At 36.8% G+C, this 232,340-nt stretch overlaps 13 protein-coding genes across 21 annotated transcripts; 7 read left to right on the top strand and 6 right to left on the bottom strand.

The window, feature by feature from the left end:
- The first annotated feature begins 18,610 nt into the window (after positions 1-18,610).
- LOC135738454 (alpha-1,6-mannosyl-glycoprotein 2-beta-N-acetylglucosaminyltransferase) lies at positions 18,611-22,569 on the top strand. The gene is made up of 2 exons (XM_065256512.1): positions 18,611-18,750; positions 18,893-22,569. The coding sequence occupies exon 2, from the start codon at positions 18,987-18,989 to the stop codon at positions 20,223-20,225; it is 1,239 nt and encodes a 412-aa protein (XP_065112584.1). The 5' UTR covers positions 18,611-18,750; positions 18,893-18,986; the 3' UTR covers positions 20,226-22,569.
- A 658-nt stretch (positions 22,570-23,227) lies between these two features.
- Positions 23,228-30,480, top strand: rnf8 (ring finger protein 8, E3 ubiquitin protein ligase). Of its 2 annotated transcripts, none has more exons than XM_065256514.1 (8): positions 23,228-23,467; positions 23,806-23,934; positions 25,231-25,920; positions 26,091-26,153; positions 26,231-26,320; positions 29,019-29,126; positions 29,358-29,562; positions 30,056-30,480. In XM_065256514.1, the coding sequence occupies exons 1-8, from the start codon at positions 23,333-23,335 to the stop codon at positions 30,238-30,240; spliced, it is 1,605 nt and encodes a 534-aa protein (XP_065112586.1). In that variant the 5' UTR covers positions 23,228-23,332; the 3' UTR covers positions 30,241-30,480. The 2 variants fall into 2 exon arrangements, with proteins under 2 accessions (XP_065112586.1, XP_065112587.1); XM_065256515.2 differs by having other exon boundaries at positions 29,358-29,569; positions 30,056-30,239.
- A 1,219-nt stretch (positions 30,481-31,699) lies between these two features.
- On the top strand, positions 31,700-38,807 carry drc5 (dynein regulatory complex subunit 5). Of its 2 annotated transcripts, XM_065256520.2 has the most exons (5): positions 31,700-31,851; positions 32,457-32,579; positions 34,830-35,398; positions 35,533-35,982; positions 38,304-38,807. In XM_065256520.2, the coding sequence occupies exons 2-5, from the start codon at positions 32,483-32,485 to the stop codon at positions 38,475-38,477; spliced, it is 1,290 nt and encodes a 429-aa protein (XP_065112592.1). In that variant the 5' UTR covers positions 31,700-31,851; positions 32,457-32,482; the 3' UTR covers positions 38,478-38,807. The 2 variants fall into 2 exon arrangements, with proteins under 2 accessions (XP_065112592.1, XP_065112591.1); XM_065256519.2 differs by lacking the exon at positions 31,700-31,851 and having other exon boundaries at positions 32,273-32,579.
- A 137-nt stretch (positions 38,808-38,944) lies between these two features.
- On the bottom strand, positions 38,945-54,528 carry tmem151ba (transmembrane protein 151Ba). Of its 3 annotated transcripts, XM_065256518.1 has the most exons (3): positions 51,552-54,528; positions 46,220-46,278; positions 38,945-43,486 (listed from the first exon to the last, which is right to left on the bottom strand). In XM_065256518.1, exon 3 carries the CDS (start codon positions 43,406-43,408, stop codon positions 42,020-42,022), a length of 1,389 nt encoding a protein of 462 aa, XP_065112590.1. In that variant the 5' UTR covers positions 43,409-43,486; positions 46,220-46,278; positions 51,552-54,528; the 3' UTR covers positions 38,945-42,019. The 3 variants fall into 3 exon arrangements, with proteins under 3 accessions (XP_065112590.1, XP_065112589.1, XP_065112588.1); XM_065256517.2 differs by lacking the exon at positions 51,552-54,528 and having other exon boundaries at positions 38,945-43,483; positions 46,220-46,735; XM_065256516.2 differs by lacking the exon at positions 51,552-54,528 and having other exon boundaries at positions 46,220-46,714.
- nfkbie (nuclear factor of kappa light polypeptide gene enhancer in B-cells inhibitor, epsilon) lies at positions 48,293-65,175 on the top strand. The gene is made up of 6 exons (XM_065256521.2): positions 48,293-48,865; positions 54,536-54,638; positions 58,606-58,816; positions 62,029-62,117; positions 62,197-62,445; positions 64,721-65,175. The coding sequence occupies exons 1-6, from the start codon at positions 48,540-48,542 to the stop codon at positions 64,781-64,783; spliced, it is 1,041 nt and encodes a 346-aa protein (XP_065112593.1). The 5' UTR covers positions 48,293-48,539; the 3' UTR covers positions 64,784-65,175.
- A 1,240-nt stretch (positions 65,176-66,415) lies between these two features.
- On the top strand, positions 66,416-79,645 carry slc35b2 (solute carrier family 35 member B2). The gene is made up of 5 exons (XM_065256523.2): positions 66,416-66,831; positions 70,273-70,463; positions 70,564-70,724; positions 71,274-71,543; positions 75,475-79,645. Exons 1-5 carry the CDS (start codon positions 66,812-66,814, stop codon positions 76,129-76,131), a joined length of 1,299 nt encoding a protein of 432 aa, XP_065112595.1. The 5' UTR covers positions 66,416-66,811; the 3' UTR covers positions 76,132-79,645.
- Positions 79,646-88,360: 8,715 nt separating this feature from the next.
- hsp90ab1 (heat shock protein 90, alpha (cytosolic), class B member 1) lies at positions 88,361-93,146 on the bottom strand. 2 transcript variants are annotated; one of them, XM_065256526.2, is made up of 12 exons: positions 92,997-93,146; positions 92,019-92,162; positions 91,687-91,893; positions 91,408-91,567; positions 91,194-91,327; positions 90,796-91,110; positions 90,544-90,709; positions 90,266-90,456; positions 90,033-90,180; positions 89,683-89,951; positions 88,948-89,281; positions 88,361-88,827 (listed from the first exon to the last, which is right to left on the bottom strand). In XM_065256526.2, the coding sequence occupies exons 2-12, from the start codon at positions 92,160-92,162 to the stop codon at positions 88,712-88,714; spliced, it is 2,184 nt and encodes a 727-aa protein (XP_065112598.1). In that variant the 5' UTR covers positions 92,997-93,146; the 3' UTR covers positions 88,361-88,711. The 2 variants fall into 2 exon arrangements, with proteins under 2 accessions (XP_065112598.1, XP_065112599.1); XM_065256527.2 differs by lacking the exon at positions 88,361-88,827 and adding an exon at positions 89,519-89,542 and having other exon boundaries at positions 89,157-89,281.
- Positions 93,147-94,758: 1,612 nt separating this feature from the next.
- On the top strand, positions 94,759-109,896 carry rbm25b (RNA binding motif protein 25b). Of its 2 annotated transcripts, none has more exons than XM_065256525.2 (18): positions 94,759-94,891; positions 95,627-95,750; positions 97,513-97,562; positions 97,804-97,971; positions 98,112-98,169; positions 98,287-98,453; positions 100,094-100,279; positions 100,470-100,553; positions 103,982-104,250; positions 104,366-104,492; positions 105,446-105,535; positions 105,617-105,690; positions 106,054-106,204; positions 106,346-106,769; positions 106,842-107,134; positions 107,223-107,321; positions 109,136-109,183; positions 109,274-109,896. In XM_065256525.2, the coding sequence occupies exons 2-18, from the start codon at positions 95,645-95,647 to the stop codon at positions 109,364-109,366; spliced, it is 2,487 nt and encodes an 828-aa protein (XP_065112597.1). In that variant the 5' UTR covers positions 94,759-94,891; positions 95,627-95,644; the 3' UTR covers positions 109,367-109,896. The 2 variants fall into 2 exon arrangements, with proteins under 2 accessions (XP_065112597.1, XP_065112596.1); XM_065256524.2 differs by having other exon boundaries at positions 97,777-97,971.
- Positions 109,897-112,298: 2,402 nt separating this feature from the next.
- eif2s1b (eukaryotic translation initiation factor 2, subunit 1 alpha b) lies at positions 112,299-116,843 on the bottom strand. Its single transcript, XM_065256528.1, has 8 exons — positions 116,696-116,843; positions 115,812-116,054; positions 115,630-115,709; positions 114,008-114,159; positions 113,824-113,930; positions 113,098-113,195; positions 112,874-113,017; positions 112,299-112,704 (listed from the first exon to the last, which is right to left on the bottom strand). The coding sequence occupies exons 2-8, from the start codon at positions 116,050-116,052 to the stop codon at positions 112,579-112,581; spliced, it is 948 nt and encodes a 315-aa protein (XP_065112600.1). The 5' UTR covers positions 116,053-116,054; positions 116,696-116,843; the 3' UTR covers positions 112,299-112,578.
- Positions 116,844-117,687: 844 nt separating this feature from the next.
- Positions 117,688-122,020, top strand: atp6v1d (ATPase H+ transporting V1 subunit D). Its single transcript, XM_065256529.2, has 9 exons — positions 117,688-117,905; positions 118,409-118,526; positions 120,428-120,507; positions 120,610-120,677; positions 120,763-120,807; positions 120,891-120,994; positions 121,077-121,143; positions 121,241-121,319; positions 121,397-122,020. Exons 1-9 carry the CDS (start codon positions 117,865-117,867, stop codon positions 121,539-121,541), a joined length of 747 nt encoding a protein of 248 aa, XP_065112601.1. The 5' UTR covers positions 117,688-117,864; the 3' UTR covers positions 121,542-122,020.
- A 2,248-nt stretch (positions 122,021-124,268) lies between these two features.
- Positions 124,269-148,610, bottom strand: pals1b (protein associated with LIN7 1, MAGUK p55 family member b). The gene is made up of 13 exons (XM_065255789.2): positions 148,288-148,610; positions 146,177-146,385; positions 145,247-145,327; positions 145,007-145,132; positions 144,517-144,678; positions 144,332-144,409; positions 144,001-144,184; positions 141,132-141,200; positions 140,773-140,838; positions 140,329-140,496; positions 139,779-139,981; positions 125,762-125,854; positions 124,269-124,666 (listed from the first exon to the last, which is right to left on the bottom strand). The coding sequence occupies exons 1-13, from the start codon at positions 148,433-148,435 to the stop codon at positions 124,490-124,492; spliced, it is 1,764 nt and encodes a 587-aa protein (XP_065111861.1). The 5' UTR covers positions 148,436-148,610; the 3' UTR covers positions 124,269-124,489.
- Positions 129,827-139,066, bottom strand: LOC135738464 (uncharacterized). The gene is made up of 4 exons (XM_065256530.1): positions 138,843-139,066; positions 134,836-135,531; positions 132,353-134,746; positions 129,827-132,200 (listed from the first exon to the last, which is right to left on the bottom strand). Exons 1-4 carry the CDS (start codon positions 138,995-138,997, stop codon positions 130,199-130,201), a joined length of 5,247 nt encoding a protein of 1,748 aa, XP_065112602.1. The 5' UTR covers positions 138,998-139,066; the 3' UTR covers positions 129,827-130,198.
- Positions 148,611-150,333: 1,723 nt separating the features above from the next.
- gphnb (gephyrin b) lies at positions 150,334-210,761 on the bottom strand. Of its 3 annotated transcripts, none has more exons than XM_065256531.1 (25): positions 210,629-210,761; positions 189,183-189,261; positions 176,767-176,824; positions 176,568-176,660; positions 174,749-174,843; positions 174,399-174,465; positions 174,039-174,311; positions 173,440-173,574; positions 167,182-167,223; positions 166,159-166,233; positions 163,607-163,669; positions 161,785-161,827; positions 161,347-161,484; positions 161,108-161,200; positions 160,592-160,647; positions 158,834-158,953; positions 158,354-158,412; positions 158,114-158,267; positions 157,800-157,921; positions 156,681-156,768; positions 153,497-153,570; positions 153,051-153,124; positions 152,822-152,925; positions 151,716-151,812; positions 150,334-151,570 (listed from the first exon to the last, which is right to left on the bottom strand). In XM_065256531.1, exons 1-25 carry the CDS (start codon positions 210,690-210,692, stop codon positions 151,437-151,439), a joined length of 2,400 nt encoding a protein of 799 aa, XP_065112603.1. In that variant the 5' UTR covers positions 210,693-210,761; the 3' UTR covers positions 150,334-151,436. The 3 variants fall into 3 exon arrangements, with proteins under 3 accessions (XP_065112603.1, XP_065112604.1, XP_065112605.1); XM_065256532.1 differs by having other exon boundaries at positions 153,060-153,124; XM_065256533.1 differs by lacking the exons at positions 163,607-163,669; positions 166,159-166,233; positions 167,182-167,223 and having other exon boundaries at positions 153,060-153,124.
- Between the last annotated feature and the right edge of the window lie 21,579 nt (positions 210,762-232,340).

The following is a 232,340-nucleotide window of genomic DNA, read 5'->3' as shown; positions in this document are numbered from 1 at the left end:
TGACTCATGAGTTTTATTGTCATATTTAATCTACATGATGAAACGTAATGTTACATGTAACCACACTGTAAAAAACATATCAACATTATGATTTTTGTTTTACTTTAACTTAAGAAATTAAGTTAAATAATTTAAATTTGTGTATAATTATGTCAACTATACACTGTAAAAAGTAAACGTTGGATCAACTTACTTCAATTGGTAACACACAAAAAAAAATGTTCAACCTACATTTTCTCACTTTCAGGCAAAACATTTAGTTGAAAATGTTTAAATATTTAAGCTGTTACAAATTTAAGTAATTAAAAACAATTCACCTTAAATTTTTACTAAAGTAAGAAAATTTAAGTTAAAAAAACAAAACTTAAAGACTTAAAACTTAAGTTACCAATTGAAGTAATTTTTTAAGTTGATCCGACTTGTACTCTTAAACTGAATTAGTTGACTTTTAGTTTCATTTTAGTTTTTACACAAGATGAAACTAAACAGGTTAAATTGTATTAACACAGAACTTTTATACTGCAAAAAAAAGAGATTTTCTTACTTAGTATTTTTGTCTTGTTTTCAGTACAAATATCTAATAATTCTTAAATCAAGATGCATTTTTTTAATGCGCAAAATGAAAATAAATCTAGTCTTTAGACAAAAATATCAAATTTAACTAATTTAAACAACCAACAAAAAAAATCCACAAGGTGGGTAAAGATTTTTTTTTTTGGAAATAAGTTTACTTTTTCTCAAACACTTATTTCAGGAAAAAAATCAAGAAAAAATGTCTTACCCCATTGGCAGATTACTTTGCTTGTTAGGCACAAATTCACTTAAATTTGATATTTTTGTCTAAGATCAAATTGCTCATCAAGAAAATACATCTTGATTTAAGAATTTTTAGACATTTCTACTGAAAACAAGACAAAGTTTGTATTTGTAGTCTTTACTAAAAGCATTAGCTCACATTATGATTTTTTTGAGGATGTTTTAATAAAAGAACAATGAGTTGAACAAAAATAGTACATTTAACTTAAAATTTCTAGTTCAGAAAACTTAATTTAATTTAATTTGTAATATCAATGCTCTGTCCAACATCTTCACTTACTGTAGTTAACTAAGTTCATATTTTTTATTTTTTATTCATTTATATTACTTTTGTTGTTATAAATGCTATTATAACACAACATTTATGACTGACTATAAATCAATAATTGAATAAACTTGATTCTCCACAGAAACACATACAAATACTGCATTTTTTGACATAAATTGTTTTGAGTACTGTGGTGAGAACTGCTATAAAATTTACTGTACAAAATGACTCATTCAATTTACAAAAAATGTTTAGGTAATTGGTTGCAATCCATTTATTTAAGCTACATGTAGCCTCTTATGGAACGGCTGAAAATCCACAAGGGGGCGCATTTGTTCCTCAGACGTTGCACAATAAACATGACATCCGAATATATTCATTATAAATCGTGAATGAAAAGTGAGATTCTAACGAATGTCTGTTAGTGAACTTATTGTATACACTATTTATATCGTAATTCGGTCAGAAACGTCAAGATTGTGAGATGAACAAATCGTTTTGGATTAAAAGGCTTGGATATTCCATTTCCTTGGACTTTTGGGGATTTATGAACAATTTGTTTTGGACAATTTTACCGAAGCGGATAAAGGAAAGATTTTGAAGGTAAGTAAATATCCTAAATCGGCGCCGCCCGGTTCAGGTAACTAACAACTAGATTACAGTTTTATGACTGCTAAAAATCATATTATGCTTTCTGTGTGCGCTTATTGGAATCCCGAAAGTCTAAGCTTTACAACGATGTGCCGCATGACCGTATATTTTGAAGATTTAATGCTTCAAAGTTACAATGACGTAATGCAGCCTCACGTGCAAGGGAGGGGGTGTGCCGTGTACGGCACAGTGTTCCTTATTTAAACAAGTTTTTATTTTTCTTGATTGCAACCACTTACCTTAAAAAAATGTTGTAAATTAAATTAATTTTTTTTTTCAGTGTACATGTAAGGAAACAGTGATCACCTGAACAGTCAGTGACTTCACAAAATTTACAATTTATTAACAAATATTTAATTTAAAGTTCTTATCAGTTCTTATTCTGTGAAAAAGCTTAAATAATCAAAATATTCAGGTGCAAAGGATTATGGGTATTCCTTACAACATGTAGGCTACTGATCATTTTAAGTTCAGTTTACTTAAATGTTTTAGTTTAACTTTGTTGAAATGTTTTCGTTTAACTTTGTACCTACAAGTTTAATGAACTAAACTTTTTAAGCACTAAAAGCTTCTTAAGTGATACAACCGTTTGTTACTGTATACAAATGCAACATTTATGTCAAATCAACATATATTTTTATGTTACTTAACAAAGTTCAACTTGTTTTTATAAGTTATATCAACTTATCACTAGTCAAACTTAAAAAAGTAGGTTGAATTTTGTTGCAAAACTAAGATGATAATTACTTCGTTCTGCATTGTGTGTGTGTGTGTGTGTGTGTGTGTGTGTGTGTGTGTGTGTGTGTGTGTGTGTGTGTGTGTGTGTGTGTGTGTGTGCGTGTACCTGGTAATTATCACGTTGTGGGGACCAATTGTCCCCACAAAGATAGGAATATTTTTGTGACCTGAGGAAACAAGCTTATAAATCAAACCGAATGATGTTTCTTGAAAGTGTGAAGTAGTAGAAGGGTTTCTGTGATGGTTGGGGTTAGGGAATGGGGTAGGTAAGGGGAATAGAATATACAGTTTGTACAGAATAAAATGCATTACGTCTATGGAATGTCCCCACAAAACATGGAAACCAGAATGTGTGTGTGTGTGTGTGTGAGTGAGTGTGTGTGTCTGTGTGTGTGTGTGTGTGTGTGTGTGTGTGTGTGTGTGTGTGTATGTGTGTGTCTGTGTGTGTGTGTGTGTGTGTGTGTGTGTGTGTGTGTGTGTGTGTGTGTGTGTGTGAGTGAGTGTGTGTGTCTGTGTGTGTTTTAACCAAATGAACCCTAATTCATCTTGAATTCATCCTACATTTGTGCAGTGACAACCACTTAGTTTCGGATTCACAAGAGAGAGGGGAAATGACATCAGAACATTCAACATCTTTAAGCTGGGACTCATCCGACATCTCTAGAAAGACGAGCATCAGTGTAAGATTACAGATAGACCTCTTATATTTGTCTGGAATGAGAGCCAGGAAATAACCACAGCTTTATATGAGTCACTCAAAAGACATTTTACTATTGAGTTCATCACAAATCACTGCATTCCAGCTAAGACAAAATCAAGACAAGAAAACTGTAGATTATAGATCACACTTAACGTACGGTCATCCAGGGTTCAGACTCTTTGAAGCAGAAACCATGGTGAAAACAATTCTTTGTTTTCCATTTGTTTATGTTATAATAATTATCAGAAAACCTCAGGGAGTTGAATTTCGCCTTCATGTTCAGGGCAACATACTGTACATTACAATACTCGGTGAGGAAATTCATTCTGGAGATCATCCAGCTCATTGTCACCATGCCTGTAATTTTATTATAACCAACTGTTGCAGTCTTTCTCAAAGCGACATGAGTTTCCTAAAGCAATAGTTCTGCTAAACATTTGGGGGTGGTTTCCCGGACAGGGATTAGTTTACGCCAGGACTAGGCCTTAGTTTAATTTGGAAATATGACTAGTTTTAACAAACATGCCTTACTTAGAACATTACTTGTGTGTGCATTTTGACGCAAAACAAAGGAGACTGAAATATTGAAAGATTTATTTTAGTCTTGGATTATCTAATCCCTGTCTGGGAAACCACCCCATGAACTCTGTCATAATTTAGGACATACAGGTTATTCATAAAACCCTGACATTCGTCATTAACCATAACATGAACATTTCTCCTTTACTTCATGTTTAGAGAACCTACTGGAATGAAAGTCCTGTTATGCAATGATGTTATTATTATATTTCCATCAGAGCAACACGACTGACTGCGTGTATCCACAGTGACTAAATGTCTGTGACATTATAAATGACGTTAATACCGTTTAAGTTTAATCATTTTAGGAGTTCCCATCATGAGTGCTGCCATGAGTCCCTCAAAGGAGACGTCTGTGACATAATGTTGATAATCACACAAAAACAATGAATGAAAAGATATTGCACTGGGGTAAGAGTGAAAGTAGTCATTTAAAACTATACAGGATGAACATTTGACACGTGAACATGAGCCTATCTATCTATCACTGTCCATGTACTCTAGCAACTCAAAAGTTGTCATTTTTGTGATATTTTTTTATTTTTGTAGTTGACATTGACCTGACATTGTGTTTGTATGTTTTTAAAGTTACAATAACAAAACGTCCTGTTTGTAAATCCAGTGAACATGGTCACTTTTGATTGATTTTGCATGATATTGTGCAAAAGATTCACACATTTATCAATCTATACATTGCAAAAAAATTATTTTCAAGAAAAACAATTTCTTAGTTTTTTATTTCTTGTTTTCAGTAAAAATATCTAAAAATTATTAAATCAAGATGTTTTTTCTTGATGAGCAAAACGACCCAAGAAAATAAGAAATAAGAAATTTTAGACCAAAAATATAAAATTTAAGTGATTTTGTGCATAAAACAAGCAAAAAAATCTGCCAATAGGGTAAGCAAAAAAAATTTTTTTAAACACTAAATTCAAGAAAAATTTGCTTACCCCATTGGCAGATTTTTTTGCTTCTTTTATGCACAAAATCACTTAAATTTGATATTTTTGGTCTAGAAACTAGACTTTTTGGGTCATTTTGCTCATCACGGAAAAGCATTTTAATGTAAGAATTTGTAGATATTTTTCCTGAAAACAAGACAAAATACTAAGAATTTTTTTTATTGAAAATAATTTTTTTGCAGTGTAAACAGCAGTCTCACACCTTAAATATGAACATATGATGTAAAATCTTAAATATGAAGCAGCACATTTTGAATGTTTTGCCTACACTGTATAGACTTTAGTATAAACTCAAACAGCAGACAAATCCGGGCCGTATCTGCACCGGATACACGCCGAAGTCGCAGCTTCAGTGTGGATCTGGTGCGGATATGGCCTGGGGTCGTCTGCTGTGCTATACAAGCGCTTTGTTTATCAAAAGTTAATCATCACGTAATATGAATTGTGTTTATGCAGCTTTACTGTTCCTGTATCTTGACTGGCAATGCATTGCAACACCACAGTCATCACTGTAAAAAAATATGCCGAATTTACTAAAAAATAAAGTGCATCATTTTTGCCTCCCTCTTTTAAAGCAAGTTTCACATGGAATTTTAAGCAATTGCTTAAAATAAGCTTAAGCTGCTTAAAATGCCATGTAAAACTTACTTTAAAAATTGCATGGCTTAAATTGCTTAAAATTTCATGTAAAACTTCTTTAAAATGTGAGTGCAAAAATTATGCACTATATATAATTTTTTTTTAGTAAATCCAGCCTATTATTTTTTTCAGTGTAGGTTTGATTCCTAGAAAATGCCTGTACGAATAAAATGCATGTATACACTGCAAAAAATGACTGTCTTACTTAGTCTTTTTCTCTTGTTTTCAGTGAAAATATCTAAAAATTCTTAAATGAAGATGCTTTTTCTTGATGAGAAAAATGACCCAAGAAAATAAGTCTAGTTTTTAGACCAAAAATATCAAATTTAAGTGATTTTGTGCATAAAACAAGCAAACAAATCTGGCAATGGGGTAAGCGAAAAAAATGTGCACATTTTTCTTAAACACTAAATTTAAGAACAATTCAAGAAAATTTTGCTTACCCCATTGGCAGATTTTTTTGCTTGTTTTGTGCACAAACAGACTTTTGGTCTTAAAACTAGACTTATTTTCTTGGGTCGTTTTGCTCATCAAGATAAAGCATCTTCATTTAAGAATTCTTAGATATTTTTACTGAAAGGAGACAAAAATACTAAGATTTTTTTTTCTTGAAAATCATTTTTTGCAGTGTAGTTATTTATGATATATTTATGTATGAGTTATTTAAAAGCACTTGGATTAAAGCATAAAAATAAAGTTATGTGTAGAGCTGTTGAAACTGTTAAACATAAAAAACACACACAATATATACTGTAAGATATGAGGGGGGTAAAGCTGTTGAGTTCTTACAAGCACAGCACATCTACTGAGACATCCCACTGAGACTTTTATAGCCTCGTTTCCATAGCAACGTCACATAATTTACTATCACTGAAGGTCAAGAGACACATTACTTACCCAAACCCTAAAACAAGGATGCATGATCTCAAACACAATCAAAACCTCTCTCTTCATCAATTATTACCAACCCGGTTATATTATTTCTTATCTGTTTATATTCATGTATTCTGCATGTTGATCTCTACTATGTTTTTTTTTTGTTTAATAATATGTCTTATTATTATTATGTACATAGCAGTTACTCATCAGTTTGCTGGTAACTTTATTAAGATCTTCAACATGGTTTTCATTAAACTGAAGCGATTCAAATCGCAGGCATCCAGAACAAAACATTTCGTACAGAAACATCAGCGATGCTTAGAGTTTTTTCACATTGGCAAACCCACCATTGACCCGCTTAGCGAAACATTTATTTTAGACCCATCTCAATGCTTTCCCCTATAGGTTTACTGTGTAATTAGTTAAGTGCTTCATGTACAATAGAGCTATACATTCTCAATACAAACAAGCTTTCCTGTTTTGTGTTTGGCACCCATGTTGCCATTGAAACGTGTAGCCTAGTAATATTTTTAGTCACCATGCCGCTCTCATGAAGACCTTGGGTAAGTTTACAACCCTCCAAAGATCCTGAAAAGTGACAATAGGTTTCCGTTCTCATTAAGTCGACAGTTTTATTTTCAGCATAAATTATTCCACAGGATTTATAGGTCCGAGTATTGTTTACAATCAAATATTTCCCTCAGAGAAACTGCAATGAAAATGGTGTTGGTGTCTGAATTCCTGCAGTTATTCAAAGCACAGCTGTTGACAGGTTGTTGACATGTGCTAAACATATTATTGCTTACTGCTATTGACTGCATTGTTCAACATTTCTCAAGAGGGTTTTAAGTTGAAGACTTCCCAAATCTTTTAGCTTTTTTATAATAGGTTTTATATATTTTATTTGGGTGAAATAGCACAAACAAATGTATTTTTAAATTCATCATTAGCAGGACCTTTGAGAGTTTTGAGTGAAAGATATAAACAGACAAACAGCTGGTTTTGTTCTGAAGTTAAATTATAACCGAACTAATAGGAATATAATAAAATCGTTAATAACACCAATCACCGCTCTGTACACAAAATGCTGCGTTAAATTTAAACAACTTATGAAACCTACTGTTTTAAGTTTTGACCTGTGATAGGTTGACATGAATGATGGTTAAAATGGTTTAACTTATACTTTTATGTTACTTTAACTTAACAAATGATTTTGATTTGGCAAAAATGCTGTATTTTTTATAATGTTGATATGATATAATTTTTTACAGTGTAAGGAAAAGTGTATACAGTAAAACTAAGATTTTGTTTACAGACTAAAACAATATTTACTAACTCCAGATGCTCTTCTGGACCAAGGTGGTGTTGATTTAAATGTATTTTGAGTTTTATATCTCCTAAAGACACTAAAACACATTATAAAGCATCACTTGTCTTTTTTATTTTCTTTGTCATAAATCATTTTACCACATCAGTGAAAGTATTCAGAGGTCAGATTTTGCCATCAGTAATTCAGATGTTTTCGTGTGTTTCACATGACTGCAGGTCAGGGTCGGCTGTCAGCAGGAGCCGTCTGGGTTCATGGGTTTCGTGCCGTTTCCAAGAGCAATGACTGCAAACTCCTCGAGCTCTGCCATCGCTGCACACCGGTGAGAAAAAACTGACATTTCCTCAACAGACAGACTGCAGCTTCCTCAAGAGCCATCGCACGTCACTTAAAACAAATGAAAATTCAATTGTAGTTTAGTTTTAAACATTTAAAGCATACAGTATCAGATCAAAATCTCAGATGCACAGACTTATACCAGACAGGGTTTATCCTAGTCCCAGTCTTAAGTGGGTGATTATTACAGACTTAAAAAGTGTCCAGCATCAGAATTTTTAAAAAGCCATTGAAGCCAATTTTTTTGCACATATAAGATTAAAGTCTGAACATGCGCATTATTTTTTTAGAGGATTTAAAAAATATTTCCTATTGAATTATTTAAATATTTTAGATTATCATTATAAAAAATGATCATTACCGCAACATGATTACATTAAATATATGCTTTTACAAACTCATGTTTCGGTAATGAGAACTAAAAAGTTGTCTAGGTACTATGACAAACAAAATTTCAACTTTTATCTGGAGAAAAAAATAAGAACTGCTTACCTGGTACCCATCTTGAGTGTCACAGTCAATTATGTCCCTTAGAACTATTTTTTTTTTAATGTTAGTTCCTTGAGGGCTTAAACAATGATTGAAAATTGTTGCGGAGGATGAGAAAATTAATATTCCTTATTATTGTCTCTACATTTACAAATGATAATCAAATACCACACGTGTCTTTATTGTAAATGTTTATAGCAGTGGTTCCCAAACTTTTTCAGCGTGTGGCCCCCCTTGTGTACGGTGCATTCCTTCGCGGCCCCCCAAAGAAAATTTGTGACAAAAAACTGTTCTAAAACTCAACATTGTATTAAAAAACATTAAATTATACAAAAAAGTAGTGCTTTTGGTTAGTAGCCTTATTTTTTTAGGTTTAATTACACAGAATTCATGATAAATTAATGTATTTCATAAAATGTCATAAAACTGGGGCCCCCCTGGCACCATCTCGCGGCCCAGGGGGCCCCAGCCCCCAGTTTGAAAACCACTGGTTTATAGTATAACATGCACTGAAGCTTTTTATTTTTTTAGATTTTTTAATTATAAATACTTCCATGTCAAAGAACCCAAATCCAGTCATGGACACGTTGCGGTAATGAAAATTTTTCCCTTAAATGTGGAAAAAGACAACAACATTGGTTTGTATGATGTCATTTGAAATTATGTGCAAAATAGTACATGAAGAGATGTTTGTTACTGTGTGCTTCTTATTTTGATAGCATTTAGGCTACTTGACAAGATTGTGTGTGGCTCCTGAAGCTTATGACAGAGCTTTTGAGGGACCTGTTAAAATATATAAAGATACATTTATATAATCTTAAAACTAAAGGGGCTTTAAGGAACCATTCAGCCAAAATGGCACCGTAAAGCACCTTCGTCTTTAAAAGTGCAGCTTTACGATGACCTGAAACCTGTTATTTGTAGAGAAACTCGTTTATAGAGTCACTAACTATTTGAAACGCTCTCATTATAAAGAAAAGGACCTTTTGTTCTAGGATAATATCTCCGAACAAAGAGTTTCGAGACTGCAGGACACTTCAACGTGTAATCTGATCATCACCGCTGGACCTGAAGATCTCATGTCTGACTAAAGCCGAATCCTTACAGTCATGATCAAACATCTCGTGGAAAACTTTACAGCTTCCTATTAACGCCCATGCAGTGAACACTTATGGGTGTGGGGTTCAAGTACCAGACAGATTTCACTTTGAAGTCCATTCAGTCAGAGAAACCAATGGTGTGATGCTTATTGACAAAATATAGTAGATGTTACTCATTATTTGTTCACTGGTCTGCGTGTATGAGATAATCTACTTTAATACAGCGATAATTATTTAAAAGGAAGTATGAACAATCCCTATTCCTGTTTTAAATCAAGATATGAGCAGATTAATTGTATTTTATTACTAACACAAGTATGCACTTTATGCCACTTTAGATTAAGAGTCGCCAGCCAAATGATGAATTAATAATGAAAAAAATGAAACATTTGTTTAAAGAAAAATGCTCATTGGTGAGGCTTACAGGTTTTTAAGGCCCTGCGTGTTAGCAGCAAGATGGTTACACTGCAAAAATGACTTTCTTGCTTAGTATTTTTGCCTTTTTTTAAGTTGAAAGATGCTTTTTCTTGATAAGCAAAATGACATAAGAAAATAAGTCTAGTTTTTAGACAAAAACTATACAATTTAAGTGAATTAAAACAAGCAAAAATATCTGCCAATTGGGTAAGAAAGTTTTGCTTAATTTAAGTGTTTAAGAAAAAAGAAAACTTATTTTAAGATTTTTTTTCTCATCCCATTGGCAGATGTTTTTGCTTGTTATAATCACACGTTCACTTAAATGGTATAGTTTTTGTCTAAACACTAGACTTATTTTCTGAAAAAGTATCTTAATTTAAGAATTTTTAGATTTTACTGAAAACAAGACAAAAAAGATTTTTTAAAAGAAAGTAATTTTTGCTGTTAACACTGCAATTTTTTATTTTAGATAAAAATATAAAAATTATTTAATAAAGATTCTTTTTCGTGTAGGACAAAAATACAGAGCCCCTAAGGGGACATGGATCAAAAATAAAATAAAATTTAGTTTTGCATGCTCACGTGAAACTATCGCGTGGGCACGCAAAACTAAACTTTAATAAATTTTTAATCCATGCCCTGCAAAAAATGATTTTCAAGAAAAATGTTTTTAGTATTTTTGTCTTGTTTTCAGTAGAAATATCTAAAAAAGTCTTAAATTAAGATGCTTTTTCTTGATGAGCAAAACGACCCAAGAAAATAAGTCTCTTTTCAGACAAAAAATATCAAATTTAAGTGATTTTGTCCATAAAACAAGCAAAAAATTTGCAAATGGGGTAAGCAAATTTTTCTTGAATTTTTCATGAATTTAGTGTTTAAGTGTTTGTTTTATGTACAAAATCACTTAAATTTGATATTTTTGGTTTTAAAAAACTAGACTTTTCTTCTTGGGTCGTTTTGCTCATCAAGAAAAAACATCTTAATTTAAGAATTTTTAGAGATTTTTACTGAAAACAAGACAAAAATACTAAGATTTTTTTTCTTGAAAATCCTGTTTTGCAGTGTAGGAGTCTATAATGCAAGAATATTCTGGTATGAACCATGCAATAGTGATAAATGTGCTTTTACTTTTATGTTTGAGTGTACTTTTAACAGACAACTTCAAAACAGTTGTACAGTCATGTCAAATATCAAATGTTAAATATATAAATTCGGGAGGAGCATGGTCATCTAATGCAACCAATCAGTGCAAAGAGATATAGCCGTCCATCATCTTTGTCCCGTGATAGTTTTACGCAGCATCCCTCCTCCACCCCATCACCTCACTCTCTGCTGGTACATCCCAGTTAAGGGGGCGGGGGGGGGGGGGGGGGTTACTCTGGGTTCAGGCTAATATTCCAAGCTTGGAGTCCTCCACTTGGACAGCACACAGATTTCATAATTGATTAGGCCTACATGTTAATGTAAACTTAATGTTTAGGTATAATGGACAATCAGTATATTTCTACTCATGATGCCCTTTATCAATCATTTCAAACCCTAGCATTTACAAATCTTCTGGTGGTTGATGGATGTTTTGGAAAAGTGGAAAGTTTGAGGGTGCATGGGCCTCCAAACTCCCGGATCTCTGAAATGATTGGAATGTTGAATGTGGCTCCTGGCTCCGGCTTTACGGACACGATGATCCAAATTAAAACAAACTCAAACAAAGGCAACAAGGAAATTAAAGTGCAATTATAACATTGAGGAATTTCGCAAACGCCTAGAAAAGGTCATGTGGGACATTTGATCTCTCCAAAAATAAAAAGACCACATGTTTTTATGCAACAAAGTCAAAATGCAAACCTTGGGTTTATATATAAACATAAAACAGTATCAGTGCCCCCCATTGGAGTTTGATACTGAATTTGAATAAAATACATTGCAGTTATTGTATGTTAAACTGTTTATAAATGATTCAAATAAATCTTGCTTTAATTTGCACATGAAATATATTTAAGATCAGTGAAAAAACCTCAGTTATTTCTGACCATCAGCTAAATGTTTGAGATGAGATGATTTCATGGTTGAATCTTTAAACTCTCCAGCATGAGACTAAACAGCAGTCAACACCTCTGGATAACACAAACCAGCTGTAGTGATTTCATTTAGTCAACCACACAATGTTTTCAGATTCACACATATAAACACAGTGTTTTATGGGCTGTACAAACAGCAGCATACACATTTTCACCATACACTTTAAAAAATAAAGATGCTTTACAGCAATGCCCAAAGAAACATTCAGTCAAAGAAAACATTTCATTTATAACCTTAAGAGAATTTTGTGAAACAGAAAGCTTTTTCATTTGTTTAAAGTTTTTGCAGGACCATTCGGACAAAAATGCTCCTTCTGCGAAGCAACTTCATTTTTAAGAGTGTATAGAAACAGCCATGCACATGAACAGATCTAAACTAACAAATTACACACAATATTATTTTTTTCTGAAACTACAAAGATTTATAAAACAAACTTGGTAACACTTTACAATATGGTTCATTAGTTAACATTACTTAACTACATTAATGAACATTAACTAATAATGAACTGCACTTATACAGCATTTATTCATCTTTGCTTATGTTAATTTCAACAATTACTAATACTTTTATTAAAATTTTGTTAACATTAGTTAATGCACTGTGAACTAACATGAACAAGCAAATAAAGCTTTATTTCTATTAACTAACATTAACAAAGATTAATAAATACTGTGACAAATGTATTGCTCATGGTTTGTTCATGTTAGTTAAAACATTAACTAATGTTCACTAATGAACCTTATTGAAAAATGTTACCACAAACTTTACTGCCAAATAAGGCAGAAAAGACATTTTACATGACTTGTAAACATCCTACAGTAGGGGAGAGCGGGGCACAACCTCACGCTTTTTGGCTTTGGCTTTATCATTTAAAAATATTGAAGTTAGATTAATCATTTTTTTTTACACGAACACACTCATGTCTGCTACAAATGATAAAGTTTGTTTATGGGACCTATACAATTACACCAAAAGTGAAAGGAGTGCAAACGTTACCCCTTAGGTGGGGTTCACAAATAATTCAATCAAATTCTGTCTATATGCCACACATTAATCCATCCATCATCCTTCAGCTAATTTCTTCTGATATTGTATTAACAGTTATCATTTTGATGAATAATATTTTCATTGTTTTCATTTTATTATCATTGTACACCTAAGACTGTGTGGCAACTAACCCCGCTGTGTAAAAATGTTTTCAATCCCAGCTATCAGTTACTAAGTCGTTGACATGTTTCAAAATGATGTTATGTTTTAGGTTACAAGACAGAGATTAAAATAATATACAAGGATTTGGTGACTTACACACCCAACCCAGAAAGATGAAGAAATTTTCTTTCATGTCTCCAACACACTCTTTGTTCAATATCTTAACCAAAACACATCAAAACTTTTCCTTCAGATTTTGTTCCCAGACTGTTCTGCATGAGGTTTTTATTTTATAGTTTTATTCTGTAAATAAAAAGACTTGTTAATGTTTCATGTTCATTTAACTTTAAACAAACTTTTGCCAGTAACTGAACTATTTAAATCTACATTATAAGTTACTAGCAAACAGCTGCTAGTAATACTGTCATTTCTACAGATTTTTTTTTTTCAGTGTTTGAAGCTGTTATATGGTGATTTATTAAGGTTAAGAGGGTTTAATCCCAAAATAACAGCCTTTATTTATATTAAAATCCCTCTAACAGATGGCTTCAACTCAAGAAACTTATTGATTTATTGAGCCCAGTAGATTTGCCATTATTGAAAACAAACAAGTCTCTTTCTTCTGCAGCTTTTTAGGGAATGAATTCATTTGATATCCCTTTTGTACTGGCATTATTAATAAATCTCTGTTGTAACCGAATAAATCCCCAGATGATGTATCACTACTGACTTGTTCTGTGCCATCAACATCATCACACTGTTAGACGTCACTTCACTTTGTTTTGGCAACCAAATGAAATCTCCACCCGAATCATGCTGTTGTCTTGCAGTTGTTAACACGCAGTCAGATGTTTGCAGTCATGGTTTGGGCACTGGAGGTTCTCGAATATTACAAAAATATGACCTATTGCGTAAACGCAATGGTGAACGATCATCCACAGTCACTAAAGCCTCATTCGTGTCACCACACCGGAGAACACAGAGTGATTTAACCGTCTTTCCCTTTGTTTCTCATTCCACGTTTTTTTAATTCACTTCTTTCAGACAAAAGTTGATGCAGAACAGATGTTTGGCCTCTGGTGGCACAAAGATTTCCAGAAAAACCCTGTGAACATTATTATTGCAAAACATGATATGCCACATCTATTATGCATTATTTATTTCCTTTAAATACATTTCAACAAATCAATTTATGCTTGTTTGCTTAGTTTATTGTAATTATTTTAGGAAAATAATAAAGATATTATGTAAGTTTGATCCAAAACAGTGTAACAGTAAGAGTGTGAGTAAAAAGCTGAACATCTTGACAAACAGACATTTGTAAAAGTGATTATTATAGCATGAGATATTGATTTTATTATAACCTGTATGTAGAAAAACAAAGATAAAAAGGATTAAATAGTTGCACTAATAAGCATGTGAGCATAACACTCGAAATATTCTGTCTTATATTTAATCCAGTGTTGGGTCAAAAAAGGACAAACCCTGCCGATAGGTTAAATTAGCCCCCCAAAAAATTATATTTCACCCAACAATGGGTTAAAACAACCCAGCCTAGGTGAAATGACAAAATTAACCATGTTTTTGTGGTAAAAGCGTAGTAAACATGTTTTTTTTTAGACTATTAATTACTATTAGCAAAACCATGGTTTTACTGCAGTAACCATGTTTTTATTTTATTTTAACTGTAGTAAAACCATGGTGAATTTTTGTAAGGGTGGTTGGGTTTGTCCCTTTTTGACCCAACGCTGAGTTGTAAATAAGCATTTTTTGGTGTGTATGTTTTTGAAGCATTTATTACAGCATTGTGTCAGTAGTGCAAAAGGTTGTGGGTTCAATTCCCAGGAAACACAGATAGGCTACTGATTCAAACAATGTACAGAGTAAATATACAGTCACTTTAAAAGTGCCAAATGCAAAAAAATATGAAAAATGTTAAATACAAGCAAACTCTTATACTGAAAAATGTCCGTAAAATAACAAAACCTGTAGCTGAGATGGCAGACCTCAGATCTGTTCTGGAAAGATTTGCTGTTTTGGTCTGCTGTCAGGAAACAATAAAAGACATTATCAGTTCTGGAGTCATTTACAGCATTGTTTCATGTTCCTGAAAACAGAGAGTTAATCGCTATAAAAATACTGCACCCAGTTTACAAGAGAAAAAAAAAAACATTTGTAGGAGTCCCCTAAAAAAGCAGAGATAAGACACCAGCTTGTAGTAGAATAACAAATCATTTAAGTCAAGAAAGACGTGGTTTCAGAGTTACGTAACGCATGCAGCTGTGTGGACTGCAGTAATAGCATGAATTTTTGGCAATGGTTTTATGTCTTTTGCAGTTGGATATTACAATAAACTGTATATGCAAATAGATTTTAAGCTCATGCATTAATTAGATAATCATTATATTAATTATATATATAAATATTAATGATCTGATAAAAATCATTCGCAACTCACAGGTCATACAACATTGTAATGACATCTGCATGTTTGCAATGTGTGTGTGTGTGTGTGTGTGTGTGTGTGTGTGTGTGTGTGTGTGTGTGTCTAAGGGTTATAATTGATTTCTTTCACATTCTGCGCCTTTAAGTCAACAGATCAGATTTGTGGGTTGTATTGAGTAATCAGCTCTGTAAACCATATTTGTGTGTTGTGACAGTTTTTACCTTTTCATCATCTCCTGATGTGTGTAGGGGGGAGAAAACACAAAATGTGCAAAAAATAATCTTCTTTTACAAACACTGCAGTGTTTAATATGATTTTAACCTTTTATAATTGCTTTTAAAAGCAGAACTATAAAGATCACATACGTGCAGAAAGTTTTCCAGCTAAGAAAATGTCACGACCAAAAGAAGGACTGCCTCTGTCTGATTGGTGCTTTATTAACACATGACCTAAAGAGCGATTACATCACAGTTAACCTCTGCAACCCCCTTATAGCAAATTAAAGTGAAGCTGATGACCTTTGTCTCACGGCCATTGAAATGCTGTGAACTCCAGGTCGTAAAAGTAAATAAACATTGATAGTTTGTAAGTAGATTTGAGAACCTTGTAGGCTATATTATAATACTTTACCTATCCTGACAGGACCTGTGTGTTAAATCTGACCTAATGCATACTTGATTATACTAAAAACAATTCAATCACAAGGCTTTTTTTCTCTTAGACACAGCTATAAAGTTTGTTTGTTTGTATTGCACATTTAAAAGCAACTCTGCCAAAGTGCTTTCCAAGAAAACAGCTTAACAAAACATAAAAAATAAATCAAAAGACAAGACACAATATGTGAAACACAGGTCATCTAAACATTCAACAACTAACTCAAGCAAATGCCTCAGTAATTGCCCTCTTAAACAAGAGATAAACAAACCCAACGTCGTACAGCATCTGATCAGAAAAAGCATGAAAAAGCCCTTTGGACTTTAAGTGAGATTTAGGGATGTTTACAGTAATTTGTGATGACATCAATGGCCCTATTGTAGACTGAAACTGAATCATATCTGAAATACGTGCTAAACCAGGCCTTAAAGCATGCATTAAAACTTTCAAATGGACTGGAAGTTACATAAAGGTTTGGTCACTAGTAAAAATAAATGACGTAAATGGGTTCATTGTATAAAATGATGCTCTTCTTTTGCCATCTAGAGGTGAAATATAAGAATCATCAACAATAGAGTTAGTTGTCTAGTTTCATACAATCTTTCCTAAAAACTAGTAAGTTAACCAGTTTCTGTACATAACAACAGATAAGTAAACCAGTTTCTGTACATAACAACAGATAAGTAAACCGGTTTGTGTACGTTTACTGAAAACTTCTTAAAATCTTTACATCTCTTTGTCATGGGTTGAGGAAACACAGACACACATCACACCTGAACTGCATGTGAATTTAATTATTTATCACATTTCCAGAGCTCATTTAGGATACTTCTAATTTTGCACCTTCTTTCTAAAATAAGCATGAATAAATGGAGAATTATATGCATTGATTTATTCACGAACGCAACAGAAATGCTCAAATATATTCAAATATTTTCATGGCTACTTGAATATAATGATCTGATTAAGACATTTATTTGTGTTAATAATAATAATCTAAATTACCAAAGCACCATCTATTATTAGTCTCAATTCTAATATTTATTTATTACATATTTTTATATTAGCTTTGCTTGGTTTACGTAGGTTAACATTTTAAACAATACTAAAACATATGAACAAAGTAAAATAAAATAAAATCAACAAGTAAAACAAAAAAGTTTTGACCAAAAGAAGCCCTCCAGATTGTTTTATCCATTGTGGTAGCCCTTGCTCACAAAAAGTTGGAGCAGTGGCGGTCTTTCACGCAAATTAGGCAATTTGCATAGGGCCCCACACCACTAGGGGCCCCCTTGATCTGAAAATAATTTAAAACCATTATACCAAATCAAAATTATTATTATGTTTAATGAAAACAAGACGCTATAATTTAAATAATTTGCAAACATGCGGATTTATGTGGGTTTTTAAAAATACTTAATGATTTATTTAATCACTGATATGTACTCGGACAACATGCAGGCCATTTCTCAATCCGAAGGCTGCAGGCTTCAGAGGTCACATATGTAGGCTGCATGCGTCATAAAAACGTATAAAAACGTAAGTTGAGTACTATTCTTAGTTAATGGTTAATTGTTATAATATGCTTATGACTTGCACATGAAATGCTTATTTAACTTAAATAAACCAAGCTTTTTTATGAATGCACTGACAGAGGGCCCCTCACAAAGGTTTGCTTAGGGCCCCCCAGCATCTAGGACCGGCACTGAGTTGGAGACCCTTGATTTAGATAATATTATAAAATCATGAATGACACATAATCAATACATCTCATATATAATAACACAATTGTAAATATGTTATTATATAATATAATATTATAGGAATTAACTGTACAACTACATAACACAAATGTAAAATATACAGCATAATATAATAAAGTAACATTTAAATTACAAACTATAAAACATACAGTGTGATAATAAAATGTATAAATACACTATACAGTTAAAATAGAAAATTAATAAACTATATATGAATAAAAATTAACATTTTTTTAACAATTAACATTTTTTTAAAATAATGTAAAATATATATTAACTGTGTTTGTGTGTGTTGTGAGTTTATGATCACTATTGTGTGCTGTGTGTTGCATTATATTCGTTTAATTTTTTTCTTATATGCACTTTGTCAACTTTTCTTGTTTACTTTATAAGTTTGCCTCGGTTTTTTTTATTGCAAGTAAACAAGTACAACTTTAAACAGTTCCAAAATCATGGATGACGTAGACAATAAAAGTAAAGAAGGAAGGCAACCATTAAAACAATAAAAAGCAAAAAAAATACAGAGGTAATGAACGATTTACGTAAGATTCTTTGCATTTAGTTTGTGTCAGTGTGTGTGTGGGTGTGTGTTGTGTGACGTGTGTTATGCTCGTTGTGTATGTATGAGTGTGAAGGAGGAGCGAGCGCGTGCGTTCCTTTTGCCTGTACGTACACGTCAGCAGTAGAGACCTCCTCACTTTCTCATCTGTTTCTCTTCCTGGTTTTAACTTTGCCGCACATGACACTTTCATCTGGTGAGTAGTTTGCACTTTACAAACTGCTACATTTAACGCAAACACTCGGTGTATCGCGCGCGCTTCGATAGGCGCGTCGCGTTTTGCGCGCGTCTGTTTGACATTATGACTGATAAACTCACAGCTGAACTTCTCTTGACAGATGCTGAATGTCCGGACGGATCCGTTGTGGAAATGCCCGGATTTAAACAAACACCTCACAGCACCTCAAACATCTGACTCAACAGTGAATAAAAATGAGATTCCGACTGTTAAAAAAAAACTTTATTGTGCTCTTCGTCGTCCTGGTTGTGTTTTTAGTGTTGTTTTATGTTACATTCGGGACTAATGATGGAAGTATGGAGGAAACTAGAAAAGAGTCAACACAGGCAGAGGGTCTGAATACATTTGAGTTTGGCACCATCCTTAGTATGCGTACTTCAGTGTATGACAGCAACTACAAGCAGTTGATTCAGAATGGAGAGCGCTTCCCCTCCGAGCCAGAGATGGCCATCGTCGTACAGGTGCACAACAGACCGGCTTACCTTCAAATGCTCATACGCTCTCTCCAAAAAGTTGATGGCATCCACAAAGTGCTCGTGATATTCAGTCACGATTATTTTTCTGAGGAAATTTCTAACATGGTCAAGGAGATCACCTTCTGTAAGGTACTGCAGATATATTTCCCCTACAGCACGCAACTGTATCCCAGTGAATTCCCAGGACAGGATCCTAACGATTGTCCGAGAGACGCGGCCAAAGAGGAAGCTCTCAGAACCGGCTGCTTGAACGCAGAGCATCCAGACTCGTACGGACACTACAGGGAAGCGTCCATCACCCAAACCAAACACCACTGGTGGTGGAAGCTACATTTTGTGTTCGAACGTGTCAAGGTTCTCCAGGGATACAAGGGATTCGTGGTGTTCATCGAGGAAGACAACTACCTTCTTCCTGATTTTCATCACTACTTCAAGTCTATGGTAGAACATAGGAAGACCAGCTGTGGGGACTGCGACGTCCTCGCGCTGGGCAACCATAAAGGCTTGTCAGGGTTTCGAGATCTTTCTACCAAAACCGAGACAGCAGGCTGGCTGTCAACCAAACATAACATAGGAATGGGCATCTCCAGAGAGCTCTACTACAAGCTGATGGGATGCAACAAGGAATTCTGCGTCTATGATGATTATAATTGGGACTGGACCCTCCAGAACCTGTCGGGTACGTGCATCTCCAAGCCTCTTAAGGTTCTCGTGGCTCAAGGAAGCCGGGTTCTTCACACGGGGGATTGCGGCCTGCATCAGAAAGAGGCCTGCCGGCCAGAGGAGGCTCAGCGGAGGGTGGACGAAGCCCTCAGAGAAGCCGAATCTGCGCTGTTTCCTTCAACGCTGAGCCTGACAGAGCAAGGGCCGGTGGAGCATCAACCTCACATGAAGAACGGTGGATGGGGGGACGTACGTGACCACACGCTTTGCATCAACTACGCAAGTCGACTCTGAGACGAAATTTCTTTTTGAAACACAAGTGCCATTTAGAATATCAGGGTTACGTCCTGCGGGTTAAAGTTTCACTTTTAGCAAATATAGGAAAATGAGTTGTGATGTTTGTGTGTGTGAGCACAGTGAGTGTGAATTAAAACACAATAAGGGTGCTTCACGATGCCATCCAAAGAACCTTTCTGTTTCACAAAAGTTTTCTTCAGATTATAAAAAGAAAGAAATGGTTCTTTAAAGAACCTTTGACTGAACGGCTCTTATGAAAAACTTTACTACGGCATCACTGTGAAGAACCTTTTAAGCACCTTTATTTTAAAGAGTGTGTGCCCAGGTCATATTTCACCCCAAAATCAAAACATACATTCAAGACGTAATTTTCATTACAATTATTTGTGTGGTTTTATTATTATTATTTTTAGTGATGATTCTCAATAGATTTTCATTGCTTTAGGTCTATGAAAGCAATACAACAAATACTACTGAGATGCAAAATTATTTTACAATTTAAATAATGTACCATTGTTGAATTTATATTAAGAGAGAAAGTTTTCGAGCGAGTGTTTATTAAAAGTCATGAAAATAATCTCACAATATGACTCTGAAAGAAACAATTTTCTTTATGCAAAATATAATTTCTTACTCTTTCACTTTGTTTGTGTTGGTTTTGGGGTGAAAAATTAGATTTATGCAAATGCAGAAAACCACAACTTTACTATTCACTTGATTTTAGATTGTTGTGTTTTTTTAAAGCTTGTTTTAGAAGACAGTTTTGTGTTCAACACACTTTTGTGAGTTTGTTAAAGTTACATTTTATGCGCTGCGGCCATTTAACAGGCCTTTTTTCTTGAATATGCTTCATCACAAACCATTAACTGTCCATGAAATAATATGCAGACCAATGTTCATTGTTTGTCATACTTGTGTCGTATAGCCAGCTATGAACACCTTTAACAACAATCTTTACAATAAGATTGTATTTGTTAACATTAGTAAACGCATTAGCTTACATAAACTTACAATGAGCAAAATATTTTTCAACTCTTATTAATATTTGATAATGGTTCGAAGTAGAAGTTGTGTTCATGGTTAGTTCATGTTAGCTAAAATATTATTGTAAAGTCTTCCCAATATTTTAAGTGTAACACTTTTTTTTCTGTTGTCTTCCATTCCCAGCATTTCCTGAATCAAAACTGATGGTTTGTTTTGTGCCTTATTTTTGTTGGTCTGTTGTGGTGGTTTATATGGATGTGTGACTTCATTGGATCAGTGCTGAATTTTATTGTGCCTTAGAAAAAACCTGTTCAGTCATTTCCATATGGGTATTTGCATACTTTGCGTTTCTGCTTTGCTGTCGCCACTTTGCCTTATTCGAGGTTATTTCCTTAATTTTTTCCTTATTTCCTTTCTGCCTTACATTGTGGTAATAACTTATTGAAGAGAAAATATAAAAAAAATGTCTGACCACAGATACGTTCACAAAGTTTAAATATGAACTATTTTCATTGACATTAAGGAATGTACCTATCAGTACTAGGACTTATCAGCAAGGGTCTTCTTTGTTTTCCTAACCAAAAAGCTCAGCGTTTTGGGGGAAGCTGGGGTCACATCAAAACAATTAGCATTTGATTTATAGGATGGTGGAATTTAGCAAGTTGACAAATGTTAGATTTACAGCCTTGATGTTGAGCCAAAGATATTCACCTGTGTGCTTTGTTTTGGGAAATTCTGACGGTACAAAAGTTGGCATTATTCTTTTTAGCTCATTTTCTTATAGGGAAGGGAAGTTGATTTCCTTTTTGGTTCCTGTCAGTGATTTCCGTCATGTCTTCCGGAAGGAAAAGCTGACTTGCTCAAATTTGCCAAACTTTATTCTTTTGTGAATTTTTTGAAAAGCCTGCATTTACTGAGACAAAACTGCGCTTGGGAATATTCCTGTATGAGAGCAAGAGTGATTGTTTGCCTTAAAAATTATTTTTCATTTGTACGGGTAAGATGTAATGACTTTAGTTTTAAATAAACAAACAAATGGTGATGGTATCTCTATACAAGCCATATTCATACTGTATGTATGAAGCTTTGAGCCAAAAATGCATTGGTCATGGGTTTAGGGCATATTGACAGACACTTATGAAGTGTAAAATGTGCACTGGTGGACCAACTCAAAAATTATTTAATATTAATTCTTTTTTTGCAGTCTAATTCTGGGAATTGTGTAAGAAAAATCATTTAAAAATGTTTGGGGATGTTTAATTGTTTCTTAACTGACTTTCTGTTTGTGTGTGTTTCATATGCATAATTCTGTAATATTAATTGGCATATAAAACTGGAGCTTGAACAATGTGTATAATATATTGTGTCATTTTTGTCTCAATTATATAACATATTATTTTATTGGAATATTTTTAATGATAATAATCAGTGTAGCGTGTAGTTAATAATGTTTGCTTTCTGCTTGATGTGCAAAGTATTAGGTAAGGGTGAACATCCCAAATTCGAGTTACATCACTAGAGGTCGCTAGCTGGTGCAAAACCTCTTAAATACACACCATAGAAATAGAATCATTCGTGTGGCTAGAAGGGATACAATTACGGCCAAAATCCCGTGAAATCTCGCAGGATGAGCGCTTTTTCATCCTATTTCCAGACCTAACCATAAACCCGAAATTTCACGAGATTCGGCCAAAGTTGTATCCTATCTAGCCTGAACCACTGTTTACATCATAATCCTACAAGCCCCGAAACCTATCCCTTAACCCAACATCTCGCGAGATTTGGCCGTAGCTGTATCTCATCTAGTCAGAACCGACGGCTGGTTAGCATTGGCCACTTACACCCCTTCATGGTTTTGTAATGTTTTTATTTTTAAATAGGACTGAAACGGATATTTATTTTAATTTTAGTTACCACTAGTTAAAATTAGTACATTTAAAATATAAAAAATGTTTTACAATTAATCTCTGTCAACACCGAAACACGCAGCCAATCAGAGGCTCCGCTGAGTGTCACGTGAGGCGCGGCGTACTGTGGGGCAGCAGAAGCTCTTGCGAAAACTCGGATGGCGGAGATCACGCAACAATAATATTCGGTTTAACTTTTGTCATGGAGCTGAAATGATGGAGAAGCAGACGGAAAGAGCTCCTTCGTTATTAAACACAGAGGAAAAGAGCTGCTCGAAAGATAAAGTGTGGTGTTTACAGCGCGTGGGGAGAGACTGTGACTGGCTACATTTGTCTGAGGACTCTGAGGTGCTCGTCTGTCTTTATTTCTCTCTTTATGCACAAATACAGATATCATAACGCAATTATTACGCCCTGAAATGAAGTCAGACATTTAATAAGGTCGTATAGCTGTGACTCAGGGAAAATCTAAATCAAAACAGCATGGATTTAGCATTGATGATGGACCTCCACAACACTTTAACATTCTCACTTAGGCTGCATCGTTTAGACATTTTTACTCAACTGTATTAATAAATGTGAACTGAATTGAGACCACAAAAAAAGAGCAAAATTGATTGACATGTGTGTTTGCATTTACTACTATTGTTGGTTTCGTGAGCTAAACATGAGTCGTATTTTCTCAGGTTTCTGTTGGTCGTGGATTAGATGTGACCCATCAGATCCTGTCAACCATCTGTCCGCTGATGATCTCCAGAAAACACGCCGTATTCAAGCAGAATGATGACAGACAGTGGACACTGACCGACAATAAGGTGGAGCAGGTGTCTGTCTGTCTCTCAGTGTGCATCCCTGCCTGTGTAAACCCAACTAAAGCCATTTTATTTTGTGATTTACTGTTTTTAACATAGAATCATTTTACGTAATGTTGAGATTATTCTGTGAAAATATAATCTTGAAATCTTTTATATTGACTGAGTAAAATGATGTTAAAGAATGAAGGATGCTCCTAATCTCTAGGGGTGTACGATTCGGTTATCTCCACCAGTGATGCGATTTTTGCAGATACATCAAATGTTTCTTTCAGGGTTCCCAGTGGTCCTTGAAATCCTTGAAAGTTTGTGAATCTGGGGGGAAAAATTCAAGGCCCTGGGAAGTTTTTGAAAATATACATACTTAGATACAGGTCATTGAAAGTGCTTGGATCTATTTTATGGAAGAAGTTTTCTGGAAAAAATCCATATTATTCCCTGTGTAGTGTAGGATGATATCATAATTCTAGACTTTTTAAGCACACAGCTAAACTGTTCGCTTTAAATGCTTATATCTTCTGTATGTGAATGTTGATTCATACCAAAATGCTTTGTGTTTGACACATGAAAACGTCTTTGGTTACGTATGTAACTGTTGTTCCCTGAGAAGGGAACGAGACGCTGCGTCACCCTTGTCATACTTCCTGCGTCCCTGTAACGCCGTCTTTGGCAATATTTCAGATAGCGATATACTTCCTGGCTCCCGCGTCACCCTGTCTTTGTCGTTAAGCCTCACCATTGGTTGAATTTGATATACACATTCAGACACACTTACCCCTGGAGGCGTCCCCAAAGTGTCACCGCAGTGACGCAGCGCGAGTTCCCTCGGAAGGGAACTGTAACAATGTATCTTAAAAGGTAACACGATGTAACCTTGCTCTCACTTGAAATGTGTCCCCACATTTAGTCCTTGAATTTGAGGGGATTGGACCTGGAAAGTCCTTGAAAGGTCCTTGAATTTGAAGTAAACTAAGGTTTGGGAACCCTGTTCTTTGATGCAATTATGATTCAATACAATTTATTTATCGATACTTTAATATTGCGTGCCTAGTATGGTAGTTTTTGTTTGATGGGTTTAATTGGTTTTATTATGGATTATGCATTTATTTTTCCATGAATATATATTCTGTCTCATTATTGATTATGCTCTTATTACTGATTATGACTATATTTTGTCTTATTTTTGATTAGGTAGTTGAGACTGAGCACTGTGGGAACATCTGTGGGCCCCGAGACAAAATTCTTATATTCTGCTTTGTTGTTTAATTTCATTGTGTTGTGAATTCTGTATACCCACAGAGTCTGAATGGCGTGTGGGTGAATGGGAATCGCATTACTCCCGGCCACCCCTGTTTACTCCAGCAGGGGGATTCTGTGAGATTGGGGGTACCTCTGGATGGCAACCCCATAGAGTTCGAGTACATCCTTGTCAACCGCAGCTTCAACGAAGTGAAATCGTTCCTGTCTGGAAATCCTGCCAAAGAATCCAGTTCAGCCTCCTTATCCCCCAAACTCAAAAACTTTAAGCGTAAGTTTGATGGAGACGAGTCGGAATCTGGCCCGATGCAGCACTCCAATTTCAAGCTGTACCGGTGTTCTGAACCGGATAAGTCGCGCGCACAGCCCTGCCCGCCTGCCGCACGCAGAGTAACTGAGAAATGCACGTCTAGGCTTTTGGAGGAACAGGACAGATCCAGTGAAAAAGCTGGAAGTTCGAGCGGTTGCAATGAAAGCAGCCAGCAGCTCGCTGCGGTACATCGCTACAATCAGAACCTCATGGTGCTGAAGAGCCGAGTGGGTGACACGCAAAAACGTGCCGCTGAGCTGGAACGCCAACAGCTGGACACTCCGGAGCGAGAGCGGGAGAAGCAGGAATTGCAGGCGCAGCTGGAATTGATGCGGGGTCAGCTAAAGGCACAGCGAGATCAAGCGCTTCAACGCATAGAGAGCTTGGAGAAATCATTTTGTGAGGAGGAACGACGCCTGGAGGTGAGGAACTGCTGATCTTAAGGACTTTGTAATTTTATCATGGTGCAGATTCACTTGTCATTTTAGCTTAGGCAAACTTAACTACACTGATGTCTGAACTTTATAAATCCTGCTATGAGATGTGTTAACATGTTTTATCAACATAATTTGTGTCGTTTTGTTTTCCCAAGTTTGAGAAAGCTCAACACAATGAGGAGGGCCTAAAGAAACAACTTGAGGCGGCGTTAACAGAGGTAAGAGACACTGACCACATGATCTTTTTGTTTTAGTTTTATAAACAGGTATTTCTAAATGTTTTTGTTTTTGGCAGCACCGGAAAGTTATCAATGAGCTCATGCATGCCCGAGAAGGATTCAAAGAGGTCCTTCAGGCCAAAGATAAAGAGCTGGAAGTTACAAAGGTATGTCACGTTTATCAAATCCATTCATTAGCATGAGATAGAGCTGGTAGATTTCACATTATGTACCATTTGACTAGAAATTTGCCATTAATATAGATTTTGCTATATCATATCAGCACTGCTTCCGTGACGTGTGAAGATCAGGAAATGTTCTTCTATTAAAGGCACAATGGGGAGGTTTCCTGGACGGGGTTTAAACTTAGTCCCAGACTAAAAAGCATTTTTGACCTGTAATAACTGAAAACAGCTTCCACTCACATTTCTTAAAATACCGTGAGGAAAATAAATATTTGAACACCCTGCTATTTTGCAAGTTCTCCCACTAAGAAATCATGGAGGGGTCTGAAATTGTCATCGTAGGTGCATGTCCAAGGTTTGCACACAATGCTGGAGGGATTTTGGCCCACTTCTCCACACAGATCGCCTGTCGCTGGAAAACACGAAGTTTGAGCTCGCTCCAAAGATTGTCTATAGCAGGGGTTTTCAAACTTTTTGTGTGTGCGGACCACTATTTGTAATCAAGAATTTTCGTGGACCACCTCATAATACTCATATAATAAAATATGTCTACACAAAGTCCTGAATTCATCTGCACCTCTAAATAGGGTTCCTAGCACTAAAACTATAACTGGTCATCACATCAGTACAACAGATTCTTAAAACATATTCTTAAAAAATATATTTTTCTTCAAAAAATATATTATTTTATATTTTATTTTGCCTTAACACGGACCACCTGCAGTACCCTCACAGACCACTAGTGGTCCGCGGACCACAGTTTGGGAATGGCCGGTCTATAGGGTTTAGGTCTGGAGACTGGCTAGGCCACACCAGAACCTTGATATGCTTCTTACAGAGCCACTACTTGGTTATCCTGGCTGTGTGCTTTGGTTCATGGTCATGTTGGAAGACCCAGCCTCGACCCATCTTCAATGCTCTTACTGAGGGAAGGAGGTTGTTCCCCAAAATCTTGCAATACATGGCCCCGGTCATCCTCTCCTTAATACAGTGCAGTCGCCCTGTCCCCCAAAGCATGATGCTACCACCCCCATGCTTCACAGTAGGGATGGTGTTCTTGGGATGGTACTCATCATTCTTCTTCCTCCAAACACGTTTAGTGGAATTATTTTTTGGTCTCATCTGATCCCATGACTTTCTCCCATGACTCCTCTGGATCATCAAATGGTGATTGGCAAACTTAAGACGGGCCTGGACATGTGCTGGTTTAAGCAGGGGAACCTTCCGTGCCATGCATGATTTCAAACCATGACGTCTTGGTGTATAACCAACAGTAACCTTGGAAACGGTGGTCCCAGCTCTTTTCAGGTCATTGACCAGCTCCTCCAGTGTAGTTCTGGGCTGATTTCTCACCTTTCTTAGGATCATTGAGACCCCACAAGGTGAGATCTTGTATGGAGCCCCAGTCCGAGGAAGATTGACAGTCATGTTTAGCTTCTTCCATTTTCTAATGATTGCTCCAACAGTGGACCTTTTTTCACCAAGCTGCTTGGCAATTTCTCCGTAGCCCTTTCCAGCCTTGTGGAGGTGTACAATTTTGTCTCTAGTGTCTTTGGAGAGCTCTTTGGTCTTGGCCATGTTAGTAGTTGGATTCTTTCTGATTGTATGGGGTGGACAGGTGTCTTTATGCAGTTAATGACCTCATCTAATCCAGATTTTTTCAAATTATGTCTTTCGCAGTGGACATGCACCTACGCTGACAATTTCAGACCCCTCCATGATTTCTAAGTGGGAAAGGTTGCAAAATAGCAGGGTGTTCAAATACTTATTTTCCTCACTGTATATCAGTGCCATTTGATTTGTCTCAAGATGCACACCAGTATTGATTTTTTTTTGTAAGGTATGTTTGTAAAAACTACTTAAATGTCCTAATGTATCTAAGGCCTAGTCCTTAATTAATCTAAAGCCTGTTTCGGAAATTATCACAATATATAATTTTCACCTCTAGAGGTCGCTAAACAACGGCAACAGCTGCAGCTTGATGATGCTTTTAAAGAGTGTTGAATGATGGGAGTTGTAGTTTTCACCTCCAATATCATAGAAATCAATGTGACAGAACTCACAAATCATGTTTATGGATGATGTATTGAAGTAAAGCCTTATTACCGCTAAACTATAATGTAAGACCACAGTGTGGCATGTAATTACTTCTGCATTCCACATATTTCAAACTATCGCGAGAGGACTCATTTCGATTCCCTTTCATGATACTTTACCTGCATCCCAGTTTGAAGGATGGATCCTCCAAAGGACGTGGACTTCAAATAGTCTTATATTTATTTCAAAGTTATATCCAGCTATTACAGATGCAGAATAAATCTTAGGATAGCCTAGGAAAAGTTTGACACATTTTGCATTTTAAGCAGCTTTTGAATTAAGATGGCCTTACTCGCCTTCAGTCACACTGCTGTGTGCATTTATTTTTATCATATGCTGATAAGGTGATTGTGACATATCAAATGATGCTTTGCATCTAAACATTCATTCCACGTTTTTAAGAAAACGCAGAGATGTTTATCAAATACCGACATTCACCCTAAAATTACAGAGATTTTTGTTCAATATTCCAATATATTTGGTCAATATTTTGGTCTTAATTTTGTAATGATCCTGGTCAAAAACCTCACAGTATTAAAACATTTATTTTTCAATGCCATTTTATTTGCATATTTACACACAGGAAGAAAAAGAGAAGGCCAAAGCACAGAAAGATGAGGTCGTGTCCCAGATGACAGAAGTCTTGGAGAGTGAACTTCAGTGTAGTATCTGTTCAGAGCTCTTCATTGAGGTAATCTATCATATCATCCAATATATATAATCTACTAAAATATTTGACACAATCTTACTCGGTCAATATTAAAGATATCTAGGTAAAATTTTCCCAGAATGCTCTTTACATTAAGTGTGATGAGTTTATGTAGAAAGTCAAAAGCAGCACCTGCAGTGTTGCATATAAAATCTTTCCAAGCACTTTAAGATTAACGGTACGTTAACCTTCAACCATCTGTGATCCTTTCAGGCCGTGACATTGAACTGCGCCCATAGCTTCTGTCAGCACTGCATCGGACAGTGGAAAAACCGTAAAGACAAATGTCCAATGTGCTGGCAGACCATCACGTCTCAAACCCGATCTCTGGTTCTGGACAACTGCATCGATCGCATGGTGGAGAATCTGAGCGCAGATATGAGAGAGAGACGCCTGGCATTGATCAGTGAACGAAAAGGTGAGAGGTGTGTAGCATTCATCACATTACCTTCTGTCTACCGCACGTCTTGTGGACCGAGAGAGTGAGGTCACATGATCGACAAAATATAGGAAGGTTTAATTTCGGGATTATTTATTCATTAATTCAAGTCACTAATCAAAGAAAAAAATCTGTGTCAAAGTCACTCCGAAATGAAAATACGCCCATTTTGACTCACTATTTTAGGTATATACGACATATATTAAATAATATCCTGGCTCTTTTCATCTTTATAATGGCATTAGATAGTGCCCCATTTTTAAAGTTCTAAAAAGTGCATCCATACAGTTATTAAATGTCTACTAAGGTTAATCAATGGGTTTCTGCTTGACCTCAGCTTTCTTGTGAACACGCCTATGTATTATTCAAAATAAAATAAATGTACAATACTATAAGAAACACATGAAAACAGTAATAATATTAGCCTTGGACAATAATCTCACTTTTTACTTTATATAAACTTTCTTCTCAGGTCAGCCAGCAGTCGCGTCTCCAGCCGTGGTTGTGATCCATGATGACAGCAGCAGCAGTGATACATCTTTACCAAGCGACAGCTCCATGCTCGCAGACTCCTCAGATTCAGACTCCTCATTGGGGCATTTTCCTAGTGATGAAGACTCATCCTGGACTGAAGAGGAGGAGGAAGATTATCTTTGAGAAATAAACAGATACTCGTGTATGAAAAACACACGCACAGCTCTGTTCAGTTCTCTTTGTCCATTTATTTTTTTAATGTTCGTAGTGCATTGTAAAATTATTAGTAGTTGTCTTTGTCTTTGTTTAAATAAAGAAAGTTTATCATTTTTTGCACTCATATCTTTTAATTATAATGAGACTAAATTAATTTCTAAGGCTGCATAACAACTAATCGTCTGCAGAATAAAAGTTTACATCATATATGTGTGTGTACTGTGTAATAATTCTGCATACATAAATACACACACATGCATGTATAATAAAAAAAAAAGTATATATATATATATATATATATATATATATATATATATATATATAAAGTATTCATGTTTATAAATAATATAATTATATATAAATATGATAATGTGTATATACACAGGCAAATATTTCTTAAATATATACATGCATGTGTTTGTATTTATATACATGATTATTATTAACACACATATATGATTCTGCAAACTTTTATTCTGCAAATGATTAGTTGTTACGCATTCCTACTAATTTCTAAACTATATCTTTGTTAAAGGGCCAATAAAACCCAAAGATGTCTCGAGTCAGTATGGATTTGTTATGATTCACTATTGAACACAAGATGGCAGCAGTGTAATATTAATGTGAGCTGCTTTTTATTTTACTAAGTTTGATTAGAAAAAGGTGAGAGTTTTACACATCTGACTCACCCGGTGGTCTTTTGCTAGCCCTTTCCAAGCACTTGAACAGAAGAAATAATCATTTGAACAAGGTCCTAATCTTAAAGGGGACATTTCACAAGACTTTTAAGATTTAAAATAAGTATTTTCTGTCCCCAGAGTACATATGTAAAGTTTTAGCTCAAAATACCATATAGATAATTTATTATAACATGTTAAAAATTCTACTTTGTAGGTTTGAGCAAAAATTTGCTGATTTGGTTGTGTCCTTTAAAATGCAAATGAGCTGATCTCTGCACTAAATGGCGGTGTCGTGGTTGAATAGTGCAGATTAAGGGCGGTATTATTATAATAAAATCCCCTTCTGACATCACAAGGGGAGCTGGGTTATTGGGTTGATCTTTTTTACATTTTCTAGGTTGATATTTAGCACTGGGGACCATATTGTGATTTTGCCTGAATACCTCTGACATCAGCTGGAAATGTGACGCTCCTTACCATGTTTGAAAGATTCGGTCACAATGCAATGCTTACAGGAGTTAACTTACAGATTTTGAGTCCAAGCAGGAGGAATTATGATAATGTCGGTCTTCTCTACATCACCAATCTAATGTTATTAGTTAACATGTACTTATACACACTTACAAACCAAAGGAAATGTAAAAACATGAATCGGACCATAGGGGCTCTTTAAAACGTAAACTTTGTCCTATAGGTTTTCTTGTTCTGTATAGAGTGAATCTTAACCATTACCAACAGGTCAACAGAGCTCTTGACTTCTTGCCCTCTGCTTTATAGATCTCCACATTGTAATTTTGCATCAGCATTATGTGTCACATTGTAATCTTTCTCCAAGACATTCAAATATAATGACAAGGACCAAACCATGAAGCTCTTGGTTACCAGACTGATGATACAGGTCATCACCTCCACAGTGCTGGGTTTATTCGCTATTATTGTTATCAAGAACAGTTTAAATACTTTTTTTATTTTTATTTAAATCCATCCATTTATCTAGTATACATGTCTTTCTTTGTGTATTAACTTTTAGACTGAATATAAATGTATTTTAATCTGAGCTTTTAGCACACATGATGAGTAAACTTTAAAAGTTCATTTCCTAAAGCAGTAATCACACTTTTAGGAGATTATTTAGCTATAATATTGAAGTGAATTGTGGTTTTTATTTCCTGTACAGACGCGTGATCAGCGAGTGACGTAAGTGAACGTGCGTGACGCGTTACCATGGCAACATCAAACTTACGGCAGAACGGAACGTAAATTTTAGTGTTACGTTGCGCGAGTTTAACGTCGTTTTTAAAAATAAATGTGTGTTAAATAGTTGTTAAACCCATTTGTTTGTTGTGATGTTTGATAAGTAGACAAGTAAGCAGTAGCTCGCTGACGTGTAGAATAAAGTAATATTTGTTGATTTGTGTTTTTAGTAGTGCAGTAAGTAACGTAACGTTAACAGTATGAGTGAGAGTAATCTGATAAAAACACACAGTCGCTTCTATCTGTCAGTAAATCCTGCAGCTGATGGGCGGAAAATGCGCAGCATCATCGCAGAAGATCCTGAATGGAGTTTAGCTGAAGTTCCCGCGTTAACAAAACTCTGTCTTCAGTGTATAGTGAAGAACTTTACAGGTAACTCATACAAATATATTCACACACAACTGTCTGTATATCTGTCTGACTGACTGACTGTGTATCTATCCATCTGTTTATCTATGTGTCTGTCTGTCTGCCCACCTGTCTCTTTTATAAATCGGTCTGTCTTTTTATCTATGATATCTGTCTGTTGAAATGTCAGTCTGTTTATTTGTCTAACTTTCTGTAAGTCTGTCCATGTTTCTGTCTGTACATTTTCTTGTCTGTCTGCCTGTCTAACTGTCTGTCTGTACTTTTGTCCATCTACCTGTCTGTTTATCTGTCAGTTTGTCTACCTGTCTTTTTGTATCTGTCTAACTGTGTAACTATCCATCTGTTTATCTATGGTATCTGTCTCCCTCTCTGTCTATCTGGCCGTCTGTGTTTATCTGTCTGCCTGTCTGTTTGTCTGTCCATGTACCTGTCTGTTTCTCTGTCTTTTTATCTATGGTATTTGTCTGTCCATGAACCTGTCTGTCTATCTGTCTTTTTATCTATGGTATTTGTCTCCCTGTCTGTCTGTTGATCTGTCAGTTTGTCCATGTACCTGTCTGTTTATCTGTCTGTCTGTCTATTTATCTGTGTGTCTGCCTGTCTGTTTCTCTGTCTTTTTATCTACGGTATCTGTCTCCCTTTTTATCTGTACGTCTGTCCATGTATCTGTCTGTTTATCTGTCTGCCTGTCTATCTATCTGTACGTCTGTCCATGTATATGTCTGTTTATCTGTCTGCCTGTCTATCTGTACATCTGTCCAAGTATCTGTCTGTTTATCTGTCTGTCTATCTTTCTGTCTGTTTATCTGTCTGCCTGTCTATCTGTACATCTGTCCAAGTATCTGTCTGTTTATCTGTCTATCTTTCTGTCTGTTTATCTGTCTGCCTGTCTATCTATATGTACGTCTGTCCATGTATCTGTCTGTTTATCTGTCTATCTTTCTGTCTGTTTATCTGTCTGCCTGTCTATCTATATGTACGTCTGTCCATGTATCTGTCTGTTTATCTGTCTATCTTTCTGTCTTTATATCTGTTTATCTGTCTGCCTGTCTATCTATCTGTACATCTGTCCATGTATCTGTCTGTTTATCTGTCTATCTTTCTGTCTGTTTATCTGTCTGCCTGTCTATCTATCTGTACATCTGTCCATGTATCTGTCTGTTTATCTGTTTGACTGTCTATCTTTCTGTCTATGTATATATATCTGTCTGTCCATGTATCTGTCTGTCTGTTTAACTGGCTTTTATTTACGGTTTCTGTCTCCCAGTCATTTTGTCTGTACGTCTGTCCATGTATCTGTCTGTTTATCTGTCTATATATGTTTATCTGTCTGCCTGTCTATCTATCTGTACATCTGTCCATGTATCTGTCTGTTTATCTGTCTATCTTTCTGTCTGTTTATCTGTCTGCCTGTCTATCTATCTGTACATCTGTCCATGTATCTGTCTGTTTATCTGTCTATCTTTCTGTCTGTTTATCTGTCGGCCTGTCTATCTATCTGTACATCTGTCCATGTATCTGTCTGTTTATCTGTTTGCCTGTCTATCTTTCTGTCTATGTATATATCTGTCTGTCCATGTATCTGTCTGTCTGTTTAACTGGCTTTTATTTACGGTTTCTGTCTCCCAGTCATTTTGTCTGTACGTCTGTCCATGTATCTGTCTGTTTATCTGTCTATATATGTTTATCTGTCTGCCTTTCTATCTATCTGTACGTCTGTCTATGTATCTGTCTATCTTTCTGTCTATGTATGTATCTGTCTGTCTGTTTTTTATTTACGGTATCTGTCTCCCTGTCTTTTTATTTGTATGTCTGGCCATGTGTTTGTCTGTTTATCTGTTTACCTGTCTATCTTTCTGTTTATCTGTCTGTCTATTTATCTGTGTGTGTGTGTGTGTGTGTGTGTCCATGTATTTGTTGGTCCATTTTCCTGTCTGTCTGCCTGTTTCTCTGTCTTATTATCTACAGTTTCTGTCTCCCTGTCTTTTTATCTGTACGTCTGTCCATGTATCTGTCTGATTATCTGTCTATCTTTCTGTCTGTTTATCTGTCTGCCTGTCTATCTATCTATCTGTACGTCTGTCCATGTATCTGTCTGTTTATCTGTTTGCCTGTCTATCTTTTTGTCTATGTATCTGATTATCTGTCTGTCTGTCTATGTATGTATATCTGTCTGTCTATCTATCTGTCTGTTTGTCTGTCTGTCTAACAGTGATTGTTTAAAAGTCTTTACTGTTGATTTATATTTTGCAGAGAAGCCCATTCTTGATGAACTCAAGCCCAGTCATAAGTCGTATGTTTTGGAGCGACTGTCTCCCTCTCTTCCTCTGACTGTCACTGCAAACCTCATCAGTGATGAGAGCTACTGGCGACGATGCACGGAGGCTCGCTGGGGTCCGTCTGACGTCACCGCGTACGGGAACAGTTGGAAACGCATGTTCTTTGAGCGTCACCTAGAAGGGATCATTGAACTTTTCATCCCAGATGTAACGGACACCAGGACGGTCCTGGAGTTGGTGCCACTGTGTCGAAACTATGTGAAGCGCCTGAAAATTTCTCAGTTGCTTCCACCAATCAAAGAGCCACCCAGGTTTGACGAGGACGACGAATCGGATTGCGTCAGTGACGCTGGCAGTGACGGACCCTCCGTGGATCACTTTGATTTCCAAATACTTCTTGATAAACTGGGGAACCTGGAAGAACTTCATCTGGTGTACGGGGTGAAAGGTTGTGGCATGAACTTTGAGTGGAACCTGTTTGAGTTCACCTTCAGAGACTGTGAATGTCTGGCAAAAGCCCTGAAGTCCTGCAAGACCCTACAGGTTTAGTTAATAATAATATGTTTTTCTATTATTCATGGTTGTAGACTCCACCTTATTAGGGCAGTGTAGTGCTAAACATCTTCTTTCGTAACAGCAGACTTAACTTTTGGTTTATAAATCTTCTCCTACTCTAGGTCTTCTCTGTGCATCGCAGTAAAGTGGATGATGATAAATGCTGCATCCTCGCGAGCCACCTGCTGGATCACCCGTCGCTGCTGGAGCTCGATCTGTCACATAATCACATCGGTGACCGTGGAGCCAAAGCCATCAGCAAACTTCTGAACCAGAGTAAGCTGAAGAAGCTAAACTTATACAACAACCGTATCAGAGGTCCGGGAGCTCAGGCGCTGGCTCAGGCTCTGTCCAGAAACACCACGCTGACGTCCCTCGTCCTGAGACTCAACCGCATCGGTGATGAAGGGGGTCAAGCTTTGGGTCAGGCTCTGATGAAGAACAAGACCTTGGTGAACCTTCACTTGGGTGCAAATAAGATGACAGAGCCCTCGGCCATGGCACTGTCTCGTGCCCTGGTGGACAACTCCACCCTGAAGATCTTAAACCTCTCTAATAACAAACTGGGAGCGGTGAGTGACCTCAGCAGTGACCCGTTTATGTCTACTTTTGCATAGGTTTGGTCAAGGATAACTCCACCCACAAACTGAAAATTCACTGATTATTTACTTAAGAGATATCATAAATAATATCTTGGCTCTTTTGTGCTTTATAGTGTCATTGAATGGGGTTTCGAGGCTCCATAAACCACATCCATCGATCCATCACAAAAGTAATCCATATGACACTGTGGTTTAAAAAATGAGTTTTCACATGCCGCCATATTTAAATCTGGAGCTGTTTACAATACATAAATGCTTAATATATAAAACGTTTTGCTTCAGATGACATTTATTTACCCATGTATAAATCATTAGACTATTGAATAAACCAGTAATCCTATAGAATTTCCATTAAACTATGGATGGACATGAACAATTTAATCGGTTTTCATTAAAGCGATCAAACTATACATATTATGTAGACATACATTAAAAGAGAGACCTGATCCATAACGGACCAGAATATCACAGAAACTTGGTTTGAGGCATCACCCTAGCAACCACATACAACACCTTAGCAACAACATCAGCAGCATCATCTGATCATCATAGAAATGAGTTTGCAGCACTTGCCAGAAAATCTCTGGTGGTGTAACACAAGTTTTACTCCTCCACTCACACACACTTAAGTGTTTAATTGTCTGTGGAAGAGATAAATATGAAATGATGAAGCTCTGTCGATCACGTTCAATTATTCATGGTTGCAGAATAAAAGCGCGCTATCATACAGCATATGGGATGAGGATTTACTTCCCTCTGGGGACGGATCATCCAAATGGTTTCTGCATTTATCCGGCCCTCTCAGTTCAGTTTCAAGGCAAATTATATTTCAAACCATCATCACTTCTGCAGGATAAAGCCCTGGCGCTGAACATTAGCCTGAATCATCCAAATGTATCTGTGCTGCAGAATGTGATACGCTTCTTATAAAACTCTTTCAAGCTTGAAACTTTTCTGCCATTTACACAAGCCATCAAATCTGAAATCAAAGATTTTTTTAAGTATTTATTGTGGTTCATACACTCGCCTAAAGGATTATTAGGAACACCTGTTCAATTTCTCATTAATGCAATTATCTAATCAACCAATCACATGGCAGTCGCTTCAATGGATTTAGGGGTGTGGTCCTGGTCAAGACAATCTCCTGAATTCCAAACTGAATGTCAGAATGGGAAAGAAAGGGGATTTAAGCAATTTTGAGCGTGGCATGGTTGTTGGTGCCAGACAGGCCGGTCTGAGTATTTCACAATCTGCTCAGTTACTGAGATTTTCACGCACAACCATTTCTAGGGTTTACAAAGAATGGTGTGAAAAGAGAAAATCATCCAGTATGCGGCAGTCCTGTGGTTGAAAATGCCTTGTTGATGCTAGAGGTCAGAGGAGAATGGGCCGACTGATTCAAGCTGATAGAAGAGCAACTTTGACTGAAATAACCACTCGTTACAACCGAGGTATGCAGCAAAGCATTTGTGAAGCTACAACACGCACAACCTTGAGGCGGATGGGCTACAACAGCAGAAGACCCCACCGGGTACCACTCATCTCCACTACAAATAGGAAAAAGAGGCTACAATTTGCACAAGCTCACCAAAATTGGACAGTTGAAGACTGGAAAAATGTTGTCTGGTCTGATGAGTCTCGATTTCTGTTGAGACATTCAGATGGTAGAGTCAGAATTTTGTGTAAACAGAATGATAACATGGATCCATCATGCCTTGTTACCACTGTGCAGGCTGGTGGTGGTGGTGTAATGGTGAGGGGGATGTTTTCTTGGCACACTTTAGGCCCCTTAGTGCCAATTGGGCATCTTTTAAATGCCATGGCCTACCTGAGCATTGTTTCTGACCATGTCCATCCCTTTATGACCACCATGTACCCATCCTCTGATGACTACTTCCAGCAGGATAATGCACAGTGTCACAAAGCTTGAATCATTTCAAATTGGTTTCTTGAACATGACAATGAGTTCACTGTACTAAAATGGCCCCCACAGTCACCAGATCTCAACCCAATAGAGAATCTTTGGGATGTGGTGGAACGGGAGCTTCATGCCCTGGATGTGAATCCCACAAATCTCCATCAACTGCAAGATGCTCTCCTATCAATATGGGCCAACATTTCTAAAGAATGCTTTCAGCACCTTGTTGAAACAATGCCATGTAGAATTAAGGCGGTTATGAAGGCGAAATTTTGTATTTATTTAAAAATGAATCAAAGGCCTGAATACAGTAAAACGCTGCCAGTGTATTGAAAGATCTGATCTGATAAGATGTCTTGTCTCTCTTCTACAGGATGGTGGTAAAGTTTTGGAGGAGGGGATCTCTCACAACTGCAGTCTGGTGGAGTGTGACCTTCGGCTGACGGATGTGGATCAAGAGAGCGAGTTGTACATCACTCAGACCCTACGAACCAATCAGAGCCTGACCGGACGTAAACCTCACCACAGTCCCAATGATGAAGTGTAAACCACACAGCATTCATACAACACAAATAAATACACACACCAAAAAACTGTGAACTGAGTTTTGGAAAGTTATTTCTCATGATTTTTTTTTTTAAATGTTGAAATTTCTAACATTTTTTTTTGTTTACACCAAACCTAGGAAAGTTCCTGTATAGCTACTAACATTAACCAACAGCCTGTGTGGTTAGTCATTAGATCTCAACCCCATTACTAGAGACGCACAGCACATTTGATCTCTTTTATTCAACACATCCATGAACTGAAGTGAACATGTCAGATAAGAGAGAGAAATGTGTTGTGCTGTGCTGTGCATCTTCAGGTAGGATTTCTGTCAAAAACCACTGGCTTATGTAACATCAGCAAATCTGAAAAGCAATTATAGGCAGTGCAAGTTTGATCAAAGACCAAATATTTTTACTTAATAACATGAACTGGCAATAAGCGTATTAAGTAAACAAGGTCAGCATGCTCAGCACATAACATTTCATCATTTTATTAAGTTTTCTTAAATGTGGACACACATATTTGGCCTCCAACCTGAGATATCACTTTATCAGCAACAACCAGGTGTGATATTTATTATTATTGTGATATTTTCATTCAATGAAACATGAAATGACAATAGCCATCAATGTTATGAATTATCCACATTTGGACAGTGAAATATTATTTTCAGCTTTACTTTATAATTTGCATTTTGAATGTTCACTGATGTGACTGATGTGATGATTGAAATGACAATTTGATCATAAATCACTTACAGTACCCCTGTGTCGTTCTATACCACCAATTCCTTTGATTGTCTTCAGAATACATTTTTACATATTTTCGTTGAAAACCGGGAGGCTTGTGTCTGTCCCTTAGACCGCAGTTTGATGTTCACAATCAAGCCCAGAAAAAATGAAAGACATTGGCAAAAAGGTTCATCAGTAGTTCAATAATAATATTATGAAGTGATGAGACTTTTGTGCACTTGGTGGTTTAGAACGACACAAGGGTAAGTGATTTATGATCAAATTGTCATTTTGGGGTGAACTAACCCTTTTAACAGTTTGCTGTATTTGCTGCAAAACAATACTTTATTATCAGCTGACAGGTTTGCTGTTATTATCATAAACACACATTTAGTCACTAGTCACAATTAGTCATTATAAAGCCATACATGCAAAAGTTTTTATTCATTATACAAAATGCTTCTTCTTGTATCATATCAAGACATAAAACGTTTTTTTTTGTATGTGGGGTCTGAAAAGCTTTTGTAATACTTTCCCCCCTCATCTTCTTTAAATGCATTTAGTAGAAATACCATAAAACATATTTTTGTTCTATTTTTAGTACCATTCAGGTTTTTGCATGGGTGTAAAATAAATAAATGAGAGCTGTAAACTCTCTTTTAATACATTCAAGGCCTGCAGAATCTACAGTGTGGATAGTAAAGGAGTTGCTCAGGGATATTTGAACTTTCAGGATCAAAATGATGTGAAGATGTAAAGGTTATAAATGCATTTGTGTGCTCGTGTTTTTTACATGTGCTTCAGTCATTGATCCTGTCCGCATGATGTTTATATTTCAGAGATCATGCAGAGATCACATACAGTAACAGTCATGTTGTGCTTGTATGTACAGATTATTTTCTCAATGCGACATTAATTCTGATTCTTATCAGTATTTGACATAAATCATGATAAAAAAAGTCAAGGTGTTTTTGAACATTATTTACATTCTGATGTGACTGCTCAGAATGATAACTGTGACATTATTTCTGTTCAAAGCATCTTTGGAATCTTTGTCAATAAGCTTTCAAATTAAACTTAAAATGTAAACTAAAATAGGCACTTAAAAAACAAGAGGTAGTTGCAAAAAAAATTACATATTTTAAATATTTTTGCAATGTTTAAAAATCTCAGTGGAGATGGTGTGTTTGTAGTGTATGTGCATGTACTAAATTATTCACAACATTGACACTGTTGCCATAAATAGTTTGTCTAATGCCAATACAGACATTCACATTACTTTGAAATTTAGTCTGGCCTGTGTGTTTGTTTGTTTGTTGTTTGTATATCCTGAGATTCTGCATTGTGAACACTGAAAGCGGTTTCGTCCTCTATGTCCTGCTGTGTGACACGCTTTATCTAAAAATATTTTAAACAATTATCCGTCATTTTTATAAAGTAAACATGAAATATTTTTACAATCACTTGTCACATAGCAGGCCTGTTGAAGTGAACGTCTTTAAAGATAAAGTGATTTAAAATCACCAGATATATAAATAATGTAGTTTCTCTTTAATTCAAATACATTTTTAACCCATGATCTTGATGTTTAATAAGGAACTTCATGTTCACCTTATGTGTCAATCACTAGAATGTGTGATCCTGGACCACAAAACCAGTCATAAGTAGCACAGGTATAGCCAACAATACATTATATGGGTCACAATTATAATTTGTTTTAATGCCAAAAATCATGTTCCTTGAGAACATTGTGTAAATTTTGTACCATAAATATATTAAATGTATTTATCATTAGTAATATGTGTTGCTAAAGACTGCATTTAGAAAACTTTAAAGGCAATTATCTTAATATTTTCTTTTTCCCCCCCCTCACATTCCAGATTTTCAAATAGGTGTACATGTGGAAAATGGAAAAGCTTATTTATTCAGCTTTCTGAGGATGTATAAATCTCAGTTTTTTACCCTATGACTGGTTTTGTGGTCCAGGGTCAGATTATAAATGTAAAATATCAGTTATTATATATTTTTATATCTAGGATAAAGCATGTGCTTTTAGGTTAAAGGTGCAGTGTGTAATTTTTAGAAGGATCTCTTGACAGAAATGCAAAATAATATACAAAACTATATTATCAGGGGTGTATAAAGACCTTTCATAATGAACCTTTATTTTTTATTACCTTAGAATAAGATGTTTTTTTCTATATACACAGAGGGTCCCCTTAAGTGGAAGTCACCATTTTGTGCCGCCATGTTTCTACAGAAGCTCTTAACGGATAAACTTTTGTATTAAGTTGTCTCTAACAATGACATGTTTGTCCGGTGGCGGCTACCGTAGCTTCTCTATGCGTTTCAAAAGCAAGGGGTGAGCTGTGAACTGAGCTGTTGGTTGCAATTTGCAACCTCACCAATAGATGCCTCTTAAATTTACAAACTGCACCTTTAACAGTAATGGTTTGTAATTTATTGTTGTGTTGTTTGTCAATGTGTTGACTTGTTGAAGTCTTTTCTGATTGAATCACAAGATGCTATTGGAACTTCATTAGAATGTGAAGTCCAAGTTTTTAGGGATGCAATAGTTGCTGAGTATAGTTGCTAACTGCATGTGTAAAACTGTGCCATTTTTTTGCGTTTAAAGGACAAATGTTGCTTTTGTACATTTTAAAGGAAGAGTCAAGATTCATTTTCCAGGCAAATCCTCTAAAACTTTTTCCATACAAATCTGCTACTCTCATTATTGTAACAAAGCTGCACAACACGTCTATTGTTTCTGCTGTTGGCAAGTGATGTGTTTTCAAACCAGCAGCGGTCATTATAATGAAGTCTCCACACATGAGTTGTTATGGTGAAATGTCTGATGGTCACGACAGCCCTCATTGCGGTGGACGATCAGCACAGGGAAGTAAAGAGCATCCTGGTAGGCCGGAGGAGAAGGTGCGCTTTCTTCAGCGGTGGAGTGACCTGCCAGGCATCGCGTGCTTTCGGTCGGACAGCTGGGATCGTTTAGACTACTACTGTGACTTCCCCAAAGGCAGCTGCGTCGAGAGCCGTACAAACGGCTCAGGGAGAAGCGGCTGCCGCTGAAGGGTAAACGCTGACTGTTAGCGTTGCAAATGCTCAACGCACTGCGCGAGAAGATCGAGGAGCTGCTGATGGACCGATGACAACGCTCGCAGTTCTGGCGGTAGCCGCCAAAGCCGCTTCCACCCGCCGCACCGATTCCACGCGGTGAGAAGGTGTTGTGGGTGGACTGCTGTGCCAGGTCCATCAGCACGGCCTCTGAATAGCTGGGCACTAACTGTTGGTTGGAGCGTATGTGCCACTCCAGTTCTGTACTGTCGATAGTGTTGACCCTTGAGATGTGATCGCAAAACGGTCTCTCGTCCAAGGGTGTGACGGCTACATAGTCAAAGCCGAAGAGTTTCTCCACGTGATAGTGGAGGTGTGCCGTGCGATACTCCGACAGCACACGCAGTGGCCACGATAACGTCAGCGCCGCAGCCATCCAGAACATGCCCTGTGATGCATACCAGGGCAAGCGGTCTGGATCTGAGAAGGTGAGGATGTGTTCTTTGAATTCGACGTTCTTGAGGTGCATCCCTTCTCGTGCCTCCATATAATCATCCAGGCCCTCGTTCTCCGTGAAGAACCTCGCCCGCTGAGTCAGGTATGAGTTTTCTGACTCCACGTTGGCGAAGCTGAAGCACTTGGTGAAACGTAGCTTTGTCACCGGAAAGCTCTCTAAACCCGTCAGGTGCTTGGAAATGTCCTTCACCCCGCAGTTCCCGTAATCGAACTCGGCCTCGGCCACGCGCGTGTTGACGCGCTCGTGGTACACCTGAGTGGTAGTGTAGGCGTCACCGTTGCGATACCGCGTCACTTGGCGCGTCCGCCGTACGTAATGGTAATTAATTGCCTTCCACCAGATACAAGGTGTGGCTCGCTGCATGCGTTGCACGCGCTCGGAGGCGCTCTCCAGATCCACTTTACATTGAAGCTTGTTGCGCGAGTAACAGTGCCAACACTCCACGAGATAGACAACGTAGAGCATGACGAGAAAGGCCACGGGGATGTAGATGTAGCCGTTGGAACAGGGACTGTCGTGGTACGTCATGGACTTTGTCTGAAAGGCACTGTCGAAGGTCACGCGTGTCACCTTTGTGACCTGGCACCAGGTCATTGCGATCACGCAGCAGTACATTAGGAGTGAGAGGAGAAGACATTTCCAGTGAGCTTCATGACACAGCAATTTGCTGAGGGACGACTGCACGGGTCGCTGCTGTACAGTGAAGATATAAAAAGAAAGGTGAAAAAATCAGTTGACCTATGCTTTAAATAGATTCAGTGGTGGCTGTTGACTTCTCTTCTGAGGGGCGCCAATTCAAAATATGTGTTTGGCGTGTCGTGAGTGGCTCGTCATGTCAAAATTTGTGTTTGGTGCATTGTGAACCTTGTGCATTAAGAGTCATGTCAAAATATGTGCCTGCTGCAAACGCATCGAAAGGGTTTATGATAAAAGACACCCACATGTTCACAAAATACTTGCAAGACACTAACTTAAAGGGACAATAAGTAGGATTTACCCCCATCTAGTGGTGAAATTGTATTTTGCGTTCAAACTAACAGTGCTCTCTAGCGCCTCGCTTTTCCAAATGTGTGTTGCAACTACGGTAGCCGTTATGTACTCACTGATCTCCTTGTCCGTTGCAGCTGGTTCACGTGTTCTGAATGAAAACGCGTTGTGGAAACGCGTTGGTAGGCTAGTGCTTTTTGTCCCTCTCTGCTATTATAGCTTATCACATGGAAGCCTTCTTGGACTTACCCGTTCAATGTAAGTAAAGAGAAGACATTCTAAGCTTACAAAGAAAAGTCAGATCACTGGCAGAGGTCATTTGACACCAATGAGGACATATTTATGAATAAAGACTTTGATTTTGATGAATAAAACACTTAAAATCCTACTTACTGTCCCTTTAACAACTAACAACAACTAACTGAACTCTGATAACACATGAATGATATTGAGTATCTGGCAAATGTGAGTGAATCTTTTGTCATAAACCCCTTTGAAGGGTCTGCAGCAGGCACATTAAGATGACACATCATGCACATAAGTTTACATGATGCGCCGAACACATATTTTGACATGACGAGCGACACACATAATGGGCTAAATACATCTTTATGAGCTTTGCATCGAGCGCCCTTGAAAAAAAGTCATCAGCCGCCACTGAATATATATATTCATGCTCACAGAACTCATACTCATGAAACATCATAATGATGACATCATATGTGCAAAAATCATGTGCTTTTGATTTTTAAGAGTATTTTGCTGATGCTTTGACTAAGTCAAGCATCACGATTACTGTTACTAGTACTGCTATTACTAGCAGTCACACGGGACACACTAGTGGCAATGCCTCTGAATAGATTTTACTCTAAACACCTATGGTGATGTCAACATCTGACAAAACCTCTCAAGCTTTTATTATGATTCTTCTTGTTAAAAAGATTGTATGTCTGTCTTGTGCTTTTAACATGAGATGGCAATAAATGATTGATGTTTTTCTTCTATAATTATCTACTGTATCTCTAACCACAGGCCCATGAGCTTCTCCCTGCTGGAGCTCACAGCGGGCTCATCATAGCTCTTAAATGTCGATCTTGTATAGAATTTCTCAGCTACTAAACACACAATGCTGGTTTTATCTGGTCTTCCAGACTGGTTTTAGCTGGTTAAGTTGGTGTAGCTTTTTAAGCTAGGGAAAGACCAGCATGACTAGCTTTGCCATTATGGAAGGAGTAGCTTTAACCAGCTACTTCCATTTTAAACCAGCCAACCAGCAAGGCCAAGGTTACAACCTAGTCAATCTGGTTTTAGCTGGTGGGATTTAGCTAAAGGTTAGCTTTGAAAACAATTATAAATTTGAGTTATCAATAAAAAAACTCTAATTCAGCTGTAATTCAGAATGAAACAGCATAAATGGTGTTTTAAGTCGACCAATCAAGCAGACATGAAAAAAAATCTGAACTAAAATTTTGCATATGAACCAAAATAAATCTTAACCGCAGCCGGGGCAATCCAGAGCCAATGAAGTGTGCAGTTGAGGTTAATGCTAAAAAAGTGATTCTACTATTATTAAAATTAGAGAGCACACTAAAGAGATACAGGGGTGGTTTCCCGGACAGGGCTTATCCTAGTCCCAGACTAAAATGCGTGTTTAATCTGCCTTAATTTTGTACTGACATATCTTAACATATATCAGTGTTATTGCTTTGTCTCATGATGCACACCAGATTTGTTTTTTTGTAAGGTTTGTTTGGAAAAACTACTTAAATTTCCTAATATAAGTAAGGCCTAGTCCTGGCTTAATCTAAACACTGTCTGTAAATCCCTTAAAGTGTTGTCATTAAACCATGTAATATTTACTTTTTAAGAGTTTATGTTACTTAGGATTCATTTTGTTAAAACCTGCAAAATGTTTGCCCAGGCACATAAATTACAAAAACTAATTTATTTCCTATATTTAAACAAGGGATTATGCGCATGATATCCTAAAGACTTCAAATAGAAATTAGCCCAGAATAAAAAGCATTTATTGACCTAAAGGGAAATGTCAAATCAATAAGCAAATGAGAATTAACTATTAATCTCTGAAGAAAGTTGAAATCCAGACTGCTCTTAAAGCACTAAAACTATCAAACAAGCCTGAACACACTGAAAAGGACGCAGAAGAAGATGGTTCTTGTTTGGGCTCTTTCACTATACAGAGCTCTGAAGTTTGTCTTTTTACTAGCCCGACATAGTCTGACAAACAATAATGAGATAGATAGATAGATAGATAGATAGATAGATAGATAGATAGATAGATAGATAGATAGATAGATAGATAGATAGATAGATAGATAGATAGATAGATAGATAGATAATAAATTGCGTCATAATATTCCTGTAAACATGCTTACATTAAAAACACATGAGTGTTTTTCTTCTCTTTTGGTAACTCACCACATCCCGTGGAGTGTCCGTCTGGAGGACTGAAGCACTGTCGTCTGTGACTGGAGCTGCTGGAGACATGATGGAGATAAGGATGAGAAAAACATCCATGTGTCTTCAGCGAGGCAACATTCTGTCCGCGTAATGCGCATCAACACCACACTGCGCCTTTACGGCGTAAAAATCACTGTTGGATTGCTGGTTTCCCGTAACATTCCGTTCAACAGCACTGCTTATAAAAAATAAAAATGCTATCCACGCGAGACGGAAATATGGATTCAACACATCGCGAGATAAACGCGCATGACACTGAGACGCGAGCTGAATCCAGACTCATACATCAGTGATATCCAGGTAACGACAAAGACAGATAGGAAGAGAGAGAGAGAGGAGGGTGTTGTTTATAAACGTCTCTCTCTCTCTCTCTGCTGAGGACTGTGTCCGTGACCTTGACTCCTTGAAGTCAATAGGCTTCCCATTCCCATTTTTCTTTATTAGTTTACAAAGCACGTCTATGGAGGACTGATCCTGCAAAAATTGTAAATAAATAAATGTACAAAGAAATATATAAAACAAACATAAATAAAGAAATATAAAATATGCAGAGAAATATATATAAAAAATATATATATATTGTCTATATGACTCGACAATAAATACTAAAAACTTTATAAAATAATAATGATACAAAATAAAGAAATAAATGTGGCAATACTCATCTCATCTATGTTTGTTTTTTATATTTCTCTGTATATTTATTTTTGTTTTTTTATTTATTTATAATTTTTAGGTCTGCATAACAACTATCGTTTGCAGAATAAAAGTTAACGTCATATATATGTGTGTGTGTGTTGTGTATATATAGATACACACCCATGCATGTATGCGTTTAAAAAATATTTACAGGTGTATATACATTTGTATATTTATATATAATTTCTATAAAATATACATGCATGTGAGTGTATCTATGAATACAGAATTGTTATACACTATATATATATATATATATATATATATATATATATATATATATATATATATATATATATATATATAGTATACATATATATATATATAGTTATAATATATATATATATATATATATATATATATATATATATATATATATATATATATATATATATATATATATATATATATATATACATACACACACACACACACACACACACACACACACACACACACACACACACACACACATACACACATACATACACATACATATACACATACATATATATATATATATATATATATATATATATATATGTGTGTGTGTGTGTGTGTGTGTGTGTGTGTGTGTGTGTGTGTGTGTGTGTGTGTGTGTGTGTGTATATATATATTTTATTCTGCAAAGTGATTAGTTTTTATGCAGCCCTATAATTTTTCCCACTTGAACCTGATATACATTAAAAATGTGAAAATTAACTAAATGTTATTTAAAATTTGATTGAATTTCCTCATGCAAACCATTATCCATGAACAAATAAGTTAAATATACTTCAATAGATTCAGTCTATGCCTGTCCATACATACAGTACAGCTCCACCTGCTGGCTACTGTATGTAAAGCCCAGCCTACTGTCAACTAGCTTCCGTATAATATGACAGACGTGTTAAAAAAACCAAGACCTTCTAGTAACTTAAATAATGTAGAATATATATCTTTAAAATACATCAGTATTTATATGCATGTATAACTAATTTGCCTGGGTGACTATGCATTTTGCAACTACCCGTTTTCATTATTAACTTTCCATGATGCTGATATTATTAGATGGCAATTTTTTTTAGACATTTTTTTCAACAGGTCTCTGCAATCATGGGGAAATGCACAAAAGTCCAAGTAAACCTCGTGTTGTATCTGAGGGTTTAAATTAAGGAAAGAGGTTGTTGGATGAAGGTGTTGAAAAGAGAACAGGTTTGTATTTGAGGTATTTTAGGAGATTCCGTGGGGTTCTCGGTTCTGTGTTTGGACTGGAGCAGTAATGATATGGGTTCGCCACTCCCAATGGGGAATTCCCACTGTGGACAGTGACTCCGCCCACTACACCGCTTCCCCCAGCACTATTACCCTTACCATACTTTGTTAGTTTCATTAACTAAGACTGATCAACTTTACCTCACGCTGATGCCACGCGCTGCACTTTACCGACCGATCGGTTGAATGGGGTTTAAATCTGATTTCTGCAGTTTTGAGGCGGTCGGGGATGAGAAACAAAAGCGAATGTCTCTGGTGTCATAATGTTACGGTGATTTTGCGCTGCTGCATTGCATTAATATCGCTACTTTGACGGAGCTTCAGAATGGCGCGAAGCGGCGCTGAGAAAGAGCGCAAATTAGAACTGGACGAAACTCGGATTGACTCCGGAATCGACTCATATAAATCGATCTCCAGAGATCAGTACGGGAGTTTGGAGACTTCTGACGAGAAAGATAAAGCGGTTTGTGGCACAGATGAACGACTGGACTCTGCGTACGTGTCTTCGTCGTTAACTACGGAAAGTTTGGAGGATTTGATCGGGAACTGTCGTATTTCTGACTCTGAACGCAACGCGGTGAACGCGACGCAGTGTGAATACACCGAAGAGGAAGTGAGTCTCTTAACGACTCTGACTGAAGATGGAGACACGTACGTTTAAACTTCACTTCATTTAATAGATGTGAACGCTGTTAGTGTGTAAATGCTACGAATTTGTGTTGTATTCACTCAATAAGGTTTAAGACATAGTGTAAATTTAGTTAAAGACATATTCACCACGAGTGCTATTATCCTAAAATATTAAAGGGATAACTTAGTTCACCCAAAAATGAAAATTCTGTCATCATTTACTTATTCTCATGTTGTTACAAACCTGTATACATTTCTTTATTCTGATGAACACGAAGGAAGATATTTTGTAACCAAACTGTTCGTAAGCCCCTTTAACTTCCATAGAATAGGATAAACAATACTATGGAAGTCAATGGTGCCCCAGATTCTTCCAAAAAATTCATTTGTGTTCAGCAGAACAAATACATTTATGCAGGATTGTAACAACATGAGGGTGAGTAAATACTAACAGAATTTTAATTTTTGGGTGACCCATCCCTTTAAGACATGGCTGGAAGGTGTCAAACAGCAGATATAGTTTCTGACATGTTTATAACATAACATTTATAGCTGGGCAGTGATACAGGAGTTGGCTGAACAGGTGAAATGTTGTGCTGCTGTGCTGAAAACCAGTCTACATTGGTCTTATCTGGTTTAAGTATCTGGTTCGAGCTAGTCCTCCTAGCCTGGTAAAGCTGGTCAAACTGGTCTTCCAGCCTGACCAGCTTAAAAGGTCCAGAAATCCTTTGGATGCTTAACCACCTAAAACCAGCTTGGTTTTTCAAGCAGGTGTTTGTAGTTTAGCAACTTTCAAAATAGCTAGATGAAATAGAGAAATAGTTTTCAGTTCAAATATGTAGTTTTATCCTTTAATAGCTTGTTGCAGGACTTTTAGTGTAAAGTTAATAAAAATGTTTTGCAGGAAATCTAAGATATCTTGAGGCGTTTAGTGTAGTTTCAATTTTAAAGTTACTAGTAAGTGCTTACATATATTAGTGAAACAACTTAAAGGGGTCACAGCGTGAACATCTGACTTGCTTAAGTGCTATAATTAGGTACCCAGTGCTTCTATCAACCTAGAAAATGTGAAAGATCAACCCAGTAACTTAGTTTTGGTAAACCATTCTCTGCATGCATGTGAAAAAATAGGTAATTCAGTTTTTGCCATTTAGTGCAGAGAGCAAGAGAGAAAAAAATTATTCACAGCATAAATAAATTGCGCTCAGTGTTTGCATTTTATCAGCTCATTTGCATTTTTAAAGGACAAACCCAAAAACGGTAAATTTTTGCTTACACCTACAATTTTAAGATGATATAATACATTTTCTTTGTGGTATTTTGAGCTAAAACTTCACATACACACTGTGGGGACACCAAATATTTATTTTACATTTTTTAAAAATCTCATAGTATGACCCCTTTAAGGTCATAAATAAGGACATAAAGGTCATAAATCAGAATAATAGCAACAATCGGCCCTTAATGTTTTTTTCAAACTGAGCACATTTTTGGATTTCTTGTATCACATCTCACAAATGAGATCTGCTGCAGTTTTATGCAGTCTAATTCTAACAGGTCAGACCTAAAAATGGAGATAAAGGTTTTTGAAGTGAAACATTCTTTAAATTTTCTAATAAGTTTGTTGGAGTTTCCTAAGTGACACATTCCCATGTGATGATGGGTCAGATTTTGATTACTGTAGCAGGGTTTGCTGTTTTATCGCTAAAGTCGGTAAACAGACATCTAGAAACTGGATCTGCCGTTTTTGGCGCACAAGAAGAAGAAGAAGAAAGCAGAAGTATGCAGACATGCAGTGGAATTCCCCTCGCCGGCCCAGAAAAAAACATCTTCTATATGCTGTTGTTTGGAAAGTGCGAGCTTTTGTTGTGCATGTGAACTTATATTTGAATCTACACGTCCCGTAAACATGTTTATACAAGCGTTGACCTTCAGACCAGATCGTGGTTCAAACTGCAGCGTATGTTCTACAACATGCGCAAACATTCACCGCAAAAGTGAGCACGCAAACATAGTCTGGTTAATGTTAGCTTGCTTTCATTTCTCTATTGGTTTTGTGTTGTCAGTCACATTAAAGGAAGTTTCTTGCATTTTGATTGGTCTAAAGATTGGCCTTCTATGGGTTGTCTTTGGTCAATCCTTTGAACCAAATTTACAAGAATAATGTCAAAGTTTATATTAAACGTCTGGAGGAGATCAACAAAAAAACTTTCATTTTAGTGTTGCATTTGACTGACTCAGCGGTGGTTTATTTGTATATTGAGAGTGAAACACTTTAAAAGGCATTGTTCACGCAACAAAAAGTCTGTCATTATTACTCATTCTTTGTTTCAAAGTTGTATGACTTTGTGAAAAAGTATGCTACCATGTTGGGTTGAGTCTTTGCAGTCCTCTTTTAAACTATGACAAACTCCCATTATCTCCAAAAATTAAAGGACCGGTGTGACAGATCTTGCTTTTTTACAGTGTATGGCTTCAGATTTTGCAGTCTTACAGACTATTGTGATGAAAATATTGTGTATTGTTGTCCATTTTGAAGCTGAACACTGAAGACGTACTGAACATCATGAGTAATACATGACCGAATTTTACGTTTTTTGAATTTCACACGAGCTGAAACATCATGAATCATGATTTACCACAAGTCAGATTGATGACACCCAAATCATTCTCACATTATTTACATGTCAAACCCACTAACTTCTACCTGTTTCCAGTCCTCCTGGCTTACTGTAAAAGCATACGGGCCGAGGTTATCGCTCTTGGGGAAAACAGCCACCTGCAGGGAAAAAATGCAAGTTAGAGGATGGAAAAATAAGCCGAAGAGTTTGTGTTCCATAATCGATGAATCATTTACCGCTTCTTAATGACTCAATAAACATCTGAAAGCTGAACAAGGTTCATTTATAGATTTGTATTGAATAAGTGATTGAAGAACTTGAGATTCTTTCCAGAATCGTGCGTTGAGAAATAAAAGTGCATTAAAATTATACACATTAAGTATACTTAGGAAGTGCTCTATTTTCGTGCACTTAATTTGTAATTAATATACAAAAAATATTCTTCAGTACATCTTAGGGGCGATTTCCTCCCTAGACTTAGACTAAAATAAATGTAAGAGCTGTCCAAACCAAAAATAAACTTGCACCGAAATATCTGAAAATACATAAGTGCCCCTTGTTTTGCTCCAAAATGCACGCCAGTAATGTTTTTAGTAAGGCATGTTTGTTAAAACTAGTTATTTCATAATTAAAATAAGCCCTAGTCCTGGCTTAAGCTAATTTAGGGTAAAGTAGTGCATGGTAAACTTTATTGTCCCATCAGGGCAAATTTATCTATCATCACCCATGCTGCAGTTGCACAAGTAACATACATAAATCAACCATTACAAACAATAAAAACAACAGAAAAACACAGCAAAAAATAAAATTACGAATAGTAGGGCTGGGCAAAAAATCGGTTTTGCGATTAATCTGTTATTTTTACGTGGTCGATTCAAAATCGATTCTCAGAGAGTAGAATAGATTTTTTTTCCATATTTATTTCCGCAAACATTGAACGTAAGATTAACGTTAATCTAATTACTAGTCTTCTCCACTAGATGTCACCCTCTTTTTTGCCTTGCACGATGTTACCAAGGAGCAGAGGTATGGAAGCATTTTAGATTTTGCAAGCAAGACGACGACGATAGTGTTGTGGCTTTTAATTTTTTTTATTAATTACCCATTTGTAAACTGCTGTTCACTGTTCTTTTTTATGAATATAGTATTTGTATTTAATCTATATTCATTGAGTTAAATAGAGAATCGAGTATAAAAACGGACCCGAGAACCGGAATCGAAAATTGAATCGAGAATCGAAGTCAAATCAATTTGATAGCTTGTGAATCGAAATTGAATTGATCTGGAACATCTGAATCGATAGCCAGCCCTATAAGGTAGGATATGGTAAACTTTATTGTCCCATCTGCGGAAATTTATCTTATGCTGCGTTTACACCAACCACGTTTCAGGCGTCAAAATTGCGTCTACCGTGCCTAGTTTGCTGCTTGAACTGCGGTTTAAATGCATTCGCGCATGTAGAGCGAAGTAGACGCGTAGAAAAAGCAAGCATTTGACGCGCGTCATAGGCAAAATCCACTTCTTGTGGGAGGGACAAGTGCTATGCAGTTATCTGTTTGCAAGATGGCTGATGTTGATTGTGCATTTATTGAGAGAGTAACCAGTTTGTATTTGGTAACCTTACTATAGGGGGAAAATAAACGTCGCGGGTCGATAAACGTCGCGTGACTCAAAAGTGAAATGTGTATTACAACTTACCAGGTTGCCCAAAGTCCTCACTGACACTCTTCCAAGCAAGTTCCTTTTTATTCCTGTCTCCTCTATAGAAATAAGAACTTGTGTCGTATAGCTCCAGGTGACTGCTTACGGACAATATCAAGCGTTCCTTCATGTTGAATGAGTGACTCCGGGCGGGGCTGCTGCCACAGCAGCCAGCAGGCTCCTGATTGGTTAATGCGGTGCGAAATTCCGCCAAAGTTCAAATTTTTCAACTTGGGCGTCAGCCGCAAATTCGCGTGAACCGCAAAATGCACAAAAAGCACAACGCTCAAATTTGCGTCAAGTTCGCGCGAATGAGGCGGTAAAGCATCTTACGCACCGCAGGACCTTCAGACGCGCGTCAACACGTCTTAACATTGACTTAACATTGAAATCACTCGCGCTACACGCCTCTACTGCGTTTGGTGTAAACGCAGCATTAGGCCATCATCACCCATGCTGTAGTTGATTAACATACATTAATCGACCATTACAAACAATAAAAACAACAGAATAACACAGCAAAAAAATAAATACATTTAATAAATAAATAAATATACAAGATAAAATTATGCTAAGATAAAATTAATCTTAATTAAAATGAAATAAGATACAATTATGTATGCATTTTTCAAATGCACTAAGGTACTACTGCATTAAACACTTGCACTGTTTAACAAACTAATAATGTTCCTGCTGGTATTTCAATGTATTTTTACTACATTCAAGTATCTTTATGTTTACCTGGGAAAGCTATTGAGATTTTTTGCATTGCGTGTTTAAAGGGATAGGTCACCCAAACATGAAAATCATTTACTCACTTTGTTGTTGCAAAAATTTCCATAAATTTCTTTGTTCTGCTAAACACGGAAAGATATTTATAACCAACAGGAAGCAGGAACACCATTGACTTCTATAGAAGTCGGAGGTGCGCTAAACATTTCTTAAAATATCTTTCTTTGTGGTCAGACAAAACAATGCATTTATACAGATATGATGAGGACATTATCCCTTTAAGTTATGCTTGTGTTTAAATAAGAAAATCATTATATTGCAATAGTTCTTTAAAATGTGTTACGTCTTGCTTAGTTTTGAAATTTGTGTTTGTCTTGAATTCATTAGAAGATGTCTATCCGTCTATTATTATGCATAAAGTTCCAGTGTTGCGCAATGTCTGAATGCGTCTGCCACTCGCCGCCGTGTGCAAGATTTCTCAGTATCATTCAACCTACTTTTCTTCCACCACACATTGTGAAACATGCTTTTTTTAGACCGATTTCCTTGATGGTTTCTTTTTGGCTTTGCTTCAACTTTAACCTGATGTGAAACAGCCGTTTAACCTTCAGCATTTCTGTGTCTGTTTCTTCTTCAGGATTCTCCATTTGGCCATCATTCATGAAGAACAAGGCTTTGCACAACAGTTGATGGATCTTTTTCCTCATGAGCTGCTGGATATTCAGAACAACTTGTATCAGGTGCTTACATTTTGCATGCTATTCAAAACTTATGATGCACGAGCGTGAAGAATGTAAACTGACGGTACAACTAATGACATAGGAATGGATGTAGTAAGTTAGATCAAAATTTCATGAATGAGTCCCATCAAGCAAGAGACCTTTTATTGAGGGAAATCTTGCATGAATGTTGTAATGAGCTTTGGTTATTTTTTGTTTTCCCTTTAAGGGGAAACTCCCCGTGTGCACATCGGCGTGTGAAAGAGATTATAACACTCCTTTAATGGGGAGTGTAAGGGCTGAGTTTCAATTGTTATTTTGAAATTTGGGGTTTATCCAGCGTTAACAGGCCAAGGGGCTTTTTAGAGACCCCACCCACCTGCACACATGACCATTTCTATAGTTAGAAAGGCTAAATGAAACTTCCATTGACGTTTATGTTAGCATTTGGATTAAAGGGAAGCTATGGGGTCCTGTCAACAATATTATTGACATTCAGACTTTGACAGACAAGGAAGTGCTGGAGATTTAAACGTGGTAATGTCATGACTCTTTAAAACCCAGAATTAAATCATTGACATTTAAACAGTGAAAATGCATTTTGCGCTCCAAATTTTTTTTTGCAAGAAATGAATTATTCCTAATGTCTAAATGACTTGAGTATCATTTCACTTTGAACATACAGTAAGTAGCACTTTGTTACTTTTGACCCGGTCAGCTGGGACGAAAGTAACACGCAGGTGGGTCAAAAGTAAACACAAGATACGATATTCTGTTTTTAGTAAATGACTATGACCTTGTTCATATGTAGCTGCAAACATATTTTGTTGTTTATCTTTGCCAAAAATAATGAAATTACATTTTTATTTTAAAAAATTATTTATCGAATGTTTCAAAAGCAACCAACAGTACAAACTTGAATTTTAACAGTAGTATTATTATGAAAATTAAATTAAATCAAATTAGAATAATATAAATGTTCAACATAATGTAACCGTATTAGCAGCAGGACAAAAGTAAAAAGTGTAACTTTCATCCCGACAGGAACTCCTGACATTTAAACCAAATTTACTTTTATTTAAAAAAAATCTGAAACGTCAAACTTCAAGATGTGTAATGCTGCGTTTACACCCGCCGCGAATATGGCGTCAAAATTGCGTCTACCGTGCCTAGTTTGCCGCTAGGGCTGGGTATTGGCAAGGGTCTCACGATACGATACATACCACGGTACATTAGGTCATGATACAATGCATCACTATACGATGCAATACATTGCATGTTGCGATACATTGCAATACTTTTCCTTTTTTTATCAAAATTGTAAAAAAAATAGAGCTGAATTTTTGTTAATTTTTTTTTAAAGCCAAAGTGCTTCCACGCGTCGGCTTTGAAAGTTGCAGGTGTTTTTAATTTTCTGAGGGATTTGATGGGTTTTTAAAAATATTGATAGTAGAGATTGAAATATCGATACACTATCGGGGGAAAATGTATCACGATAGTTAGCTGTATTGATATTTTTGCGCAGCCCTATTTGCCGCTTGGACGGTTTGAATGCATTTGCACGTCTAGAGCGAAGTAGATGCGCTGAAAAAGCAAGCATTTGACGCGCGTAAGAGGCGAAATCAGCTTCTTTTGGGAGGGGCAAGTGCTATGCTTGTGGTTGTCTATTTGCAAGATGACTGATGTTGATTGTGCATTTATCGAGAGAGTTACCAGTTTGTATTTGGTCACCTTACTATAGGGGTAAAATAGTGTAAAAAACAGCGGGAATGCAGCGGGTTGATAAACGTCACGTGACTCAAAAGTAAAATGTGTACAACTTACCAGGATGCCCAAAGTCCTCACTGACACTCTTCCAAGCGAGGTCCTTTTTATTCCTGTCTCCTCTATAGAAATAAGAACTTGTGTCGTATAGCTCCAGATGACTGCTCACGGACAATATCAAGTGTTCCTTTATGTTGAATGAGTGACTCCGGGCGGGGCAGCCGCCACAGCAGCAAGCAGGCTCCTGATTGGTTAACGCACCGCGAAATTCAACTCGTGCGTCAGCCGCAAATTCACGTCAAACGCAAAATGCACAATAAGCACCATTCGCGTGTACCGCGCCAGACGCTCAATTCGTGCCATTCGCACGTCTAGGCAGAATTGCGTCTACCGCGCCACGTTAAGAGACCTCCAGACGTGTGTCAACGCGTCTTCACATTGACTTAACATTGAAAGCGCTTGACGCCTCTACCGCGGTTGGTGTAAACGCAGCATTAGAGCACTAAATAACCTGTAGATTGATCAGTACTGTAACACATGAAACCAGAAACACAACACGTTATGAGAAAAAAATGCTTTAGGAATTTACTTATCATGGTTGAAAACAGCTTTCTGGACCTAGACAGGCAAAACGGTGACGAAATAACGCGATATTTGTCAGCTCTGTCAAGGGTTGCATGCTTAAGATCCTGTAATAGTTTGAAATGCAAATGTAATCACGACTTGGAGAAAATAACTTTGTTACTTGCATCCCACATTACTTTTGCCCCGGTTCTTCCCTAAGTTTTTCAACGTTTACTATTTATTGGTATGTGTTTAAGAAAAATTATAATTTTTGTTTCTTACTGTCAACTACCAAAAACATTTTTGCCAAAGTCTTAATAAAAATTATGTTTTTAATTGCATTTATTTACTGAAACTTGAAATGGGGAAAACATGGTCAAAATAACATAAATATGAATGTTTTACGTGTATTTTTTTAAACATTTTTTTGATTTTTTTAGTGATATCTTTCATGTCATGTTCATGTCTTTTACATTTGCTGTTGGGTGACTTTGTGACTCCTGGTGTTTGCTTTTGTTGAAATTCATCTTATTTAAATCTTATGAAATTCATTTTATTTAGTATGACCTTATTTTTTGTTTCTCTCTCATTTACTGTAATTACATTTATGTTATATCAGCCTCATATTGGCCACATTGCTTCCTCAATATCGGTGTCAGACATTTAACCCATATACGTCCAACACTAGTACACATGATCTTTGATCAGAATGTCATAACTTCATATAGAGATCATATCCTCTTATCATTCAGCCTTTTAATCTAAATTACGCAACACATTCAGTGATCGTCATATTCAAAACCTGTTGTATATTCAGATAAACATCATGTTTAGGAAGTGGAACCTGTGAACGGTGTTTTCAGCGCATTGATTTGATTTATACATTTACTGATTATATTAATAGTTAGTTTAGTTATGTGAGATGTTATCAAATGTGGGTTGAAAGGTCTTGAAGTGTTGCAGTCAGCATTTATAACTCTGAGTAATGCAACAGATTTACCAAAAGCAACGTCATCAAATAACGCCAGACCATTGGCCATATTACTCACACGTTCCCTTTGACAGTCACTCTGTTACTCCCAGATTGAGTAAATCTTTGCATTGCCCTTAGTTTTTTATTGTCTTTCCTCTTTGTCGTTAAATCAAATAAATGTCTTTGTGAATTTATGTCATACTTTGATGTTCAGGTTAACTTTACAGTACATCTAGCAATGTGTTTGTATCGTGTGCTGAGGCTTGTAACCTTCTTTTACGAGACATCGGGACTGCCCCCGTAATACACAAAACCCAAAGTATCCGGTTGAAATAAAAATGAAACCATATTTTGGTTCATTTGTACCCTTTGGGTTGGATTATCTAACAACTGCTGCTTGCAAGTGAATCATGAAACAGCAGCAGTTACATGCATTTATTCATAATATTGCGTGTGTTTGTAATTCATTTTATTCTGTTAAGTAAGATATAAGATGTAGTTCTGTATTGTAATCTAACTTAGTCTTATTTTATCTCGTAATATCTTACTGACCAGTCAGCATGCTGGACTCTTAATTTGTAAAAATTGTAAAGTTTCATGTCAGTTGAATTGACTTTGTCTTTCAGATTAAATGTAAACTTTGCCACGATAATCAGCTGTAATCTAAATGTTTTCTGATGTTTTCAGACGCCTTTGCACCTGGCGACGTACCTGAATCAGTCCTCCATAGTGAAAGAGCTGCTGGCGAAAGGAGTCTCACTGGAGCTACAGGACCAGGAGGGAAACACCCCTCTCCATGTGGCGTGTGAGCACGGTCTGTACGATTGTGCCAATGAGATGGTCGGCGTCGCCTCATCCAACAAGCTCGCTCACGTGTTGGAGACACAGAACTGGAGAGGTAACATACTGCAAAAACTATTAAAGGAGTATTAAAGGTGCAGTGTGTAACTTTTAGGAGAATCTCTTGACAGAAATGCAATATAATATATATAACTATATTATCAAGGGTGTATAAAGACCTTAAATAATGAATCATTATGTTTTTATTACCTTACAATAAGACATTTTTTTCTACTTACACTACGGGTCCCCTTTCATGGAAGTCGCCATTTTGTGCCACCATGTTTTTACAGAAGCCCCTAACGGACAAACTTTATTTGAAAAGTTGACTCGGATGATGACATGTTTGTCCTGTGGTGGCTACTGTAGCTTCTCTGTGTTTCAAAAGCGAGGGGTGAGACATTTTGGTTGCAGCTCACAGTTTCACCACTAGATGCCGCTAAAATGTACACACTGCACCTTTAATGATGTCAAAGAAATACAGCAGGCAGTTTGAGATCATATATCTGGTTGTTATCAGTGTGGCTTTCTGATGAAAACATTGCATGCTACCGTTACTCATATTATGGGTCAAACCCAAATACCAAACCTGAATCATGTGCAACTTGATTCATTCAGGAGTCATTGATGTTGTTTTTATATTTTCAAATGCCATATGAAGCCTCATCTGCATTTATGCATTTGGCAGATGCTTTTATCCAAGGCCCTGTTTACAGAATTGCAGTTTCATTTTAAAATTATATTTATAATTTATTATAATTTATAATTAAATGTACAAAAGTAGATCTGTGTGCATTGAAACACAACCCTGACGTTTTCAAACTAAAACAGAGTCTGCAGCATTTACAAAAGTTTTAGTTTATGAGGTTCGAAAACGAGTTGATGCCAAGTGTAACCCTGGCAAAAATAATGTGCTTTAAAATGAAAACGCACTAATGTAAACACACTTTTATATGGATCATTAAAGCTTTACATTTTTATCAGTATGTGTATATGCCAACTAGTATCAGGCTTAAATTGAGTTTAAATCAAGGATTATTTGATAATTCTGTTGCACCAAACTTTAAACCTTGTTTAGAAATAATTATGGTTACGTTTAAACCGTCATTTTGATCTGGGTTTTAATTTTACAGTAATAAGATCTTAAGATATCTTTAATTCTGTTGCTTCATTACTTTTAACTCATTCCCCGCCAGCATTTTTTGTGATTTTCACAAAAGTTTTACAAAATGCCTTCCAGGAAAATGTTCTTCTAAAAATATATAAACATACAAATATATCAAATGAAAGAACAGACCCTCTGCTTTCAAACAAACAAAAGGGGGGGGGGGAACATTTCACATGCTATCTATATATTTTTCTCTGCTTATAAACTCTTAAATATTGGTATTTTCTTTAAAAATATATTTTTATAGCTAAAAGCTGAGAAAATGCATTTTTGTGAAGTAATTTTGTTTGAGATCAGATTCAGAATGATTATCAAAACATACACAGAGTTTAAAATCCATAAATAACGTTTTGGCTTCAGTTTTTTCATAAATTGGATAAGTATGCTAATCGCGGTATTGGAGATTAACATAAAAATTTATCAGGAACACTTTTATTATGCACATTTTGACAAGATAACTTGTTAATGGCGGGGTAAGAGTTAAACTCTGTTTTAAATCTTAGTTAGGGATTAACTTTAAATTTGCAACTGATGACGTTTACATATTTAATTGTAGATTTTTTTTTTTATATATGTTGCTTAATGATCAGAAAGATGTATTTATTACAAATAAAATAGACACTCAGTTTGGAGTTGGCTTGGCTTTAAAGCGTCAAGTCCGGGATGCTCTTTTTATCTCCCAGTAGCTACATGCAAAGACATATATTTTGTAAATGCACAGGAAAGTGGCTGAACGTTTAAGTAAACATTAACAGCACCGATGACGGGTAACCACGCTATTCGCTTGCTACGCTAATCCCCTCTTTCTCTCTATTATTATTATTTTATTTTAAATCTGCATTATATTACCGATATACAGTATGTAGCTGATTTAAAATACTTGAATATATTTTTCGTTTGTCTACAAAAATCTTTTTGATTTTTTTTTAATAACATCAGCATTGTTGCTATTTAGTTGCACCGTATTTATCATGGTGTCAACATTCACAATCATCATGGCGGACAAAAATAAATTACAGATAAAGATTTTAATACCGGTTTAAGTTTTAATCTAAGATTTGTTAATTAACTTGAATTAAAATAAAACTAGAATCAACAAACCTTAGATTAGCTCTTAACTTTTAATTGAATCCTTGTTGGTGCAACCCACCCCATGTGTTCCTAAGAATCAAACCCACAACCATTGGGTTGCAAGCGCAGCGCTCTCCCAAAATGAGTCCACTCTGTATACTTGAATTGAATGAGGAACCTGTGCTATACCAAGAGACCAGAAATTTCGTCATAGAAAATGTCAGTTTGTGTAGTAACGTTTCTATGCTGTTAGTGGTTTGAATGGTAAAGCTGCTTCTCATTGTACTGTCAGGGTGTTTTTTCTGAACAGAAAGAGTCAAACAAGGAAGTTATCAGAGAAAAAAACACAGCTTGGAGTTTTCAGTAATGTTGGCATAGCGACTGTTTTCATAAACACACGAGCAGAAGGAATAGTAAGTCGTTCATTATGTAAATTTTCCCACTATGTTGAACGCAACAATGACGTAAGAAGGGATAGTTCACAGAAAAATTCAAATTAAACACAAATTAAGATATTTTTAAAAATTTTAATAACCAAACAGATCTGGGGCACCATTCACTTCCACTGTATTATTTCTTACTACTGTGAAAGTCAATGGTGCCCCAGATCTGTTTGGTTACAAAGATTTCTTCAAAATATCTTCATTTGTGTTCAGCAGAACAAATACATTTATACAGTTTTAAAAACAACTTGAGGGTAAATAATGCCAACATTTTCATTTATGGGGGAACTTTCCCTTTAAGTGCAATAAGAAAGCTACCAGGATTTTAAAGAGTGTTTACATTCCCAACATCAGGATGGGAGCTGTAGTGGACATTAGCAATAATTTTTTAGGCGAAATACTGTCACCTTTTTCAGCTGTATTCCCGTTAAAGTTAGTTTTACTTTACTTAACTGGTCACAGGTTTGATCCCCATGGTACATACATACTGATTAATGTATACCTTAAAGTCACTTTGGTTAAAAGCATCTGGCAAATGCATAACGCAAAAAAAATGTAGCCTAAAAGATCTTTATATTTTTTGTGTAGGTCTCACCTGTCTCCATGTAGCAACTCTACACAAACATCATCGCATCATGCGGCTTTTTATGAAGAAAGGTGTTGACCTGAACGTACAGGTGAGCCGTTTTCCCAACTCCTGTTGACGTTATTCCTTCCTGCCTGTTTCCTGACCAAACGTATCTGCGTGTGTTTCAGGAGGGTACGAGCGGGAAGTCTGCGCTGCATATGGCCGTAGAGCTTCATGATGTAGACGCAGTGACCCTTCTGCTAAACAAAGGGGCTAATGTAGATGCCACCATGTTTAATGGATGCACCGCCCTGCATTTGGCAGTGGGCCGACAGGACGCATCTATTGCCAACCTTCTGTGCCAGGCCGGAGCCGACAAGATGATCCGAAACCTGGAAGACGAAACGGCCCTGGATCTAGCAGATGGCAATGATGATGTAAGTAGACAGCGTACAGTTACAAGTTCAGTGGCCGGTTGCATAAAGCTGTAAGACTAGTCTTAAAAGTTAGTCATGAATTTTTTTCTTCAAGACTGATCATAACTGTTTTAAGTATGTTACATAGAAAGGTAGATCGGTCTAATTTAAATCCAAATAATAAGACTAGTTAGTCAGAATCATTCATAAGACGCAGTCTTAATGTCACGGCTATGTTTATGCAACCGGCCACAGTAGTGTTGAATATCATTTGAGTCAACACTGGATGATAACTATAGTTTTAAACATGTTTATATATTAAAGAGAATAGAGGAGTTCACTATAACAATAAAGATATGTATTACTGCAGTGCATGTGAATTAACATAAAGATAAGTTATCGTTATCGTCTGGATGCTAATGGGTCAATGACGTGAAGTTAATTATTCAATTAATAATTATTAAATAATAAAATACATTTTCAGATTACTTACATACATTTTTTTTGAGGACCAAGTCTAAAATTTGTGGTTTTATTTCATTTTGAAAGAATATTTGGGGGGATAATTGCAAAATGTCAATGTGGTGTAACCGGTTTTTGTCAATTGGTGTAACTAGTATTTTTTTTTAAATTAAAATATAAATATATGATTTTTTTATGATTACGCTTGCATGCCATCAAGGTGGATAAAATATTTAATATTTCTCATTTTTTGGTGCAATTTTTTGCATTACATATTAGTTTGTGCTGTGTATTATTATTATGTATGTATAAATGCATACACATTCATGAACATATTTAAGAAACATTTATACCTATCTATCTATCTATCTATCTATCTATCTATCTATCTATATATATATATATATATATATATATATATATATATATATATATATATATATATATATATATATATATATATATATATTTATATATATATATATATATATATATATTTATATATATATTTTTATATATTATACATAAATAAAAAACAATTTATAAATAAAACATTTGTGTGTGTGTGTTAAAATATACATAATATTTACACACAGCACAAACTCATATATTATGCCAAAAAATTACTTTTATTTTGTATGAGATTAATCTAGATTAATTTATGCCCAGCCCTAATTTTTTTATTGCATAAAATAAACATAAATACACTATGTGCATTGAAATAAACCTGATGCGTGCTTTTAAAACAAGTTTTTTTTAAAGATTTTTAAATTTCTTATCTTGCCATACCGTTTTTGTCACTGCCCCTAATATAGCTATGGTTATAGTCAAAGTGTGAACGGCCCAAAAAAATAAAAATAATGATTTACTCCCTCTCAAGCCATCCTCAGTATATGTGATTTTCTTCTTTCAGATGAAGACAATCTGCGTTAAATTAGAAAATGTCCTGGTGGTTCCAAGTTTATAATGGTAGTAATTGGTGCTTCTGATTTCAAGGCCAAAAAAGTTCATCCATCCTTTACATAGGGCTGGGTATTGGCAAGAGCCTCACGAAGCAATACATATCACGATACAGTACTTTTTCTTTTTCTCCAAAATGTAAAATAAGTTTTTTTTTTAAAGCCAAAGTGTCTTCCACACGTCTTTTTCTGCCATTTTCTCACTCCCGCTAATTTCTGAGACATTGGCCGAAATGCCGTATATGACAGACAACTGGATAGCGACAACTACAGCAGCGGCAGAGGAGGTCGTTTGATGCACACAGAGGGATTAGATTTTTCTAAAATATCAATAGTAGAGATTGAAATATTTATACACTATTGTGGGAAAATGTATCACAATAGTTAGGTATATCCATATAGTAATCCACATGGCTCCAGGGGTTAATAAAAGCCTTCTGAGGGCGTTTTTGTGAGCAAAATATCAATATTTAAAACTTACTAGCTTTTGGTAACATCTGACACGCGTTCAAGAGAGTGTTATCAGCGTACGACGTGTGGATTACTTCTGTGAAGGATGGATGGATTTTTTTGGGGCTTCAAATCAGAAGCAACATTTACTACCATTATAAAGCTTGGAACAGCCAGGACATTTTTTTACTGATTGTATTTATCTAGCAAGAAAGGTAATCATATACATCAAGGATAGATTAAGGCGGATGAGTAAATCGTGGGGTAATTTTTTTCTTGGATGACCTTTAGATGATGAAATACGCTTGCAGCCTGTTTACTATTTACATGATGACTATACATTTATGTAAATGCATTTACTATTGAAACTTTATTTTATGCTGAAAGGTGTATGATGTTTAAACATTTCTTCTTTTTTTCCTTAGATATTGGCCCTGTTCCCTTTTGATGACATTCAGATTATGGGAAGGACAGTCATGAACTTTTAAATATGTGATTTTTTTTTATGTTTATTTTTGTTTTATGTTTTAATTGTGATCTGAAGTTGTGAGGATTTTATTTCTGCACATCTTTTGATCTTTCTGCCACCTCATGTCAAGCTTGATATTTAAATCCAGCTGGTAAATCACACAGCACCACATGATTCATTCATATTTACCGCTGTGTGTATCATGATGTCATCAAGCAATGCAAACATTACTTGTATTATATGTATTCTGTTGAGCAACCTTGATGTAAATGCCGGACAAAATGCATTCTGATATATATGATTAGAAATATTAATGTTTTTGTAGCAGTTATGTGCTGTAAGATGAGCAAATGCTTTTTAGATGTGTTTCCAGTGAATTCATAGTGTCAATAAAACCAATTGTAATATTTAGGTTCAGTGTTTCTTTTCAGCTAAAAAGTCAAGTCAGCCTTTATTATTGTCATTTCGACCATGTACACAATGAAATGAAACCACGTTCCTTAAGGACCAGTGTGTGCCACATGCAACACAATAATGCAAAAAGAGCTATTGAGCACAAAAATACAAGTTATATGAATCCTGTGTGTGCAGATAATGTATGTTTCATTTACACAGTTTTTAAAAATTATCCGGGAACCATTTCATGAATATCTACCAAAAAAAAAAACGTGTATATTTTACAATGTTGGGGTTGACCTGAGAGGTCGATTTCAAAGATAAATGCCATTACAGTCACTGTCATAAACGTTTAATATGTACACAAAACAACTACTACTGAAAATGACTTGAAAAACAACTACTTGACTAAAGAAGACTTTAGTAGTCTGGCATATATCATCAGTAGAAGTGATACAGATGTGGACAAACAATTCTTTAAGATATGCTCAGATGTGCTTATTGACTCATGATTTGCCTGACAGATGTATGTTGATCTGTAACCAGCATTGAATGCAGTCATTATTTGCACTTAATGACAGTCGTGTTTTTGAGAAATTGCACTGTTTCTCATATGCCAAAATACTGGAAACACAAATGACCAGAAACATACAGGAAAAGGAAGTCTTGAAAATTTCCAGTTCCTGATTATGTGTGATATGATGTGCTTCTTCCTCATAATAACTGCCTCACTGAGGACGGATTAAACATGTTAATAATAGTCATAAGTATTTTTGCTTTCTTATGTTTCTGAATATACATTTTTATTTTCTTGCTGTAGCAAAAAATATATGTTTTTGTAAAACATTCATGTATTATAAAAAAATATTTAGTCTAAAATTTTATTTTTTATTGCATTATACATTTTTGTGTTTAATCACTTTCCTAATCTGGTTGTATTTAAAAAAAGGTAGACGGTAGACAAAAAATACTACTAATACATTCTAATAATAATTTTGCCTTATGTGATTAAAGTGTATTCACTTGCTAAATAATTAATTCTAAAACTATTTATACCATGTTAAAAATACTATAAAACTTTAATATTATAAAAAATTATCTATATAAAAAATTAGATTCCATATTTTTATTTTATTTCAACAAACACAATGCACCACTGATTCCCACTAGCCACAGAAACGCACGTAAACACATTTTCAAATTAAAAGTCCCTCACATCTACTACACGTATTAAATCTCCGCCCACAAAGAGAGTTTTCATATTGATTAGTTCTCATCGACACGAACTCTTACCCAATATACAATCTAAATATTTACTGACGCCCTGCAAATGTACACCTGAGGAAAAACTACACGGATGCGTGCAGGTGTGCCGCTCTTCACAGCCGGAAGCGGCGTGTATGTGTGTGTATATGTGTGTAAGTGTATGTGTGTGGTAACACGTCAGTTTGGATGAACTCATGAGTAAAGCAGGCCGAGAAGTTTTACCGCAAATGCACACTGAATATCTCCTCAGTCTGGATATCGGTTGCTTTTTATAGCTGTCTGTCGGGTTTATTGATACATGATCGGCGCGAGAGGACGTTTGGTGGACTCTCAGTGAGTCGTTTAAGGAGTTTTGACCAGAAGAGGCTGCTGCTGCTGCTGGAAAATGCCGCTGTTTCCATGGAGGTACTGAAATATCATCCTGAAGCATCACATTCACAGTAATATTTCAAACATAACATTCACAGTAACATTATAAACATCACAGTAACATTTCAGACATCACATTCACAGTAACATTATAAACATCACATTCACAGTAACATTTCAATTATCACATTCACAGTAATATTACAAACATCACATCCACAGTAACATCTCAGACATCACAGTTATATTGTAAACACCACAGTGACATTTCAGACATCACATTTAAAGTAACATTATAAAAATCACATTCACAGTAACATTTCAGACATCACATTCGGAGTAACATTATAAACATAACATTCACAGTAACATTATAAACATCACATTCACAGTAACATCTCAGACATCACATTCGGAGTAACATTATAATCATCACATTTACAGTAACATTATAAACATCACAATCACAGTAACATTTCAGACATCACATTCACAGTAACATTTCAATTATCACATTCACAGTAATATTACAAACATCACATCCACAGTAACATTTCAGACATCACAGTTATATTGTAAACACCACAGTGACATTTCAGACATCACATCTAAAGTAACATTATAAACATCACATCTAAAGTAACATTATAAACATCACATCTAAAGTAACATTATAAACATCACATCTAAAGTAACATTATAAACATCACATCTAAAGTAACATTATAAACATCACATCTAAAGTAACATTATAAACATCACATCTAAAGTAACATTATAAACATCACATTCACAGTAACATTTCAGACATCACATTCACTGTAACATTATACACATCACAGTGACATTTCAGACATCACAATCACAGTAACATTTTAGACATCACAATCACAGTAACATTTCAGACATCACAATCACAGTAACATTTCAGACATCACATTCACAGTAACATTTCAATTATCACATTCACATTAATATTACAAACGTCACATCCACAGTAACATCTCAGACATTACAGTTATATTGTAAACACCACAGTGACATTTCAGACATCACATTTAAAGTAACATTATAAACATCACATTCACAGTAACATTTCAGACATCACATTCGGAGTAACATTATAAACATAACATTCACAGTAACATTATAAACATCACATTCACACAGTAACATTTCAGACATCACATTCACTGTAACATTATACACATCACAGTGACATTTCAGACATCACAATCACAGTAACATTTCAGACATCACATTCACAGTAACATTTCAATTATCACATTCACAGTAATATTACAAACGTCACATCCACAGTAACATCTCAGACATTACAGTTATATTGTAAACACCACAGTGACATTTCAGACATCACATTTAAAGTAACATTATAAACATCACATTCACAGTAACATTTCAGACATCACATTCGGAGTAACATTATAAACATAACATTCACAGTAACATCATAAACATCACAATTACAGTAACATTTCAGACATCACATTCACAGTAACATTTCAATTATCACATTCACAGTAATATTACAAACATCACATCCACAGTAACATCTCAGACATCACAGTTATATTGTAAACTTCACAGTGAGATTTCAGACATCACATTTACAGTAACATTATAAACATCACATTCACAGTAACATTTCAGACATCACATTCGGAGTAACATCTTAAACATCAAAGTAACATTTCAGACATCACATTCGGAGTAACATTATAAACATCACATTCACAGCAACATTATAATCATCACATGTACAGTGACATTACAGACATCACATTCGGAGTTACATTATAATCATCACATTTACAGTGACATTTCAGACATCACATACACAGTAACATTATAATCATCACATTCACAGTAACATCTCAGACATCACATTCACAGTAACATTATAATCATCACATTCGCAGTTACGTTTCAGACATCACATTCACAGTAACACTTCAGACATCGCAGTAAAGTTTGAGACATCACTTTCACAAAAACATTGTAAACATCACATTAACGTTTCAGACATCACATTCACAGTAATGTTTCAGACATCACATTCACAGTATTGTTTCAGACTTCACATTCAGTAGTAATTGAATGACGTTTAAATGTAATTAGTTTTTTTTTTAAAGGGGGAATGTACAGATGAATTCTACTCACCTGTTATTTGCTGCCTGCTCATATTTATTGGTCATCTTTTAAAAATCAGAAATGTTATTATTTTGAATGCTCTTATATTACTTACACCAGAAACTCAGTAACTGTGTTTCATTAAATTAATCTGGATGATGTTTCTCTTTCTAAATCAATTTTCTGAAATCAGAGTTGTGCAAACAGTTTGACGTGTAATGAAAATGCTCTGAACGGATTTAATAATGAATTCATATTCATTCCCATATTAATGCAACATTCAGTTCTTCCAGCGGTCGGCTGTGGTAGCACTGCAGAGGAAAGTTTGCTAGAATAAGGGTTAGTTTGTGGCACATGAGCAGACACCGGTGAAGTCAGATGAGGTACAAAGAGGTTCTGTTTGGATCAGATGAGATTCCTGGGAGGAGACCTGCCAAATTCCAGTCACACCTACAAGAACGTTTGTGTGACAACGTAAAATGTTTTCACAAGCACAGTGTTCGATTTTAGTGGATTTCATTTGTACAATTTTATTATTACCTATAATATATATTACATCATTTATAATTAATAAAAGAGTTTTGCGAATAATTGGAGTGGCAGATAACTCTTGTACACTTTTCAGTCTGAATTACGCCACAGTTAGACATTGTGTAGGTTGTGTAACTTAGAAATATAATATGTACATCATGCAAATGTAAATAAAAAAGAATGAATCCTTATGTTGACATATCTTACTATAACCGGATATTTGGGTTTAAGCATGAGCCAACAGTCCTGACTCACTACATGCTGTTGATTGACAGGTAGTGTTGGGTTAAGGCAGTGTTCTCCAACATGGTGCCCGCGGGCACCAGGTTGCCCGCACAGAGTCTGTGAGGTGCCCGCCAAAGCACATTCTATTAATAGTCTCAATTTTAATATTTATTTATTACGTATTTTTATTTTAGCTTGGCTTCTTTTATGTATGTCAACATTAAAAAAATTATAAAAGATATCAACAAGTAAAATAAAATAAAAACAAAAAGTAAAAGTAAAACAAAAACGTATGGAGTATAAATATCAAAAAGTAGCCCTATCACAAATAGGTTGGAGACCCCTGGGTTAAGGTGTATACTCTTCCTGGAGAACATTGACTTAGTTAATCATTTGTGTAGAGTAATATTTTATTACAGAAAAAGGAGATAAGCATTTTAAATGCATGAATCTGTTAAAAGTAAATGTTGCCAACTTTAAGGAGGTATGATGACTTGTAGGTGTCCGAACACAAACTGTCAAAAAATAATAATATATCCAGAGTTTAATGATGGTATGTTTTTGTTTCAGTCTGCTGGTTGGCGTGCTGGTGTTTATTCTGCCGGCTGTGCATGCGGATGAGGAAAATTCTTTAATGATCGTAGGATGGCAGGACGTCTGGATCTTCCGTTTGTTTCTCAATGTTGTGGGATACGCCACCATCATCATCCCAGGATATTTACTGTTCAGTTACTTTAAAAGAGTCAACTATCTAGAAACAGGTTTGTTTGTCATCTTGTGTCTTCTCCAGTTTAAGCTTTTAAAGATGTACAGTATGTCGTCCGTACACCTGGACTTCACCTGCTTCTCATGTTTACGCAGGCCGAGGTCTCTGTTATCCTGTCATAAAGACGTGTGTGTTTGGGAACGAGTCTAAAGCGGGACTGCTGGACGATGCATCGGCGACGCCTAGAAATGAGTCTGAATCCAGCTCAACTGCTCGACAGGCCTTCAAACTCATCTTCTGCGCTGCTGGGCTCCAGGTAAAAGCCCACGGCTAAATACACGAAATAAAATACAAAAACAAAAGTCTTTTTGTAAATGTTTTTTTGATAAGCAAGTTTAATAAAACAGGTTTAACCGCTTGAGCCGTATGATCACATATTTGTTGTAGTTATAATTGTCATCCACATTGCATAAAGAAATTATTTTGATCTGAAGCCAGCAGTTATTTTACCAGCTGCTAAGAAATGCAATGCATGAACTAAACATAGTAGTATAATAAACAATAAATCCATCACTTGTGTTCACCAACGTGACTCTCCTCTATTGTCTATCAACTGCAATATACCAGCACGTAATTTTTATTCAATTATCAAAGGTTGGATCCTAAATAGTGCACTTTGTCTCACATACTAGTAGCATAGAGTATTAAAACGAACATTTATCTTAATATGTTGTGTAATCAACGCTCATTTAAAAGAGAAGTTGTACTTGGTTTTGACACATTTTATTACAACATCTATTCCTAATAATTTGTTGAGTCACGTTTGGACTGTAATCCTCACTGTGGTGTGTTTTTCGCCCCTCAGGTGTCGTATCTGACATGGGGCGTTCTTCAGGAGCGGGTGATGACGCGTTCGTACGGCGCGGAGGGCAGCGGCGAGCGCTTTAAAGACTCTCAGTTTCTGGTCTTCATGAACCGGATCCTGGCGCTGACGGTGGGCGGTTTGTGTTGCGTTCTGTTCAAGCAGCCCCGTCACGCCGGACCCATGTACAAATACTCCTTCGCTTCTCTTTCCAACATCCTGAGCAGCTGGTGCCAATATGAAGCGCTGAAATACATCAGCTTTCCTACGCAGGTACAGTTCACGGGCTGCACAGACTGTCTGCTTTCTTTTCAGGGTCACATTTTACTTCAAAATCTAAAGAAATTTTTTTATTATGCATAAAGAATATATTTTTTGTATATTTAAACCATATACTGTAAAAAAATTGACGTAGTGTCCGTGACGTCTCCCGTAGGTTCTTAGAGCTTTAATGAAGCTGAAAGTAGGCGGTGCTTGCCGTCGCCATCTTGGCCGCGTGTCAATGCGCATACCTTGCAGATAACCGAAAATGGTTAAAGAGGCAGGAAGTGGGTGAAGTTGAGGTTGCTACAAAACCACGCCCCCTTAGCTCAACTCTAGTGAGTGTCAGTTCACCCGTCACTTAAGTGGCCACGCCCTTAATTATGCAGAACTTTAATGTTTAATATAATTTAAAGGATGAATAAAAAAATTCACCCCCCTTTCAGTTGTCATGAAGGGCAAAATTAGCTATATAGACCAAAAACACTGTTTGTACCAGGCTGTAAACGTATTATTTCAACTGTAAAGTTGGGCATTTTAACATGGTGGTCTATGGGGATTGACGTCCTTTTGGAGCCTCAAGCGGCCTGTCGATTAATTACTGTTTAAGTCACTTCAGTATTGGAATGTTGCCCTTCAATTTAAACTTTACAAACATGACCTGAACATAAAAGGATACAGAAAAAATCATATTTTAAATATCAGCTCACTACGGAAGTCGAGAGAGGCCATGCACTATTATTATTTTTGCTTGCTTGTTTTCATGTGATCCCGACTTAATTTCTCGCAATCTCAAGATAACAAAAGTTGTTTTCTTGTTATCCTGACATGATAATCCAAATGTCATAATGTAGTTTCCTGTCCATAATATTTAGTCTATTTTGAAGTGGACTGCTAATGTATATGAGTTGGGGTCTTCGCTGTTACCACACGTGTAGCTAATGTGTAGCCGATAGACTTAATAAATAAATAAAGTTGGACGTTCATGTTCGTGAATTTAGGGACCATCTCTAAAGTAATTCTGTACACGTTTCTATCTTCAATAGTGTTTAACAGTTTATTTAATAAATATCAACAATCTAAAAAGTGTGCATTATAGCTGACAACCACATAAACACGTTGGTTTTGTGACTGTTTGTTGACCACTGTAAAATTGTAAATATTGACAAATCTATTTCAGCTTGAGCGAATCTCTGATCCAAGTAAAATCTCATTTGTTCATCCATTCTTATTTAGCTAAATATGCTTTTGGTGTTTACAAACAAAACAACACGTTCTATTGAGTACACGTAAGCTTTAATCACATCTCAAGAATATGACTTTTGTTATGTCGAGATCACGAGAAAACAACTTTTGTTATCTCGAGATAACGAGAAATTTAGTTGTGATCACGAGAAAACAAGCAAGCAAAAATAATAATAGTTCATTGCCTCTCTCGTCTTCCATAGCTCACCTCTCCAGCCTTCTGTTAAATATTTAGTCTTTACTATGAGAGATACAGGTTAAGACGCAGGTGTAAGAATATTACATTTGTATTATAATATTACCTTGTAGAAATCATTCAAATACAGCAGATTCCTACCTTTTACTTCTGATTAGATTTCACAACGCAAAACATCTTACTAGGCCTTATTTTATTTCATCTTGTTTTTATGTTCTTGACAGTTTTTCCATTATGAAATCATGTGTCTGTCATCATTATGTTGGACAAAGACATTTGTGACATCGCTTATAAAAGTAAATAAATGTTCTGCGCAAAGGTACAAAAGCGCCCTACCTTTTCAAAAAGTACACCTTTGTACCTAAACGGTGCACATTGGTACCTTATAGTACCTTACTATCTGTACATAAATGATACATATCAGGGTTTCCCGCAGCACTTTTCAGTTCGGGCGGCCCACCTAAGCTGGGATACCCACCACCTTAACTAGGTCGTCCCAAAAAAAAAATTGCCGCACAAAAGGCCGTCAAATGCATTTAATTCATTAATAATCTAGTATGTGTTCATTTTCTGTCATAGTTTCTTCAAAATTGAGTTTTATTTGAGTGTTTTAAATAAAAATATATTCATCATGACGTGTACGCCCCGCCCTTTTGATTGTCACGCCCCCGGCCCGCCCACCTGCACAACCCTACCACCTTAACTAACACATTTTCTGCGGGAAACCCTGCATATAAAGGGTACTACTGCCCCAGTGACCGCCTTTGTACCTTTATTTATGGCTATGTTTACATGCACACAATTGTGCCAATCCGACTAAATTTAATCTGATCGCAGGTTATGACAGTACAGTTTAAATGTACCCTAAACATTGCAATTTGATTAAAATGATTGTTTACATTTACACACTATATAATCCAAACCAAACGTCTGCGCCATTCACGTATCAAAAACAGTCCAATGGAGATTTAAAACTAGCTCCAAAAGCATCCCAATGACTATTTACAGCCCAAACACCACAAACTAATAAACGAAATCCTTTCATCTTCAACCCGCAAAAATTACCTCTCTGAAACAGTTTAAAACTAGCCCAAATCTGAAGTCCGCAAATAAGCAGAGGCAACGCAGCATACAGCATTTTTCGATGAATTCACGCTTTATTTCTGGATAAATGTACAAAGTTAAGTTGGAGGAAGTTGAACTCATGAACATGAACGCTGCAGAATGTATAGCGCGTGACCCCATTACATTAATAATGCATGTTGCCATTGCCTTGCTATTGCATGTTTTTGTGCAAAAATCATGTGATACGTAAATATAAGACGTGAACTTAAGCACAATTGTTCTGTGCATGTGCCCAAGGTATTTTTGCATCTGATTTAGAATATACTACGAATTTTACATGCATACTTTTCTCCTTAAGATCAGATTACAGATTGGACTACAACACCCCTTTCAATACGATCACATTTGCTCCCGACAGGGTTCCCACGGGTCCTTAAAATCCTTGAAAGTTTGTGAATCTGGGGGAAAAAATTCAAGGCCCTGGAAAGTTGTTGAAAATATACATACATAGATACAGGTCATTGAAGTGCTTGAATCTATTTTATGAAAAACAGAATCCGTATAATTCCCTGTGTAGTGTAGGATAATATCATAAAAATTCAAGACTTTTTAAGCACACGTTCTAAACTGTTCACTTTAAATGCTTATATCTTCTGTATGTGAATGTTGATTCATACCAAAATGCTTTTTTCAATAGTTGTGTTTGATAGATGAAAACGTCTCGGTTACGTAACTGTTGTTCCCTGAGAAGGGAATGAGACGCTGCGTCTCCCTTGCCATTCTTCCTGCGTCCCTGTAACGCCGTCTTTGGCAATATTTCAGATAGCGATATACTTCCTGACTCCCGCGTCACCCTGTCTTTGTCGTTAAGCCTCACCATTGGTTGAATTTGATATACACATTCAGACGCACTTACCCCTGGAGGCGTCCCCAAAGTGTCACCGCAGTGATGCAGCGCGAGTTCCCTCGAAAGGGAACTGTAACAATGTATCTTAAAAGGTAACACGATGTAACCTTGCTCTCACTTGAAATGTGTCCCCACATTTAGTCCTTGAATTTGAGGGTATTGGACCTGGAAAGTCCTTGAAAGGTCCTTGAATTTGAAGTTAACTAAGGTGTGGGAACCCTGTCCGATCATCCTCAATCGTATTGATTTAGGTGTTTACATGAAGGCTTTTCAAACCGATTGAGCCATCAATACGATTACAAACAGATTATTTGGTTGCATGTAAAGGTTCCTAGTTTGTAAGAGCCAGATTTTAATATATGCTTACCCTTCTGTCAATATTTATAATTCTTTTGATGTTTTATGTGTTTGGATCGCTATTCCAGCTTGAACCTCGTGTAGGTGTCTCATCATTTCCAAGTGTGACCGTGATGTCAGTAATCTTTCTGTAATCCATCCATGTCCACTGAGAGATGTCTTTTTATTACCAGGTTCTGGCCAAAGCATCTAAGGTGATACCCGTGATGCTGATGGGCAAGATCGTCTCGCACAAGAGCTACGAGTATTGGGAATACTTCACCGCCATGCTCATCTCCGTCGGCGTCAGCATGTTCCTTCTCTCCAGCTCCACAAGCAAACATCTGTCCACCGTCACGACCTTCTCCGGCATCATTATCCTGGCGGGATACATCGTATTCGACAGCTTCACGTCCAACTGGCAGGACAACCTCTTCAAATACAAGATGTCCTCTGTGCAGATGATGTTCGGAGTAAATCTCTTCTCTTGTCTCTTCACGGTCGGCTCTCTCCTGGAGCAGGGCGCCTTCTTCGACTCGCTAGCGTTCATGACGCGTCACTCCGAGTTTGCGTTTCACGCCGTGCTGCTGTCCATCTGCTCGGCGTGCGGTCAGCTCTTCATCTTTTACACGATCGGGCAGTTCGGCGCGGCCGTCTTCACCATCATCATGACCCTCCGACAGGCTTTCGCCATTCTTTTGTCCTGCTTCCTCTACGGTCACGCCATCACGCTGGTGGGCGCCTTCGGCGTGGCCGTGGTCTTCGTCGCTCTCTTCCTCCGCGTCTACGCACGCAGTCGCATGAAGAAGTCCGGCAAACGACCACCGCAAACTCTGGTGCAGAAAGTTTAGTCGCACGGACATGAGGCCACATTTTCGTGGTTTGTTTTTCTTTGGTTTGCTCCAGAACTTTCTGACTTTGTGGTCAAAGGGTACACAAAGGGATTACTCTTTATTTTTAAGGGATTTCGGTCTGATGTCGGTGAAAGTTGCGTACGAGTTGTTTTTGCGTGTACTGGATGTGTCTGAGGCTGAGACGGTGCGATCGATCGCTGAGCCCTCTATATTTGTAATTTGGTACTAAATTAAATACGGTAAACCTCTCGCATTGAGTTTTTCTATTTGAACGTTGGATTTTTGTGAGGAGGATGAAGTTTGGCTTGGGTTGAGATGTAAAGTTAAACCCCTGCTTTTGTTCCTAACATTTAATATCTAGGACAATGGGTCTAATTCACTAATCATGCGTACGCACAAATTTGTTCGTGAAATGTGCATTCGGACGTTTTTACTAACAAATCATGAATCAACAAAACGTTCATACAAAAATTTATTTTAAATGTATCCAAAACCGTAAGAACTACTTAGACCACATGTATGCAATAATCATACATATTCATATTCATGCATACATTTAAAATACATTTTTGTATAAAAAAGTCTTTGTTGAATCATGATTTATTAATTAAAACATCCGTACGCACATTTCACCAACAATGTGTGTGTACGCATGCTTAGTAAATGAGACCCATTGTCATTATCCATTAGGTTAAGGTTTAGTTTTGTCTACCCATCATTCGTGCGAGTGTCATGATTTAAAGATGAAGTTTTACAGGATGAATATCAGACCATCAGTGCCTGTAAAAGTCTGATCTGATCAACAGATCATTTATAGAAATACTGTTACAGTGAAAATGTGTGCGCTTATGTGAGAGATTTCTTTGCAACGAAATGTCTAGGTCATGAAACAAAAGAGAAAAATATACATTTTGCATGAATGAATATCATTTTTAGGACTGTTTAGGAACATTTTTCAGTATTTCATGACAACGTATCATGGTTTCATTCTTGTATTATATTACTGTAAAGCAGCAATAAACGTATCTGTACATTTTATTTTAAAATAATGAAACCAGACACGCTTTACAATTTAAACAAGATGATAAAAAATGCTGGATTATTTTAAACACAGCGTTGAGTCAGAAAGGGATAAACCCATCCCATTGGGTTGTAATTTAACCCATTGTTGGGTCAAAAATAAAAAATTTCTGGGTTAATTTAACCCAGGGGCTAGATTTGTCCCTTTTTGATCCAACACTGAACTGTTAACATTTTTTGCTGCCTTAAATTTAAAAGTTTAATCAACTTGGATTCACAAGTCATTTTAACTTAATTTTATTTTCTTGACTAGATGAGTTGTTATAACTTGTAAAAAATAGTTAATATCAACAAAAAAACAAATCAATTTCATTTTCAAAGTTGTAGCAACTCATCTCTAGTCAAGAAAAAATAATACACTGCAAAAAATGATTTTCAATACAAATATTTCTTAGTCTTGTTTTCAGTAAAAATATCAAAAAATTCTTAAACTAAGATGCTTTTTCTTTACAAGTAAAACGACCCAAGAAAATAAGTCTAGTTTTTAGACCAAAAATATCAAATTTAAGTGATTTTGTCCATAAAACAAGCAAACAAATCTGCCAATGGGGTAAGAAAATTCATCTTTAATTTTTTTTATTTATTGTTTAAAATTTTTTTTCAAGATTTTGGTAACACTTTACAATAAGGTACATTAGTTAATGTGTTAACTAAGATGAACAAACCATGAGCAATACATTTGTTGCAGAATTTAATCATCTTTGTTGTTAATGTTGGTTAATAGAAATAAAGCTTTTAATTGTTTGTTCATCTTAATTCACTGTGAATTAACTAACGTTAACAAGATTTTAATAAAGTATTAGTAACTGTTGAAATTAACATTAACAAAGATTAATAAATGCTGTATAAGTGCAGTTCATTATTCATTCATGTTAACTAATGTAGTTAACTAATGAATCTTATTGTAAAGTGTTACCAAGATTTTTTGCTTACCCCATTTGCAGATTTGTTTGCTTGTTTTATGGACAAAATCACTTAAATTTGATATTTTTGGTCTAAAAACTAGATTTATTTTCTTGGGTTGTTTTACTTATAAAGAAAAAGCATCTTAATTTAAGAATATTTTTAGATATTTTTACTGAAAACAACACAAAAATACTAAGAATTTTTTTGCAGTGTAGTTAGTTAAAATGACTTGTATCCAAATTGTTTAAACTTTATTAGCATGTACAGTATAAAAGTAATAATAGTTTTGATGTGAAACATGAACTGGACATTTCCTTGATTCTCCTTGATCTGCCTTCATTTGTTTGAGCGTTATGTTTGTGTGTTAGTGAAGATCAGCCGATCATTCTTAAGTTAGACTTTGTATGAACTTTTCTAAATCCTCTAGATTCACATTCATGATGAAGATTACAGTTTTATAAATGTGTCAGGTGAGGTTTATGGATGTGTATTATAACATTTACAAACAGGTCTAAAGATATTATTATTATTATTATCTATATTCAATAATTGTTTAACATGTCCTTGACACGTTTGTTTATTTTCTGGGTTTGTTAGTGGAATAGATTTGTACAGATTTGTTTTCAAAGACAATATTTACATCCACCAGTAGTGTGTGTCTTTAACTCCAACTATTTTAACTCTGTCAAAATGCATACAAACATGTTTTGAAATGAATCTGTTGTAGTGTAAGGTTTTATGTTGTCTATCATTTGATTGATTTGTTTTTATTAGGGATCTCCAGAATGAACGTTGACTTATAATCATAAGTTTATTTTACAGGTTAGATGTTTAGTTTTTTTTAACTTTATTTTAAATTTATTTGCACATATAGTCCATCATTATTGTTTTAAACATTGTTTTTGTTAGGCTTTTTTTTAGCTTTAACTAATGAATGTTGAAAGTTAAGTTGTGGGTCCTTCTTAAAAGTAACCAAAATATTTATGTGAAAACTCACTTTTCTCTTCAATCAAAATCCGTTTGCATTATAAAGATACAGATTTAACACTAATCTGAATTAAACAGTACAGCAGGAATGGCACGAGTAAGATTTAATAAATGAATGATATAATCTATAAAGAACTTGAAGACGGTTAAATACTGTATATTTTTTCATTATTTTCATCACATTTACCTCCTCAATACTTAGACAGTCATTTACCATAGTTACAGTAAAGTGTGCTAGTATGCAAATATCACCTTGACGTGTTTATGACAGGTTTTACGAGATGCACCCGGCTGTCATTTCAGGTCTGATCACAAAATTAAATAACATTGAAATGTCAAGCATTGATTGAAGAGATGGATTGTAAAGGAATGTGAAATGACTTGTGTGAAAATGCTAATAATGTAGTCTTATTAACTTCTTATAATTAAATTAATTTGATCACTTGACCAAACTGTGTCGGATTTGTTGCATCCCTTGTTATCAAAGCAAAACAAACTGCAGTATTTTTGTTTTTAAAATGGTTTTGTGTTATTTTCATGTAACGAAGAATCTTGTTAGTTTGTCTGATGGTCGTTTATAAGATCTCAAATAAATGTGCAGCTTGCTACACATGAAACATCTGTCATGATAAAAGCGTTATAAAGTGAACAAAATTATATTGAAACATTGCTAAACCGTGTTTTGCAGATTTTACCGTAGTTGGATTTCCTATCTTATGAGACTATTAGAAATATATCACCTCCGATTTCAATGATTTATTTATTTTATAAGTTATAATTCGAAAAATAAATCCTCTGCACATTTTTGTTTTTACAGATGTTTAACAGTAACTGCAAGCTCTTCACATCTGAAGTTAAAGTTCAAAATCAAATTCATCATTTATTCACCTTCAAGCTCAAAATCTGTGTAAATATTTTTGTTCTGCTAAACATGAATGAAGGAATTTTGAAAAATGTTAATAACCATGAAAGTCAATGGTGCTCCAGATCTAACATTCATCAAAATGTCTTTATTTCTTTAGCAAAATTTTGAGGGGGAGTAAATGATGACAATTTTCATTTTTGGGTCAACTATACCTTTTAAAATGCTTCTCTTTCAGCCGTATTGTGGAAAGAATAACAACGGCTATAACAAAGATTCAACGTTAATTTTATTTTAACTATAAATGATAGGAATTGAAAAACCAGACAATGATCTGCAGGTTTTTCTGGGTCCACATGACTTCAGATGTTCATTCATACGTCAGTGCCAGTAAAGAGAAGCTGTGATACCAGTCAGACCGAGATGAGAACTGAAAAGGAAAGATGTTGATTCCTCAAACATGATTCATTCAATCACTCATGTACATACATACACACACACCATATAGACAAAAGTATTGGGATGTCCCTTTTAATAAAGATGTTTGGTTCTGGACACCGGCCACCCCAAACAGAGCACTGTTGTCTCAGGGCAAGAAGGTCCTCGGTTTAGCTGGGTTCAGGTTTGGACTTTACACAGACCAGTGGCGGCCGGTGACTTCTCTTTCGAGGGGCGTGAATTCAAAATATGCGTTTGTCGAGTCATGTGAACCATGTGCATCATGCATCATTTCAAAATAAGTGCTTGCTGCACAGGCGTCGAAAGGGTTTATGATAAAAGAGACGCTCACGTTCACAAAATACAAAACACTAACTTAACACTAAACTCTGATTACACATGAGATTATGCAAACACAAGATAGACAAACATGAATGTCTCTTTTATCGTAAACCCCTTCAAAGCGTCTGCAGCAGGCTCGTATTTTGACATGATGCACCGAACAGATATTTTGAAATGACGAACCACACACATGACGGGCTATCATTACATGCTATAGCATTAAGATTTGTGCTTACTGAAATGACCAGTAGTCAAACCTGATCATTAGAAGTGGGCGTTGCAAAACTTTTGTCCATGTACTCACTTTTGAAATGTTTAGTGTCTGAACCTTTATTAGAAAATGTCAGTAGTACTGTGATGTTGCTAAAATCTTCTTTAGTGTTTTTAGTGTCACTATTTGAGATGAAACAGCTTTCGTGTTATTTTGCTGTCTAGATACAACTCAACCCAGCAAGTGATTTTGTGTTTAAAAGACGTCTTATAGAAGTCCAAACACAGCCCAGACGTCTAGGCTAAAACCAAGCAAAATTTGGGCTGCCAGTGAAAGTTTAGTAGACGTCTAAAAATAAATGAAATCAAATAAATTAATAAAATCACTGTTGACTTTGCTTACATGATGGAAGTTAGTTTGGAAAAAACCATGTAACCAAATTCAAGTTTAATTTGGTTACTAATAGCAGGACTGTAAAAAATACTTTGCTGCCTTAAAAATTTTTGTTGAATCAACTCGGATTTACAAGTAATTTTAACTTATTATTATTTATCATGACTAGAGATGAGTTGTTATAACTACAGGTCAACTATATTTTATAAGATGTAACAACTCATCTCTGTTGACATGACTTGTAAATCTGAGTTGATTTAACAAAAACGGTGACGGTGAAATGACAGCTATTGTTTGCCGGGAACATTCAGTGTACATCTGAGATTGTTTTCTTATCCACCAAAAAAAGTCTGATTGGTTAGAAAAGAAGAAATAAAGCAATGTTTTATCAAAAAGTCAAATTATTTAAGGTATAGTTCATGTGCACTGTAAAAATATGCATCATTTTTGTAAAATGTACATATATTTTTATGTCACTTTAACTTAAAGAATTAAGTAAAACAATTTCAACTTGATTTTATGAGTTATGTCAACTTTTCACAAACCAAGACTCAAAAAGAATAGGTTGAATTGACTTGCAAAACCAAGCTTTTTTTGTACAGTGTACAGATTTACATTTACGCATTTGGCAGATGCTTTTATTCATTAATTATACAGGACCACATCCCCAGGTTTAAAACTTTGGGTCGGTAGTAGAGATGCACCGATATATCTGCTAATAATCTGTATCGGACGATAAAAGCAATCGGCCGATAGTTTAAAAACAGTCAATAGGAAAATGCAATGAAGCTTTGTGTGTAGAAAATGTAAAGAAACATCTCAATCAATCAATCAATCAATCAAAATGTATTTGTGTAGCACTTTCAACACTATAACAATGGACCAAAGAGCTGTAGCCTACATGCTACAAATCATTATATAAGTCATAACAATATATTCATAAAAGCACACCAGAAATAACACTAAAATAAAAAATCTGATTAATCACCAGATCAGTAACTCCAGAAACATACCAATCACACAGAAAAAGCCTTAGAAAAAAAGCTACGTCTGCAATTGTCTTTTAAAACTAACCAATGAGTGAGCCGATTTCATAAACAACGGTATCCTGTTTCACTAGTTTAATGTTTTATGTTAATGGTCATTATATAAATAAATAATCTAATCTTCAGAATTTAGTTAATATAACCACCAAACTATGGGCATCGGTATTGGCAGATATCAGTCTGGTATTGGTGAATTTTTTTTTATATCGGTGCATTTCTAGTCAGTAGGTTTGTTCGCATAAAAAATGTGTAAGATCAAAAACAAGAAGCCTTAAAAATCTGTGTACGTAATGAGAAATCTCAACTACTTCAAGTGATGGAAATGTTTGTTCATACATCAGTTTTATAAATCATAACACAACACAGCTTGATTCTTTCTACAGAGATGCGTTCTGGTGAGAATGAGGTTGTAGATCTTCCACTGAGACGTAAGTTACCACCTTGATTTACCTCAAGTTTTTTCCGGTGTTGTAAATAGCAGCATCTCTTTACCCTACACGATGCCAATGCTGAATATTGATGACACACACGCCACATATCACTGGCCTTGATTTTATACACACGTCATGGAAACAGAGTCGATCTCCATAGACAGGAAGTCATGTGTTTGATCTGTTTGATTGTTAGTGGTCTCACAGTGATTTTAAAGATCTCTGAGAGATCGGATATAAAACATCTGCCACCACTGCAGTCTGTGGAGTTTTTTTCGTTTCCTGTAATCTGTGGATTTTCTGTCCTTTATTCCTCAGGCTAAATTTACGTCACCCTCAAAAAGTAAACCTGTGAGATTTTGTATTGATATGAGTTTGAACAATGAGTTTAGATGTGGCTGTGTAGCGTGGGTGTACCACATGAAATGTCACCTGTACAGACACTACTTCCTATTTTACTCTTGAGTGACAGAAATGAGATTTGACCGCACTCTTCCTCGAATAATACACACGAGTTTCCACAGGATGTGAAAGGTTGCACCTGTTTGATTTTGAGGCAATTCACATCTCTGTCTGATATGAAAATCTTTAAAACTCTGTAAAAGAGCTGTGCAGATACTATCAAAACAACTGAAATGTGTCTGTGTGTGTTTCTCTATCTGTGTATGTGTTGTGTGTTTGTGTGCGTGCATGCATGTGTATGTGTGTTCGTTCGTGTGTACATTTGTATTTTAATACAGTTTTTTATTTCATGTAAATTTGTGCATTTTGCATGGGTCCTGCATTTAATAAATTATTTGGTCTCACACCATCTATTTTACAACCCGCCCCGCAAATATTAAATATACATACATTGTAATGTAAATAAAAACAGGCTTTATTTCAGCCTAAAAGTGCTTGGAAACATCCCTTAGATTACATCGCCATGTAAACATGCAACAACATACACTTATGAAACATAGAAACCAGCATATTAATAACAAGATAATGACAAACAGTTTCAACATTGACAAAGCAGCGTTTGTATTCATTTGTATAGATGGTTTCATCAGACACACGTGTGGTGACGCGATTATGGGTCTGGTCCGAACTTCACTTCCGGTTTCTGTTTGTTTAATGGTCTGACTAGTTGCTAAACCATACTCTTGAACAAATATACCTTGTTGAAAATAATAAATGTTTTGGTTTCCTAGGTAATCTACGTGTTGGTTATTTTGCTTGTTATATAAATAAACTAAGTTTAAAGAACTTATTTATCCTTAGCGGAGTTTACCGGAAGTTACGTGTTGACCACGAAAGCCGCTTGTTTATGTTGTTACTGCTGAAACGTCTATAAAAGAACCATCAATAAATCTACATTACATTTAGCAGTTTAACCTTCATTTTCCTTTTAACGATATAAATTCCCGACCTTAATTTCCCCACTTTAACTTCCACATTTCTTTGTTTGTTGGGGGTGAAGCTGCTTGCTGCTTTCAGGATGTGAGGTTAAAGGTTTAAGGACATCACGTATCTCACATATTGTAACCTTATCAAAAAACCTTTTAAAATATGAAATTATATATTCCCAAATTTTTAACATAAACTATAGGGAATTGCACACAACATACATGGGTTTTCTATTTTGTTTTTAGTGACCCGACCCGCCCCGCAAATAAAATGACAATTCCTTAACCCGCCCCAAGCCAACCCTGCAGGTCTTATGAGACCCAGCTGGGTTATGAGACGATCATCACTAGTGCTTACCATCATTTATTAAAACATCTTCTTCATCATTTATCACAATACTTCCACAATATTTGTTTTCCTACTATGGAAGTCAATGGTTACAATCAGATCATTTCTCAAAATATCTTCTTTTGTGTTCATCAGGAAAAGAAATCCATAAAGGTTAAGAACAACGTGAGGATGAGAAAATTATGACAGAAATTCCTTTACCACCTTTCAGCAAATGACTCCGGGCCGGATCCGCACCGGAAGTGCTGACTTTGGTGCAGATCTGGCCCAGAGTCGTCTGCTGTCTTGGATTCAATATATAATTTTAAAGTATGTTCTTCATTTCATGATATCAATCTTTGTAGTATACATTGTAAATGACAAAATGATCTTTACTGATATCTAAAAGTGTCATACAAAAAAGTCAATTTCCTGGACAGGGTTTCAATAATCCAGGACAGGCCTTAGTTATATTATATTTTACAAATAAACTGTACATAAAATATTACTGCATATTGAGGCAAAACAAATGGGCCTGATATTTGTTAAGATATGTCAGTGCAAACTGTTATCAGTTAAGACAGCTCAAGCATTTTAGTCAGGGACAACACCTAAGTTTTGTCCGGGAAACCGCCACATAATATTAAACTTTTTTCTTAACTCTTTCCCCGTCAGCATTTTTTTAAAAAGTTGCCAGTCAGCGCCAGCATTTTTATGATTTTCACAAAAGTTTAATGCCTTCCAGAAAATGTTTGTCTTTAAGCATACCATATATCACATGAAACAACAGACCTTCTGCTTAAAAATGTTTTTTATTTTGTTCTTTTTTATCACCTTTCAAATATGAGTTGGTTTCTTCAAAAATACCAAATTCTGAGCAAAAAGCTGAGATAGATTGCGGTATTATTATAATTACAACCCCTTCTGACATCACCAGGGGAGCCAATTTTCAATGATCTATTTTTCACATGCTTGCAGAGAATGGTTTTACCAAAACTAGGTTACTGGGTTGATCTTTATCAGGTTGATGTTGATCATGTTGAAAGAAGCACCGGGGACACAACTGTAGCACTTAAACATGAAAAAAGTGAAAATTTTCATGATATGTCCCCTTTAAAGTTATGTTAACTATAAGTTATGCATTGGTGCTTCTTTACAGGAGCACAGTCACTACAGTTTCATCCCACACTTTCAATGACTGTACGATAATTCAGAGATCTGTGTTGTAGTAAGACGCCCACGTCCCCGCTGACATCACAGGTTTCAGATGTGATGAAATGAATGTTAACCTCCCCCCTCAAAAAAGTCATTTTACTACAACACATGTGACTTAGAAGAAATCGAGATGCAGTGACTCTGTGTTTTGGGTCGGGTACCGAAAAGGTTAAACATTTCCTTCAAACCATTTGAGCTAAAGGAGGCAATCGGTATCCTTTAAACACTCATCTCTCACCGTTTTTTCTTCTTATTAAATGGGTCAGAGCTCTGATCACAGCTATTAAGTTCCCAGTAAAACTAATGAAGAGACTTAAACTGGTTAAAGTATAAACACAATCAGCCCATGTCACACAAGATTTAAACTTTAAGGGTAAATTGGGTTTACATTTCACTTAAAAAGAAAGTAATGAGGAAAGAAACAAATGTTTTTTTTGTGCGAAAAATAAGTCATGTTTTGATCTTTAACATATGTGAAAGGAAATCTCACTTTCATTTATGTAATTGTATATAAATCTGAGTTGGATAAAACACAACTCTACAAGAGTATTTGTCTACTGTATGCTTAAAAACACAATGATTTTTTTTAGGGATGCACTAGTATCGTATCGGGGCCGATACCAAGCTCATGTACTCATAAAAATCCCCCGATACCAAAGACCAATACCTCACGTGACGTACTTTATGACAAATTTGATTGTCTTGTTTTTTGTTTATTTCTTTAGCACTTTGACAGCTTTGTGATAGGCAGGTAAAAATTACAATTACGTCCTTGGTTTTACCCTTTGGAGTTTATTGGACAATGTGAAATATTGGCTTTGAAAATTTGTGATGATAAGGACATAAGAATGATTTGTTTTTATAATATGAGTTGAAGTTGTTAAAAGTAAAGATGATGACATGTTCATTAGTCTCATTGTGTTAAAATTGCCACAAGAAAAAAAAAACAGCACAACAAGCATTGGTATCAGCGAGTACCAGGGATAAATATCGGTACTCGTACCGGATCCTTAATAGTGGTATCAGTGCATCCCTTATTTTTATTAGAAATGTAATACATGTCTGGTTGTCAGTCAACTTATATTAAAATGCAATAAAATTGGTTTTAATTTTAATGCTTTACTTTGGTAACATAAACCTTTAGTTTGTTTATTTTCCTGTGTGATTCTCCCTATCTGTATTTTTCTTCGTGTTGCTCCTGCAACAGCCACATTTCTCTGCATTAAAGTATTTTCTTATATTTCTTAGTGAAATAAATATTTTACCCTCAAGGCTGTAGTTTGGATGAATACATTTAACCGAGTTAAATCTGATATGTTCTGTGTAATGAGGCATTTAAAGCAGATTAATGACGGCTCTGATCCGCCTCAGGCTGAACTACGGGTCTGTGCAAATGATATGAGAGTAAACAGAGACACCTGGTGGTTAAAGAGAGAAACTGTATTTATTATTACCAGAAAGAAAGAAACTCCCGAGTTGTGAGCTAATCTCATGCCAGTTAAAACCTGTACAGAGTTGTTTTATTCACGTTAGCATTAAGGGTACTCGTGGCTGTGTTCTGCGCACCGCGAATAAGTCGTCTGAAGGGCGTTGTTCGTGTCGTGTTGCAACCCCTTCTTCCGTATTTAATCAAATACTTTGTTGCTGTTATAAAACGGTTACCACACAATAGGAGAAATACCAAAGCCAAAAATATGTGCAGTTTTAGTGTAACCTTCATAAATTAGATTAATTAAAAACCTTTCTTCCGCTGGAAAAAATAGTCCCCGATCGATCGTTTACGTTGCTAAAGGTGCTGCGCAGTGATACACACAAATCGTTTAGTGAAGCGGTCACAGTTACGTTTTGTGTTTAATTTTTTTTCTCCACAGAAGAATAAACTTCTTCTGACGGACATTAGGGTGAGTAAAAAACAAAGTTAAGCTCTATTCAGAACCGATTTATACTTTACACCAAAACATCCATTACCATAATCAGTGTTCGAATTATGAAAAGATTATGAGGGTTCCGTACCCCCCGTCATTGTAGTTGTTGTCATTTTACAAAGATGTGATCCTGGATCAACTTTTTTTGTTGGGCCTGGATCAACCCCTAGTTACCCTTTACTCCAACCCCTTAAGTTAATGTGAAATGTTATCATTTTTTAAAGCCCCTAGCCCAATAATACATCTAAAAATCTCTCCAGAATAGCACAATGTGCACTTGAGAGTTTACATTTATTTCAGACAGAAATCTTTTAGATTAGTATATTGCAAAATTGGGACAAATAATGGACAGTATTGCTTTATGGCAGCACAGCACGATAAATTAAAATTCATGTAGCATTTTAATAAAAACCAGGGGACCCTGCTAATTAATATTTTTGTGCTTTATAGGGGGGGTTGGACTACCCCAGCCCCACACAATTTAAACCCTGACTATAATACAGCCAAAACTTATTTTTAGAAATACAAATTATAAAGAATAACAAAAACCTACATCTCATGTTATTTTATTCAAGTTACTTTAAAGCTTTTACTAAATGCGTCACACTTAACCACGTAATTATTTTTTTTAAAAAAATCATTTAAATGCAAGAGAAAATTCATACAACATCCAGTAAGGTTTCACCAGGTGTTTTTATTTCTGAAAACAAAACAGTAGAAGCCTGTACTCAGGCAAGTCTCTCGCCTCCATGCAGAAAGATTTCAGGCCTCAGTATCTGTGAAACACAGTGCTCATTGTGCTCAGACAATACTGCGTCAACCCGTCGCGCCACGAACGTCACACATAAAATAAAAAAACAAGTACATTACGGCTCAAAACTGAGCAAAAGTTGACAGTACATGTTACAATCTGATTCTTGTAGGAATCATTACTGAGAGCAGGTTAACCTTCTACAGGTCAAAGAGAAAATATGGGATGTCAAGGAATGATTAAGGGAAGTGTTTTTTTTTTGAAACAGCAGGGTTTAATCGACTTCCTCCATGCGAGAGGCGTCATCATCTCCTTCCAGAGGAGGGATGTCTTCAGGAGCAGGGGCGGAGGTTGGCTCCTCCACGGGCACATCTTCATCCTCATCGATACCTGAACGAGAGAGAATTGCAGATGGGAATTAAGGTCTGACTTGGAGCTGAAAGTAAACCTTGGCAGATATTCAACACACCAATTACTGACGCAAGTAATTTAATTGGAAAAATCTCTTACCCAATCCCAGTTTGATCATCCTGTAGATGCGGTTCGAGTGCGTCTGAGGATCATCCAATGAGAAGCCGGAGGACAGCAGTGCAGTCTCGAACAGAAGTATGACCAGATCTTTCACAGCCTTGTCGTTTTTATCTGCGTCGGCCTTCTGCCTCAAGGTCTCCATGATGGGATGGTCAGGGTTGATCTCCAGATGTTTCTTGGCCATCATGTAGCCCATGGTGGAGTTGTCCCTCAGGGCCTGGGCTTTCATGATCCTCTCCATGTTGGCCGTCCAACCGTAAGTGCTGGTTACGATACAACAGGGTGAGGAAACCAGACGGTTTGAAACGGTGACCTAGAGAAAAACCAGATAAGATTGCTATGAAGATCAACGTGAGGAACCAGGACAGAAGCAAGTTTAGGAGGTAAATGCACATTTGTGGTTAGATTATAAAAACTGGTTAGTTCACACACGGATACACGTTTGGTCAAGCTAAGGTGAATAAACGCAAGACTAGCAGCTCACAAAAGTCAACACGCTTCACACATTTCAGTCTGCAGGCCAAACCCGAACATCATTACATGAACTCACCATCTGTGGCTTTGACTAGAAATCCTGTTTATAACAAAATTCACAAAAATTAATGCCGGATACCTTCTGCATTACCCTTCACACTGTTTTACATTTTAACATCTAATTCGCTTTAGTTCATTTCAAGTTTGGTCTTCTAAAAGAGCATTTGAATGAAGATTTACCTTTTCTACTTTCTTGTCCAAAATCTCCTTCATAAGCTTGCAGAGGTTCTCAAACTTGGCTTTGTCTTCCTCCATCTTTTTCTTCTCCTCCTCATCCTCAGGCAGCTCCAGCCCCTCCTTGGTGACGGACACGAGAGTCTTGCCATCGAAGTCCTTCAGCTGTTGTACGCAGTACTCATCGATGGGCTCGGTCATGTAGAGAACCTCAAATCCTCTCTTGCACACGCGCTCCACGAAAGCAGAGTGGGCGACTTGATCTTTGCTCTCACCTGAGGAACGGATCATGAAGGATTTCAAGCTTCAAGTAGATTTTAAAAATGATAGCTAAAAATTTTGAGTTGATGACTTACCAGTGATGTAGTAGATGGACTTCTGGTTTTCCTTCATGCGGCTGACGTATTCTGTGAGGGAGGTCATCTCATCTCCGGACTGCGAGCTTTGATAACGCAGCAGTTCTGACAGCTTCTTACGGTTCTGAGAGTCTTCGTGGATGCCCAGCTGGAGGATGAAATAAACACGCATGTTAATACCAATTATAGCCATGTGGAAATCTCTCAAAGTGACCAGATTGATAGATACATACTTTCAGATTCTTAGAGAAACCGTCATAAAATTTCTTGTAGTTCTCCTTGTCTTCAGCTAGCTCAGCAAAGAGCTCCAGGCACTTCTTCACGATGTTCTTGCGGATGACTTTGAGAATCTTGCTCTGCTGCAGCATCTCTCTGGAGATGTTGAGGGGCAGATCTTCTGAGTCCACGACACCACGAACGAAGTCTGGAGATGAGCATCATAGGAAAAGCGATTAATGTGGTTCTATAACTTTAGCTTCTGTGTGATCTGATTGGGTTATAGTTTACTTACTGAGATACTCTGGGATGAGCTCCTCACAGCTGTCCATGATGAAGACACGTCTCACGTACAGTTTGATGTTATTCTTCTTCTTCTTGTTCTCAAAGAGGTCAAAGGGGGCGCGGCGAGGGATAAAGAGAAGGGCGCGGAACTCCAGCTGACCCTCCACAGAGAAATGCTGTAGGACGACAAGATACATAATTATTTAACTCATGATGAAACCTGAACCAAACACCATTCTGAGAGATACTCAATAATTCTCACCTTGACTGCCAGGTGGTCCTCCCAATCGTTGGTCAGGCTCTTGTAAAACTCTCCGTATTCTTCATTAGAGATGTCATCAGGGTTTCTGGTCCAGATGGGTTTGGTCTTGTTCAGCTCTTCCTGGTCGATGTACTTCTCCTTGATCTTCTTCTTTTTCTTCTTGTCCTTATCTTTGGAGTCCTCTTCATCATCAGAGCCAACATCCTCGATTTTGGGCTTATCTTCGCCTTCCTCCTTTTCCTCTTTCTCCTCCTTCTCAGCCTTCTCCTCCTCTGCCTCATCATCGCTGATCTCCTTGTCACGTTCTTTCTCCACCTGCAAGGAACCGTAACAAAATTCAGTATTCATCAAGCAAGACCTCAGCTGAGGGAGCAATGATGTAGCGCAATCCCACTTACAAACAATGTGATTGGGTATCCAATAAACTGGGAGTGTTTCTTGACCACTTCCTTCACCCTCTTCTCCTCGATGTACTCGGTCTGATCCTCTTTTAGGTGAAGGACGACTCTGGTTCCACGACCAATGGGCTCACCTACAAAAAAACCACACAATTATAAGACCACCACATATTTTCTGGTAGTCAGGGGGTAGATGATAAATCCAGGGACGTACCACTGTCCACTTTGACTGTGAAAGAGCCACCGGCGGAAGACTCCCAGACATATTGTTCATCATCATTGTTTTTGGTGACAACGGTGACCTTCTCGGCTACTAAGTAAGCAGAGTAGAAGCCCACACCAAACTGCCCAATCATGGAGATATCTGCACCAGCCTGAAAGAAAAATTTCGTATTTTATCTTCAATGTTTGTAAAAAAAAAAAAAACTTCCATTTATCTAAATATCACAATGAAGTAATGTTAAGATCTGCAAAAATAATACTTGAAAATCACCTGAAGAGCCTCCATGAAGGCCTTTGTCCCAGACTTTGCAATGGTACCCAGATTATTAATGAGATCTGCTTTGGTCATTCCAATACCGGTGTCAATGATGGTAAGAGTGCGTTCATGAAGGTTGGGGATGATGTCAATCTTCAGGTCCTTTCCACTGTCCAGTTTGGTAGGATCAGTCAAACTTTCATATCTGATTTTGTCAAGAGCCTGTGCAGAGGGGAAAAAAATACATTATAATTTAATCTGCCATTATACTTGCTTAACCAATGACTGTGACTAGTTAATTTTTAGGGGGGCGGATTATGAATTGATCATCTAGTCGGGGATCTTACATCAGAGGCGTTGGAGATGAGCTCTCTGAGGAAGATCTCTTTGTTGGAGTAGAAGGTGTTGATGATGAGCGACATCAGCTGGGCGATCTCTGCCTGGAAGGCAAAGGTCTCAGCCTCCTCTTCTTGCCGCATTTCTTCAGGCATCTGAAAATGCAACAGGTTTGGGTTATTTCACAAATTTGTCTATAACAGTTACACAAATGTAATGAATACTCAACATAATCATTAATAAAATTGCACAATTTATTTGCATACGTAAATGTGAACAGTAATAAAACACTTATTACATGTAGTTGAATAACAAGTAACACAAGACGGTACAGTAAGAACTTTTACGTCAGTGACCCGGATGCGGAAGTACACGGCGAAAACGGACAATGAGCTCAGCACGTGTTTAACGGCTGCGATCTCGATTTATTTTTCGTCTAGTCACGTTATTTCTTTAATTAAATTAGAAATATGCGAATTTATGTAGTTACATATAACATGGAATTTAAACACATAACTTTAACAACGATTTGATGGTTTTTGAACGCATCAACCATCAAATCGGGCCATTTTTCGACTTTCCGAAACGTGACCGAATATATTTGACTGTGAATATATTTAATATCGCTTTAGTTAAAAAAAGAAATAAATAAATGCTTTAAAAGAGAATAAAACAAGCGAAAGTACGTTAAGTTTCGCTTTTACAGCATCGTAAACCACCACACCTGTTCATTCGATCTTAATTTATAACGTTAGTCGACGATAGAAACAAATACTGTGTACTGTATTAAAATGTAACTTATTGGCGGTTTTACATCGCTGTGTAGGCCGAGGGAAAGCAAATCCTCAACGGAATCCGCATCATCACAATAACGACCCGACCTCAAATCCGAGAAATGAAAATTAACCGACAGAAAAAAAGCACGCCCCTCGGTTTAGTTTAATGTATCAACTTTAAAGATTCATTTCAGATAGATATTCAATATTTACCTTGGTTGGTTTAGTAGATTTTGTAGATTTAATCGCCAAAGAATCAGCTGATCTCCCTCAACGGTGCTACTGAGGGAAGCAGAGGAGAGAAAGCAGCGTGCGCGGCTCTTTTCTTTATACTCCGCCTCTGACTGTGCGGCTGTATCCCTCCGCGTTCATTCACACTCACATCAACAGACAAGACTTTTTTAATTTGTTCTTAATTATTAACCTCACAACTACACATTTATCAGCTACAAGACATATAAAACCAGGCTTTGTACGAGAGGCGCCATTTTAATTTACATTTGAAATTATAAATTGATCGCTTAATTTAGAAATAACAATTAACAACAAACATTATGCACCCTGTTTATTGTTTGAAAATGATTAGATCTCGTTGAAGATTCATAATCAATCTTTTAAGAATAATGACTCAGTATCAGTCATTTATATTTAAACTAAACAAGTTTATATCTTAAATCTGCATATTTTACTTGAGCATTATTCACGCTAGAGGTGCTTACAAGGTTGTTTGTAATAATTCTACAACTTGAGGCTTTTATAGACACGACTGCATATTATAAAATCAGATGTAGACTACTAAACTGTTCAAAAAACGGCTAAAAGTGGAGATGATGCGTGCAAAATGTTATTCGCTGATAAAAACATGAATACAGTTTTAACTCGTCAGAACAATATTTTCCAGAATAAACATGAACCAAATAAACGATTTTCAGTGAACAATGTAATAAAAATGCAAAAAATAAAGCTTTATCGATGGTTCTAAGGTTTGCATCGGAGGAACACATGAAACGCAGACTGGCGGTGCTTTGTCTCTTTCCAGCACTTTCCATGAAAATTCCGCCTCCTATGACGTCACCTGTCAATCAAATGCAGTTCGACGCACTAGAGGCGGGGGAATCTCACCACGGCTGTACGCACTGTGCGTACCATGAGATGGCGCTAATGCGGTTTTATTTTTACATAATTTACAATTAATAGTTCAATATATCTGTAAATTAAAATGCTAGAGAGAATAAGGGAAACATGAGGGTGTGCATTTAGGGGGATTGGTGGAAAATGCGCATGAGTGATAGATGATAGACGAGGGGCTGCGGAAACCGTTGGAGTCTCGCGAGAGTGATTAATAGGCCCCGGTCTCGAAACGGTGTCGCGTTACTCTGATGTCATACGCTGCTCAGTCTGCGCAGCGCTGTATGAAGAACATACTCTAGTCTTGTTGAGAAGCGAGTTCCAGCATCCAGAACAAAAATAAAATGTTATTAAAATATGACAATAAAAATGATGGACAATGAACGCAAGTCTAACGCAATCTTTGATATATGAGTTTACATGCTTTGTGGGGGTTTGGCAGCATTACCCTGTTTGTACTCTGAGATTAAATCCTGTGCAAGTGGAATTAAGTCACTTTTTCTAAGTGAATCAAATAATAAACGGAGAGGACACTTGTATATAATAACAATTTATGTTCATCAAAATCTAAATTTATAATCAGTGTTCTGCAAACAAGTATATTGTAAATGTATTATTTATTTGTATTATTATTTGTTTCAAAGTATTACAATAAAAATGTAAGTGATTAAAGTAAGGTCACTTTTAGTTCATTCATTCCTCCATCCTAAAGTCCGCTAAAGTCCTCTATGTTATATCGTATAGCCTAATTCTCATAAAGAAGAGACGTAGACGATTTTTTTATATTTATTTTACATTTTTATAGAATGAAATTTACCTTTGTAAGTTTATTTTTTTAAACAATCAGAGGTCTTTTAACTTGCTTGTTTTTTCCCAGGATTCCATTTCACCGGAAGCTGCAGTCTCGGTTGCTCGTTGCTTTCACTACGGCTCCGGTGAACTTTCCGTGTGAGAAGCGAGTTGATAAAGATTCGGTTTCCGTAAGTAATATTTATCGGTCTTTTGATTATCACGTTGAGTTTGTAGTATCATTATTTCATACAGGGTTTTGTTTAAATCTTTTAATCCGACGAGAGAGTTGGAAATACAGTCGCTTTTTTGTACGTTAGCTCGCGGCTAGCTTCTGCCCGGTGTGACTGAAATGATTCCCGCTGATATTTTTTGACAAACCGGCCAGCTTGATTGATTTACTACCAAAATACGTCATGGACGAAAAATCATATCCGAGCTTAAATATCATAAACCTGCACATTCGACAAAGTTATCTACCTGAGATGGCTTGACACATGGAGGACTGTTATATAGATCCGTGATATCAGCCATTAACTGATATCTGGCTGATTTGAGAGATTTTGGTTTATTTCAGATTTATCACAGGTTGTTCAGCTCGTTTTAACTTAATTTTTTTCAGATCTCGAGATGTTTTCATTCTGGTTTCAGGTTGATTTCTGGCCTTCCACGTTCATCTGAATCTGACTGCTTTATTTTTTTTTATATGCGCTTTAACTCCGTTCACTGTGACGTTCATTGCTTAATAACCTATCATGAAGGCTGTTAATAAAGTTATAATATAAAAGTAAACTATTGCATATTTTATATAGATATTTGTATTAAACATATGATTAAACAAACTCTATTGATATTAATCAGTCGTGTCATGTGTCTTTGTTAGGTCAAAGTGTTTATTTAACATTATGTGTCTCTTCTCTGTTAAGGTGGGTGTTCTGCCCAACATGTCTTTCCCACCTCATCTTAACCGGCCACAGATTGGCATCCCAACGATGCCTCCTGGAATCCCTCCACCACAGTTTGCTGGATTTCCTCCATCAATGCCTCCAGGTAATCAAGATAAACCATGTGCTTCATATGAACATTTGTTAACACAGCGCGCGTGTGTGTTAACAGGGTTCGCATTAGTGGTCGATCAATATGATTTTTTTTTTAAATAGCTATACCAAAATTTAGAAAGCATTGTGCACGATTGGCTAATATGAGGCCGATTTAAGACAAATGCAATTACAGTAGATAAGACACAAACAGAACCTTGGTGAAACTAAATAAATATTTGTTATGCATATTGACAAATATTTCATTTTTAAGTACGCCGGAGTGCTGTTCTTTGTAACACTATGAAAATGGTTTGTCAGACTTTGGCTTTACATCCGAGTGTTTTTTTATTGGAGTTAACAAATTTAAGAAAGAGAAAGATTTATTGGTTGTTTTAATAAATGTATGGCGGCCAATTAAAAATAAGACTAATACAGTCCACTGCAATATATCTGTCGATCACTAGTGTGTAAAAGCTATGAATGGTTTTTCGAAAAACATTTTAAAACTGATACAGAAGTTACACACTACACTAGGGCTGGGCAGTATATCGAGTTTAGATATTGTATCAGAAATATATTACCAAGATATGATTTTCTGTCAATATCGCCCAGCTCTGAACTACACAAATACACTTTTTATTTAATTCCATTTTGTATTATGTTGTTTGTTTTATGTTGTACAGCAGAGATGCATCGATTGCAATTTTCTTCACAAATTTCTGAATTTAATTTAGGTGATTTTCTTTTTTAAGAACTATAATTGACATCATATAAGCTACAAACAAAAATCCACTTTTCTCTCATAAAACATTATATTTTCATCATAAAATAAATTTTAAAACCTTCCACTTTCACCCAAACTGCACTACATTACACAATCTTTTTTCATTTGAACAGATCTTTTTATGCCTTTAGTTTGTAAACAAAATTAAAGCGCTGTTTTTGTAAACTTAGCTACGAGCTTTAAGACCCTGGGGAATCCCTGGGATGAGTGAAGTTGAAGGAAACTTGCAAATGAATGAAATAACTTGAAATTAAACAGAGAACTAAAACATGACCACAAAAGCAGTTTTTAGATGCAATCTACGTTATTTACAGCAATAATCTGTCATTAAATGGATCTGAACTGATTATTTAGTACTCCACCCACTACTTGACATCATTAACTATATACCAACATGGTTCAAACTACAGATGTGCGACAAAGTTACAATGTTCGGAAAAGTCGAGACAAGCTAGTTAGTTTCTCCAGTTATGCATCATACTAAGGTGTGAGTCCTGCACACGGGCGGGTGAACTGGTGGATAATATCAACGTGTCATTTGCGGATGCAGGGCAGGAATCATTATAGGCATGGGCTGTCTTTATGTAAAACGGATAACGTTTTAATTCCGGGAATAAAACTAATGCAGCTGTTGGATAGCTGCTCGGATGCTGCTTTCACGGTGAGTATGTGTGTGACTGTGACGTTATTGCGGTGCATCCCTACTTTACAACACTTTGGTCAGTCTTGTGAGGTTTTTGAAGTGTGTTTTAAAAATTAAGAACTAGAACTAAAGCGCTAGAGTTTGAACACAAGCAGTATAGCAAGTGATTTACATGTGTTAATGTCAAGATTATGTCCACTTGCAGTATTAGTCATTTTCTCTGTGTACCCCATAGATACAAACATCTCAAGTGGTACAACCGTTTATCTGCTAGGTGAATATCTCTACCATGACAGTGTTTCAAATCAGGCTAAATTTGTTCTGATGTTGTGAATTTATTCACAGGGACCCCAATGATTCCCGTCCACATGGGCATCATGGCTCCAGCCCCTGCGGTAATTTTCCTCATTATTTAAAGAATATCATTCATTCAGCTGTTTTCCGTGTTGATGTCTGTAATATATAAAAAATTACATGCAGAGATCTGTCATTTGAATTACAAATGATTTAAATGTGAACTTTTTTAAGTGATGATGCAAGAAAATCATGTACTGTGCAATGTTTAATACATTATATCTTAACAAGCCAACACAATTTTACCATTTACAGTTGACTAATGTGTATCTAATGGATCAGGTTCTTGTGCCCACAACGATGCCTGTGGTGAGTAAAGTTGCTGCTCCCAGGAAAGAAAGTGCAGCCCTTCGTGCTAAAGATGATGACAACAGCGGCCCCACGACCACTGTGTTTGTGGGTAACATCTCTGAGAAAGCATCAGACATGCTTATCAGACAGCTCCTGGCTGTGAGTATGACACATCACTGCTGATCTGATGATGATGATGATGATGATGTCAATAATAATCATATATTTATTGGTCACTATAATAAAGGTTTTTATCCATACGCCAATCATAGTATTGATATTGAGTGCTTCTGTTTCAGAAATGTGGTTTGGTGTTGAGCTGGAAGCGTGTTCAGGGTGCCTCAGGGAAACTTCAAGGTAAGATAAGACAAGCATCCATATAGCACCTGATCAGATATCATGTTAGGGTAAATCTGCACAGGTCATGATGTTTTACTGGCTCCTCACAGATAGTTTGTGTGTTTATTCCCCCAGCGTTTGGTTTTTGTGAATATAAAGAGCCTGAATCTACTTTACGAGCTCTACGGCTGCTACACGAGCTTCAGGTCGGAGAAAAGAAACTGCTGGTTAAAGTCGATGCCAAAACTAAAGCTCAGCTGGATGAGTGGAAGGCAAAGAAGAAAAGCTCCAGTGAGAATGGAGTAAGTGTAACTTCTCATACCTCAGATCAGTGGTGTAAATCAGGGCTCACATTACAGGATTTTGTCTGGATTTATACTGCAAAACTCGATGCCCAATTCCGATTTGTTGTCTGTATCCGATTTTATTTTTTTGGATGACCCACTTAAATCATCTGCTAAAAGCGACTAGTATCCGATATCTGCATTTACACTAAACACTTGGCAAACAATTCAAGGTAGACTTGACTGACCCAGAACAGCTTAAACCATAGCAGACGGACATCATGACAATATTATAGAGCTTTATTTCTGTAACAATACAGAAATTTCAACATTTCTCCACTAAGTGAAGCCATCATCCTCCATTGCGCTGCCAAGAAGAGTCATGTGATCACGTGTGGTGTCCACCTAAGTTGACGTCATTTGCCTGCGTCACATTTTCAATGCCGCACGACGCGTATCTGATTTATTTCCACATATGAATGAGGCCTGAAACCAATCAGAGAATATCGAAATTTATGCTTTTTTTGCTTACACATTCGTCTATGCCACATAAGGGAAAAAATCAGAATTGTCACTTTAAAGATCACCAATGGTCCGATTCACGATTGGAATTTTTTTATTGGTGTGTAAGTGTGTATTAGTTCATGTTAACGATATGCAAAAGGTACAAACCCCAAAGTAAATGATGACGCGAGTTATCGTCTCCCACGTAAATCTCTTTTCTTGGACTACAAAAAACACACGGATTGTAGTCAACAGTTTACTTCCTGGGATTTGTGATGTAGACAAAAGACAATGATTATCATAATTCATCCCGCTTCGGACTCGCAATCTATAAGTTAACTCCTGTCAGCATTGCATTGTGAGCGAATCTTTCAAACATGATAAGGAGCGTCACATTTCCGGCTGACGTCAGAGGTATTCAGACCAATCAGAATGTACAGATTAGCTGACCAATCAGGGACAAAGAGCTTTTCAAATATGTGCTATTCAGGAAGACCGTGAAATCTGGAGCTGATAAAAGTGCGGTATGTGGAAAAAATCTTTTTTTAAACCATAATCACACAAACGTATTTTATTATACCAAATACTCAAAATATAGTTTTTTAGCAATGAAATAGGTGCTCTTTAAACATGCTTGCACAACAAGATTTAAAAATCATGGCATGATTCTCAGGAGGAAAATCCTATCGGGAATACTGTAGTGTGAGCTTGACTTGGTACGATGTTAATACTAAAATATAAACATATTAATAATTGGACCATTCTTTGGTTCGCTGATTGACAGGTGGCTGTCAGTTTGACTTACAATAAAACAGCTATTGCATTTATATTAATTGTTTACTTGAATTACTGGAAAAACCTGAATCAGTACACTTAATGAAAAAACATTGATGCTTACATGCGTGTTTGGTGTGGTATAAAATTGATGGTGAAATGTCACTGGCTTTAGTTTTAATAACTTGAATATAGGTACAGTAAGTACACAGCCGCTACTGCAGTGGAAATTCATGTGTTCAATTCACAGCGAACACTGATACTGATAAAGAAGAATGTATACATATGCACTATGAATAAAAATGCCTGCTGAATATATAAATGCTCTCTAAGTTTATAAATGCACAACAATATACTGAACTTTGTGATGTGTCTGTTAGAATGGAAAAGCGGAAGAAGCCGGCGAGGATGAGGAAGAGGTCCTGGACGAAGAAACCAAGAAGCGCGACCAGATTGTCAAAGGTGCTATCGATGGCCTCATTAAAGAATATTCAAGTGAGCTGAACGCTCAATCACAGGACGACGAAGCAAATCGCCGCAAAAAGAAACGAGACAGAAAGGAAGAGGTTTGTCTAAAGTTCAGCTTCACTCTTGTTAATGTGCATCTATGCTGAACATTTGACAGTCTGATGTTTTGTAAAGTCAGAGAACTGAATATATATATAAATTATACATGCAATGGTTTTAAAAACATCAAAACTTCATAGTACAAAACCAGACTAACCATCTTCCCTGTTTTCATCTTTGGCTGGTTAGGAGGACATCAATGCTATTGACATGGAAGATGACAAAAGAGATTTGATTTCCAGAGAGATCAACAAATTTCGTGATACCCATAAGGTAACATTCATGCTAAATTACTTCATATCACAGGTAGATGCAAACAGCTTAGGTCTCCAACACACATGCTTGAATAGATTTAAACCCTTACATTTTCTTTATATTTTACAAGAGAAGTGATTGTGCAACATTTAGACTTAATTCCATCTAAAACATCATTAGATAATACAGCAAAGAATTTTGGACTAAATTTGTTCCAGAACATCTTTATCACAGATAACTGGCTTGTGTAAAGTATAGCGTGGCTCCATGTTAAGAGTCACACATACAATGCATAGACGTTCTGTGAAGTTCCCTAAAAGCTAATCTATTGATTAAACCCCACCATTATGATAGAGATCATATGGTGACTAAACCAAGATGAATCTCACAGCTTTGGAAAAAGTTCCAAGGATAGGATGTAAGTATGAGCTTTCCATTTTTTTCTACTTGTATTGGGCGCCCCCTTCTGGAGGATTTGCACAGGGGCAACTGCACCAGAAACTCAGTTTGGACCACGATTGGCTCATCTGGATTGTTTCAATGAGAAAGTGCATCAATCGGTGATGATGATTTATAAAGATTATCTTCAGTAGGTCATCACTTTCAATGCTACTATATTATAAACATTGGCGGCCAGTGAACCTGTGCAGGTCTGCTAGTAAAAGTGATGTTGGTTATAAAGTATATATACTGCTGACATGAATAACAGTGACTTGGCCCACTGGGCTCTTGTGAAAGTAGGGGGCGCCCTTCCACAGCACGCAGACGCTCTGAAGACTCTACAGGTATGAGTTTAAGTGTGATCGTGTGACAGCACCCTTCATCTCTTTTTCCTGCTTGCACACTTTCTTTTTCTTAGCATGTGTGCTTGTTTTGATTTTTTTCAATATTTTCTTTTCTAAGCAATTAGAATTTAGTTTTGTCATGGTGCACAAAACGCAGTCCCCCTTAGCCGTGCGCCCAATGGAAACATGTCAATTTTGCATAAATCGCAAAAAGTTTTAACACTCGGGTGGGGTGGTTTTTTTAGGCAAAATCGCAAAACTGCAATGGAACTTTTTTTCCGCATTTACATGTCACATGATCATTCATCAACTTATTCCCCGCCAACTTATTTTGTAAGTTGACCACCAACATTTTTTGTGATTTTTACAAAATGTCTTCCAGGAAAATTTTCTTTTACAAATATATAAACATACAAATATATCAAATGAAAGAACAAATCCTGCTTTTAAATAAACAAACGAAAACATTTTATCCTATCTTCATTAGTTTTCTTTTATCACCTCTTAAATATGGGTAGGTTTTCTCAAAAAGACAAAATTTTGAGCAAAAAGCTGAGATAATTGCATTTTTGTTAAGGAATTTTGTCAAAGATCAGATTCGGAATTATAATTAAAACATACTGAGTTTTAAATTAAATTAATATTAAATAAATGTTTTGCTTCAGTTTGTTATAAATAAAAGCCAGTGTTGTTTTTGGCATCCCTTTAAGTTTTAGTCTTAGTCTTTTGGATGAAAATGCATTTTAGTTTTAGTCACATTGTAGTCACTTAAACTTCATAGTTTTAGTTAAGATTTAGGTGACGAAAAGAATAATTTTCATTCCATCTCGTCAATGAAAACTTGAAAGCGTCTCGTCATGTTTTCGTCACCTTAGAGCCATTTTTAGCTAGTCATCGTCACGTTATCGTCATAAAAAAAGGTGCGTCAACGAAATCATTTAGTTATCGTCATTGTTGACGAAAACAACACTGGTAAGAGCGCCATCTAGTGTATAATAGTGTAATTACAGATTATCGTAAAAACTTGAGGAAAGCGTCATCGGCAGGGAAATGTTTTGTCTTAAAGCAACACTATGTAGTTTTTTTTCCTTAAAATAATGTCTCTAAAATTATTTCAGTGATAGAACAATTTTTAACTGGACAAATTGTACTGTTTCTGCAACATGAGCAGCCTCCTAGCTGCTACAAGCACACTCTGAAAGTGGCGGTGGAGGGTAGGAAACACAGCCCCGCCCCTCCCCCTGCCTGCAGAAGAGTGTCTGATACCAGGCACTGTTGCGCTTTTCAACCACATGGGGGAGCTGTAAGTCATTTTTACATGGAAACTACATAGTGTTGCTTTAATTGACGAGATAACTCCTTAATTGCAGGGAAAGAGTTAAATATGGTGCGTTATTTTTGATTGTCGGCATGTCAGAATGCGCGGTACCGTTTGTAGACGAAACACTCGTCATGGTTTTTGGAATGACTTTTCACAAGACCAAAAAATTGCGGTTAACATCAGTAAACAATATAATTTTTTTTACTTTAGAAAATAACACTTAAGTTTTGCGCAAACTTTTGTAGAAATCAAACTATTGAGGCTCTTTCACCAGTAGTCAACCACCTAACCACTAGTAAACAAAAAACAGAATAAGTAAAAATTTTGTCCTGTCTACTTATTTCTTCACAGCTTTTCCTGATGTTTTATTTGTGTCTCTTTACCCGTTTTATTTGCTTCTGCTGACAGTTGCATAACACCCATGGTTAAGTCAATCACGTTCATAGAAAGCAACCCAACAGTGAGGGCAGATTCTTTATAAAAGTCTAATTTGCTTCTCAAATAATGGAGATGAAAGGTAATAAAAGCCCTTCAGTGTTTCTTCTGCCTTATGAGAGCTGTTACTGATGCATGAATAAAAGCCTTGGGTGTTGTGCTGTTCTCCATTATATGCCATTATCACCAAAGTCAAATCTTCTGGGATCCTGTGGCGTCCCCCGTGTGGGTAAGCAGTTTCTACACATTTGTTGTCTTTTATTTCCAAACCAGAAGAGCTACAAAGCAAAACAGTATGCAATGCTCCTGTCAGATGGTTTTTCAAAATGTCTGGAATTTTTTGAGATTGTTAGCTTGCGTTTATAATAAGAAAATATATATTTTGATTCTGTGAATCCTTTGACCTGCTTTTCCTCCCAGGCCTATACAATAAAGGCTTGTAGGGCAACGGGGGCGCTCAGAGTCGCTAGTCAACACCTGTAAGTGCAAAACAACTAGTTTCACAAGGATTCAAGCCTCTTTCTGTTGCTCATGTGATGACATGGACAGTACAGCGCTTATTCTGATCCTGTTGTTTGATATGTTGAATTTATAGCTTAAAAAGTGGTTTCCAGAATTTCCTGAATATGCGGAGCGTGTCTGGAAATTGAAGATACGACTCCATTTGTTTTCTGTCATCTTGTCGAGCGATTATACCATGAGGTCCAAATATCTGAAAATCTTTTCTCATAAAAAAGAGGATGAGATGCAAATATACTTTTGGACCGTGCTGTATACAGGTGACCGTGTGAAGGACAGGGACTGTAAACCACTTTCTCTATAAAAGTTATATTGTGCTGTGCGCTTGTCTCGTGTGTTTTGTGAACCGTTAATGATCTAAAACCTCCCTCCCGGCTTTCCCGCAGAAACTGGAGGAGGAGAAGGGGAAGAGAGAGAAAGAGCGACAGGAGCTGGAGCGCGAGCGGCGGGAGAGAGACAAGGAGAGGGAAAGGGAACGTGAGCGACGGGAGAGAGAGCGAGAGAAGGATCGTGAGAGGGAACGGGAGAGAGAGAGAGAACGAGAGAGGGAGAGGGAAAGAGACCGGGACCGTGAGCGCACCAAAGAGCGGGAGAGAGAGAGAGACTGGGAGAGAGACAGAACAAACGAGCACAACGAAGATCGAAGCCGATCCAGGTAACCGCACCACGTCACGACCGGATCTGTACCGTGTCACCGCCACAAATGACCAATAACATACAGTTGATTTAGAATGAAATTTTTTTTAATCCCACACGCTGTACGTTTTCAGAGAACAGAGTCGTGACAGAGACCGAGATAAGGAGAAGAAACGAGATCGGGAGGAAGATGAGGAGGAGGCGTATGAACGGCGCAAACTGGAGAGGAAGCTGCGAGAGAAGGAGGCGGCCTATCAAGAGGTATTTCTGTCTTCACCTGTCTGTGTGTGTGTGTACACGTCTGTCTGTCTGTCTATCTGTCTGTGTATGTGTACGTCTTTCTGTAAGCGTGTGTCTACCTCTGTGTCTGTGTGTGCTCATCTCTGTGTTTACCGTTCGCTCGCTCTCTCTCTCTCTCTCTCTCTCTCTCTCTCTCTCTCTCTCTCTCTCTCTCTCTCTCTCTCTCTCTCTCTCTCTCTCTCTCTCTCTCTCTCTCTCTCTCTCTCTCTCTCTCTCTCTCTCAGTGTGTGTGTAAGTTTTTTTCTCTCTCTGTCTGTCTGTCTGTCTGTCTCTCTGGGGCTGTTTACACTTGGTATTAAGATGTGTTTTCTAGGGATGTGCATTTATGTCATTTTTTCATTTCGATAAATGATTATCATCCACATTGTCTCTCTGTCATCACGTCTTCCTCTGAAAAACTGTTGAGAACTTCGGGAGGTCGGCAGCTAGGTTTATCGCCCAAAATTCGCTTCAGTTTCTCATAAAATGTGCAAGTCGTTTTGTCCTAAATACTGCGGTTGTTGTGATCCTTAAAATCCTAATACTTGGCTTTAATGCTCCTTATTTTGCGCCGGCATTGCAGCCACGCTTAACTCCTCCTTCGTGTAACACTGAAGTCAAAATCAAGCTGAATCGGATATGTGTGTTTAAACGTAGTTCAGATGTCTGGATATCGGATAAGTATCCGATAAAAATCCACATTTGGAAGTGGCTCAGATCGCATAAGAAAAAAATCTGATCTCTGTTAGTTTTTTGTGTTTACACACATGCATCGATATCCGATCTGTGTCAGATGTGAGCACAAAATCCGTGTAAATGCAGCCTTTGTGTGTGACCTGTCGCCTTACTCTTTCAGATCAGGTTTATAATGGTTCTGTACCTTTTATTTCCTGTTTGACTTAAACGTTTGTTTCATTTGTTTCATCATCTAACAGCGTTTAAAGAACTGGGAGCTCAGGGAGAGGAAGAAGGCCAGAGACTACGCCAAGGAGACAGAAAGAGAGGACGAGCGCCGCCGTGAAATGGTAAACGCTTGTGTTTATGTATAAAACGATTAATGACTTTATTATACTTTATTTTAAATAAAAAAAACATTTCTTTCTCAGGCTAAAGAAGGTAAACGCCTCAAAGAGTTTCTGGAGGACTATGATGATGACAGAGATGACCCAAAATACTACAAGTGAGTTCCATCAGAACTCCATAAGGCATTCAGATCCTGCTGGAGATCTTATACCTGAAGTCTGTTGCACATTTCAGCTAGCAACTAACACACATGCAAATGAACTTCATTTCTGTTTTACTTCATACTTGAAGGGCTAAGATTGTGATTTTATGCAGGTAAATTTGTAAGGTTCCCAAAACATTTTGATGAGACAAATCCAGTTTCACTAGGTACTATCTGTTGCTTGCAGACGTGATGTCATTTCTCAGTCCGACTCCTTGAAATGTGTTTGATCTGGAGATGTCGAGCATGTTTGAGCCTGACATGCAGCTGATGGTCTGTGATGATTTCAGTGCTTTGTCCTGTTTGTCTGCACTGCAGGGGCAGCGCTCTTCAGAAGCGACTGAGGGACAGAGAAAAGGAGATCGAGCTGGATGATCGTGACCGGAAACGAGAGAAAGAGGAACATGAGGAGATCAGACAGAGGTTGCTGGCGGAGGGACACCCTGATCCAGATGCTGAGCTACGAAGAGTGAGTCTACTACTGTCCTGTTTTCTTTATTCTGCTCCCTGATTTATTTATGTCATTGTTCAAATGTTCATATGTGAATATACTGTTATATTCTGGTATTAACTGTTAACATTGTTCTTTGCTGTGTGTTTGTGTTATCAGATGGAGGAAGAAGCGGAACGTTTGCGGCAGCCACCTATAAAGCCCGAGCCGGAGGAGGAGCGAGAGCACAAACCCTCTCGAGATGAGCGGGACAGAGGAAGAGAGCGAGAAAGAGACAGAGATCGAGACCGAGACAGACGCAAGGCAGCCCCGGAGACACACGTACGCGCAATGTCCGAGGATGATGATGATGTTGAGGAGGGGGAGGATATAGAGGATGAGGAGGAGCCTAAACCTTGCCTCAAGCCCACTATGCGACCCATCATGGCCGCCCCGTCCGTGTCTTCGGCCAGTGGTAACGGCACACCCAACACGCCCAGAGAAGAGTCGCCCTGCGGCATCATCATTCCTCACGAGAACTCGCCTCCTGATATCCTGCCACAGGATGAGAACCGGCCCAAGATCGGCCTGAGCCTCAAACTTGGTGAGTTTGATGAAGATTTGACTAAGAATGGATACAAGTTAGTTTTTACTAAGAATTGTTTTATTTTATCAGCGGGTGCAACTGGTAGCCCGGGACAGCCAAGTGTTGCCAAACGGAAGAAGCTGCCGGTGGAAAGCGTATTTAACCGCTTCGATGACGACGAGGTGGACGAGGTGCCTCGGAAGAGGAAGCTTGTTCCTTTAGACTATGAGGATGAGGAGAAGGGAGGTGACGGCGGGGCCGCAGGAGGTAAAGGAGTGAACACGGAGGAGAAACGCAAACACATCAAGACTCTAATCGAGAAGATCCCCACTGCCAAACCAGAGCTCTTTAATTACCCGCTGGATTGGTCGGTCGTTGACACGGTGAGACGTCTGCTTGTGTTTCATGGCTTCTGATCAAACTCTCTTTATTTCTCAGGCACTGATGTGTTTGTGTTTTGTTTGTGCACAGGCTCTGATGGAGAAGCGCATTCGACCGTGGATCAATAAGAAGATTGTAGAATACATCGGTGAAGAAGAGGCCACGTTAGTTGACTTTGTTTGCTCCAAGGTAAATAGCTGCATTCATTCATTTACTGTTGATGTGCTGACTTTTCTCATCGTGTTCTGAAGTTAGCTTATGCAAAGATCACACAACAGGATTTTAAGCTAGATTTAACCCCAATTTGCAATGCATTGGGCTTGCCAACCGGTCGGGATGTAATCGGGGGCAAATCATTGTGCGTTTTGTACTTGCCTATTAACTTGTGTGAACTAGTTAACGACACATAAACAGGCTCGCCAATGCCAGACAAATGAGCTATAGCTAATGAGAGTAAGGCATGGGTTGAGGTACCCATACAGCTGATCCATTCTTTCACCCATATTTTTTGTTGTTTCTTTTTGGGGGATTTTCCAAGCAGATCACTAGCAGCTTACTAGGGCTGCAACTAACCATTATTTTCATAATCGCTTAATTGGGCTTGAACGATTACTCCATTACATTACCCCATAAACGATTACTTCACTACATTTTTCACTTATTATTTTTAAATACGGCACTAAATTAGGGTTTTCACATGCAGAAGTGTAGTTTTAAATGTTCATAAGCCACACATTACTACAGAGTAATCTTTTTGATTTTGATATTTTAAGCCTTAAATAAAAATTTTTTGCAGCTTTTACGGAGTTAAACATCTTTACATGTAACAACATAAACAAACAAAACAAATTGATTCTTCAGGGATGTGCTGCCACAGATACATTTTTAATCTTCAACTTTAGACCTTGATGAGAATAAACATTATTAATTATTAACAAAATAAATAAGCTATATGAGATGAAAGTGATATGCGTTGTTACATTAATAAAAACCTGGATTTCCCTCTTACTTTTAAATTCAGAGAAAAAGAAAACGCTTCCTTGCCAATGAAGCTTACCTGACAAGTTTTAACGATAATCTATATTTCAGGTATTATCCACTAGGTGGCGCTCTTACCCAACTTAAAAAACTGAAGCATCAACTAATTCAAAAATATATAAAACTCTGTGTATGTTTTGTTTATCATTCTGAATCTGATCTCTAACAAAGTTCCTTAACAAAAATGCGATTATTTCAGCTTTTTGCTCAATTTTGTATTTTTGAAGAAACCTTCCCATATTTGAGAGGTGATAAAAGAGAACAAATGAAGATAGGATGAAACTTTTTCCCTTTTTTTGTTCCTTTTTTTTTTTTAAAGTAGAGAGTTTGTTCTTTTATGTGATATTGTGTTTGTTTATATATTTTATGAAAGAAAATTTTCTGAAAGGCATTTTGTGAAACTTATGTGAAAATCACAAAAAATACTGGCAAGCAACTTTTAAAAAAAATCATGTTGGGGAAAGGGATATATTAAAGAAAATGAAACGTTTATTAACCATTATCCGTTTGCGCTTTTGTTTCTGTCATTATCCTGTCAGGGTCCAAAAGCATCCCAATGACTTTTCACAGCCCAAATAGCAACAACTAATGAACCAAATTCTTCAATCTCTAACGCACTAAAAAACATCAACCTGCACAAACGGTTTAAAAAGTCTGATTGGTCCACTAGAACCCCTCCTGTCAAGTAAAAAAAAAACTGCGTCATGGGTATTTCCGCTTGTGAGGGTAAGAACAAAGATAGGCCAAGTTGAGGAGTGATTTAGCTGGTTGGTGACAGTGTTGTTCTCAGTTCACATAGTGTGAACACCTCAAAGACTTGTCCTGTAGATCAAGATCAAGTCCTGTAGTCTGAACAGCACAGAGATCAGCTAATGTTTAAAGACATGCAGTGTAACTTGTCTTAAATCTTGTAGTGGAGTTGTATGTCAAGTATTTTAACAGTGACTGTTTGTCTCTCTTCTCAGGTTATGGCACACAGTACTCCACAAGGCATCTTAGATGATGTTGCTATGGTAGGTGAAGTCTTTCATACTTGGTTAATCAAACTATTTCTAATGCACCGTTTAGCTAAAATATCTCACTGTCGAAATGTTTCTCTGCAGGTGCTGGATGAAGAGGCAGAAGTCTTTATAGTTAAAATGTGGAGGTTATTGATTTATGAAACCGAGGCCAAGAAGATCGGACTTGGGAAATGAACGAGCACTCGACACGAATGAACTTGCATTTTACTTGCTGTTTGAGCTGATCTATGCTCAAAAACAACCTGGGAAAACTCGAGCATTCTTTTGAAGTTTTAATTTCTCACATCCCAGCCTCCTCCTCTCCTCTATAAGACTGACTTGAGTTTCACCACTGAGAGGAAGAGGTTTGATTTCTCAGGGTCTTCCTGTTAAATCCATCACATTAGCTTCGTCTTTGCCTGATTAGAGTAGCAGGTCTTTGAGTTCGGTGACCCATTGTAAATTGTTACTCTCTCTCAGTTGCCAATCATCTGGGGTGTTATTTTACTGATTTGTTCTTTTGGTAGCCCTCCAACCGTACCAAAGAGTTTTTCCCCAGTTGTTCTGCTTATAAACAGAAGTGGATTGGACCTGAACACTGTTTAGAAGGTCTCGGGCTGAACTGATTGACATGAACACGATTGTCTTTGTTTTGTACTTACAGTGGATGTGTTTTCAATAAAAGTGATATCATTTTTTTTTTTTTAGTAAAAGTGTGTACATTATTCATGTTTAGTTTTCTGATTTCAGCAACATGCACTAATTTTGTACTTGAGTACTACTGACTAATTTTGTATATTAAGAAAATATAGTTCGGTAGTTACATTAACTCAATTGTGAAGACTTAATTTTCAATGTAATGACCACACTTTAAAAAGTGAACATTTGGATCAACTTAATAAATTGCATACATTTTATATTTTTTCAACGTGCTTAGGTGAAAATTTGAAAACTTTAAGGTGTTACCACACTGTAAAAAAAACTTTGCTGCCTTAAAACTTTTTGTTAAATCAACTCAGATTTATGAGTCATGTCAACAGAAATTAGTTGTCACAACTTATATAGTTGAGAAAAGTCAACTTAAATTTATAAGTTATAACAACTCACTTGTAGTTATAACAACTCATCTCTAGTCAAGATAAATAATAGTAAATTGAAATGACTTGTAAATTTGAGTTGATTCAACAAAAAATTTTAAGGCAGCAAAGTATTTTTTACAATGCAATTGAAGTAATTGTTTTTCAAGTTGATCTAACTTTTCACTGTTTCTAGTGCATTAATATTGAACATTAAACTAGTAATGTTTCTTTACATTTACTATACACCGAGCACAAATTTATTGAATTTTCCTGTTCTCATTTGATTGACAGGATATTTTGAACATGACTATCTGTCCAATAACATGGCCGTTTTAAACTATTGGCCGATGGTGTGACCAATACTGATTATTGGCTGATATATCAATATATCTCTACTATTTAGTATACTTTTTTCAAGGTACTACTGAAGTAGAACTGTACTTTAATTTGTATATTTGTAGTGTATAACTTTTACACTATCTGGCATAAAAATAATGCCTTAAAAATGTGCTTACTAATATTTAAGTATATTTTAAGTACATTCAAGTATACTACTGTTTTTTTTACCTGGGACAGCCTTAAGAGTTTGAAAAAAGTCTGAGAAATGTTATATACTAAAACTATACTTCAATACTAGCAAGTCTGTTTTAGTGCTCATTTTATTACAGTATACAAATATATTAAACTGCAAAAAAATGATTTTCAAGAAAAAAATTCTTAGTTTTTTTGTCTTGTTTTCAGTAAAAATATCTAAAGATTCTTAAATTAAGATGCTTTTTCTTGATGAGCCAAATACTCCAGAAAATAAGTCTAGTTTATAGACCAAAAATATCAAATTGAAGTGATTTTGTGCATAAAACAAGCAAACAAATCTGCCAATGGGGTAAGCAAATTTTTCTTGAATTTAGTGTTTAAGAAAAATGTTCAAGATTTTTTTGCTTGTTTTATGCACAAAATGATACTTTTGGTCTAAAAACTAGACTTATTTTCTTGGGTCGTTTTGCTCATCAAGAAAATGCATCTTAATTTAAGAATTTTTAGATATTTTTACTGAAATCAAGACAAAAATACTTAGAATTTTTTTTTCTTGAAAATCATTTTTGCAGTGTACATTGCAAAAAATGACTTTAATATTTTTGTCTTGTTTTCAGTAGAAATATCTAAAAATTCTTAAATTAAAATGTATTTTCTTGATGAGCAAAATGACCCAAGAAAATACATTTAGTTTTTATACAAACTATACAATTTAAGTAAATTTAAGCTTAAAACAAGCAAAAATATCTGCCAAAGGGGTGAGAAAAAAAATATTTTCTTTTTTCTTAAACACACCAGTGGCAGATAATTTTGCTTATTTTAAGCACAACTTCAAATAATTGTATATATATATTGACTTATTTTCTTAGGTCATTTTGCTCATCATGAACATGCATCATTTTTAGATATATCTACTGAAAACAAGACACACATACTAAGTAAGAAAGTCTTTTTTTTAGTGTAGAAACTATAGTTCTTCTATAGTATACTAAATACAAGTAATACTTAGATTTTTAGTGTATTGAAATAAATGGTCTCAAAAAGCAAAGAGAACACACAGATGTTTCTAAACTTGTCTACTAAAAACTACTTTTTGTATATTAGATACAAAATTAGTGCATAAAAATAGTACATTTAGTAAGTATATTTAGACCTTGGATTCTTGGGTCAATGTTGTGATCTGTTAAGCTATTCAAAATAATACATATGAACAAAGAAAGAGTTTGTTCATTTCTAAGGTGGTAAGAACTTCTTTTTTAAAGGATTTAAAGAAGCAAATGTCGAAGCATTCAAAGTTAAACTCTAAACATTTTAAATGGTAGCATTACTTTGATGTCTTTTTTCTGTATCTAACATGAAATGACTGGTGAAGCTTTTGTGAAAACTTTCTGATTGTGATCAATTTTAAAGCAAGAAAATTATCCCAAGAAAGGAACGTGAATTAAAATAGATAAAACACAAGTCAGTTTTGCACACGTTATCTTGAAAGTATCTGTCTAACTCAGAGAAAGAAATAACTTTTGACCATCGAGAAGTTTACTGACAGGTTGAAATGGAAGAGCTTAAACTTTACATTTCCAGAGAATTTAAGCTTCTGAAATGTGAGCATTAAATCATGATTTAAATGAACATTTTAGTAGTTCATACGACGGGTTATAAAAAGGCCACTTGATCAGAAAATCATCTGCACAACTGGAAGCTGTGCTTATATATATTTTAAAAAATGTAAATGCATTGCTAAAATAAAATCCCATCCATACAAAACAGTTCATATGGATCCTGACTCTGAAGTCTTTAGTCTTCAGCTTTTGCCTCCATCTCCTCAGCATCATCGTCTCCATCCACCTCAGCGTTCTCTCGCTCCAAACGTTCCAGCTGTCGCTGCAGCTCCGTCTCATCCGTGTCTGTCACCACTTTCGGCTGAGAAACATTCAGACATCAAACATTAAGATCTCATAAACATCACATTATATAAAAATTATAATATCCTTTGGTATGGTAGGGCTATAAAATATGTGAATGATAAATATTAAATAACAGATGATGATTAACTTCTAGGTATTTCTCAGATATGTCTTTCACAACTCACCTCCATCTGCACATTAAAGACTCCTCTTTTCTCCTCGATCCGCTCTTTGATGGCAACCATGGCCTGGTTGAGGACCGACAGCCCCTCTGTGCGCTCCAGTGTGGTTGTGGTCATGACGTACCGCGGTGGTGCGATCAGGTTAATCTATAGGACACAGCTTAATGATGTCATCACATGAAAAAGACTAAACTTTTTTTTTTTTAAGAAACCAGGATCACACAAACCTTGATTGGCATTGCCTCTGTTGAGCAGCTAAGTCCCGCCTTCAGAGCGTCTTTGACAGCATCGATCCCTTCATATCCATAACACGCCACCTCAATATCTGTTGATGGGATTGAAAGGAACATCTGATACACAAATTGAAATTTTGACATTTTATGAATGCAAAGAGAATTGTTGAACTATCTTGTGACTTGTGTGTCTGTTTGCATGATGCAGGAAAAACACAACGACTGAATGATTCAGAAAGCAATGGGCTGAAATGTTTAAGTTGTTGTTCTCATACGAAACTTCCCTCAACTTTATTAAGTCAAGTGTATGTGATGCTTGTTTTAAAACAATATATTTTAATTTCATTACATCATCCATGAACATGAGTCCTGTCAGATCGATTCCTATCAACAGTGACAGTAAAGGCAACAACTCCCATTGTTTCACAATCTTTCACAGCGTCATCAAGCCGCAGCCGTTGTTGTTGTTTAGCTCTAGCGGCAAAAATCACATATTGCACCTTTTATTTGTAATAAAGTTATCATAATAGTGTAAATTTCACAAAAAGAATATTTTTATAACCGTAAAATTATGTGATGCTGAGCAGATCGATCAGTGTATATCAAAGTATCACGCCAATAATGCTTTAGAATCACACTTGTGAAACTTCATATGCCGATCGGTCTAAATAGATAACACTGTGCGAGTAGGTTTTAGACACTTTAATTCAAAAATCTTACCGGCTCTTATTTTGACAGCCTGTGGTGTGAGTCGTCTATTAATGTTGTCGATGAGCACGTTTCTCTCTTCTTCTGTCAGATCCAACCCATCCAAAATTTCGGGATCGCTGCATCACACAAAATAAAAACATAGGTTTTCAGCAGAAGATCTCAACATTGTGGCGTGTGAATAACGGTCACTTACGACACGGCCTGTTTGAAGACATCATAAGCTCCGTATCCAGGTTTTTTGTACTTCTCGTCAAAGACCCAGGCGGTACGCTGGAATAAACTCTCCAGCTGTTCGTCCTTTGTGTACTCCAACACTTCAGCAACATGTCGCAGAATACTGTAAACCTACAGACGAAGGAATAAACATGAAATATGCATGAAGTTTAATGCTGCGTTCACACCAGCCGCGGTAGAGGCGTCAAACGCAAGTGAGTTCGCACGAATGGTTTGTGCCGCTGGAAGCAAGCAAGTTGAAAATGTTTAACCTTTCCGGAAAAACGTGCCGCGAGCGTAGTCACAGAAGCCCCTCCCATGACGAGGATTTCCGTGTGAATGTCTTGATGAGTAGAATTTCACGCGCGGCTTTCATGCGTGAATGAAGCAAGTACACTCAAAATTTTCAAACGTCAAACTACACGCGGTACACTGCAAAAAATTATTTTCAAGAAAAAAAATTCCTAGTATTTTTGTCTTGTTTTCTGTAAAAATATCTAAAAATTCTCAAATTAAGATGCTTTATCTTGATGCACAAAACGACCGAAGAAAATTTGTCTAGTTTTTAGACAAAAAATATCAAATTTAAGTGATTTTGTGCATAAAACAAGCAAAAAAATCTTGAAAATTTTTCTTAAACACTAAATTCAAGAGAAATCCAAGAAAAATTTGCTTACTCCATTGGCAGATTTTTTTGCTTGTTTTATGCACAAAATCACTTAAATTTGATATTTTTGGTCTTATAACTAGACTTATTTTCTTGGGTCGTTTTGCTCATCAAGAAAATACATCTTGATTTAAGAATTTTTAGATATTTTTACTGAAAACAAGACAAAAAATACTAAGAACAGTTTTTCTTGAAAATATTTTTTTGCAGTGTAGACGCGAATTTGACAGCTTATGCTAGTCAAATTCTAGTCAACGAGACATTCACGTGAAAATTTGCGCCATGGGAGGGGCTTCTGCAACTCCGCTCACCTCTTGTAATCACATCACTACTAGAGCAAGCTCCTGATTGGTTAACGCGGCGCGTTTTTCCGCCAAAGTTCAAAATTTTCAACTTGCATGTTTCCCGCAGCAACACTCAATTCGCGCGTCCGGTGAAATCTCGTCTACCGTGCCAAGCTAATGGGGCATACACACCAAACGCAAGTTCAACAATTTGTGTGAGTAGATTACATACAAATGCAAGAGACATGCAAGAGATGTGATGCAAGTGATGCGATATGGGTGACGCGTTTGCCGCGAAAAACACACGCTATTCACCTCAAACGCGAAATTCGCATGACACGAAGTTCAATCCCGTGAGTAATCTAGAGCGAGTAACGGGATCCCCCCGCGTTTGGTGTGTACGTAGCATAACACCTCATTCGCGCTGCAAGATCTCCAGACGCGCGTCAACATTTCTTTACATTGATTTAACATTGAAATCACTCGCGCTTGACGCCTCTACCGCAGCTGGTGTGAACGCAGCATAACACAGAATAGATGATGCACATTTATGCATTGGCAGACAATGCGTTTATACAAACCGACTCGCAGTGCATTCAAGCTATACATTTTATTTATCACCATGTGTATTGACTGAGTTCAGCCGCTTACGGTTTTCGATTTGGTGAATTTATCCTCACACTTGATGGCTTCTTCTGGAGAGACTCTTCTCTTGGACAAATCAATGTATCCTGAACACAACACAGACAAAGCAGATTGTGAACTTTATTTCTTTAAGTTAAATCAGACCCACACAGTCTCTCTTCACTGATGTTGGACGGTCACACACTGACCCTTCTCCTTGTCCACTCTGATGACCACCACGCATTCGTTGCGTCCGATGCGGATGAGTTTGTTGATGGATCGGATGCGTCTGCGGGACAGCTCGCTCAGCAGGATCATACCCTCGATGTTGTTGTACTCCAGGAGACTGACATAAGCGCCCATTTCTGCGATGGAGCGCACGTTTACCATCACCACATCCTCCACCTCCGGGAAGCGATGCTGGTAGAACCGACAGCTGAGGCCCGGCATCTCTACATGGACAAAACAACACCAATGAACCTCTGTCATCATGCATGTGATCATACTCATGTTGATTTATATTTAGGAAATACAGGATGAGTTCAGGTCTGGATAAATCTGTATTTTATATATAATTTATACCACCTTCCCATCCGCACGCAGTACATAATTGTGTAGTTCCACAGACTTATACAATACTGTATACTTATCCAAGTATGCATGTCTATGAAGTATACCATAACAATTTGAATATTTGAGTGCACATAGCAGTAATATACTGAATTGTGTCTATAGTCTGTAGGCAAACATTAAATAAAGTTATCAATTGTACTTACATAACGTTACATATGACAATAAAGGACTTCCATCTAACTTTATAACCTGTCAATTCATCAATTTACGTGTCTGTCTCATCATTCATCTACACATCAAGTAATCTATTTAACAATTCAACTGTTAATCTATCTATCTCGATCTCTTTCATTCGAGCAGATGAAGACACAGACACATAACTGTAGTAAATCCAGCAGCAGTAAGTTTGTGATGTGAGTCCATGCGGCGCACACGCTGTATGACAGCAGACTTTACCACAGTCACATCATCACAAACATCTGTGAAAATCACCGCGTGCGTATCTGTAAGACGACCTCACCTGACAGGTGTCACAGATCACTGACTTTAAGTCCTTTTAATGTGTTAAAACTGCCGTATGTCTGCGGCTGTTAGCTGGCCATTGATCAGATTGTGAGAAAAGAGTGAAGCCAAGCCAGCAGCAACGGGTGAAGACCGGCGGCCGCGGGTGTTGCGTCAACTGTGAATCTCATTTCAAAATAAAAGTCGCTTGTGTTGAGCAACTGCACAGCAGAGTCCACGTTCCTCTTTAGATATTAATACATTTATTAATACTTTTATTGTCATAATGTGCTTATATGGTTTGATAACAAGCATTTATGTAGCTCGATTTTCTACCAACGCAAAGTTCTTTGATTCAATCTACAGATTCAAATTTTTATATTTTAAATAAATAAATACATATAAAAATAAATATATAAATACATTTTGTAGAGTAAAGCTTAATTACGTATATTTTAAAATTTGAAAATTTATTTAGTTTTAATATTCATATATTTACATATATTTCAAAATGTATTTCAGGGGCAACAAATTAATTTCTAATTTTACAACCGATTCGGCAAAACCATGGCAAAACATATATTTTATTCTGGCCAAAGTATAAAAGTTTGTATAAAATTATATATAATTTTGGCCTTTTAAAACCTGTTATGTGTACAGGTTTGTAACATACAACGGTTTTCTTCCAATGCTAAATGAATATTTTTATTTTTAAAATATATTTTAAAATATACAAAATTACCAAAAACATATATTGGGGAAAAATACATTTTTTAAACATATTTCAAAATTTATTTAAATGTTTATGTGTATTTGAAAATATATATTTTAAAATACTTATACAAACTAAAAAACAAAGATTGAATCGCTTTAGATAAAAGTTTCTACCACAACATGTATTATAACAGAAGTGTAAAGCATGGGAATACTAAAAGTTCGTTCAATGCTATAGATTGAAACCCTATTTTTGCTTTTATTTTAAAATATGACATGACAGTCTACGTTCATCAAGCGTCACGTGACCTTCAGTCAGCTGATCAAATCCTACGTCTTGTATCTGGACTATGAGGGTCACATCGATGTTATTTTAATCCTTTAATTGTGGTTTATGATAAATTGACATTAGGTTTACACGCAACAGTCAAGCTTCTCAGTCGTGTGATTTAGTGTTTGACTAAACGAGTAAAGATGTCGGGAAAAGATCGCATCGACATTTTCCCTTCCAGAATGTGAGTATCATGAACACTATCACATCATTATCTTTATTATAGTCGTGCACGAAATCAGCTAAATGACAAAAGATTAAATACAAATGTTATTATGGTTTGTATATTTAATAAGTGAATGTTGAATGAGATCCTGCGGGAATCAGAATTTGACAGTAAAGTGTGGAAGTGGAAGTGATGATATTCACAGTCATGTGAGCGACAGTCTGCTGGATATATCACTGAACCTAAAATTATATGTATAATATAATGTTTGCAATCTGTAATATAAAATGATTCGTTTCCCCAATAGATGTAAATTTAAGATGTATTAGATACAGCAATAATATAAACCTATTAGATATTGATAAAAGATATAACATTAAGACATATCTTGACAAAATAACTGTTAGATTAATACTTAAGAGATCCACAGTTTAATCATATTAGGTTAGAATACACAGTCGTTTATAATGATATTTTTGGCTGTATGACGTCACGTGTGTGTGTCTGTATGTATTCATCAGGGCTCAGACTATAATGAAAGCTCGTTTGAAAGGAGCTCAGACAGGCCGGAGTTTGCTGAAGAAGAAAGCAGATGCTCTTTCTATGCGCTTTCGCCAAATTCTCAGAAAAATCATCGAGGTAAAGCATCAAGCCATTGCTTAATAGCTTTTTATGTTTATTGCTCATGCACACTTTCGGTAAAACACTGGAAATAATGCAAACATATCACTCGGTATTTCTCTGAAACAAATTAGCAATATTTATCTGAAATAGGGTTGCAAAATTCCAAGAATTTTCAAGGCTGGAAACTGGGGAATTAAAAGGAATAAACTGGGAATTTGAAAAAACTTCCAACCCCCTGCATGTACTTTCATGATCTTTTGAATCCTGCACACAAAATAATGTCAAAATGTCCATCTTTGCATGTCATAAATGAGTTTAAAATATCGCTGTGCTGTGTGTAAGCTATAAGATATTGTATACCATTGTAAAGACAAATGGGTCATTCTACAGAAACGTCCACTTTTGGTATGGCAAGATGCCTTAAAATTGATTTCTTTTTCTAACATTTAAACTTAGACCACATTATTAGATTACTCTTTGACTTTATGAGTACACATAAATGACAGCTTAATTTTTTTTTTTTTTGTGTGCATGTACTTCAAGACTGCATACACCATTTTTTTGTCACTGGTGTTACCTTACTTCTTTAGCAATATTAAAGGTGTTTATGAAATATTATTTTAAATTTTTTCACATTTAAAGCTTAATTCTTAAGTGTAACAGAATTCAATGAATTTAAAATTATCATCATGTAACATGAGAAAGATTTTATTTAATGTGAAAGAAAAAAACCAGTAACACCAGTGACACAATCTTCACTGGTGTTACACATTGACAATTTTCATGAAAACTGCATTTTACAAAATTGCTGCTGCAAGGTATCAAACCACATGTTGTCAATCATTGTATACTCACTAAATTAAGTAGTTTAATCAATTTTCTATTCTAGTTTTTTTGCAGTTCATAAACAATAAAGGAGTTTATACCAGTGACTTAAACTAAAAGCTAAATCATGAGATAAATAAGAAGATAACTGATAACTGAAAAGAGTCAGTAGACCTACAATGGACTTCTCTTCATAGATCTCCAGAAAATTGAATAAAGGAAGTCAAGTGATGTCATCATTGTGATTTTTATTTAAAAATAAGAGCTTTTTTGTTAAACGGTAACACCAGTGACACAACTCCAGGGGACCACTACTTTAATTATATATTTTATAATATTTATTTAGCATTTTGTTTTTTAATGAAATTTACATCATATATTTGATAGTTATGTACACATTGTTGTGTTTTAAATGGAAGAAAACACTGTTTTTGATCTCAAAATAAAGCATTTTCGCTCTGTACATTACTGTGGGGACGAGCACTTCTGTGGTGCTTGGAATTCTGATTAATTAATAAAAATCAAATATTGCTACATTGATGGCTCAAAAAGATGTAATTGTTCAAATAACATATTGTTTCATTTTAAAATATAAAAAATCGTAACCCTAAAGTGTTTTTCAAGTGTAATAATTCTGTAAAGGCTAGGGACAGAAAAATTGACATTTCTGTAGAATGACCCAAATACACTGACTGTTAGGTGAAATAATATAAAAAAGTAGTGTCTAAAAAATGACTTCTTTCATTTTGATGAGCGCAAGTATCAGGAATCTTTAAAGAATAAAAAGAACTAATTAAAAAGAATTAAAAAAGAACAATTTATTTAAAATAGAAATCTTACACACTACCATTCCCAAGTTTTGAGTGTCATTTTTAAAATTGGTATTACCTTGCATGGATGTCTGCTTATGACCAAACGTAATGTTTATTCATGCTTGCATATGATATAGTTTATATAAATGTCCTAATAATTCCCATGAAGTTTCCAGTTTGGAATATTTTCAAAATTCCCAGATTAAGTTCCCATGGAAAGTTTCCGCCCCTTTGCAACCCTAATCTGAAATGATCCTCTGATTTTTGTTAATCCTCCAGACTAAGACACTGATGGGTGAGGTGATGAGAGAAGCCGCCTTTTCTTTAGCCGAGGCCAAGTTTGCTGCTGGTGATTTCAGGTAATAAAACGAACAAAGAAACAAACATTCATAGCGTTGATGATGCTTCACATGAGCGATTTGATGTCTGGTCTCACCTGTTCTTCATTTCTGCTCCATCAGTACCACAGTCATTCAGAACGTCAACAAAGCCCAAGTGAAGGTCAGGGCTAAAAAAGACAATGTTGCAGGTGCGTCAATGTGACTCTTTTTTTTAAAATAAATCAATGTGATTATTCTGTAATTGATTAAATGATTCCCTTTATTTGTGTGCAGGTGTTACTCTACCTGTATTTGAACATTACCAGGAGGGTGGAGACAGTAAGCATTCATGCATTTTTCTTATAATATCAAAGGCCTCTATATAATTGTTTCTAACCAGTATCCCCAATGGTTGTCTGTAGGTTATGAGTTAACCGGTCTGGCCAGGGGTGGAGAGCAGCTGTCTCGACTCAAGAGGAACTACGCCAAAGCAGTTGAGCTTCTTGTAGAGTTGGCATCTCTGCAGGTAATGTCCAATTGCGTTCACAAAATGCAAATATCCCATTTGTTTTTGTTTTGAATGAATTTGGTTCCTTATTCACTCGCAGACTTCCTTCGTCACATTGGACGAAGCGATCAAGATCACCAACCGGCGTGTGAATGCCATCGAGCACGGTGAGGATGAGACCTCCCTCCCTTAAATCCTGACAGCTTTATCCTCACACAGTCAGCTGCACGCATTTAATGTTTCTTTTGTTTCTGATCCATTCAGTGATCATTCCACGTATCGAGCGCACGCTCACGTACATCATTACAGAGCTGGACGAGCGTGAGCGCGAGGAATTCTACAGGTGAGATGCTGCCAAAAAATTCCCATCGGAAACCGACACGTCAACCGGCTCTCACATTCTGTTGTCTCTTTCCACAGGCTTAAGAAGATCCAGGAAAAGAAGAAACAGCTCCGTGAGAGGACCGAGAAGGAGATCGCTGTTCGCTTGGCTGCACTCGGTCCGATCCCAGAGCCCGTGAACATGCTCAGTGAAGAGGCCGATGAGGATATGCTGTTTGAATGAGAATCCAGACCTTCGGGAATCCACCTGTATTTATTCTTCGTGCCTTTTAAGGCCGAGCTTAATGTCAAGTAAACCAGAAATTTGCTTGTACTGTGTATTTGTTGGTGCTGTTTGATTTTTTTTGTTTGTAGGATGAAATGAAACTGTAACACAATTTTTTGACAAACAGAAAACTGTAATACGCAAAAGAGATTTAAATTTAAAAAAGCATTCCATTGAATTGTGCACACTTTGTGGAGTCATTGCATGCATTAAATCAGTGCAACCCTTCCTGTTAGCCATTGTGTGATAGACGATTATGACGACATACAGCACATCTCATGTTTACGTTACAGTTGGGCAAAATAAGTTAATAGTTGATGTGCTTGTATGATCAAAATCCCTTTTAGTTATTTGGTTGAGAAATGTGTGATTGTTTAGGTCCGGCAAATATTTCCACTTCCTGTGGATTAAATATTTCAATAAATGTTGTAAATGTTCATATGCTCTTGTAACATTTAATCAATTTCAATCATTTTGATGTTACACCTGAATTTCATGCTTGGACAGAAATGTGAATTTGTTAGCCACATCATTCTGCTTAGACTTAAAGATTAGATTTAGTTAATGGCATCAATGATAGTAACACACCTTATATTGGATGAACATGACTCAGTCCTTAATTGATTTTAAAGATGATATTTGCTCTCCTTTCGTAATTAGGACTTGATAACAAGTAATGTCTTGTTGCGCCTTGGATGCTTTACTTAACATGACTCATATTGAAAGATAACAGAATCACATCTCTAAGCTCCAGTTACACAACTTTAGTTTGCAAATTTGTAACATTTAAATTTGTTAGCATCACTTATTAAAATAACCAAAGGACATTTAACTAGAATAATAAATGCTGTACAAATGTGTGTTAGCTAATGCATTAAAGCAAGCTAAAGTTTTGCCATTGATATCATCACAGGTCAGGACACGTCTGCTTAAAGCTTCATCATGAATTTAATTCACTTTACTGACAAAATGCAGTTCTACAAAAACTGTTCACAAATCTGATCATTACCTACGATCAGTAGCTACACTAAAAAACTACTGTGAAAATACCCACAAAACCGTGAAAGTCCATGTACCATATGTACACTGACGGAAAAACTGAGGAACTAAGGTGTCACCAAGATGATACCCTTTAAAAAAGTCCTATTATGTATACAATTGGTACCAAAATTGACCATTGAGGTACTAATATGAACTCTTTATGTGCAAAGGTGAACTTTTTTAAAGGGTACTGCACTAGTGATAGCTCCGGACAATTTTTGACCATTGTTTTCTGACAGCCCATACGGCAAAAAATAAATAAATAAAAATAAATACATTTTGTAAAAAGTTATGCTCAATTGTATATTTTTTTTATTTAGAAATATATTTAGTTTTAACCCTTATATATCCAACATATATTTAAAAAAATGCATTTAAAGGCAAGCAAATAATTTCTAATTTACATCCCATATGGCAAAAATGTATCATTTACAAAACAATATTTTAAATATACGCTAAATATAAGTTAATTTTACAAAGTATATTTTTGAAGTTAAAACTATATTTAATTTGAACCTTTTTAAAATGGTTATGTTTTATGGTTCATAACAAAAACAATGTTTTTCTTTCAATGCAACATGAATATATTTTTAATGCTTTAAAATGTACTTATTTTTTAAATATATTTCAAAATATACAAAAAATGGCCAAAGATATATGGGTGGAAAATTTATTTTTGTAAACATATTCAGGAAATATATTTTTGGCCATGTTTTGAATATTTATATATATAATACATTTTTTAAAAATAAAAATATTTAAAATATATAAAAAATATTTTTTGACCTATGAAAGTGTATCGCCATTTTGAACGGACAAATTTTTCACCTCTCCAAACTAACCTAAACAGCAAAAAACAATTATTATTTCTCTGGCCTAAAATATGTTTTAAATATACGCAAAATATTTTTTTTAAGTAAAACTTAATTAAATATAAAATAAATTTTAACCTTCATATTTCAAAATTTATTTCAGGGGCAACAAATACATTTCTAATTTTACAAACCATATGGCAAAATATTACATTTTATAAAGTAAATTTTTGCAGTTGAAATTATATTTAATTTTAATAGGTTTGCAACAAAGTTTTTCTTCCAATGTGATGTGAATGTAAAACTTATATAAGGTTAAAACATATATTTCAAAATATACAAAAAATGGCCAAAGATATATGGGTGGAAAATGTATTTTTGTAAACATATTCCAAAATATATTTCAGGAAATATATTTTTGGCCATGTTTTGAATATTTTTTATAAGTGTATCGCCATTTTGAACAGACACATTTTTCACCTCTCCAAACTAACCTAAACAGCAAAAAAAAAAAAAAAACTATTATTATTTCTCTGGCCTAAAATATGTTTTGAATATACGCAAAATATTTTTTTTAAGTAAAACTTAATTAAATATACAATTAATTTTAACCTTCATATTTCAAAATTTATTTCAGGGGCAACAAATACATTTCTAATTTTACAAACCATATGGCAAAATATTACAGTACATTTTTGCAGTTGAAATTATATTTAATTTTAATAGGTTTGCAACAAAGTTTTTCTTCCAATGTGATGTGAATGTAAAGCTTATATAAGGTTAAAAAATATATTTCAAAATATACAAAAAATGGCCAAAAAATACATTAGTGAAAAATAAATTTTTGTAAACAAATTTCAAAATATATTTCAGCAAATATGTTTTTTGGCCTTTTTTAAGTAGATTTTAAATTATATTTGAATATATCTATTTTTTGCCATATAGGAATGTTCTCAGCGGAGCTTGACAATCAAACATTCTCTTAATAACTTTGAACACAGCGCTTGCACCATCTTTCTAACCAGAAACTGTTCTGGAGTCAGTCAGAGCCCTTCAGCACACCCAGGAGAGAGGAACCCACTGTGGCTCTGTGTCCAGTCTGTTAATAAGTTTCATCAGTTCAAAGACACTTTTGTTTACATTACTGTTCGTAATGACCGCGTCAAACAAGTGACCATAGCTTTGCTCCATCTCACAGGCATTCTTCAGGAGCTCACTCGTGTCCTCGACCTGCACACAGACACATCAGAGAAAAAATTCAAAGATACATTCAGATGTGTTAAAAGATTCAAGATAACTCTGATCTGAACTGTGAACTATGAAAATAAATGATTATTTATCCGTGTATATAATACCATAATCCCCTACCCTAAAACAAGCCAACTAACATTTCAAGATACATTCTCTAAACCCAAGTGTATAGATGTCCATGGCTTTCCAGATATGAAATCAGTTTGCTGATCCCTGATATTTTTAGTTTTTCTTCAAAGGTGCCAAAGAATGCATTGTAATAGTAATAATCTGTTAAATTGTTCTCTGATATCTAAACCGAAGGTTTGTGTCTTTATTAAGTGCAAAAATGATCCAGAGTCAGTTTTTCATGTCCATTTACAACCCTAGAATTTGTCTTTAGAATGAAATGGTCTATTATTACCTTATTTGAAAGCGTCATGAATAATAATGTTGAGCTCTGCTCTGATTGGCTGTTTCTCCTTCAGTAGCTCTGTGTGTGTGTGTAAACAGATCTTATGTTTGAGTCTGTATCAGATTTTGAGGAATAATCAATTAAGATTGTTAATGGACGTTTCTGAGTTTGTTTTTGTTCAGGACCTGCAAAATGTAACGTCAATAGTAGAACTTCAGCCTAAACGCTAGCATATAGCATTAACTAGCATATAGCGTTAACTCAGCAGTCACAACTGTTTTTAGCATTAACTTTGTACTTAATTTAATGTGTAATTTAATGTTGGGGTGTACATCTCGACTGAAACATCACAGTTGGTGTTATGTTGAGATTGGTCTGTTTTCCAGCGGTCTTTTACTTACACAAGGTTTACATTAGGAGGAGGAAACATTCATGTTTGAAACTCACGATATGTCATTACCACAACTCTTATTATTCATCTATGCCTACATAAATACAGTTTAGCATTGCACGGCACCTTTAACCTGCTGTTTATTTTACATGTTTAAGTTGTAAACTACTTCAGATGAGCGACTGTGAAGACTGCAACAAAATCAAAACACAGTCATTGTAAACACCGGTGCACAGAGTTTGAGCTTTAAATGTTGTTCAACATGTTTCTAAAGAAAATATTAACATACCTTGTGTTTCTTCCCTCCTTTGGTCAACAGGACAGGAGGTCTGATGAAGATGATGTATGGTTTCAGATCAGAGGAACGCACGACTTGAAGAGACTGAGAAATACAAAGCAGAAATAAAATATACACCATATTTAACATTCAATTTCACATTCAATTTAACAAAAAAACTTAATGAAGTAGATGTTCAGAGGCAGTGATTTAGATTATGGGGGAGTTTCCCGGACAGGGTTTAGATTAATTCAGGACTAGGCCTTAGTTTTTTTAGACCATTTAAGCAGTTTTTACAAACAAACCTATAAAGGTATATTTGGTGCAAAACAACTGCACACCTGTGACAGTGGAATTTGTATTTGTAGAGATTATCCAGACATGTGTATCAGTAAATTTGAAGTCACAGATGAAGAGTTGCAAGCTTGTAGATTTTTTTTCTTTCCCTCAAATACAACACAACAGTTACACATTCACAAATCCTTCAGTGCAGCTGCACAAATCCCATTTTACAAATCACAGATTAAGAAACTCACAAGCTCACGTTTTTTGCTACAATTGCTGCAGTAAATATGGTGCAAAACCTACTTAAACACCTGCATCAAAGTATGTGAAGTCACACACAAATTTTGTACATTCGCAAATCAGTTTGTGCATCTGTGCGATGAGAGTTGCATGTGTGTAAAAAAATTTTTTCACAAATATTTTTTTATTTTTGAAATATTTTCTAGCACAAACACAAGTACATAAATACAACTGCTTGAATCTGCTGCTTCAAGTTTCAAACACTCTTTTTTTGTGTGCTCTCTGTTTTGCACCAAATATCTCGAGATAAGTGGTGCGAAAGTGATTTGTATACCTGTAGGCTATGTTCAGCACTTCCCACCAGGTGGCGCCCGACACTCACTGAAGCAGAGTTTATTAATTACCAGCAATGTTTCAGCAAAGTAAATCACCTTTATCAAGGTATTATTTTCACCAAGTGGAGAACAATATAAATGGGAGTGCTAATTATACACACATGAAGGTAATTACATACAATATTCCAATGATTCATTAGTAAACAAAATATAAGTTCCATAAATCTCAAACCATCAATATAAGTAGATTAAAAAATACAAGCAGCAAATACACACATAGGCCTACATTTAACTAAGATACATGCTTTTTCTTCTAATATACTAATTTGGATGATTATTTCTGTCTTTTTGAATCGGGTAACTGAACAACTAAATTGTTTTTATTATTATCTAAACAGTTGTTCTGATTTCTTAACATTGGATGCTAACCCAAATCAAATCAGCTTTTTAGACTTGTGGGTAGCTTGTAATTTTTTACATAGGGATCCGATTAAAAAACCTACAGCTCGTCATACACTATTGAGAGTGGATTCTTATTGTCATGAGCAGGGCCGTACAGAGGATTTTATAAATACCAAGGTCCATATGTATTTTTCTAATAGCAATTGCACAAACAAAAGAAACATTTAAAATCCTTACATTTTACCTGCAAAAAAGAGTTAGACCCTGTAAAGTGAAACAATCACACTAACATAAGCACGCTAAAATACTTACCTGTTCCCTTAAAGAAAGAAGAGTTAACTCAAAAGAAAACTAGAAACAAATAGCTTAAAAATAGTTAAAGCAACTGTTCTAAAAGAGCTGATTAAAATTTAATAGACCGGTCTAAGAACAAAACTAACCAGAATAAACCCATACTTAAACCAGTTAAATCCATTTAAACTTATTTAAATAAGAAAAGATTAAATATAAAGGATTTAAAATTATTTATTATACATATCGTACTGTAAATATTTATTGATTATTTATTGAAATACATCTTTTACTATAAACATTTATTGTTTATTTATTGATCTACATTGATTATTTATTGACACATCTTTTACTGTAAATATTTATTGATTATTTATTGATCTAAATTTTGTACGGTAAACATTTATTGATATATTTATTGAATCATCTATATTGATATATTTATCTAATTATTCTATTTATCTTACTAACTTACCTATTCCATTTGTATTCCTGTTCAGTAAACTGCTAATTAATTTATATAAGTTTTCATGTCTCATGTGTCTTTTCTAATATAACATACACCACTCAACGAACCTAGAACTGGTCCAGTAGCATAGTTATTACGATTGCAGTGACATAAGTGCTACAACTGCATTTTGTTGAACTTAATCATCCTATAACTTCATTATATTATATAGGAATTGAGAGGGTATTTTCATCTAGAAGGTGAGGTGAGTTGGACCAATTTTTACTTAGACAGGAGGCCTTTTAGGTATATTAAAGCCTATTAGGTATATGTAGGCCTATGTGTGTATTTGCTGCTTGTATTTTTTAATCTACTTATATTGATGGTTTGAGATTTATGGAACTTATATTTTGTTTACTAATGAATCATTGGAATATTGTATGTAATTACCTTCATGTGTGTATAATTAGCACTCCCATTTATATTGTTCTCCACTTGGTGAAAATAATACCTTGATAAAGGCGATTTACCTTGCTGAAACATTGCTGGTAATTAATAAACTCTGCTTCAGTGAGTGTCGGGCGCCACCTGGTGGGAAGTGCTGAACATAGCCTACAGGTATACAAATCACTTTCGCACCACTTATCTCGAGATATTTGGTGCAAAACAGAGAGCACACAAAAAAAGAGTGTTTGAAACTTGAAGCAGCAGATTCAAGCAGTTGTATTTATGTACTTGTGTTTGTGCTAGAAAATATTTCAAAAATAAAAAAATATTTGTGAAAAATTTTTTTTACACACATGCAACTCTCATCGCACAGATGCACAAACTGATTTGCGAATGTACAAAATTTGTGTGTGACTTCACATACTTTGATGCAGGTGTTCAAGTAGGTTTTGCACCATATTTACTGCAGCAATTGTAGCAAAAAACGTGAGCTTGTGAGTTTCTTAATCTGTAATTTGTAAAATGGGATTTGTGCAGCTGCACTGAAGGATTTGTGAATGTGTAACTGTTGTGTTGTATTTGAGGGAAAGAAAAAAAATCTACAAGTTTGCAACTCTTCATCTGTGACTTCAAATTTACTGATACACATGTCTGGATAATCTCTACAAATACAAATTCCACTGTCACAGGTGTGCAGTTGTTTTGCACCAAATATACCTTCATACAAACCTTACAATAAACTAAACTGGTGTGCATCTGGAGACAAAACAATGGCACTGATATATATTCAAATATGTCAGTATAAGGTGTTTTGAAATTAAAGCAGCTGAAACATCTGGGATAAGGATAAACCCTGTCTGGGAAACCGTCCCTAAGGGTTTAGATTAAGCCAGGACAAGGCCTTAGTTATAATGGGACATTTAAGTAGTTATTACAAACATACCTTGCAAAAAACTACTGTTTTTTGGAGACAAAACAATGGCATTAATATACACTAGTCAACATTCGAAGTGGATCAAAAAAGTTTATCAAAGGTGTCCTAAGACAAGAACGCATATTGTCCAATATTTTAAGACAACTTTTATGAAAGGTTTTGATCCACTTGAAATGTTGACTAGTATATTTTAAGATATGTCAGTGTAAGCTGTTTTCAGTTATGACAGCTCAAACATGCATTTTAGTCTTGGACAAGACTCAAGCCCTGTCCTGGAAACCACCCCTCAGTGTTTAACACCAAATGAATCTTGTGCTAAAACTAAATACAACATCTGCAACAGATGTCACATTTCTATAAAAGAATATTATATGTTAGACAGATCAAGCCATTGAGGAATATTGGTATGCGTGTTTCTCTTGGCTGTCTGTTCCTTTGTAATCTTGTATTTTATACTTTGTACATTCACAAGTTGAGCCATGAAGAACTGATTTGTTTCGAAAGAGAAACTTTGGCTCCAACAATGGAAGAATTACATGAACCTTTAATAAAGTCTGCCATTATCCTTTTATCCAGTAAAAATATCTAGAAATCCTTGAAATGACCACTGTACACAACTTTACGACTGGTTTTTGAATACAAGTACATTTTTGACACTAGCAAACATGTCAAAAACAACAAGACAGGACAATATGTAAATTTTTAAAAGACTTTTTTACTGAAACTTGTCAAGAATATAATGGAGTGCATCAACAAAACACACAAATACAACTTTAAGCATATGACATGTGTGACAAATGTCCATTAATGATTTTCATCCAAGTTGTTTTACTTAGCAGAACATTTAGGGCCTGGAATGAACTTCATTCAAAATGAATGTGAACGGACAACTCAGTAAAACTGTCACATCAGCAACGACAAAACATTTCACAAAGTAGCTTTAAAAAGTCACAGCTATTCTCTAAAAAATGTGAATAAAAACATACACGTTTTATTTACACTAAATGGATCCATTACTATACAAGCACTAACACCATCATATAAAACAACAAATGCGCTCATGATCATCAAACTGAAGAGTGTCCCTCAATGTGCCATTTCTGAAAGCAATTCCTTGAGGGCACCAAGCACAAGGCCACCTTGCAGTGCAAGCACCATACGTTTGTCTTGACTTTATGTCCTGAAAGTTTACATCTGACACACTGTCTCTTCTCAGATGTAACATGTGAACCGAAATGCTGGGGCAAGCATCTCTCAGTCGGAGCCGATAAGGCCGATGGTGACGGCTTTTTGTTGGATGGGTCTCTTGTGGCAGGAGCAGAGGATCTCTTGCCTCTGCCGGCACGTCGCAACTCGGATATAAGCGTTTCCCTAAACACTTTCTCACTCAAAGGGGTCTCGTTCTGAGCCTTTGCCAAGTGCTGGTGAATAACATAACAGTTCACCACTGCCATTTCAAGAAAATGGATAAAGAATGTCTTGTACCATTTCTTGGTTTTGTAAAGGATGTTGTAATACCATATTAGGGCGTTGCAAGAGTCCTCATCGCTTCTGTATTTATTGCAGTCTTTCACGGCAGGTGGAACAGGTATTTGACGCAGATTCCACACACCGTCATCATCCTTGACTGTCCTACTGATGAAGTCGCCCGCAAACGCCTTGTGCATGGTGGAACACGTGACGATTTCTCTCTTATCCGTCCACCTGACAAACAGAAGTCGACCTTGACGACACCAGCGGATCGAACCTCTATCAGCGCTCTCGCTCAAAACCTTAACCTCTGGTAAACTAAAGGTACGACGTAGAGGCCCACACGCGAGGATGTCCTTTTGCAATAAATCTCGGTAGAGAGTTGGACTGGTGTACAAAGTGTCTGTATACAACTTGTAACCGTTACCGAGGAACTTGAGATCCAACAGTCTCATTACGGAATTATAACGGATGCCTTTTCCTGGTGATGTGGAATTCTTTCCGTCATATACGAAGAAATTCCAGTTGTATCCAGAAGACAAATCGGCAAGAACAAAGAGCCTGTAGCCCGGTTTGGTTGGTCCCATTCTAGTTTTTGAAGTATGCAATCTCTCACGTACTGAAATCTCTCTGTTAGGGTGAAAGTACGCCCTACACGCCGAAAGAATGTCTGTATACAGAGGTTTGATTTTCAGCAGACGGTCATAATCCGGGGTGCCTCTTTTCTTGTCGTTCTCCTCATCTTCTTGAAGGTCACACAGGTGAAGATTACAAAAGATGGCCTGGAATCTCATTTGGGACATGATGGATCGTGGGTATGAAAACCTGTATAGTCGTTTTTTTGTCCAGTAGTCCATTAGAGAGTCTGCCTTTACCAAGCCCATGTACAGAACCAACGCCACATAGGAGTAAAACTCATTTACTGTGAGAGGAACCCAGCTGAGCTTCTTCGAAACATCTGCCTTCTTCTTAGCATAGCTGTTGGTGTTTCTAACGATTGTCTGGATGACAGAAGAGGTAAAAAACAGCTGAAATAACTGCAAGGGAGTGCGTGTTGTTTCCCTAAGCTGTGGCCCTGGACGTCGCTTCGGACAGAAATCTGGGAGCAGAGGTTCTTCATCCTCAACAGTGACATCATGCCACATATCTGGCTGAGGGGCATTTTCTACTTTTTCCTGGGGTAAATCCAGAGCAGAAGTAGTTTGTGCAGATGTTAATTTGCCTTTGGGGTCGATGTCAAAGGTGGTTTTAGAGCTGGGTGTTGAGTTGAGGTTAGGGGTGGGTGTGAGTTCAGAGGGCATGGGATTATGGATGGGTTGAGGGGTTATTTTAGAGTTGTGGGCGATTTTACGGACATGTTTACGGGGGCGACCTCTGCGTCGTGATGAATGTTTAGAGTTAGGGATGGATTTAAGCATGGGTACAGGTATGGCATCATGTTGAGAGTGAGCAGCTGACGTCACGATAGGATTTGGGATGGTGGTGGGTTCAGAGACGGGTCTAGATGCGAGTTCGACCCTTCGTGCTTTTGACGCAGGTGATGTTGAATGTTCTGAATCTTGCTCCATTAAAGGGTTCTGCTCTTCAGCACAATCCACACTGCAACACACAACAAAAAGTTATTACTGCAAACTTCATTCACTACACATTTGCACCCTTAAAATGCTAAACCTAACCCTCTGCAAAAATAAAAAGTCCTGCATACAATCAACATTATGTAATAAACATAGAATGTGTTTGTGTTTACTCACTAGTCCTCACGCAGGTCCTCTTTCCCTGAATCAGAGATCCTCCCGCTGTTACTATCTTTGCCAAGATCACTGATGACCAGAGGCCCAGCAGACATGAGATTAGAAGAGGTTAAAGGATCAGCAGTGAAACTGGATGTGGTTAAAGGTCCAACAGTGGGATTGGGGGACGTAGCAGGTTCAGCTAAGGAGCTGGGGGTGATTTCCATTTCATTGGGGGTGGTTGCTGGTTCAGCAGTGGGACTGAATGTGGCTAAAGGTTCAGAAGGGGGATTGGAGGAGGTTCCAGGTTTAGCCATGGAACTGGATATGATTTTAACGGCACGTTTACGGGGTCTGCCTCTCCGGGGTACTGAGCTGGAGATCTTGTTGCTGTGACTGTCAATGTCACAGACAGCCAGAGGCCCCGTGGTTGAAGAGGTGGTTGCAATTTCAACATTGGAATGGGAGTTGATTTTAGAGGTGTGATTACGGCCTTTCGTGTGTAGCGGGGTGGTTGTCCTGTTGCTGTTACTGGTGGAATTGAACATGGTTGCAGGTTCAGCAATGGGACTGGAGAATATTACAGGTTCAGAAGAAATTGAGACAGTTGCAGCAGGTTCAGCAGTTGGATTGGAGACAGTTGCAGGTTCAGCGGTGGTAATCAGGGGGCTTCCAGATTCAGCTAAGGTGTTGGAGCTGACTTTAGAGATGCGTTTATGGGGTCCACCTCTCCTGTGTAGTGGGGTGGTGGTCTTTTCGCTGTTACAGCCTTTGTCAAACTGGCTGATGGAATTGGAGGTGGTTGAAGGTGTGGCAGTGGGAACCAGGGCAGTTGCAAGTTCGGCTGAGTTGGAGTTGATTTTAGGGGCGAGTTTATGAGGTCTCCAGTCCAGTGGGGTGGTTGTCCTGTTGCTGTTGTCAAAGTGGCTGATGGCCAGAAGCCCAGCAGGCATGAGATTAGAGGTGATAGAAGATTCAACATTGGGATTGGAGAAGGTTGCAGGTTCAGCAATGGGAATCAGGGCAGTTGCAGGTTCGGCTGAGTTGATTTTCGAGGCATGTTTACGAGGTCTACCTCTCCGGCGTAGTGGTGTGGTTGCCTTGTTGCTGATGGCCAGAAGCCTATCGGGCATAAGAGTAAAAGTGGTTGCAGGTTTAGAAGTGGAATTGGATGTGGTTGCAGGTTCAGCAATGGGATTAACGGTGGTAGAAGATTCAACAGTGGGATTAGATACGATTGCAAATTCAGCAGTTGGACTGGGGGAGGCTGAAGGTTCAATAGTGGAATTAATGGTGGTTAAAGGTTCAGCAGTGGAATTCAACACGGCTGCAGGTTCAACAGTAGGAATCAGGGCCGTTGCAGGTTCGCCTGAGTTGGAGTTGATATTACAGGCACGTTTACGGGGTCTGCCTCTTCGTCGTAGTGACGTGGTTGTCTTGTTGCTGTTGTGGCTGATGGCCGAAAGCCTAGTGGGAATGAGAGTCAAAGTGGTTGCAGGTTTAGCAGTGGAATTGGATGTGGTTGCAGCTTCAGCAGTGGAATGGTAGAAGATGGTAGAAGATTCAACAATGGGACTAGAGAAGGTTGCAGGTTTAGCAGTCAGACTGGAGGAGCCTGCAGGTACAATAGTGGGATTAAAGGTGGTTGCAGGTTCAGCAGTGGACTTTAAGGTTCTAGAAGATTCAACAGTTGGATTAGAGAAGGTTGCAGGTTTAGTAGTCGGACTGGAGGATGCTGCAGGTTCAATAGTGGGATTAAAGGTGGTTGCAGGTTCAGCAGTAGGAGTCAGGACCGTTGCAGGTTCGGCTGAGCTGGATTGGATTTTAGAGGCATGTTTACAGGGTCTGCCTCTCCGGCGTAATGGTGTGGTTGTCTCATTGCTGTTGTCAAAGTGGCTGATGGCCAGAAGCCTCGCAGGCATGAGATTAAAAGCAGCATCAGGTTCAGCAGTGGAATTAAAGGTGGTAGAAGATTCAACAGTGGGATTGGAGAAAGTTGCAGGTTCATCAGTCGGACTGGAGGATGCTGCAGGTTCAATAGTGGGATTAAAGGTGGTTAAAGGATTCAACACAGCTGCGGGTTCAGATGTGGGATTGGAGAAGGTTGCAGGTTCAGAAGTCGGACTGGAGGATGCTAAAGGTTCAATAGTGGGATTAAAGGTGGTTAAAGGATTCAACACAGCTGCAGGTTCAGCTGCGAGATTGGAGAAGGTTGCAGGTTCATCAGAGGAAATCAGGCCAGTTGCATGTTCAGCTAAGGAGTTGGATGTGATTTTAGGGGCGAGTTTACGGGGTCTGCCTCTCCGGCGTAGTGGGGTGATGGCTGGAGGCGATGGTGGCGAGAGTCGTGGTCTCTTTGCTAAAAGTGATGTTTCATGCTCTGGAATCTGTTGTATTACTGCCACTGAATCGACCCTGTAACACAAACCATACACACACACACAGTTCATGTGGATGTATTATTAAGAGGCAAGTATTTTAACATGTTAAAGAACTGCACTCACTTCTCCTCCAATGGTTGCCTTTTTTTCAACGAATCATTGATCTTGTTGACTGTGTTTGTGTCTAACAGAAGCCCATCTTGTGTGGGTTTACCGATTAGCCTGGAAGATATCGGTGTTGAATGAGACGTGGGTGAGGAATTCAGGTTGACTGTGATGGCGTGTGTGGAATTAGGGCGGAATTGAATGGGTGTGGGATTAGAAGTGAGAATGGGCGAGGAATTAGATGCAAATGTAATGCTAGGTACAGTATTAGTAAGGGGTATGTGGGTGGAATTAATGCTAAATGTAATGGATTTAGGACTAGGAGTGTAAATGGGTGAAGAATTAGGATTTAAGAGTTTAATGGACTGAATATTATTAGGAAGGGGTACAGATGTTGTATTAGGGCTAAATTTATTGGTGGGACGGGAATTAAGGAAAGGTGAGGAATAAGGAATGGTTTTAGGGATGATTTGGGGGTAAAGGGTGGGCTCAGGCAGGAGTACGGTTTTAGGTTTGTCTTTAGGGGGTCTGCCTCTTCGTCGAGGTCCGGAGGGGGAATAAGAAGGGTGTATAGTGAAACTCCTGCTCGCTGTTAGAGAAGGGGGATATTTGCGTGGTCGGCCCCGCCGGCGTGGTGTTGATGACGAGGTGTATTGTTGCCTCTTTGCTTTTGAGCGTCCTGTAATTGGTTCCCATTCCTCAGAAGAATCAATCCTGTAACACATAACATACACACTTTGTATTCACATACTTGACTGTATGTATATACACTACTGTTCAAAAGTTTTAGAAAACTTTCCTGAAATGTGACTCATGATCTTTTAATCTGAAGGTATATCCTTAAATGTTTCAAATTACTTTTGTTGAGAAAAATATAATTGTGCCAACATATCAAAAGCTTTCCTTAGAAAACTAAAATTTTATTTAAAAAATATATTTTTGAAATGGATGACCTGGACAGAATAATAAAGAAAAAGCAGCCAATAAGAATGCATAATAGATTTCCTTCAGTATTGCTTAAAAAAGCATCTCAGGGGGAAATCTTAAGAAGCTTCTTCATGAAATGCCAAATTCTAGGCAAAGGATGACTACACTAAAAAAACTAATGTATAACATAGCATTGATAAATTTTGAATGGTTCGGTCCTTTCATAATTCCAGTAATTATAATGGCGTTATTCCACATCCGTTTTTTTAAAGATGTTTACTATTAGGGATGCACCGAATGTTTGAATTTTTTCGGCCAAAAATAGCAAAACACATCTTTCTTGGACTCTTTAAAATGCTGAAACGTTTGCTGCATTTATAAAGCATGCACGCCTCTTACTCTAATGGTGCTTTTCCATTGCATAGTACCCCACGGTTTAGTTTAGGTCGGGTCAGCTCACCTCACTTTGGCGTGGTTAGCTTTTCCATCTAGTTTAGTATCACTTCGTAGTAGGAGGGATTATAGGCATGTCGTTATTCGCGCTGCTGCTTATGACATCACACAAGTGAGAGCGTTGTTCATCCCCATACATTCATTTATTTCTCACTCTACCACAAAATTAAAATTGGCCACTACAAATAGATGTTTGCACATCACGCTTATTAGTACCTCTGTCTCACATGCGCTCCACTGAGCCTCATTGAAGGTGCCTTTAAGCATATATAATGCTGACATGCTCGTCGCGAATGTTCCGCCACAGACTGCAAGTTTGGAAAAAAACTGTTATGGTGTCCCTGATTCTCAACCTGTGGATGTTTTTCATTGCTAACTTGCTAAAATGGATTTTGGGAACTTATAGCAGAGCACAGATGACAACATGTTTGCTTGAGACAGCGCAAGCTAGCACTACAAGGTAAAGCTAATTACATTATAGCGATGACGCGTAGTGACGATTCTCTCAGACCAATCAGTTATCTACAGTGTTTTCGCGTCACGTTTGGTATCAGCTCGGGTCGCTTGGAACCCCAACCAAGGTGGTACAAAAAAAGTATCGGGTACTACGTACTGCACTCAATGGAAAAGCTCCCAAAAGTAAGCTGACCCAACCCAAACTAAACCAAACCGTGGGGTGATATGCAATGGAAAAGCGCCATAAGCTAGTTGCTATTTGTTGCATCATCAAAAATGTCATTGTTCTCATTATTTTCTATCTGTCTAAACTGCAATTTAATGTCTAGGTAGTAGCCCAAACATTAATAAGCCCATCAAAAACACTCTGTTTTCAATAATTTTCCATATTGTTGACTACATTGTCCAAAATTATGTTTGGTATGAAATTTACTGGGGTGACTCATATAATCTGTAGTTAACATCCCAACAGCGAACTATTATTAGATGCTAGTTATAGAGTGCCGCAGCAATGACGTATTTTTGTAGGCCAACCTGGAAGTTAGCAGGACATTGGTTACCTCGCAAAAGCCTTTAACTTTTCCCATAAACTTTGGATTATCGAAAAAAAAAAAATAAGATCTGTGTTTAACAAATGTTTATGATGCTTAAACATTTTGTCCAACAAGTTAATCTTTAGGGGTGTCATGATTCTCCAAATCCTCGGTTTGATTACATTTTCGATTCTAATGTCACGATTCGATTCGAGATTTTTATTATTATTTTTTTGAAAGACAAAAATAATATGCCTTTATTATTATTATTATAGTTTCAAATTAACATGCACATTGCATGCTTTTCCTCGCATGGGGGTTTGTGGGCTTTACTTTACGCGAGAGAGCTTGTAGAGAGAGGATTCCTTCTTGCACGCACATGGACTTAATTCACACGTCTTGGACTCCTCCTAGCATCTGAAATAAAACCGGTGCGTCATAAGCAGCTGCGCTTCTCTCTGTCTCACGTGCACGCGCTCTCGCATCTGTCCAAAGTCTAAACATAAACCAGAGTAGTAATCCTTATGTATTTGTTCAGTTTTATGCGTTTCATGCGAACTGAGGCAAAGTATCCCTTTTGTTTAAAATATAACACTCTCGGGCACGTGCAGAGAGCTGCGCTCTGTCCAAAGGCAGATCACTAGGTAGTAATCCTGTTTATGTTATTCATTACAAGGAGTTGTAGCAATACATCGATGTTTTTAAAGGTACCTCTGAGCATACGTCATGCATGGCCTTTCGACGTGCTCTCACAATACGTAAGGTCACGCTGTTGAGTGACATGGCCAGTGCAAGACAAGAGGTTGTGGTTTAAGAGCTTTTGCTTTTTTTGCTAGATAAGACCCTTATTAAATTGAGAAAAATCTATTTTTTTAACTTAATTTCTTCTCGACTGAACAAAGAAAGACACCAAAATTTTTTGGATGACATGGGGTAAGAAAATGAATGTGATTTTTTTAGAGAAAGTTGAGTATTACTTTAAACACAGCTTATTTCTTGCAATAATCCAAAATCTATGGGAAAATGAATGGGCTTTTGTGCGAGGGAACCAGTATCCCGCTAACTTCCGGGTTCGCCTACAAAAATACGTCATTCCTGCGGCACTCAAGAGGTGTTATTTGTGGGAGGGGCTTTCTTGTTCTGATGAGGATTATAATAAACAAAAACTTAAAAACGCCCCCTGGTGAACGATGAGGTCACCAATATTTTCAATATTGTATAATCGATATATTACAGGAAGACTATAAAGATTGAATGCATACGGAGTTAAAGGTAGATTTTGTCCAGTGTTGTTTCCGAGGGATGGGGGTGGTAACCCCCAATAATCAAAAGTAGCTATTACAACCCACCGCGCAAAATTTACACAATGACAAATAAAACATATTAACAATTCAACCTGCAAAACAAATTTACGACCTTCAGCCAGCAGAAAGATGGCCTCAAACTAGCTCACAGACACTGTAACATGCACTTAATGTGTGGACTGAATAACTGTTATTTCATTGAGATGCTGTCTTGCATGCACTTTTATCTCTTTCAAGAAATGCAAACACATATGGACCTTGAACTACAGCAGTAATGGTGTAATACGAAATTAACTTAGCCTCTATCATCAACATCTGCAGCACACAAACATGAGGAGGCGCGTTCACCTACCCTTCCTCGCGCGCTTCGTCTTCCTCCGCGGACTCGTCCAGTTCGTCGCTGTCTGACAGAGGCTTGTAGCCGAGCTCACCATCACAGTCATCTATTACACACTCGATATCATAAAACATCTGTCTTTTCGCCCCGGCGTCTCCCACTGATGCCATTTCCAGCGATAAAACGGAAAAAATCCACAAACACGCCTCCACATGCAGCCGCAACAGAGAATGGTCGCAAAAGGCACGCGCGTGCGCCCCGCCTCCCGCCATGACGTAGTGCTTGTCCTGGTGTTTCATTGGAGCACAGCTTGAGTGACAGGAGAGATGGTGCGACGCATGGATTCCTCTCCTACATCCAAAATCGCATACTTCCACGCTATATAGTATGTGGAAATCAGTATGCAAAATGAGTAGTATGTGAAAAACAAGTATGTTAGAAATACCCGGATGTTCTGTTTTCACCGAGATTTCTGAGTGTAGAGATTTCAAAGCACAGTATTTTTAATTTATTAAAGTATTTTTCAACTATCTGTACTTTTTCAAGGGGTTTTCCTTTTACTTTAATACAGTTTAAAGCATAATATTATACATGTTATTCAACTACATTTCACATTAAATATATTTTAATACTTAATTAGTTAAATATAAAAATCTAGTACTTAACTACCCCTTTCAAGTACTTTTACTGAAGTATACACAAGATCATACTAGATTTTAATGCATTTAAGTGTTAAAGGTAAAAAAGTTGTTTTATGAAATGTAGTCGAGTAAAAAGTACAGTACTATGTATTGGGATGTAGTGAAGTTAAAGCCAAAAAAGAACACACTGATAAAATAAAATGTGTGTGTGTATGCATGTATGTATATCCTTAACTTAGAAAAACTAACCATGGTTTTATACAGTTTTTAAACAGAGTCAGCCCCACTTATTTTCATTTAGAAATCTTACCTTGGGTTGCAGGCAGAGCAGACAGATTTTTCCTGAGTTAATAATCTGTTTGACTGAATCTGTGTTTGTGCCGTACAGGTTTCGCTCAAATTCTCCAGACTCAATGAACTTTCCTGAAGCCAGGTCAGATTCGAAGCTCTCACGCGATACAAAATTGTACTCTCTTCCACTGACCTCATACAAGCGGGGGGTACGTGTGGTGTCTGTAACATGTTAACATACCAAATTAAGCAGATGTAATACAATATAATACATGTTGATCATGCTCAATCCCTAGGTCCCATCGCCTACTATTCGTTCTAAATATTATTCGAAATAAGAATTAGTATGTAGCCAGATAGTGTACTACTCCTAGTGAATGTTTAAAGTGCAGTTCAATACCCACAATTCAGAGGGAGGTGTTTAGCGACGCTGCACTGAATTAATCAATTAAGTGTTATAGTAAACATTACATAAGAAATAATAATAAATACTGTAAGAATAATTAGGGCATACTACAAGTAGGTGAACAGGGACACAGCATATATTTCCTAAAGAAGCGAATGCTCACGTGGAACGGCGCTGGTGAATCGGCTGGGCTCTAATGACAGCAGTCTCTGTCTCAACCCATCTTGTCCACTGTTTGGTTGACCAATCAGAACGATGGGACGTTTGCGGTCGGATGGCTGGTGGTATAATGCCACCTCTTCATAGGTCAGAATATCATCAATGTGCTGTGCTGAATAGACAATCGGTCATTACTGTTAAGTTTCAGAAAAACTATAAATGCCATCCCAACATGCATTTAAATTTAATTTCATACTGAGCAAGAATCAGATAAATAACAAATTAGATATGCTTATATGATCATACTCATTTAAATTACATTTACATTTATAGATTTGGCAGACATTTATATAAAGTGACTTACAAAGCATTCAAAGTACACATCATGTGTAAGTATGTGTGTTCCCTCCCCAGTGCTCTGCCAGATGAGTTAAAGGAAAATACTCACCAACATTAGGGTCATGCAAACGTTTTATTTGTTGCTTTTTATTTTTCTTTGAGTACCAATGTTTCCCTGAAGAAAGAGATCAGTAACACATATGTTATCATCTTTCCATGCATATAAAAAAACTGAGGAGAAGAAAAGCTCAGAGATTCACATCAGATGTGTGTTTGCATCTCAAGATAAGAAGAATTTTACATTTATGCATTTGTATTTGGCAGATGCGTTTACTTACAGTGCATACAAGCTGTATTTTATTTATCAGTATGTAGGATTTGAACCCACAGTGCCGCTAACAGAATTCTCTACCGGTTGAGCTACAGGACCACAGACATGAATAGAGAGACAGACCGGGTCCAGCTTACCTTTATGTTCTTGATTCTGGTCTGTAATGGTTTTCTTCATGGATTCTCTGTGCTGCTGAAAGCTCTTTCCTTTAAAATAACACAACAGATGGTGATAAAAGATTTAAATTTGACAGTATACACTGTGTTCATAAAACTATACACTGTCATTCCAACAAACAAACCAAGATTCAATAACTGGACTATATATTTGAGAATAGATATATCTTGACAATGAAAATTTATTAACAGTATATAGCACAATTAATTACAACGTCTATTAACCATGTGCTTTCCAGCAAATCATCAAAAAACACTTCAAGACATTATATCAAGTGGTAAGGGCTTGGGTGCAGCACGATCACCCCTACACTTAAGTCTCGACTTAGAGATGAGCAATAGACCTGGTTGGAAGACCGAAGAGATCTGGTGGGTTAATACACAGGGACTAAACCATTTAAAGATTTCTAGAAACAGACTTTTAAAATCCACCGTAAAATGCACCGGCAACCAATTTTTGAACGAGCTGCAAGCTAGTGATGCCCTTTTGCCTTCAGAACTGCCTTAATTCTTCGTGGCATTGATTCAACAAGGTGCTGAAAGCATTTTTTAGAAATGTTGGCCCATATTGATAGGATAGCATCTTGCAGTTGATGGAGATTTGTGGGATTCACATCCAGGGCATGAAGCTCCCGTTCCACCACATCCCAAAGATGGTCTATTGGGTTGAGTGGGGGCCATTTTAGTACCTTGAACTTATTGTCATGTTCAAGAAACCAATTTGAAATGATTCGAGCTTTGTGACATGGTGCATTATCCTGCTGGAAGTAGCCATCAGAGGATGGCTACATTGTGGTTATAAAGGGATGGACATGGTCAGAAACAATTCTCAGGTAGGCCGTGACATTTAAACAATGCCCAATTGACACTAAGGGGCCTAAAGTGTGCCAAGAAAACATCCCCCACACCATTACACCACCACCACCAGCCTGCACAGTGGTAACAAGGCAAGATTCTCATTCTGTTTACGCCAAATTCTGACTCTACCATCTGAATGTCCCAACAGAAATCGAGACTCATCAAACCAGGAAACATTTTTCTGTCTAACTGTCTATTTTTGGTGAGCCAGTGCCAATTGTAGCCTCTTTTTCCTATTTGTAGTGGAGATAAGTGGTACCCGGTGGGGTCTTCTGCTGTTGTAGCCCATCCGCCTCAAGGTTGTGTGTGTTGTGGCTTCAGAAATGCTTTGCTGCATACCTTGGTTTGATTTCAGTCAAAGTTGCTCTTCTATCAGCTTGAATCAGTCGGCCCATTCTCCTCTGACCTCTAGCATCAACAAGGCATTTTCACCCACAGGACTGACGCATACTGGATGTTTTTCCCTTTTCACACCATTCTTTGTAAACCCTAGAAATGGTTGTGTGTGAAAATCCCAGTAACTGAGCAGATTGTGAAATACTCAGACCTGCTCGTCTGGCACCAACAACCATGCCAAGCTCAAAATTGCTTAAATCACCTTTCTTTCCCATTCTGACAATCAGTTTGGAGTTCAGGAGATTGTCTTGACCAGGACCACACCCCTAAATGCATTGAAGCAACTGCCATGTGATTGGTTGAAAAATATTACAAAACTAGTCCTAGTCTTTAGAAAACTTAATGGGCAAAAACAATGTTAACCCTTTAGGCGCCAGAGGTTTGTCCTAAAACGTTTAATGTTACTTTCAAAAGGCTATATCTTAAACGTGATAAGAGATAGAGACTTTCTGTAAATTAGAGAAATGTTAAGGATGACACACTTTATGGAGGGGAATAAAATGTCCCATTAAATTTGCATATTATGACGTCATATGTGGCAGCCATCTTGAATTTTCATGAAAAGTCACATGTTTGAATGATAAAATGCAGCACTTATTTCCCCCCAAAATGTCCCTAACCTTCTGTATGCTATATTGCACAATACTGAATGCTCAGGTAAATAGTAAGTAGTAAACAAACTGATCTGCGCGTTGATAGCCTAAGTTATGCATAATGGCTCCTCTGCCCCGTGTAACACCGCCTCTGCTCCTGCTACGAGCCGCATGGCCAGATCTGCCTCGCATGCGCCCCGAGTGGAGAGAATTTGCACAGCTGGGACTATTGCCTTTACTGTCGCCGTGATTGTGATGAGGTGCACGGGACGGAGCACTGGAAGTCGGCCGCTCGCCCGACAGACTCCCAGGGCCCGCTCGGGAAGACGCAGCTCGCTCTACATTGCTTGCACGGTAAAAAGACTGGACGCGCATATTACCTCCAGCCTCATTCCCCACACCTGTAACACGCCTGCTAAACCGATGAATTCTCCGACCCCGTGTAACATTCCCACCACTGACATTGGGCAAAGGATTCATCATTTGTGCTTGGTGTATAGCTACACTTTCACTTTGCCAGCTGCACGATTGCAAAGCAGGGGCGCGTCTGAATCGTGGTCACTAAATGAATCACCAGCATCTTCTGAAGGCAGATATTCCCCTTCAGAATCATTGTCAGCGAATATAAGACCCAACACTTCATTGCAGGTAAGCTTTTTTGATGCCATTATATGATCATGTATTGAAAAAACTCGCTGAGGTTATCGCTCTGATAAAATGACTCACTTGCATACTAGCTATGCTGTTGCGCACTTCAATGCGCACTTGCTCTAAGAGTTTGTATAGAAGCATGATGTTTTTCTGAGTCGGGTATAAAGTATGACATGTCTGCCATCTAGTGGAGGGGGCGGATGAACGAAATTTGACACCCTATGTGACAAAATCGGCAGTTACATTCAGTGACGTCGACCGTGGCGCCTAGAGGGTTAACTGTCATAATGTTGCCAAATTATATATCACCAGCAGTATTTTCAGACACACACCGGGTATGAGGCCAGCGAGGGGTTTTTGGTTCTCATCTCCGTCCCTGTACGCCTGCCACCAGTTAGGATCATCCTGGCTAATGACATGCAGGACGTCTCCTTTACAGAAGGACAGAGCTAACTCTCGGCACGGCACGTACGGGTCATCGGATGGCTCATAGTTAAAGTTTGCTTTCACATGCATCTGGAAAGAGAGAGAAGTATTTACTTTATACAGAGACACAACCACAAAGGCTATGTTTCAAATCATAATGTTTAAAACAGAGCTATGCAGTAATCTTTAGAGAAGGTAAAACACACTTTAAAGAGCTAAATGAAGAAGACGTCCTACCAAAGTCTGTCTCTGAGAAGACATTTTGTTTTGAGAGTTGGGGATGAGTAGAAATGTGAGGGGTCCGTGCATGCTGGACTAAACACAACGAAGAGCAAAGATTTAATCAGGAATCATAAAAAAAACATCAGCAGGTTTAACCATACATATAACCATACTCATCATGTCTGAGCGGTGGATCTCACCAAGATGTTGTGGACGTCATTGACGCTTCTCCCACGCACCACAACGCCATTGATCTGCAGGATTTCATCCCCTTCACTGAGGAGACCACTTTTCTCTGCTGTCCCTCCGCGGACCACCCGACTGATGATCACGCAGTCATGATGGTTTCGAACCGTCACACCCTGATCACACAAACACACTCACTGTCAACATTTGAGAGAAAATTTATGTTTCCACTTCAAGAAATGTATGCATTTAATAGACAAGGTAAAAAAAATTTCATCAGTAATTGTGTTCCTATTTGAACCCAATGGCTAACACAATGGTTTGCCAATCGAGCTACAGGAACACTGTATTATAGGTGCAATAAGGTTATTTAAATTATATAAAGGTATGAAAGAAGACATCACTGTAAAAAAAAAAACCTTTACAGTGCCTTTGAGGTAAATTTTAGGGCTAAAAACACTCCATTCTGTTTCCTTATAAACAATAAATAAGTCTAATACATACCAGAGGTACGTCACGTGTTTTCTCCAGACAGACCAATTTCGTGGTCTTTCCACACGGCTCCATGGTTTCAGTTGAGTCCATGTTCAATTTCTGTTGGGCTATACAGTCATGAGCTTCCATCAGGGCCTGAAGATAAACCACAGATCAGTTTTTATGTAACTGACTTAAACAAGTTATGACTAACTTGTAAGACTAGTATGCATCCAGCCTATGATGTGCGATGGACCACAGGTCACTGACCTGTAGATGCGGGGAACTCAAGAGGTCTGTAAGATCTGTAGCTTCAGTATATTTACTGTACGACTGTAAAACATTTTCCACCTGATGCACAAAAAGCATCATTCAAGAAGTTAACAGAAGTTCTTGTTATTTGAATCTTAAAAATCAAAATGCAACACATTTATTAAAAAACAATTCAGTTTCATTTTCAAATAAGTCACATTACAAAGGAAAAATTGGTTGAAAACATCTTTTCATCATGACTATCAACTTCAAACAATACAGCCTGTGATATAAACTCTGTCACTGTAACATGCTGTTAAATCTTTTCTGGTCTGTTAGATCTGCACCAATAAAAGATTTTAAATCTGACAGTCAATGACACCATGCATGCAGGTCAGATCAATCAATTCACATATTAAGTATTAAGCAACCTATTAAGCTTGCAACAGAAATAGGAAACGCATCACTTCCTGCACAGTTCAGGCGTGGCGGGTGGTCGCATAGATATGTATACAGGCTAGATGTCTCGCCCGTGCTGCTGGCCATTTGAGTGAAATGTCCGCATTTGGCGGCCATCTGACCACAGGCAGCTCGCTCACTCGTGGTATTGTGTTTTAATGGAGCATGTACTTTTAAATGAGCATAACTTGCTTATTTTACTACCAATTTTCAAACGGTTTGGTTTGTTATAAACGGCAAAGATGTACCTATGACGCATACTTATACAAAAAAATAAAATGAATTATAGCCACGTTAAAAACGTTTGTAAGAAACCAAACTGTTTGAAAATCGGTAGAAAATTAAGCGGTCATTTAAAAGTACCAGCACCATTAAAACTCAATGCTACGAGTGAGCGAGCTGCCTGTGGTAAGATGGCCGCCAGGTGATGACATTAGAGACTCCACTGTAACACACCTAGCCTTTATACATATCTATGGGTGGTCGTACCTCATCTCTGAGCTGTAGGGCGTGTGCTGTGAGCGGGTGTGACAGATGGAGGTGTCTCATAGTCAGAGCGACGCTGCGGTGCATGAAGAAAACCTTCTGGAAATCACTCTGAAGAAGAAGCTCCACCAATAGCTGAACGTCCTCCTGACTCTCAATATCATCCAGATGAACTTTTAGCCCCTCAAGAGAGAGAAGTAAATCTTCCAGCTCTGTGTGAGAGAGAGAAACAGAGAAATGTTGTAGGATTAAAATTGTAGGAATTTTTTTATTAGTCTGTCACATCCCCCTCTCCGTCCTGTAGCATCTGCATTCCTGTGCTTACTGATGGTGATCAAAGACTACTGGCAGATCTTTTTATCCAATACAGTGGGGATTAAAGGTGGTCTTCTGATTGGTCAGTTTGAATGTATTTATGGGATATAATACAGGGGTTTAGTCACATGGTCAAGGTCTTTCTTTCTCTCTCTGTTCTCTATACTATCAGGTAATATCTCACATACATTGGAAACAGTTGTTTGTATTATTTACCATTTCATGCATTTATAGTGTAACCATTTCAATTGTAACTTTAAGTCAGTACTGTTATTAAAAGAGTAGTCCACTTTATAGATGGGGCCCATTGACTTACCATTGTATTTTTTTCCTACTAGAAAAAGTCAATGGACCCCATCTTTAAAGTGGACTACTCATTTAAACAATTTAATTTACAAATCTGTTGTTTAGTTTTGATTTAATGCTAATACTTAAACGCTACATATTGCAATACAATATATTTATATCCTAGCAATCCCACATATTTTGCTATCATAACTGCGCTTATTTCTGTACTTGGTATAAGTTGCAGAAGGGTGATAATTGACCAAAAAAAACACAGTTTTACACCATCTTGTTCTTAACATTTCTCAGTAATTTTGGCGTTCCTGCAGACTGAACCACTGTAGTGAATCCAAACTTAAAGGGTTCGACCACTGTATTTCTGGGAATTTGTGAATAGAGGATAAGAATTTACAAATTTTTATAGAGAAAAAATTATTGTAGAGAAAACCTTGAATTTAATTATCCTGCTTATTTTATGTAAATGACCTGAGATTTCAATCCAGTTGAGGATGTGGTATTCTGATCTCTCATAAACCTGTCTGTCAGCGTTATATGTTATATTAGATTTATTGTAGCTCCTGAACCTCCTGCTGCCGTGAAGCTCATCACAGCACTGGCGTCCCATCATCATGATGCTCAGCTGATGTCTGCCAAGCTAAATATTTTAAATTCCTATCAAATTTTATTATATTTTTAATATATAATATATAGTATTTTTTGCTACTGGATCTGCCCAGCGACAACCAACTAGCTTCCTTTAATTTGCATTATTTTTTACATTTTTTAATTTCCATAAATGTTTTAAATATAATATTTAATATAAAGTATATCTTCTAAATCAGCTATGTCTGGTTCTCTTAAGGGTTTTTTCTCCCAAGGACCTACATGGGTTTTCTTAGAAGTTTTTCAACCCTTTAGGATTTACATTGTCTTAACTTTCTTCTACACTTTGCATTATTACTCCGCTCACTAGTACGGTACTTCTGTTATCCTTTGATTTTTCTGTGTTTTCTCCTGCTTTTATTAATTTAAAGCTATATAAATAAAATTGTATAGTTTTATTCATATTTTTAATGCTTCTTTATATTTTTAGTTTTCATGTTCATTCTAATTAAATTTTTGTAACTTTGAGCTTTTTTATTTTATTTTATGTCTTTTTAAGATTATTTTTATTTTATTTTATGTATTTTTAATTTAATTTAATTTAATTTAATTTCAGTTAATCATTTTTGTGCCTGAAACCTATTTCAGTTTTTTGCTAAGGCAGCATTTCAAATTTTCATCTAACATTTAGGGCTATGTTTCATTTAATCTCAAATCAAATTTAGTCAACAAAAACTGCTGCCTGTGAAAACCCATAAATGTTTTCTTCATAAAATCTTCCTACATAATTTAAAGAACATTCGGTTAAAATATAACCTTGATATCTTTACTATTGGCTGAGTAAAATCAGTTCTGTTGTCGTGGAAACCTGCCAGATTATCTGGATTAAGTGTCTAGTAAGTGTCTCTCACCTGTCTTGGTTTCTTTCTCAAAATCCATAGCATCAAAAGTGGGATTGTCGATGCCTTCGTTGGAGCTCTGTGTCAAACTGAGACACAAGGGTGAGTCGAGGCTGGCGCCCTGTAACTGTTCACAAGACTCTTCCTCCCTCTTCCTCATCCTCAGTTTAGCAGGAGTCACTGTTCTGACACGTAGCTGTTAAAGTGTAATAATATCACGGCTGAATATCACAAACATGAACTACATGTACAAGAATACTACCGCATTATGAAAGCTTCAAAACTAAAGCCATTGGTGCATGTCTTATTTCTTGTTGTCCTAAAACAAAAAAACATTAGAATGAAAACCATAAAGGCTTTTTTAGACTCCAATATTCACCTAAAGCTGTGTCTCTCCTTCATTACACCTCTATATGGGACTTTCTTATCCATTTAATCATCTGCCAAAAAAACATCTAATTTAAAGTTTCCCCCGTTACCTATCCAGACATTTAGTTTTATTTGAAGTAACAGGTGGCAGTGAAGCTAACTAACCATCGGTTTATCTGCCATTAGTTAATCCTAACTTCAATGTCTCATTGAAACACTCACATACACACACCCGCACGCACGCGACTCACCTGTAACAGAGAGAGATGTGTGTTGAGATGTTGATAGTAAATTAAAATAATTCCAGTGGTGTTTTCACTCAGGTCCAGTGGACGTGTAAGTGCTCACTGTTCAGGTGTCTGAGATTAAAGCGGATCAGAGAGCAGTAATCCCGTTTAATCCCGACAACACTACAAGTCTGTCCATGTAGAGGTGAGTAGCCTACACATAATCATCAAAATCTACTCATGAATAACTAGGTGGGATGTGTGGAAAAAAATGTAATTAATTAAGGGGGGGGGGGGGGGGCGTTTTTCAAATATTTGTAAAAATAAATTATGAACCACAGGCTTACATTGATTATTCATGGTATTAAGCTATTTCTTGCAACTCTTGAAATAATATATGTATAGAAATGTAATCAGTCCTATTCGCACCCACCCAACGAGAGGGGGGTAATCCTCCCCATGCCCCCCAGCAAATAACTGACCTGAGACTATACTGTATAAAAACACATCTTCTTTATCACATCAAAATGGTTTATAATCATTCAAATTCTTTCCACAAATAAGTTACAAATTCACAACAAATCTCTTGTTCATTAGAGAACTATTAAGTTTAATAAAGTATTATTTAGCATAAAATAAACATGGAATTAAACAGATTTTTGTTGTATCCAATCATTAAAATCAGTGTAATCATTTAAAGGTGCAGTGTATACATTTTAGCGGCATCTAGTGGTGAGGTTGCAAATTGCAACCCACGGCTCGTCCACAGCTGACCCCTTGCTTTTGAAATGCATATAGAAGCTACGGTAGATGCCACAGGACAAACATGTCTACATCAGAGGCAACTTATTAAAGTTTGTCCGTTAAGGGCTTCTGTAGAAACATGGTGACACAAAATGGTGGTTTCCATGTACACCCGCAGTGTATGTAGATAAAAAATGTATTATGCTATGATAATTAAAACATAATTGTTCATTATTTGAGGTCTTTATACACCCCTGATAATACTGTTACATATATTATATTGCATTTCTGTCAAGTGATTCTTCTAAAAGTTACACACTGCACCTTTAACCAATCTTTTAAATTGATATGTTCATTATACGGTTCGTATAGCAGGCCATAATGATTACCCAAAAACATTATGGAGGGGTTTCCCGGACACAGATTAGCTTAAACCAGGACTAGGTCTTAGAAATATAACTAGTTTTAACAAACATGCCTTACTAAAAACATTACTTGTGTGCATTTTGAGGCAAAACAAAGAGTACTTATGTATTTTAAGATATTTAAGTGCAAGTTATTTTCAGTTTGGACAGCTCTTAAAAAATGTTTAGTCTAGGACTAGTCTAATCCCTGTCCGGGAAACCACCTCTCTAGGAGCCGTGTCCCAATTCCCACCATAAAAAAACACATTTTTTCACACAAAAAACAAGACAATAAAATCACACAGGATAAGGAATAATGTTTTTATTTATTTTATTACAAGAAAATTCCACAATGCTATTCTTTATATAATGGTCAAGGATTGTATTATTGTAGTCTCTCTCTGTCATTAAGTTCTTATCGATACAGAAAATGTTTATTATACAGAATAGTTGTCGCCTCATTGCTTGGTCATATTCGCAGGAGTGCTGGTCACATTTATCTGTACAATTCGATTGTTTACTGTACATTTTTGTGTAGTTGATTAAAAAGGCAGTCAGCACTTAAATAAGCTGTTACTTTTAAAGTATATACTGTATATTCCAATAAAACGCTCGACTGTGACTCCACCCCCTGGGGGACGGGGGCGAGGCTACACCAGGTCATGTGATTATAAGGAAGCTTCAGGGATTGGGTGAGCAGGTCCGTGTTCCCCCGGGCACGACCTTCGCGCACCCACGCGTTTGGCACTGCGCACACAAACAAGACTCACGAGATAAACGACAAGCAAAGCTCTTTGTGATGTCATAATGATGCTTACTAATGGGAGGAAAAGTAAAAGTGTCACGTTAATGACACGTAAGACAAAAGTGCCGCCCTCCAGAGCCACGTTTCAACTTTTCGTCCCCACGACTGAAAACAAAAGCAATAATTGTTCATCATCAAAGTTTTTCTTTTTTAAAGTTAAGATGGGGAAATAATAATCTTTTTTTTCCCGGCAGGCACCTACAGTTTTCTATTAAAATGCTACAGCTATAAGATCTAGCGTTGAACACACAGCGACTGCAATGAAAAGAACAAAGTTGCCTTAATATAATAATAATAATAATTAATAATAATAATAATAATGAGAAGAAAAATGCAATAATAATAATAATACAGAATAAATCTCTTTTATAATTAGATTTTATAATTTAAAAGTTATATTTTTCTTTGTTTGAAATATTAGAATTTTTAAATAAATTTTTTTTCTCATATGTATCTATTTTTGTGATCAAGATGTTGACTATACTTCAGCATTATCCAAATCAATAAAAACTAGCTGTGCCGTTGCATATTACAGTCAATGATATGTGAACATGCACCGTGAAGCACCCATCGCTCGCCCCTCCTCTCAACGTCTGTCTCTATTTGGTGACATCATAGACGGCCAATGACCATGACGTCCACGACCTCGCCCTTGTGCAGCTCCACGTATTGCTCGGTTTTGGGAGGTAGCATCAGCAGTCCGTTAGCGCTCCGCATGCTCATTACTCTGCAGCTAACCTGGTTCCCTGGAGAAAAAAGAGATGGGTTGAAAGAAATGCAGCAAAACATTGGCTCAGTGCCGGCCCTTCTGGTCTCAAAATCGAAAAAAGCTGAGGAAAAGAAACAGAAGAAATTAGTAAAAAAAAAAAAGAGAGTAACTGTGTTTCTCACCTGTGCTCTGTGCCCACGGCAGAGGTTCCTGATGGTGCCATGTTAAAATACAGCGGTGATACTCAGGCCGTGGATCTAGCTTTACATCACATGACAACTGTAAACAAACAATAAAGCAGAATTTTACTTCTTTATCGACAGATGCTGCCATCTTGCAGATCTGAATGTTAAAAAGTTAGTTCACCTTTGTGTGGCTCGCATCTATGAAACGGTCAAATAAGGCATCTATGTATATTTATGTCTATGGCTGACGCACGAGGCCGGTGTTTAGCGCATGCATGCACTGCTTTCATGAATACGCATCAGTGACTTTATAAGTACAAAAAGTATTTTCATTGCTTCATTAAAATCAAGATTGTACGGAGCCCCTAAGGGGACATGGAGCAAAAATTAAACAAAGTTTAGTTTCACATGCGCACGCGATAGTTTCACGTCAAGTTTCGAAAGAAAGAAAAAGTAACGCAAAAATAACTTAAAAGTAATGTAAACATTACTTTCCATGAAAAGTAACTAAGTAATGCAATTAGTAACTTTTTTGGGGAGTAACTTAATATTGTAATGCATTACTTTTTAAAGTAACTTTCCCCAACACTACATTTTAAAGTCTTTAATGCCTTTCTGAGCCTCGAAAGTTGTGAGTTGCGTTGCTGTCTATGGGGGCACAGAAAGCTCTTGGATTTCATTAAAAACTCTTCATCTGTGTTATAAAGATGAACAAAGGTCGAATGCTACGTACACACTACTAGGTCTAGTTTTCTTGCGGGAGTTAACTTTGTGTCATGCAAATTTTTCGCTTGAGTTGAATATGTTCAACTTGGGCGAAGACGCGTTTGAAGCGAATAGCGCGTGTTTTCGCGGCGCCCATATCGTGTCATTCGCATCGCCCCACGCGAGGACGAGGACTTTGTATGTAATCAACTCGCGCAAATCGTTGAACTCGCATCTGGTGTGAACCCAAAGTTAAGGGAGAGTAACTCATGAGAAAAATGACATTCTTGAGTGAACTTCAAGTTTGCTTGTTTTAAAGAACCAAGGGCTGAGTCAGAATAATAATTTGTGAATAAAGATGATATTATGCTATGTCAGACGGTCAATCGTCATCTTACCCTGGCTTTGATGATGGTGGGTCGAGGGTCTAAGATTCCCTGCATTTTCCTCAAGGCAGGTATGACGAAGAGGTTACATGTTACGACCGCCGACACCGGATTCCCTGTGAGACCGGAGAGGTGCCCATTTATTTCAGCAGCAATAATTCGCTCAATAAGACGTGAAATAGATGTGTTGAAATTACATTCGAGTAAGTATTGTAAAAAATACACCAGTAAACTCTCTCACCGTCCCTACCTGGCAGAGCAAAGATAAGTTTTCGAGACCCATCCATATCAAGAGTTGCAAATGTTGTGGGGAGACTAACAGAAGACAAACCAGAGCTCAATACCCACGTGGATTCATTCTCATCGTTTGACACTCAATATTAGGATGTTTTCACACTTTTCATTTAAGGTGGTCTGAGAGAAAGTATTTTGGTTTATATGTGAACACACCAAATGACCTCAGACCCCTTTAAAGCGAATCAAACTCAGACCATCTTGGGAGGTGCTCTGAATTCAATTCACTTTGCAATGAAGTTTAATAGCTCTTTTAAGACTAGGAATAATGTGAACGCAAACCGAAGTGAGGTCGATATTTACAGGCGTAATGTAAAAAGTGTGAAAACCCTCTTAATTGTTATGACTTGTACAATCTCCACCCAGATGTTGTCCGTTTCTTCAAAGACTCACCCTGGTTTCATGAAGACACGACCAAAGTGTATCTGAGCATGAAGGTCTATATCAAGTACCTGCTTCAGGTAATCCTGTAAACAAAATATTACAGTTGACGACAACTACTGTCAGAAACAACAATCATAGATCAATTACAAGTAAAACCCACAATTTAGTTCAACATGATCTGACGGAAAGTTGTGTTATAGTCACAGATATTTTTTATTAATTTATTCGTGCCCATGGCACAAAATGCAGCTTTTTTACATGAATGTATTTTTCGTGAAACTTGCAAGAATTTCTATAAATAGTTTCTAATGTTCGTGGCATGACTTTTTTCGAGACATTTTATGTATTGTTTTCTCATTTGTTTTCCTATTTTTAAATCATTGTCGATTGGGGTTGGGGTAAGATTTATGTATTGGTTTTCTTCCGCTTTTAAAACTATTCTCACCTGGAGTTGAGGTTAAGGTGAGGATATCTAAAAATGTAACAGAAAGTGATTCTAACCCCAAGCGACAATGGTAAGAAAATAGGAAAAGCAACGAGAAAACAATACATAAAATGAAACGAAATGAAACAAAAAAAAAAACAATCGTGCCACTGCCACAAAAAAACTATTTATAGAAATTTGTGTGACTGACATGAAAAAGCATTCATGCTCAAGTCACGTGAAAAAGCTGAATTTCGTGCCATGGACACAAATAAATTAATAAATTTTTTTGTGACTACAGCTGTGTCCCAATTCAAGGGCTGCGACCTTCTAAGCATGCAACCTTAAAAGGTGAGCACTCAGTCTTTCAATGTGGCAGCCTCAGAAGTTCGCGAAGAGAACTGAAATGAGACGTTCTAACCTCCGGAGGACCCATAATTTGCGTCACCTTCGGCGCGTGCAGCAGGACACAGCGGAGACGTTTCTGACTTATTAAAATAAATATGGAATTAATTTATTTTAGAAAATATGACACGTTGATGTAGATTAAACTATTCAACAGTATATCAAATGAATCAACCTTAGAAATATATGCAACACAAACAGAATAATATTAACACAAAACATTACTTATAATACTAAAACAGTGACAAGAAAAAATATTTTCAGATAAATACACTTTTATTTATTTTATTTTGTTTATTTTAGAATATCCAGCCGCTATATTGAGCCGTTGCAGGTGCACAATGAATCTTGGGATAGCCGGCTGTTAAGGATACATTCACTCTATCCTTAAAGGATTAGTCCATTTTCTTAAAAAAAATCCAGGTAATTTCCTCACCCCCATGTCATCCAAAACGTTGATGTCTTTCTTTGTTCAGTCGAGAAGAAATTACGTTTTTTGAGGAAAACATTCCAGGATTTTTCTCATTTTAATGGACTTTAATGGACCCCAACACTTAACAGTTTTAATGCAGTAATGTCAGTTTCAACTAAGTTTCAAAGGACTCTAAACGATCTCAAACGAGGCACAAGGGTCTTATCTAGCGAAACAATTGTCATTTTTGACAAGAAAAATATGCACTTTTAAACCACAACTTCTCGTCTATCTCTGTGATGCGCCAGCGCGACCTCACGTATTTGCGTAATGCCATGGAAAGATCATGTGTTACATATATGAAACACATTTGCAGACCATTGTAAACAATAAACTGACACAAAGACATTCATTAGTATCATTCCACATTCAACAACGTCAGAATGCTCCTCTTTCTCCACACTTGTAAACACTGGGGTGTAGTTTCGCATACGTCATCCGTGACCTCTTGACATGATGATGTATTGCGTGAGGTCGCACTGGCGCGTCACAGGACTGGAGATAGACAAGAAGTTGTGGTTTAAAAGTGCATATTTTTTATTTTTATTGTCAAAAATGACAATTGTTTCACTAGATAAGACCCTTATGCCTCATTTGAGATCATTAAGAGTTCTTTGAAACTCCGTTAAACTGCAATTTTAAACTGCATTAAAACTAATAAGTGTTGGGGTCCATTAAAGTCCATTAAAATAAGAAAAATCCTGGAATGTTCTCCTCAAAAACATAATTTCTTCTCGACTGAACAAAGAAAGACATAAACATTTTGAATGACATGGTGGTGAGTAAATTATCTGGATTTTTTTAAAGAAAATGGACTAAACCTTTAACTGCACGGAGAAATAAGGATGCATTTTGAGGGTTCATTCTAAGCATCCTTTGAATTGGGACGGCCTTACTAGCCTCAAGTCGTGCTGCTGTGACGCAATCGGTCTTAAAATACAGCTTATAACACGACTTTCCGTGAGATCAGTTTGATTTATTTACAACATCTACATTATCTACATTTAAACGTGTCAAAAAAGCATTTGCTTTCCATAGCCTTCTATAAGGCATAAGATTTGTTCTGATGTACAATGACTCTGTGCCCTGATGTAGTTTTTTATTTTATTTTTTACAGTACCTTTAATAAGGTACAACATTTGATGTACCATGTCTTTGTGTCCCGATGCAGTTTTTATTACAGATGTAGTTTCTTATTGTACAGCACTTTAAGTCAACCCTGTGTTGCATGAAATGTGCTTTATAAATAAATAAACACGAAAACAAAAACCATAAATAAACCTGTCGAATAATACTGATGCAGTCATGTGATCTTAACATATTCTTCTTCAACATCTTTGTCAAAATCACGGTACACTTTTTGACATTGAGATGACCGGCAATAACTCACCCGATTCACCCTTCCATTCATTTCTGTGAATAATACTTTGATCTCATTTAAAAGGCATCCAAACCACTAGATGTCAGTATAAAGTAGCTGTTAGTAAATAAACTCAACCTACTACTCTAACCTACTACTTTATCTGCAGTGTAGTATGTATAAGGAGTATAATGTTCACAATATGTAGATTTTCTGCATGTACTGTATTTAAAACCTGGCTGATCTGCAATGCACTGCGCTTAGCTTGACCATCTCCAATGTGATGAATGGACTGAACATGCTGAACATTTCTTACTATTTTTATAATTAATTACTAAATATTAGTCATATCAAACAGCCGAGTATGCTTTTATTCCAATATTGTTTTCCATACCTTCCTAAAAGGTCAGTGAATATTATTTGGAGCAGTAATATTTACCATTGAGGGGATTTTGTTAATATTGAATGCAATATTAATGCCTTTCTCAATACAATAAAAAATAAACCTCCTGACAGATAATCAATAATGTACCTTTTCACCCATGGCCACGCCCCCTGAGGTAATGATGACATCAGCACGATTGATTCCTTCATTCAGAGCATTCAACAGGTCATCGGGGCTATAAGAGATCAAGTTAACACAACAAGTAAAAATGATTTACATCTTCTTGAAACTGAATCAAAAAACGATTCAATTCCTAACTGTAAATAATTCATCAGTGCATGTGCAGACAAAAATGTTCATTATAATTTTTTTATCAAAATGTAATAACTTTTATCACCTCTGAAATCACGCAGGTGGGAGACAATAATATTAAGATGCTTAAGATGTTTAATCTCATCAAATCTAGTTTTGCCCTGCTGAATATTCAGTTTTTAATTGGATACACACATTACGAATGTTAAATCTAATGTGAATGTTGTTCCTGTTGCCAAATAAGTAAGGGATAATGTAGAGGCAGCCGGTAGTTATCGGGAAATAAGCCCCGACAGTGTGATCAGGACCCGACGCGAAGCGGAGGGTCTTGTATCACACTGAAGGGGCTTATTTCCCGATAACTACCGGCTGACTCTACATTATCCCGCTTATTACACGGCTACTTGTCACATAAGAAAAAAAACTGGACATGAATATGAATTTGAAACATTTTATTGGCATATTTGTTTTAAATTAACATTTTTATCCTTCCGCGAAACTTTGCACAGATGCATAAAATGATCGTAATACCTTATTAAGATCCTCTGCTTCATACTTGTCTGTCTCCATTTTTTTCTCTTTTAGCCAGTCTTTGAGAAGTTTTAATGCCCATTCTGTATTTTTTTGTGTGTTGGCTTCGTAGCTGTCATGCTCTATTTTGTCAAGTTCAGTCTCAGTAAGCTCTCTGTGTCTTGTCGTGGTTGTCCAGTGTTTGTCACAAGATGGCGCCAAACAGACAGTAATCTTTATTGATCTTTATTGGCGCGGAGCGATCTTACTCGTAAAAGTAGTACCGGCTATGCGTTATTATTTTGGAGCGGTTATTATTCGAAAAGAACGAACCTGCAAATGTCTCAACTGACCAATCAGAATCAAGCATTCCAGAGAGCCGTGTAATAAACATTTATAATATTTAAAATTTTTTAAAGAATAACTATATGAAAAGGCACTCACTTGTCTCCTACGATGCCCAGGTTGATGGTGGGATATCCGTGCTCCTGAATAGTCGCAAGCAGCGTAGAGCGATTTGAATCTCTGATCTTACCAGGGTGTAAATCATCCTCCGGGTTCAGCAGCTGAAAAGATGAAAAAAGAGAAAATGTTAATGCTCTTTTATAAAACTTAAAGTTATGTTTCATTTAAGTATCGCAGTCTAAGACTCATCTCTTCAGAAACATCTGAGCCACAGTTTGCTCTCCCAGTTTGTTATCATTGCTGTCTCTGAGTAACAGCAGATATATAAAGATTGATGTGTGTTGTTTTCTAACCTCATTGCCTGTTGACATCACAGCCACTACAGGAAACTTCTGCACCTCGACCTCTGTGACGCCAACCGTGGCCAACAGACCGATCTCAGACGGGCCCATGTGTGTGCCTTTGGACAACACGCATTCACCGCGCTTTATGTCATGACCGATGGGCCTGCGGCACACACATGACAGACTCTTTCAGACACACCTGAGATGACACATCTCTTACATCTCTCAGAGGTGCTCACAGGCGCTCACCTGATGTCTTGACCTGGACGCGCTTGAACCAGAATTCGCACCTCAAGTTCTTCTGTCCCCTAAAACATACACACAACTTATAAAGAAACAAATACTTATCAAATTATTTCATTTATATTTATAAATAAAAGAAAACTTTATTCAGAGTAGAGCTTAGACTTTTAAAAATAATGATGCTTCGCAATGCCAAAAAAGAACCATTTGTGGCTGAATGGTTCCATAAAGAAATTTTAACATCTGAAGTGTTTCTGTTGTTTCTTTGTGGTGAAAAAGGAAAGCCAAATGGTTCTTTGACTGAATGATTCTTTGAGGAACCAAAAATGGTTCTTCTGACATCACTGTGAAGAACCTTTATTTTTAGAAGCGCAATTAACAAAAACCCAACAGAACTGCTCAGATATAAATACATGATAAACACTAAATAGCTGTATGCATCCTAAAGATGCTTAGATTTGTTGGGAAATGAGATATGTAACATACGTCCTCAGATTCCCGCAGCAGTTCTGTGTCCTCGACCTGAACCACTGCATCTGCACCACACGGGATGGGAGCACCAGTTGTCACCCGCATCACCTGACCCGGCATGACGGTGTGTGTGGGCTATAGATACACAAACAGCACGATATCATTTAAAGACATCATAAGTTAACTGAACTTGTTTGATTGAGTAAACTCGTTCCCTTCATTCAAATGAGTGGTGGGTCTCATGAAAACTTGTATATTTAAAGGGTTGTTCACCCCAAAATTACAGTTTTATCATAAATCACTTACCTTATGTCGTTCTAACAAATTGTTGAATAAAATTGTTCGTTTTGTTTTCTTTGCACACAAAAGTGTTTTCGTCGCTTCATAATATTATTATTGAACTACTGATGGACCTTATTGGCGATGTCTTTTGTTCTTTTCTGGACTTGATTGTTAAAATCAAACTGCAGTCTATGGGACAGACGGAAGCCTCCCGGTTTTCATTAAAACTATCTAAAAATGTGTTGTGAAGACAATTCAAGGTGGTTTAGAGATTTATGAGACAATTGTCATTTTGGGTGGTCATGTAAACTGAATTTAAAAATATTTAAGGTCACAAAACTTGAAGATTGTACAGTGCACTTAAACAATTGAGTTCACTTCCTAAAGACTGAACAAAGGTCATTGAACTTACATTTTTAGTTTAGGGTTTATGTACGTTAATAAGTACAGAAGTTTGGGGTGTTGTGTCAGCCATTAAAACACAGAGAAATTTTAAGTTAAGTTGAGTTATTTTAAGATACGCATTTGGTTTAACCTCTGAAATTGATTACTTGCTTGATAATCAAAAGTATATGATTTCATTAGATTATAATCTATTTGCATGGACAACAAAATGGCAATACTACTATATATTATACATATTATATATAATTTCCCAAATTTTCAGTTTTTTTTATTTCTTGTACTGCTACACTGTTAATCCTCATTTTATTTTAATACACATTAAAAAATACACATAACCTAAACCCTAAAAAAATTATTTGATTACTCAAGTATTGTAGTTAATGCATGGATTGCATTATGTGTCTCATTTAATAAGATATTTTGAGTTGAATCAATTCATTTTTAGCTATTTAAATCTTTGTATTTGAAAATTTTACCCATCATGCATTACAGCATGCATACATTATCTGCTACTGTTATATGAAAAAAAAATGTGTTTTGCTGTTTGTTGTCTTTATTTATACTACTACGATTGTTTTTTGTTATCTTATTATTTTTGTGGTGAAGTTAAGAGCTCATCTTTTCACTTCATGAGATTTAATTACTGTCAGCATGATTGAGATTTTTGTGTTGTGTGTTGAGGTCTCTGTGTGAAGTTAAAACTTTTGCTTTACTTGATGTTAGCTTTGCTTTGCAAGGTGGCCTCATTTTTGAAATGCATAGATTGCAGAGTTCTCTTAACATTACAAGTTTTATTAAACTATGATAAAATAAAAAGGGTAACAAGAATATCTAACAAGAATATACTGCTGGAAAAACAAATTTTACAGTCAGTGAACAACATTTTTTAATTGCCTGTTCAGTACTTTTAAGTAGATTTACTTGTTTGTTTAACAAGGGAAAATTTTTACATTTTTAGTTTTTAGTTTAATGTTTTTTTTAGTTAAACAACTTGGGCTTACAGTGTAGGTAAAGCACTAAAACATTGTAAAAAGCACTATACAGATAAACGAGATTTCACTCGACTACATGTAAAGTTTCTCTCACCTGTTCACCGGCCTGAGATTCGCCGATAATAAATCTGTCACCATGACCATCAGCAGCTAGAAACACAGAGAGCGACAGTAAATGACAATTCCTAAAATAATAGCATTGCCATGACTGACAGCTGTCTTTACATTGAACAGGGAAATAATTATAAACCGTCAGCAATCACATTCATGCACGGTCAAAAAAAGCAGAGAGAGTTTGGGGGTCAAGAAATGGTCCATAGGTGTCACTAGGGCAGTACCCTCTAAAAGGTCCTAATATTTACCATATAGGTATAGATATGTATACATTATGTACCCTAATATGAGCTCTGTAGGTGCAAATGTGTCGTTTTTCAACGGGTACCCTCCCAGTCACAGCTAGGGGCCGTTTTTGAGCATTTTTCCTGACAGCGTGATATGAGATCCAAAATTGAAAAGTTCTTTCTTTCAAAGGTCTGATGTGAGCACTCTTGCACGAGTTAAGCGAATCTGTCAGCGCCTCACATTCACTAAACACACGGATGCTCCTCACCTCTCACAGCGTAGCCGTCTTTAACAGAGGCCGGAAACGGAGGCAGGTTGTCTTTGGCATATACGTCCTGAGCCAGAACTCGACCCATCCCGTCTACAGACACAGAGGAAAACAGGTCGATTTAAAAAACTCGATTCTCAAAAACTCGTGATGTGATGTGACTACTTATCAATTAAACCAAATAATCAATCAATGCATGGATGAAATGCGAGTTGTGGTTAAAAATAGGTTAAAAACACCTCTGTAGTTAATAATTTCAGTGCCCAGAACTCCAGTCATCTCCAACACAGTGATGAAGGCTTTGTCCATAGATGTGAGTGGAAACGGAGACATCCGGTGTCGTCGTGCCACTTTGGTGATGTCCACCGCACTGTGACCTACAAACACACACAGACAGACATTATAAAGCACAAATATACACTCGACAGACTCATATTGACTTTACACATCTGCTTTAGAGCAATCTAAACACAAACACATGCTCGTGTATCGCACACATTGCCAATGTACTTTCAAGGCCTCATGCACAAAGTAGATAACAGATGATTCTGTTCAAATGAGATTTCGCTCTATTGTTATCAATGATCATTAAACAAGCAATGATGGTATATTTAGTCTTTTACAGCTAAACGTTCATGTTGGGATAGTTCATTTTCACTATTTGATTAACAACGTACTTGCTCTTAAAATATTTTCTTTGCTGCTGCATCGTGATTGCACCTAAAGAGACAGAAAAACATTCAACATGAATTTTTGAATACTTTTGTGTTGTCCTTGAGCTTTTATGAGATCCAGAAAACAAGTGATGTGATATTGCTGTATGTTTTCAGTTTATATCATTATGAAACCCAGAGACAAACATGGAGCAGAGAATTCTGGGATGTAATGAGGTGAAACAGACAGAAATATCTACACAGGACGAGTTCAGCTGAGAATCTGCTGCTTAAACTTCTTCATCTATTTCGCTGACCTCTGACATCACATCATAACACAAATCCATTACACTTCATTGTCACATTATCTATAGTGAAGTCAGTTGTATAAAAGGGTTAAGATTAAAAGCAAGGATGATGGAGTGACATGATCCTGAAGAACTGGTAAAGGATCCTGAAAATGATCTAATGAAGAAAGACTGAAGAACCAGAGTAGAAGATTAAGACAATTACAAAAGTGTATGAGAGATACAGAGAGAGCGAGAGAGCGACATAGACAATAATGACTGAAAGAGTAAATTGAAGTACTATAAAAACCTCTGAAGTGACAACTCGTTGATTATGGCAGGTTTAATAATAGCAACAATCCTCTATGATGAGTAGGGATCATATATATAATTCATGCCACACACATCAAGATAATATTTAATCCCTAAACCTGCTTTAATGTTAATATAATGATGCAAACTGCTCTTAAATGATAAAGCAAATCAAACAAACATTCAGGTTTTCTCAAAATTTGAAGACTGGGATATTCAGATCAATTACAATGAATTACTATGTTTACTATAAAGAGAGAGAGAATAACCTGACAGTGAAGCAAAGTCAAGTTAATGCTTAAAGAAATCAGGGTAGCACTTTATTTTACAGTACGTGTCGTGTACTTACCTTGTACATATATGGTAAATAAGTTGTACTTACGACAAATGTGTGGTACTTACTTTTAGGTATCTACATGGTAATTAACTGGTATCATTACTGTACTTACCAGTGGTACATACTTGGTAGTTATTATGTAATTTTAGATAAGTACTGGGTAATAACAGATACATACTTATAGTAACTAACGACAAATATTACTGTACTTACAAATAAATGTACAATATAAGTATTTAGTATTTACAGGCAAGTTAGTGTAAATGACAGGCATTTACAGTGTACATATGATAACTAACAAGAAACATACTGTACTTACAAATTGTAAATACACAATAAGTGTGTACTAGTGAATGTACCCAGTAGTTAATGCATCCGGTTATTTAATGCATACGGTTATTTAATGCTTGGTTTAAAGGACAAAGACACTGAGTACCAAAATGGCATATCAGTAATGTTTGTTTTTAGTTTTCATATACCTATGGTATAAGTATAACTTACACTTGCCTGCAGGTACCACACACTTATCATGTATATTCAATTTGTAAGTACAGTAGTGTTTCTAGTTAGTTACAGTATACCTACACTATAAGTATGTATCTGTTATTACCTAGTTCTTATCTAGAGTTACATAACCACTACCAAGTATGTACCACTGGTAAGTACAGTAATGATATCAAATAACTACTATGTAGTACCACACATTTGTCGGTAAGTACAACTTATTTACCATATATGTACAAGGTAAGTACACGTACTGATAAATAAAGGGCTACCAAAAACAGAATAACATAAACATGTGAAGCAAAAAGATGAAGTGAGCAAAGTAAAAACAAAACCCCAGACGCATAGAGTAAGAAGAAGATGTTTGGCATGTGTGAAGGTCTCGTGAGGTTTCTGGGATAGTTACTCGAGAACTGAAGGTCCTATGGCCACGGCGATCATCTTTTAGCACCTCCAACCTACACTGGAGCTTACAGAGATAAATCATCAATCCATCAGTTATAAACAACAAATCCAACACAACTGACAACTCACAAACACAACGAGTAACACTTCAACAAGACATAAAAAGTTTCATTCATCAAAAATGAAATATCTCGGAATGTATTTGTAACACACGGACACAGTTAAAGCAAAGCATTGTAGAGACTCACTATATAATATAAGCAAAATGAAAAAGTATTCACAACCCAATTTACTTTCATAATGTGATGTATTTATGAGTAAAAGTTAATATTTAACAAGAAATGTTTGGATTTTATATTAAACAGTAAGTGTTGCCAACACAATGGATCCAACTACTACGTAATTCAGTATTAGTTGTTGTTTTATTATTTGCTATCATTTATCAGATTTTTTTGTGTTAACTGTTGGCAAGATTTAAAGTATCTTAAAACAAGACCAAACTGATGTGTGGTTATTCAATAGTGTGTGCAACTGAGCTAGAAATAAATTTACAAAACCAGATATTATTTTATTCTGAAAGATTATATTTTGTAATAATGTGAACTGATCATGCAAAATACAACCATGTGTAGTAGCAAAGTAAAGAAGGTGAATTATGATTTTTATGGTCTAAATAAATAACACTGATACTGTATGTAATAATACTGATGTGTGTGTGTTGGGTTAGTTGTGTTAGTGATGGTTCTGCTGATGTCTGTTACAGTGGGAATGAGTAACTAAATAAAAAATCATTTCAAAATCTGCAGTGGAAGTCCAAGCACACATTAACTGATTCCTGTCACACATCAAATACATTCAAACACACACACACTGACATTCACACACTGTCCTGATGTGTCACCCAAACACGATGTCAAAGTATTCACGTATTTTACACATTATGGGAATAATTGGATTTAATAAAACGTGTTTATAGTATAGGCTACACAAACTCAAGTGAATGAAACATCTGTTCAAGCATCCTAAAATGTTGTAAAAATTGCCATTTTTGTCTTGTAAAATATTTATTTAATATTTAATTCTTTTAATTTTGGGATGAAATATGACTTGGGCATTTCATAATGACATACGCACACACACGCGCGCACACGTGCACACACACACCAACACAGCATGCATAAACGCAAATATCACAGGTAAGCAAAAGCAAAAGAAAAACATGAGGTGATGGGTGTCTTTAAGGCAATGCTCACAAGACAACAATGTAGTAAGTTTTTCATTTGCGTTTATGAAAAGTTGCAGTACCCAAAACAGATCTACGTTTACATAAATCCGCAAAGACAACTAAATCTAAGAACTAAACTTTTAAGTATGCCGGGACAGTAGATGGCGATGTTGCTTTGTAAAGAAACACTACACACCTGCGCACATATGCATTCTTTAACAGAGAGATAAATACAAACAAGAAAGCAAAAGCATCAAGCAATTTTGTCTCGACGGACTATAAAGCTACACATTTTTGGATCTTGTGTAGCACAATCATTAGCTGTGTCTCAATCAGCTCCCTAGCTCGTGAATCAGAATATTTATGTATGCAGGTTTGGGCACTGATATGGACTCTGGCTCGCTTTCCTGTGACGTGACTGCTTGTATTATTTTTGAACATATCCGTGCATAAATTTGCATGAATGAATATTACATTTAAAGGGACATTCCACTTTTTTTTGAACATTTGCTCATTTTCCAGCCCCCCTACATTTGAAAACATTGTTGGTACCACTTTTAGCATAGCTTAGCACAATCCATTGAATCTGATTAGACCATTAGCATCACGCTCAAAAATAACCAAAGAGTTTTGATATTTTTTTTAAACTTTAAAACTACCTGAAAATAGTCCCCTTGGTTACTTTCAATAGCATCCAAGCTGGAAAATTAGCATATTTTCAAAAAAAGTGTGTCCCTTTAAATTTTAAAGGTACACTAAAGGTAACGTTTACATTAAAGGTATTGCGGAGGATTTTCTTTTTCCAGGTGGATCATCAAGACTATTGGTCCTCCTAGTTGCCAATCAGGAGTGTTGCGCAATTGCATTTTTTTAAAAAGTGGAGAAGGCGGTTATTTTCTAAAATTCGAGAAAATCCTCCGCTACACCTTTAAAGTAAAACAAACTTTTAAAAGTTCTGTAATGTTTCATAAAGTTTGCACAATTTTTGGTTGAAGGGCTTCAGAAAATTTCACGTGATTTCCAGTAAGGGAAAATAGGGACCATCAATTCTCACAGTTTTTTGCGTTGCATTTTGGGAATTTTTAGGGAACAAAGGTTCCAGTGCACTTGAATGATTTTGCGATTGAGACCGCCCTTAAAATGTCCGACTCCCTGATCAGTGCCCTGACTACTGAACAAGGGAGCTGATTGAGACACAGCCAAAGTCCTGACGGCCGCTGTTGTTGTTTTGTGTTTGTTGTTCTCTGATGGCACAGTGTTGTGTGATTATCAGGCTAAATCTGTCTTACATTCTGCCGGCAAGCTAAGATTAAAGATAAGCTCTTTACCTGGTCCAAGGTTGAGTACCTTGACTTCAGAGTGATGACCTCATCCAGGTGCGCTCTGAACTCTCGCCGCGACGCCTGGAGGAAGTCACAGGACAGTCACTCATCCCACACACACACTTATACATACACGCACACACACCTCTATCCTATCTTATATATAAACACACACACACACACACACAGACACACAACAATCCTCATCCTCAAACAATAAAACTCAATCCTCACACACATTTATGAACATGCCCTGCCAGATGTCACAAACACAAATAAACAGCAAAATACACAATTTCTCCCCAACACAACACACAGTAATAATACACACTGCCATGATGTGAACTTTAACAAAGAAAGAACAGAACTTAAACCAAACCATCATCAAACCAACTTAAATCATGATGATGATGATTTAACCTGGGAAGAACTTAACTTTTGAGTGATTACAAATTAAACCAAAAAGTTAATCAATACTTTGACAAAGTCCGGATGTGTTTTACAGTCAAGCTCCCCTAGTTGTAATTTAATAAATATAGCTAAGTTAATTTGAACAGACAATATTTAGCCTTTATTATTGTTAACAGCATTTTTAACAGAAATGGTCATTCAGCTTATTTCCACAAATTTGTATGCATCTTGTTTGCTTATTTGCTGTCCGAAGGTATTTTTGTTTAATAACATTAATCTCTCCACGTATACAGGGTTGCATAGGTGCGCAGTCAACAGAAAAAAGATCTACTGTGCAATGAGAAAATTAAAAGCAAAATTGAAATGAATAAGCGTATGAATAAAATCAAACACACTCCAAATGAAGATGCTCAAACATAAACATCTATCATTGACATTAAACAGACTGAAAGTTATCGTTGCTCTCCGTTACATTCAGTAAAAGCATGCATGACAAGACAGCAATGCTTTCATGCAGAAGCAACAGTCTAAAACATTCAGGACAAAAACTGTCGCATGGCAACACGTGCAGGAGCGCTGTTGCCATGGCGATGCGGCCCGAGACACATGCAGGAATACCTCAGCAATGCTTAGGGTGGATGAGGAGGAGGGAAGCCGCGCCTGGATGCCACGAGAAGGGGAAAGAGAAGACAATTAAAGATAAGAGCCAGCAAAGCCAAGCCAAGACAGACGCTGCTGCCCCCTGCTGGCATGGAGGACTGCTTGAGCGCAACAAGCCAGGAAAAAATTCATTTCAAATAAACAACAGGATACAGAGGTTGATATGAAGAAACAGGCCATGAAACATACTTTAAGCAAGTATGCAAACAGAGCCATGAATGCTTGTTCATCACAAGCATTTGGACAGGAATCAAGCACTTGTGTTCACATACTTGGGCAGAGTTTGTTTCAGGCAAAAACACATCATCTTTCGTTAAAGTTATGCGGGACATTTTAAATAGATGTTGTTTGTAAGAATTATATTGAATGCAATCGGCAAACATCAATCTGTTTGTCTCAAATCTTCCCTTTAGTCAGTTTTTGGAAAGTGTGATGCATTGTATCCGATTCATACCTGTAGAGATTTTACAACACACATGGCATGCACACACGTTCACAGCAGATATAGTTAGATGGATTAATCAATGCATTGCCTGCTAAAACACCTAAACTCCAGTCAACAACATGCTAAATAACACACAATACATCATCTTTAGTAACCAGCCATTGTTTTTATTTAAATATTTGATATCTTAAATATAAATATAGTAATATAGACAGAAACTGTGGGTGCATAGCCCTGATCAACCCACATATTTAGCTGATTCTTACATCCGACTCCCGGACGAGTCCCAACACCAAGGCTTTGAACCGGTTCACAGAACAAAAACGAAAACCAGAAACTTTTGTTGTTTTGCAAGGAACAGACACAAAACCAGATACTTTTCAAAAATATATGTTCCGGAACAGAATCATTTATTTAAAATAATGGTAACCAGTTAATAAAGTAATTTTTTCCATTCTTTGGCAATACTCGGTGAAGTTCACTTCTGGTTGCCGTTGATTGGTGGAGAAATGAAAAACTTGCCACCAGCATGTAGCCTACTCAAGCCCAAGTCTCTAATGCTCAATCATAAGAGGTAAATATTTAGTAGGCTACCAAGCAAGATGTTTGTTTTTTAATACTAATCAGTGGTGTAACGGATCGCAGTTGATCTGTGATCCGTACAGATCATGACCCATGGTTCGGCTCGCATGCTCTTGATGTATAAACTTGAGAGAGAGTTGTGCTACTGTGTCTCATATTGTAGTCCATTAAAATATATTTGGCGAATAAAGCACTGAAAAACAACTTTTTCACTTTATGAGGATCGACTGTTTATGCTGCATCATCTTCCTGAAGTGCCGTTTGGAATTTGTCCTCCGTCTGTGTGTGTGCGTGTTTTTAAGTGCACTCAAAAGTGCATACACGGAGAGACGCGTTTCAAAAAGCAACAAAGAACTTTCTGTTCTTGACACGACCCATACAAACAAAATGATCTCGAAATACCACAGTATTCTTTTAAAAACATTTGTTTAAGTTGTTTGCCAATAAACGACATGGCAGAAATTGTCCTTGTCTTAATTCATGTATAATGCTGAAACAAATGTAGGCATCTCTGAATTACAGTTATGGCGCTTACATAATGTAGCCTTTTTTAATGTTTGATGACAAGATAGAGACTTTTAGTTTAATGTCCTAATGATCAGCCTACTTATTTGTATGTCCCACAGCTGACATGGAACGTTATTAACCAGTTCAGGAACTTTATTTTTTGTTCTAACCGTTCAGAAACATCACTTTTAGGGTTGAACCGAAAACCGGAAACGTTAAAATACGGTTTCTGTTCAGAACGAACCAACTGGGAAAATAATCTGGTTCAAAGCCCTGCCCACCACCGATTCGACATGTTGAATCGGCCGATACTTTAGCTGAAAAATGAAGACGCTCAAAACCTGCCCGACCACTGACCGTCAGCTTGGTGTGTACTGTCACATTTACACTTCAATGACGTCTCATACAAAACCTTTCCTAACCTGCAAAACACCAATTTCCCTGTTTCTCCGCACAGCTGACAGCTTCTCTCTTCAAAAACCTGATGAAAATATTTGTCTCATTTCTGAAGCTCAGTTCTGAATCTCTAGAAGTGTTGTTTAGGACATGAGACATCTTCTTATCAGCTCTGATAGCACACTTCTTGTAAAATGAACCTAGATTAATATTTGTGGATGTAATCTGAACTAAAGAAATGTAAAACTCTAATATTTGAGATACCTGTGCTGGTCTATATTCTTCAGTTATGTCAACAGTACTTACACAACAGATCTTTAAGTCTTCAAAGCGGTCATGGCAAACAAACATTTCCAAATTTCCACATTCCCAAATCACTGGACAAAAACTCTATCAGTGAAACAACTCGTGTCAATGTGTTTTATGTATGTAAGATCAAAGATATTTTCTGTCTTTAACCTTAATTCTTATTGTTACAGAAACTGCTCATAAAACCACTACACATGCCAGCCCTAAAGCACAAAACAGAAACAAATGATTTTGCTGTATTGCAAATAGATTATAAAACGACATAAACATGGATTATAAAATATTGAAATAAAACAGCCAATGAACAACTGAAATGAAATTAGACAAGACTTACCATCATCTACAGCGATCTCACACACAAACACACACTGACACAAACCATCTGACACAGAGATGAAGAACACACATACACGGATGAAGGGAGGAGAAAAAAAAAAGAGAGAGATTGGAGGGATCTCTTGATCAGAAGTCAATATTCAGTATTATTGAAACATAAAAATGAGTCAAGCAGATACACACACAGATATACACAAGCTTGACTAACAAACATGTAGTTTACATGAACTTTAGCACTGTACTGTTGCATCTCTCTGCACGACGTTTCTCATTGGCTTTACATTTTTATTGATATGAGGATGTAAATAAAGATGACAGCTTAACATTCCTCCATTATAAACCTGTCTCTCTCTCTCTCTCTCTCTCTCTCTCTCTCTCTCATGCACACACATACACACACGCTCTCCTTCTTGTCAAATCAATGTTTCATATCCATTTATTGATTGGGTAAGCAGACATTTGATTTATTAACAAACCAGTCCTCATGTGGATGACAGGTTAAAGTAATTGTCTTTACATCTTGTGAAAATCCATAGCATGCCGTACAACATGATACATTTCAAGTTATTTTATTTTCAAATGTAAAGTCAGAATGCTGACACGGTGTATTAATCCCAACATTCATCACTAATGAGACACCATCACCACGTCTAATTACTTGCACATTATAATTAGATGCAGAATTGTGTACGCAGACATTCACAGGGACTGATATACGTGTTTAGTGGCTCACTGTTACATAACTCTGTTACATAACACAACCAACTGTGTGCAGGACTGCAACATTCACATCATCATCATCTACTGTATATGACTGCGGACGAACAAGACAGGAAGTGAGTGAAAGACAGAGAGAGAAAGTGAGTGAGAGAGTAAATGTAAAAATGTCGTCTCTAATAAAGAACGCACACATCTCCAAAAAGTTCAGACTAAGAATAAATCAATCGAAGTCCATCTACTATCATCCACCTGTGTCCAAACAAACACCTGTACAAGCCATCTCACTCATGTGACTGAAGCACCGTCTCCACGGCAACCTCTGCTCCCATGACAACCGCCTGCATCCACACAGCAGGGTGAGAAATGATTGTGAAATATGAAGTGATGAACAACCGCCTCAGATCTCCTCAGAGAAAGAGATGAGAACTTTGAGACAGACGAGGAGAACAGACCTGAAAGATCAGGACGTGTCTGTGTGTGTGTCTACATTAGTACGTGTGTTTATGTGTGTGTGTGTGTGTGTGTGTGTGCATATTGGTGTGTGTTTATGTGTCTCTGTGTGTCAGTATGCATGTGTCACAGTGTGTGCGTCTGCATTAGTATGTGTGTGTTTATTTGTGTGTGTGCTTCTGTGTGTGTATGTCAGTATGCATGTGTCACAGTGTGTGCGTCTGCATTAGTATGTGTGTGTTTATTTGTGTGTGTGCTTCTGTGTGTGTATGTCAGTATGCATGTGTGACAGTCTGTGTGTGTGTGTGTGTGTGTGTGTCTGCATCAGTATGTGTATGTGTTTATGTGCGTGTGTGCATATTGGTGTGTGTTTGTGTATCTCTGTGTGTGTATGTCAGTATGCATGTGTTACAGTGTGTGTCTCTGCATCAGTGTGTGTGTGCGCATCTGCATTAGTTTATGTGTGTGTGTGCGTATGGGTGTGCATATTGGTGTGTGTTTGTGTGTCTCTGTGTGTGTATGTCAGTATGCATGTGTGACAGTGTGTCTCTGCATCAGTGTGTGTGTGTGTGTGTGTATCAGTGTATGCATATTAGTGTGAGGGTGTGTCAATATGCATGTGTCATAGTGTGTATGTCTGCATCAGTATGTGTGTGTGTCTACATTAGTACGTGTGTGTTTATGTGTTTGTGTTTAAGTGTGCATATGCATATTGGTGTGTGTGTGAGTGTATGTCAGTATGCATGTTTGACAGTGTGTGTGTGTGTGTGTGTGTGTGTGTGTGTGCATCTGAATGTGTTTGTGTGTTTTTAAGTGTGTGCGTGTGTGTGTGTGTGTGTGTGTGTGTCTGCATCAGAATGTGTTTGTGTGTGTGTGTGTTTAAGTGTGTGTGTGTGTGTGTGTGTGTGTGTGTGTGTGTGTCTGTGTATGTCAGTATGCATGTTTGACAGTGTGTGTGTGTGTGTGTGTGTGTGTGTCTGCATCAGAATGTGTTTGTGTGTGTGTGTGTGTTTAAGTGTGTGTGTGTGTGTGTGTGTGTGTGTGTGTGTGTCTGTGTATGTCAGTATGCATGTGTCACGTTGTGTGTGTCTGCATCAGAATGTGTTTGTGTGCATATTGGTGTGTGTTTGTGTGTCTGTGTATTTCAGTAAGCATGTGTCACAGTGTGTGTGTCTGCATTAGTGTTTAAGTGTGCATGTGCATATTGGTGTGTGTTTGTCAGTATGCATGTATGACAGTGTGTGTGTGTGTGTGTGTGTGTGTGTGTCTGCATCAGTATGTGTGTGTGTTTATGTGCGTGTGTGCATATTGGTGTGTGTTTGCGTGTCTCTGTGTGTGTATGTCAGTATGCATGTGTTACAGTGTATGTCTCTGCATCAGTGTGTGTGTGCATGTCTGCATTAGTTTGTGTGTGTTTGTGTATGCATCTGTGTGTGCATATGGGTGTGCATATTGGTGTGTGCTTGTGTGTATCTGTGAATGTATGTCAGTATGCATGTGTGACAGTGTGTGTGTGTGTGTGTGTCTGATTAGTATGTGTGTTTGTGTGTGTGTTTAAGTGTGCATGTGCATATTGGTGTGTGTTTGTGTGTCTGTGTATGTCCGTATGCATGTGTCACAGTGTGTGTGTCTGCATCAGTATGTGTGTGTTTATGTGTGTGTGTGCATATTGGTGTATGAATGTATGACAGTGTTTGTGTGTCTGCATCAGTATGTGTGCATTTATTTGTGCGTGTGCATATTGGTGTGTGTTTGTGTGTATGTGTATGTCAGTACGCATGTGTCACACACAGTGTTTGTGTCTGCATCAGTATGTGTGTGTCAGTGTGTAGATATCATGTTGCTCAATAATGCTGTCACACAATTGTCTGCAGATTTGTCAGGACATCAATGCATCTCTCTAAAACAAGTGCATTGTTTTCACCTCCACACAAATGATTATTATTTTAATAATTGTATATATATATATATATAAAATAATAATTAAAATAATAAATAATAATCATAAATACAATAATATAAATAAGTATAATATATATATATATATATATATATATATATATAATATACTTATTTATATTATTTTTAATGAACACAAAAGTTGTTCCTTATATTACAGATTGACACATCACAGTATATCAAACGTATAAAACACCTCCGGAGTCTCTGATTGGTTTGAGACTGTGATTTCTGTTTACTAGGCTCAAGTTTGGAGGTTTATAAGGTGCTTCATATATCACCATGAACCTTATAGATGTTTCCTTAAGTCTCTGATGTCGTGTATAATTCATTTACTACAGATATAAAACAGATTAAACAGAGGAACACAGCAGAACCCTGTGAAGAAAGGCAGACAGAGAGCGCGTGGGGAGTATCGGGGTGAGCGCAGGAGATCGGCAGCAGGGTGAAGCGACGGCGAGGCAGCACACATGAGCGGACAGTGCATGGAAACAGGAAGTGATGACTCTCACCTTGGGGGTGGGACAGGAAGCGGTGGAGAGGCGAGAGGTAGCCTGAGCTCGCGGTGACTCCGACGGCGTGGTGCTCAAAGATGCCGTGTCACGAGGGAGGACCTGAACCCCACGCGAGATGATGGAGTCGGGAATCTAGGAAACACAAACTAGATGATATGATAACACACCAATCATTTGTTCACTTATTATTTGTTTAACATTTTTTTTTCATCACAACAAAGTATATTTACTTCCACATACATCACCAGTGAAGTATGCACTTACATGTAGTACACAAACCAGACTGAATGATGTTTAGGTGAGTTACCTGTCTGTCAGAGGTTAAATGACATGATATGACATGACGTGGGTCCAAACACACAGTCAGATGAATGATGGATGACGATCTAACAATCATTCACACCAGAAGAGACTCTAGCTCGCATCAAAACAACATTATGTTGAATCAGGAATGAAAGATTGAGAGCACTGCTGTGAATTCATTCATCTGAAGAAAGGACTGTCCACAGAAACGGGTTGTGAGTAGTGCAGTTCCATCACGCAAGGGAAAGATGTGATGTAATGAGGCATCACTGACATCGCTGTATCTCGGTTACCTTGGCAGCGATTGAGGCGGCTGTGATGTGTGAGGATGAGCTGTCCTCTGTGGAGGCCACTCCACTGTCCTTCTTCTCTTCCTCCTCTTCCTCACACTGCACCCCTTTATCCTCCGTCTGCCGGTGGGGGCTGTTGGCAGGGGGTGGGGACAGAGGAGGCGGAGGCGAAGGCAGGTCCTCAAGCTCATTGGGCACCTCCTTCATTTTGACCACGGCTTCTCGTAGAAGATCGATGGCGTGAGGAAGAGCGGGCAATATGAACTGAAAGCACTCCTGGAGGAGAGAGAGATAAAGAGAACGAGATGTTTTTACCATGCAAATAAAGCTTTTTTAATCTTAAAAGATTGAGATATGTCTTACCTGTGAACCTTTTTTGCTGCCCGGTAGGTTTATGATGAGAGTTTTTCCTCGGATACCACAAACTGGTCTGTACACACACAAACAGACAATTTATTTTCAAGTTCAAGTCTTCTTCTATAAACGGCATTCAAAAGGAACGAAATATGTTAAACACATATAAATGTCCTGCTGAAAGAAAATCCTACCGTGAGCCAATAAATCTCTGATCTGATTTCTGATTTAAAGTACATCTGTGTCTAAATATCCTAAAGCGTGTAATGCATGAGAAAGCTGATCCTCTGATCAGCCGTGTCACACCGAGAGCACATCGTGTCACACAAATGTTCAATATGTGTTATGTGAAGTGTGACCTGGAGAGCATTCCCAGAGGAGTGACATTCAGAGAGCCCATCAGCATTGCCAGAGACATTCCTGGAGCTTCCCGCTCGATAACCTCTTTAGTGGCCTGCAGAGAGAAAATCAGAAATGTCTCAGCTCTGACCGCTGTTAGATTTAACGGAGATCTTTGCATTAGTTGTCTGTTTAAAGGGATAGTTCAGCCAAAAATGATATTAAACCCATTTCTGTTATTTTAGAAATGTCTTAGATCTTTCAGTTAATCAAATTTAAAGTTACAGGGTCCACTCCTTCAAGTCCAAAAAATGTGCATCCATCCTTCACAAAATAAATCCAAACAGCTCCACGATGATAAACAAAGGCCTCCTGAAGGTAATCTGCGTGGTTTTGTTGTAGAAATATCCATTTATATCTAACTAACTGTTTGGACTTGAAGGAGTGGACCCTGTAATGATTTACATTTGATTAACTGAAAGATCAAAGACATTTTCTAAAAAAATAAATATAGAAAAATGATGAACATATGCATCTCCGTCGGCTTGGGGGTGAGTAAATCATGGGTTTAACCCTGGAGAACCTACGGGTCAAATTTGGCCAATGTTAATTGCTGCTAAGAGATGGGTTCTTGGGTTCTCCAGGGTTAATATCATTTTTGGCTAAACTATCCCTTTAAAGAAGTAGTCCACTTTAAAGATGGGGCCCATTGACTTAACATAGTATTTTTTCCTACTATAAAAGTCAATGGACCCCATCTTCAAAGTGGACTACTCCTTTAAGATCCCGTTAATCTTTAATGCGTCTACTCTTTTTAAGTTTCAAAAGAGATCTTAACAAAATCATAAACTGTGCTCCAGTTGCCAAGATTCCTCAATATTGAATGTTTTGCCAAGACCAAAATATCTGAACAAAACTGATCTGGGGCACCATTCACTTCCATTGTGTTATTTTTTTCCCACTATGAAAGTCAATGGTGCCCCAGATCTGCTTGGTTACAAACATTTATGCAGGGTTGGAACATCTTGAGGGTTAATAAATGATGATTTTTCTTTTTTTTTGAAGAACTATCTCTTTAAGTCTCCTGAGCAATGAAAGCACAACCACTAACATCCCTTTGGGACCGAACCTTCCACTAACAATCTGATGTTACACACTCAGTACTAAGTGTGTGTGTGTGTGTGTGTGTGTGTGCGTGTGTGTGTGTGTGCGCGTGTGTGTGTGTGCGCGCGCGTGTGTGTGTGTGTGTGTGTGTGTGTGTTGAGCGACACTTCAAACATCATTAGAGATGGATAGAGAGAGATGAACAGAGAAAGACATCAAAGCAGTCGTGCTGATGAGACTCATGGGCTTCAGAGAGTCAAATAAAAGTGTGTGGAGGAAACTCTGTGTGTCTATTTGTGTTGTACAGAAATACAGCTGAGTCCAAATGTCTGAGGGCACTAGTGAAAATCTTTTCTATTCTTATAAAGTACAGTGTAGTCATACTGCAAGTTGTAGTGATAAAGATGAAGTTTGGTCTTTGTTTAATGACAGCAGCTATGGAGATACAGGAATAAATCCTGATGATCACGTTTTTATCAGGGTCTGAGGACCATCTGAAGAGCATCTTGTATGACTGACACTCATCTGAGGACCTTTGATCAACACTGTTGTTGACTGGTTGAGATGTGATGTTGTTGTGTGTGTGACAGATATATGTTGAGACTGTAGTTGTGTTACAGTGGTGACAGATATTTTAGCTTGAGCTCTGTGTGTGAGTGATTCAGGTGTGCTATTAACATCTGTAATCAAATATCTCGAGTAAAATCTTCTTCTATCCTTTAACACAAGACTCACCTCAGGCGTGACATCACGAGGGGCGAAGCCAGTGCCACCCGTGGTCAAAATCAGGTTTAACTCTTTCTCATCACACCAGTCCACCAGCGTCTCCTACACAACCAGACACAAGAAACAAACATCACATGACATTTTTATTTACAGTGGATCAAGAAAATAATAAATGTTCTTATCTAATGCAGTCATATTTTTAGCACACCTTGATCTCATCGATTTCATCAGGAACGATTTTATAAGCTGAGATTGTTCCTCCGAGCCTGTAAAGCAAAAGAACATCAGAAGAACTAGCTATTATATAACACACACAAATCTAAAGACCATAAAGGACAAAATATCTTTTGCATAGCGCCACCCTGTGGTCAAATCAAGAAGTAAGACAAACTGGGGAGCAGTGTAAATGTGTGTGCATGTGTGCGCTTGTGTGTATGTGTGTGCATATGTGTGTGTGTTTGTGCTTCATGGAGAAGGTGTAGCATTACAGAGAGCTCTTATGTAAGACCTTTTTTTTCTCTTTTCCATTCTGTCTTTTTCTTTTGCAAGTTATTTTTAGGAAACTACAGCATTAGGTCTCCGTTATGAGCCCTCACATCACTGTGTGTTTGCTCCACTGGTCAGTATTTAGCAACTGGAGTCAACCAATACATTTACATTTACTTTCATGCATTTGGCAGACGCTTTGATCCAAAAAGTAGCTAACAGTGAGTTATAAGGTATACATTTTTATCAGTTTGTGTGTTCACTGGGTTCTTTCTTTCTTTGTTTTTTATTCTTTACACATTTCCAGCATGTATATTCATGGCGTAAACTGGTTAATCCATACACAAGTTGTGTCCACACAAGTTAATCCATAGTTGGGGTGAGACAATGAAACCAAGGCCATTTACATTTACAGTATGATTTACAATTAAACAGCTTGTTTTTTATTTAAAGGGGACATTTCACAAGACTTTTTTAAGATGTAAAATAAATCTTTGGTGTCCCCAAAGTACATATGTGAAGTAAAAAAAAACACAGATTATTTATTATAACATGTTAAAATCGACACTTTATAGGTGAAAGCAAAAATGTGCCGTTTTTGGGTGTGTCCTTTAAAATGCAAATGAGCTAATGAAATTCAAACACTGATCACAATGATGGTGGTTTGTTGCAATTGAAACTCAATTGTGCTGTCAATTATTTTCTCTCTCTCTAAATGTTAGTGCCACAGATGGATAGTGCAGTTTAAGGGGCGGTATTATTATAATAAGATCCCCTTCTGACATCACAAGAGGAGCCAAATTTCAATAACCTATTTTTTCACTGCTTACAGAGAATGGTTTACCAAAACTAAGTTACTGGGTTGATCTTTTTCACATTTTCTAGGTTAACACTGTGGACCCAATTATAGCACGTAAACATCGAAAAAGTCTGATTTTCATGATATGTCCTCTTTAAAGTTCAATCATAGGTGGAAGATTAAATAAACATCTGAATTATAAGTTTTGTGCATGAATGAAATCTTAACTGACACTAACAGGGGACTTCAGGGAGAAAATATCCAACAAGCACATTGTGCTTAAAGAAGAAAAAGGGGAGTCAGGCTTGCCTTGCTGTTTGAAACTCAAATTTCTTTCAAAGACAAAGCAGCTGCGCTAAAGTATTGAAATAGATGCTTTGTAAAATGGGAAGGTGACTCCTTACAAAGACAGAAAGTTTTGTGACTGTAAACAAAAAGGTTTGAAGGAACTTTCAGGGTAAATCTGAGGTGATGATGGTGTGTTTCTATAATACAGAATATAAAACAGACAAGATCTTCACATGTACACAGTATACAGGGCAGGACTTAACAGGGTGGAGGCCCCTGGGCTTGAATAAATTTTGGGCCCTACATTATCAGAACAAAAGGTACAAAAGCTGTCACTGGGATGGTACCCTTTAAATGGGTCCTAATATTTACCATTTAGGTACAGATATAGGTAAATTTTTACCCATTATATGCACTCTTTAGGTACAAAGGTGTACTATTTGAAAGGGTACCACCCCAGTGACAGTTTGTGTAAATTATCTTCTGAGAGTGTACATACAGTAAACAACCTAAAATAAAAAATATATCATAGAACTACATTTTAGGGAAGTTTCCCGACAGGGTTTAGATTAATCCAGCGCTAGGCCTATTGCTAGGTTATATTAGGGCACAAGTAGTTTTTACAAACAAACCTTACAAAAAACATCACTGGTGTGCGTCTTGAGACAAAACAATGGCAATGATATATGTTAAGATATATCAGTGCAAGATGTGTTTAAATTAAGACAGATCAAACATGCATTTTAGTCTTGGACTAGGATAAAACCTGACTAGGAAACTGCCCCTATATCTCTAAAGCAGAACATAAGCCCAGTCTAAAATTAAATCATGTATTTTAGGGATGTCACAAATCCAAATTAATCATGCACATTAAAAAATACCCCATAACAACATTTAAAATCATTATGTTAGACTTAGCTTAAGAAGAGAATGATATGTTTTGATTAACATTCACCTTATTACACACCAATGTTATAAACATAATCAACAAGTGTATTTTGTGCATATAGCCTAAGTGGTGCAGTGAAAAGAAAATATTTTAGGATGTAATTTAATAATTATGACAAGACCATCATGTAATATTAAACACCAAAAACCAAAGTGGAGAAGATGATCATTAATTAATTTTGCGTCTGATATGAACGTAATACATTAATACTTTGAACGTAGATATAAAAATGAACACTTTTCAGAAGTTTAAACTGTGATTCTGTTAGCAAACATGCTGAAAGAGAAACTACAGGAAAGTTAGTCTAGCTAGCTAGTGGATTATATCAAAAACCATCAGGACATCAAAATGGCCATAATTTAGTGAATCCTCACCTCCAGATGAAGTAATAAACTGGACTGATGATTTAAATGTTGACATAATCATATGTGCGTTGTTAACTCTCCGGATTTTGTTATGTTTCGTAGCCCTGCTCCACTCGTTCACTTTTCCACAGAAACTGTTTGGTTACAGGGTCGTGTGAGCTGCAGACTTCGAGCAGATTGTATTTCATTTGGCGCTACGCAGACCGCTTGGTGATGATGTCGAAGTACCGCGAGAGCGATTAGAAAGCAGACTTCTCCGTGTGAGCTCTCGCGGTACTCTGATGTAATTTTTTTGCTGTTGTTGAACCACGTGGATACACCCGTCTGCTTTACAATCACTTTTGCGCCGTGATAATTTGATTTCATATAATGATCGGATCGCGCAGTGGCGCATGAAGTTAAATGTACCAAATATCAAATAGCGGACTGTATATGAGGTTCAACCCGCCAAAGTAGCAAGTGCAGCATGCGAATGGTGAGTGATTCAGATGTCAATTTATGAATGAAAGTGTCAAGGGTTTGTCACACACTGTTAAGTATTTTCACGCTTTTTTAAATGGGTATACGGAAATCCTTGACCATTACTAGTGGATATACTGCGTATACCTGCTGCGTATCACGTTAGATTACAAACAAACAAGAAAAACAGAGTTACAAGACCTACTCTAGTAATCTTTCATACGGAGCGCTTCATTTTCGCGTTGCTCTTTCTCGTTATCTGTAAAGCTTATTTATGACTCTCATTTCGCGTATTCGCTATTATACTAGCATCTATGGGTTTCAAAAGCAGTAAACGCAGGGCGTCATATTCAGCACCAAGATGACTGACATATATATATTAACGAATTAAATGCAGCACCAAACAATTCCGCACCAACCAATAGGCTGTAAAATAATAAATGAAAACGACTGAACAAATCAAACGAACGCAAGCCGGCACGGAGGCCCCTATTGGCCGAGGCCCCTGGGCTCAAGCCCACTCAAGCCCAATGGTAAGTCCGGCCATGACAGTATAGCAGAAACTAGACAAGTATATGAGTACTTGTCTGTGTAAACCTCACAAAACCAGTCCAACACAGTAACCAGGACATTCAGGATGGTTTATAGCTGGTTAGGTAGTGATCCAACTCAAAAGAGCCCAAATCAAAAGATCTCTATGATATTCTGGACTTTAGATACGGATCAAGACCTTCAGTGGAAGTCTATAGGGATTGCTTAGAAAAGTAATCGATCAAATTACTCACCAAACTAAATAACAGCGGTAATAGTAACTGCATAAAACCCCTATCTTACACACTAAAGCCCTACTAATTTCCTGCTGTTCAATATTTCAGTGGCCATAATAACAGAATTTGAGGTCTTAATGAAATTCAAACAGTGTTACAGTTTAGTCCTTTGGCAATATCATTAAATCTGATTGTGTTAATTGTTTTGTAAAACTGGATATTATAAAGCATCAATGTGTGACAGGGATGTGAAAATCAGTTACCCTCGAGGGGCAAATACAGTACCGGGCAAAAATAAATGAAATATTACGAGCTTTATGATCAAATCATTTCCAGATATTCTAGAGGCAGTAAAGAAAGTGGAACAGAAAGTAAGATAGTAACCAGACAAACGGTAGCCTACAGTAAGTCATAGGCTGTGTTTGGAATAAAGGAGTAGCATACTGCATACAGGTATGTATACTGCATACTAGTTTATAAAGAAATACTATATGAAAAAGTATTTAGTGTTTTATTGTTTCAAACACCCTTCCAGGTGTTGAGTCAAGTCACCTTTTAACATAAATGCCTGCGTATAGTAAAATTTTTACGTGTACGTGAGAATTAAAATACAGTGTGCATGACGCAAATTTTGTCATCAGAGTAGTACACTTGCACTGTGTCATACTATACAGTAGAAGAAAAGCACTACTTCGCCTACTATATAGTATAGACGTAGTTGGTTTCGGACACAGCGACAGTTACAAAAATCCAGCGGCACACATGCGCATTTCATTTTCTTGCAGTAATTCATTTATCCACAAGATGGCACCGATGCCCTGGGGAGCGTTGATTCACAAGGTAATCCACAGATATGTACACTAGATGTGTACATATCAGGAAAAAATGTAAGTTTTGATATTATGAAAATCTACTTTTTCTAACTATAATGCATAGTGCTAGTAGCCCTAACATCCATACGCAGCACAAATTCGTCCATGAATTCGAAGTACAGGCGGAGAAATCAGCGTTACCTAGCTACTTCCAATGACAAGACCCCTGTTTCAAGATGGCGGCGGTTTTGACCCAAGGCGACATCTAGTGTATATATCTACAGTATGAAGGTAATCGATGAACAGCTGCATAAACAAAACAGACCGGAACGCATGCAAGTTACATCGACAATAAAGGCCACTTATTATGAGAGGTTGTGAAAATAGTTCAGGAAGTATTCTCATTTATACTGTACTATAAAATTGTAAAAAGATGCTGCAGGATCTATAAGATCATTATGGATCGTTTAAACTTGGGTACGACAAGCATGTAGACTGTACGATGATAGCGCCTATTGAATCGGAGGCTGTGACGGCTGTGTCACTTGTTAGCGCAAAATCATCAGCATGCGCTAGTGGTAAACAAAGCACGTCATAGCAGCAAACACACTGTGTGTTGATCATGCTGAATTTCTGACACTGTCAGAAAACTATGTTTGGTCGCAAGACCGAAAAAAACGTCAGCCTTTGAACCTCTCTCACTGTACGACAAAGGACCAAAGATGAAGAGCCACAATCACAGAAATCGCGACAATTGTTTCACAATGGTATTCTTGGGACAGCCAAAAATCCTGCGGTGTATCCCGGGCTTTAACTGCTCCTTACAGACCCCTATATGCCAGGAGAGGTACTGCAAGCCTTCCGCAGCAGCGGAGTGCAAAAAAAATAAACGCAAACAAGAAATGACGGAGAAATTTGACATTACGGAGAAATAAGAAATCACTACACATGATATGCATACAAAAATAGACTGTTTGCGAGGCTGTGTGTGTATGCTGGTGTATGCGTATTAAAATAAACTACACTTCAAGCTTAACCTTTATACAAAACCAATAAATTCAAAGCAGCATTATAGTAAAGTTCATTAATGCGTCTTTAAGGGAATTACAATTTAATAAAATACAGAAAATACACAGTATACATACTACAGAAAAAGTAAGACCAGTATGGAAAATCACAAATGAATCATGGTTCCCATCGCAAGCAAAGGAATGCAACCTGAGATTTCATTATTAACTCAATTTATAGACGTCTACGAAACAGACCTTCCAACAACAGAAAAAAAACATTAAAATTTCCACAATATTTTTGGCACAGATTAAGATTTATTATTATTCTCAGCTAGTGCCAAAAATGTGTTTGTGTCTAATGAAAGACTTATGACTGTTTAATTGAACCCTGCTGTCAGATGGGCTCTGTCACATTTTAAAACATCACTCCTGGCCTCGCCGCGTTCCTCAGGGTATGAAGAAAGAAAGAGTGAATGTGTCTCTCTACACACATCTGTGACCCAGCTTTACAGACCCACTTCAATTCTGGACGCATCCCAAACCACGACCATCTGCTGCTGTGATTTAATTAATAATGGATTGCCTTTGTGCTGAATGGTGGCGCGTTTCAGCACATTTAAACGTGTTGCTGGAGGACACAGGGACTCTCACTGGGATAGAATCATAGGCGGAGCTTGCTGGGGGACAGGGTGGACCAAGCCTCCCATTGGCGAAAAAGGATTTAAAAAAAAATAATTGTTCCAAAACAAATATACATATTAATTTAGGTTCTTATCCATTTTAAAACATTACTCTGTAAAAAACTCTTAATCTACTCATAATATTTGTATTTATCAAAACGTGTTGCTCTGTAAAGTCACTTTTAAACCAGCCGTCCAATCACAATGGAGGAGAGGCGAGACAAATATCACACCGACCAACCTGAACAAACTACCAGACAGGCAAAACCCAAAAGCAAGTTAGCATTTAAGCACTTCCAGTTCCATCATCTCAAAGTCAATGAGTTTTTTTAATGGGGTTTTGCTTAAACTCCTTAAATAAAAGTTTGGGTAAACACAAATCCAAGATATTTTCACGTTTTTATTTTACAACATAAAATAAGTAATACCCCCACTTATGACTTTTTTTTATAAGCATTAAGGGTTGTTAACAAGTTGCTACAAATAGGACTATACGGAAAAAATTTATTTTATAATATATTTTACATTTATTTCACAATATACAGGATAATGTACAAAAAATATGATTGCTGATATACATTTCGGAATATGTTTAAAAAAAATATATATATATTTTACCAATATATTTTGTTTATTTTGAAATTTATTTTAAAGGTAAATACATTTTAAAGATTTTAAAAAAATATATCTAACCCTCGATATTATTAAACCAAGGAAATATATTCACGTCGCAATGGAATAAAAACTTTTGTAAAGGGTAAAATTAATTATAATTGCAACTTCAAAAATATACTTTATAAAATTAACTTGTATTTAGCATATATTTAAAATATATTTAGCAAAAAAAAATTGCTATATGGGAAGTAAAATTAGAATTTTTTTTTTAAATACATGTTGATAGATAGCCTAAAGGTTAAAACTAAATATATTTCCAAATTCAAAAATATATTCAATTGAGCATAACATACTACAAAATGTATTTAGCATATATTTAAAACATATTTTTGCCCAGAGAAATTTATTTTTTTGCCGTATGGGACACACATTGTCGGGGGCTTTAAACGTCATCACACATTAAGATCTCAAAAATAACTCAACATGGGCACAAATCCCAACAAGCTTCATCCACATATCATTTCTTTATCAGGCAACATGTTTTGAAATGTTTTTAAGTAAGGGATAATGTAGAGGCAGCCGGTAGTTATCGGGAAATAACCCCCGACAGTGTGATCAGGACCCGACGCGAAGCGGAGGGTCTTGTATCACACTGAAGGGGCTTATTTCCCGATAACTACCGACTGCCTCTACATTATCCCGCTTATTACACGGCTACTTGCCACATAAGAAAAAAACTGGACATGAATATGAATTTGAAACATTTTATTGGCATATTTGTTTTAAATTAACATTTTTATCCTTCCGCGAAACTTTGCACTGATGCATAAAATGATCGTAATACCTTAAGATCCTCTGCTTCATACTTGTCTGTCTCCATTTTTTTCTCTTTTAGCCAGTCTATGAGAAGTTTTAATGCCCATTCTGTATTTTTTGGGCTTCGTAGCTGTCATGCTCTATTTTGTCAAGTTCAGTCTCAGTAAGCTCTCTGTGTCTTGTCGTTGTTCGTTCTTCTATCCACTGTTTAAATGTTTTGTTTTTTCCGTACATGTAAAAATTATGGTTGTCCAGTGTTTGTCACAAGATGGCGCCAAACAGCTAGTAATCTTTATCGGTGCGGAACGATTTTAAATGTACAAGTAGTACCGGCTATGCGTTATTACTTTGGAGCGGTTATTATTTGAAAAGAACGAACCTGCAAATGTCTCAACTGACCAATCAGAATCAAGCATTCCAGAGAGCCGTGTAATAATAAAGGTTAAAAGAGCTGTCAGAAGCTTGGTGGTAATAACGTTGATGTCAATTTCTAGTTAACGCATTTAGACTTCAAAATTCATAAAAGTTGTGTTCATCTGTGTTGGACAAAATGTGTAAGTGTGTTAAACTTCTGTTACACACAGCGCTTATTTTTATCTAAAAGTGTATGGGAGAAAGGAATAGGCTTTTTGACGAGGATCAGTGTCCTGCTAACTTCCGGGTTGGCCTACAAAAATGTCATCCCTGTGGTACTCTATTGGGTAGATGATCGCAACGGTCAATATGGCCGCTTTAGTCCCGCTTCCAGTACAAAGAGCCAATTAATTATAATATAACCTTTAATGAATTACATCATCTGCATGCCCAGCATCTTAAGCAAGACCTGGAGGCATTGCAAACATGGCAAAAACAACACAAGACAGTGCACAATGAAAATCAATGGAAGCTGTTTTTTTTCCTTGACAATATCTTCAAAACACAATGAATATGAATTGGTAAGATAACTGCATCACCGATCCTAAATATATATGTTTAATTTTTAAAGTCACAGATTTGATACATATGAGAGTAAAATCTCTCAGTGAGTTGTCTTCAGAGTATCCCAGCATGCCCCGGGTCAGATGATGTCTTTGTCTTTTTCTCTTAAGGCATCTGGCTGGCTTTCTAACCAGGGTCAATGAAAAATGAACATCATGTCACAGGTCTGATTTATTCACAGGATATTTTTAGTATTGCATTAGTAAGACTGACACTGGATGTTGTGACTGAAGTCACATGAGGACAGATATCTCATCTAATATCTCTGCAGCAGAAGCGACTTTAATCACACCACACACACAAATCATATGTGTCTATGTGCACATGCATGTAATGATAAATAAAAAGCATGCAAATATTACAGTATTGAAATGATGACTGTTTACAAGTTAGTTAAAGCAGCAGCTATCATTATGTGTTCATGAACTTTGCGCTGTTAACACAATGCTCTACTTATTTAGCTATAGAAACATTTATTAACAACTAACAGTTATCATTACCACTATGAAAATTTACTACAGGTAAACAAAAAAACAACTATAGACGGTTTCATTGGATGCATGTGCGTTGCCACGGATTTAACTTCAGGTCTATGTTTATTGGTCTAACTAGTAATAAAACTGACCTCTGGGACAACGTCGGCAAAGAAAAAAATTTCTCTTGCAAAAATATATTTTAAATATATGCCAAATAAATTTTGTAGTAGGCTATGTTATGCTCAAATGAATATATATTTTTATATTTTTGAATTTGGAAATATATTCAGTTTTAACCTTCATATATCATATATTTCAAAATGTATTTCAAGGGCAAGCAAATACATTTCTAATTTTATATCCCATTTGGCAAAAATGCCATATGGGATTTTGCCTAAATATATTCCAAATACAAGTTAATTTTATAAAGTATATTTTTAAAGTTAAAACTATATTTAATTTTAACCTTTTTAAAACTGTTATGTTTACTTAACAACGTTTTTCTTCAAATGCGACATGAATATATTTCCTTGGATTAAAATATATGGAGGGCTTAATATATTTTTTAATACTTTAAAATGTATTTACTTTAAAAATATATTTCAAAATATACAGAAAATGGCCAAATGTTCATTTTTGTAAACATATTCCATAATATATTCAGCAAATATATTTTTTGTATTTTGGGCTACTGTGCTTACACGGGTGGACACTGCCTACCAGCATTCTGCATGTGTGTTTGCACGTCGACGCAGAAGTATATATGTGTGACAACTAACCCCACTGTCTAAACATTTTCAATCCCACTAGGAGTTGTTAACCAAAACACATCAAAACCTTTCAGAAATTAACAGGAGATCTTTTGACTGTAACAGATTGTGCCCCACTCACCCCTACTATAGTGACACCCTGGTTACTACAAAATAACTACGGTTTTGCTACAGAAACCATGGTTACTATTTGGTTTGCCAATGGTTATCAATATGCCAAAAATCTGTTTAATTATTGTACGGGTATACACAATGAAAAGATGAGATGTATTTTGGGGTAAAGTATTCCTTTAATAATACATGTGGTTTAATGTGCACAATTAATCTGTCATTATTGTGTATTACAATATATTAAGTATTGTGATCTGATTTAACCAAGCTTAGTTTTCATGAGCCAAACAAATCCAGTCAAATAAAATCATGTCCCGTTTGACATTATATTCTGAATGTCACATTACTTATGTTTTGTGAATGACATGCCATGTGTCTTTAAGAGTTTAAGGTATGTGATGCATATTTTATGTAGTTTATACTGTCTGTTATGTCTCACACACATTTCCATCATAAGTATGACAATCAATTTCTCTAACATTAATACCCATCAAGCGTTCAATGCAAGACTATGTTTAACAGTCTGAACTGGAGCGTTCAGCGATTAGCGCGACTGTAATGTCTCTCTCTTCAGTAATTTAGTGTATTAGCATGCCTTCATGAGCACCAAACTCCCATCAACCTCACAAACATGAACCACACAAATAATACTGCTTCTGTGATGAGACTCATCGAAACTAAATGACATGTTGACCCATACGGCCAAAACATACATTTCTCTGGCACAAAAATATACTTAATAATTCAAATAAAAAATAAGTATTAATATATGCTAAACAAATTTTGTAAAATGTCAATCCTTATTATATATATTTTTGAATGTGATAATATATTTCGTTTTAAAAGGACACTCCACTTTAAAAAAGAAAATGCTCATTTTCCAGCTCCCCTAGATCTAAACATTTGATTTTTACCGTTTTGGAAACCATTCAGCCGATCTCCGGGTCTGGCGCTAGCACTTTTAGCATAGCTTAGCATAATCCATTGAATCTGATTAGACCATTAGCATCATGCTCAAAAATAACCAAAGAGTTTTTCCTATTTAAATCTTGACTCTTCTGTAGTTACATCGTGTACTAAGACCGGCAGAAAATTAAAAGTTGTGATTGATATAGCTAGGACCTATACTCTCATTCTGGTGTAACAATCAAGGACTTGGCTTGGTAACATGGCTGCAGCAGGCGTAGTGATATTACGCACTGCCCCAAAATAGTCCCCTGCAATTGAAAGATAATAAGGGGACTTTTTTCGGGTACTGCGAAATATCATTAAGCCTCCTGCAGCGATGTAACTACAAAAGAGTCAAGTTTTAAATGGGAAAAATATCAAAACTCTTTGGTCATTTTTTTAGGCGCGATGCTAATGGTCTAATCAGATTTAATGGATTGTGCTAAGCTATGCTAAAAGTGCTAGCGCCAGACACGGAGATCAGCTGAATGGATTCCAAAAAAGGTAAAAATCAAATGTTTAACTCTAGGGGAGCTGGAAAATGAGCATATTTTCCAAAAAAGTGTCCCTTTAACATTCATATATCAACATATATTTTAAAATGTATTTCAAGGGCCAGAAAATACATTTCAAATTTTATATCCCATATGGCAAAAAAGTTTTCTTGAATAAAATATATTTGAAATATATATAATACAACTTATTTTTTTATGTTTTTTGTAAACATATTCCAAAACATATTTTTTGGCCATTTTATATATATATTTGGAAAAATATTTTAACATATATACTTTTTTGCCGTATGGGAATGTTGCCCTTGCTGGATAAAGACTAGTCTAGTCGAATGCTAGACCGGTTTGCTTGTCTTAAAGCAACACTATGTAGTTTTTTTACCTTTAAATAATGTCTCTTAAATTATTTCAGTGATAGAACAACTTTTAACTGGACAAATTGTACTGTTTCTGCAACATGAGCAGCCTCCTAGCTGCTACAAGCACACTCTGAAAGTGGCGGTGGAGGGTAGGAAACACAGCCCCCTGCCTGCAGAAGAGTGTCTGATACCAGGCACTGTTGCGCTTTTCAACCACATGGGGGAGCTGCAAGTCATTTTTACATGGAAACTACATAGTGTTGCTTTAACTAGTCCTCTCAGTCTCCCGAGATAACAAACTTCCATATTGAAGTGCAGACAATGAGATATTAAATAATGAAAATAAAAAACCTACGCTGTGTGAGGGTTAAAGGATAAAATGGTTCATCAGGTCACGGAGATGTGTGTGTATGTGGTGACTCACAAGGATGGGTCGTGCACGAGATCTTTGAGGTTGACCCCGCTGCGATCCTCAGCGAGATTCCTAAAGCAGCTGTCGCTTACTGCAAAACAAAAAGAAAGAGATTTCTAAATGTTTATTAATAAGAGCAGATTTACAGTGATCAGTGTCAGGATTCTGCTATCAATTATCTGCTAAAAGAACATTAAACCAGCTTTTTTATTAGCCTTCATGTTGACTTTTTGGCTGTTCAAATAAAAAGCTCAAGATAGATTATGAACGCAAGCATTTTTCTGAATAATGTGCACAGATAAATCATGCACAATAAGACCAGAAACATTTATCATCAAAGCAAACAGGGTGACAACCTTCACCTAAACCTACAGTGATGGACAGAGGTCTGCCTTTGCTATCATTTTTAACAACAAATGACATTATAAAGCATCAGCTAAGATCATGTGAAATTGATAATGAGAGCATATGAGGAGTTTCGATGCAAATCCCTCTAAGTGCGTCTGACATGACTGTAACTGTGCATATTTTTCATGCTGTTATGTTTTGGTTCAGTAATTTCATTTTAATGGCAATGAAAAGGTTATTCGTCAGTAATTGAAATGACTACAGGAAGAGTTAGAGAACGATCTGTGTGTTAAACTAGACATCGAGTAGCTTGTGATGAATGTCTGTTACAATGGAAACAAGCAAACGTCTGTCTGCGTGTATTCTTTAAAATTGATGTTAATTGGATTATGCTAACGTGGCCGTGTCTCATCACAGTCCTGCATTGAGTTTACAGAGGCGAAGTTCATATGAAACAACCCAGGCGTGATGCGAACGGGGCAAAAGATGTCGGGAAATGAGCCGATCGAAGCTCTCGATGAGATAATTAGGAATGGATTAATGAATCAATGCAGAATCCTAAGCAAGAAAACATCTCATACAAACAAATGACCCTGAAGATGAATCTACAGCAATGACAAGCGATCCTGAGGGAACAACAGAGAGAAAATAGATGAACAATGTCAAGGTGACAGAATTTCAAATGAGCTTTCTATATCCCATTGTTGCCAGCCTGGGAAAATAATCTATCAGTTCAATACGGATGTGTCATGAATTTAGAAAAGATGCACTGATATCACTCTTTTATCAAGTATACAGTATGTGACAAATTTCTAGATGACCCAGTACATATGCCGAAGTGTGCAGAGCATCCCACAATGCAATGCGTTTGATTTTTTGTCTAAATAAATAACCAGAAACAATTTCAATCATGACTTATTTTTCATCTTATTTTATATTAACTCATTATTTGATTAAACTGTCGACATTATATATTTTTTGTTAAATGTTTGAAATCTTAACCACAATCTGATCCACACACAGGTTTTTGTAAGCACTATGCAGTATTGGGAAGAGCAAAAGTACAATTTTTCAGAAAAAAAATTATTTTAAAAGATAATGTTTTAGACAGCGATATATGTTTGCTGTGGTCAGTAACTCACAAGTTTGGTCTATCAATACCAGGTGGAATTTTGTAAAAATTTAAATCAACACATTTCACTTTAAACATAAGTAGTGAATTGTTACTTTCGACCCCACCTGCAGGTATGAAAGTAACACATAGGTGGATCAAAATTAACACAACAAAACAAGATAGATTATTGTGTTACATGTGTTTTTATTAAATATACTTATTACACGGCTCTCTGGAATGCTTGATTCTGATTGGTCAGTTGAGACATTTGCAGGTTCGTTCTTTTCAAATAATAACCGCTCCAAAGTAATAACGCATAGCCGGTACTACTTGTACGATTAAAATCGCTCCGCGCCAATAAAGCTCAATAAAGATTACTGTCTGTTTGGCGCCATCTTGTGACAAACACTCGACAACCACGACAAGACACAGAGAGCTTACTGAGACTGAACTTGACAAAATAGAGCATGACAGCTACGAAGCCAACACAAAAAAAATACAGAATGGGCATTAAAACTTCTCAAAGACTGGTTAAAGAGAAAAAAATGAAGACAGACAAGTATGAAGCAGAGAATCTTAATAAGGTATTACGATCATTTTATGCATCTGTGCAAAGTTTTGCGGAAGGATAAAAATTTTAATTTAAAACAAATATGCCAATAAAATGTTTCATATTCATGTCTGGTTTTTTTCTTATGTGACAAGTAGCCGTGTAATAAGCGGGATAATGTAGAGGCAGCCGGTAGTTATCGGGAAATAAGCCCCTTCAGTGTGATACAAGACCCTCCGCTTCGCGTCGGGTCCTGATCACACTGTCGGGGCTTATTTCCCGATAACTACCGGCTGCCTCTCAGTGGCGAACCGTGGGTACTTCAGCTGGGCCTTCAAAATATGCAATGAAGTGCAAATGCCTCTCCATCCATAATACTAGGCTATTTGTATTTCGTTAAATCATACAGTGAACGTGTAAAAATTCTGAGCACGCAAAGTTAAATTACAGAATGGGCATTGTCTGCCTTTAAATGCAGTTTTAAAGTTTAAAATTACTTTAATCTAACTGATAAACACAAATACAGACTCTGCTGCTCTGTAATGACAGGGGCTCTGTAAATTTGCATTTAACAAGCTTAAATTATGTTCTTTAATTTATTTTTTATTTTTTGGAAATATATATTTAGCTGTAGGATACCTTGTTAGCCTTTTTCATAAGGGGAAATATAGCACCCTGCGTTCTCAGTGCACCTCCTTGTGGCTTATAACTGTTGTTATAAGATATCCAGGGCTCGCAAAATCTCTAGCCCGAGCCCCGAGGGCTACCAAAATGTATCTCCGCCCTGCCCATCGGGGAAAAAAATATTTGAATGTTTTTGCATTCTCTCAGATTTAGTTAGGAAATTATATTGTATGTAATTCGGCGTCGTCTGTCAGTCATTACTATCCTCACGTAACAAGTGAAACTGTCAGGAAGTAAAAGTATAATTAAACCCTTTATTTTACTCGTGTTCGCGTCATATGCACAGTCTCCTTTGCACGCGCTTCTCCCGGCTGTGCTCTTCACGAGTACGCGCTTAAGTTATTTCGTTTTTACCTCAGCCCTATCAAGCTAACCACAACGTCAATCACGTTTTCCGCCATTTACCTCAACCACTCTCACTGCAGAGATTCGGGCCACTAGACTGTATTAATATTAACGGTCTATGATCTTCGTCTTTGGTGTTCAACGGCTGCTCGCATCCAGTTTGTTGCATGCTTAGGACTTCATGAAGGCTTACAATGTTTTGTTTTTTACCCGCCCCCTTGAAATCAAAACGTGATTGGTCGATTTGCCCGTCACTCTCCACACCAAAACACATAAGCTGTGTCCCAATTCAGGGGCTGCGACCTTCTAAGCATGCGACCTTAAATATGAGCACTCGGTCTTTCAAGGTGGCAGCCTCAGAAATCCGCGAAGAGAACTGAAATGAGACGGTCTAACCTTCGGACGACCCATAATTGGCGTCACCTGCTGCGCCTGTCAGCAGGACATAGCGGAAACGTTTCTGACTTATTAAAATAAATATGAAATCAGAAAAATATTAATTTAGTTTAGAAAATATGACACGTTGATGTAGATTAAACTATTCAACAGTATATTAAATTAAATTAATCAACCTTAGAAATATATGCATCATAAAAATAATAATATTAACACAAAACATAACTTATAATACTAAAACAGTGACAAACTTTTTTTGATAAATACACACTTTTATTTAATGAAGGTTTTAATTGTTTATTTTAGAATATCCAGCTGCCGTTGCAGCCGCGCAATGAATCTTGGGATATCCTCGGCTGTTAAAGGATCCATTCGTTCTATCCTTAACAGCGCGGAGAAATGAGGACGCATTTTGAGGCTTCATTCTAAGCATCCTTCGAATTGGGACGGCCTTACCAGCCTGAAGTCGCGCTGCTGTGACGCAATCGGTCTTAAAATACGTCCTTAGAAGGTCGCAGCCCCTGAATTGGGACACAGCTATAGCTTGGCCTTCCCTGGGATTCATGAAGTCCTAACCAATGAATGAGCCAGATAACCGGGCCTTAATAGAGACAGACGATTCTGATTGGATTAGATGTTTTCATGACATGAACCTGACAGTAAGCTTAACGTTAGAACAGATGAGAGAAAATATATTACATGTATTGTATTAAATTGAATTAATAGAAATTTTAAAATGTAAAAACATATTTTTATTGAATACTATATTATTTATTTGTATTATTATTATAAAAAATCTTTTTATTAATTTTTTTAGGCCTTCTCTGAAGGCGTAGAAGGCCCTGAAGGTTCCCCACTGCTCTACACTATCCCTTACATAACCTTGATAATATGTAATTGCAAACATATTTTATAATTTATCTTTGTAAAAAATAATTAAATTACATTTTCATTTTAAATTTCAGTTTTATCAAATGTTTCAAAAGTACAGAGGCTCTAAGGGGACATGGAGCACGATCATCGCATGCTCACGTGAAACTTTCACGTGTGCACATGGAACTACCGCGTGCACACGTGAAAGATAAAGTTTTAACGGTAGTTTCATGTGCGCACGTGAAAGTGTCACGTGAGCACGCAAAACTAATGCGGTAGTTTCACGTACGCGCGCAAAAGTTTAATGTGAGCACTCGAAAGTTTCACGTGAGCATGCGAAACTAAACTTAAAAAAAATTCTGCACATGAAGGTTTTGCGTGAGCACATGAAACTAAACTTTAGATTTTTTTTACTCCAATGTCACCTTAGGGGCTCGGTACTACAGCAACCAACAGTACAAACTTAAATAGTTGAGAATAAAAACAATTTCAACAGTTTGAACAATATGAATATATAAATTAAATCAAATTAGACTAATATAAATTTTCAACATATACAACAGTAGCAGCGGGACAAAAGTAACAAGTGTTACTTTCATTCCAACAAGATCTCCACAAATTTAAACACGATTTACTTTCATTTTGAAAAACTCTGAGAAGTCAAACTTCAGGATGTGTTAGGTCACTAAATAACCTTTAGATTGATCAGTATTGTAACACATGAAACCAGAAACACAACGCGTTATAAGAAAAAAATGACCGCTTTAGGAATTTACTTATCATGGTTGAAAACACCTTTCTGTATCTACACGCGGAAAACTGTGAGTAAGTAACACAATATTTGTCAGCTCTGTCAAGGGTTTATGTGCTAAAGATGCTGTCATAGTTTGGGATGCAAATGTTATCAGGGCTAGAAGAAAATAGCTTTTTTACTTTTGTCCTGCGTTACTTTTGCCCCGGTTCTCCCTACTTCAATTCTGAACACTGCCATTGTGTAAATAATTTCAGTTTTTTTTCTTCAGCAGCACAAAAACAGGCCTTATGTTAAAGATGAAATAAATTATTTAGCTTTAAGGTTCACTACTCAATGCTTTAACACTTTTAAGTGCAATAAACAGAAATTATTGAATAAAATACATCCATGTGAGCACTTTTACTGTACATTCATATACATTACAAAGACAAACACACACTGAAGTGGCCAGTAGCTGCCGAGTGATGGCACGCAAGCTAATATAATTAACACGAGGACCATGGCCTCACATCTCCACCAATGGCTTTTGTAAGAGATGACATCACCGCTTTGTTTGCTTGCATGTCTTATTGGTTAGCGGGGCCGGGGTATCAAATGAAGCCAGAGGCCCCGGGGATGCAGATTACAGCGGCTTACTGCTGTTTATCAAGCCAGTCTTTGTAAAGAGGAGGGGCCGACATAAAACCTGGGGGAGGTCCGAAGAGAGAGAGAGAGAGAGAGAGAGAGAGAGAGAGAGAGAGAGAGAGAGAGAGAGAGAGAGAGATATGAGATGGTGCCGCTGTACACATAGCAGCTTCTTAATTCTCCAGCTGGGTAAATTTCCAAATTAATAAAGGTTTCACAGTGCTGGGGAAAATATAGTAACAACAGATAAGATAATCTAATATAAGCTCGGCGTATCTTAGCAACCTTCTTAATTCTGAGAGCAGCAGTAGTGGGGTTCGCAATGGGATCACAGCATCTATCATCAAACACACAACCAAACACACAACTGCTAATACACACACATACACTGCTATTAATACACTGCTGCAACATCGCTGCATACATTGCTATAATTGCATTTCTATTGTGTTTTGAGGTGAGAAAGTGCTATCAACTGATTTCTCAATCGGAAGTGGAGCATCACTCTCTCCAGGTGGATTGTGGGATTGATGCATTGGGCTCTGGCACTAGATTTCTACCACTGCACTGTGAAAACAGATTGTTACTTTGTTCAATTACAGAATCATGTGGCTACAGTGGGCAGGTAATAAAACAATAATGATTAAATACATTAAAAAAAGAAATTAGGACATTGGGCAAAAACGGTTGGCAGGCCAATAGGAAAATATAAATATAAAATGACCTTTATAGTATTGGCTAAATTTAGAACCCTGCACATGAGATGCGAAAACATAGATCTTTTTCTGTGACCACGAATAAGTCATTTGTTTTCATAATTAGTTTTTTATTAAACAGTTCCCTCAGTTTAGGTAAATAGTGTGTTTACCGTCACAATTAGCGTCCCAATGGTTTTTGAAATTGTGGGCATGAACTAATAGACGTTTCATCAGACACATGTGCGTTGTCGTGGTTACGCCCCTGAACCGAAGTGAACTTTCCATAGATAATATTATACATATTATGTATAATAAAGGCTAGATGTCTCGCCCGTGCTGCTGGCCAATTGAGTGAAATGTCCTAATTTGGCGGCCATCTTACCACAGGGCGCTCACTTGCTTAGTTTTCTACCGATTTTCAAGCACTTTGGTTTGTTATAAACATCAAAGATGTACCTATAACACTGCATACTTATACTAAAAAAAATATTTTCATGATACATGTTAAAGGATCCAGAATTAAGAAGTAAGAAACCAAACCATTTGAAAATCGGTAGAAAATTGAGCAAGTTATGGTCATTTAAAAGTACCTGCATCATAAAAACTCAATGCTACGAGTGAGCGATCGCCCTGTGGTAAGATGGCCGCCAGGTGATGACGTTAGAGACTCCCCCATTACACATGTAGCCTTTATTATACATATCTATGGAACTTACAATCTGTAAAACAAAGCTGTGGTGTGCAGTGATGCCTGTAACCTCTCGCTCTGATTGACATGTGGGCGTGCTTTTCTGGGGGAAGAGCCCATAAAAGGAAAATGGGGTCAATGATACGTAACATGTACCCATGTTCAAAAAAAAACTTTCCGAAACTTGTAGGAAAGTACGGAGCCCCTTAGGGGACATGGAGCAAAAATTAAATAAAGTTTAGTTTCGCCTGATCACGTGAAACTGTCGCATGCTCACGTGAAACTTTGCATTTTCACGTGCGCACACGAAACTATCGTGTGAAACTACCGCGTGCTCACGCGAAACTAGCGTGAGCACGCGATAGTTTCACGTGAGCAGGTGATAGTTTCACGTGAGCGCGCGATAGTTTCACGTGAGCGCGCGATAGTTTCACGTGAGCGCGCGATAGTTTCACTTGAGCATGCAAAACTAAACTTTAAAAAAAATTCTGCACATGAAGGTTTCGCGTGAGCACATAAAACTAAACTTTTGATTTTTTCCCCTCCAATGTCACCAAATTTCGTGATATATAATCACATAATTTCTTTCTTATTTTGTGTGATATTGTCACAAATTTCCGATTTTTTTCGTGATCGTATCACAAATTTCTGTTTACGTGTCATTGTGACGTATTGGTTACTCAACTGCTTTTTCCTACAGTATTTTCAAACCAGTGTCGCTTCGGTTTAAATTTTACCATATTTTACCATTTTTCACTTTAAGTATTGGTTTATAAAAACAATTCTGATTAATTTTTTATCTTCTGATTTTTAAACCATTGTTGCCCAGTGTTAGGATTAGAGTTGGGTTTGGGTAGGGATGTCATTTTATGTAAATCTAACCCTTAACCAAAGCGACAATGGTAAGAAAATAGGACAAAACAGTTGAGTTACCAAAACATGCCGTGACTATACCACGAAATTTTGTGAGACTGGGCTGCCTAATTCGTAGCCGCATGTATTCTTTTTCACGTTTTGTGCGGCGCTCCGTAGCTAAATTAAAGTTAATAATTCTCTCAATTCACACACCAACAAACCCATCACAATGCATTCTGTAATAGATGTATCTGGGTAAATGTGAATTTGAGTTTCGAACACAGCGTCATTTTCAGCCTTGCATTTGTATCCGCCATTCGCAACTAGGTTTCATAATCATGTACAGTATTGTGGTACAGTGCAGTGTTGTACAGTATTGCCATGTAAGACAGAATCATATATATTTTTGCTTAGTATGCAAAGGTGGTCTGCATCATGAAATCAGACTGCAGTAAGGAAAGACCCTCACTTTAATACTGCAGCACTGGAGACTCCTGACTCTGCACTGCTCTCATTTCTCCTTCACACTGCTTCTCTCTCTCTCTCTTACACTTATTCTGTCCGTCTCTCTCTCTCTCTGCCTTTCACTATGTGATTTAGGAATGTTTATTTCCCAGGACACAACCCTTTCTCCCTTTCTCTCTCTCTCTCTCTCTCTCCACTGCTGTCTTAATGAATCTGGTTGTAAGCAGGTGCCTTCATTGCATTCAATTCTCTGGACAGAATCAGCAATTACAGCAGCCCAGCTTCCTACCGTTACAACTACAACACTGCAAATTATTTGCTAGCAATTTTCCTTCTCTTTCTCTTTTCACCAAACTCTCTTTTAGATCTTCTCCAGATCTTCTTTCTTTCCTCTTGCTGTGACATTTACACAGTTATTTCATTGATCTGCTTCCATCAAGGTGAATCACCCCCAGAATCAAAAGAGAGATATTATGAGGCCAAATACTAGTGTTGTATTCAAGACCACCTAAACCGAGACCAAGTCATGACCAAGACCAAGACAGGCCGAGACCAAGTCAAGACCAAGACCAGTGCAAGTCACTGTATTAAAACACTTATGATATAAAATGTGGAATATGCATTTGATTAGGCACTTCTTGTCTGTGTGTGCGTGCGTGCGTGCGTGCGCGTGCGCGCGTGTGTGTTAATTTAATAAAATAATCAAAGGCATTGCAGATATGTGGGAATTTATCTTTGTCTATAAGCAAATAAAAGTGAACAAACACTAAAGAGCTGAAATCAATTTAACCATTTAATCTGAACTATCTTTCCATGGCTTGCCATCCACTTAACACAATGCAGGTGTTTTTAGTAATAAAATTAGAAAAACTTTCATTGGGAGAAACTTAAACAATGCTTAAACAATGCCAACATCATATGCTAAACCTGAATAAAATGCATAAAATTAATGATAAAAAATTAATTTGTGATGTGCACTGCAAAAGATGATTTTAAAGAAAAAATGTTCTTAGTATTTTTGTCAAATTTTTAGAGCAAAAATATCAAATTTAAGTGATTTTGTGAATAAAACCAGCAAAAAAATCTGCCAATGGGGTAAGAAAAAAAATCTTGAACCTTTTTCTTTAACACTAAATTCAAGAAAAATTCAAGAAAAATTGCTTACCCCATTGGCAGATTTTTTTGCTTGTTTTATGCACAAAATCACTTAAATTTGATATTTTTGCTCTAAAAACTAGACTTATTTTCTTGTGTCGTTTTGTTCATCAAGAAAAGCATCTTAATTTAATAATTTTTAGAAATTTTTACTGAAAACAGGACAAAAATACTAAGAATTTTTTTGCAGTGTGCATGAGCTGTGGTCTTGACTGGTCTTGAAATAAAATTCCGAGTCCTCTTTGTCTGAGACCGAGACGAGACCAAAACCTTTAAAAAGTGGTCTTGAGAACTACAACACTAACAAATACATCATCAGAATCATGTACACTACATTGAGCAGAGACAGCTTTAAGTTGCAACTTTTGACCATTCGGTCAAAACATCAAAACACCAAAAGTTTTTTTTTAAATCATATCAGATTTTCAAAATGTGTGAGACAACAAACATGATCTACGATTTAACAGTTTTGTTCCTAAAGTGTGTTTATTGCCACACAGATCATCACACATCTCCAAATTCCCTTTACATAAGTTTACAAACAATGCAAGGCTCGACGGAGAACACAGGAAATCTCGCCATGTCTCTTGTTGTCAAACGTGACTTCACAGTAAACAAAAAAGATGCTGTCTGATTGGGTATGGTTTTGTTTCACGTGACAATATATATTTAACATGTTTAATATTTCAGATTTGCGATTGGAGCGCCTACGACGTGCTTTCGAGCAGATTCAAACCCTCTTTCCACTGCACACCACAAGAAAATCTGAGAAGATAATCGGTTCAACCACAAAGACAATCAGGACTTTCCCTAGGATTGTCGTAAGGGGGAAAATCGGCCCAAATTCAGCACGATTATCTTTTGGTGTGTACCGGGCTTTAGACAAACCAGGGGTCATATATTAAGTTTGGTTTCTATATGCCACAGTGATAAAGTTAACAGATGACATTAAAAGACACAAATGCACAAGTCATATGTAATAAGTCATGATATTTTATAGTAGCCCCTGCTCAATGTATGATTTTAATGTGTTTAATTAACTCTTTCCCTGCCACCTTTTGTAACAAAGTTGCCAGCCAGCGCCAGCATTTTTCATGATTTTCACAAAAGTTTAATGCCTTCCAGAAAATGTTCTTCTTTAAATATATCAAATGAAAAAAAAAATGACCCTCTGCTTTCAAAAACACCTAATTGCACTTTTGTAAAGGATGTTTGATAGAGATCAGATTCAGAGCGATCCTCAAAACATACCCGGACATACAGCTGTTATGTTAGCCCTAGGGCAATTCTTCCCGGTTTCATACTGTAAGTTGGGTAAGAGCACCTGGTAAATGTATTATGGATTGCCGGAAATACTTGTCATTGGCAGGGAAGCGTTTTCTCTTAATTGACGAGTTAACTCGTCAATGGCAGGTAAAGAGTTAAGTAACATACAAACACGTGCTCATAAACCAGCATGAAAGACTTGAGGGTTTAAATACGGACTGAATGTCTCAGCAGGATTTTCAATATTACACTTTCATAACACACAAGAGCAAACTCAAACACTTTGCATCAGCTCAGTAATAGATGATTGCTTTCTCAGCAGATCTGGGTTCAGTTTCGAGCACTCTTTGTCCATCAGCAGCTGTGTCCTAAAAGCCCTGACCTCAGGTCAGCCCCCGATGGTAACTAGTCCTTAGGTTATACCAGTTAAACCTGCTGTGCCAGCCTAGAAAATGACATGAAGTTTTCATGATGTGGTTGTGTGATCTCTGAGTGTCTTTTCTCATAAGTGTGGGAGTGAAACACTGGACAGAAAGACCAGGCTGAATTATTCACCCGTGCCATTACACACACATGTGCTCTTAAAAAGCACAGTCTTATATTATTCATCGCAGGTAAGTTTAAACTCTCACTTTAACACAGAAGAGAGTCCACTAGAATGAGTTTAAGTGAGGCACCAACATGCAATAAAGGATTTACATCTTCAAAACGTACAGTAATTTGCTGTTTTTAACATCAACAAGGATAAAAACATCTACAGTGTTTAAAAGAGCTCAGGTATGCAGAATGTGCTCCTGTATAGTTCAGAGGTAGAGCATTGCATTAGCAGCGCATGGGTTTAAACCCACATAGTGAAAAAAACATGTTTACCTTGTAATGCACTGTAAATCACAAAACAGCTGCCAAATGCATAAATGTAAATACACATATTCAGCATAAGTGTTGAGATGACGAACAAAGAAAATGAGAAGTACAATGTTTGCCTGTTCGTATCCAAACATTCCCTCAAATCCAGATATTATTTAATCATAATGTTTGTCACGTTATGTTGACACAAATGAGATTAAATATTAGATTTTCTGAAGATACAACCTCTATGGGTACACATCATTAGCTGCATCCGAGGCATACTTTACTATTATACAGTAGAGCTGTGCAATTAATCGCTTTTCAATTTCAATTTTTTATTAAAACAATTACTAAACAATATGATCAGGGTAAAACAATTATTAAGCGATTAAAATATAAATTGTGTGCTGCTTGACCAATGTGTTTGTAAGGCACCACTGCTTTGACATGTGTAGCCTAGTGCAACACTTATTTAAAGGGACACTCCACTTTTTTTGAAAATATGCTCATTTTCCAGCTCCCCTAGAGTTAAACATTAGATTTTTACCGTTTTGGAATCCATTCAGCTGATCTCCGGGCCTGGTGCTAGCACTTTTAGCATAGCTTAGCATAATCCATTGAATCTGATTAGACCATTAGCATCATGCTCAAAAATAACCAAAATGTTTTGATATTTTTCCTATTTAATACTTGACTCTTCTGTAGTTACATCGTGTACTAAGAGAGACAGAAAATTAAAAGTTGTGATTTTCTAGGCAGATATGGCTAGGAACTATACTCTCATTCTGGCGTAATAATCAAGGACTTTGCTGATGTAACATGACCGCAGCAGGCGTAGTGATATAACGCACTGCCCGAAAATAGTCCCCTTGGTAATATTCAATAGCAGATGACTATTTTCAGCTGCTGTGTAATATCACTACACCTGCTGCAGCCATGTTACATCAGCAAAATCCTTGATTATTACGCCAAAATAATAGTATAGTCCTAGCCATATCAGCCTAGAAAATCACAACTTTTTTAACTTTCCATCGGTCTTAGTACACGATGTAACTACAGAAGAGTCAAGTTTTAAATAGGAAAAATATTGAAATTCTTTGGTTATTTTTTTAGCGCAATGCTAATGGTCTTATCAAATTCAATGAATTATGCTAAGCTATGCTTAAAGGGCTAGCGCCAGACCCGGAGATCGGCTGAATGGATTCCAAAACTGTAAGAATTAAATGTTTAACTCTAGGGGAGCTGGAAAATTAGCATATTTTCAAAAAAAGTGGAGTGTCCCTTTAAAGAGCACCTATTGTCCAATTCACGTTTTTACATTTCCTTTGGTATGTTAAGTGTGTATTAGTACATGTTAGTTATTTAATCAAAAGGTACTAACCCCAAAGTAAATGATGACGTGAGTTATTATCTTCAACGTAAATCTCTTTTCTTGGACAACAAATACACGGATTGTAGTCAACAGTTTACGTCAACATCCATATCACCCTGTAGCCCAAGACAGCTTGCCCACTGAAGCTAAGCAGGGCTGAGCCTGGTCAGTACTTGGATGGGAGACCACCTGGGAAAACCAGGTTGCTGCTGGTAGAGGTGTTAGTGAGACCAGCAGGGGGTGCTCACCCTGTGGTCTGTGTGGGTCCTAATGCCCCAGTATAGTGACGGGGACACTATACTGTCAAAAAAAGCACCGTCCTTCGGATGAGACGTTAAACCGAGGTCCTGACTCTCTGTGGTCATTAAAAATCCCAGGATGTCCTTCGAAAAAGAGTAGGGGTGTGCCCCGGCATCCTGGCCAAACTTGCCCATTGGCCTACCAATCATCCCTCATATTAATTGGCTAAATCACTCGGTCTCCTCTCCACTAATAAGCTGGTGTGTGGTGAGCATTCTGGTGCAATATGGCTGCCGTCGCATCATCCAGGTGGATGTTGCACATTGGTGGTGGTTGAGGAGATTCCCCCATTCATATGTAAAGCGCTATATAAATGTAACTAATTATTATTATTAATTAACATGATCTCACGGAAAGTTGTGTTATAGTCACGCAAAATTACATTAATTTATTCCTGTCCCTGGCACGTAATTCAGCTTTTTCATGCCGTGAGCACAAATGTCTTTTTTGTGACACACGTGACGAATTTCTATAAATAGTTTCTCGTGGCATTTTATGTATTGTTTTCTTATTTTTTCCCTATTCTTAAATCATTGTCGTTTGGGGTTGGGTTAGATTTGGGGTTTGGGTTAGGATGTACTTTTATGTTTTGGTTTCTACATGTTTTCTTCCACTTTTAGAACTATTCTAGCCTGGAGTTGGGGTTTGGTTTAGGACGTCTAAAAATGTAACAGAAAGTGATTCTATGATAATATAACAACCCCAAGCGACAATGGTAAGAAAATAGGTAAAAAAACAATGAGAAAACAATACATAAAAGGAAACAAAAAAAAGTTGTGACACGGATTTCTATTTATAGAAATTCGTCACGAAAAAGACATTCATGCTCAAGGCACAAAAAAGAGAGCAGAATTTCGTTCCATGGACACAAATAATTATTAAAAATTTTGCGTGACTATAACACAACTTTTTGTGAGATCAGTCTGCTTTATTTCCTGGGATTGGTGATGTAATAAAGACCGACATTAACATAATTCCTCCCGCTTCGGACTCACAGCCTGTAAGTTTACTCCTGTTAGCACTGAATCTTTCAAACATGGTAAGGAGCATCACATTTCCTGCTGATGTCAGAGGTACAACGTACAGATTAGCTGGCCAATCAGGGACACCGAGCTTTCCAAATCCGTGCATGTCAGGAAGAGAGTGAAATCCGGAGCTACAAAAATGTACGGTATGTGGAAAAGAATGTGTTTTTTAACCATGAACCACGCAAACACATTATACCAAATACACAAAATAACCTTGTTTTTTAGCAATGAAATAGGTTCTCTTTAATAAAAAGGTTAAATAAATGCATGTTTTAAAGTCACTCAGTAATCGTTTAAATAATTGAGATTTTTTTACCAAAATAACCGTGATTTAGATTTTGCCCATAACCGAGCAGCCCTACTAGTATGAGTAACAGTACGTCCAGAATCTCAGTAGGTGAGAAATACCCGAATGGTCTACTGTTTCCAGTGACATTTCTCAATGTGCACTGGATGGATACTTTTCTATCTTACAAGGTGACAAGAGCTGAGGAGTTGCCAAATTAAAAAAGTGAATAAAAAAGTAAATCGCTGAACCAGGCTGCTCTTTTTGATGTGTTTTTGATGTGACTTTGTTGTACTTGATTAACAAGGTCTGAGTAAACTATCATTGCAATTGTTATGATTATGTCAAAGGACATAATGAAAACATGGTGGATGTAGTATTTATACTGCACCCACACATACTACATAGAACGAACTGTTTTATTGATAAAGCACTTCATCTAATTCAGTATGTACAGTCACAGTCACTCATTTTCAATAAATGACCAAACAGAGATTCTATGACACAGCACTACCCATGGATGGCAGTATTGAGTAATGATCTATGCACCATATGATCTATTGATCTAATTTATTTATCACTTCTGTTTTAGGGGACGCCTTTAAAATGGTTGACTAAGTAGACTTTTATTCATTTCTATTTTTTGAAGAAATTGTCCTTTCTGCCATAAATATTTGGTTTAGTGGTCAGTGATTCTCCATTCAAGGTCCTGTGGAAACAATGCATGTCTCCTATGTCCAACACACCTGGTTCAGATCACCGGCAACCAATGACATTAGCAGCCTTTACATACTTATCATGTGTACTTGTAATACTAGTTATAAAACGTTTTATAGAGTCAGAATCAGAGGTTTCTTCAAATCACTAACATTTATATGAGCAATATTAACAGTCCTTAAAGGAAAACACCACCGTTTTTTTTCTCTTTTATATATTGTTTTCTCATTTTTATGTAAAGCACTTTGACCTCTGTGTATGAAATGTGCTATACAAATAAACTTGCATTGCCTTGCCTTGCCTATGTTCTTACCTCAACTTAGACGAATCAATACATAGCTTTTTTGTCAAAGCATGCAATTAATCTTTGTACATGTCGTGAATGTCTTAGCATTTAGCTTAGCCCCATTCATTCCTAAGGATCCAAACAGGGTCCAACTGAGGTTGAAGTGCTGCAAACTAAGAGCTCTTCCACCATACAATATAGTTCAGATTTTTTTCCGCTTAAAAAAATCGGTGTCAGAGTCCTGCAACAGGTCGGTTACCCGCGGATACCAGCATAAAAGTGTCTAAAACAGGTGGATTGTGACATTCCTAAAATCACAGGCGGGTATGCGGGCAGATGATTAACTCCATGCGGGCAGGTAGCAGCACAAATTAAAATGTGTGCAATATTTGTATGTTTAAATTACCATTACACACGCAACATATGACATTTGACCCATCACGTTACCACCACTGCGACATTTGTTGATGCTTCTCGTAGTCTAGTTGAAGCGAACGTTGCAGGAGATGCATAAAGTTTTGCCATTGATAGCCAGAAGCTGGGAACGTCTTCTCTTAGAAAGCATTTCTAGACAAGACTTGTAGGTTTCATAGCCTATTCAGGTGCCGATGGTAGGCTACTTGAATGGTGCAAAACACGTTTAGCTTGTTTCGCACTTTAGCCTGTTTCATAAGCCCGTTTATGATGCTGTTGAGATGTTGAGAGGTGGATGCGGATTTAACTTTGATATTATCACGGGTGACGGGTCAGATCTGGTGCTAAACTTTGCGGGTACGGGCGGGAGCGGGTCTCCAAAAGTTGACCTGTGCAGGACTCATGTCTTTAAATAGGGAAAACATGGAAGTGTTTGGTGGCTTCTAAATTTATCCCTGTTCGGATCCTAACGAATTAATGGGGCTAGGCTAAATGCTAACACATTCACAACGCGCTGTACAAAGATGAAGTGCATGCATTGAAAAAAAGATAGGCATGTATTAAAGGTGCAGTGTGTACATTTTTGCGGCATCTAGTGGTAAGGTTACGAATTGCAACCAACGGCTTAGTCCACGGCTCACCCCTCGCTTTTGAAGCACATAGAGAAGCTACGGTAGCCGCCATTGGACAAACATGTCATCGTCACTGACAACTTAGTAAAAAAAATGTCCTTTAAGGGCTTCTATAGAAAAATGGCAGCACAAAATGGCGACTTCCATGTAAGGGGACCCTCGGTGTATGTAGATAAAAAGGTCTCGTTCTAAGGTAATAAACACATAACGGTTCATTATGAAAGGTCTTTATACACCCCTGATAATATAGTTTTGTATATTATTTTAAAATATCCTTCTAAAAATTACACACTGCACCTTTAATTCGTCTAAGTTGAGGTAAGAAAGTAAAATATTGAAAAAAACGGTGGTGTTTTCCTTTAATACTTTGCCTAATGTTCGTTTTTACTCCTCATGAAAACTTGTGCTAACTTCCAACACATTCCCTGAACTCCTCTAGAAGTGTGAAAGAGTTTGAAGTGAACAGATCACTGAGGATCTTAATTGCATGCACACACACACGGGCACACGCGCACACACAACAATACCAGCAGAAACACAAGCTCAACTCAAGATAAATACAAGTTTTAAAGTTTCTTAAAGCAGTTTTGCTGTCTGTCTGCGCTGAGATGAATTACTATGGTTTATAGATGGTTAGAGTGTCCCTGAATCTGCTGTACACTTGCAAACAAATGCCACTAGAACTTTTCTCAACTTTTCTGTGCTTATTTAAATGTTATATTGCTTTTGAAAATGTATTTAATACAATGACATTCAGACACTGTGGCTTAAATGTCTGAATACTTTTCAGAGGAACGCCTTTCTTTGCAAAAGAGCTTGAGAGAAATGTCTTGCATGAACAAACACACAGAAGAAGTTCAGTTACAAAATATCATTACATGCAATGTCACAATCTATTAATCTTAACACGCGCACAGACTCATGTTCACCTTCCCTTGACAGCGATTACTTTTTACTGCTGATGATGTGCATGTTACAGCAGTTCCTAATGAAAGACAGAAGCACACAGGTTTAACATTAACATGTTATGCTCACCATGTTGAAAAGAAGAAGATGAACTCGTGCTTTTACAATAAGGTTTGTAACTTATTTCTATTTATGACTTTGAAAGGCATCTAAATTTATCTGCTCAGTGCAAATGTGGCGAATACTCGTTTTTTTTTAATACACATGTGAGATCGGAAAGACTCCCACACATTCCTAAGTTATCCAGATCTACTAGAGAGCTAAAAGGATAGAGAGAGATGCTGTTTGCAGATTGGTAGAGATCAGACAGAATCCAGCACAATGACTGTATGTCCAGAAAGGTGACATGTGTCTATAAAAACTCAATGTCGTACACCTCTGTTGGACTTACCCTGACAACTTTCTAAACTATTGTGAAGCCGATTTAACCCATAAGCATTCCTTAAAAAGGTGAAAAAAGCCTATGAAGGAAACTAATTATACTGGCTGTGTTGATTGTATCTTAAAATGGTCTACATCATTGGAATCACAAGAATCTCCGATTTCCAAATTTATGTAACGTGTTTAGTTTTTTGTTTTTGAGTTGTTGTATGTCATGAAGTTTTCTAGTGTCCCTTCTATTGGAATACTACCCTTTTTGGTTTAGTATGCAATGGTTGCTAGGGTGTTGGTAGTCATTTAGTCGGCCCTTAGGCCTCAATGCAGTTTAGTTTTTCCGCATCTTTTATTATCTGACTTACCAAAATGTTTAGGTCTAATTGATCAGAGACGTAATATCTCGGCACCGTTCAACAAGCGTGATTTGACGTCATTCAAGTCAGTCACTGTATGGGAGAAGTTTTATAACCATAGGAATATTGGAAATATTTATAGTAATGCTACTAGTAATGGTTGGGAATGAAGTCACTTTAGCACATACACGATTCTGAGCATGGTTGACTGGTGACCAACGAAAATGTTGTCTGAGCTGAACTAGTTTCCTTAGACCTTTTGTAAGTCATATTTTGCAGAGTGGCAGGGAGATGGCAGACCTTCTCAAGGTCACACTGGGTTTATTTTTAAGTCAGTTCTCACCAAGGTGAGGATGCTAAAAAAAGGCGAAACTGTGCTGAAAACTGTGAAGAACAAAACAGTCCAAACTCCAGAAAACACTTGGACGCAAACGTCTAGCACACACAAGCACGAGCCAGAACCATTTCAGTTGGTTTTATTCATTACATATTAGTGGCAGCATGTCAGATTACTTAACCAATGACATGCCAATTTCCATTTGGCTCCAGCAGAGTGGTTCTCCACGAATCCATAACGGACAGGTTTTATTGATAATTCCTAGATTTTCCCAATGAATATCCATACCAGGGACTATCCAAACACTAGAAATCAGTAGCTCATCTGAAAGTATGTGGATTATCAAATGCATGCCTTTACTATTAGCATAAATTCAGACGGACACAAAGATCTCTAAAGCATATCCAGGTGCCAAACTATGACCCAACCCTACATCTTGGAGTCACTGCATGCTTGTCAGGTTCCTAAATCCTTTACAGTGTTGCTATGCCAACCAAAGCTCCTCTCAACCCCAGGGAAGAGGACAGGTCTGGTCACATGACTTTGCTGTCATTGTTGAAGATGAAACAGTTGTGAATGAGGTCCTCTGTCATGATCAGTCAAGCACAGGCAGGTAGACTGATGTCAAAGGTCAACCCTAAAAACCTTAACCAAAGATAAGAATGTATGTCCTGTATACAATGCTGATAATATAGATACTTTATTGGCATGTGAGTGAGAGAGGACTATGAGTCTCAGAGGTGACTGCAGAGATAGAGATAATACATGAAATCACTTTTCTACAGTATAAATCCCAAAGCAACACAGAAGGAAACATAACAGCTATTTAAGAAAGAGAGAGAGAAAAGAGAGAGAGACACAAGGAGATTTCTAAAAGGTCAGATGACACACGCAGGATGTGATATCTCTTTCGTTTTACCTTTCTCATCATTTCTCTCTGTATATTCCCCAACCAAACAGGCCTTCAGAGATACCGAAACGAGATGAAGAAGAAGGTAAGACATGCCGCTAATGGGAAATTCATTACAACGATGAAAGAATTTTGAGTGACAAATATTGACAAGCGTCCTGTGTAAATGTCACCTCTGTGTCAAGGGGTCGCAAAAGTAATCTGACACAAGACAAGCGTGACGATTGCCTTTGCATGCGTCTCTGCTCGCTTGTGTTGACAATGTGTGGCAGCAGTTTTACAGGGGTTGGTTCGATATGGTCTTCACATTAACGCAAATGACAAAAGAACACAGGTCATGCTCTGTTTAGGGGATCTGGTGTGTAAATTATAAATGTATACATTTGAATTCATCTACTGTATTAACGTCAGATCAGTGCAATGTGAAAAGTAAATAAGTTTACAGAACAAGTCAGGGCGTTACTCCAGAAGGCTTGTTGTCCATGCAAAACTAATGCTAAATAATATCTTACCTGGCAACCACAAAATAATAAAACTGATGAACAGTGAGATAGGACTATTGTCCAGTTAAGTTGAAAAAGACTTAGTAACTAGTATTAATAGTAACCTGTTATGGGGACTCTATTGGGACTTAGCCTGTGTTGGTCATCATCTGCCAATGATTTGAGAACCAACCAGTGAAAATTAGCTGCCCATTAATCTGAATATTAGACGGGATGTCATCTTTAAAATGTGTGGTCGTTATGGTCCTGGACAACTATGTAAGGATTTAATACTCGAGCGACAGTCGATGTACTGCACTGGATGCGGTTCAGCACCACGGACAGCGCGCGTGAGTATTTCAGCACCATGGACAGCGCTGCTGCTCCGCCGGCGTGAGCAGGAGGGAGGGAGGGAAGGATGGAGGGATGGAGGGAGGAGGTGAAGCGGGGTTTCCCTCACTGCTGGATTGAGCTCCTCTCTTTTCATCTCTACCACCTTCACCAGCGGATTTCCACGAGTGGGTTATCACCAATCACATCAAGCGAAAATCCGTAGCCTTTTAAATGACGGTTTCTGTCTATGATCAGCTGTATTACGCGGCCGATATGGGAGGTGTCAAACACGAAATGGCATCGTTTTGCAGCACAGTACTGCCTGCAATTGATAGTCTTGACTTTTTATACAATAGGGAAATTAATCGCAGATTTTCGCTTAAACATTTTATTCCTCGTACAACCGCACCACGAAGCGCGGATGGAAATCACCGGCTAATGCAAATGTGCATTAACAAGACTGCTAAAAACCAGCAAAGCAGCATTCTGCCCACGATTCACAGGCATCCTCACTAATATCAGCCCACTGCATCCTCTGCTTCTGTCAATAAATCACAGCTTTATCGCTGCTGTCTAACGCCAGGTACAAACGATACAAGATTCACTGGATCACAGGTGATCGTGAAATGCTATGGCGTGCACACCGAGCTTTCCACCATCAGATGGAATTTTTAAGGATTCACAGGGGAAATTTAACTATTTCACACACAACACTATATCCTCCGGTTAAATTGTATAAAAATATCAAATGCGTCCATTAAAGAGTGCCCGCTTCAATGCAGGAGGTTTGGCAGGTAAATGAATATCTGGTAAAGAGGGGGACGCTTAAATCACCGCTGACCAGCACATAAAACACACACACATACACACACACATATACACACACATATATATACACACACGCTTGGGGAAAAAGACACCGCTGGCAAACAGCTGGAAAAACGCTGCACATCTTCCCTAAAAGAAACAGCGCGGTGACTTTAAAGAATCTGGATTTTACCTGTCAGGACGCCGACCCGGATTTGGTGATCGTGGTTTGTTAAAATCATCCCGTCTGACGCCATATTCAGCACCGCTGTCGCCGCACTGACAACTCCAGGCAGAGCCGAGAGCCGAGCGCATGGATCTCTGGAGGGGAGGGGATGACGGGAGCGCGCAGGGGAGAGCAGCTGAGCGCAGAGATATCTAGCAAACAATTTCACCCCAGTAGATTTACTTCTGCATAATGGCTGTGAATTCAGTGAATCAATGTATTTTCAATGTGTTATTTTTTATTTTTATATCATTGATATACACTGTAAAAATGTGACCAAAACCCATCTAAAGTCATTTTACTTTATTTTTTTGTCTATGTAATGTAAAGAACATTTTGTGAAAAATAACTTTGATATCTTTAACAGAGGTGGACACTAGTTAAGTATTTTTACTTTCTACATTAAAGGCGCTCTAAGCGAATAATGTGCAACGTCACTTCCTGTTGATGTTTGAACTGTTTTCAAACAGACAGAGCGTAGCTAACTCCTCCCCCTCCCCCTCCCTTCCGTGCTTTCATGAACGCGCCCAACCCCCACCCCCAAATCCTTCTTGCCGTTTATTGGCTGGAATACTTTGTTTTGTTTTGTGCTGGCTAGGTTTGGCCATTTGTTGATATTGCCGTTTGTGAAGCCTGGGCTATCTACAGAGATCGCGTTTTTTTACAGTTTGATCAGCGGACAGGCAGCAAGCAGATAGTGAGGAGATGTTTCCGGTATGTAACAAAAAATGTTTTATGGTCTAAAACGCTTCAATTCGCTTAGAGCACCTTTAATGTAATTTTCAAGTATTCTTATTTTATCAGTGTTTTTGTTTGGAAAACATACATTCCAAAGCATATTATCATACTTTTTACTTCACTATATTTCATAATTTCAAGTTTCATTACATTAAACATCTAGTCATTTTTTTTACTTTTACTTAAGTTAAAAGTACTTACTTTTACTCAAGAAATGTAAGTACACAATTTTTATGTAAGTAGGTATTAAATAAATTTTAATATGCAATATAAAGTAATACACAGTATGATTCTATGCTTTAGAATGTATGAAAATTTTTAAGTAAAGTAAAGTAATTTTTTTCCCAAGACAAACGCAGATGCTTGGAAAATGTAACTAAAATACTCAAGTAGTGTCCACCTCTGATCTTTAATATTGAATGAATAACTTTTGAAATCAGTGTTTGATGCCCCTCATCTTGTCATTAGTCAATAAGACTTTCACAGACAGGGTCACAAATTTGAGGAAACTTTTTGTATATTGTTTTTCCTGTTAGACTTCATGGGGTGGTTTCCCAGACAGGGTTTAACTTAATCCAGGACTAGACTTTAGTTATATTAGGACATTTAGGTAGTTTTACAAACTTACCTTTCAAAAAAACCCATTACTGATGTGCATATTGAGATAAAACAATGGCACAGACTGATGTATTTTATAATAAAGGTCTGTGCAAGCTGATGTCAGTTAAGACAGCTCAAACATTCATTTTAGTCAGGGACTAGACTTAAGCCATGTCCAGAGTACACTCTTAAATAATGCCAGATCAAATTTATCTGTTTACAAACTATAGTTTAATGTTTATCAAACATAATTTATCTTCTTTAAAGCATATATGACAGTCTGTGAAAACTCTTTTAAATTTTTATATTTTTTATATTATATTTTTACTTGAATTGTTACATAAAATGTAATTATCTTAACTATTGACTAGTAAGACCATGTCAAAGATTGAAATAAGTGTTTAGGAAAAAATAAATAAAAAGTATTTTATAAAATCATATAATAAATTCATAAAAAAAAAAAAAACAATCAATAAAATCATTAATTCTGTTTTAAAATAAAAATTTAATACTGTATTTTAAAATCACTGACAGCAATAAAAGACATTAGAGAGTCACATATATGTGTGCAACAAACTCATATTAAGTTACTCAAAATAATAGTGTGATTATGTGATATGATTTATGAGAGGTATTAACCAAAAACTCAAAAAAGTGTTTTCTCTCTGACGCACACACACCTTTATTATGTCTGAATGCCACAGTAGTAATGTTTGTGTGGGCTATTTCACATTACCTCATGAAGAGAGCACTATTGATTCCTTCCCTGGACTTCCAGGAAATCGCAGTACTATGTGTCACTCATGCATCGCTCAAGCAGCAAGCTTTTCATGTCTGGCATTTATTTATATTCTTGCTTTGCAACATAGGAAGTCTGTTGTTCAAAAACAATCCCAGCCTCAAGCCATAGTGTTTCTATTTATAGGGCACTGTGGTGTCCACTTGTTTATTCTCATGGAAAATGGAGAAACCATCTCTCCTTTCTGTGTTAGGATTCCATAAACTTCATTATTTATAAACACATTTAAGTGTTTGGATCTGGAACAGTGCGTGTGTTCACTCAGCTCTTCTGCACATGTAAGCACTCACAGTCTATAGATAGAGTCACTGAAGCAAATCTTCATAAGGAAATGTCTGCATCTGTGTAAGACAGAGATGATAAACCACATTTAATTTGTTGAGCCACTTGAACAGCTAGAATTTTACAGTTTGAAGTGTAAGTGGGACTCGGTGATGTAGGTTTCCAGTGTCTTGTTTCGTGGTTGCTGAGGTGTTCCAGTAGTTGCTAAGTGGTTGCTAAAAATTTCCATATTTTTTATTACCCTGCCGAACAATCATTGTAAACCAGTTTCAGGTGGTTTGCGGCTCTTTGCTGGATTAGGCTGGTCTTTCATCCTCAGAAACAGCAGAGATGTTTACTCGAGTACGAAGCACAAATAAAAATGTACGTTTCAGTAAATGATTTTCATTGCTTAGCTACAGCGTACAAGCATCGTGTGTGGAGCAGGTAAACATCAACCCTCATTATTTCAGTTCTGCATCTCTGAACCTTCTTCCTGCAGAATAAATCAAGCTCACATTGTATTTGACAATGACATAAAGATTGAAGAATGTAGAATGACATATAGAATTTGAATGCAAAGAAAAGTAATTGACTGATAGAAACCAATAAAATAATAAAAAATGCTAAACTTTATGACTGTATGGTGTATCTGGTGCAGTAGAAATGATTAGATGTTTTATAAGATGACTTGGACTGTAAAAAATGAATTAAGAGGGTTTTTATATCCCTCTCACTAAATAACTAACAATACAACAAACATAATCTGAGCATGATCTGCCCTGTTGTGTTTAATTACTTTTAAATATATCCAAAATTATCTCACTCTTCTTTGCTTAAAAACTCACGACACTGTCTAACAATCCTCTGACCCATCTTGCCAAGTTTGTCAGTTTCATTGAACAGCACTAGAGGGCTCTAGCAGGTAGATGTGATGCTTTGGGTTGCATTAAAACTGAAGATTTTTTATATAAACTTTATAAAGTTTGGTAGGGCTAATGCACATGTAAGAAGTGAAGCATGTGTGCATTACAGAGCAATTACACACAGACACAAGTAAAGGTATTGTCTTATTAATACAAAGTCACAACCTTTACCCTTGAGTAAAAAAAAGAATAAAATAAATATATTGGAAATCATCTGAAAATTATCTTAATATTGCATACAGACTAATGCTTTGGTTAAGCTGAAGTTCTTTCCTCAGCAGTAAAACTTCAGCAGACATACAGAAGTTCAGATGATCTCACAGATTTGGCGGTAATGCATTAAACATCTACTGTATATACGAAATATTAACAGAACAATTAACCCCTAAAAATATAATTCTGTCATCATTTAATAATTTTCATGAATTGAACTGAATTCAGACAACCTTTTGACCTTTCATCTGTGCAGTTTATCAGAATCTTTATGATGCTCATAACCAAAAGTTTGTATAACAAACATTTATCACCTGTTATTTACACTTGCAGGCACGTTAGAAAGAAATACAAAAATCTTAGTTCCTGGTTAGTCTGTTTTATACATTATATATATATTGATACATCCTGCCACATTCTGTTACACTCCATAGAAAAAAGTTGCAACTTTTAAATGATATGATTGAATTAATGTGATATTAGCGCTTAATTAATGATAATGAATAATATACAGTTTTTCTGAATTGCTAAAACACTAAACCTTAATCTCTAAATCAAATTCATAGTGGCCTAAACCCAAAAACTCTTTTTGCAAAACTCTAAACACAAACTTTTCACTAAAACACACATTTCACACTTTATCAGACAAATATCAGGCAAAAGTTGAACACAACAACACTTGGTCATCAAGCAAACACAACAACTCAAAATTCTACACCTTTTTCTAATGGTATTTTTTACCAATTGTGTGTATCGAAAACAGTCTGACAGTCAGATGAAGAGTATGAGGAAGAACAGGACACCAGAGACGATGCAACTTGCAAAATTTGCAGTTGGATTGCTGACTTTTTACAAAATACAAGTGCTGCTTACAGTAACATTGAATACTTACTATTACTTGCAGTACTTACAGTACAATATTCACTACTGTATATTCACTGAACTGATTACAGTAATAGAGATTTTTAACTGTATATGTCAAGTGTGACGGTTTTGAGAAAATGAGTGATGGTTTAAAAAATGTGTTTTAGCAATTCAGAAAACTGTAATAATGATAATCATCTGTACTGTTTTTATAGAAGCTCTCTCTGTGTGTGTGTTTGTTTGTGTTCATGTGTGTGTGGAGGAGAGATAGACATGTACAGCTGTTTTCATTGTTGCTGGTGTGGTATGTGTGCTGCAATCTGATGAGAGACTCTTACTGCAATGAGAGAGAGAGAGAGAGAGAGAGAGAGAGAGAGAGAGAGAGAGAGAGAGAGAGAGAGAGAGAGAGAGAGAGAGAGAGAGAACCACAAGGAGGTATATTTTCATAGACTAAGCTAAATACTGTCAAAACAATTAACACATTATGAACAATTGAAATTTTTTATAAACTGTAATGCAGAACCACAAAACAACAATATTTTCAGGTTGTATTGTTAAAAGCTACAGAGTTTCTACTTCTATACAGTATAGCTTTAATATCAAATAACACTTCTGCATTCTAGCGTTAACCTAATTTAAATTCAAAGCATTTAAAGAAAAATTCAAAGAATAAAAAATTCTGTAAACGCTGAGACAGCAGAGAAAAAAGACACAAGATTATTAAAGCTAATCTCATATAAATATGCGCACACAGACTCCTCTCATGACCCCTCATGTCATGTTAAGGTTATTGTGAAGTTCAGAGGGACGCCTGCTGCATGTTAAGAGTCCTTCAGCGGGCCGACCGGGGTCCCTGTGAGTCCCCTGCTGCGTTTGCTTTCTCTCTCATCATTTATCTTCATGTCTCTTTAAATCTGCCATTCAGATCACATCAGCACAATTTTCAACACAGGTATTTTTGGATCCAATGTATCAAAACACAAACTAAGGTAAATGGCTAAAACAGACGGACAGATTTATTGTAACAATGTGCACTCTTTAAACTGAATATTTTAGAATATATTTTGTTTTTTATTTACTAATTTATTCTCTAATAGTTTACAGTTATTATTGCTGTTTCCTGTATGTTACCAGTTTTAACACTGCAAAAAATCATTTTCTAGAAAAACTGTTCTTAGTATTTTTGTCTTGTTTTCAGTAAAAATATCAATTTTTTTTAAAATTAATATGCTTTTTCTTGATGACAAAACGACCCAAGGAAATAATTCTAGTTTTAAGACCAGAAATATAAAATTTCAGTGATTTTGTGCATAAAACAAGCAAAAAAATCTTGAACATTTTTCTTAAACACTAAATTCAAGAACATTTCAAGAAAAATTTGCTGACCCCATTGGCAGATTTTTTTTGCTTGTTTCATGCACAAAATCACTTAAATTTGATATTTTGGGTCTTAAAACTATACTTATTTACTTGGGTCGTTTTGCTTATCAAGAAAAAGCATCTTAATTTAAGAATTTTTAGATATTTTTACTGAAAACAAGACAAAAAAAACTAAGAACAATTTTTTCTTGTAGTGTATAAAATGAAAATGTGGTGTGTAGTGGGGGAGAATAATTCACTTATCACAATAAATTCATGCATTTGCTGACATCTAAAGTAATTTAACTTGATGATTATAGAAATATTTCATAAAAGTAAAAAAAACACACTAAGAGCAATGTGTGACATTTTATTCACAAGACACAACAACAATGTTGGCAACTCATTAACAGAGGCAGAAGATCTTGAGAAATCTGCATCTACAGTGACATGAATGAGTAACTGACTCGATTCGATATAATCTTGAAAACTGTTGAAAGAGATATTCAGATGAAGATATGAGACATCAGCACTCGGCCCAGTTTCTAAGTGGTTTCTCTGGTAAAAGCCCTCTCTGGTCTCTCTGGTCCTGATCTGCTCTCTTCTACTGCAGTGTGTTTTAAAGGAAAGCTTGCCAGCACAGCAGACAGAGAGCACTCAGATCAATAATTAATAAATGCTTGTCTTACTGATAATGGATGAAGAGTACTGAAACAGACAGAAGGTTAGATTTCAATAGCAGCATATGCTTCTGTCTCAAAAAGACAAATACACTTCAAGAAAAGAGATCTTCTGGCCTGCCTGACATAAAGAGTAAAAATAAAATAAATTCAAATCTCAAGGAAGACACGATTTAAAACACTACAACAGTAAACCTGTGTCCAAAAATGACTGTTCTGCCCATAATACCATGTCATGGTAATGTCATAGCACCTTAAAACACTTTAATCATTTAGTACATAGGTTGCACATGTACCATACACATACTGTATTGCACTATGGTATTACTGGAGTAACAGCACAGTGACTGATATAAATAAACCAAGCAGAACTATTTCTATACATCAAGGGTCTGTATTATCACTGATAGCCAGCAGATGTCAGAATATCCCTAAATAAACACTTCTGAATCCTACACAGTCATAATACTGAAGGTCAGGCATCGTGAATCTTTTCAGGCTTAGGACCCCTTCATGGATAGAGAGGAGAAACAGGGACCCCCAGTACATCAAATTAAATTATGGATCTACATACTTTATGACAGTTACGTTACACAGACATTAAAATTATGAGTTTTTTGTATACACAGATACGGAACATTTTTAATGGGGAAACCTTTATTTCAATCAGTTTTTTTATCATTTCTATTATTAGCCTATAATGCATTTTTGTTGGATGGCTTAATTTAATAAAAAATAATAATAATATTTGGAGTACTCTCAGACAGTACGGACCCCCAAGGGGGCCCAGACCCCCTGTTGAAGACCATTGCAGAAGGTCCTTCATAACTAAGGCTGGATTTACACGGCAAATCTTGATGCCCAATTCCGATTTGTTGCCTGAATCCGATTTTTTGAATGACTCGCTTACATCATCTTTTAAAAGGGACTCGTATCCGATACCTACATTTATGCTTGGCAAAACAATTCAAGGAAGACATACTGACCACACTGCAAAAAATTATTTTCAAGAAAAAAATTCTTAGTATTTTTGTCTTGTTTTCAGTAAAAATATCTAAAAATTCTTAAATTAAGATGCATTTTCTTGATAAGCAAAACGACCCAAGAAAATAAGTCTAGTTTTTAGACCAAAAATATCAAATTTAAGTGATTTTCTGCATAAAACAAGCAAAAAAGAGTTTAGTGTTTAAGAAAATGTTCCAGATTTTTTTGCTTACCCCATTGGCAGATTTTTTTGCTTGTGCCATAAACAGCTTAAACCTCAGAGGAAGTAAAATGTCATGATATTCAATGCTTACATTGTGGACGTGAATGCATGTATCCGATTCATATCCAATTTATTTCCATATGGCCTGAAACTAATCAGAGAATATCAGAATCTATGCGCTTTTTTTCCTGCTTACACGTCTGTGGGTCATTGAGTCACTTCAAACATGCAATGTAAATGTGGCCTGTTAGAAAGATCTTCTGCTTTTCTGCATCACCGTCATTGATTGGCTAGTGGTCAGAGGATCCAGACAGTGAATTATCATTGAAACACTGAGATGAATGTCTCCCTGCTATAGAAGTATTTCCTAAACATTAACATTATTACAGTGGTCAGTGGTGTCAGTCATACTCAAACTCATCTGTACATTTGTTCATGCTGTTGTTTTTTGGCAGGCAGACTTATAAAGCATCCTTCAGCTGAACCACAAACTATTTGTGTGTGTGTGTGTGTGTGTGTGTGTGTGTGTGTGTGTGTGTGTGTTGAAGAGATGGGATTATATCAGGAGAACTTCATTAATGTCCAATAAGATGAAAGTGCATTGCAGGATGAGACAAAACATCTCACTTCTTTAATTAATCCAATTTCCAGAAGAGCACAGGCCAGCTGAGACAGAGATCATCTCCTCTATCTGTGTATTAACAAGAACAGAGCGACATATTGTGGGAATTCTGTCAAACGCACACAACACTCCAGAGGTGGACGCTAGTGAAAACATTTTTCAAGTATCTAGAGTGTTTTTCTTTGGAAGTCTTTTACTTCACTACATTCTAAAGCTTTTTTATTCCACTACATTTCATTTAATTTAATACCATATGACATTAAGTAAAAGAAAGTAGAAATTCTACTTGAGTAAAAGTAAGAAAGTACTGTTTTTTTAATGCAATTAGGTACTTGTATTTATGAAATTTAGTGGAGTAAAAAAATATGATGCTATGCTTGGAATGGAGTTAAAGGTATAGCGGAAAATGTACCCAAATTTTTGAAAAGAACCGCCCTCTCCCCTTAAAAAAGAATGTAATTGCGCAACACTCTACCTGCTCCTGAGTGGGAACGCCTATTAAACATGTGCACGAGAAAGAGAGAGAGAGCATGCACAAGCTCTTCTCTTCGCTCTGTTTACAAGTTGCTGTTGGCATGGCTCATACATTGAGATGTTTCCCGTATCTTCGCGGTTGGTGACTTGTGCCAGGGCTAGCATCACTAATCATAGCTTACATCAACTTTTACTAGCAGGGATTTTAAATGTATTTCTCCAAATAGCATGACAAACCTTACCTGTCGAGTAGAAACTTCACAACTGAGGCATCAGTGGGAAGCCCAACCTGTGCTTTTAGCGCACGCCAGCGTGTGAAATATTCTCCCCAAAACACTCTCTTTCTTCAGAGCCCTTTCTCTTCTTGTCATACAATTCATAGAGACTATTTCTCTTGCGACCCTCTGACATTTTGAAAAAACATGGTGAGAATGCGAGCTTCATTGAATGGCTAAACCCAAGCCCACCAAAGTGCGCATGTGCAGAAAGAAAATCCTCCGCTATACCTTAAAGTGTGTTTTCCAAAGAAGAACACTGATAAAGTATGGATACTTGAAAAATTTACAAACCAATTTGATGCTGTGGACCCTGTACCAGGTCCAAAATTAATTATTATGACTTAATATAAAATATTCCTTTAATTTTTAATGGTCTGTCATGGACCCAGTACCACATATGAGATACTGTTTTTGTAGATATGCATCACTTTGACATATACTTTACTGTAAGAAAGTTATTTACAATTAATTTACACTATCACCCCCCCATATTTTTTTATATAATTTAATTAACATATTTCATATTTTTCAAGTATGACAAACATGGGCAATAAGGAATAAGGCTACAGCGTTATTTTTGTTCTATTGTCATAACATATCCAACAATCGTTGAATGAATAATAAGGTAAAAAATGTCTTTTGTAAACATATGTGAAACTTGAGTGTGGACTGCCTCAGATAGCACAGATAGCCACAAATGATACACCATCTTTTATCTTAGGTCCTACTCTAAACAATGAGTCCATTCACAGCATTTTCTTTGGTTGTGTGCATGAATAATCCCTTGCTATTTATTAGGTATGCACGGATAGGATTTTTTTGGGGCGATACCGATTTAAACAGACAACTTCTGTCTGATACCGATATTAAACACTTGTATACAATACAATAGAGCTGGTCTATTAGCTAGTTTATTTCTGAATCAAATTATTTTTACTGAACATGAACTGGATCTAATTAACATTCAACTAACCAACATAATGAGAGAGGCACAAATTAAGCTAAAACAAATATAATAAGACAGCATGACAACCTTCAAAGGTGGTTTTGGCTATTCAGCATTTATTTTATTAACAACATTAACTCATTTATTTTTTTTACATATAATGGATTTCTTTATGCAATTAATTAATGAACAATCAGTATCGGCCTTTCTCGTGCTATTGCAGATATGCCGATGGTTTCAAATTCATCAAAAATCGGCTGATAAATATCAGCGGCCGATACATCGGTGCATCACTACTATTTATTATATGTGCAAAACAAAAAATTTATATTTATATGAAAAATGTATTTTCACACCCTTCAGTAAAATGAGAATAACTTTTGAATGCGACATGCTAAAGAGTTCATTCTTTTTTGTGTGTTTACTGTCTGCTGCTGCTAACAACCAAAACTGTTGCAGTCTGCTAGAGCACCCAGAACCAGAGTTATACACTATCAAATGATCGTATGACGTATGTGAAAATACCGCTCCAGTGTTTACAAGTGTGGAGAAAGAGGAGCGTTCAGATGTTGTTGTATGAGAAATGATACAAATTAATGTCTTTGTGTCAGTTTATTGTTTAAAATGGCCCACAAATGTAACGTGTGACCTTTCCTTGTGATGACGTAATATGTAAGGTCGTGCTGATGCATCACACGGCTAGTGCAAGACAAAAAGTTGTGGTTTAAAAGTAGCCTACATATTTTCTATTTTTCTTGTGGAAAATGATGATTGTTTCGTTAGATAAGACTCCTATGTCTCTGTTGGGAGTCTTTGAAGCTGCGGTGAAACTGTAAACTGTTGGGGTCCACTACAGTCCACTATATGGAGAAAAATCCTGCAATGATTTTCTCAAAAAACTTCATTTATTTTTGACTGAACAAAGACATAAACATCTTGGGTGACATGGGGGTAAGAAAATTATCGAAATTTCACTACTCTCCACCTGATCATTGTGACATTAAAAACAATTTGTGCAGATACATGGACATCAAACACAAAAATGAGCGTACATGGTTGTGGGGTTTATTATTTGTTTTGCTATAGGGATTCAGTTTCAGTTACATTAAAGTAAAATTTAATTAGACAGCTGACCGAATTTACATTACATTTACCTTTTAGCAGACGCTTTTATCCAAAGCGACTTTAAGACTCAATAAAGTGATTCATCATAGAGAGACAATAATAGTTTTAAATAATAATTACCAGTGTTCTTTTTTCTTCTGACAATATCTACCATCATAAAACACAAACTATTTTTATAATAAATATCTAAAGAGAAATCATTGATATTCTGCATGATATACAATAAAAATGTAATATATAGTAGCTAAGTAAGAAAATCATCCTGTCTGTAATGAAACCCTGTATGGTTCCATAAAGAACCTTCATCTAGTGTAAGATCATCAGACTTTAGTTTAGAAGATGAACTTTCTGCTTAATCACTGAATTTTTATCTCATTTTTGTACTGACTTCCAAACATTCAAAACTAAAATGTACAAATAAAAACATCCCACAGTGTCAAGTGTAAATCAGGCCTAAATTACAGCACATCACATGAGATTCATTACAGCGGTGATCTTCAGATGCATGCGAGCCCAGATCGAGACCATCACTCATTAAAGAGCCTTGAGAAACTGCCTGCAGACTTCCCATCCGCAGTTAGAAATGATTTGTGATTTATGGCTAATAAATCTCAATTACTAATGTCATCTCATCGCTCTGGAGAGGCCGTGAGCGGAAGGAAACGTCAGAAAGTGATCACAGCACGCGCCGTGAGGTTCGATTACGACCTCGAGCACCGCATGACACGAGGACATTGTCATCACAGCACGAGCTGGAGCCCACATACTGTCAGATACGACGGATGATGCCACGCTCACTCGTACATAACAACACACTCAAATACTAACCATACATTCTGTGTGCTCCATTTTAACCATTTGTGTCCTGCACAATCAGGTAAGCAAGCGCATATGTTCAATCTTATTCCTGCAGGGTTTTACAACACTGATCAAACACATCATTGCGTATAAATGTGAAGTAATCCTGAAGATCTTGATCTGATGGTTTTGCTGTGTACACTTTGCAGGACACTGAATCTCCAGGAGCAGAAATGGAAAACAAGGGAGAGATGCATACACACCTAAAGGATGAAAAATATTAATAAGTAAAAATAATCCCATAATCTTCCTTTAAAGGACCAAAGCCGGACCAGAGAAGAATGTCTTAACTGAAAACATGTTCATTTGCTGGAAGCATTTCATTAAATATTTAACAGAATAAAGGATCTTACATTGACCAACCACTGAGTTGATCGCATTAAAACAAAATTGTGCCATTTATATTTAAAACAGTTTTAATATGATATGCAGATTTGTACATGTTTAATAAGATTATGCCTAATTTGAATATCTAATTGAGCTTTAATGGATAAAGCAATAATACTAATGTGTAGACCCATGTTAATATGAAAAGTTATAGATTTAGTTTCTGTTCTGCATGTTTCACAGCTCGGCACTGATATCTCTGCTCTTACGTGAACTCACTTCTGACGGCAGGTCACTCTGATCCACAGCTTTGATCTTGCGCTGCTTTGGTTTGATGTTCACCTGTATCTGTCCTTTAATGTCAGAGTTAAGGAGAATGATAATCTGATCTCTGATCTACTTTCTCTGTAAATATTGAGTGTTTTTGAGCAAAGCAGAAGTTTTCAGAGCATTATAACTTCATTCAGAGTCTCAACTTCAAAGTCAAACAAGAACAAGGATCATGTTGGAAAGTTTTGCAACTTTTCTTTTAAATCCCCTTCACCGGGGAGAGAAAGATTACATGCAAAACATTCAAAGTCAAGATCAAATATCTAGAAGACTCTGACAACCACATAGTGCCTATATCTGTCTGTCTATCTGTCTGTCTGTCTGTCTGTATGTTCCTGAAGCTCAGTGGTGAAGCATTGAATTAGTAGTTAGAACAGTATACCGCGTAATGTAAGTCGTTTTGGATAAAAGTGTCTGCCAAATGTAGGAGAAGCGGTGAATAAAGGAATTAATTTTAACTTGAGCTTTTGTAGGTCATCGTACTTGAACGATCATCCTGTAAGTTTCAGAACTGAAAACATTCTTGTTAATGAAATATCAACTGCTATTGACACCAAGCCCAGAAAACGGCAGGTTCTGTAATGTACCAAGTTATGACGTAGTTGTTGATTTTTTAAACACCACCTCCACTTAATGTCTACTATGGTAGCTCCGCCCACTGCTTTGCACAAACCAGATAGCATCCAAGCAACACACGTTGTTGAAGACTGCAAAATATTGTGCAGTGCCTGGTTGTGGAAGAACACAGTAGAGGTCTTTTCAGGTCCAAAGAAATAACGGTTCGGGTATAAAGATATTGCACCCTATTTTAACGATCTGAAACGGAAGTGCGAAGCGCAAAGCGCATGTGAGTTTGTGGGCGGATCTTGGGCACTGTTGCTATTTTCCCGGCGTGAGAAATAACTCTTGCGCCAGGCATAATCAATAAGGGGTTGGTCTGAAGTAGGTTCATTATTCATAGGTGTGGTTTGGGCGTAACGTCAAATAAACCAATCAGAACGCTATCCAACATTCCCTTTAAACGCAAGGGCGCAAGTTCCATGGCGAGTTGCTATTATTATGACGGATTTACCAGGCGCACGCCAGGAGCGGTTCACAGCCGAGGAGACCGACGTCCTTGTAAGAGCAGTCAAAGACAGAGAAGTTGTTTTGTATGAGGATGGGAGAAACCCGCCCAAATCAGCGTAGGTTAAACAGGCGTGGGAGGAAATAGCCACAATTGTCTCATCAGCTGGCATCCCCATCGTTGCGCCAAGCGCTACAATGATGTCAGGAGACGGGGGAATCCCAAGCTTGCCAGCATAAATCGGGCACGCCGTGTAACGGGAGGTGGATCTGCCTCCACACAGATCTGCGTCCACCCTCACCGCTGAAAGGGTTTGGGGGCTTTGAAATCGGACCCAAGAAACGCAAGCAAGGTCCAACCCCAAAGTATACTTACAAATCAAGTTCATATACATTAAGGTTTCTTATGAAAACATTTTAATTATTATTTACATAAAATAAACGTAATACAGCCACACAACAAACTTATGAAAATATTTTAATTGTTATTTGCCTGAGAATTTTTTAACGCAGCCACACAATGAATAAAAACTATCACCACAATGCTCACCACAATGACTTCCCTTATCTCATGTGTTTATATTTTTTATTGTAACAATTTATGATTTTCAAAAATAACTGTTGCATCTGTGTAGATTAGATGCAAAGTGTATGCACGTTGTGCACGCTATACATTATGGTCAAGCATGTGCCCTTAAAATAGCATAATGAACCACGCGCAATTTTAGACTAGTTTTTTTTTGGTCAGTGGCGCAATTGTTTTTTGAAACTGGAAAATAGCATCAGGGATGGTTTGCGCCGGAACACGCCTCCTTTTTTGTGCTGAACCGCCCAGGGAGCACAAGTTCATTCCCTAGTTTGCCGACGTGCGTCTGTGGAGGGAAAAACCCGCTGTGTGCCGGTGCAAAATACGAATGATACATGCGTCACTGACAAAGTCAATTGCGCTGGGTACAAGATAGGGCCCATCATATTTTTTTTTTGAAAGACAGTCCCGACCCAAGACAAACCCGAGAAAATTATACCCCAGTCCGACTCAAACTAGTGGCAATTTTTTTAACCTGACTATACCCGCATGTACATGGCACTAACCTGTGTGCATTCTGCAGACCCACACGCAGCACTCAGACAGAAAGAAACTCCGGTGGCCTTGCAACCAATTTGGCGAGCTGCTTCATTTGTTTTACTTTGTTATCTGACAATGACACCAAGGTAAGCGCTAAAATGTACATTTAAAATTGACTGACATGCCTGTCTCAACGAAAATTAACCTACCGACAGCCACACAATGTCGCAAGCACTCTTGGCAAACAGATGAGAGGTTTGGAAAGGACATTGACGCACACATGCGAGAGAGTTCGGGTCTTCTTGCGTCCGTTCAGCAAAAACACATTCATTTTAAATTACCCGATGCCACTATTATTGTACCCGACCCATGTCCGAGGCATGTGAAACTTTTAGACCCGAACCCGCTCGGATCTCGGGTTGGACCTCGGGTTTTCAGATCTAAGCGGACCCATGAAGACCTCTAGAACACAGTACAGTAAACTGCAGCTTACGTGGGTAAAACATTAAGCGGACAAACTACAGTTCAACGCTGGATTTGCAGAGAGACTGCAATTAAAAACCAATCCTGCTCCATCAATATTGAATCCGGACAGAACGGCACAGCAATCTTATGTAAGTAAAACATTTCATTACTACTGTACAGGCCCTATTTAAAAGGTGACATAGAATGATTGAATGGGGTATTTATCCTTGTTCTGTGATGTGACATGTAGACAAAAATTTTTTTGTTTGGGTCTGTAATGCCTTAGAAGCTTCCTAAAAACCTCTCTCAGATAGCTCTATTAGGGTGGGGGATTTTAAACAAGTGGTTTTGCACCTATTTGGCTCCCCCTACTGGCTTAACTTGCAATCTCATTACTGATTGGCTGACTTTGCTGCCACTCAAAAAATGTAGCCAATTATTTTAAAGTGGAGGGGCAGTGAGACGCCTGTGATGTCATAAGCATCAGGTTTTTTTTTTAGATTGGGCCGTTTTCTGGCTGACATTTCTAAAAGAGGAAATTCTATGAGACTGAGATGTCCCACATGGAAAAAACATATATAAACATATATAAAATTGTCCGGTTTCCTATATTATATGTACGTATATGTACATATATGCACATATATGTTAACCTATATATTGGTAAAATTATTAAAATCTGTAGCTGCTAATAAATTAAACATAAATAAAGGTCCAACCAATGACAGTCTGCACCTGCAGGAAAAATGCAATCCCACATGCCACTGCTGGGATTCGAACATCCAACCTTCCGATCATTAGACAACTCGCTTTACCATCTGCGTTACTGTCGCTGTTAAATAACACTGAACAGTAGCTGTTAAATTAAACCATTTTGTTATACATGTCCTAGACAGATCTTGTAAATGTTTTAAATGTGCAGACATCAAAACTTTATTTAATAATTCACATAATTTATGGCCTGTATGTGCACATATATGCACCTCAATTTTGCATATATGCAGCATATATATAATCATATATGGGCATATATGCTGTATATGTGCAGCATATATGTGCATAGTAGCTGCATAAGGTTTCATATGTTCATATATATTATTATATATGTGCATATATGCTGTATATGTGCTGCATATTAGCTGCATATATGTTTCATATATGCAGCATATATGTGCATATAAGCTGCATATAGGTTTCATATATGCACATATATCCACATATAGGTTCTTTCCATGTGGGGTTTAGCATGTTTAGCACTTTATGTATGTTTGGGAATGCGGGTAGACTACCATTATTCAACAAAGACAAGGTAAAAATTGTTTTTCATTCTCTGTCCCCTTTAATTATCTGAGCGCATTGTCTAAATGGACATTCTCGTAATGATGGGTGTGTTTTGGGCTAAACATGCAATAAACCAACGAGAGTCTTAGCTCTTATCTTATCTCGCGCCATGCCAATTCCCTATTTAGATGGCAGAATTTGTAAAGTGAAAAAGTGAGTGGAGGAAGATGATCACCAGTTTAAGATTGATGTTAAAAAATGTTGTTGTTCTTATTTGTATTGAAATAGTTATTTTTTGTATTTAAACCTTTCCAGTCATGGAAATAAACTTAGCAGGCTTTTAATTGCTGTAAATGTATGGATAGCCTACATGATCAGTGTAATCTCAAAGAATAATTTACAAATATGCAAGAAAAGTTTAGTAAAATATATAAAGGAGATAAAGAGTGAGTGTTTTAAAAGCATAAAGGTTCTTCATATCTCACCATATCCGCAGGTATATACAATAAATCCATAGGTAGCATTAAAAAAACAAACATTTTAAAATAAATGCAATATTTCTTGTTAATACAACATCTTCTTACGGCTCAAACATACATGGGTCAATCCCTCTGGATGCCATTTTTCCACATCAGAAGTTTTCAAAACAATTCCCCATGTGTAATGACGCAGGCTTAAAAGCTAGTTTACTACAAAAAACTGTTATCCAATGATAGCAGTGGGCGTTTACTTCCAAGTCTTTAATGGGCCCGCCCATCAAAACAGAGCGTTTCTCCAGCCAGCCTCAAAACTAGGCTACAAAATATCTTATTACTTTTCTTGCTTTTGATGTTTTTGAATGTAAAAGCAAATGTCATAAGTAGACATCAGGCAACAGTATAAAACAATAAAAACGCTTGATTCACCGCACCTTTAATGTAAATGTCTGTTTGCCTGTCAGGTTGTATAACGACAACAAGGATTCGTCAGGCAAGCTAACATTCATTTATTTTTCTAAACTAGTTTCTTTCTTTATGCACACACGAGACAACCTCACAAATCCACAACAGAGATGCACACACACACACACACACACACACACACACACACACACACACACACACACACACACACACACACACACACACACACACACACACACACACACACACACACACACACACACACACACACACACACACACACACTCAGTATATCATGCATCAAAGGGATTGAGGAAATTCAGTGAAGTCAGCAGATCATATCAGATGAGATAAAGGGCTGAATCAGCGCATACAGACACACAGCACACTCAGCACATATGAACAAGATACATTGTGATCTAATAACAGAGAGAAAGAACGGTCGAGCGAGCACAAGAACAAGTGCTCCTGTTTGCATAAATGTGTTGATTTACAGTTTTTCTGAATTGCTAAAACACTTTTTTTGAAACCATCACTCATTTTCTCAAAACCTTAAACACAAATCCCAATTTTAAACAAAATTCACAGAACCCCTGACTCTTCTAGCAAAATCAAACAATTGCTTCAAAACCATTTCACTTGTACTCAAAATCAAACTAAGCTTTCAAATCTTACACACATAAGTCTATACAGTTTTTCTGAATTGCTAAAACACTTTTTTTGAAACCATCACTCATTTTCTCAAAACCTTAAACACAAATCCCAATTTTAAACAAAATTAACAGAACCCCTGACTCTTCTAGCAAAATCAAACAATTGCTTCAAAACCATTTCACTTGTACTCAAAATCAAACTAAGCTTTCAAATCATACACACATAAGTCTATAATATAAAACACTACAAGCATCCATTAGACACTACCTTAAAAAATGGAAAACACAACATCCAGGAGATCTGCTTACAGAAATACATGTTTACTGTACATAACAACAACACACTTGACAAATACTGTAAAAAAATCTCTATTGTAATCACAAGTTTAGTTCAGTGAATATAGTGAATACCTTACTGTAAGTACTGCAAATAATAGTAAGTTTTCAATATTACTGTAAGCAGCACTTGTATTTTGTAAAAAGTCATCAATCCAACTGCAAATTTTGCCAATTGCATTGTCTCTGGTGTCCTTTTCTTCCTCATACTCTTCATCTGCCTCTCAGACTGTTTCCAATTCACACAATTGGTAAAAAATACCATTAGATAAAAGTGTGTAGAATTTTGAGTTGTTGTGTTTACTCGATGATAACGGTGTTTTAGTTGTGTTCAACTTTTGCCTGCCTGTGTTTAGCATTTATAAAACAAGTGCATTGCAGTGTGAAATGTGTGTTTTAGTGAGAAGTTTGTGTTTAGAATTTTGCAAAAAGAGTGCATGATTTGACAAATGCGTTTAGGCCACTATGAATTTGGTTCAGAGTTTGGGGGTTAGTGTTTTAGCAATTCAAAAAAACTGTAATATAAAACACTACAAGCATCCATTAGACACTACCTTAAAAAATGGAAAACACAAACACAAGGAGATCTGCTTACAGAAATACATGTTTACTGTACATAACAACACACTTGACAAATACTGTAAAAAAATCTCTATTACTGTAATCACAAGTTTAGTTCAGTGAATATAGTGAATACTTTACTGTAAGTACTGCAAGTAATAGTAAGTTTTCAATATTACTGTAAGCAGCACTTGTGTTTTGTAAAAAGTCAGCAATCCAACTGCAAATTTTGTCAATTGCATCGTCTCTGGTGTCCTTTTCTTCATCCTACTCTTCATCTGCCTCTCAGACTGTTTCCAATTCACACAATTGGTAAAAAATACCATTAGATAAAAGTGTGTAGAATTTTGAGTTGTTGTGTTTACTCGATGATAACGGTGTTTTACTTGTGTTCAACTTTTGCCTGCCTGTGTTTAGCATTTATAAAACAAGTGCATTGCAGTGTGAAATGTGTGTTTTAGTGAGAAGTTTGTGTTTAGAATTTCGCAAAAAGAGTGCATGATTTGACAAATGCGTTTAGGCCACTATGAATTTGGTTCAGAGATTGGGGGTTAGTGTTTTAGCAATTCAAAAAAACTGTAAAAAAAAATTGTACCACTAGGTTACAATTGCATAAATGTAAACATATAAAGGATGTTATACCACGGTCATTCTGATTGGTTGAGAAATGTTCCACCGGTATGCATTATTTTTCAATAACCACACACATGTCAAATGTCAAATAACCACCAGAGCAATGTCTTAGCAATGTGGTAACCGTGGTATAACCGTGGGACGTGGTCCTTTGAATGATTTGAAAATAATGCACATCCACATTGTAACGGCAGCATTGTTGGGTGTGCATTATTTTTGAATAATTCAATGCCCCGTCGTCAATGATTTTTTTAAAGAGACAGGATACAAGCATCAGAAGACTTTGCAAATTGCAAAATGGTTTGTTTTCAAATACAGTCAAGACCGAGTCTTTGAGGAAGCAAGTCTGAGTCGAGACCAAGACCATAAAAACATGTCAGTTTTCATATTCATGATTTAATATCACCCCAGTTAATAATCAACAGTTAGGCCTAAAGACTAAGATTGGGAATTGTTTAGAGGATCAGTCTTAACGTCTTAATATAGACTATGCTTTTACTATCATTAAAAAAATCCATACTACATGCATCATCTTCTGCCTATTTTCTAGAGATAAATAAACGGCTCTGATGGCAGTATCTTTGCATTGCACCATGGGATGTCATTTTCAAATAATGCCTGTCAACATTGCATTTTATTATAATTGTTATGTGTTGTGTGGTTTTTTATATGAACTTTAAAAAATCGCGTTGGTCTCGAGGACTCGGTCTGAAATTGTGAGTCCTTCTTTTCCCATTGTGGTCCGAGACCGAGTCAAGATTGAGTCTTTAAAGGAAGATGAGTCCAAGATGAGTCCGAGAAAGCAGAAATCAGTCTCGAGACCGGACTTGAGTACTACATTACTACAAACCTGAACACGTTAAAGAAATGCTCTGTGTTCACACACATTACTCATTTAAACATTTCACCGCACACATTTGCCTCCTGAAGACATGGTGTCTAATGGATCTCAGCAGTAAAGATTTTAAATTACAAACTCTAAATAATTCATGGTGCGTCTTATGTGTTTATCTGTAGGGGAAGATCTCCGATCATCTGTCTTTGTTTCTCTTCTCAGGTTCATTGAGTCTTTACAGGAATATTAATGAAGAAAGACCCCATCAGACTCTCTGTGTCTCATTATACCTGAACTTCACTCCACCAAAATCCTCTGGGCTTTGAGAAACCTCATGTTATACCTGAGATTGTTTTACTCTTACCTTGAACAAGTCAAAGATGTTTGGCCAGACTGTATATCAACCTTAATGACTGATACCAAGAGACCAAGAGAGGAGTAAATATAAAAATCCCATCTGGGTAAATATAGCGTATCTTGAAATTTATTATGAGATATTACTTCACTTCCCATTGGCCACTTTGTCCAATAAGCCAAACTATAACGGTCCCCTTTCTTATATAGTCAGGAAGGTTGTATGGATGTTAAAAAAAATTTAGGACCTTTTAGGAATCTTCATTTTTAAGATGATAATATAAATTGTCATGAGGCAAAGTCAAATTCACTACTGTTGAACACATCACCCAGAATACTCAGAAGCTGAAGTGTTTTTGGGAGATATGAGAGAAATCTGTCAAATTTGAAATCATTGAGTTTGGTGCAGTGGAAATAATTCCTGCAGCTGTCAATGATAAATGTGACATCTGAACGCTCTGATAAACACTCACAGTCTGTAAGCATTCTGCACTGGCAACAGGACGCTTTGGCAGAATCCATGAAACATCATAATCTCTCACCAGTATTTAATAACTTTCTTTTCTCCATGAGCTGACATCTTTTAAGTCTCATAAGGTATTGGTTAATATTAATACAGTCATTTAACATTACGAGCAACAAGAGCAATTAACAATAGATAATAATGTTACCGTGGTGATGTGTGGAGATGCTCTGAATGATGTTACCGTGGTGATGTGTGGAGATGCTCTGGATGATGTTACCATAGAGATGCACTGGAGGATGAACTTGACCTGTATTGGCAACAGGATATGATGTCACACTCAGGAATTCTCCCATTCAGCAGTTGACCTCATCTGCTGCCTGGGCCGTTTTGAATAAATATTAAATAAATAAGCATAGTTTTCTTGTTAACACTGTGTTTAGGTTCTTCATATTTAA

This window comes from Paramisgurnus dabryanus, chromosome 12 (assembly GCF_030506205.2).
Source record: "Paramisgurnus dabryanus chromosome 12, PD_genome_1.1, whole genome shotgun sequence".
Taxonomy (NCBI): domain Eukaryota; kingdom Metazoa; phylum Chordata; class Actinopteri; order Cypriniformes; family Cobitidae; genus Paramisgurnus; species Paramisgurnus dabryanus.
Note: the sequence above shows the minus strand (reverse complement) of the source record. Positions and strands in the feature narration are given on the sequence as shown.

What these genes read in the sequence shown, in the direction of transcription:
- LOC135738464 (XM_065256530.1), bottom strand. Translation starts at nt 138,997, where the DNA reads ATGGCATCAGTGGGAGACGCCGGGGCGAAAAGACAGATGTTTTATGAT. An exon ending in GACGAAGCGCGCGAGGAAGG is followed by an intron (nt 135,532 to 138,842) that starts GTAGGTGAACGC and finishes TATGTGTTACAG; the next exon opens with GATTGATTCTTCTGAGGAAT. An exon ending in AGGCAACCATTGGAGGAGAA is followed by an intron (nt 134,747 to 134,835) that starts GTGAGTGCAGTT and finishes TTTGTGTTACAG; the next exon opens with GGTCGATTCAGTGGCAGTAA.
- slc35b2 (XM_065256523.2), top strand. Translation starts at nt 66,812, where the DNA reads ATGCCGCTGTTTCCATGGAG. An exon ending in ATGCCGCTGTTTCCATGGAG is followed by an intron (nt 66,832 to 70,272) that starts GTACTGAAATAT and finishes TTTTTGTTTCAG; the next exon opens with TCTGCTGGTTGGCGTGCTGG. An exon ending in AGTCAACTATCTAGAAACAG is followed by an intron (nt 70,464 to 70,563) that starts GTTTGTTTGTCA and finishes ATGTTTACGCAG; the next exon opens with GCCGAGGTCTCTGTTATCCT.
- pals1b (XM_065255789.2), bottom strand. Translation starts at nt 148,435, where the DNA reads ATGAGGAAGAGGGAGGAAGAGTCTTGTGAACAGTTACAGGGCGCCAGC. An exon ending in CTTCTCAGAGACAGACTTTG is followed by an intron (nt 144,185 to 144,331) that starts GTAGGACGTCTT and finishes CTCTCTTTCCAG; the next exon opens with ATGCATGTGAAAGCAAACTT. An exon ending in CCTCGCTGGCCTCATACCCG is followed by an intron (nt 141,201 to 144,000) that starts GTGTGTGTCTGA and finishes GTTATTTTAAAG; the next exon opens with GAAAGAGCTTTCAGCAGCAC.
- nfkbie (XM_065256521.2), top strand. Translation starts at nt 48,540, where the DNA reads ATGGCGCGAAGCGGCGCTGAGAAAGAGCGCAAATTAGAACTGGACGAA. An exon ending in GTGTTGACCTGAACGTACAG is followed by an intron (nt 62,118 to 62,196) that starts GTGAGCCGTTTT and finishes CGTGTGTTTCAG; the next exon opens with GAGGGTACGAGCGGGAAGTC. An exon ending in TAGCAGATGGCAATGATGAT is followed by an intron (nt 62,446 to 64,720) that starts GTAAGTAGACAG and finishes TTTTTTCCTTAG; the next exon opens with ATATTGGCCCTGTTCCCTTT.
- gphnb (XM_065256531.1), bottom strand. Translation starts at nt 210,692, where the DNA reads ATGGCGTCAGACGGGATGATTTTAACAAACCACGATCACCAAATCCGG. An exon ending in CTTCCTGTCCCACCCCCAAG is followed by an intron (nt 167,224 to 173,439) that starts GTGAGAGTCATC and finishes CGTGGCATCCAG; the next exon opens with GCGCGGCTTCCCTCCTCCTC. An exon ending in GGTACTCAACCTTGGACCAG is followed by an intron (nt 163,670 to 166,158) that starts GTAAAGAGCTTA and finishes TATCTCTGTAAG; the next exon opens with CTCCAGTGTAGGTTGGAGGT.
- eif2s1b (XM_065256528.1), bottom strand. Translation starts at nt 116,052, where the DNA reads ATGCCGGGCCTCAGCTGTCGGTTCTACCAGCATCGCTTCCCGGAGGTG. An exon ending in GTCTTCAAACAGGCCGTGTC is followed by an intron (nt 113,931 to 114,007) that starts GTAAGTGACCGT and finishes TGTGTGATGCAG; the next exon opens with CGATCCCGAAATTTTGGATG. An exon ending in GGCTGTCAAAATAAGAGCCG is followed by an intron (nt 113,196 to 113,823) that starts GTAAGATTTTTG and finishes TCCCATCAACAG; the next exon opens with ATATTGAGGTGGCGTGTTAT.
- rbm25b (XM_065256524.2), top strand. Translation starts at nt 95,645, where the DNA reads ATGTCTTTCCCACCTCATCTTAACCGGCCACAGATTGGCATCCCAACG. An exon ending in TCCTCCATCAATGCCTCCAG is followed by an intron (nt 95,751 to 97,512) that starts GTAATCAAGATA and finishes ATTTATTCACAG; the next exon opens with GGACCCCAATGATTCCCGTC. An exon ending in GATGACCCAAAATACTACAA is followed by an intron (nt 105,691 to 106,053) that starts GTGAGTTCCATC and finishes TCTGCACTGCAG; the next exon opens with GGGCAGCGCTCTTCAGAAGC.
- drc5 (XM_065256519.2), top strand. Translation starts at nt 32,408, where the DNA reads ATGAGTGAGAGTAATCTGATAAAAACACACAGTCGCTTCTATCTGTCA. An exon ending in TATAGTGAAGAACTTTACAG is followed by an intron (nt 32,580 to 34,829) that starts GTAACTCATACA and finishes TATATTTTGCAG; the next exon opens with AGAAGCCCATTCTTGATGAA. An exon ending in CTAATAACAAACTGGGAGCG is followed by an intron (nt 35,983 to 38,303) that starts GTGAGTGACCTC and finishes TCTCTTCTACAG; the next exon opens with GATGGTGGTAAAGTTTTGGA.
- hsp90ab1 (XM_065256526.2), bottom strand. Translation starts at nt 92,162, where the DNA reads ATGCCTGAAGAAATGCGGCAAGAAGAGGAGGCTGAGACCTTTGCCTTC. An exon ending in TCATCTCCAACGCCTCTGAT is followed by an intron (nt 91,894 to 92,018) that starts GTAAGATCCCCG and finishes CCCTCTGCACAG; the next exon opens with GCTCTTGACAAAATCAGATA. An exon ending in GTCCATCTACTACATCACTG is followed by an intron (nt 89,952 to 90,032) that starts GTAAGTCATCAA and finishes TCCGTTCCTCAG; the next exon opens with GTGAGAGCAAAGATCAAGTC.
- rnf8 (XM_065256514.1), top strand. Translation starts at nt 23,333, where the DNA reads ATGATGGAGAAGCAGACGGAAAGAGCTCCTTCGTTATTAAACACAGAG. An exon ending in ATTTGTCTGAGGACTCTGAG is followed by an intron (nt 23,468 to 23,805) that starts GTGCTCGTCTGT and finishes GTATTTTCTCAG; the next exon opens with GTTTCTGTTGGTCGTGGATT. An exon ending in GGACACTGACCGACAATAAG is followed by an intron (nt 23,935 to 25,230) that starts GTGGAGCAGGTG and finishes GTATACCCACAG; the next exon opens with AGTCTGAATGGCGTGTGGGT.
- tmem151ba (XM_065256516.2), bottom strand. Translation starts at nt 46,318, where the DNA reads ATGGATGTTTTTCTCATCCTTATCTCCATCATGTCTCCAGCAGCTCCA. An exon ending in CGGACACTCCACGGGATGTG is followed by an intron (nt 43,487 to 46,219) that starts GTGAGTTACCAA and finishes TTCACTGTACAG; the next exon opens with CAGCGACCCGTGCAGTCGTC.
- atp6v1d (XM_065256529.2), top strand. Translation starts at nt 117,865, where the DNA reads ATGTCGGGAAAAGATCGCATCGACATTTTCCCTTCCAGAAT. An exon ending in GACATTTTCCCTTCCAGAAT is followed by an intron (nt 117,906 to 118,408) that starts GTGAGTATCATG and finishes TGTATTCATCAG; the next exon opens with GGCTCAGACTATAATGAAAG. An exon ending in TAAAAAAGACAATGTTGCAG is followed by an intron (nt 120,678 to 120,762) that starts GTGCGTCAATGT and finishes ATTTGTGTGCAG; the next exon opens with GTGTTACTCTACCTGTATTT.
- LOC135738454 (XM_065256512.1), top strand. Translation starts at nt 18,987, where the DNA reads ATGAGATTCCGACTGTTAAAAAAAAACTTTATTGTGCTCTTCGTCGTC.